This window comes from Saimiri boliviensis, chromosome 1, assembly GCF_048565385.1.
Source record: "Saimiri boliviensis isolate mSaiBol1 chromosome 1, mSaiBol1.pri, whole genome shotgun sequence".
In the NCBI taxonomy this organism is placed as follows: domain Eukaryota; kingdom Metazoa; phylum Chordata; class Mammalia; order Primates; family Cebidae; genus Saimiri; species Saimiri boliviensis.
The window spans coordinates 146507793-146792018 of NC_133449.1; the positions used below are offsets into that span (position 1 = coordinate 146507793).

A 284226-nucleotide genomic window follows, 5' to 3' on the forward strand; every position below is an offset into this window, starting at 1 on the left:
CCGAAGAAAGACAGCTAGCTATGGTAGATTTGATATTGTTTTCAATTCCTCATTCCCTATTGCCATGTGACCTTGCAGTGTGTGAAATGGGGGGGGAGTAGGATTCCTGTTCCATTGATGTGGGTTGGCTTCAACCAAACATATTTTTTAAGGTGGGCAGAAGCCACAGTGCGCAGATCTGGAGCTTGGTCTTAAGAGGTGTTGAGCATGTCATCAGGCCTTGTTACAAGTTTATGTCCTGAGTAGCTGCTGGATCATGGAAGGCAAAAGATACTTGAAACAGACCTGAACTCAGCCTGAAGCCAAGCCTGCTGACCCTCAGCCTGAAACACAGCTGTTCAGCCAGACCATAGTCACCTGTAGTTATGAGCATGGCACTGAATGCTTTATTGTAAGGCACTGAGTTTTCAGCTGGTTTGCTAGGTAGACTTTTTTGCAGCTCAAATAAAGACTCTCTGATAGTGCACTTATATAAGAATGATGAAATCAGGACTAGGCGTGGTGGCTCAGCCTGTGATCCCAGCACCTTGGGAAGCTAAGGTGGGCGGATCATGAGGTCAGGAGTTCAAGACCAGTCTGGCAAACATACTCAAATCCTGTCTCTACTAAAGATACAAAAAATTAGCCAGGCATGGTGGTGTGTGCCTGTAATTCCAGTTACTCTGGAGGCTGAGGCAGAAGAATCATGTGAACTCGGGAGGCAGAGGTTGTAGTGAGTCGAGACTGCACCATTGCACTCCTGCCTGAACAGTGTGAGACTCTGTCTAAAAAAAAAAAAAAAAAAAAAAAAAAAAAATGAAATCAGGGTCTATGCCTTCTTAAGGAAATCTTTGCAGACTTGCAAGTCAATGGTCTTATTCTGCTTATTCAACTAACTCTGGAACACCTACACCTGGAAATCCAGTAGGCTCATGTCTACAACAATATTTTCATGTTGTCTTCTACATCAGCCCCTTCTATTTCCAGTTCCAGGAATGGTGAACCACAACAGAAACCTGGGACTCACCTTGTGTCCCTACTCGCCTCTCCCTCCACCTCCCACTCATCACCCAGCCTCACAGGGTCTGTCTCCTCAGTGCCTCTCCTCTGTTCCAGCCTCTCTGTCCCCACCGCCACTGCTATGGTTGAGAGGGCTGTCAGCCTTGACTTCGAGAACAATCTCTTTCTTTTTCTGAGACGGAGTCTTGCTCTGTCAGCAGGCTGGAGTACAGTGGTGCCATCTCAGATCATTGCCAACTCTGCCTCTCATGTTCAAGTGATTCTCCTGCCTCAGCCTCCCGAGTAGCTGGGACTACAGGTGTGCAACACCATGCCTGGCTAATTTTTCTATTTTTAGTAGATACAGGGTTTCACCACGTTTGCCAGGATGATCTCGATCTCTTGACCTCGTGAGCCGCCTGCCTCGGTCTCCCAAAGTGCTGGGATTACAGGCGTGAGCTACCATGCCTGGCTGAGAACAATCTCTTAATGATTTTTCTGCTTCTTGTGTCATCCCATCCTCCCTGTGCAGCATTGTCTTTGTAAAACATGGCAGGTCACTTACTTTATTCACTGTCTTGAAACCATCGAGAGACTCCCCTTTGTCATGAGAGGAAGCTCCAAGTCCTCAGCCTGGCCAGCCAGAGTCTCCAGGGTGTGGCTGGTGGGGCTGCCCCAGGGCTCAGGCCCACGCTGCTGCACTGCTTGTGATAAGAGGCCTGCAGCCGGCTGCATGCTCCCCACCCACAGCTGGATCTCATCTCACACCCTGCTCTCCAGTTACATGGAGAGGTTTGCCACTTCCATCTTTTGCTCACTTAAATGCATCCTGGTGGCCATCTCCTGTGCTTGTGGAAAATCCTGAATTGAGGATCACATGAACCCCATGCCCCTCAAGTTGTACTGACAGAGCCCTCCTGTCTTTCAAAAGCTCAGCCCAAGACCACCACCATCCTGCAGTGAAGACTTTCTTTCCAAGAGAATGGCCCACTTTGTGGTCCCAACACGCCCGTTTCTGATGGCTTGATTTGGTTCTCTGCCCTGCTGGTTCTGTAAATGCCTCTGAGAAGGACTCGACTTCTTTGAAACTCTAACACCTTGCATTGTGCCTGTTGTTTAACAAATGATTAAATGAATGGGGAAAAGTGAAGACCAAATTTTTTTTTTTTTTTTTTTATGAGACGGAGTTTTGCTCTTGTTACCCAGGCTGGAGTGCAATGGCACAATCTCGGCTCACCGCAACCTCCGCCTCCTGGGTTCAGGCAATTCTCCTGCCTCAGCCTCCTGAGTAGCTGGGATTACAGGCATGCGCCACCATGCCCAGTTAATTTTTTGTATTTTTAGTAGAGACGGGGTTTCACTATGTTGACCAGGATGGTCTCGATCTCCTGACCTCGTGATCCACCTGCCTCGGCCTCCCAAAGTGCTGGGATTACAGACTTGAGCCACTGCGCCCGGCCGCAAAAATTTTTAAATGTCTTTTTTTTTTGAGACGGAGTTTCGCTCTTGTTATCCAGGCTGGAGTGCAATGGCGCGATCTCGGCTCACCGCAACCTCCGCCTCCTGGGTTCAGGCAATTCTCCTGCCTCAGCCTCCTGAGTAGCTGGGATTACAGGCACGCGCCACCAAGCCCAGCTAATTTTTTGTATGTTTAGTAGAGACGGGGTTTCACCATGTTGACCAGGATGGTCTTGATCTCTTGACCTCGTGATCCACCCGCCTCGGCCTCCCAAAGTGCTGGGATTACAGGCGTGAGCCACTGTGCCCGGCCTTAAATGTCTTTTAAAATTTAAAGATTTTGGGCCAAGGCAGGACAGGGCGGGCGAGTTAAAAAAAAAAAAAAAAAAAAGATTTTGGGCCAGGGACTGTAGCTCATGCCAGTAATCCCCACTTTGGGAGGCCAAGGAGGGTGGATAACCTGAGGTCAGGAGTTCAAGACCAGCCTGGCCAACAAGGCAAAACCCCTTCTCTACTTAATATACAAAATTTAGCCAAGTGTGGTGTGCCTGTAAACCCAGCTACTCGGGAGGCTGAGACAAGAGGTTCACTTGAACCCAGGAGGCAGAGATTGCAGTGAGTCAAGATAGCGCCACTGCAGTCCAGTCTGAGTGACAGAGCAACACCCTGTCTAAAAAAAAAAAAAAAAAAAAAAAAAAGGCTTGGTGGCTCATGCCTATAATCCCAGGACTTTGGGAGCCCGAGGCAGGTGGATCACGAAGTTAAGATGTTTGAGACCAGCCTGACCAACATGGTAAAACCCCATCCCTATTAAAAATACAAAAATTAGCTGGGAGTGGTGGCATGCACCTGTAATCCTGGCTACTCGGGAGGCTGAGGCAGAAGAATTGCTTGAACCCGGGAGGTGGAGGCTGCAGTGATCCAAGATCATGCCATTGCACTCCAGTATGGGCAACTAAGCAAGACTCCATCTTAAAATTAAAAAAAAAAGGATTTAATAATTTTAAATATTTTAAAATGTTTTAGGTCAGGTGTGCTGGCTCATGCCTGTAATCCCAGCACTTTGGGAGACCAAGGCAGGTGGATCACCTGAGGTCAGGAATTCGAGAGTAGCCTGGTCAACGTGATGAAACCCGTCTCTACTTAAAATACAAAAAATTATCCAGGCGTGGGGGCCTGGGCCTGTAATCTCAGCTACTATGGAGACTGAGGCAGGAGAATCGCTTGAACGTGGGAGGCGGAAGTTGCAGTGAGCCAAGATCGCGCTACTGCATTCTAGCCTGGGCAACAGAGTGAGACTCCGTCCCCCAACAACAACAACAACAACAACAACAACAACAACAACAACAACAACAAAATTTAGTGATTGCCAACTTTACACAGAGACGATTCAATTGCTCACAGATCAGATGTGATTCGTTTACTGCCTTGGTTCACGTTCCCTGGCCAGTAGGTGGCGCTGTGGCGCATGATTTGAGCCTCCTCAGTTGACAGAGCACCTCGTGCAGAGAACGGTGTGCTACGCGTCTCCCTCCCAAGGCTGATCATCTAGCGTGGCCTCCATGGCACAGGGAGACTGAGATTGAGGCTCCTTTGGTGCAGCCTCGAGAAGAGCGACGTGCCCTTTTCCTCCATTGTCTCCTCTTGGTGTAGAACCTTGGGAGGTTACCTTTCCTAGGGCTATTTGTCAAGTCCTCCTGAGAAACAGAACCAATATGAGACAGAACATGTGGATATACAGAGAGAAAAATTGATCTTAAGGAATTGACTCACATGATTGTGGAGACTGGCAACTCTGAAATTTGTAGGGCAGGCTGGAAATTCAGGGAAGAGTTGATGTTACAGTCCATCTTGAGTTGAAGGTAGTCTGGAAGCCAAAGTCCTTCTTCATGGGAGAAGCGTAGTCTTTCCTCTTAAGGCCTTCAACTTATTGGGTGAGACCCACCCATATTATGGAGGGTTATCTGCTTTACTCAAGTCTATTGACTTAAACGTTAATTACATACAAAAAGTATCTTCATAACAATATCTAAGCTGGTGTTTGCCAAACATCTGGGCACCAAAGCCCAGCGATGTTGACACACAAAATTAGCCAGCACAGCATCAACTTGTAAAATGGGCATGGACACACCTTTTTTTGAGGCTCAACTAATGCACATAAAATGCATGGCCTGTTGTAAAAATTTTCCCATACATGACAGTCACTTTTTCCTTTTTTTAAATTTTTTTTTATTTTAGAGACAGGGTTTTACCATATTGGCCAGGCTGGTCTCGAACCACTTTTTCCTTTTCCTTTTTTTTTTGATGGAGTCTCACTCTTGTCCCCCAGGCTGGAGTGCAATGGCGTGATCTCGGCTCACCTACACCTCCTGGGCCCAAGCATTACTCCTGCCTCAGCCTCCCAAGTAGCTAGGATTACAGGTGCATCCACCACACCCTGGCTGATTTTTGTGTGTGTGTGTGTGTGTTTAGTTTTAACATGTTGGCCAGGCTGGTCTCAAACTCCTGACCTCAGGTGATCCACCCACCTCAGCCTCCCAAAGTGCTGGGATTAAAGGTGTGAGCCACCATGCCCAGCCTATTTTTTTTTTTGAGACGGAGTTTCGCTCTTGTTACCCAGGCTGGAGTGCAATGGCGCGATCTCGGCTCACCGCAACCTCCGCCTCCTGGGTTCAGGCAATTCTCCTGCCTCAGCCTCCTGAGTAGCTGGGATTACAGGCACGTGCCACCATGCCCAGCTAATTTTTTGTATTTTTAGTAGAGACGGGGTTTCACCATGTTGACCAGGATGGTCTCGATCTCTTGACCTCATGATCCACCCGCCTCTGCCTCCCAAAGTGCTGGGATTACAGGATTGAGCCACCGTGCCTGGCCCTCCAGCCTATTTTTTTTTTAAATTAATCTCACAAGATGAACTGCATGGCCTAGCCCCTTGGGTTTCCAGGTTCTGACAGATGATTGGAGATGAGCAAAATGAAATGACCCAAGGAGGCCAAGAGACATTCAGCTGGAGAAGAAAAGAACCCAGGCCCAGGTGTGTTGGTCAGTTGCTTGTGATGGGAGCTGGGTTGGAGTCCACAGGTGCCATTAGCAGTGATGTCTTCCAACCGAGCTCATCTGTTTACTAACTCTGTGGCTTAGTGTAAACTTACTCTAGGTTACAGCCTGGGAGTTGGGGCAATGGTCTGAGTACAGGGAGCTATCTCTGCATGCCCAGGACATGCCCCTGTGTGCATATCATATGTGAGCAGCTCTCCTCCCTGCCCCTGGGGATCTCAGCTAGCATGGGCCCTGTGCTTTCCAGCATCTTCTGGGCCCTGCGTATAGTTGGAAGTTTGTGCTTCATTTCCTCCTTAGACCAGCTGGCCCACTCTGCTGCTGTGCTCTAGAACCTCCCCATTGGGTGACTAGTTTGAACACCCAACCTCTGCATCTATCCTCTACCTTTCAGCAGCCTCACAGGAAAGCTTTGTGCCCAGTCTTCCCCAGCCCATCTGCAAGGGGACCAACTGCTGCCAGCCTTGCAGAACAAAGGTGGCTGGGACCATGGGCCACAGAAGAGGGTGCAAACATGGGGAAGGCTGGCTAGAATCTCATCCGCACACAGATGAGAGCCCATACTTGTGACACAGTCCATATTCTCCTTTACCTGGAGGTTTTTTGTTTGTTTGTTTGAGACAGGCTCTCACACTATCACCCAGGCTGGAGTGCGGTGATCCTATTACAGCTCACTGCTCCCCTCAACAGGAGCGACCCTCCTATTGACAGCTATTGTGAGGTCTTGGTTCTTTTCTTCTTGGTTTAAAAGAATTTAAACGAGACACATAGTGAAAGAAGTGCAACATGGAGTCATGTAAAGGAAAAATAGTATTTTGAAAGTTAAGGCCAGGCGTGGTGGCTCACGCCTGTAATCCCAGCACTTTGGGAGGCGGATGCAGGTGGATCACCTGAGGTCGGGAGTTTGAGATCAGCCTGACCGACATGGTGAAACCCAGTCTCTACTAAAAATACAAAATTAGCTGGGCATGGTGGCGCATGCCTGTAATCCAAGCCACTCGGGAGGCTGAGGCAGGAGAACTGCTTGAACCTGGGAGGCAGACGTTGTGGTGAGCCGAGATTGTGCCATTGCACTCCAGCCTGGGCAACAAGAGCCAATTCTGCCTTTAAAAAAAAAAAAAAAAAAGTTAAGTACTGAATAGACATTTCCTTGAGAGAGAGGATTCAGGGCAGGCAGTTCTTAAGGATGAGACAGCAAAGAGGGAGCTAGCTAGGGAGGCTGCCTTTCTTGGAGTCTTTCATGAGTTACAAGGGGGTGGGAAGAGGCATAAATAGTACAAATAGTTACTGTTTCTAACTTGTTTCTAAACTGCTTCTAGTTTGTCACACACACAGGCATATTTTCCAGAGGCTTGAGTTTACACATGGAATTGGGAGTTCCCCCTCCTTGGCTCTCTCCGTGCTCACTCTCTGTCAGCCCAGATTACTGAAGCAACTTCCCTTCTTTCCAGAAACATGGTGAGTTTCACTTCTGGCATTTTAGCTCCCAGGTGCTGCAGATTGTTTGCTCCAAGTTTTGACTCTCCTCTAAAAACTGCCTGTTTTTGTTCAGTTTCCAGAGCTCTTGAATAGTTGTTTTCTAAGTATTGTCCAGAGCATTTAATTATTTGTAAGAAGATGACTTGTTAGGAGCTTTCTCCTCTACAATGGAAGTGATAGCCCATCTCCCAAATACTTCACCTTTTATATCATCAATCCTTTTTTTTTGAGACCAAGGCTGGAAGGCTGGAGTGCATCTCGGCTTACTACAACCTCTGCCTCCCAGGTTCAAGCGATTCTACGGCCTCAGCTTCCCAAGCAGCGGGGGTATTACAAGCGTGTGCCACCATGCCTGACTAATTTTTGTATTTTTAGTTGAGATGGGGTTTCATCATGTTGGCCAGGCTGGTTTTGAACTCCTGGCCTCAAGGGATCCTCTGGTCTTGGCCTCCCAAAGTGCTGGGATTACAGGCATGAGCCACCATACCCGGCCTAGAGTTCAATATTGTTTATAGTTTTGTTTTTTGGTAAGATTTACTTGTAATGAAAAATATGTGAACTTTATAAAAAAACGTTCTTTTTTTTTTTTTTTAACATAGTGATGCATATGCGTGCTTTGTTCTACAACGCAATACTTCTCTTAAAGTTTGCCTAATTAAAAAATGAAAATTCTTGGCCGGGCGCGGTGGCTCAAGCCTGTAATCCCAGCACTTTGGGAGGCCGAGGCGGGTGGATCACGAGGTCAAGAGATCGAGACCGTCCTGGTCAACATGGTGAAACCCCGTCTCTACTAAAAATACAAAAAATTAGCTGGGCATGGTGGCGCGTGCCTGTAATCCCAGCTACTCAGGAGGCTGAGGCAGGAGAATTGCCTGAGCCCAGGAGGCGGAGGTTGCGGTGAGCCGAGATCGCGCCATTGCACTCCAGCCTGGGTAACAAGAGTGAAACTCCGTCTCAAAAAAAAAAAAAAAAAAAAAAAAGAAAATTCTTGCTTTTCTTTCTCTCCTTCCCTTTGGGGTTTGGTTATAGGCTCTCTGATGATTTCAGGCTCTCTTGATGGTAGCCTCTGATCACAACGCTTATGTAAAGCCACTCTGGTTTTATCTGCTGTTCCATCAGTTCTTTTTTTTTTTTTTGAGACAGAGTTTCGCTCTTGGTACCCAGGCTGGAGTGCAATGGCGCGATCTCAGCTCACCGCAACCTTTGCCTCCTGGGTTCTGACAATTCTCCTGCCTCAGCCTCCTGAGTAGCTGGGATTACACGCACACGCCACCATGCCCAGCTAATTTTTAGTATTTTTAGTAGAGACGGGGTTTCACCATGTTGACCAGGATGGTCTCGATCTCTTGACCTCGTGATCCACCCGCCTCGGCCTCCCAAAGTGCTGGGATTACAGGCTTGAGCCACCGCGCCCGGCCGATCGATCAGTTCTAACAGCCCTATCAGCTGTGGGTTTCCTTGTTTTGTATCTGACAGTGGTCACTTCTCAGAATATGATTTTTCTGTCAACATGTAATGAAATCTTTTTTTTTTTTTGAGACGGAGTCCTGCTCTGTCGCCAAGGCTGGAATGCAGTGGCATGATCTTGGCTCACTGCACCCTCTGCCTCCTGGGTTCAAGTGATTCCCCTCAGCCTCCTGAGTGGCTGGGACTACAGGCATGTGCCACTATGCCTGGCTAATTTTTTGTATTTTTAGTAGAGATGGGGTTTCAACATGTTAGCCAGATGGTCTTGATCTCTTAACCTCGTGATCTGACCGCCTCGGCCTCCCAAAGTGCTGCAATTATAGGCACGAGCCACTTTACCCCGCCATAATTAAATCCTTTCACGATGCTCTTGTGAACACTTTTGGACACTTTGACAGTTACGCTGATGTATAATAGAGCAAAATCTCCTTTGCCTTTATTTTGAAGTTGCCTGTGCTCATCAGATGATCTGATACTCCACATCGAGAAGGTCCTCCCTCAAGGTTTTGGGAGTGTTTTCAGTTGTTTCCTGCTTTTCTTACTAGGCACTGCCAAGTGACAAGACCTAACCTTGTCAGCAACACTCAAATGCTTTTCCCGCTCTTACCCCACCCCCTCATGAAGGCATAGTCGGTCCTCGAGTTGACTTATACTACAGACTTTCACGTCAGTCTTCCCATAGGTCAATTTATGCTTAGTAACTTGTTCTTCAGTTAGAAGACTTGATGTATAGGTTTTTTTTTTTTTTTTTTTTTTTTTTCTTGAGACGGAGTTTCGCTCTTGTTACCTAGGCTGGAGTGCAATGGCGCGATCTCGGCTCACCGCAACCTCCGCCTCCTGGGTTCAGGCAATTCTCCTGCCTCAGCCTCCTGAGTAGCTGGGATTACAGGCACGCGCCACCATGCCCTGCTAATTTTTTGTATTTTTAGTAGAGACGGGGTTTCACCATGTTGACCAGGATGGTCTCGATCTCTTGACCTCGTGATCCGCCCACCTCAGCCTCCCAAAGTGCTGGGATTACAGGCTTGAGCCACCGCGCCCGGCCAATGTATAGGTTTTTTTTAAGACAGGGTCTCACTCAGGCACCCAAGCTGAGTCCAGTAATGCAATCACAGTCACTGTAGTCTTGATCTGCCGGCTGAAGCTATCTTCCTGCCTCAGCCTCCTAAGCAGCAGGAACTACAGATGCGTACCACCACATCCAGCTACATTTTTTTTTTTTTTTTCTTTTTCAGAGATGGCGTTTCACTATGTTGCCCAAGGCTAGTCTCAAACTCCTGGCCTCAAGTCATCCTCCCACCTCAGCCTCTTTTTTTTTTTTTTTCCCCCTGTGGGTTGCAATGATAGCTGAGTGAAACAAATGTAACAGAATGAAAGGAATGACAATGGAATCCTCCCTAGGAAGCAGCTGATTAAAGGGCCAAAGGGACAGACATCTTGGCAACCTGTAACCAGCAACTTCTGGAAAGTTACTGATGGAGGATCTTTGAAGTTCATCCAAAGTTGGGATCCACTTGGCTGGGTGTGGTGGCTCACACCTGTAATCCCAGCACTTTGGGAGGCCGAGGCAAGTAGATCATTTAAGGTCAGGAGTTTGAGACCGGCCTGACCAACATGGTGAAACCCAATCTCTAAAAAAAATACAAAAAATTAACCGGGCATGATGTCGGGTGCCTGTAATTCCAGCTACTTAGGAGGCCGAGACAAGAGAATGGCTTGAGCCGGGCGCAGTGGCTCACGCCTGTAATCCCAGCACTTTGGGAGGCCGAGGCGGGTGGATCACGAGGTCAAGAGATCGAGACCATCCTGGTCAACATGGTGAAACCCCGTCTCTACTAAAAATACAAAAATGAGCTGGGCATGGTGGCACGTGCCTGTAATCCCAGCTACTCAGGAGGCGGAGGCAGGAGAATTGCCTGAACCCAGGAGGCGGAGGTTGCAGTGAGCCAAGATCATGCCATTGCACTCCAACCTGGGTAACAAGAGCGAAACTCCGTCTCAAAAAAAAAAAAAAAAAAAAGAGAATGGCTTGAACCTAGGAGTGGAGATTGCAGTGAGTCGAAATTGCACCACTGCATTCCAGTCCGGCTGACTAAGCAAGACTCTGTCAAAAAAAAAGGTGGGATCCACCTATGAATTGTTTTACAGTGTTCATTCTCTGCAGCAGAGTGAAAGCAACAGAACACTCTCCATTGTCAGTGTCAGTGAACCCCTCTCAGTGAATTCTCTGCTGCTTGGAGAAGTGACCCATACACTGTGCGAGTGCTGCAACATGTTGGCCTCCAACGGAAGTGCTCTGCTTCAGTGCTATCTAGGACTTGCCACTCTCCTTTCCAAAAACAGCAATTACATCAGTGGCCCCTGTTAGGGAACTGAGCTCCTGTAATGTGTTTTGAAAATTAGGGGCCAAAAACGTGTATAAGGAATGTTCACAACAGCATTACTTCTAACAGCCAAGGTGGAAACAGTGCAAACATCTATCAACTGATGAGTGAAAAAACATAGTACATCCACACAATGGACGATTACTCTGCAACGAAAAGGAATACATTTCTGATACATGCTACAACCTGAATCAACCTTGAAAATATTATGTGAAGTGAAAGAATCCAGCCACAAAACGTGACATATTGTGTGGTTACATTTATTCAAAGTGTTCAGAAAAGACAAATCCACAGAGACAGAAAGTTTCACGGGTACAAAAGGAGATGGGGTCGATGGGGGGTACACTTTATTTTTTTGAGACAGAGTCTCACTGTGTTGTCCAGGCTGGAATGCATTGGTGCAACCTTGGCTCACTGCAATCTTCATCTCCTGGGTCAAGTGATTCTCCTGCCTCAGCCTCCTGAGTAGCTGCGATTGCATGTGGGCACTACCATGCCCGGCTAATTTTTCTATTTTTGGTAGAGACAGGGTTTTTGCTATATTAGCCAGGGTAGTCTCTAACTACTGACTTCAAGTGATCAGCCCGCCTAGGCCCCACAAAGGGCTGCGATTACAATTGTGAGCCACCGTGTCCAGCCTGGGGGTATACTTTAAATGGCTGAATTGAATGGTATGTATTATATGTGATACATCTTTTTAAAAAGTTAGATGCCAGGTTTCTGACCCAAGAGTGGCACACAACGACCCTGCTCTGTGGGCATCCTGATCATCTTTGGTATGGCAGGTGCCCAGGATTCGCATGCAGATTTCATACCAGTTACTACTGACAGAGGCTCTCTGAAGTTCAAACCGAAGTTGGGATCTGCCTACAAACTATTTTACAATTTTCCTTCTTCTCCAAGGTGGAGTGAAAGCAAAAGAATACCGCTGGACATGATGAGACCCGGACTTTGTATGAGATAACCTTGGGCTCCCTGATTTTTTGACACGAATCTAATGCTCTGCTCCCGATCCTCTTGAGAGTGACATTCGTAAGTGCCAGAGGCAGTGTTTTTGTTTCTGTTGTTGTCTGGATTCTGTTCCACTGGTCCATTTATCTATCCTCGTTACCAATACTTCACTGTCTTCGTATTACAGTAACTTTTTAGTCTTGGTTCCTGGTAGTATAAATGGGAGGTTTCTTGTTTTTCAAGATCACCTTGGGTATTCTAGGTTCTTCACATTTCCATATACATTTAGAATCAGCTTGCCATTTTACACACACACACACACACACACACACACACACAAACAAAACACAAAAACAATAACAAAAAAACAATGCTGGGATTTGGTTGAAATGACTTTGACACCACACATCAGTTTGGGAAGAACTGAAAACCTTATAATACCGAGTCTTCCAATGTACATACATGGTATATCCCTCCATTTAGTTAAATTTTGTTAGACTTATTTCTAAGTATTTGATACTTCTGATGCTATCATAAATGGTATTGTTTTGTCAATTTCATTTTCTATTTGTAGCTGTTATGTATAGTTTATTTTTCTGTATTTACCTGATATTCAGTGACCTTGCTAAACTAACATTAATTCTAATGGTTTCTACATTAAAAAATTTACTGTATATACCATCAAGTTGTTTGCAAATAATAAGTTTTTTTTCTTCCTTTCCAATCCTCATGCTTTGGTTTGTTTTTTGAGACAGCTCTCACTTTGTCATCCGGGCTGGAATGCAGTGTCAGATCTCGGCTCACCACAACCTCGACCTCCTGGGCTAAAGTGATCCTCCTGCCTTAGCCTCTGGAGTAGCTGGGACTACAGGTGTATGCCACCACACCTGGCTAACTTATTTATCTCTTTTGGTAGAGACAGGGTTTCACCATGTTGCCCAGGCTGGTGTTGAACTCCTGCGCTCAAGCAATCTGCCTGCCTAGGCCTCCCAAAGTACAAGGATTACAGGCATGAGCCACCATGGCCAGCCAAAAAAAAAAAAAATTATTATAAAAGCTTTTCTGCAATGTTTCTGTTGTTTCTTTTAGACAGAGTCTCAGGTCTCTATCACTCAGGCTAGAGCTCCAGTAGGCAGTAGCATGATCACAGCTCACTCTAGGCTCAGGTGATCATCCCACGTCAGTCTCCCAAGTAGCTTGGACTATAGGCATGTACCACCACATCTGGCTAATTTTTGTATTTTTTGTAGAGATGAGGTTTCACCACATTGCCCAGGCTGTGCAGCTTTTTTTAATAATTGATTTGAGAGAAGCTTTCACTATCACCCCCAGGCTGGAGGGCAGTGTGATCATGGAACACTGCAGCCTCAACCTCCCCAGCCTCCAGGTATGCTCCCACCTCACCTTCCACCACACCCAGTTAATTAAAAAAAAAATTTTTTTTATAGAGATGGGGGGTTTCACTGTGTTGCCTAGGCTGTTTTTTTTTTTTTTTTTTTAAAAGACAGAATCTTGTTCTGTAGCCAGGCGCCAGGCTGGAGTGCAGTGGCACGATCTCAGCTCATTGCAACCTCCATTTCCCAGGTTCAAACAATTCTCCTGCCTCAGCCTCCCGAGTTGCTGGGACTACAGATGCGCACTACCACGCCCACCTAATTTTTATATTTTTAGTAGAGACGGGGTTTCACCATGTTGGTCAGGATGGTCTCAATCTCTTGACCTCTTGATCCACCCGCCTTGGCCTCCCAAAATGCTGGGATTACAGGCGTGACCCACCACGCCCGGCCACTGGTGTTTTATTTTTAAAAATCCAATCCCACTTTTAATTGAGGTATTAGTCTGTTCTTGCTTTGCTATAAGGAACTAGCTGCGACTGGGTAATTTATGAAGAAAAGAGGTTTAATTGACTCACAGTTCTGGAGGCTCTACAGGAAGCATGGCTGGGGAAGCCTCAGGAAGCTTACAATCATGGGGGAGGGTGAAGGGAAAGAAGGGAAATCTTACATAGCAGAGCAGGAGAGAGAGAAGGAGGAAGTCTGCCATCAGGATCCAATCATCTTCCCCTGGGCCCTCCTCCAATACTGGGGATTATAATTCGACATGAGATTTGGGTGGAGATACAGAGCCAAACCATATAAAGGCATTTAGACCATTTACAATACAATGAATGACATGGTTGGGTCTATGTATTTCTGATGGATTGACTCCTGTACGTTATTAAGTGTACATCTTTATCTCAAATAATGTTTTCTGGTCTTAAAATCTACTTTGTCTGATATAGTGTAGCTACATCAACTGGTATCTTAAATTTTTTTTTTTTTTTTTTTTTTAATTAAGACAGGGTCTCAGTGTTGTCTAGGCTGCAGTACAACGGCATGATCTTGGCTCACTGCAACCTCTACCTCCCTGGTTCAAGTGATTCTTCTGCCTCAGCCTCCTGAGCAGCTGGGATTACAGGCGTGCACCATCACATCCAGCTAATTTTTGTATTTTTAGTAGAGATGGGGTTTCACCATGTTGGCCAGGCTCGTCTTGAACTTGTGACCTCAAAAGACCCACTTGCCTTGGCCTCCCAAAGTGCTGGGATTATAGGCATAAGCCACCATGCCCAGCCCCATTAGTTTTTATCCACTGATGCGACTTGCTTGAGACAATTTTACTATGGTGGTGGTCAAATGCTGACTTTCTTATTCTGTAATTCCTTCGGTGTTTATTAGTTTGAGGTCTATGGGATGTAGTGTTAATAGGGTTCTATCTACTTCTCACTTGCCTCTGTTCCCAGGGCCTAGCTCTCCAAGTCTTTCAACTGAAATCCCGTTGTATTCACCAGGTTCCCTCCTCTTGAGAGATCTTGAAAACTATCTACTTCAGCACTGTGACTTGGCAAAATAGCGCTCTGCTTTAGAGAGGTCTGAGCTTGGTGTTTTAGGTTCCCATCTTGTACGTATTCAGATTTCCCCAAATGGCTTGAGGCCTAGTCATCTATTTGAAGCCATTCAAGCCTCTAAATTGTGTCACTCCAGCTGTTGAGACTATAAAAACACAAAAAACCTGGATCCTCAGCCTCTGGCCAGAGTTGGCAAATGCAAGTGGCTGCAGTCAGCTCTCCTCTCCACAATCCTGACCCTTCAGTTACTGTTGCCTCTGCAACTCACTTAAACCAAAATATCACCTCTGGCTTTCATTTTCCTGTGTAAATTTCCATCTTAAGAACTTCAGCCGGGCGCGGTGGCTCAAGTCTGTAATCCCAGCACTTTGGGAGGCCGAGGCGGGTGGATCACGAGGTCGAGAGATCGAGACCATCCTGGTCAACATGGTGAAACCCCGTCTCTACTAAAAATACAAAAAATTAGCTGGGCGTGGTGGCACGTGCCTGTAATCCCAGCTACTCAGGAGGCTGAGGCAGGAGAATTGCCTGAACCCAGGAGGCGGAGGTTGCGGTGAGCCGAGATCGCGCCATTGCACTCCAGCCTGGGTAACAAGAGTGAAACTCCGTCTCAAAAAAAAAAAAAAAAAAAAAAACTTCACAGGCTAGGCCAGGTGGCTCCTGCCTGTAATCTCTGCAACTTTGGGAAACCAAAGCGGGGAGGATCACCTGAGGTCAGGAGTTTGAGACCAGCCTGGCCAAAATGGCAAAACGCTGTCTTCTACTAAAAATACAAAAATTACCCAGGAATGGTAGCGGGCGCCTGTAATCTCAGCTACTAGGGAGGCTGAGGCAGAATTGCTTGAACCTGGGAGGCAGAGGTTGCAGTGAGCTGAGATTGTGTCACTGCACTCTAGCCCAGGTGACTGAGTGAGACTCTGTCTCAAAAACAAACCAAACAACAACAACAACAAAAATCCCACACCTGTAATTCCAGCATTTTGGGAGGCTGAGCTGGGTGGATCACTTGAGGTTAGGAGTTTGAGACCAATCTGGCCAACATGGAAACCCCGACTCAACAAAAAATAGAAAAATTAGCTGGGCATGGTGGCATGTGCCTGTAATCCCAGCTTGGGAGGCTGAGGCAGGAGAATCGCTTGAACCTGGGAAGTGGAGGTTGCAGTGAGCCGAGATCATGCCACTGCACTCCAACTTCAGCGACAGAGCGAGACTCTGTCTCAAACCAAAAGAAACATCTGAGAAAGTATTACACCCAGTCTCTGGTTCTCCCCCTAGCTCTCTGGGGCTTCTCCAGTGAGTCTTTTACCTTCTCTGGGCCTCAGATCCACCGACTACCTATAACACTCAGTTATAAGGCTACAGAGTGAACAAAAAAGAAATCACCGCTGTCCTTACAGAACTTAAGCCTAACTTTTCAATCTATAAAAAATGGGGATATTACAACCTCCCAGAGAATAAGTGAGCCAGAGAGCTGGCTCTCTGGGAGGTGGCAGTGGCATACATGAAAACGCAACGTCAGAGGCCTGCCCAACCTTTCACCTGGACCTGTGTGCCCCGCAGTGAAACTTGAATAGACCTTCACTGCCGTCACCTACTGCTACCTGGGGCTGTTAGGTGCAGCTCAGGTCTACGGCCTGATACTGGTTGCTCTCTGGAGAAATTGTTGCTATTTGGCCCACCCTAAGGAGTCTCTCAGATAAAAGGGTCAAGGAGAGGTCACGGCTCCAGGACCCGGGCAGGAGAAAGGCATACTCCTGCCAGGGCCCTGGAATATGACAGCCAAGCATTAGCAACAGCCTAGTCCTTAGCAGAGCTGCCTGTGCTCCAGCCTCTACCTCCTCGTTTGAGCCAGCTTCCTCCTAGTCTGCTGCCTGGGAGACATTGCCCCTCTCCTCCCCACTTTTCTCTTCCACATCATCCAAGTGTCTCCCCAAGTACAGGGTGTTTGAGGAGACACAGTTGTGCTGTGGGCAAGGAAGGTGGGAATCTAGGGCTGAGGCCAAGAGCTCCCAGAGAAGGCCAGTCCAGGGAGTGTACAGGCTCCTGGGTTGGTGATGTTCTTCTTATCTTCCCCTGCAACCTGATGGAAGCTGGGGTTTTAGTTTGGTCATCCAGATCCCCAAGCCAATTTGGCCAGTGAGAGGGACAGTACCTGGTGGGCAGGTACTCCTGGGCACTGCGGGTCAGCTGTCTTGAGAAGGCCCTCCCTTTTCTGTACCTCATTCTTTCATCAAGTGAGAGTCGGACGTCTAAGGTTCTCATTTTGGCTACAACCCTTTAATTCCTAGCCCTCTTTGAGGACAAATGCCAAATGCCTCTGAGGATTATGCTGGTCACGGAGTCTTTACCAGAAACATCTTCACACATAAAATGTCAGGGTGGGGTGATACATTCAGGCTGCTGAGGCTTCAGCTGGGCAGCTGTCTCCATCACCAGCTGCCAGGGCATTTGGGGCTGTGGCATCCACTTATGGGGCAGAGAGGAGCTGGGGAAGTGGGTAGGTGAACCAAAATCTCCCCTGTAGGGTGCACTGGACAGGAGCCTGAACCACGGAGCCCACCTTCCTAAGCTTAGATCAAAGCAGGCAGCCTCTCCAAGATACTCAGATGGGCTCCCCTCATGCAGAGACTGATGGCTGTTCTGGGCTCCCTAGACAGAGTGAGATTTGCAGTGAGGACTCACAAGGCCCCCAAGTTCCTCTTTCTCCTTCTTCCTCTACTCTTCACCGTCTCCCAACCTCTCCTCTATGTCCGGGCCTGCCACCTCCTAGGTGGCAGCTGCCTATGATGGGGACGAGTTTGGAGGACAAACCCTGGGTCCCAAGTAACTGCCTCCTCTCACAGCACATCTCATTCCTCAAATCATAGCAGGGATATTACTACTTCAAAGAACCCCTGCTACTATGCACATTCCTGAAGCCGTTCATTTTTAACACGCAGATACAAATTAACTTTGCTGAGAGCAGAAGCAGCAGCAGAAAAAGCTCAGGGAGGGGGTCTGGTGACAGCTACTGACGCAGGGAGTGGGCTGCTGGGATGTGAGGGAGAGGACTGACGAGGGGGTGAGAGGGAAGAGTGGCCAGTGAAGACCAGGCGCTTCTCACGATCAGCCATGCACATGTCAGATCTGTAGGCAGAGCTGCCAGGTTCTGCTCTCTCCAGGACAGAGCCTCATGACGTGGGCTTAAACACATCAGCAGAATGATTAATTCTGGACCCCCTTGCTCAAGAGTCAGAAAACCCCAGATGTGACTTCCAGCTCTCCCACTAGCATACAGAAACCAAGGGGATCAAGGTCCCCTGACCTCCAACAGTCCTCCAGTGCTATTCTGCTGGATCTAAATAGCCAAGAATGAAAGACCTGATGAGCAAGGTTTGTGAGCATCAGCTGGCAAGGTCACAGTCACTGCTTCCACTAGCAGGGGAGTGGTAGAGGTTCCTCTCAGTTACCACAGAGAAGTTTAACAAGTAAAAACCTGCAAACTCTTTATTAAATTCTCCCATTTCATCTGTACAGAAAAAAATGCACATTATGTTCAGAACATATCTCAGTAACATCTCAAAATTACACAGCATGAACATGTAAAAACAAGGGACCGCCAGGATTTTATACATAGAAAGGAAACCCATTTACAAAAGAGGCTTGTTAATTGTACTTTTTTTCTTTCTTTCAAAAAAAAAAAAAAAAAAAGTGAAAGGCCTAAGATCTCACAGCATTTGCTGTACAGTCTGTTTTCCAGCTGGACTGGCTTGGGAACACTGTGCTGGGGGAAGCTACCCGGGAAGATCTCCCGCTGCCGGCTCTCCGGGGGCCTCCACCCAGCACACCACAGGGGGACCTGGAGGCAGTTTACATCACCCTAGCATGTCTGACAGAAGGCCCTGCTGGGCTCTGGGGTCCAGATGTCAACTCTACGTTGGGGAAAGGCAAAATGCAACCTAGAGGCACTGTCTGAACTTTGTCCTGGCCCAGGGAGATTTCTCCACTGCACACAGCACAGCCTCCTACATGTGTGTCGTGCTACAGCAGAGAGGGAGAGGACCACCCGTTAGGATCCTGTCACCACCAGCCTGAGGAGACAGCCCCATCTTCGTGATCCAGGTGACAAACAGTCCCTGGGTCCCCACAATGATCTCACCAGATGGCTTTGGGGAGCTCTTTACTCTGAAGATTCAGTCTGGTTTGCTAATAACTTATCTATTATTTGAAGTCTGCGGAGAAAGGACCAAGAGCGGGTACAGTTAGAAGGATGAACAAGCAAAGACCAATGGATGGGAAGGCAGGCAGGAGCCTTAGACCTGGCCCCAGGCCTTCTGGGAACCAAAGCCTAGTGGACAGAAGGTGAGTGGGGAGGAAGCAAGTGTCCCTCAAGGCTCCAGAGAGACCCACAGCACCAATGGCTGTATTTTGCAAAACCGCTCAGGCGCTACCCAAATGATGAGAAATAAAAGCATTGTGATCTTTCAGGTTTTCCAAACTCACAAGACACTGACATACGATATACCGAAATGCACATAACTGAGGCCCAGGTGGGTGGATCACATCTGGTTAGGAGTTTGAAACCAGCGTGGCCACATGGTGAAACCCCATCTCTACAAAAATACAAAAAAATTAGCCTGGCATGGTGGTGCATACCTGTGAGCTTAGCTACCTGGGAGGCTGAGGCAGGAAAATCACTTGAACCTGGGAGGCAGAGGTTGCAGTGACCTGAGATTGCGCCTCTGCACTCCAGCTTGGGTAAGAAGAGTGAAACTTTGCAAAAAAAAAAAAAAAAAAAAAAAAAAGCTGAGCTCGGTGGCTGATGCCTGTAATTCCAGCACTTTAGGAGGCCAAGGTGAGTGGATCACAAGGTCAGGAGATCGAGACCATCCTGGCCAACATGGTGACACCCCGTCTCTACTAAAAATACAAAAATTAGCTGGACGTGGAGACACATGCCTGTAATTCTAGTTACTCTGGCGACTGAGGCAGGAAAATCACTTGAACCCGGGAGGCGGAGGTTGCAGTGAACTGAAATTGCACCACTGCACTCTAGCCTGGAGACAGAACAAAAACGCCATCTCAAAAAAACAAACAAACAAAAAACAATCCATATTCTTCTTCTGCTTTTATAGCCAAAATTTAGGCTGACTGTGGCTGACTTCCAAGGTTCCTGGTCCAGCTTCTTTCTCCTTAGATTAAGTTCTGACTTACAGTATGCTCTGAGGAGGTAGGGGAGGAAACGGGAAGGGAAGGCCTCTCTTTAGGGAAGCAATCTCCTCTCCCCAGATGACTCACTGTAGTAGAAACTTCGGGGCAGAAGTCACACCACAGGCCTGGAGGCTGGGAGGACAGGAGATACTCTAGGAGCCACAATGACCTAAGAAGAGAATCTTCTCTTGGGAAGCCCAACAGAAGTCAGCCACATAATTCCCTTTCCAATCTGCCTCGATAAAACATAAAACATGAATGTAGACACCCCCACCATCGGATTCCTCTGTTAGTTGATCTCAGGAAACAGAAACAAATAAAATCAGACAGTAACTTTCTGTGGCATCTTCAGGGAAAGCTGTCCCTTCACCAGGATGCATCCCCACCCCGGCCAGCTGAGTGGCTCACTGCTCCCAAGAAGAGTAAGCACAGCAGGAGACCGCCAAAGGCCTGCAATGTGTTCAAGTCAATACCTGCTCACTATAGACTAGCTCACTGGCCACGCCAGAATCCTCCTAGCTTCCAAGGATGTACTGGCTCAGAACTGGAGCTGGGAGTGGTAGCTGCGGGGAAGATCAATTTCCCTGGGGTGATCCCAAGCCTAGGGCATGCATGGCTCCCCTGCTGGCACTTCTTGCTAGCAGGCTTGTCTAGGGACAGCAGCAATAGCAGCAGAAGTCCAGCATGTATCCAGATGAAGGCCTCACACCGCTCCCCTTCTGTGGGAGAAGCTCCACTGGGAACAGTTCATCTTCTTAACAGTTTGCCCACACAGCTCACCCTCAGTACTCCAGTGCCTCCAGCCGGGCAGCCCAGGCTCCAGGTGCCTCTAGAGGGCTTGGGAGCACACTGTGTATAAGAGTTGCCGAGACACTGGCATGAACTGGCAAGTCCAGATGACAGCGACCCAGCTGCTGTAACTGTCAGCAAATACCGGAAGCCTTAGCCTTGGCAACACCCCTGCCCTCTCCTTCTATTACTGTTCGTGGGCTCGACATAAGGGAGGAGATAAAGGCCAGAGTCCATCACCTACTCACATCCACAGAAAGATCGTGGTCACTCTTCTTGAGCAGTCTCAGCCAACTGACCGACCTATGAAACCAGGAACCAGGGGTGCCCCGGTCCTGTTTTGTGCAGCCAGCTCAGATTTCACTGGCTTTGGAACTTAGAAAAACTTGCTCAGGGTCCTGCCTGGGCCTCTCAAGAGCCAGTCACCAGAAAACGCTCCAAGTAGGATGATGAAAGACTTTCTTGTAATAAGCAACTGAAGATACTGGCAGAGCTATCTTTTCTATTCTGACCATTTCGAAAGACGACAAATGTTTCAAGAACCAAATTTCTCATCAAACTTCCAAATCTGCAGATGACAAATGGGATTTTCTCTCCATTTGGAAAGAACACAAATATCAAGACGATGAGAAGTATAAGGGTTTACGCACACTGGAAAGGAGAGTGCAGAGATGAAGAATATCCCACCAGGTCAAACGGTAGGCATTCATCCTACCTGCAAACCACACCAGACGCGTCCGTGGGAACCTGCATATACATGACATTCCTGGTTCTTGATATTAGCCTCAGTAGCCCCTAACCCCCAGGGGAACCTGTAGAGAACTCTTGGCCACTCGCTCCGGCTGGCAGTGGTGGGAGTAGGGGTGTGCTGCTCGCACCCCATGTTTCCAGTTTTAGGAGGCTGAAGCATCCCAGACAGCTGTGGACAATCAGGAAGATCCTACGAGCAGGACCGAGGAGACTAAGCAGCTTAGCAGCTTCCCTTGATGACTTGGCAGGAGGACAGACAGTTGGCTTCTGGAACCCACTGCCTCCAGGAAGGGTAGCAAAATAGGAAAAAAAGAAAGAAAACCACAGTATTCAAGTACATGTCAGTCAGGTTAGACAAGGAGTAACTTGGATCAACGCATCCACAGACTGACACACTTTGTACTGAACACCCTTCGGGGAAGGTGAATGTCGCTTGGGTCCTGCAGCGTGCGCCGACCGTGCAGAGCAGAGGCGGGGAGGGGAGGGCGCCAAGGGTGGGCCTTGGTCTATGTGGACAGTTTTAGGCACGTGATTTATAATACTTTGTGGACATCTAACAGGTTAACAAAATATATATTATATAAATATATCTCCTACTGTACACACTGCTTTCTTGTGCAGTCACTGTGATTTCATGCCCCAAACTCAACCAAAGGTGTGCCAGGCTGAACCATGATGCCTGGACTCCTCCCTCTCACATCCCAGACTTGGCATCTCCACACTGGAGGAATGAGGCCAAGAATACTGATTCTATAACGCCCATATCCTGCAAAAGTTGATGAATCACCAAAAGACAACATTTAGCCAATGCCGACTAGAGTGGGTACACGCAGCAAATGGACAGAAAGAAAAAAAACGGAGCAAATCCTCCATCTTTTAATGTGATAACTTTCCACACCCTCTCCACGTGGAGGCACAAAGGAGCTTGTCTGGGAAGTTTGTCTGGAGTGTGTAGAAAGGTCAGGCTGGACTACCAGTCACATCCTGAGACCACACTAAACCTTTTATAAGCCATTGTCTCTGACTGGTATTGTAGCCTGAAAAATAAAGCGAAGTGAGTCAAACTCCTGGCCTCTGCTTCCTGCCCTGCTGCTCCCCACACCCGTCTTCAAGGACCCCTCCCGCCACAGTCCAGCCTCCCGGTGAAGGACAGAGCTTCTGGAGTGACTGTAGCCTGAGCAGGGCCGGTCCAGAGGCAGCTGAGTCCTGTGCTGCTCTGGAGGAGGAAGGTTCCTGGGATCCTGCTGCCCGGGGACTCGGAATCCAGCCTCTCTGTGCAGATGCGTGGACTGTCCAACTTCACAAACTTCGGGTCCCTTCCCTTCCCCAGCTGCCCTTGTCTAGGGAGGCTCATGCTTTGCTTTAATGAGGTGAGGAGACCATAGAATACCCATGGCCTCAGGGCTGTGGCTGGCAATGGCTGATTAGGGTAGAAACTGGAAAGCGTCACCTTCTCAGCAGAAAAAAGCAGGACCCCACACAGCCTGGGGAGCGGCTGCCCACCCACTCCTTGAAGACCATAGCCCTGGCTCAGCCCCAAGGTGCTTCTGAGAGAGGAACGAGACACCTCAGTCATGGCACACTGGGTGATGTGCTTCCCCTCTAAGTTCTGTCTTGGTTTTACACAGTCATATGAAAGAAATAACCCCATTGCCCAAATGAAGCCTGGAGGAGATGTGTTACTATATACGTTTTTTTCTTAAAAAAAATTTTTTTTTTGGTGGTTTTCTTAAAAAAAGCCTTTGAGTTGCAGGTCAGGTGAGTTGTTTGTGGAAGTATTGGTAGTTCTGTTGGTACGAGAGAGACTTGTCTACAGGCAGGTAAACCCAAGTTTGCCAACAAAGGCAGGAACCCCAGCGGCCAGCTGCTGCTGCTGCACGAACGGTGAGGAGGAGGAGGACACCATGGACATGAGTGGAGGCTGGACGGGACAACGCGGTGGATACCTGCTGATGCTCTAACACGGGTGTTGGTGTCACCTCTGAGAAGAGCGAGGTGAGTGGGGACGCTATACAGGAGGGCTGTACAAATTGGGCACTGGATAGGTAGTTCCTTTGGTGGTCAAGGTGGCTCTACCTGTCCTTGAGCTCTCGTGTCACTCGCTTGGTGATCCGTCCACACATCAGGCCAATCAGGAACAATATACAGATGCTCCCACTGATCACAGAGAGAATGTAGTTCTTAGACGGAGATGTCATTACTTGCATGGCAAGATCAGAGAAGCCATCTGCTGGGGCCACCTAGAATGACACAAAGCAATGTGATTCTCTCAAAGAGCACTGGGCTAGTGGCAATGCTAGGTCTAACTTATCCCTCTCAGTTCCTAGTTTATGTCTCTTCTTTTGGAGAGGGAGGGCAGGAGATAAGAAAAATCAACACAGCCCGGTGCAGTGGCTCACATCTGTAATCCCAGCACTTTGGGAGGCTGAGGCAGGTGGATCATGAGGTCAGGAGTTCAAGAGCAGTTTGGCCAACATAGTGAAGCCCCATCTCTACTAAAAATACAAAAAATTAGCTGGGCATGGTGGTGCATGCCTGTAGTCCCAGCCACTCGGGAGATTGAGGCAGGAGAACTGCTTTATCCCGAGAGGTGGAAGTTGCAGTGAGCTGAGATCACATCACTGCACTCAGCTTGGGCAACAGAGTGAGACTTCTTCTCAAAAAAAAAAAAAAAAAAAAAGAAAAAGAAAAAGAAAAATCAACACAAAGCTACAACTTTTTCCTGATCATAAAACTATACACATGTCTACCGCACAAAAGTAGAAATACAGAAAGATACAAAGTAGTGCAGTCACCCACAATTCTATCACAGTGATCTCCACTAACATCCCAACACTGAAGATGTGTTGGGCCCTGGACAAAGGGCTCCCCCTGCCCTCTCTCATTTAGCGCTCACACCAAGCCAAGCAGGCATTTTTCACCACTCCTATACTCTGGATGGAGAGTCACTGGCTCAGGGGTGAACATGGTTAAATGACTTCTATAAGGCCATGGGTTCTTCTGTCTTTTGATTTATGTTCTTTAACTTCGTTTGCCGCCTTTCTTTAAAAAACAAAGAGAACGCCGGGCGCGGTGGCTCACGCCTGTAATCCCAGCACTTTGGGAGGCCGAGGCGGGCGGATCACAAGCTCAAGAGATTGAGACCATCCTGGTCAACATGGTGAAAGCCCGTCTCTACTAAACTCCGTCTCAAAAACAACAACAACAACAAAAAAAAACAAAGAGAAAAGATGAGATTGTTTTGTATATTCTACATTTTGTAAATTCTATATTTTGGCTTTTTTTTTCAGTGAGTTGGGATCTTGCTCTGTTGCCCAGGTTGGCATACAGTGATGTGATCACAGCTCACTGCAGCGTCAAACTCATTGGGCTCAATGGATCCTCCTACCTCAGCCTACAAGTGCACTGCCATGCCTAGCTAAATAAAACATTTTTTTTCCTGGTCAGGAGGCCACAGCGGCAGATCACCTGAGGTCAGGAGTTCGAGACCAGCCTGGTCAACATGGCAAAATCCCCACCTCTACTAAAAATACAAAAATTAGCCAAGTGTAGTGACACACACCTGTAATCCCAGCTACTCGGGAGTCTGAGGTGGGAAAATCATTTGAACCTAGGAGGTGGAGGTTTCAGTGAGCTGAGATTGCACCACTGTACTCCAGCCCAGGCAACAAGAGTGAAATTCCATCTCGAAAAAAAAAAAAAAATTCTTTAGAGATGTAGTCTCCCTATGTTGCCCAAGCTGGTCTCAAACTCCTGGGCTCAAGCGATCCTCCTGCCTCAGTCTCCCAAGGCGCTGGGATAAGAGGTGTGAGCCACCATACCCGGCCTGTATTTTGACTTTTCTCACTTATCATTATATCATAAGCATTTCCCACAACAAAAACAATGTCCCGGCCGAGACCCGCCTAGACAACAAACAAGATCTCGTCTCCACAAAAAATTTAAAAAGCAGCTGAGTGTGGTGGCATGGCCTGTGGTCCCAGCTACTCAAAAAGGATCATTTGACCCCAGGATTTCGAGGCTGCAGTGAGCCATGTTCATGCCACTACACCATAAACATAACTTATATTGACAGAATACAGTTAATTGCCCTCTACTTGTGGACATTTATACTTTAACCTCAGCTAGTCTTCACCCTCAGTTTTCCACTGCTTTCCCCAGCAGACCTCAATGGTAGCCCACTATGGCAGAATCAGGATCGAAAGGGTCCCCAGGTGCACATGACCCTATTCTTTTGCATCCAATCCCGGCTGCTGAGATGGTTTGGCCCAGAGGCATCTGGGCTGTTTCTATGCTCATATCATATACACAGACAAGAGTGGGGAAGAGTGAGATGAATGAGATTTGAGCTCCAATAGCTGCCAACACAAAACAAGCTGTGAGTTACTCTGAGTCACTCTGAAGCAGTAACACGCAGCTCAAAGGAGTGGACATAATGAGGGAGAATGAACTAACACAGCATCTCCTGCTGCTGCTTCCCTGAGCCATGGGCTTCAAAGGCGGCTTTCTTCCCTTGGGAGAAGGGTGAGGAGAGTGCTGACTACTGTAATATACAGGAGCCCTCCCCTGTAGCTTCCTGCTGTCTAGCTATGAAGACTTTCTCTGATTGTTCCTCTTGCCTTGTTACCCTTGACTTGGAAGTACATGGGTGATAAAAGAAATGGCCAGGAAGTAGGGGCAGTCCTGGAGTTACTCTTTTGATCTTAGGTCACTGCAAATGTCTATCCCAATGTTAGCTGATACAAAAGCATGGATCTAAAAACCTGAGGGACTTTGGGCAAGTCATAACCTCTGAAGTCAGTTTCCTTCACCATCAACTGAGGAAACAGGCATTCTACTTACCTCACAGAGTTTCAAGTTTCAAATGAGATAAAATATCCACCAAAGTGTTACATAAACTACAAAGCAATGTATACACAAGAAGAACTGTTACTCTTCTCACTGAGGCTGGACCTCTATAGGAAAAACTTCCCCTAGCCCAAAAGCCTGGGTATCATACACATTCACGAGTATTCTACAGTCTCTTCATCCCCTTCTTCTCCATGTTCCAGACCAGATGAGTACTGGCCTCACATACATTTTTTTCTCCTAAAGACTGTGTAAAATGATAAAAAAAAGCTTCCAGACAGGCGAGGCTGGATTTCTTTCTTTTGCATGGGTGTGACATCTCTTTTCTCTTTGGGTGACTCAGTTTTCAGTTATGAACCGTGGGCGAAGCGAGAAACGGGTGGCCCTGGCAAAGCCTTGCAGACAGCCCGACCTACAGGGAGACGGTTCCAGGCTCATGGACAGCCAAGGAATTTTAAAAACACACCGACCACACTTTCAAACACACTTACTGATAGTCTCATGATACGGATAAGGCCAGTACAATATCTAAAAGAGACTGGACAACCACAGTGAAAAGAGCAGCATGGCCTTTGTTCAAGAATAACATGAAAGTTGGTGAAGTGTTCCATATATTTTTATTTAAAAAAAAAAAAAAAAAAAGGAGATTTTTTTTGGTCCTTACCTTTGCTGCATAACTCCACATTTCAATCCGGTCATTGAGGCGTTTTTTGCACTCAGGTTGTAGCCTCACCCGCTTATCCTCCAGTGCTTCCATGAGACAGGACATTTCTGTGGGAGGAAACAAGTAATAGGAAGGACCTGAAACTGCAGAATACAGAAATTCCTGTAAAGTTGGGGAAAAGAGTCCACAACCACCAGATTCAGATCTGTAGGTTCAACAAAGTTAAAGACATACTAGGAAACTTGACCCAGGATCCAACAATGGCAAGAAATGACATGTAACCTCCAGGGTTGGCATCCAAAGTCTCTCTTCAAACCTCCTTATTTTTAAGAACCAGATGTGGTGGCAAACACCTGTAATCCAAGATACTCGGAAGGCTGAGGCAGGAGGGTCTCTTGAGCCCAGGAGTTTGAGACTACAATATAGTAAGACCTTGTCTCAAAAAATTAAAACAACAGGCTGGGTGCAGTGGCTCATGGTTGTAATCCCAGCACTTTGGGAGGCAGAGGTGGATAGATCACTTGTGGACAGGAGTTTGACACTACCCTGGCCAACATGGCAAAACCCTGTCTCTACTTAAAAATATAAAAATTAGCTAGGCATAGTGGCGGGTGCCTGCAGTCTCAGCTACTCAGGAGGGTAAGATAGGAAAAATCACTTGAACCCAGCAGGTGGAGGTTGCAGTGAGCTGAGATCATGCCACCACACTCCAGCCTGGGCAACAGAGAGACTGTCTCAAAAAAATAAATAAATAAAATAAATAAATAAAACAAAACCAAATAACTTCTCTTAGTTTTATTTGGGCATATGTGGCTCGGAAAGAACTTTCACACCTGCTTTGGCTTCCTCCTCAGAGAACCTATCTACTGAGTCCACTGTGGCCACTGGGGAAGTGTATGAAGCAGTTTTTGGTTTGGGTATAGAGAAAAGGATCATGATGATGATTTAACTCCTGCTTCCCTGATAAATACCTCATCTCTCCCTTCTCATCAAATCTTGAGCTCTGGTCATGACTAGGTCAGTTCAAACCTGCAGGCTTATTCCTAATTTCATGATGCCACAAACGCCTAGTTTTGGCATCACTCAGGTTCCCTGGGAATGCTTTCTGTGACTGGGTTATAGCTACACACCACAGTAGCTGCAACTGATGTCTAAGAGGGAGTCTTTGCTCTTCCCAGGAGAGTTCAGACAGGGTAAGAGTGAACACAGAGACTTACGACGCCCACGGCCAGGGGTGATGGCTGCGCAGTGGTGTTTAATGTCCAGGGCACAAGCTGTATGAAGAACCGGGTCAACGAAGATGTCTGCTTTGCTTTCCTTCAGCATGTTTAACACTTCCTGGAAAGGGAGGGTCATTGCAGACAGAGCTTTTGTAGGGGAAATGCATCAGATCTATTGTTTGTAAATCAAATCAACAAGTCAAGCAGGGAAAGTTGAGGGCTAACAACAGAGACCACTTTGGGACAGGTGGCAAGGTGATGATGATGTACAGAATGCAGATCTTTAGCACCCAACTTAATCGAATAACTACCTTTTTAGAGATACAAAACTGTGTGTTTAAAAAAAAGCAGGGGAATGTAAGTGACCCTAAGATCAGATCTGGGTTTCTGGCATTCCCATATGTCATGTCATATTGTTTTAATATACCTAAATGTTAATATTTTTATTGGTGTAATACAACTATTGTGTTACATAAAGAAATATGAAAACGCCAGGCATGGTGGCTCACGCCTGTAATCCCAGCACTCTGGGAGGCAGAGGTGGGTGGATCATGCAGGCGTTTGAGTCCAGCCTGACCAACATGGTGAAAACCCGTCTTTACTAAAAATACAAAAATTAGCTGGGCATGGTGGTGTGCACCTGTAATCCCAGCTACTTAGGAGGCTGAGGCAGGAGAATCACTTGAACCTGGGAGACGGAGGTTGTGGTGAGCCAAGATTGTGCCACTGCATTATAGCCTGGGCAACAGTGGGTGACTCCGTCTCAAAAAAAAAAAAAAAACATATATATGAAAACACATGAAATCTTAAAATCAGAGTAATATGCTATATTAAAATTCTAAAATTCTTTTTTTTTTTTTTTCCTGAGGCGGAGTTTTGCTCTTGTTACCCAGGCTGGAGTGCAATGGCGCGATCTCAGCTCACCGCAACCTCCGCCTCCTGGGTTCAGGCAATTCTCCTGCCTCAGCCTCCTGAGTGGCTGGGATTACAGGCACGCACCACCATGTCCAGCTAATTTTTTGTATTTTTAGTAGAGACAGGGTTTCACCATGTTGACCAGGATGGTCTCGATCTCTTGACTTCGTGATCCACCTGCCTCGGCCTCCCAAAGCGCTGGGATTACAGGCTTGAGCCACCGCGCCCGGCCTATATTAAAATTCTTTTTTTTTTTTTTTTTTTTTTTTTTTTTGAGATGGAGTTTCGCTCTTGTTACCCAGGCTGGAGTGCAATGGCGCGATCTCGGCTCACCGCAACCTCTGCCTCCTGGGTTCAGGCAATTCTCCTGCCTCAGCCTCCTGAGTAGCTGGGATTATAGGCACGTGCCACCATGCCCAGCTAATTTTTTGTATTTTTAGTAGAGACGGGGTTTCACCATGTTGACCGGGTTGGTCTCGATCTCTCGACCTTGTGATCCACCTGCCTCGGCCTCCCAAAGTGCTGGGATTACAGGCTTGAGCCACCGCGCCCGGCCCAATTATTAAAATTCTTAATCAGGATTGGGAGTGGTGGCTCATGCCTGTAATCCCAGCACTTTGGGAGGACAAGGTAGGGAGATCACTTGAGGCCAGGAGTTTGAGACCAGTGTGGGTAACACAGCAAGACCCCATCTCGACAGAAAATTAAAAAAAAAAAAATTAGCTGGGCATAGTTGTGGGCCCTGTGGTCCTAGCCACTTGGGAGGTGCAGGTGGGAGGATCGCTTGAGCCCAGTTTGAGGTTCAGTAAGCTATGAATGCACCACTGCACCCATCCTGGGAGACAGAGTGAGACCCTATCTCAAAAACAAAACAAAACAAAAAAAAACTCAATTAGATAAAGGCATATTTGTTTACAAAATGTTCTACTTTACCTCTGTCATCCTCAGAAAGAAAGACAGAGCATAACATCTACTATAAGAGCAACTCTTATTTGTGTTTACAGACAATTCTGAATGAGAGGAATATCAACAGGATGGAACTGAAATCAACTCTGCAGATTCTCCATTTATACATAAGGGAACTATGAGAGTAAAGACAGGTTGGAAATGTTGCCATATATAAAAGTTAGTGTGCTCCATTCAAGACTCTAGTCCCTATAAAACAGCAATAACAGAAATCAAAACCAAAAACCAAAAGCCAAATAATATTCCGAAATCCTTCCCAAAGTTATATGGGAACATGTGATGATAAAGGAGGAAGAGTATGGATGTATGGATCTAGCTTTCACCCACTCCCACCATTCCTCAGACAATGTGGAATCAGAAACTTTTTTTTTTTTTTTTTTTTGAGACGGAGTTTCACTCCTGTTACCCAGGCTGGAGTGCAATGGCGCGATCTTGGCTCACCGCAACCTCCGCCTCCTGGGTTCAGGCAATTCTCCTGCCTCAGCCTCCTGAGTAGCTGGGATTACAGGCACGCACCACCATGCCCAGCTAATTTTTTGTATTTTTAGTAGAGATGGGGTTTCACCATGTTGACCAGGATGGTCTCGATCTCTTGACCTTGTGATCCACCCGCCTCGGTCTCCCAAAGTGCTGGGATTACAGGCTTGAGCCACCGTGCCCGGCCCCAGAAACGTTTTTATAGCAGATGAAAAAATCTGCATACAATATTCAATTGATTCCATAATGACATCAATGAAACTCTTTTATAAAAGGCTTAAAAAAAAAAAAGATCAAGTACATTATTTCACCTTCAATTTTGCAAGATAATGTATGCTTAGTGGTCATATTTTGACAAATGTTTTTATATGACATTTCTGAAATGAACTAGTTTGTTTCATTAATTTCTATGAACGTGGAACATTTACTGACATATCGGTATTGGCACTGGCTTTGGTATTACACTCACTGTATCTTTAAACAATGATTTAGTCATGGGGATGACACACAGTCATGTATAATTACTACATGTGAAAAGAATATTCACATTATAGGAGATGAGCAGTGAAGAACCATATGAAAATTTGGTAAGAAGGAACAGCAAGAAAACAGTGGTGGGCAGAAGGTTTAGATTTTTGGTTTTATTACCAAAGTAGGCAGACTACAGTATTAAAAGGAAAAAGAAGGAAAAAAATGTAGTGAGGAAAACAAGATGACGGTGGTTACCTTTTTACACGATTCTGTTTTGATCTTGAGCAGGTTGACCTTAAGGCACTCCTCCACCTGACCTGTTTGCTCTTGGGCTGCTGCTTCTTCAGCACACAGACTGGAGATCTGTTCAGGAGACACAAAACACAAGGCCCCCCACTGAGCACAGAAATGAACCAACAGTTTTTTTGTTTTGTTTTGTTTTTCGAGACAAGAGTCAAGCTCTCTTGCCCAGGCTGGAGTGCAGTGGTGCGACCTGGGCTCACTGCAACCTCTGCCTCTCAGGTTCAAGTGATTCTCCTCCCTTAGCCTCCCAAGCAGCTGGGACTACAGGCGTGTGCCACCACGCCTGATAGACTTTTTTATTTTTAGTAGAGATGTGGGTTTGCCACGTTGGCCAGGCTGGTCTCAAACGCCTGACCTCAGGTGATCCTCCCACCTTGGCCTCCCAAAGTGCTGGGATTACAGATGTGAGCCGCCACACCCAGCCTGAACCCAAAGTCTCAAAAGCAGATGGGTCCAGTGCACTGAGGAATCTGTGCCCCCTCTTTAGTGGTCCACTGCTGTTTTACAAGACAGGAGTGGTAGCACTGCTATCACCAGAACCTTTGGTCTCTAAAACATGTCAGTCTGATGATCCTCCCACACCTGTGCTAGACCTCATCTCAAACACTTTCTTGGTGGGTTTCATGCCCCTCCTCCTGTATTGGATGCCAGGCTTCATTCTTCACAAGGACTGGCACACAGAATGGAAAATCAATAAATGTTGTATCTACGCTGTCAACACTGAGACTGGAGTCAGATCTCAGGACTTGTCAAAAAGAAGGCTGCTACTTGATTCCATAGAAGCAAGGTTATTTAACCAAATAAAATATGAAAAGCAAACACCTGACATTCGCATAGGTTCAGGGTTAACCCAGATTCACAACTTGAGAAAGTGTGCACATGCACACACCCACATACACAGGGGTTGAGAAACACAGCCCATAGCCCTCAGCAAAGACAAAAACCTTAACTTTTTTTTTTTTTTTTTTTTTTTGAGACAGAGTCTTGCTTTGTTGCTAGGCTGATGTGCAGTGCCACCACGCCTGGCTAATTTTTTGTATTTTAGTAGAGATGGGGTGTCACTATGGTCAGGATGGTCTCAATCTCCTGACCTCATGATCCGCCTGCCTTGGCATCCCAAAGTGCTGGGATTACAGGTGTGAGCCACTGCGCCGGTCAAAAACCTTACCTTTCTTTGGACTGTTTTATAAGCAAGCTTTTTCCTAACAGCTTTTGCTATGAACTCCTGAAACTGACATATGTTGAACAGGGCTGTACACATGGCCTTTTTCTACTAGCTAAGAAGTCCATTTTTCCAAGGATGGGCACTTCCTTACAGCCATTATAGAAGAACCCTTTTTTTTTTTTTTTTTTTTGAGACAGAGTCTTGCTCTGTTGCTGGGGTGCAGTGGTATCATCTCAGCTCACTGTAACCTCCACCTCCTGGGTTCAAGTGGTTTTCCTGCCTCAGTTTCCCAAGAAGCTAGTATTACAGGTGTGTACCACCATGGCAGGCTAATTTTGTATTTTTAGTAGACACGAAGTTTCACCATGTTGGCCAGGCTGTTCTCAAACTCCTGACCTGAAGTGATCTACCCGTCTCAGTCTCCCAAAGTGCTGGATTACAGGCATGAGCCACTGTGCCCAGCTGGAAGTACTTTTATCTTTCTGGGAAGTCTTGGGGTATTCTGAGTTGACCAGGGAAGAACAAATTTACAAGGAGAGCTATAATGAAAGAATATCCTCATTCAACAGAGAAATATGCAACCAACGCTGTACAGTGTCAGGACTAACACCAAATCGAATTCAGTGTTAGAGAGAACAGGAACGCAGCCCATGGAGAGCCTAGAAGACAGCCTTCAATTCACCACAGATTTTTCAGGACTGAAGGGAGAGAAAGTAAACAACTTTTCTCCAGTGAAAACTTCTCTGAGTGGCTCCGTGTGCAACCAACTTTGCAGCAAATCCCACCTCGTCTGAGCAGTGCAGCTGCAGCTGAGGATCTAGGCGGTAGTCCAGGGCGGACTCCTGGATAATGATCCGGATCTGGTCTTCGCAGTCTGATGACAGGCGCTGCATGTGACAAAAGGGAGGATACGTCGGCTGATCAGAAAATGCAAAAGCAGGACACGAAATAAATAAAATAAAAAGAAGAACAAAAACCAAAACGTCTGCTTTGTTCTGGGCCCTTAGCCCCCTGGCTTGGGGAAGATATGAAAAAGGTTTTTGGAAAACCAGAACAAGCTAGGGATTTCAAAAGAGAAAATTCCCAGGGATAGAGGCTCCATAAATATACCTTTGTGGAGAGCTCAGGCCAGTTTACCTGGTCAGCATATCTCAGCTTGAGGCAGGAGATGACTTGTCCTTCTAATTCTGAATCATCCTTGGCTTTAGTCAGGATACCGTGACAGAATTTAGGAATGTCAGCTTTACAGGCTTTTCTTAGCATGGGGTTTAAGCGGTAATCTAGAGCAGAAAGCAGTAAGTGTGTGACAAACATTCCACCTGGATTCACACATTTTTAGATATCCACCTTCCTAAAGGGAGCATATTATGTCAATGACCATGACTACAACCATGAATTTGTCTATTCAATCAACATTTACTGAGCTCTCACTACACTGTTTTTAATTGCAATATGATTTAGTTAATGAGTACTTCTGGAGGTCCTCAGGAATCTTTATACTCTGAGGGGTTTTATGGGGATTCCAACAGTCTAAGGCAGGCGTCCCCAAACTTTTTACACAGGGGGCCAGTTCACTGTCCCTCAGACCATTGGAGGGCCGCCACATACTGTGCTCCTCTCACTGACCACCAATGAAAGAGGTGCCCCTTCCTGAAGTGCCGCGGGGGGCCGGATAAATGGCCTGAGGGGGCCGCATGTGGCCTGTGGGCCGTAATTGGGGATGCCTGGTCTAAGGAGTCCTCAGAAAAATCAAGCAGACATCAGCAACCTTCCCCGTAACAGATATTTTTGAGAACGCTGAGAAGGAAATACAATATCCAACTCACTGTGCCCATGAAGTTACCAGGTCTTCCACCCCAGAGTTGAAATGCCTCTGTTCCGAACTAGGTTACCCATACATTCTCCTGCCACACTCATCAAGTTTTATTGAATTTCTAGATTTCTCTTTCCAAGGAATGCTGGCCCTGATTCCTTCTGAACGTTCTTTTTTTTTTTTTTTTTTTTTTTTTTTGAGATGGAGTTTCGCTCTTGTTACCCAGGCTGGAGTGCAATGGCACAATCTCGGCTCACCGCAACCTCCACCTCCTGGGTTCAGGCAATTCTCCTGCCTCAGCCTCCTGAGTACCTGGGATTACAGGCACGCACCACCATGCCCAGCTAATTTTTTGTATTTTTAGTAGAGACGGGGTTTCACCATGTTGACCAGGATGGTCTCGATCTCTTGACCTTGTGATCCACCCGCCTCAGCCTCCCAAAGTGCTGGGATTACAGGCTTGAGCCACCGCGCCTGGCCTGAACGTTCTTGAAGGGCAGTTTTCTGGTTCTTCTGGCCTCCTCTCCCCCCTGACTCTCCCTCCGTTTTTCTGGATGCTCCTCAGAAAAGAAATTCTCCTGCTTACACTCAGACTCCTCCCTTCAAATTCCCAGGAGTCTGATCAGGTCACGCTACAGCCACTTAATTCCTTTTAAGATACTCAATGGGGCCAGGAGAGCGAAGCCAAGATCTTACCTGTGTTCTGGGTGATCTGGCGCTTGGTTATCATTTGTTTGCATTTGGGATCCATCAATTCACTGTTTTTATTTTGCTTCAAGCACTGCAACATGGTTTTAGAATCTGCTTCTGGACAGAACCTCTGCAAAGAAACAGTTTTATAAAAACAGCTATCCAAATATGGCAATTAACTCCATCTGCAACCACTTTTTTTTTTTTGGTGGGGTCTCTGTCACCCAGGCTGGAGTGCAGTGGCGTGATCTTGGCTCACTGAAACCTCCACCTCCTGGGTTCAGGTGATTCTCTTGCCTCAGTCTCCCGAGTAGCTAGGATTACAGGCGTATGTCACCATGCCCAGCTAATTTTTCTATTTTTTTTTTTTTTAGTAGAGATGGGGTTTTACCATATTGGCCAGGCTGGTCTTGAACTATTGACTTCAGGTGATCTGCCTGCCTCTGCCACTCAAAAGTGCTGGGATATAGGCGTGAGCCACCATTTCCTTGCCAGTTTTTTTTTTTTTAAAAGGCTGATCAAGTCAAGCAACATGGGTGTAGAAGGAACAAATAAATCTGTAACTGGCTGTGATCAATCAGTTGTAAACACCACTGCACTTGGACTAGACTGTGATCACCCTTAATGTCTATCAGAAAGCTGATGAAAGTAGCAGCCTAAAGGGATCACATGTTACAAGAGGAGCAGCTAAGCCTGAACAAGCACCCCACCCCAACTTTCCCTTTCTTATTCTCTACTGTATTTCTCACATTTCTTTTTACTATCTCACTGGTCCTTACTTTGGCATGGGACTGGTTTCCTATCTAGAAGGCGATGTTAAGTTAAATGGCATCTCAGGAACCTACTTACTGTTTAAGCATGAATGTAACACTGTACCAGGTGGCTGTGTAGCCCTCAAACCCTATCTACCCAAGTCCTGTGGGAAAACCTAGGAATTCTATACTAACCAATATGAATAAGGATGTGGGGTTAAGGACTCACTGGTTCATCTTAACTAAAGGGCTATAATCCTACCAAGCAGTAAAGAACTAGGGCCCTGTACACTTACTGCGGTCCTTTAAATCAGGGATTAGTTTTGGACTAGTAATAAATTCCATCTCTGTTCTGCACATCCACAAGTCTTCAAGTGTCAGTGTCTGATATACCCTAGTTGAGACACTTGAGCATTGAGCCTCTCTTCCTGGTTCTGTTTCTAGTTCTCTAAAGCATGTGATTACAATCTGCTAACATCTTGTTACAGGAACAGGGATTGTTCACTGACTTTTAGAAAATCTTACAAAGCTCTCTCAGATCAGAGCCTGACATTTCCATATGACTCGATTTCAACAGGCCAGTTAAAAAGATTTACATTGTAAATTCCAAATTCTCTCTGGAATTTATCTGATAGTGTAAAAAGTAGCATTTTAAATTAAAGGAAAGCTGAAATAAAGGAGCTAGAACCTTGATTTTAAATTAAAAAATTTTTTCTTTTTTTTGACAGAATGTTGCTCTGTTGCTTAGGCTGGAGTGCAGTGGCGCGATCTCAGCTCACTGCAGCTGCAGCCTCAGCCTCAGCCTCCGCCTCCGGGATTCGAGTAATTCTTCTGCCTCAGCCTCCTGAGTAGCTGGGACTACAGGTGCACACCACCACACCAGGCTAATTTTTGTATTTTTAGTTGAGACAGGGTTTCACCATGTTGGCCAGGCTGCTCTCTAATTCCTGAGCTCAGGTGATTCTCCAGCCTCAGCTTCCCAAAGTGCTGAGATTATAGGTGTGAGCCACCTTGCCCATCTGAACCTTGAGTTGAATCTCCTTATGTGTGTGGCTAGATCAAGGAACTGACATCTAGGTACTCAGCTCAGCCCTAATGCAGAGAACATCTGGTGAAGGAGGGAATGAAGCAAAACAATCTGTAGAACAGAAAAATCTTCTGAGTGTGGCAGATGGATGATCAGAACACTAGATGGTCACTTTCTCAGGATAGCTTCCGTGAGTTGTCCTCAAAACCAATCATTTATTTATTGCACATCTATTTACTTGTGCCTCAGGTCAAAGCGAGGTCAGTTTTCTCAGCTCTGTGGTTTCCAAACTTGAGCCTGCATCAGAATCCCCTGGGGAGGCTATTAAGACAAGCTTTGTGCTCTATTCCCAGAGCTTCTAATTCAGCAGATCTAGAAGGGGCCCAGGGATCTGCAGGTTCCCAGGGGTGCTGCGGCCACTGCTGCTGGTCTAGGGACCACACTGAGAGAAAGCTGGGACTGAGGAAGTTGCTGTGGTTGTTTGTGGTTTGTTGTTTTCTTGTTCCCCCATGCCTGGCCTTTGGTGTCGGCCCCTCACCTTTATCATCTGCTTGCAGACCCTCATGAGGGTGTAGTCTAGCTCTGGGTCCATCATCTCTGTCTCCTGCAGCTTAAATACTTTCTGGTGGCAGCGGGTACTGAGTTGCTTCTTGTTTTCTTTCAGACATTCAATAATCTATGGCATAAGAGTTATCGTCAAGTTGAGCAATGTTAAGGACTGATTATCCATTTGTTTGACTGAAGCATTTGGTTCCAGTATGCCTCCCATTATTCTATCCATTTCTAATTCCCAGGCAAAAGGAATCTGGATTTTCTCACCAAGGAGAATTATGTTTAGAGATTTACAACTTTAGAGCTGACAGCAAACTCAACTGGATAAAAACTCAGTATGACTAGCAGGGTGCGCTGGAGTCTAACAGGAAAGAAACACGCCCTGGGTATCTGGTTTCTTCCACCTTCCAGAGCTGCTTCTTCTCCAGATTCCTTCTGGAGCACACAATAGGCTATCTGCATTTTCCTGGAGCCAACAGCCCCAACTAGACAGCAGGCACAAGCCAGGAGGTTCAATTCAACTCACTATTTACCACCTGAGAAAGACTACTGGATGCTAGTTATCAATCACACCCAATTCTTAGCCTCATAAATTCAGAGCTGCACATGGCAAACTTATGTAAACAAGTATAATTAAAAAAAAGATGAGTTATCACTCAAAATACAGAAGCATAAATTGTCGTGAGATGAATTTTAAGATAGTGAATTAAGTATATCCTGAAATTTTCCCTTTCCTACACTAAACCTTTAGATACTATGAAAAAGAAGGAAAGTAGATGGGAAGGTGCAGCAGCTGGGCTATAGCAAGAAGCCATCAGACATCTGGGAAATCCTCAAGATACAACCAGGAAATCATTAACTAGTTGAGTAACACTAATATCATAAGAAAGGTCATAAATAAAATGAACCAAGGACTCAAAAACTGAGGGAAAGGTGTGATAGAGTGATCAAAACAAGAATTTTAAAATACATTTAAAACCCTCAGAACAACACAGAAGTCAACAGTAAGTAAGAATCAAGAACAGGTGGTTATGAAAAGAAGCAATGAGAAATCTAGGAAATGGAAAACAAAACCTGATTGGTAGTGTCAGAATAGACAGAACTGAAGAATAAATTATAAGGTGGGAAAGAGAATCAAATAATTACCTAAAACGTAGTACCAAAGAAATGAAAAGTACCAAAGAAAAAGTTAAAGAGATATGGGGGCTGGGCGCAGTGGCACACGCCTGTAATCCAAGCACTTTGGAGGCCAAGGCGGGCGGATCACCTGAGGTCGGGAGTTCAAGACCAGCCTGACCAACGTGGTGAAACCCTGTCTTTAAAAAAAAGGAGGCCGGGCGCGGTGGCTCAAGCCTGTAATCCCAGCACTTTGGGAGGCCGAGGCGGGTGGATCACGAGGTCGAGAGATCGAGACCATCCTGGTCAACATGGTGAAACCCCGTCTCTACTAAAGGTGCAAAAAATTAGCTGGGCATGGTGGCGTGTGCCTGTAATCCCAGCTACTTAGGAGGCTGAGGCAGGAGAATTGCCCGAGCCCAGAAGGCGGAGGTTGCGGTGAGCCGAGATCGCGCCATTGCACTCCAGCCTGGGTAACAAGAGCGAAACTCCGTCTCAAAAAAAAAAAAAAAAAAAAAAAAAAAAAGGAGACATGGGGGTTGGACGCAGTGGCACACGCCTGTAATCCCAGCTCTTTGGGAGGCCGAGGTAGATGGATCACAAGGTCAAGAGATCGAGACCATCCTGGCCAACATGGTGAAACCCCGTCTCTACTAAAAAATACAAAAATTAGACGGGCATGGTGGCATGCGCCTGTAGTCCCAGCTACTCGGGAGACTGAGGAAGGAGAACTGCTTGAACCCAGGAGTTGGAGATTGAGTGAGCCAAGATTGTACCACTGCACTCCAGCCTGGTGTCTAGCAACAAAGCAAGAGACTTTGTCTCAAAAAAAAAAAAAAAAAAAAAAAAAAAAAAAAAAAAAAAAAAAAAAAAAGGGAGACATGGAAGATGGACTCAGATGCTCCAATTGTCTAAAACAGGAATTCCAGAAGGAAGGAAAGGGAAAGTAACATGTGACAGAGCAATGATTGAGACTATCCCAGAAATGAAAGAAGACATAGATTATGAGACTGAAAGAGCCAACCAGGATGAACACAACAAAACAAAAATCATACCTAATCACATCACAGTGAAATTACAGATCACTACAGACAAAGCAAAGACTCTAAAACCTATCAGAAATAGATTAACTACAAAGCAATGAGACACATACTGACATCAGACTTTGCATTGGCAACAGTAGATACAAGAGGACAATGAAGTAATTATCTCAAAGGCTAGAGCCCCATGGCCCTTGACTAGAAGAGGTAGCTGAGTCATAAGGAGAACATTTTTTTTAAAATCACTTGTTTGTATTTCACTCCTGGCAATTCTGGATAGGGTTCTGTTTCTATGTATTGAAATAAAAGTGTCCTAGGTGATTCTGACGTGACCTCTAATTAAGAACTTCTGTACAATGGGAACGCAATGAGAAAATGGTTAATTTTGGAGGTGCAGAGCACTGGGAATGCTACAGAGGAGGAGGCATCTGAAGGATCATTAAGAATTTAGTAGGCAGACAAGGTGGGGAAGGATGAGGTAACCAGAAAAAGGGAAGAAAATGAATTGGAGAGGAGTGAAGGTGAAGAACTCTGGAAAATGCAGCCTGATGTAGCTTAAGAATGGATGATTAGGTTGGATGGGATGGTGAGATGGGTCCTGTCTTAATAGCAAAAACTTTATGACTACAAAGTAACCCTCTTTTGGGCACCAGCTTTTGAGAAAAGATTAAATGTTATGTTCAAATTATTTTATAATTAAAAATAAAAGCAAAATAAAAAAGAAAAAATAACAAAAATTAAAAAGAAAATAAATAAACAAAAGCAAAAAGTTACCTGAGCATTGCCATACTGCACAGTGGAACAGTAGTTTTTGATGTCACTCTTGCAGGCTTCATACAGATCTGGCTCCAGGCGGATGTCCTCTGTCTGCATGAGAGAGCCAGAATGGAAAGGTGAGCTTGGTTTAGGGTGGAGATGTCAAATGTTCTATAGAATTATTTGGTGACTGTATCTTGTCTAGTGACCCTGGCTTCTACATAGCAAAGTGGCCTTGCAGCAAGAGAATCAGGCTTTACTTTCAATTCTGTCACCAACTAGCTGCATGGTCTTGGACTTCTTTGCAAAACAGAATGCCATGTCTACCCTGAAATATCGTATCTAGTCCTGCAAAGGATTTCTGGGAGATGTGAAAATCACTTGGAAAGTCAAAACCACTATATACATATAGGGTTCTACTTTTATTATTACTTTAATTAAAGAGCTAGACTCAAAGTTAAAGAACCAAACCTTCCAGCTTGAAATAAGTTTTTTTTTTTTGAGACGCGAGTCTTGCTCTGTCACCCAGGATGGAGTACAGTGGCATGGTCTTGGCTCACTGCAACCTCTGTTTCCTGGGTTCAAGCTATTCTCCTGTCTGTCTCTTGAGTAGCTGGCATGATAGGCGTGTGCCACCACACCTGGCTAAGTTTTGTCTTTTTGGTAGAGTTGGGGTTTTGCCATGTTGGCCAGGCTAGTCTTGAACTCCTGACCTCGAGTGATTCGACCGCGTCAGCCTCCCAAAATGCTGGGATTACAGACACGAGCCACACCATGCTGGCCCAAATCTCCTTTAGTAGAGACAGGGTTTCATCATGTTGGCCAGGCTGGTTTTGAACTCCTGATCTTAAGCAATCCACCTGCCTTGGCCTCCCAAAGTGCTGAGATTACCTTGGTGAGGCACTGTGCCCAGCCCCCAAGGACATTATTGATCCAGTGACTGGATCACATGCTTAATTAGAGCCTGTCTTACAGCTGGACTTACTGTCATGTGTGGTAAGAAAGGTTTTATCAATGAAAATAAAAAGAATGACACAGCAAGCTAATGGTCGTATGGTAAAAGTTTAGCACAAGTCTTCAAGTGTTAACCCTCACAGTAGTGGCTAAAAAGCCTCCCACTTGCCCTAGCCTCTCCCCAGCTTTCCGAGCCCTGGCCCACTGTGGTTTCTGGGAGCAGAGGCTGGGAGGCATTACCATCTCCAGCTCCTCCACGCGGAGCTGCCTGCGGCACTTCAGGGACACCCTGTGCTCCTTGGCTTCCTGCAGAGTGTCATTTCGCACGGTTGTGCTCAGGCAGATCACCACGTCCACCCTGTGAGTGAAAGGAGAAGCTTGAAGCTAGCTGAAGCCACACAAGAGCAGATGACCTGAGAGCCTCGCTGGGGCAGGGGTCACACCATTAACTAAGATTTCAGAACGCCCTTTTGGGGAATGTCTTTGCTGTATGCATGTTTTTTTCAGGGTGGTAAAAGGTGCAATTTGACTGTGGGTGTCATGAAACACAGGCAGTAGCCTGAACGCTGACTACATTCCTGACTGGAGGAGAAGCCAGAGAGGGCACATGTGTGCAAGGACAGTTCAACACTTCTGTTAAACACATCTGACCACAGAGAAATGCTGCTCTTAACTACAGGACTGTACCTTTGACCTGCTATGAAACTTGCTCCTGAAAGGCAGAGAAATCTTAGCAAACTGGGAACTTGGTTTATATGAGGGCAAGTGCTCTAGAAATGTGCCTTTCAAAGATCAACATGGAAGAATTTGGGCAGCCATGCTGAAAAAGCTTATCAATTTCCTCATTAAGGCCTAATTTTTTTTTAAACAAAGCATTCATCCACTGGTACAATTTTTTTTTTTTTTGAGACGGAGTTTCGCTCTCGTTAACCCAGGCTGGAGTGCAATGGTGCGATCTCAGCTCATTGCAACCTCCGTCTCCCCGGTTCAGGCAATTCTCCTGCCTCAGCCTCCTGAGTAGCTGGGATTACAGGCACACGCCACCATGCCCAGCTAATTTTTGTATTTTTAGTAGAGATGGGGTTTCACCATGTTGACCAGGATGGTCTCGATCTCTTGACCTTGTGATCCACCCGCCTCGGCCTCCCAAGGTGCTGGGATTACAGGTGTGAGCCACAGCGCCTGGCTAAGACCTAATTCTTAAATGAATAAAGATTCGGTTTCTTCACTAAGTAACCAAGTACAAAAAATGCTGCATCTTAGAAGAGATAACATAATGGGACGATGCAGGGAAGAAGTCAATTCGCCTCTTTCACTCAAACTGCACCCTGCTTCTCTAAGCACACAATCCATCCCTGCTTCATCAGTCAGATGGCCTTACCTGGAACAACTAAAAATGCTCCTTTAGCCTACGGGATCTCCACGTGACACCTACCACTGCCAGATGCTCTGTCCAGACAGTACAAGTGTTTGCCACAGTATCAAAGGAGAGAGCACGAGGCCTCCAGAGCCAACTCCATCAGGCAGCAGGAGGGCTGCCTGACATCTCACATATTCATTCAGGAGCTAAGAGGGACTTTGGGAAAGTAGAATGAAAACAATAAAAATCTACATACTTCTTTTTTATGTTTGGGCAAAGCTTCAACACGTCCTCCTTGCAGGCCATTTTAAACTTGTAAGAAAACCGAAAATCCTTCATCTGCACCTGAAGGGTGAAAAGAAAGTTGGAAGTTCTGTGGCAAGTTGTAGTCAGTAGCAGCAGGGGACATGTTTCATACAGCTCTCACAAGTCTGTTTAACAAGATCCTGTGTGGCCTGCTCCACACCTGAGACACCACGACCTGCCAATCTCTCCAGTATTCTCCCACAACAGGCACACTGGCTTCACGGTCATTCCAATCACACGCATGCTGTTCCCTCTGTCTAAATTACTCTTCTCTCGGTCCTTTGCATGGTTTGCTCTGCTATTCTTTGAGGTTTCTATTCAAGTACCTCTTTATGGAGCCCCCTTTCTTCTTCACCCTCCAGCCCCTTATTCTGCTTTGCTTTTTCTTTCTAGAACCACCTAAGACTATCCATTTATTTGCACACTTGCTTTTGCATCTTCTCTTACTAGAATCTAGAGTCCACAAGGGCAAGGGGCTTTTCCATCTCACTACTATCCCCCAGTGCCTCAACTTCAGAGGCGCTGAACAACACTTGCTCAATGCACAGTCAGGCAGGCTGTGCCCTAACAAGGGGTCAATTAACACAGCTGACTAGATTTTATCTTCCTCAGAAGGAAGACTTGCTATACCAGAAACACTTCTTGTAGTTACATGTGGTAACTATAAAAAGCTCAAACTATCTTACTCAAATGTCAGTTCTGGGTGGGTGGGCTGGCTGGCTATCTATCTATCTCTCTGTATCTATCTTAATCTAATCTATCTATCTATACCTATCTATCTATCTGGAGACAGAGTCTTGCTATATGTCTCTCTCTTTCTGGAGACAGAGCCTCGCCATCCCTCTCTCTCCATCTGTCCATCCTCCATCCATCCATCTGCAGTCTTAAGTGCGTTTTCTCTCTCTCTCTCTATGTATATGTATCTTTCTATCTGGAGACAGAGTCCGTCCGTCCGTCCATCCATCCATCCATCCATCCATCCATCCATCTATCCATCCATCCGGAGACAGAGTCTTGCCTTCTGTCTAACTACCTACCTACCTACAGAGTCTTGCTCTGTTGCCCAGGCTGGAGTGCAGTGAGGTGTGATAACTCACTGCAACCTCTGCCTCCCAGGTTCAAGTGATTCTCCTGCCTCAGCCTTTCCAGTAGCTGGGATTACAGGCACATGCTACCATGTCTGGCTAATTTTTTTGTATTTTAAGTAGAGATGGGGGAGGCTAGTTGGGCAGGCTAGTCCTGACCTCAAGTGATCCACCCACCTCGGCCTCCCAAAGTGCTGAGATTACAGGCATGAGCCACCACACCAAGCTGGAAAAAATGGTTTTTAACAGAACATCAGAAGTCCTCTGATGTTCCAAAAAAGAAAGAGATTCAGTCACCATCCAGGCAGCTATGATGGGAAATCGGCAGCTAGGTGTCACTGACCAGCTGGAAGTGGGTGACTCCGATGGCACACTTCTCGTTCATGTCCTTCTGGTGTTTGTTCTGTATCAGACACTCCATCAGGTCCCCAGAGTCTATCTGGTTATCTGCCACATCCTGGGGAAGACAGCACAAATTTACACTTCATTGGTAACAATTAATGAACAAAACTTTATTTAGTCCAGTCCTAAATAAATGCAAGCAGGGTTGATTCTAGAGGCCCTCATACACACACAAAAAAGACACATCATAAATTGTATCAAAAATAAGTCTGAGAAATCACAAAGGTATACATTCAGTGGCATAATTTGCATGAGACAAGACTATACGCTTTTTTTTTTTTTTTTTTTTTTTTAAACTTTCCTTGTATGATGTCAGCAGCTAGCTTTTGGAATAATCTCTAATACAGCCTCCCAACTGTCAGATCCCAGTGTTTCCTGGGTATGTTTCACTCCCGTAATTTAAGCAGTTTAATAAATGAACATGAAATAATCAGAATTCAGTCAATATTGAGGTACTAGGAGACAAATGGAAAGAAGAGCCACTATTACTGCTAACAATTCCTGGGCTGATGCTAACAGTTCCTAGGTTGATGCACTGGAATCAACTAAGCAATACTACTGGGGGCTTCGCTGTTTCACCTCTTCTTGAAAAAAGGCATCTCAGTAACTGCTGCTAGCCACATACCAGCTTATCTGCAAAGGCTAATCAAACATGGCTCCAGGATGATGGCACCTCTCTCTTGATCTTGTTTACCTTTTTCTTTTTTTGAGACAGGGTCTCACTTTGTTGCTTAGGCTGGAGTGCAGTGGCACATTTAAGGCTTACTGCAGCCTTGACTTCCTGGGCTCAAGTGAGTCTTCCACCTCTGCCCCCTGGGTAACTGGAACTATAGGCACGTGCCACCATGCCCAGCTAATTTTTTGTAGAGATGGAGTTTTGTGAGGTTGCCCAGGCTGGTCTTGAAATCCTGGGCTCAAGTGATCCACTCCCCTTAGATTCAAAGTGCTGGGATTACAGGTATTGGCCACCACACCCGGCCTGTTTACATTTTAAATTTTAACTTGTCAAAGCTGGCTATCATTCAAGAGTAATAAATGCTGAAGACAGAGATGAGTCTGATACACTCAGGGAAGAGTCCCTGTGAATCTGTTTCTGTTTTTAACCCTTGTTCCTCCAGACATCACTTACGTGGCAAAAGTTCTGAATTATGGGCTCACAGGCTCTCATCAGCAAGGCTTCTATTTGAATATCCTGTAGAAGATTAAATATGTTAATAATTCTGCTTTAGAAAGAGCCAGGATGAAGGAGGAGCAGCTTCTCTTTCTGAATCAGAAACATTTGATGGGCAAATAATCTAATACGTACTTTTGGAAACGATTCTAGTATTTGAGGCAGACAGCCTGAGAATAAATAAAGAACTGCTCCTCTGTTATACTTTGAAAGACAAATTTTTAGAGGCATATTCCCTTTCTGCCTGAACAAATGAGAAGGCAGAATTAAGAAAAGTGAGGTAAAAACAAATTTAGTAATGACATTACAGTATGCAAAGCTTTTGGAGATTTTTCCAAAATGCTAAGCAGTTCAAAATGAAAATAGTGGTAACTGATATCCATCTTCAGTTTATAAGCTCATAAGCCAGAGCACTGCCCTCAAAGCAGATGCCAAACAACTGTTTCTGCTGAACACAGACTAATAATGCCTTTAAGCAGAAAAACCCATGTAGCACTAGCTCCTGAAAGAACACCTTCCTTTAAAGAGCTATCCACCCCAGACTACTCTAAGTCCATGATGACAATGATAATGTGAGAGATGACAAAATGAGAGAAGACAACCAACTTCTGAAAACTAGAAAGCAAAAGGAATTGGTCGAGAAATGTAATTTTACATAATGCCAATTATGACAATTCAAAGAGTACTAAAAAGTTTATGAAAAAATGGCAGTTCCCCACTTCTCTGATTTCTGCCCCCACAAAACAACTTTAACATTTTTAGCTGCCCTCTTCTGAATTTCTAAATAATGTGCCAGTGCTTTATGAGGGTTTCTAATCCCATTTTTAATATTTTAGGGAGTTTCAGGATGGAACAGGGATAAACATATGTATTCAATCTTCACATTTACTGGAAGTCCCCAGCTTTTATGCTCTGAAACACACAAATACTACCAAATGACCTAAATAAAGAGCACAGGATAAGAGAATGGGAATCTGTAGATTGCTCTTGAATGTGATTAAGTGACTTGAAGTGCAGCTGCTATATTAAAGGGGAAACAAAGGCAGGTCTAATGACTGTGATATATCTAATTTATGAAGGAAACCAAAGGGCTGTATAGAATGTTGTTCTAGAGAAATGGGGGAAGGAGTTCACAAAGCACTACAATATACTTCTTTATAAAGCAAATAGGGAGAATCTGATAGGTTTCTTTCGATTGACAGAGAATCTGCACTCTCAGGAATCTAGAAACAGTAGAACTAAGCACAAAAGTCCAGGCTGCTGGCAGCCACTCTCCTCCAGTGAGTAAGCTGCATACTACTTACCTCTGATTCTAACTCAGTGAGGTTGCCAACTATATCCCTGCACTCCACCACCAAGTCATCCAGATGGTCCTGGAGGCACTCAAGCTCCTACAAATATAAAGGCAAGCCACTGGCATTTATTAGTCGCATACATGAAAAAGGGAAAAGTAAGTATAGATACCAGTGTCATGACACTTCCTTTTTCAGTGGGCCTTTCTCTCTTTTTTTTTTTTTTTTGAGACAGAGTTTCGCTTTTGTTACCCAGGCTGGAGTGCAATGGCACGATCTCGGCTCACCGCAACCTCCGCCTCCTGGGTTCAGGCAATTCTCCTGCCTCAGCCTCCTGAGTAGCTGGGATTACAGGCACGCACCACCATGCCCAGCTAATTTTTTGTGTTTTTAGTAGAGACGGGGTTTCACCTTGTTGACCAGGATGGTCTCGATCTCTTGACCTCGTGATCCACCCGCCTTGGCCTCCCAAAGTGCTGGGATTACAGGCTTGAGCCACAGTGCCGGGCAACCCTTTCTCTTCTTTTTTTTTTTTTTTTTTTGAGACGGAGTTTCGCTCTTGTTGCCCAGGCTGGAGTGCAATGGCGCAATCTCGGCTCACCGCAACCTCTGCCTCCTGGGCTCAGGTAATTCTCCTGCCTCAGCCTCCTAAGTAGCTGGGATTATAGGCACGTGCCACCATGCCCAGCTAGTTTTTTGTATTTTTAGTAGAGACGGAGTTTCACCATGTTGACCAGGATGGTCTCGATCTCTTGACCTCGTGATCCACCTGCCTCGGCCTCCCAAAGTGCTGGGATTACAGGCTTGAGCCACCGCGCCCGGCTTCTCTTCTTTTTAAAACTACTTCACTGAACAGAACACAAAAACTTTGTTTAATCCTCCACACTAAGAATGTTGGAAAGATAATTACTTGATGTAGCAGGGTGGTTATGAGGGCTAAGTGGGTACAAGAGCCATGCAAAGCCCAGGCATGGTGACTCACACTTGTGATCCCAGCACTTTGAGAGGCCAAAGTGGGCCGATCACCTAAGGTCAAGAGTTTAAGATCTGCCTGGTCAACATGGCGAAACCCCGTCTCCACTAAAAATTAAAAAATTAGGCTAATGTGGTGGCGGGTGCTTGTAATCCCAGCTACTTGGGAGGCTGAGGCATCAGAATGACTTGAACCTAGGAGGCAGAGGTTGCAGTGAGCCAAGTTCATGCCACTGCACTCCAGCCTGGGCGACAAGAGTAAAACTCCATCTCAAAAAAAAAAAAAAAAAAAAAAAAAAAAAAAAAAAAGAGCCATGCAAATCCCTCAGAAGGTCAAATTTACAAGTGCAAGGAGAATCAAAGTCTAAAAACCTTATCAGGCCTTGAGTCTATTTTGAATCTGTGCTTTGATAACCTTTTACCTCACATTTTAAATACGTACTTTATTAATGATCATCAGACAAATTCACTGTGAAGAGCACAGATTATTTTAAGACTCTTTATTGGCAAATTAGCTGGGGACCAGGGGTCCAGAACACGGGGTAGAACTGATAACTCCTGTAAGTCAGATCTGGGATTCTAACTCCAGTACACTTCAAAAGGATCCTCTGAAGGAAAACAAGTGAACACACTAGGGTTTAGGTACCTAAAAGCTATCTTGTCTGGGCTTTGGAAACCAAGCTGGAACTATCTGTAGCACTAGTCTATTACTATTCCTTTTAGAGATTTAGAGGTTTCAAGTATAACAGCAGCTCACTTTCACAAAGCATATCAACAGCTATTTCTCAGCAAAGTGCTCCATTAAAGGATCAAGTTTAACTTACCGACTATTCTGCAAGAATCGCTGTTTCAGAATCAGAATCAGAATCAGAAAGAGAAGGAAAGAGTTGTGGGAATTATAGAACAGCCAGAACGGAAGAAGAAGAAGAAAAAAAAAAAACTAAAGGAAAATGCACCGAACTTTTGGGGGTAAAATACATAGCTAAGAGAAAGATCCTATTAACGGAATCTGAATCCTGGCTGGGTGCAGTGGCTCACCCCTGTAATCCTAGTACTTTGGGAGGCCAGATGCACAGGTTGCCTGAGCTCAGGAGTTGGAGACCAGCCTGGGCAACATGGTGGAACCCCATCTCTACTAAAATACAAAAATTAGCCGGGCGTTATGGCTGGTGCTGTAATCCCAGCTACTCAGGAGGCTGAGGCAAGAGCATTGCTTAAACCCAGGAGGCAGAGGTGGCAATGAGCCGAGATCATGCCACTACACTCTAGCCTGGGTGACAAAGTGAAACTCTGTCAAAGAAAAGAAAAAAAATCCTTAAGTTTAACTTGTCCATGATAGGTTGCAATGTAGGGCAGCTTTCTAAAGTTTACTTTACTGGGAGTTCTTTTTTTTGTTTTTTGAGACGGAGTTTCGCTCTTGTTACCCAGGCTGGAGTGCAATGGCGCAATCTCGGCTCACCGCAACCTCCGCCTCCTGGGTTCAGGCAAGCTTCCTACCTCAGCCTCCTGAGCAGCTGGGATTACAGGCACACGCCACCATGCCCAGCTAATATTTTTGTATTTTTAGTAGAGACGGGGTTTCACCATGTTGACCAGGATGGTCTCGATCTCTTGACCTTGTGATCCACCCGCCTCAGCCTCCCAAAGTGCTGGGATTACAGGCTTGAGCCACCGCGCCCGGCCTACTATGAACTCTCATAAACCTGCAAGAGGCAGGCCATATCTTTGGCTCTAGACATTTTAAGAAGCAACAGGAGAAGGAAAAATAATCAATTACAAAATACAATAATCATAACGCAAAGACAAGCTAGCTGCCAACTATTCCTGATACACAGACCAAAGAGAAAATTTTCCTGAGAATTTCTTCTGCAGAAAATATTGACTAATACAGCAAATCACGTCTGTAAGGTAAAGAGAGATGGATTTTCTGGTGTTTGTACTCTGGATAAAACATTAAACATTAAGATCATCATTACTATAAGATAAACAGAAAGCGATGTCACCTACCTGTCCAGTCTCTGTTTTCTCACTGCACCATTTTCCCAGGTCAATCAGGCACTTATCCTGGAGGGCAGGATCCAGCTTGACATCCATGGCACGTTGGTGTAGGATCCTTTGGACTTCAGCTCGGCACTCCCGTGAGAGCTGCATGAGAAAAAATGAGCTAAGTACTTGAAAGGTAACAAAACAAAACACAAAGATATGAGATAAGCCTGTTATGAGGAAACTAACAAATAATTTTATCTTCCACGTTTTATACCTCAAATATCTTCCAGAATAAAAATTAAATGTTGCAGGAGGCTTTAAAAAGGCCTTATCTTTAGGAATGCGATTATATATATTCAGCAGTTTCTAATATACCATATAAAAAACATTCTTTTATGAGAGTATCCTGATAAAAGCGAACTGGCTTCATTCAGACTAGGTTAGTTAAAGTTTTGTGTTTGTTGGTTTGTTTAGCAAAACTAATTTGCCAGTGTATGAACGCCAAGTACAAGGTCAGATCCAATTCAAGAGAGCATATATACTTGACTTAGGAGAACTGAGTTCAAACTGACCTAAATCAGAAAAAGCAGGCAAATATAGACACAACCGTTATTATGAGACAAGACTGGACTCTTCTAGATGAGTGATGCAGAATTAGCACAGGTGAAAACTAGTATTTTTCCAAGGGTCACGAGAAAGCTGTTATTGACAGGTACATTCTCTCTTGCAAAAAAGAAAAAAAAAGGGCAGCATACCTGGGACAGGAAGGATGGAGAGTAACTGTTTAATGGACATGGTGTTTCCTTTTGGAGTCATGGAATGTTTCGAAACTAGATTGATACGATGACCATACAACACTGTAAATGTACTACATGCCACTGAATTTTTCTTTTTAAAATGGTTAATTTGGCTGGGTGTGGTGGCACATGCCTGTAATGCCAGCACTTTGGGAGGCTGAGGTGGGAGGATCATCTGGGGTCAGGAGTTCGAGACCAACTTGGCCAACATGGTGAAACCCTATCTCTACTAAAAATACAAAAAGAAAAAAAAAATTAGCCAGACATGATGACAGGCTTCTTTAATCCCAGCTACTTGGGAAGCTGGGGCAGGAGAATTGCTTGAACCCAGGAGGCAGAGGTTGCACTGAGCCAAGATCACACCAGCACACTTCAACCTCGGTGACAGAGCAAGACTCTCTCTCAAAAAAACCAACAACAAGAAAAAGGTTGGGCGCTGTGGCTCATGCCTGTAATCCCAGCACTTTGGGAGGCCGAGGTGGGTGGATCACCTGAGGTCAGGAGTTCAAGACCAGCCTGGCCATAGTGGTGAAACCCCACCTTTAAAAAAAATAAAAATAAAAAAAAGTTACTTTTATGTTCTGTGAATTTCACCTCAATTAAAAGAAAAGAAAAGAAAAGAAAACGAACACCTCAGACTCCAACTCTTTCTTATTTAAAAGAGAAGAAACCTACTTTCCAGTCACTATAGTGACTAGAAAGATGCCAGGATTTGGGAGTCCCCATGGTTAATGAGAGGCTCATTATATGAGAGAGGAAAAAAAAAACCAATAACAACAAATTGCCATGTTTCCTTACACAGCAGTATAAACACTGGGTTAGGATGCAGCAACTGAAGTATGCCATTTCTTTCTGAATCCCCTCATTCTGAATTAGAGATAGCTAGGCTTTTGCATTAAGCTCAGAAGGGGTATTTCTAAGAATGGATGAGAAGTGATACCATCTCTATTCTCTGGAACAAAGGGACAACTGACAATGGAGTATCTCAGAAGGTACAGAAAGCCACCCTGGAGAACAAGCACATGTCAGTGTACCTGGGGAAGCAGCCAATGCTCCCACACGAACATCCCAACAAAAGGCAGCAGTTGGGGCAGACAAATACCAGGAGACGGAGGTATGGAGGTTTCTGCTCCAACCAGTTCATGGGCAGACAATGTGAATGTGTTCAGCTGCCAAGAACAGAAGTGTAAAAGCCATTTGTGGCCTGGCTAAAAGCTTCCAATGGATCCTTGAAGCTAAATAAAGTTAGGACAGCAAAATTTAATTGTCCATTTGCGATTCAGATTTTGGGAATTTAAAGAAAAAAATTCGGAAATCTTCCCCCACCCACTTTGTTTAAAAACATACAATCAGCAGATAAAAGCTGGTAGGGCAATTTAGGTACACTCATAGAATGAAGAAGTTTCTAGAAGTGTAGAACCTTCTCCCCAAAAAATAGTCTAAAAAATAAGTTTCTAGAAGTGTTAGAAAACCTTCTCTCCTAAAAATAGAATGAAGTTTCTAGAAGTGTAGAACCTTTTCCCCACAAAATAGTCTAAAAAAGTTTTCCTAAGACGACTGAAATCGGAATAACATACAGCAAACAACTAAAAAAACAAATGACAGTAAGAAGAAATGAAGTCAATATTGACTGCATACCCTCCTTCCCTGTTCCTCAGTGCGGTAGGCGTGTCTGTATAAACAAGAGAACACAGCTCCAGGAGGCATAAGTTCACTGGTCTCATTCCAACCGTGGGTGTGGCAAAGACGAGAAGCATCTCCCTGACACTTTCGGTATAGGACAGGGTCCAGCCTATAAGGTTAAGAGTTAAAAGATAACCACTAATTAATAGACATTTCCTTCTAACACAGGCTAAGGGTTTTTACAAGGTGCTTGCTTGTATACTCACTGATTATCACTTCCAGGGTTGTGGGGACAGAAGATATGTAAAAGTATATTCTTCATTTTTTTTTTTTTTTTTTTTTTTCTGAGACAGGGTCTCTTTCTCTGTTACCTAGGCTGGAGGGCAGTGTCGCTATCTTGGCTCACTGCAATCTCTGCCCCACAGGCTTGAAAGCAATCCTCCCACCTCAGCCGCCCAAGTAGCTGGAGCAACAGGACACATCCAGCTATTTTTTGGTATTTTTGGTAGTGACAGGGTCTCACCATGTTGCCCAGGCAGGTCTCAAACTCCTGAGCTCAAGAAATCAGCCTGCCTTGGCTTTCCCAAGTGCTGGGATTACAGGCATAAGCCACTGCACCCCGCCATGAATTCTGTTCTTAACGAACACACACTAGTCAGCACTGTGGGAGACCCAGGGAGGATGATAAACTTCTACAGGTTTGTTAACCTTCTATAGAAGATTTAAATTCTCCTTCAAAGATGTTATCTTGGCTGTTAGATACCTAATATGTTAAGAACAGACTTAACACTCACATGCCCTGGTTGAAAACAGAAAACTAGGGTTGTAGCCAACACCAGGCAATTCACAACTTTTTACTTAATACTTTTTACTAAATACCTTTTTCTAAGTATGAAGTTCAATCCTATGGAATATATTAGACTCAGTATGATCAGGAAATGGCAAGATAGTCTTCTATTCAATTTTCTTTCCTCTTCCCGTGCAAGGTAAGGTGGTTATCTTTTTGGTTTACTTGAGGTTGCTTATCAGTGTATAAGCCTTGACATTTAACTCTGAATCTGGACACAGTGGATTAGACAATGAGCCTGCTTCTTCTCCAAATCAGACCAGGGCATGATTAATTCTGTCCATATTATATTGCCAACTTTGGTAAAGGGCTACTTAATGGGAGAAAAAAGCTAATATTTAATGAGTAACCATGAAGAGCTAATATTTAATGAGTAACTATGCAGCACTTTTTTTTTTTTTAATTGGGGGAAGGAATTAAAGAAGATGAGAAAATGCAATTTTGATTAAGGCAATACACTCAGTAGACTATTTAGGTTTAGATGGCCTGAGTAAGCAAAGGGAAATTACAGCCCAGCTTTACAGCCCAGCTTTCTGTGGTCCTTTCCAGAGCTAATTTTAAGAAACAGAAATGAGAATACATTGAATCTTCAGGTAATCTCTTTCTAGTAAAGTGTGAGGGCAAAACACACACACACACACACACACACACACACACACACACTCACACACACACTCACACTTTTTGAGACAGGGTCTCACTGTCGGCATGCAGTGGCATAATCACAGATCACTGTAACCTACAGCTCCTGGGCCCATGTGATCCTTCTGCTTCAGCCTCCCCAGTAGCCAGGACTATAGATGCACACTGCCATACCTGGCTAATTATTGTCAGTTTTTATAGAGACAAGGTCTAGCTATGTTGACCAGGCTGGCCTTAAACTTCTGACCTCAAGCTTTCCTCCTGCATAGGTCTCTCAAAGAGCTGGGATTACAGGTGTGAGCCACCGTGCCTGGCCAAAATATATATTAATCACCCAAAAAAGTTAACTACCACACCATGGTGGCTTAACAACCGAATGGAGAAGCCACTGAACACGAAAAGCTAGAGAAGCAGTCGGATCCAGTACTGGCTGCTTTGGAGGTGGGATGAGAAAGTGAGACAAGGAAAGAGGGCGGAATGACAGCCAATGAACTCAGTGATTCTGGCTGTAATACAGATCCTTCTATTTCGTCCTCCCATCCCCCTCACTTTGTGTTAACAGAATGAGAAGGAAATTGGAGAATCAAGTTGTCACTTATTGACAAAAACCTCTTAAGATAGACTTAATAACTTTGAATAGTTAAAGAAATAAAAACAGGCCGGGCGCGGTGGCTCAAGCCTGTAATCCCAGCACTTTGGGAGGCTGAGGCGGGTGGATCACGAGGTCGAGAGATCGAGACCATCCTGGTCAACATGGTGAAACCCCGTCTCTACTAAAAATACTAAAAATTAGCTGGGCATGGTGGCGTGTGCCTGTAATCCCAGCTACTCAGGAGGCTGAGGCAGGAGAATTGCCTGAACCCAGGAGGCGGAGGTCACGGTGAGCCGAGATCGCGCCGTTGCACTCCAGCCTGGGCAACAAGAGTGAAACTCCATCTCAAAAAAAAAAAAAAAAAAGAAATAAAAACAAATTCCCATATCCATTGCAAATCAATAAAAATACAAGTGCACTATTATCTTCTTAAAGATGTATCTGAAGGTGCTTCTCCCACCCCCACAGATACCATCATTCTTTCCAGACAGATCTTTGTGGTATCAGAAACACTTTGACCCTAACTTCCAACGCAGTGGTGAACAAGGATGTGTGGTATAGACTGGGAGCAGGCTCACTCTGCTTTTAGATTATGTTCTGAAAGTGATAAAGCATAATCTTTTTCAGGAGATGAGTACGTTAGCTGTCTCAAAACTGAACAAAAAGCGTTTCCTACTGATTATTTTAATAAATACAGGTAATTATGACTACACAGGAGAACAGGCTGAGGCAATACATTTACTTTGGCTTCAAATTACTCACTTCCAATCCCGGGAGATGAAATATTGCAGCTCTAGGAGACGGTGTTCACAATCTTCCACCATCTTCTCTGTGTATAAATGTTCCATCAAGCATGACAAAATCCTAGCCATAAAATGAGAAACTATTTTTAAAATTTTGCTATCATGTAACATCCTGCTAGTTTTCAAATTTTTATTTCAATTATTATTATTATTTTTTTTTACAAGTTTGTTCAAATCAGGACCCAGAAAAGGTTAACTGATAAGTATCTTAATTTATTTTCAACTGCAGCAGTTCTTCCTTCCTTTTTCCCTCTCCTCAACCCCCTCTTTGGTTGAGGTGGTTATTTCTACATTGGTAAATATTCCTTTTTTTTTTTTTAGACGGAGTTTCACTCTTGTTGTCCAGGCTGGTGTGCAATGGTGCGACCTGAGCTAACCGCAACCTCCGCTTCCCGGGGTTGAAGCGATTCTCCTGCCTCAGCCACCCAAGTGACTGAGATTACAGCCATGTGCCACCATTCCAGCCTAATTTTGCATTTTTCAGATAGAGATGGGGTTTCTTCATGTTGGTCAGGCTGGTCTCAAACTCCCAACCTCAGGTGATGTGCCTGCCCTTGGCCTCCCAAAGTGCTAGGATTACAGGTGTGAGCCACTGCGCCCAGCCAGTAAATATTCTTAATTAGTTTTAAGTGTGTTTAACCACACAGAAAGCTTTAAAAGAAGAATCTAATTTTATAATTCTCTAGCACAGCATGAACAACAGGAGTTCCTGCACAGCAGAATGAGATAAACATGGACTATATTCACTTTGTTATTGGGTACGGCCAACTGCTGGCTACAAAAATTTTTGCAGAATAAGGAAGCTGTTCTTCCCCCCGCTCCCCCCATCTGCCAGAAGCTGTTCTTATTTTGCAGCTGGTTTTGTTTTGGTTTGGTTTTTTGAGACAGGGTTTTACTCTGTCATCTGGGCTGGAGTGCAGTGGTACATCACAGCTCACTATGACCTTGAACTCCTGGGCTCAAGCAATCCTCCCACCTCAACCTCTTACAGTAGAGGGGACTGCAGGCATATGCCACCATGCCAGCTAATTTTAAAAGCTTTTACATTGCCTAGCTATACTGCCCAGGCTGGTTTCAAACTCATGCCTTCAAGTGATCCTCTCACCTCGGCCTCCCAAAACACTGGAATTACAGGCATGAGTTACTGCACCCAGCCATGGTTTAAGAGTTGTTTTTACATAATAAAAAATAAAACTAAAGTATAAGAATTAATACTTTAACATAGCATTTATTCAGCTTTTCTAGATGTTGGATGCAACTCTAGTATTCATTTTGTCCATTACCACTCCCCAATTACCACATTTTGTTTTCTGGAGTGCAATGGTACGATCTCAGCTCACTGCAACTTCTACCTCCCAAGTTCAAGTGATTCTCCTGCTTCAGACTCCCAAGCAGCTGGGACTACAGGCGCACCCAGCTAATTTTTGTATTTTTAGTAGAGATGGAGTTTCACCATATTAGTCAGGATGGTCTTGATCTCTTGACCTCGTTATCTACCTGCCTCGGTCTCTCAAAGTGCTGGGATAACAGGCAGGAGCCACCGCGTCCGACCTCTAGTATTTTCTGATGATTACCAAGTAGCCAATGTATACAATGAGTCAATATACAACTAGGTTGAAAACTACAGAGTGCCAAAGTATGTGTCACTTATCCTGTGTTTCTCTAATTTTTATTTGATCATTATATAAAATTATTCAGTAACCTAATATACAAGTTCATACATGCTCAGTCACTGTCAATAAACACCATCACAATACTGGATCTAGGGTCTCCATATCATGGATGAGGCAGATCTTAGGTTTCAATTCCAATACTACTTTTACTAAAAGTTGGTATATGTTCAACCTGTTCAACAAAATTTCAGTTAAGATCTCAAACCACCCAAAAGTCATCTGAAGGAATGTTCCTTGTGCTGCCAAGTAAAATACAATATGGATAAATACCATGCATAAGATAACCTACATTGGGTCTCCGGATCTTATGTGTTTGCAGGCTGTCTGGATTACAGATTCACAAGCTTCATTCAAAGCTCGATCAATGCGATAATCTGCACCAGGGTCAGTCTCCTGAATCAGTGTTTGAAGCTGGATTAAAACAAATTAAGAGGGAAGAAAGCAAGTCACTTAGGTGCTAGGGAAGAGCAGTGTCTTCCTCAATCAGTTCCTCAGTCTTATTTACCACAATGTACTCCAAAAAAGTTATTGACAGTTGTCACTAGCCAAACTCAAGAGCTCTTGGCAAATACTTTCCCAACTGGTTTCTCCACCTTGATTGCAGATTTTTCTATTTGAGTCACAGTGGGGACTGTTTATCTACGTTCTTACTAATCCTTGGAGGTCTTATTTTTTTTTAAGACAGTCTCACTCTGTCACCAGGCTGGAGTGTAGTGGCTTGGTCTCAGCTTACTGCAACCTCTTCCTCCCGGGTTCAAGCAATTCTCCTGCCTCAGCCTCCCGAGTAGGCATTTGCCACCACACTGGCTAGTTTTTGTATTCTCAGTAGACAGAGGTTTTCACCATGTTGGCCAGGATGGTCTCCATCTCTTGTCCTTGTGATCCACCTGCCTCAGCCTCCCAGAGTGCTGGGATTACAGGCTTAAGCCACTGTGCCTGGCTTAATCCTTGGAGGTCTTTACAACATGAATGTGAATCTTTTTCCTGCATCTTTGCTTTTATCTGCCTACATGTTAATCAGATTACTAAACGTGGTGCTCAAAGCAAAGTCAGAATTGAGTGGAAAAGAGTAAATAAAGAACATTTTCAACGAGAGACCTAATTTGGTCATAAGAATCTAGAATTTGAATTTTCCTGCAAAGACAACAGTATTAAGTGTGCTGTGCTTTATTAAAAGCACATGTGCAGTTTCATTTAACTTGAAGAAATATCAGTTGTAAAAAAACAAGATTACAGTACTAATAATTTCCCATTTTCCTCAACTACTTTTCTACAACCAAGAGTTAAACAAACTTGAGCTTGTACATTGTAAGTATATAGAAAAATACTTGTCATTATGCAGCTAGAAATCAGACTATATTCTTTATCATTTACTTTTCTGTCCTGCCATGGAATAATGGAAAGACTTGAGAGTAGGTACTTCATGTATTTTTTTTTTCCTGCCTTTGAGGAGGGGAGTAGGTGAAAAGGCTCTAAATTAAAATCAAAAGAAATAAGTTCTATTAATAGTTCTGGCGGCCGGGCGCTATGGCTCACGCCTCAGCACTTTGGGAGGCAGAGGCGGGTGGATCACAAGGTCAAGAGATCAACACCATCCTAGTCAACGTGGTGAAACCCCGTCTCCACTAAAAATACAAAAAATTAGCTGGGCATGGTGGCACGTGCCTGTAATCCCAGCTACCCAAGAGGCTGAGGCAGGAGAATTGCCTGAACCCAGGAGGCGGAGGTTGCGGTGAGCTGAGATTGCGCCATTGCACTCCAGCCTGGATAACAAGAGTGAAACTCCGTCTCAAAAAACAACAACAACAACAAAAAAAATAGTTCTGGCTCTGACAGATTAGCTTTGAGAACATGGACATATTGATTATCTTTAAGTTTCAGTTTCTCTAACTGCAAAAAATTATAAGAAATAATATTAATGTGGCATGTTCTGAGGTGGTACAGAAAAGAAAAAGGAAAAAAAAAGAAATAATATACTGGAGAATACTGGGTAAACTGCAAAGCATTTTATAAATGTGAAAGATCATTATTACTACAGATAAGTAACAGATGGTATTTTGGAGTAGAAATCTTTTTTTTTTTTTTTTTTTTTTTTTCCCCCTGAGACAGAGATCACCCAGGCTGGAATGCAGTGGCATGATCTCCACTCACTACAACCTCCACTTCCCAGGTTCAAGTGATTCTTCTGCCTCAGCCTCCTGAGTAGCTGGGACTAAAGGCATGTGCCAGCACTCCTAATTTTTTTTTGAGATGGGGTCTTGCTCTGTTGACAGGCTGCAGGACAGTGGTGTGATCTTGCCTCACTGCAACCTCCACCTCCCAGGTTCAAGCAATTCTTCTTGCCTCAGCCTCCCAAGTAGCTGGGATTACAGGTACCTGCCACCATGCCTTGATAATTTTTTTTGTATTTTTAGTAGAGATGGGGTTTCACCATGTTGGACAGGATGATCTCAATCTCTTGACCTTGTGGTCCACCAGCCTCGGCCTCCCAAAGTGCTGGGATTACAGGTATGAGCTACCGAACCTGGCCTCCTGGTGCGCTCTGTGTGTGTGTGTGTGTGTGTTTGAGACCGAGTCTTGCTCTGTCAACTCAGCCTCCTGGCGCTGTGTGTGTGTGTGTGTGTGTGTGTGTGTGTGTGTGTGTGTGTTTGAGACCGAGTCTTGCTCTGTCACCCAGACCACGTCTTGCTCTGTCACCCAGGCTGGAGTGCAAAGGTGCAATCTTGGCCCACTGTAACCTTGAAATTTCCCGGGTTCAAGCCATTTTCCTGCCTCAGACTCCAGAGTAGGTAGGATTACAGGTGCTCGCCACCACAACCAGCTAATTTTTTTTGTATTTTTAGTAGGGACGGGGTTTCACTATGTTGGCCAGGCTGGTCTTGAACTCCTGACCTCGTGATTCACCTGCCTCAGCCTCCCAAAGTGCTGGGATTATAGACCTGAGTCACAGTACCCAGTTGAATTTTTATATTTTTAGTAGAGACAAGGTTTTGCCACGTTGGCCAGGCTGGTCTTGAATGCAAGTGGTCTACTCACCTCGACATCCCAAAGTGCTAGGATTACAGGTGTGAGCCACCACACCCGGTCTTGGGGAAGAAATCTTTAGTAACAGAAAGCACATTTGAAAACTATAATCCAGGCTGGGCACGGTGGCTCAAGCCTGTAATCCCAGCACTTTGGGAGGCCGAGGCGGGTGGATCACGAGGTCAAGAGATCAAGACCATCCTAGTCAACATGGTGAAACCCCATCTCTACTGAAAATACAAAAAATTAGCTGGGCATGGTGGTCCATGCCTGTAATCCCAGCTACTTAGGAGGCTGAGGCAGGAGAATTGCCCGAACCCAGGAGGCGGAGGTTACGGTGAGCCGAGATGGAGCCATTGCACTCCAGCCTGGGTAACAAGAGCGAAACTCCATGTCAAAAAAAAAAAAAAAGGGCCGGGCGCAGTGGCTCACGTCTGTAATCCCAGCACTTTGGGAGGCCAAGGCGGGTGGATCACGAGGTCAAGAGACTGAGACCATCCTGGTCAACATGGTGAAACCCCGTCTCTACTAAAAATACAAAAAATTAGCTGGGCATGGTGGCGCGTGCCTGTAATCCCAGCTACTCAGGAGGCTGAGGCAGGAGAATTGCGTGAACCCAGGAGGCGGAGGTTGCAGTGAGCCGAGATTGTGCCATTGCACTCCAGCCTGGGTAACAAGAGCGAAACGCCGTCTCAAAAAAATAAAAAATAAAAAAGCTGGTAATCTAGATAAGAGAAACATGAAAGACTTCCAATATTTTAGGATAGAAGTTATTTACACCAAAAATTCTTAGTGTCAGTCTAGAAAAGCTACAAAATGCTGTGGTTGGCTGGTAGGAAAATCACTACTGAATGATTACCAATGTTACTTTTGACAGTTGTTGACAAAAACCAAAGTATATACATCTTTTTATGAGAAAAGTTGGAAGCAACATGGGAATCTGCAGGTCTTTGCAAGAACTGTATCAGTTAAATATCCATGACTGACAGGCAAACTTTAAGAAACAATAAATGCACTGGACTGAAGTTATTCACAGGCGAAAATGAATGCTCTCTAGAGCCTAATGGGCTAACAGCTCCAAGGATCATTGCCACTCTGGAATTTAGTAACAGTAGCATGTGAAATAAACACTGAAAATGTGAATTGCTACATGATTATATACCTATTCAAGCCCCTGGCATGCTTAGGAAAATCTGGGAAAATGCTTCAGAGAGATGACTAGAGAAAAGACTGGCAGTTATTTTTGGCTTAGGAGAGACTAGGCCCAGACTTATTGCGCCATGAATGAAGAGAATTTCACAGCTCACAATTATGGTGCATTTGGAAGAGTATGAACTGAACAAGATGATAATTATTCTTATGCTTTATAGCTTACTACCTGTTGAGAAATCACTAAATCAGTCACCAAGCAGACAACAGGGAAAACTAAATGGTCAACCACAGAACAGGTATTGAAGTCTGCTGTATTAGGAAGAAAACATTGAAAAAGGAAAAAAAGAAAAAAAAAGAGGCCAGGCATAGTGGCTCATGCCTGTAATCCCAGTAGTTTGGGAGCCCAAAGCAGGTAGACTGCTTGAGCCCAGTAGTTTGAGACCAACCTGGCGATCATGGCAAGACCTCATCACTTAAAAAATAAAACAACAAAAAAGAAATAAAAAGAAACTCCCCCAAAATGAATTATTTTAAAACATTCATCAATTTGACTGGGGACAGATTACTGTAGAAGATTAAGGACACTTTTCTCCCTTTGGATCATTTAGGCCTTCAGTTTTTGTGGGCAAAAGCTAAAAACCCTGGGTTCATAAAAATCAAATAAAACGCTTCTTTCCCAGTTGACTAAATTTATTTTTATTTTATTTTAATTAAAAAATTTTTTACTTTCTGAGATGGAGTCTCACTGTGTGGCCCAGGCTGGAGTGCAGTGGTGCAATCTCAACTGACTGCAACCTATGCCTCCCAGGTTCAAGCGATTCTCCTGCCTCAGCTTCCTGAGTAGCCGGACTATAAGTACATACTACCACAGGCTAATTTTGTATTTCTCGTAGAGATGGGGTTTCCCCATGGTGGTCAGGCTGGTCATGAACTCCTGACCTCACAAGATCTGCCCACCTTGGCCTCCCCAAATGCTGAGATTATAGGGGTGAGCCACTGTACCTGGCCCCACTTGGCTAAATTTAACATGGGCAAAATCATATGTTTCACTACTGGAAGCCACTCTCTCTAGATTTGGAAAGCACCCTTCTTCCGGGCACAAAAGGTGATGTGGGCAGTACTTACGTATCTTTCAAGCTGAATCACTGGTTCTTTCAACCAGCTAGATTTTAAAAAGCCTTGGGTGTGAATTAGGTGCCTCAAAATCAAGTCAAACCAGTCTATTTTCTTTTTTCTGTATCCTTTACTATATGTGTAGCCTCAATAAAAAGTTTAGGCCAGGCACGGTGGCTCACACCTGTAATCCCAGCATTCTGGGAGGCTGAGGCAGGCGGATCACCTGAGGTCGGGAGTTTGAGACCAGCCTGACCAACAAGGTGAAACTCAATCTCTACTAAAAATACAAAAATTAGCCAGGCATGGTGATGCATGTCTATAATCCCAGCTTCTCGGGAGGCTGAGGCAGGAAAATCATTTGAAGCCGGGAGGTGCAGGTTGTAGTGAGCCAAGATTGTGCCATTGTACTCCAGCCTGGGCAACAAGAGTGAAGCTCTGTTCAAAAAAAAAAAGGTAAGTTCATTCCTGACCCTCCTCCAACAACCTTTCCATGTTGCTTTAAGGATGAAATGCAAATACAGGCTGTCTCCTGACTGATTTTTGGTCTCGGTCCCAGGACCTACACAGCAAAGAGGTTTCCCAGGACAGCCGCCAGCAAAAACTGCACCTTAGGAACAACACTGTGGCAAACTGAAACAGCAGATTCCTTCCCTTCTGAAGCAGATGTCAACATACTAGCTGCTCTGATTTAAGAACAGGCCTTGGTGAGGGTATTGGGCTCTAGTCAGTAGCCCAGGCCACCAGGATACCCCAGAAGCCTTCCCTCCTGCACTAGCTTGGTATTTTAGAGAAGAAGCTACATTTGCCTATTTTCCCACCATGGGAAGTATAGGCACACATGCGCACACACATGCATATACGCACTGGTATCTACTTTGGGTCAAGGTGAGTAACAAAAGTTAATATGAAATTTTACTCCGCATCCAAATTGTATAAAACTGTTGTGTTTCAGTCTTCAAAGTTTTGTTTCAGACTGTAAAATTCTGATTTTACGTGATTATCAGGAAAATAAAATGTACACTGATATACAGTTTTTAATAAAATGCCAACTACAAAATAATAAGACTGGCTGTGGTTTTCTAAAGTTTAACTAATGACAGAGCCTCAAGTTTCTATTCCAGGATATAAAGTGAAACTAACTCTTGTGCTCCCTAAAGGAAAGTTCACTGCACAGGGCACACTGGTGCACAGGGTATGTTAAGTTGCTCTAAGACTCCTGTCCAGTAAAGAGCAATCAACATGGACGACAGGAATGAAACAGATGCACTAAATCTCCAATATTTTAACTTTGCGTTTTGTACCTGACCTGCAGTTATTCAACTGTTTATAAGATGCTAGATCAAGAAGAACTTTATCTTCCCCAGATCAAGAAGAACTTTATCTTCCCCAGCAAAGCATGCTAACTGTGAGGTTTAGGGCTAGAAAAAGAAAGACCCCCACCAGCGCACATGTTTACCTATGTAATAAACCTGTACATCCTGCACATGTATCCTGGAACCTAAATTAAATTAAAAAGAAAATGACTCTTCCATGCATAGCTGTCCTAGTGTATGAGGAAAAGACAGTGTGATTTCAAAAACGACATTCTCTCTTGATCCTTCAGGCCAGGAATTCATGCCATGTTGCAAATCAGTAACAAAAATAAACTCTTAGAAAAAATTTCAATTTATATCAACTCTCTCTTTCAGCCTCAACTCAATCAAACCCATTTAGACAGGCAAATTCCCTCTTGGTAGAGGGCCTGTCCTCATGGATCAGAACCTGGTTTGCCTTGATTCTGAGTTTAGAAAATCCAGTCTAGCAAGCTGCCCTTTCGTTAGAAACTCTTAGCAAATAATGCTTTCTATCTAAGAAGTTAATTCTTTTTATTGATTACGAGCTCAAACTTTTGCTCTGTAGCAAATGCCACATTCTTACTAAGATATGCCTGAAGAAACAACGTTCTGTCTCCAGTACTTAGTACCTAATTTTCAATGTGATATCACAAATGATCCAGATAAAGCAAGGTGGGACAGCATCAGGAAGAGGCTCCTCAGCTGATAAATGTGACATTCAAAATGGCAATAGCAAAAGTCTCCTTACCGCCTGCTGGCAGTTCATTCCAAGGTTCCCCTTCTCCCCCCGAACTACTTTCATCAGACAGTGTAGGGTCCGTCCTTTTCGATGTAATCCGGAACAATGGTGTTCAATCTCCCCCCGACAGCTTAGGATGATCTCAGGGCTCAGAGAAAAGTCTTCCATCAACATGCGTCGGTAATCCAACATTTCCCCTTGGCACTCACTGCTCACTTGTCGCCCTAAGTTAGGATGTAAGTCGTAACATTACAGAGGGTAATGGTATGCATTCGCATCACAAATCGCCACCTATTAAAAGTACAGATTTCTATCTATAATACAATATACCTACCAGTCATACTAAAGGATAAGCAAAAGCTTCAGTAGCGTAACATAGGCTTAGACTCCAGATATTCAGGCTTCTCCTGTCAGTGTTCTGCATGAAGCAGGTGTTAAGACTACTGCACTAATAATGCAAATACTTTGCCCGTAAAATTCTTATCAATAACTATTGGGGTAAAAATGAAAGCCAAAGAACAATCTCCACTGGTCTACACATTTAAAACTTTTGGAAAAGACTACACTTCAGATATTCACTACAGGCTTCCCCAACTTCTTTGATCTGTAATTGCCAATGGGGAAAACTTAAAATAAAAAATTAAAACAAAACAAAACAAAGATGGTCACCCAGACAGTTGGTTTAGTGATAGAGTAAAAAACTGAAGCCAAGTCTGCCCCATGTGCTAAATCATGCTACCCTGAGTCTCCCCAAAATGCTGCACAATGTTCTACCCTGAGTCTCCCCAAAATGCCACACAATTTTCAAAAATGAAAAATATTCAGCTGGGCGTGATGGCTCACGCCTGTCCCAGCACTTGGGGACACCAAGGTGGGAGGATCGCTCGAGGCCAGGAGTTCGAGACTAGGCCGGCCAACACGGTGAAACTCCATCTCTATTAAAAAAAAAAAAGCAATAATTAATTAAAAAACATGGAAAATAAAAAAAGTAAATATGGGAGGAAACTAACATTTACATATGAAAAACTTTAGAGTATGAATCCCAAAAGGAACAGATATGATAAAAAGAAATGAACACTACCTCTGTGTACAGCTGACTCCAGGCACATGAGCAGGTAGGATAGCCTGGCTTCGCGGGATCGCGGAAGGTTTTCCACATTGCACCGGTATTTCTTCAAGTCACTTTTACAGGATTTGGCCAATGAATAACTGACTTTATAATCCTGGGCAATCAGCTTTTGGCGGGTTGTGAGTGCTTCTCGACACTGAGGAAAGAGTACAGCAAGAGCCGTGAGACCACTCATGTGGTTTTGCTGTTGATGTGTACCTCTAAAGACGAGCATGTCGACTCAGTCAGGTACATGTTAGCAACTGCAGTTATTACCAACATATCTATCTTTTAGGTTGGTTAAAATCTGCACAACTGAGCTAAACTAGTATGGCGTGAGACAGGGGTAAGGGGGTGGGGAACCTAGAAATTCTGTAGTCACTTGCGAAGTGTTGCTGCAATAACAGTGTCCAGAACAGAACCCAATACATTAACACGACACACAGCATCCTTTTCCACTTTAACAATACTCCTAACATAAATTTCACCAGCATCAAACTGGCAACTAACATTAACACTTGCGATATTCTAGTCTATACTTTAAATTACAAGTATTCAATTATTCTATATCATGTGAATAATGATATAAGATTTGAACACGATTATTCAAATGACATAAGAAAACAGAAATGAGAAACATTTCTTCAGCTACATGGAAAATTAAAGGCAAGATAGCAAAATTAATAGTTTCAAAAGTCATCAATGATTCCTGCATTCATCCAGGGACAGTGAACTAAAAGAGGATGCTTAATGATACAGCTGCTGAAAAATTAAATAACTAACTACCTAACCTAAACTTCTTGAATAGGCAGGGCTGGCCTCAGTGTGGTTTTATATAAAATCACACTGAGCATTGTACATAAAACCAGGGAGAGGTGGGCCGATCACCTGAAGTTACGAGTTCGAGACCAGCCTGGCCAACATAGTGAAACCCTGTCTCTACCAAAAATACAAAAATTAGCCAAGTGTGCTGGCAGGCACCTGTAGCCCTAGCTACTAGGGAGGCTGAGGCAGGAGAATCGCTTGAACCTAGGAGGCAGAGGCCATAGTGAGTCGAGATAATGCAACTGCACTCCAGCCTGGGTGACAGAGCAAGACTCCGTATCAGGAAAACAAACAAACAAACAACAACAAAAAAACAAACTGAAAAAACAACCACAGTGAGAACCTCACCTGGCTTCTCACTGTCTATATCACAATCCGGGCTTCATTTTCTTGGTTTCAGCCAAGCTTGGGTTTAAGCTTGGTGTCAGCTTAAACCTAAGTACCTCACCTTTGAAAGGAGTGAGCTTTATCAGTCATTTACATTTTTGTATAAGATTATAAGTACTGTTTGAGAGAATTTGAGTAAGCTTTTTAAAAATCAAAATATTCATTAGTTTCAAAGTAATACTTACCTTTTCACTCATGGATTCTTCAAATTTATGATTAAAGAGGCACTTGTATACTCTGCCCTCTCCAGCCTGTGTCTGTAAGATGGAACATACACTACTTTAGCTAAGTAGTCATGATGAACATTATCTACAATCTCATACAGAACTTTCTATTAAATGATTACAATGGTAAGCACCTTTGGATAAACATTTATAAAATTTATAAAATTTACTAGTCTTTGAAGAAAAACAGGACTTCAGTAAAGATGAAAAAAAATTCCCATGATATGTGGCATTTGTCATTTGTTCTCAGATGTATTTTGTTAACTAGGAAACCAAGAGAAGTGTCAGAGTCTGAGTCTTCTTTTTTTTTTTTGAGACAGCTTTGCTCTGTTGCCCAGGCTAGAGTGCAGTGGCACCATCTTAGCTCAGTGCAACCTCCGCCTCACAGGTTCAAGTGATTCTCCTGTCTCAGCCTCCTGAGTAGCTGAGATTACAGGCACCCACCACCATGCCGAGCTAATTTTTGTATTTTTAGTAGAGACAGGGTTTCACCATGTTGGCCAGGCTGGTCTTGAAATCCTGACCTCAAGTGACCTACCCGCCTCAGCCTCCCAAAGTGGTGGGAGCCGCCGTGCCCAGTCTCTGAGTCTTGTTTCTTACAGGAGTGTGCTAGAGTTAATAAAACTCTTACATCAGTGGCTCTGATGGTTAAAGCTGTTAATTCCAATCAGCAGGCAGAGTGGAAGTATACACAAGTTACTTTTAGTCCTTTGTTGTTAGGATGGAGAAACCATTCTATTTAAAGCGTTAGAAAGCTGTTCTATAGAGTCAGGAGGTGGTAATCAAGGATTTGGTTTTAAAAATTAGCCACCTGCTGTTTTCTTCACCTTAGCCAAAAACATGTAAATGTGTGTAAAAGTTTTAGCCACGGAGTAGATGTGAATAGGATTGTGGGTAAAATAAAATTCCTACGGATAAAACAGATTTCCAAGAACTGAAATTGAGAAGTGAGAAAAAGCAGAAAAAATACTATGTGGAGATCATCAGAAGCCAACTCTTAACTAAATGTTCAATTATCAAGGTTGAATATCCAGTTACCACTTTCTGCTATACTGGGACCAAGTTCATGTTTCATTTCTGCAGCTTTTCTACATGTGAGGTTTCTTGATGGCTTATTTTATATTACAGTATTAAAAAATATTTTATGACTAGTTGCAGTGGCTCATGTCTATAATCCTAGCACTTTCAGAGACAGAGGTAGAAGGATCATCTTAGGCCAAGGGTTCAATACCAGTCTGGGCAACATAGCAACCTCCGCTTACAAAAAGTTTACTTGGAAGGGTGAGGCAGAACAATCACTTGAACCCAGGAGTTGGAGGCTGCAGTGAGACATGATAACACCACTGCACTCCAGCCTGGGTAACACAGCAAGGCCCTGTCTCAAACACTGGGGAGGCTGAGGTGGGAGAATTGCTTGAGGCTGGAAGTTCAAGATCAGCCTGGGCAACATAGTGAGACTCAGCCTCTCAAAAAACAGTACAATTAAATTAATTAAAACAAAATTATTTATGTATGAAAATAAAAGGAAAAACAGAACAGTTTCTGAGCTGACTCACGTTTTCACAAAAACGCTCCCGATCATCTCGGCAAGCAAAATATAAATGCCGGTCTAAATGAAAGTCATCCGAGGACAGCTCAGCCACCCGGAGAATGGCTTTCTTGCAGAGTTCAGAAACTTGAATCTTGGGTTCTCTTTCTTCTGCTTCTTTCACCAGGCCTTTCTCTAAGCATGATACCACCTCACCTTGTGAATGTGCATCCTAAAATAGCAAGGATATTAATATTTTAAAACTTTCACCCATGGGTTTCAAATAAACAACATTTGGCTAAACACACACACACACACATACACACACACACACACACACACACACACACACTTATAAAACACCAACATGGAGTTAGCTCATTAATGTGCTCTTCAAAGATCAAGTCAGAACCAACCATACTGTGAAGTTAAAGAAAATGCCCTCAATGACCTTCAGTTAGAATATAATACCTGCATGCTACAAATGGAAACAAAGATCCTGGGAAGTTTAACTACTACAGTTTAGTTAGCACTAGAACCTGAATTTACAAAAATTTAAAATGTCAAAAATTCTTAAGAAACACATCAGCTCAATGTTCTGGTCATAGTTCATGTCAATACTGAAATTATATTGCTGAAATCTCTTTTCATTTGTCTCTAAAAACTAGGCATTTCCCAAATAACAGTGCTTTCAGTCAAGTTAAAAACCAACAAACCACAAAATCTACTAAGAAGTTACAGAGACCTTCTTTCTCCTTTTCCTACTCTGTAGTGTCCACGAATACCCCAACATGCACCATCTGTAGTTTAATACTCATGTTGATGTTTTGGATTTATCTTAATGGGATTTAACAAGATTACCACTGTTTACACAAACTGCTTTTGAGTTTTCCTAAAAACCATCCAATTATCTTTAATTGTACATTTCATCACCGACATAGCAACCACAAACATTCATTCATGCAAAATATGACACAGTTCCCCTAAATATTTTCCATTCGAGTCCTAATCTATACTCATAAGATATGCTTCAACAGTTTAAGGTATAACCACTAATATAGCAAACCAAAGCATCTTGAAATATATTGCTATCACTTATTTATACACATGCACTCAAAATCTTGTTAGAATAAAATATGTATCTATGAAATAATCTGTGTATAATAAAAAGATTTTGGCCAGGCGTGGTGGCTCATGCCTGTAATCCCAGCACTTAGGGTTGCCAAAGCAGGTAGATCATCTGAGGTTGGGAGTTTGAGACCAGCCTGGCCAACGTGGTGAAACCCCATCTCTACTAAAAATACAAAAATTAGCTGGACATGGTGGCATGCGTCTGTAACCCCAGCTACTCAGAAAGCTTAGTCGAGAGAATTGCTTGAACCTGTGAGGTGGAGCTTGCAGTGAACCCAGTTTGTGCCAGTGCATTCCAGCCTAGGTGACAGAGTGAGACACCGTCTCAAAAAAGAAAAAAGAAAAAAAAAAGAAGAAGAAAAAGAAGAAGAAAGAAGAAGGAGGAGGAGGAAGAGGAGAAGGAGGGGAAGGAGGGGAAGGAGGAGAAAGGAGGAGGAGGAGGAGGAGGAGGAGGAGATGATGATGATGATTATTCCTAAAACCAAGTAGGGATAACATCTACTTTAGACAAAATTTCAAATTAATCAAAGAATGTATTTTTTTCCTATTTTATTATAATAGGATATGTTCTATAGCATCTTAATTTCCAAGTGTTTCCATGAAAACTTTCATTTTATCTCCTAACATACATATGAAGAAAGAATACAGCTCTGGTATCTACTGGGTACATGAATCAACAGAGGCTCACAGGATTTAATTACCTCATTTGAGTTGTAGAACATAAAGTGCCTAGGTAATAGTTATCATTTATTTATCTAGACCTGGGTCTATTAATCTGGGTGAGTGAGTAGAGTCTATGTTTTTTTTTTTTACTCTATTTATTTATTTATTTATTTATTTATTTATTTAAGAGACAGGGTCTTGCCCTGTCGCCCAGGCTGGAGGGCAGCGGAGGGGATCACAGTTCACTGCAGTCCCAAAGTCCTGGGCTCAAGTGATCCTCCTGCCTCAGCCTCCCGAGTAGCTAGAACTAGAGGCATGCACCACTACACTCAACAATCGAATACTGTATTTTTTTTACTGTGCCTTTCCTATGTTTAAATGTATTTGTATACATAAATACTATAATTGTGTTATAAATACCTTTAGTTTTTCAGCATAGCCACATGCTGTACAGGTTTGTAGCCTAGGAGCAACAGGCTACACTACACAGCCCAGCTGTGTAGTAGGCTACACCATCCAGGTCTGCCTAAGTGTACTCTATGATATTCGTGCAGTGATGAAATGCCTAACAACACATTTCTCAGAACGTGTCCTCGTATCCTCATTGTATTCTCATCGATAAACAATGTGTGAATGTGTGTAGCACCACATACTGGTATTAGTTCATAAAAACACTTCTACTAGATGTTTCCATTCATTGTAACTTTCAGATAGATACTTTTTTCAAATAATGGTATTTCAGGAGTTCCTCAGAGTCTCTGAGCTTTTTAGTGCAACTCATTTGAGTTTGTAACTGACATGCATACAAATATCTGACAACCAAGACTCCATGGATAAAGCAAGTGAGGTGAACTACACACCTGCACATTATGAGACACTAAGACCACTTAGGTTTAAAAAGTTATTTATACACAGGCTTTGGCAAATGAGTAATAAATTATCCTATAAATGAACTTAAAATAAATTTTTGTTAATTTTATTATGGTAGAAAAACATCTGCCTAAAAACTGCCAATGCCTTGATCCATTTTTAGAAGTTTGATAGGCAGTATTTTTTCTTCCCCATATTCCTTGTCCTTAAACAACGACAACCCCCATGAAAAAACACAAAAATAAAAAAACTCAAAACTACAACAGAGGCTAACACTAACTTCTCAATAGTAGGCAAGAACTTGGTTTTCATCTCTGCTATAAACCATTCTCTATTACAATGCTTCTGCTGTCTTCTCTGATCTACCTCAGTGGATAAAGGAAAAAGGAGTATCAGAATTACTCAAACTAACTGGTTAGAAGCAGGAAATAACAAATGATACAGCTACTGAGAGAAAAGCATAAAAGCACTAATACTGTTGCACATGTCCACAGTGAAGTTCCTTTGTTGGAAACTACATTCCTTTTCTTCAGATGATGTACATCATTTAAACCTTTACTTTTAGAAATCTGCCCTTTCATTTTAACAGCATTTATTACTATAGAAAATGCTAAAGGCTTTATTAATATATCTTCTTTGTTCTAAAATTTAACATTTTGAAAAAATCATAGTTTTGAAATCATTACATTTATTTGTTCATACAAGGGCAAGGTACAAAAAGATTAACCATGACTCCTCTCCTCTGACCTATGGAGGAGGTGAGGTTACAACCAGTCATAGAAGAGTTTCAAGCTTCAGTGGCAGCAAATTTGAAACTGACAGGCCTGCTGTTTTCTGTGTTCAGAAGCCACTTCATTAATTTTCAGGATAATTTTTCTATCTAAAAAAACTGACTTCAGAGAAGAAACTACAGTTAGAAAAGGAACAGAAGAGCTGAGCACATGCCTTCCTCTTTTTTTAAACTTGGTTGTAGCACAGAATAAATGACAGAGGAAGGAAGAGGCTTTTTCAAGTTCAAGTGTGAGTCCATCTCACTGTCCCTCAAATATAAGAAAGTCTTTGATGCTGGCATAGTGACCTGGTATAAACTGAAATTTCACCTAACTAGTAGCCATACTGAAAGATTAAATGACAACAGTGTCATTTCTATCTTTGGTCCACAGAAACAATTTTTGCTATTTTACCTAAGTTTAATAAATAATTCTGCTGTGCTTTTGGCTACAGCAGTACTATTTTCTGCAATTGTTTCAGTCACTACAGACTTACTAACTCACATACGCAGGTGACAATTTAGAGAGTTAGAGGGAGGCTAATGGGCTGCACCTTGGTGGTTACCAGGCAAGAACTACTCCACAGAGGGACTGAAACTCTTGGCTTTACTGTATGGAGCACTCATCACGAGGGTGAAAAAGCCTCATCGCTGATTCCTGAAAAGTATGTTTGGAACACCATGTGGAGATTTTAAAAGGAGTCAGGTTTGGAATTGGGTATAATTTTCAACATCCTAAAAAAAGTCAGAGGAGCTTCCTGAATCATCAGAATGACTTAAGTGCCTTTGTGCCATTTTTAGAGTCTTCTGGGAAAGAAAACACTGTGTTCTTTATTAAAGCTGCCCTTTCTTTACTTGCCTGAAAGATTTATGCCAAGCTCACAGAGTTTTCAAGACCAACTCAGCAGCACCCTCTGATAAGGGACCAGGCCCTGTGCTGATAATAAGCAAAGGGCATCAAGGCTTCGGTGACAGCCAGACAATACACAGCAAGAAACTCTGCATTTGAACCGTGTGCTTAGTTCCAGGATCCTAACACCATGTCCCCTTTATCAGTGACACGCCTGCCAACTATGAACAAATAGACGGCAAAGGGACGAAAGGGTTTTATTTTCCATCATATTTCCTGAACAGCAGATTAATGAGCAGCAGCAATTAATAGCTGATGCCAGAGGTCTCAGACTCCCTCTCCCACTGGTATCCATTACTTTTCAGGAGTTTTTTTCACTTTTGGTGAGCAAACAAATTCAGAATAAACCTGGCCAAATGTCTATTGTGACCTTCTGTTCAGCAGACTAAGTCCAAAAATAAGATCAGATATAACTGTGGATGAAACTAGCTAGGTAGTTATATTCTCTCCAGTCTTTACTAAAATCAGTTCCTCTGAGATGAAAGTTAATCATACATCCCAGTTAGAGAGGACCTTTCTTCCAACAAACTTGAAGTATCTTCACGTATCTTAAAATTTTCTAGTATTTTATCGATGGACAGCAGCCAGTATGCTACGTAATTGTTTTTTTTAGTAACTACGAGGTATATGCAGGGAAAGATTAGGGAACTCGGCCGGGTGGGGTAGCTCTCACACCTGTAATCCCAGCATTTTGGGAGGCTGAGGCGGGCAGATCACTTCAGGTCAAGAGTTTGAGACCAGCCTGGCCAACATGGTGAAACCCCATCGCTACTAAAAATACAAAAAATTAGCCAGGCATGGTAGCGCATCCCTGTAGTTCCAGCTACTCAAGAGGCCGAGGCAGGAGACTCGCTTGAACCCAGGAGGCAGAGGCCCAGTGAATGGAAATCCTACCACTGCACTACAGCCTGGGCAACAGAGGGAGACTCTGTCTTTAAAAAACAAAACAAAACAGAACTCAGGTGTCTCCCATTGCCAGAGACATTATAGGTAACCAGCAATTAGTCTAATATTGTGAAAATAACACCACTCTTTGCAGGTATTAATTCCTCTGCTTCCCATATAGTACTGAAATATTTCACTACAAACACATGAAATGCACTGCCAACTAGCCTTAGCTTTTAGGCTGTCTGGACAAGTTTCTTTAATTTCAACTTAAGGTCACTCCAGTCCTAATGTTTTTCCATGTCAGTTATAAAAGCTTTTCACACACCAAATTTTTTTTTTTTTTTTTTTTGAGACAGAGTCTCGCTCCATCGCCAGGCACCAGGCTGGAGTGCAATGGCATGATCTCGGTTCACTGCAACCTCCGCCTCCTGGGTTCAAGCAATTCTCCTGCCTCAGCCTCCCAAGTAGCTGGGATTACAGGCATGCGCCACCATGCCCAGCTAATTTTTGTGTTTTTAGTAGATACGGGGTTTCACCATGTTGGCCAGGATGGTCTTGATCTCCTGACCTTGTGATCCACCCGCCTCGGCCTCCCAAAGTGCTGGGATTACAGGCGTGAGCCACCGCGCCCGGCAACACACACCAAATTTTTAAGACCCTTTGTTGAAGCCAATGTAGTATTAGATACCTTTTCTCCAAGCCGAATACTGCCACATTTCAGGATGTTGATGTCATTTTTGCAGTCATCCATGAAGCCACAGATTAAACGGTAATCACTAAAAATGATGGCCGTCATCTTGGTAATGTATTGGTGACACTGATACTCAGTGATGTTGCCTCGGTGATCCACCAAGCAGGAAACCATGTACCCTTTTCCAACTGGTTCATCAGCACATTCTTTAATCTGCTCAAAATAAAGTGGCTGTTTTACAAAAGTGTTCCGTGCTCTGTCAATATTTATGAAACAACATTTATGAAAGAGAAAAATGTCTGACATTTTCCTGTTGATTTCCTAATTCTTTACTTTGGAGAAAATAAAGAAAGATTATTAGGAATATATCCAAGGAAAACATTTAGGAATATATTCATTTTAAATAAAAATACTGTGTCATCACTACTCAGATTGTTGTGCCTTCTAGAAAAACCTGATTAATGTGTTTTTGCAAGAAATTACATACGTATCCAGATGCTTAGGTAATGCTCACTTGTAAATGGAGTGAAAAGAGCTGTTAACATCTACAGCTTTGGCACGATCCTATGGAGAAGTCCTTGTAACCACGCAAAGAATGCAATGGACAGTGAGGGGATGAATCTAGGGAGGAAAGTCTGACAAACAGGTACAGAAGTGAAGTCTAGCTGCACATCCTAAACCAAGCTACACAGTAAACTATTATTGTTAGGTAAACCTAATGGCCAGAGAGAGACAGGAGGGAAGGTGTACTATTACTTCTTGACATGACATTATTTTTATTTTTTATCTTTTGAGACAGAGTCTTGCTCTGTCACCCAGGCTGGAGTGCAATGACATGATCTGGGCTCTCTGTAACCTCTGCCTCCTGGGTTCAAGTGATTCTCCTGCCTCTGCCTCCCAAGTAGCTGGGACTACAGGCTCACGCCACCACGTCTGGCTAATTTTTGTATTTTTAGTAGAACTGGGGTTTTGTCATGTTGACCAGGCTGGTCTCCAACTCTTGACCTCAGGTAATCTGCCCATCTTGGCCTCTCAAAGTGCTGGGATTATAGGCGTGAGCCACCACAGCAGGCCTACTTCTTGACATCACATTAATGTGTTCTGAATTAACTATGGATTGAACGTGTGTTTTTGAAATGAGTAGAATCCAAACTTAACCGCTGTGGTCTGGGACAGAAACATGTCTAAACCAATGTTCAGTGCAGTTGAGCAAGAAGTCTGAGAAGGCCACTGCAAACCTAGTTTGGGCGGTTTAGACATATGATCTAGTGGAACAGGCACAGAGTGATTCTGTATGGTAGTGTTCCTGCAAAGTGCATTCCAAACCACAAAACGCTAATAAATCGAACTAGCCCAAAAATGCTGAAATTCAGGCAAAAGTAAAACCTACTAATAGAATTATAAGCTTGAATTATAAAACAGAGGTTATTTGAAAAAAAGCCTATTGCATGTGGGGAAATTAAAACAAATTGAAGTGGCAATTCTGACAAAAGGAAGGAGCTAAATGGGAATGTTTATTTTTAATATAAACAAGAAAGAATGTTTTATTTGTACTTTAAAACCAACAGAGACCATTCTCCCCATTAGGCTACCTATCATAAGTATGCCCACAGGGCAAAACAATCTCCTCTTCCAAAAAGTGCTGCACAAAGGACACACCACAGATGAATTTTTATCCTACAGGAAAATGAGTCTCTTCACCTCTAACTCCAGTATCAAATCTGGACCACAAAAATAACTCTGTTCAATCTGTTCAAAACAGAAAGTTGTGTTTACTTTTTTTATTTTTATTTTTTTTAAGACTGAATCTTGCTCTGTCGCCAGGCTGGAGTGCAGTGGTGTGATCTCGGCTCACTGCAACCTGTCTCCCAGGTTCAAGTGATTCCCATGCCTCAGCCTCCACAGTAGCTGGGACTACAGCCCCTGCAGTAGCTGTGCATTATCATGCCTGGCTAATTTTTTTTATATTTTAGTAGAGACGGGGTTTCACCATGTTGGCCAGGATGGTCTTGATCTCCTGACCTCATGATCCACCCGCCTCGGACTTCCAAACTGCTGGGATTACAGGTGTGATCCACCGTGCCCGGCCAGTTGTTTACTTTTAAAGAAGCAAACTTGAGAATTTAGTAAACGGTCTCACACTGGCTTCAGAGGCAGTAGAGACTTTCAACAGTTAAGATGAGGCCGGGCACGGTGGCTCAAGCCTGTAATCCCAGCACTTTGGGAGGCCGAGGAGGGTGGATCACGAGGTCAAACGATCAAGACCATCCTGGTCAACAAGGTGAAACCCCGACTCTACTAAAAATACAAAAAGTTAGCTGGGCATGGTGGTGCATGCCTGTAATCCCAGGTACTCAGGAGGCTGAGACAGGAGAACTGCCTGAACCCAGGAGGTGGAGGTTGCAGTGAGCCGAGATTGCGCCATTGCACTCCAGCCTGGGTAACAAGAGCAAAACTCCGTCTCAAAAAAAAAAAAAAAAAAAAAAAAAAAAATGAATGCAATTCTTTTAGTTTAACGTCAAGTAAGTTTTTGTGATGCCTAAAAAGAAGACCATGGCTGGGTGCGGTGCCTCATGTCTGTAATTCCAGCACTTTGGGAGCCCGAGGTGGGTGGATCAGTTGAAGTTACGAGTTTGAGACCAGCCTGGCCAAAATGGCAAAATTCCGTGTCTGTCTACTAAAAATACAAAAATTAGCTGGGTGTGGTGGCGCACATCTGTAGTCCCAGGTACTTAAGAGGCTGAGGCAGGATAATAACTTGAACCTAGAGGGCGGAGGCTGCAATAAGCCAAAATTATGCCACTGCACTTCAGCCTGAGTGACAGAGCAAGGATACTGTCTCGAAATTTAAAAAAAAAAAAAAAAAAAAAAAAAAAGAGGGCCAGGACTCTACTTCCTGTAAGTTTTTTTCCTTAACAAAACAGAGTTAAGTTTGAAAACTGAAAGTGGAATAGATGCTTGAAAATCTCAGCACTTGTAATTCAACCACAGAAAAAACATTGGATAAAAAACAGGACTAGTGGCAGGCACCCACTTAATTAAACAGAGAACATTTTTCCAGGCCCTAATACTGGGCAACCAAAAGTTTTAAAATACCTCTAAGAAAACCAAGAGCACATTTTGAACTGCAGCCTCAATAAGAAGCTAAATGTAAATTTTAGCTACAATCACTTGAGATTTTACTGAAACACAGAGATGTAGCACCTATTCCTATTAATAACAGGGCGTGGTGTTTGAATGAGAAGTCTGCACCTTTCTTCATTCTGTTGGATAGCACTTTTTCCTTCTATCTTATTAAACTTCTAAGATTAACAGCAAAAAGGGGCACTAAATCATCATCAACATATTTAGGAATAGAAGTAAACTCTAAAGTGGCTGGGGAGCAGATGGACAAGGTACCATTAGCAAAATGCTGCGGTTCCTCTATTTTTTGACAGGAGCCAGGAGGAAAGGAGGTAGGATTTAGCTCAATCCTGGAGATTAAGTTTGGCTTGTATTAATAGTTTGCAGGTATTCCTGTGATGTTGTTTTTCTCCCTGGGAGTAGGATTCCAAATTTAAGAAAGACGATAAAAGGAAAATCTAGAATGAAATGTCTTGTTGGCAACTGTATTCTTCCTGATATTTAATTTCGCTGACTCCAGTACAAACTTCCTTTGAGAGGGAGAAGTGTCCTTGTTAACGCTAATCTTTTACAAAACCAAAACACCCAAAAAGATCACAGAGGACAATAATGATAGACATACTATATGGAAGTCAGCCTAATGCAAAGAGTGAAATTATTCTAGTGAAAAAAAAAATATGTTTTTATTTAACTAAACATATTTAATATATTTATTTATTTATTTATTTTTTTGAGACGGAGTTTCGCTCTTGTTACCCAGGCTGGAGTGCAATGGTGCGATCTCGGCTCACCGCAACCTCCGCCTCCTGAGTTCAAGCAATTCTCCTGCCTCAGCCTCCTGAGTAGCTGGGATTACAGGCAAGCGCCACCATGCCCAGCTAATTTTTTGTATTTTTAGTAGAGACGGGGTTTCACCATGTTGACCAGGATGGTCTCGATCTCTTGACCTCGTGATCCACCCGCCTCGGCCTCCCAAAGTGCTGGGATTACAGGCTTGAGCCACCGCGCCGGGCCAGATATATTTATTTTAATTCAACTAAATTTCCCCAGGGCAATCAAGCTGGTATGCATTTAATGGTGACACAAAATGGGGCAAAACAAACATATATGTGTGTGTGTCTATGTATCTCTCCCAATGTGTCTCTCAAAAAAAAAAAAACTACTTATGGCCAGGCATGTGATCGGTTCAAGACCAGCCTGGCCAACATGGCAAAATGCTGTCTCTACTAAAATTACAAAAATCAGCCAGCTGTGGTGGCACGCACCTGTAATCCCAGCTACTTGGGAGGCTGGGGCAGGAGAATTGCTGGAACCCAGGAGGCAGAGGCTGCAGTGAACCAAGATGGCACCACTGCACTCCAACATGGACTACAGCAGGCGTCCCCAAACTACGGCCCAAGGGCCGCATGTGGCCCCCTGAGGCTATTTATCCGGTCCCCTGCTGCACTTCAGGAAGGGGCACTTCTTTCATTGGTGGTCAGTGAGAAGAGCACAGTATGCGGCGGCGCTCCAACGGTCTGAGGGACAGTGAACTGGTCCCCTGTGTAAAAAGTTTGGGGATGCCTGCACTACAGAGTGAGACTCCATCTCAAAAACATAAAAAAAAACCTAAAATTGTATAGAGCCACAATACAGAGGGAAAATATAAACATTTAAAGTTCAAGCCTGGGACTAATTTCTTTGTATTGAGTTTTGTTATTAAGCAAACACTTTTGCCCTTGGTATTTTAAAGGTAGAGGTTTAGTCGTATAGCTAGCTAAGGGAGTTTGAGATGTAGAATATTAAAGCTAGGCGCTAAAGATCAATTTTCCAAAGATATTCCTTTCTGCTCAAAAGCTCCAGGGTAAATAAACATGAAGGGTCACTGCTTTAAAAGAATAAAACATCTCTAATCCAGTATTAGAAGGTTTGAGAAAATAGGTTCTATGAGACTCCATAATGACATGAGGAAAATAGGCTGATGGCTTATCTGGATGAGACAGAGTCTTCTTTAAGAGCTCTGAAGAAGGTGGCCCTGACTTAATTCATCAATAGGACCAGCTTGAGGGACAGATTAATATGGTGCGAGATCTATGACTGTTAATTCCCGGGTGGAAAAACAGCAACTGTTTTCTCTGTGATTCTCACATTCCAGTATTCAGAAACTCTGGCTTGCTGGAGTTTCTATTACTGATTTAAAAAAAAAAAAAAAAAAAACCCTAAAAAAAGACATTTCAAGTACCACAACTTTCATTTTTATTATTAATATTGTTGTTTACACTGGGCCAATTATTTTTAAATGATTTTAAAAATCTTAACCTTTTTGACACTAATTCCTATTATTTTAAGTATATACCTCTGTGGTTCAACTGATCCAAGTGCACAGTCAAAACAGGAATGCTGACAGGACTCTTTTAACTGTGCTGATATGCTTCAGACATAACAAGTTGTCCCACGTGTGAGAGTAGTACTTATTACCTCAGCACTTTCATTTGCTGTTTGGAGACCAATAGAACCTGATTTCCAACTGCCTTAATCAATAGTATCCTAATGTAAGTGTAGGTGGACATTAACAAAAAGAGTCTAATTACACCCCCCAACTTCCTAACTTTCAACCAAGACAGATGTGAATTCTAAGAAAAGTAACTGAGTCATTCTTCTCATAAGGGCTGGTCTGGTCTACAGATGTAATTTTCTCTTCTAAGCCATTAGCCACCTCCAAAATTTATTCACAACTTACCTCTGTTATGGTAGATTTGCAAACCTCTCTGGCCACAGATTCAAATTTGGGATCTGTAGTTAGGTTCAGCTTATAATTCCACAACAACTAGATAAGAGAGGAAAAACAAAACAAAACAAAACAAAAAAACTCCAGTTAGAATAATATGAAATTTATTATCAGTATTACTTGAAATGACAAAAGCCAATTATACAGAACGAGACAAAGCATATTCATGTCAGATAACAAACACAAAGTAGAATAAAATGCCATTACGTTCTTAGATTAAAGGGGAGAAAAGCAAAATAAAACAATGACTATTCAGATATACTTTTGTCATTTTCACTAAAGGACAACTTTTTAAAGCTATAAATTAGAATTCATTAAACAGTCAAGAAAAAAATGAAAAATTAAGATCCTTGGTAAGGTGTTCAAGGAAAATATAAATAGGCTGTATAAACTTAATTCTGCTTAAACCAAAAAGTCTAATCCAGAAGCTCAGATTTGGTGGATTTAGTCTCAGATCTCACAAGCATCAGTGCTTTCATAGATGTTTCCCCAGAGGAGTTGAACAGGATCTAGTTTCTAGGCATATTTATCTTCATTTATTCATTTGAAAAACTTGTTTGTAGAGATGGGATCTCATTATATTGCAGGCTGGTCTTGAACTCCTGGCCTCAAGCAATCCCCTACCTTGGCCTCCCAACGTGCTGGGATTATAAGCATGAGCCAGTGTGCCCAGCCTATTCATTCCCTTAAAACATTTGACACATACACCGTAAGGTCCACTTTATACAACTGTTTTAACACATCTTACACTAGAAAATATCTAAAGCCATTATTACTCACAGATAACGACTAAATATTACTTTACCTTCACAGCTTCCATAAAAAGATTTTGAAAAGTGATCCAATTTCTGAAAAGTAGCAAAAATGAGCCTTTCAACTGTTCAGTTGGAGAGATAAAGCAGAGACTCTGTGGAGGAGAAACCCTGTCTCTACTAAAAATACAAAAATTAGCCAGACGTGTGATGCACACCTGTAACCCCAGCAACTCTGGAGGCTGAGGCAGAAGAATCATTTGAACCCAGGAGGCAGAGGTTGTAGTGAGCTGAGATCATGCCACTGTGCTCCAGCCTGGGAAACATAGTGACGATCCACCTCAAAAACAACAACAGTTTTAGAAAAAAGAAGTGGAACCTGGCCACCATGTATCATAAAGCTCCAAGAGCACTGGGAATTTTGCCTTGCTTACCACATTATTCTGAGTGTCTAGCAGAGTGTATGGGACACAGCAGGCATTAATTAATATTTGCTGAATAAACTTACACCATGATGAATGACAAATTCAACCAACGAAACATATGAGGCCAAACCGAAAATGTAGATGACGTAGAACATGAAGACATATGTATATAAATATTTTTGGAGGGGGGTATATTCCTCTCTGACTGGTATATACTCCAAGATGAAAAAAAATCAGTTAATCAGTCACTGATTCAGTTAAGTATCTGCTTGGCAAAGCATTTCGCAGATAGGATATTAGAGGAAACAAGCAAACGTTTACTGAGTACGTACTATGTTCCAGACAGAGTTAAGAACTGGGGGATAACATAAGGAGGACAAAGACTACCCCGTGGTAGCCACAGTCAATGGCAGGGAGTATGATCAAGTAACTGGCTAATGGCATCACTGGGTACCATAGCAGTATAGGGGAGGAGTACCCCAAACTGGGGAGGGATGGGAAATTTGGTCAGGGAAGAGTTACCATAGAAAATGCTATCTCCCAGCACTTTGGGAGGCCGAGGTGAGTGGATCATGAGGTCAAGAGATCGAGACCATCCTGTTCAACATGGTGAAACTCTGTCTCTACTAAAAATACAAAAATCAGTTGGGCATGGCCGCACGTGCCTGTAATCCCAGCTACTCGGGAGGCTGGGGCAGGAGAATTGCTTGAACCCAGGAGGCAGAGGTTGCGGTGAGCCGAGATCATGCCATTGCACTCCGGCCTGGGTAACAAGAGTGAAACTCCATCTCTTAAAAAAAAAAAAAAAAAAAAAAAAAAAAACGCAAATGCTATCTAAGATGAAACCTGAAAGGCTAGCAGCAGTTAGCCAGAATCAAGGGTATACTGAAGACTGTTTTAGGCAAATGATACTGCATGCATGGAAGCAAGGGGTGAAGGGAACCAGAAGTCCAATGGAGGACTGACCCAGGAGCCTCAAGCCAAGCCAGATCAGAAAGCCTTTGTAAGCCAAGACTGAACATTAACCTACGAATAATGGGAAGTCGATGACAAGAAACTAGAGGCGACATGACCAGATCTACCTTTTAGAAGGAAGACAGAGACACATAAAAAGTGGATTAGGAATGACATGGAAGCAAGCAGTGAGGAAGATCTGAAGAAAATCGGAAGGATAAGCAAGATTTCTTCTCCTCTCTCCTCTAAAACAAAACCGTAAGTAAAAGCTCTGATCTCTCAGCTACCATCAATAAGTGAGTTTTCAGGCCGGGTACAGTGGCTCACGCCTATAATCCCAATACTTTGGGAGGCCAAGGCTGGGGAATCACCTTAGGTCAGGAGTTTGAGACTGGTATGGCTAAATTGGCGAAACCCCATCTCTACTAAAAATACAAAAATTAGCCAGGTGTGGTGGTGCACACCTGTAATCCCAGCTACTCCGGAGGCTTAGGCAGGAGAATCACTTCAACCCAGGAAGCAGAGGTTGTAGTCAGTAAGCTGAGATCATGCCACACTGTACTCCAGCCTGGGCAACAGAGTGATGCTCCACCTCAAAAAACAACAACAATAATCGTTTTTTAGAAAAAAGAAGTGGAAACTGGCTACCATGTATCATAAAGCTCCAAGAGCACTGGGAATCTTGCCTTGCTTACCACAGTATTCTGAGTGTCTAGAAGAGCGTATGGAACACAGCAGGCACTAATTAATATTTGCTGAATAAACTTACACCATGATGAATGGCAAATTTAACCAATGAAGCACAGGAGGCCAAACTGAAAGTAGATACGAAAAAAGCTTAGTTCTGACTGAAGGAATCAAGGGCCACCTGGCTCCTTAGAAGCACAAATGGACCCAGGGATTCAAAAGACAATGTTAGAATCTAGGCAAATACGTATCACTGTTTTTATGAATTAAGTCACTATTGCTTGGTCATTAAATTTTGTATTCTAAAATTAAAACACTTTATTCTATGTGTACATCAAACCAATGAAAGAATGTCTCCTTACTGACCCCCTTGCAGCTGACCTGCCATTTCTTTCTTTCTTTTTTTTTTAAAATTGAGACTGAGTCTCACTCCGTTGCCCAAGCTGGAGCACAGTGACACAGTCTCGGCTCACTGCAACCTCTGCTTCCCGGGTTCAAGTGATTCTCCTGCCTCAGCCTCCTTAGTAGCTACAATTACAGGCATGTGCCACCACACCCAGTTAATTTTTATATTTTTAATAGAGACGGGGTTTTGCCATGTTGGCCAGGGTGGTCTTGAACTTCTGAACTCAGGTGGTCCACCTGCCTTGGCCTCCCAAAGTGCTGGGATTATAGGTGTGAGCCATCATGCTCAGCCATTTCTTTTTCTTAAAAAAAAAGAAAGAAAAAGAAAAGCTTTTTGGTATCTCAAAAGCTTAGGACAAACAGTAACGAAAGTCAGAGAAATTATAAATACAAGCTGCGGAATATTTCCTTACTTTATCTAATGCAAAGTCAGATGTCCCACAATTGAGCAAGAAACAGATTTTCTTCCAACAGACGTTTAAATAACCATTTAGATCTTTTGAATGTCTTTAACTTTTATTTGAAAACTTACTTGTTCTGCCAGGTATACATTTCCTTATAAACAAGTCTCTTCCCAAATAACCATGACAGTATTATCAAATGCTAAACATTTTACTGTATCTCATCTTTTTTTCCCATTTCAAATTGAGATATAACTCATATACCATAAAATTTACCTCTTTTAAGTGTACAATTCAGTGTTTTTTTAAAATATATTCACAAGGTTGTGCAACCACCACTACGACCTAATTCTAGAACATTCTCCTTACCCCAAACAGAAACCCATACCCATTCTGTTACTCCTTATCCTCTCTATCCTCATCTTCTGGCAACTGTTAATCTACTTTCTAGTCTTTTATTTTACTTTATTTCAGAAGGAGTCTCGTTCTGTCACCCAGATTGGAGTACAGTGGCGAGATCTCGACTCATTCCAGCCTCCACCTCCGGGTTTAAGTGATTCTCCTGCCTTATCCTCCCGAGTAGCTGAGATTGCAGGCGTCCGCTACCATGCCTGATTGATGGTTATTTATTTATTTATTTGAGACCGAGTTTTGCTCTTGTTGCCCAGGCTGGAGTGCAATGGCGTGATCTTGGCCCACTGAAACCTCCACCTTCCAGGTTCAAGTGATTGTCCTGCCTCAGCCTCCTGAGTAGCTGGGATTACAGTTGCACACCACCATGCCCAGCTAATTTTTGTATTTTTAGTAAAGACAGGGTTTCACCATGTTGGTCAGGCTGGTCTCGAACTTCTGACCTTGTGATCTGCCTGCCTCTGCTTCCCAAAGTGCTGGGAATGGTCTTTTGTTTTTAATATGAGCCATTAACGCATTACTATTCTCTCAGAAATATAATTAAAAAGGGAATCTAACATAGGCTGCCAAAAATGCATTTTCCCTTAGAAAACAGGTAAGCACACATTACACTTGATTACTCAGAGCTGACTACTTATACCATATTTGGTAGTGTCCTTTCCCCTGAGTGGTTATAATCAAACAAGAAAAATAATTGCAGTGGGACACTAAGAACTACTGGTTAGTATGATGTACTTTCCCTTCAATTTCCTCAAATCAGGCTGGGCGGTGGCTCATGCCTGTAAACTCAACACTTAGAGAGGCTGAGGTGGGCAGATCACTTGAAGTCAGGAGTTCAAGACCAGCCTGGCCAACATGGTAAATAAAACCCTGTCTCTACTAAAAATACAAAAATTAGCTGGGTGTGGTGGCACACACCTGTAATCCCAGTTACTAGGGAAGCTGAGGCAGAAGTGCTTGGGGAGGTAGAGGCTGCAGTGAGCCAAGACTGCGCCACTGCACTCCAGCCTGAGCGACAGAGTGAGACTCCGTCTCAAAAAAAAAAAAAAAAATCCTTAAATTATTCATCCATTAATCTATCTATTCACCCATCCCAAACGTGTAATGAGTAACTACTATAATCTGGACATCCTTCTAGGTAATGGGGATGAGGAAGGTGAAGCAAGGGGAAAAAAAGGCCATTCAGCACTTCAAGAAGATCAACCACAGGAGGACAAAAGAAGGAAGAATCAGGTTGGAAAAAAAAATAAAAACAAACTGTGATAAATGTGATAACAGAAGCATGCAGAAGATTTTAAACAATACAAAGGAAGAACACAGTTCACTGAGTGGTAAGAGGAGGAACAGGTGGTCATGGTAGCAGTCTAGTCATCCTGTGCTTGATCCTCAGGGATAAGAAACAGTTTGGTCAGATGAACTGAGGGAGGCTAGGGTTCCAGGCGAACAAAGGTAGAAAGGAGAATAAATAACCTATGGAAACAGAGTTCAGAATAGCTGGAGTTGAAGGTATGAAAGATGACATGAGGCGCAGGGGTCAGATCACACTGAATACTGCAGTTTATATTAAAGATTTTGAATTTTATCTTAAAGGAAATGGAAGGTTAATGGGTAATTTTGACCAGAGAAATCAAAAGATCACATCTGATTATACTGGAGAAGGGCAGGATTTAGGGAGGTTAGCAGATCAAGAAGCAGTAAGTTATTTGAATGAAAACAGATGAGATATACTTGAAATATTTAGAATAAAGTAATAATTACAGGATCAGGGTGAGGGGTAGGAGGTGAAGGGTAATGTTTCTTCAGTCAAGCTCCTTCAAAATACAGTCAGTTTACCGATCATTTAATCTACTTCCTTTTTTTAAAAATTCTTTTTTTTTCTACTTCCTCTTTTATTGACCCTTAATAAGTTAAAGCTATCTGTTCAAACAGTTCTATAAAGTTAGTTTAAAAATCAAAACAGCCAGGCGTGATGGCTCACGCCTGTAATGCCAGTACTTTGGGAGGCCGAGGCAGGTGGATCACGAGCTCAGGAGATCGAGACCTGGCCAACATGATAAAACCCAGTCTCTACTAAAAACATAAAAATTAGCTGGGTGTGGTGGCGTGCGCCTGTAGTCCCAGCTACTCGAGAGGCTGAGTCAGGAGAATTGCTTGAACCTGGGAGGTGGTGGTTGCAGTGAGTCGAGATCGAGCCACTGCACTCCAGCCTGGCAACAGAGTGAGACTGTCTTAAAAAAAAAAAAAAAATTCCCTTTCAAAGTCCCACCAACTCTCCAGAAGCAGACACTTTCAATTCTTTTTGCTTATGTTAATTGCCACCATATTTTTAAACTACATGCTTAAATTGTCATTTCTTGACTTGTCACTTTTAGATATTCTACAGTAACTTGTACTATAGAAGAGGAATGAACTCTCTTATCCTTCTTCCTGGTCCCAGTTCTCCCAATACAGTTAAATCATAATGTTATTAGATATTTGGTATTCACATTATTGACTAAGTAGAAAGCTACACATACTGAGACACACAGAATATGGTATTTATTTTCCTGTATGACTTTTAGTTTGCTCTATAGTTAACAGTCATTCATTTCTTAGGTCTGTTTTCCTATATACCCATTATTTATTAATCCCCAATCTCTTTACTAGAAATGTAAATCTTCTCTTAAAATGTTGTAGTCTGTCTGGCGAGACATTCCTCTTGCAGTTTTTTCATTTTCCTGCTTCCACCAAGGTCTGGCTGTTTTCTCTGTACATGTATCATCCTCCACCAGCATCCTCAGAATGCCCTTTGCTTTTTTCTTAAGTTGATTCACTAGTCACTGGGTTCTTTATCTTTCGTTTTTTTTTTTTTTTTTCTTTGAGACGGAGTTTCACTCTTGATACCCAGTCTGGAGTGCAATGGTGCGATCTCGGCTCACTGCAACCTCCGCCTCCTGGGTTCAGCCAATTTTCCTGCCTCAGCCTTCTGAGTAGCTGGGATTACAGGCACGCGCCACCATGCCCAGCTAATGTTTTGTATTTTTAGTAGAGACGGGGTTTCACCATGTTGACCAGGATGGTCTCGATCTCTTGACCTGGTGATCCACCCGCCTCGGCCTCCCAAAGTGCTGGGATTACAGGCTTGAGCCACCGCACCCGGCCGGGTTCTTTATCTTTCTCTGTCTTGGTGTATTCTCTCATTTTGTTGAAGCACACCCTCCAAGGGCTTTATTAAAAAACATGTGGCTGGACATGGCGGCTCACGCCTGTAATCCCAGCACTTTGGGAGGCTGGTTGGGGAGAGGGATCACCTGAGGTTGGGAGTTCAAGATCAGCTTGACCAACATGGAGAAACCCGTCTCTACTAAAAATACAAAATTAGCCAAGTGTGGTGGCGCATGCCTGCAATCTCGGCTACTTGAGAGGCTGAGGCAGGATAATTGCTTGAACCCAGGAGGCAGAGGCTGCCGTGAGCCAAGATGGCACCACTGCACTCCAGCTGGGGCAACAAGTGTGAAACTCCATCTCAAAAGAAAAAGAAAAAATTCATGAGTCGTAAATGTGTGGAAGAACTGCATGCCAGAAATATATTTATATATCATTTTTTGGTAGAGTTTTATAGCACTGGTCTACTGTCTTCTAGCTTCTAGGAATGCTGATGAAAAAATGTGTATTACTCAAATTGCCACTACTTTGATTTTGACCTGGGTTTTTCTTCTCTGAAAGCTTTAAGGTATTTTGTTTATTCTCAAGATGGTGAAATTTCACTGACAGGCTGCAGTAAGCAAAAAGGGCAAAGTCTTCAAGGAATTTAAATTCTATGAAGGAGAGAAAGATAAGGTGCAAATAATAAAGTTAATGTGTCAGGTGACAAGCTAGAGCAAAACAAATCGAAAGTGAGGGAAGGGAGTGCCATTTTCCATGAGAGGAACACAAGGAAAATGAATAGCCACAAAAGGTGAATGTTACATGTGGAAAGAATAGCAAATGCCAAAGTCCTGAGTCAGGAACTTTCTGAGTATCTGAAGAAAAGCAAGAAGGCTACTTAAGTAGAGTTGGCAAGGGGCAACAATTGTAGCAGAAGAGATCAGATAGCTGGTACTCTGCATGCTTTGCAGGACATAAAGATTTAGGAGTTTAATCAGTATTTCTGGACAGAACAGTAATATGAACTGACATGTTAGAGGGATCATTCCAGCTGTAGCATGGAGTACAGACTAAGCAGGAGGGAGACTACTTAGGAGGCCATCACAGAAGCCCCAGAGAGAACTGATGATGGCTTGGATCAGGGCAATAGCAGTGAAAATGGTCACATTCAGGATCTAGTTCAAGGAGAGGCCAGAAGGTTACTAATGGATTGAATGTGGAATGTAAGAGGAGGAGAAGAATCAAGGTTTTTCATTCAAACGACCAGAAGAATAGAAGAGCCACTAGTGGAGATGGGGAAGATTACAGGAAGAGAAGGTTTAGGGGCCGAAAATCAAGAGTTTCGCTCTGGAAATGACTATAAGACAAAGTAGAAACGTGGAAGCAGCAGCTAAATTCTGAGGTTCTATGGAAAGGTCTGGGCTGAAAAAAGACAGTAACAACAAACTGCCAGGAAGGCAACATCAACTGTCCCTCCTCAATGTGAGTCCTGGCAGCAGCTCATAGAGCCATCTGGAGGCATTTTCTCCCCATGGCCATTGTGACTATTGTCTAGTCACAGGGGCATGGAAAGGAAGTGTCTTGGCTCAGAAGCCTCAGGCCCCATGGGAACCAATATCCTTTGTAACAACCCTCTGGCATAGTTTTCAGGGTCCCTGCAAAGGATACATTCAGGCTAAGAGTCACCACATTCCAGCGAAGCCTGAAAGTATGGCATCCCAATTGGGCATTTATAATTCATTTACAGCTCTTCACAGCCCATCTAAAATTTACCAGTCAGGGTCATTTTAACTAAAACAATGCTGGCTAGGCACTTAGCTGACATTTTACTCTTACTAGGTTAAAGGAAAGAGAAATTAAGAACTTAACAGAATTCAAATTCTCAGAAAAAAGGGGAAAGGGCTTTGCTAACCTTTTACTTGTAGGACTGTGGTGAGCCGCTACAAATGTGCTAGCCCTTTTGGGTAAACAAGTATCTGTGTTGGGTAAATACCTAGAAGTAAAATGGCTGAATCATTTGCTACACTTATGTTTAGCTTTAGTTAATAATGCCAAATGGCTTTGAAAACAATAGCTGTGCTAATTAACATTACCACTATTGTTCCACATTCACACAGATACTTGGTATTGGTATTGCCAGTCTTTTTAATTTCAGTAATTCTAGTGGTGCAGGTACTGGTATGTCACTGAGGTTTTAATTTTCATGTCCCTGATTACTAATTGAGGTTAAGCACTTTTTCGTTGTTTTTAGGTCATTCAGACATCATCTTTGAGACATGGCAGATTACATATCTTACATATTTTTTTATTCGGTTGGCTTTTCTTTATTGCTCTGTGTGATTTCCTGATAAATTCTGGATACAATGTTGGATGTATGTATTACCAAATTTTTCCTTCTCTATGGCTTGCCTGTTCATACTCTTAATATTGGATGCTTATTTATTTGAGACAGGACCTCACTCTGTCACCTGGCCTGGAGTGCAGTGGCACAAACATGGTTCACTGTAGCCTCAACCTCCTGGGCTCAAGTGATCCTCTCACCTCAGTCTCCACAGTAGCTAGTACCACAGGCCTGCATCACCACACTCAATTAATTTTTCTTATTTTTTTGTACAGACAGAGTTCCACCATGTTGCTCAGGCTGGTCTCAAACTCTGGCCTCCCAAAGTGGTGGGATTACAGGGCAGAGCCACTGCACCCAGCAATACTGTCTTTAATAAAACAAATTTTGGCCGGGTATAGTGGCTCACACCTGTAATCCCAGCACTTTGGGAGGCCTAGGAGGGCAGATCACTTGAGGCCAGGAGTTCAAGACCAGCCTGGCCAACATGGTAAAACCCCATCTCTTTATTAAAAAATAAAATTTAGCCGGGCGCGGTGGCTCAAGCCTGTAATCCCAGCACTTTGGGAGGCCGAGGCGGGTGGATCATGAGGTCGAGAGATCGAGACCATCCTGGTCAACATGGTGAAACCCCGTCTCTACTAAAAGTGCAAAAAATTAGCTGGGCATGGTGGCACGTGCCTGTAATCCCAGCTACTCAGGAAGCTGAGGCAGGAGGATTGCCTGAGCCCAGGAGGCGGAGGTTGCGGTGAGCCGAGATCGCGCCATTGCACTCCAGCCTGGGTAACAAGGGCGAAACTCTGTCTCAGGAAAAAAAAAAAAAAAAAAAAAAAAAATTTAAAAAATAAAAACAGGGGCCGGGCGTGGTGGCTCAAGTCTGTAATCCCAGCACTTTGGGAGGCCAAGGCGGGTGGATCACGAGGTCAAGAGATCGAGACCATCCTGGTCAACATGGTGAAACCCCGTCTCTACTAAAAATACAAAAAATTAGCTGGGCATGGTGGCACGTGCCTGTAATCCCAGCTACTCAGGAGGCTGAGGCAGGAGAATTGCCTGAACCCAGGAGGCGGAGGTTGCGGTGAGCCGAGATCGCGCCATTGCACTCCAGCCTGGGTAACAAGAGCGAAACTCCATCTCAAAACAAAACAAAACAAAACAAAACAAAACAAAACAAGTTTTTACATAATCCAATTTATCAATCTTTTTGCTTTACACTTAGTGCTTTTTGTTTCCCATTTAAGAAGTATTTTTTTAATTTTTAATTTTTGTGGGTACCTAGTAGTTGTATATACTTATAGAGTACATGAGATACTTTCATACAACCATTCAAGAAATCTTTGACAATCTTCAAGTCATGAAGATATTTTCCTATTTAGAAATTTTACTGTTTTACTTTTCACATTTGGATCTACAAGGCATTCAGAATGGATTTTGCATGAATGGCTTATAGTAAGGGTTCAGATTCTTTATTCAAGTATCCATTTATGTATGAGTCTGCTTCTACCACACTGCCTAATTACCATTGCTTTACACTCACTCTTCCATCAGGTAGTAGAGTTTCTCTGCCTGGTTCTTCAAGATTGTTCTGGCTGTTAACAGGTACTCTTGAGTTTCCAAACAAATTTTAAAATCACCTGGCCATTTTGTTAACAATAAATATGGGATTGCACAGAATCTATAGTCAATACAATGATAATTCACATTTTTGTAACCTCAAGTCTTCCAACTCATGAGCACCAATTGCTTATTTATTTATTTAGGTCTCCAAATTTCTCTTAATAATATTTTACAGTTATCTGCAGAGGAATCTTACACATTTTTGTAAGATTTATTCTTAAGTATTTGATGCTTTATATGTTAGTTTAAAATATTATTTGTAATACATTTTAAAAGTTTACTTGTTATTAATTTATAAAAATACAATTAAATTTTATATACTGACCTATCAAGTGACTTTACTAATAAGTTCATCTATAAATTACGTGCTAGTCCATTTATAAATTATTTTGGATTATCTATTTGCATAATCATGTCATCTGTAAATAATGACAGTTTATGATTCTACTGATAGTGCATTTAAAAAAATAACAGGTAGGGCTTGGTGGCTCATGCCTGTAATCTCAGAACTTTGGGAGGCCAAGGTGGGCGCAGCACCTGAGGTCAGCCTGGCCAACATGGTGAAACCCCATCTCTACTAAAAATATAAAAATTAGCCAGGCGTGGTATGTGCCTGTATTCCCAGCTGCTTGGGAAGCTGAGGCAGGAGAACTGCTTGAACCCAGGAGGTGGAGGTTACAGTGAGCCGAGATTGAGCCACTGCACTCCAGCCTGGGTGACAGAGCAAGACTCCATCTTAAAAATAAAAATAATAATAATAATAATAATGACAGCTTAATTTTTTTCAATTATTACCTGTTTTATTTCCTTTTCCTTGTCATATTGCACCGGCTAGGACTTCTCTGATAATAAATAATTATGTCTTGTTGCCAATCTTGGGTAGAAAGCTGTTATTATTTCCACCATTAAGTATGATGCTTAAGTATTATTTCACCATTAAGTATGACGCTGTAGACCTTTTTATAGCCACGTTTTATCAGACTAAATAAATTCCCTTCTAGAGTGGGTGCTAGAATTGGAAATTTGAATGCTAATTGGATATTTGATGATGTTAAAGAATTACGACATTTTAAGATATGAGAATGGTACTATAATCTCATTTTTTAAAAAGTCCTTATCCTTTCCCTGCCCCCTCCCCCACGCCAGCCAGACCTTATCCTTTAGAGTATTTACTGAAATATTAACAAATAATATGATATAACATCTGGGTTATGCTTCAAATGAATACAAAAGGAGAGGAAGCATACAGGGATACAAATGACACAGTTATCAGTCTGAATGACTATCTGAAGCTGTATGGTGATTCCATGGGGGTTGACTATATACTACTCTGTTGAGAGAGAATTCACATTGTAAAATTTACCCTTCCAAGAGTACAACTCAGAGGTTATGGTTGTGCAATCATTACCACTAAGTCCAGAATATTTCCCCAAAACAAACTCTATCTATTAGGAGTCACTTCCCATTCCCCACTTCTCCAAGCCCCTGGAAACCGCTAATCTTCTTTCTTTGTGTCCTTTTTGTGATATTTTGAGTCCAGTTATTGAGGTTTATCCATGTTGTAGCATGTAACAGTGTTTCATATTTTTGCAAAGTGATATTTCACTGTATGGATATATCATGTTTTATTTCTCCATTAGCCAGTTAATGGACATTTGGACTGTTTCCACTTTTCAGCTTTTATTAATAATGCTGCTATGAACACTTATGTACACATTTTTGTGTGAACATGTTTTCAACTCTCTTGGGTATATATCCAACAGTGGAACTCATGGGTCATACAGTAACTCTGTTTAACTTTCTGAAGAACAGCTAACCTGTATTCTACAGTGGCTACACTATTTGACATTCCAACAACAATTTCTCTAGAACCACGCCAACATTTGTTATTGTCCAACTTTTTGATTACAGCCATCCTTCCTAATGAGTGCTAGGAATATCTCATTGTGGTCGGGATATGCATTTCCTTTTGTTGTTTGTTTTTTAAAGAGACAAGGTCTCACTACGTTGCCCAGGCTGTGTGGCATGATCATACCACCATGCCTGGCTCCATTTTAAAAATTCTTCTTTGTAGAGATGGGAGTCTCTGTATGTTGCCCAGGTTGGTCTTGAACTCCTGGCCTCAAACTATCCTCCGGTATTAACCTCCCAAACTGCTGGGATTAAAGACATGAGCCACCCAACCCAGCTTTGCATTTCCTAATGACAATGATGTTGATCATCTTTTCATGTGCAACTGGCCATCTGTATGTCTTCTTCTGAGAAATGCCTATTCAAATTCATTGCTCATTTTAAAATCTTTTTATTCTAGAGTTGGAAGAGTTTTTGTATGATCTCCAAACTAGATCCTTTACCAGACAAATGATTTGTAAATATTTTCTCTCATTGTATAGGTTGCCAATCAACTTTTTTGATAGTGTCTGATGCACAAAACTTTTCTATTTTGATGAAGTTCAAGTTATCTGGTTAGGCGCAGTGGCTCATGCCTGTAATCCCAAAACTCTGAGAGGCTGAGGCAGGCAGATCACTTGAGGCCAGGAGATGGAGACCAGCCTGGGCCACAGAGCAAGACCCGCATCTCAAAATAAATAAAATAAATAGAAGTTATTCAGGTTTGTCAGATACTCACACAATTTTCAGAGAGAGAAATATCAATTGAAAAATGAAAATAGTATATAAATAACAAACAACAATTTTAAAGTAAAATATAAATTGTACATTAAATATAACATAATGAAAGTTCACTGTACTCTCCAAAGGAGAGAGAGAAGACTTGAGAGTTGGTGATGGTTGGTAAAAGGGAGGGTATGGGGGAATCATTCTCTGGAAAGTAATGTAAAATCAGAGGACTGACTATGAGACAAGCATTCAATATCAGTATGAAGACATATTTTATAATTCTTTTCCTTAGAACTTTGGTACTTAGAACCAACTCCTGATGTGGAAGGATTCATGATATTATCTGTAGAAGAATCTTTGAGATTTAAAAAATACACTTTTGGCTGGGTATAGCAGCTTACACCTATAGTTCTAAACACTTTGGGAGGCTAAGGAGGGCGGATTGCTTGAGCCCAGGAGTTAGAGGTCAGCCTGAACAACATGGTGAAACCTCATATCAAAAACAAACAAACAAACAAACAAACACACACACAAATTAGCCAGGCATGGTGGTGTGTACTTGTAGTCCAAACTACTCAGGGGGCTGAGGTGGGAGGATCACTTGGGCCCAGGGGGTTCAGGGTACAGTGAGCTGTGATCACGCCATTACACTCCAGCCTGGGTGACAGACCAAAACCTGTCTCAAAAAACAAAACAAAACCAACACCAAAAACTACTTTTTGACATGGAGGAATATTGCATGTGCAAGATACTGAAGAGGAACAAAAGATGCTGTCCTCCTTTTTATCACTCATAACTATGAGGCAGAATTCACATTTGTTCCAAGTGAAAGTCCGACTAGTGCTGAGTAAGCCACTCCATGAAAATTTGCTTAAAACAATAATGTCACAGGGAATATTTTGTGTTTCGGATAAAGTTCTATAAACTTTTAAGTCACGATGGCTAAGTATCATTAATTGAACAATCATCATGTGAAACAAATCTGTATACTGATTACGCATCCTTAACTTGGACACAGTCCAAACGGAATTGATATTATGCTACCTAATATACAATATAAGAATATTCCAAAGTAAAATTCTATTCTTATTCCTTTTCTTTCTTTTTTGAGACAGAGCTTCACTCTTTTTGTCCAGGTTCACTGCAACCTCTGCCTCCTGGGTTCAAGTGATTCGCCTTCGAGTAGCTGGGATTACAGGTGTGCACCACCATGCCTGGATATTTTCTGCATTATTAGTAGAGATGGGGTTTCACTATGTTGGCCAGGCTGGTCTTGAACTCCTGATCTCAGGTGATCTGCCTACCTTGGCCTCCCAAAGTGCTGTGATTACAGGAGTCAGCCACCATACACAGCCAAGTCAGTTCTCTTAAAGAATGAAAAAATAATAGTCATATTTATCAATTATTTCTCTCTTCTAGTGCTGCTATTTCTGTTTGAATTTGTAATCCTTTCAGCTTCAAGAATTTAGGATTTCTCATAGCGTGGGAATGTGGGAAATGAATATTCTTAGCTTTTTGGTTGTCTGGCAAAATACATAAGTAAATAGATACATAGTTGAATACCAGCCTGGCCAAGCTGGTGAAACCTCTCTCTACTAAAAATATAAAAAGTTAACCAGGTGTAGTGGTGTGCATCTGAAATCCCACTATGTGGGAGGCTGAGGCACGAGAATAACTTGAACCAGGGTATTTAGGGATGCATTTATTTTGAGATGGAGTTTTACTCTGTCACACAGGCTGAAGTTCAGTGGCGTGATCTCAGTTCACTGCAACCTCTGCCTCCCTGGTTCAAGTGATTCTTGTGCCTCAGCCTCCCAAATAGTAGGATTTCAGATGTATACCAGCATGCCTGGTTAACCTTTTGTATTTTTAGTAGAGAGGGATTTCACCATGTTGGCCAGGCTGGTCTTCAACTCCTGGCCTCAGGCGATCTGCCCACCTGAGCCTCCCAAAATGCTCCAATTACAGGTGTGAGCCACAGTGCCTGGCCTATTTTCATTTTTTAAAGGTATATTTTTTGCTGGGTATAGAATTCTATGTTGGCATTTTCTCTCAACCTTTTACATTTGTTGTTTCAATTGTCCTCTAGTTTCTACTGCTTGCTTTGTTGAGAAGTCAGCTGTCATTTTTCTTTTCTCAAGAGAATGCGTCTTTTTCTCTGCCTGCTTCTTGGATTTTCTTTTTATCTTTTCATTTTGGCAGATTGTTAATAATGTGTCCAGGCTAGGCACGGTGGCTCACACTTATAATCTCAGCACTTTGGGAAGCTTGGGGGAGGGAGGGGAGGGCGTGGATCAACTGAGGTCAGTAGTTCAAGACCAGCCTGACCAACATGGTGTAATCCTGTCCCTACCAAAAAAACAAAAACTGGCTGGGCATGGTGGTGGTTGCCTGTAATCGCAGCTACTCAGGAGGCTGAGGCAGGATAACTGCTTGAGCCTGGGAGGCGGAGGCGGAGGTTGCAGTGAGCCAAGATCGCACCATTGTACTCCAGCCTGAGCGACAGAGTGAGATTCCATCTCAAAAAAAAAAAAAAAAAAATTGTCTAAGCGTGAATGGATCTCTCTTGAGGTTCACCAACCTTGCTGAATTCGTGAGTTAATGCCTCTCATTCGATTTGGAAAAATATCTGGGGCATTATTTCTTCAAAGATTGCTTCTATCCCATTCTGTCTTCCCTCTACAATTTTCCTCTATTTTATTTATAGAAAAATATTTTATTTTCCTCTATTTTAATAGCTATTTGAAGTCCTTGCCTGTTATTAATTCTAATATATGAACTATCTCTTCTCTGAATCTACATTGGCTATTTTATCTCTTGATTATCATTCATATCTTCCTGCTTTGTCTCATATCCAGCCATTTCTGATAGCATGCTGGACATTACAAATGCTATAGTACAGAATTTCTGGGCCAGGCGCAGTGGCTCACACTTGTAATCCCAGCACTCTGGGAGGCTGAGGCAGGCAGATCACGAGGTCAGGAGTTCAAGACTAGCCTGACCAACATGGTGAAACTCCTTCTCTACTAAATATACAAAAAATTAGCCAGGTGTGGTGGTGCCTGCCTGTAATCTCAGCTACTCACGAGGCTGACGCAGGAGGATTGCTTTGAACCCAGGAGATAGAGGCTGCAGTGAGCTGAGATCCTACCACTGTACTCCAGCCTTGGGGAAAGAGTGAGACTCTGTCTCCCCCCACCAAAAAAAAAAAAAAAAAAAAAAAAAGAATTTCTGGGTTATATAATTATATAATTGTTCTCTAAAGAGTCCTGACTGCTTCTTACATATTACATAAACCTTCAACCAAGTCTCCTATTTTATGGATACTATTTGTCCCCCATTTTTGGCAGGATTATATCCTTCCTATTCCTTGGCTCTTTGAGAGTGTTTGTTTTGTTTTGTTTTGTTTTTTTGAGATCGAGTTTTACTCTGTCGCCTAGGCTAGAGTGCAGTGGCATGATCTCAGCTCACTGCAACTTCCACCTCCCTGGTCCAAGCAATTCTCCTGTTTCAGCCTCCTGAGCAGCTGAGATTACAGGGGTGCTCCACCACTCCTGGCTAATTTTTGTATTTTTAGTAGAAACTGTGTTTCACCATGTTGGCCAGGCTGGTCTCGAACTCCCGACCTCAAGTGATCCGCCTACCTTAGCCTCCCAAGTGCTGGGATTACAGGCGTGGACCACCACGCCTGGCTGGCTCTTTGAGAGTTCTAAAGCACAAATCAACTTTTTTCTGGGTTTCTCTTCTGTCTGATTCAGTCTAATGATGGATTCTTGAGGTTTTCCCTTCATCTTTTCCTTTATAAATAATGCCATAAGTAATATCCTTTTACAGACACATCCCTGTCCATTCTTTTAAGCAGAACTATCCATAAATTCATAGAAGTAGAAATGCTGAGTCAAAACATAGGCATTTTAGGTTGGCTGTTTTATAGCTTATTTATATTCCCATCCACAGGCTTGAACAGGGTTCAGCAAACAACTTTTGCAGAGGGCCAGAAAGTAAAGGCTTAGAGGGACCTATAAGTCTTTGTTGCAGTTACTCGACTTTGCCATCCTAGTGTGAAAAGCAGCCACTGGCAATACATGAATAGATGGTGTGGCTGTTTCAATAAAACTGTATGCATAAAAACAAAGAGTAGACTGGATTTGGCCCATGTGTTGTGGTTTGTTGATCTATAGGTTAGAGAATGCTTAAATACACACATACTTATCAATACTGTGTATTTATCGCTTTTTTTTTTTTCTTGGTAAGAGGTGGGGGTCTCACTTTGTTACCCAGGCTGCAGTCATGGGTCACTGCTGCCTTGAACTCCAGGCACAAGGGTCCGTTGGAACTACAGTTGGGACTACAGGTATGCATCATTTTTCAAATCTTTGATATTTGCTAATCAAATGGATGACAACAGTATACTCACTTTTTGTTGAATTTTTGTTTTTGATTGTGAGGGAGAATAAATTTTTTTGAGACAGAGTTTCACTCTTGTTGCTCAAGCTGGAGTGAGACGGTGTGATTTTGGCTCACTGCAACCTCTGCCTCCTGGGTTTCAAGCGATTCTCCCACTTCAGCCTCCCGAGTAGCTGAGATTACAGGCATGCGCTGCCATGCCCAGCTCGTCGTTTGTATTTTTAGTAGAAACAGGTTTTACCACGTTGGCCAGGCTCATCTCGAACTCCTGACCTCAGGTGATCCACTAGTCTCAGTCTCGGCCTCCCAAAGTGTTGAGATTACAGGCGTAAGCCATTGCACCTGGCCGAGAATAAACTTTTTATTGTTTATTGGACATCTATTTATTTTCCTGTGAACAGTCTATTCATATCTATTATTTTTATTAATACCACTACTTTCTATAACAAATATGGTCCTTTTCATCTGCATTGCAAATACATTTTTACAAAGCATTTTTTGGGAATAAAGCTTTTAATGTAATGAGATACAGATGCAGATACATATTTTTAAAACATCTTTTGGGGTTGTTTCATGTTTAGAAAAGCCTTCCCTCTATTCTTCTACTACTCTCTAGTTTTATTTTGTACTTCAAATCTCTTATTTACCTAGGTTTTCATTAGAATAAGTAGTAACCTAGGCTGGGCATGGTGGCTCACACCTGTAACCCCAGAACTTTGGGAGAATCACCTGAGGTCAGAAGTTTGAGATCACCCTGACCAACATGGAGAAACCCCACCTCTACTAAAAATACAAAATTAGCCAGGCATGGCAGTGTATGCCTATGATCCCAGCTACTCAAGAGGCTTAGGCAGGAGAATAGCTTGAACCCAGGAGATGAAGGGTATGGTATGTCAAGATTGCACCACTGCATTCCAGCCTGGGCAACAAGAGTGAAACTCCGTCTCAAAAACAAAAACAAAAAACAAAGGACTAAGTAGTAATCTAAACAGCCAATCTGTCTCTGCTTATACAGCCTCCAGTCCAATCTACCTTCTACAGTGTGATAGAGTGACTTTAGCCACATATATATGTATGCCTCTTCTAAGACCCAGATCAAGTGTTATCTCACTTATTTATTTATTTATGAAGGAATGAATGACAGAGTCTCGCTCTGTTGCCCAGGTTGGAGTGCAGTGGCACCATCTTGGCTCACTGAAACCTCTGCCTCCTGGCTTCAAACAATTCTCCTTCCTCAGCCTCGGGAGTAGCTGGGATTACAGGCATGCACCACCATGTCCAGCTAATTTTTATTTTTTTTAGTGGAGACATGGTTTTGCCATGCTGGGCTGTTCTCAGACTCCTGGTCTCAAGTGATCCACCTGCCTCAGCCTCCCAAAGAGCGAGGATTACAGGTGTGAGCCACCATGCCTGGCCTCATGTCCATTATTTTTTTTTTTTTTTTTTTTTTTTTTTTTTTTTTTTGAGACAGAGTTTCGCTCTTGTTAACCCAGGCTGGAGTGCAATGGCACGATCTCGGCTCACCGCAACCTCCGCCTCCTGGGTTCAGGCAATTCTCCTGCCTCAGCCTCCTGAGTAGCTGGGATTACAGGCACATGCCACCATGCCCAGCTAATTTTTTGTATTTTTAGTAGAGACGGGGTTTCACCATGTTGACCAGGCTGGTCTCGATCTCTTGACCTCGTGATCCACCCGCCTCGGCCTCCCAAAGTGCTGGGATTACAGGCTTGAGCCACCGCGCCCGGCCTCTCATGTCCATTATTAAGCCTTTCCTGACATCAACTCACCTGGACAAAATTCATTTCTGTGTCTCCAATGGCTTCTGTATAAACTTCTACCAAAGCACTCAATACTTTTTGCACAGACTTGATTTCACATCAGTCTCCTTTTAATGTGCTACCAGAGTGTCTGACAAATAGAAGATGACTGTGTGATAACTAAATGAGAGAGCTTTAAAATAGGAAATTCCAAAGTTGCAGACTTGATAAGCAGACAATTATTTTCACATGGTAGCTGTAACTGAAGAAAAATTTAAGTACATAAATATTATTTAGGAGAAACTTCAGGCTTCGACAATGAAGGATTATTTGTTGACTTTACCAAGGTCCTTAAAGTTTGTTGTCCTTTTAAGATTAAGAGACTGTAAGAAAACATAGCACTTCCCAGAACAAGAGGAAGAGCAACCCGAAATCTGTCTATAAAGCACATATGGTGCATCACAGAAAATCCATACTTACATGATTGCAGTCTGAAGAAATTTCATTTTCAGGCTAGAAAAAAAAAAGAGAGAGAGAAATGATGTAAAAAAATATATAGAACCTTTCAAGTTTTCAAACACCACCAAAAAAAACTCAAAACAAGAAATCTGAATATTCAACCAAATGTTTCTTCAACGTAAGCAGTAAAATGGAGCTTGCATATCTTTCAGGCTGTTGGGGGAAAATGCACCAGAAAAGTACATAAGACTTAATCCCCTCCCAATCAATGGTGCAATGTGAAGATGGGGAGAATGGAGCAGAATGTGCTCAAGCAATAAATAAAGCAACAATGACATAAGGATCCCTACAGGACGCTTTATAATTCAGGTTTATTAAAGAATGCACAGATGGCCCCTCAGTTTTTCTGGGATGCGGGACAGGGTCTCATTCTATCACCCAGGCTGCCATGCAGTGGTGCGATCATCACTCACTGCAGCCTCAACCTCTGAGGCTCAGGTGATCCTCTGGCCTCAGCCTCCCGAGTAGCTGGGACTACAGGCACAATGCCACCACGCCCAGCTAATTTTTTTGGCATTATTTATAGAGATGGAGTTTCACCATGTTGCCTAACCTGGTGTTAAACTCTGGGCTCAAGTGATCCACACACCTCAGCTTCCCAAACAGCTGGGATTATAGGCGTGAATTACTGTGCCCAGCCCCTATCAATGATTTTTAAATTGGCCTAATGTCATCACTGGGGAAGCTACATGATAGGTACATAAGACCTTGTACTGTTTTTGAAACTTCCTGTGATTCTGTAATTAAAAACAAAAAGTTTTTAAAAACATTTAGAAACACATTCCTATGGATACATTTGTTTTGTAAAGCCAGATACACATACCAGGGATAAAATGAACTTTGAATTCCATGAAAGAAAAAAAAGTGGACTAGGTTCTACATAATATTACATAGCTTTGCAATACATATCTCCTTTAGTTTCCTTGTTTGTGACTTCAAAGGAAACACAACTGGAATAAAGCACACTGTAACAAAGCACCATTTCTTAGTTAGAGGCAGTGGCTCATGCCTGTAATCCCAGCACTTTGGAAGTCTGAGGCAGGCAGATTACTTGAGGTCAGGAGTTCAAGACTAGCCTGGCCAACATGGTGAAATCCCATCTCTAGTAAAAATATAAAAATCAGCTGGGCATGGTGGCATGCACCTGAAGTCCCACCTACTCATGAGGCTGAAGCAGGAGAATTGCTTGAACCCAGGAAGTAGACGTTACAGTGATCTGAGATTGCATCATTGCACTTCAGCCTGGGCAATAGAGTGAGACTCCATCTCAAAAAAAAAAAAAAAAAAAAAGAAAAAAAAAAGCACCATTTCCTTTGAGTTTCCATAGTATTCTAATCTGTCTAAATGAAGTGAATTCTGTGTGCCTATATTAACCTAAATATTATTAATTTAGGTAGTAAAACATGCTATTTTAAAGATAAAAAGATGTTTTCTTGCAGTCTACCCATCTGACAAGGGGCTGATATCCAGAATTTACAAAGAACTAAAACAGATCTACAAGAGAAAAACAAACAAGCCCATTCAAAAATGGGCGAAGGATGTGAACAGACACTTTACAAAAGCAGACATACAGGCGGCCAACAAACATATGAAAAAATGCTCATCATCACTGGTCATTACAGAAATGCAAATCAAAACCACATTGAGATACCATCTCACACCAGTTAGAATGGCGATCATTAAAAAATCGGGAAACAACAGATGCTGGAGAGGATGTGGAGAAATAGGAACACTTTTACACTGTTGGTGGGAATGTAAATTAATTTAACCATTGTGGAAGACAGTGTGGCGATTCCTCAAGGACCTAAAAATAGAAATCCCATTTGACCCAGCAATCCCATTACTGGGTATATATCCAAAGGATTATAAATCATTCTACTATAAGGACACATGCACACGACTGTTCATTGCAGCACTGTTTACAATAGCAAAGACCTGGAACCAACCCAAATGCCCATCGATGGTAGACTGGATAGGGAAAATGTGGTACATATACACCATGGAATTTTACGCAGCCATCAAAAACGATGAGTTCACGTCCTTTGTAGGGACATGGATGAACCTGGAAACCATCATTCTCAGCAAACTGACACAAGAGCAGAAGATCAAACACCACATGCTCTCACTCATAGGTGGGTGTTGAACAATGAGAACACATGGACACAGGGAGGGGAGCACTACACACTGGGGTCCGTTGGGGGGAAATGGGGGAGGGACAGGGAGTGGGGAGGTGGGAAGAGATAGCATGGGGAGAAATGACAGACACAGGCGAGGGGACGGAAGGCAGCAAACCACACTGCCATATGTGTACCTATGCAACAATCTTGCATGTTCTTCACATGTACCCCAAAACCTAAAATGCAATTAAAAATAAATAAATAAATAAATAAATAAAAGAATGAAATGATTTTAAAAAAAAGTTGTTTTCTATTCAAGGATAAAGATAAGGCAATAAAGAAAATAGAACAATTCAAGTTGACACACCCAGCTTTACTTCAAAAAGAAAAAGGTTTTCCCTATGGAACATTAATTCCACTGCAGAATATAGTAGGCGTTAACAACATACAAACTCATATTTATACTTACAACATATATTAAAATTGACTTCAATTAGGTTGCTAGGTAATCATAAGATTATATTATATAACACAGTACTTCTGAACTTTCTCCCTACTTGTCTAAGAGGAGATACTTTAATGCCTTTTTGAGGTGCCTTTCTGAGTCTCAGAAATCAGCTTTCACACTGAGTTAACCTAGCTTAACTCTGTTCCCCCTACCTTAATTTGAAGTTTAACTTACATCTCTCAATAGTTTATTTACAAGACATAGGCAGTTTTCTATGCTATCCTTTTAAAACCTATCCTTTAAGTTTTCCCAATCAATTAGCAACTCCAGTTCTTTCTCAAACAAGGCATGGAAGGCAATTAATATTACAATCTTCTCTACTTACACTTATTCTACTAAACAACAATTTTCAATTAAAGCGGCATTCTTAAAAGAAATTCAGAGCATTGGAGAACTTTCAAAATAATGTAGTCAAATAAGATGTAATCTTCCCATTAAAAGAAAAGTATTGTCACGTTTACAGTACACAGGACTATATTAGCAAATTACTGTTTTAATGGCTTGCTTCCCTATAGCGGGAGATTGAATTATTTACCTCAATTTTTCACTTGCATAGGATTTCACATCCAGATCCTCTGTCTTTTAAGTCTGTACCGCCTCCTGCTATAAACTGAGTCAGCTCTGCTGACCTTGAGCAAGTCAGGATGGCAAAAGAGATGAAAAACAAGCACCGGAGTCCACATTTGCAGTTAACAGGAGTCTCCATGGATTATGTCATTCCTTTCTGAGAGGTGCAGTACTGTGTGCTTGCTAACACTGTTAATGTAACATAATGTAATATAGGCCACTGACATGTTTGGGCCAATGGAGTTTTAGGAGACACAATATGAGCAGAGGCTTTTAAATGTGCCTGGGTGGTTTGGCCTGCACCCTTGACATTCCCCGTGAGACCATGGTAGTACAAAAAGGAGAGACATGCGAAGCAGACCTGAACTTAACCCTCAACCTGCAGCCTGAAGCAAAGCCATCTCAAACAACCCATGGGCAAGAAAAATAAGCCCCAAGTCATTTTAAGCTCATGACATTTTTAGGGTGTCTGTTAGAAGAAAAAATGACTGATACATCTATCAAACAAATAAATTAAAAATCTCAAAGCCTTTAAATCAGAATCTGTTAACAGCTATGATCTGGAATTAGTCAATTACATTGGAAAGCAAAGAGCACTACTGTACCTTTCATGAAGAAATGATATAATCCATGGAGATACAAAGCACAAATCTGGGCCGGACACGGTGGCTCACACCTATAATCCCAGCACTTTGGAAGGCCAAGGTGGGCAGATCACTTGAGGTCAGGAGTTTGAGATCAGCCTGGCTAACATGGAGAAACCCCGTCTCTACTAAAAATACCAAAAATTAGCAGGGTATGATGGTGCATGCCTGTAATCCCAGCTACTCTGGAGGCTGAGGCAGGATAACTGCTTGAACCCAGGAGGCAGAGGTTGCGGTGAGCTGAGATCACGCCATTACGCTCCATCCTGGCCAACAAGACCAAAACTCCGTCCCAAAAAAAACAAAAACAAAAAACCACAAAGTGCAAATCTGGGCACCAGGGCTTGCTTTTCATCTCTTTTGCTATCTTGATTCTTGATTGCAGATGACTATAAATGGGTCTTATTTCTGCAGTCATTCATTCATTTAATTTGGAGATGGAGTCTTGTTCTGTTTCCAGGCTGAAGGGCAGTGGCACCGTCACGGCTCAATACAGTCTCCACCTCTTGGACTTAAGTCATCCTCCTGCTTTAGCCTTCCCAGTAGCTGAGACTAACGGCATGTGCCATGAAGCCTGGCAAAGCTTTTAGAATTTTATTGTACAGACCAAATCTCCCTATGTTGCCTAAGCTGATATCAAACTTCTGGGCTTAAGTGATCCTCCTGCCTCAGCCTCCCAGTGCTGGGACTACAGGCATGAGCCAGTATGCTCAGCCTTGGCCTAGGTTTAGTTTCTCTACCCAGAAAGAAAAGATGAAAAAGTAGAAATGCCCTAAGAACAAGGTAATGATGTTAGGTCTTTGAGATTCATGGAACCAATCACTATGAAGAATTGTTAAGCATAACTGTGAACAATTTATTTCAGAAATTTGGAAGGGTTTTTAGAATCCAAGAACATAGTGGTGGTTTAGAGTAACAGAAGAGAGACTGCAAAATATAAAATGCAAGGTAGTACTTTATACTATCCTGGGAATGGTGGGAGCATCAATAATGTCAGCATAAATGAACTCGATAAAGTAAAGAAAAAGAAAAAGAAAAAGAAAACATTATGCTTTGGCACTCTGTCATTTGATCAAGAATCAATTAACCGAAATCTCAGGAAACGAAAACAGATGCGGGTGCTGATTCGGGTTCGGTTCTCACACTGCACCATTCTCATTATGTCCAATTAAACCACTTCATCAGATATATCTATTTCCACAAAACTGTAAGTACAGATAGGCTCACTTGTCTTTAATCCTAGAAGATAAATAGCTTGAGGAATAATACCCAGAATTACTAAAATAAAACTGAAGATTTTTTTTCCTTTTTAGTAATAATTAGTGAAATAATGCTCTGAGATGATTCCAAGAAATTAACCAACAAGTATATACTGAATAATTATGACAAACTTGAAACTGTGCTAGGCATTGTTGCAGGATACAAAGATAAGACTCCATCTGGTCTCTAATCTCAAGGTGTTTACGATCCAGTCATACAGTTAAAATAGTGAAATCAAACAAGCAAGAGGAGGGACTTGAGACAGGCCTAAAGAATTAGAAGAGTGGGCCGGGCGCGGTGGCTCAAGCCTGTAATCCCAGCACTTTGGGAGGCCGAGGCGGGTGGATCACGAGGTCAAGAGATCGAGACCACCCTGGTCAACATGGTGAAACCCCGTCTCTACTAAAAATACAAAAATTAGCTGGGCATGGTGGCGCGTGCCTGTAATCCCAGCTACTCAGGAGGCTGAGGCAGGAGAATTGCCTGAACCCAGGAGGCGGAGGTTGTGGTGAGCCGAGATCGCGCCATTGCACTCCAGCCTGGGTAACAAGAGCGAAACTCCGTCTCAAAAAAAAAAAAAAAAAAAAAAGAATTAGAAGAGTGATCTCCAAAAAGGAGTGAAGTGATTCCTCAAAGAAGAAGTTACATGATCCCTTGGGGCTCAGGAAGAACATAACAGAGCTTCTGTTTTATAAAAAGCCCATCCTTTATGTTTTAATGTATTGTTATAATGCATTTAACATTGGTGTAGCTAATATTTTATGAGTATGTATCTAGTGGGGGGATGCTTACTAATTTTTCTTATGTTAGAAAGAACATGACAAAGAGAGAGAAAAAAGAAGTGAACTTCTTCTTATCATTATGATTCCTACCTCTACATGTACTCTTCAAATCAGGGGCCAAGTGCTGGCTCCTAGCCTGTGGAAGCATTAAATTAGAAGCTGAGCTATGCCACATTATCAGCTACTCCTTATTCTGAAGATAGAAATCTGGACTTCAAAAAGAAGGGTCTCTTATATTAAGTGTTTACTCATTGGAAATAAAACTGTCCTCTTACGATGGAAAACTGTAAGAGAAAAGGTTATGAAAAGCATCATAAATAGCTGCTAATTTAATGACCAAATTTTAGAGAAGACACTGCTGATGCTTTACATATTAGTATCAATAAACTATTATAAACAGAACAATGAGAAAATGAAAGAGAATTTAGCACATCCCTCATCCTAATGCATCAATGACTAAAACAGAGAAGGAACTTGGGTAATGCTGTTTAAATGATATAGCAAACAAAGGCAGGAAAAGGGATAAGCACCAAGTACTTGGAGACACCTGCTTGACTTCCATAAAGAACATGATGGGGCCAGGCGTGGTAGCTCATGCCTGCAATCCCAGCACTTTGGGAGGCTGAGGCAGGTGGATCACGAGGTCAAGAGTTCCAGACCAGCCTGGCCAATATGGTGAAACCCTGTCACTACTAAAAATACAAAAAAAAAAAATTAGACGGGCATAGTGATGCGTACTTGTAGTCCCAGCTACTCAGGAGGCTGAAGCATAAGAATTGCTTGAACCTGGGAGATGGAGGTTGCAGTGAACCAAGATCATACCACTGTACTCCAGCTTGGGAGACAGAGTGAAATTCCATCTCCAAAAATAAAAATAAAAAATAAAAGAATATGATGGGTGTAGCAGGAAATGGGGAAAAAAAGCCCACAAAAAACAAAACAAAACAAAAAAAAAACCACAAAAAACAAAAGAAAAACCCTGCCACTTTGCTACAGCATTTAGCTATAGAAGCTGTGTGACTTCAGGTAGTAGCACTTAACTTCTCTCAGCCCCTAAAGACAGACTTTAAACTAGAATGGGAATTTCTTCCCCTAGGCTCCATGAACAGGCTTTGGGAGTCTGAGATCATCTCGAAATTGAATGCAAGCATTTGTGTGTATGCACATTTTTCTGAGAAGAATATCCATAACAGCCATCACAATCTCAAAAAGATCCACAAGACAAGAAAAAATTAAGAAATACTGGTCAAACACTGGCTGAGGTTCTTCCCAGCTTTATGAGTCAATAAAATCTGAGATGTGAAATTTAAAAATTTATTGAATTTCAAGTTTTTAAATGTAGATAATTTGTATATTAGATGGTTACACTACTGTTTCACCTTAATTATTCTCTGCCAGTCAAAGTCACAACAAACAGGTTTCAGAATAAACTACTTGAGGCTGAATGTTCTCAAATCAACTACCACATTCACTTAGGACGAAGATTTTTACAGAAAGTCTGGAACTATGATTTTCCCAAGGTGAACAGGCTGCGTTAATGAGTCTGGCAGGAGAAATTAAAGGATTCATAAACCTATCTGGGAAGGTGTCCCAGTTTTTGAAACATAAATGCTTGGGAGTTGGCTGTTGTCTAAAATATGGAACATTCTACAGTTTCCACTTAAGTTGAACTATCCAACAGATCACATAAAGGAATAGGGTCATTTTTCTAAGACGCCTGGGACTAAATTAAGTGACAATAGACTTTGTTTATGAATCCCCCAGGAGAAAACAAACAAAAGATACCAACAGTATCAGTGCTTTTATGGCCTGAGAAAAATCTGAAGGCAGGCGATAACCTAAAGCCTCCTTTCAATTGGAGACATTCTGCTGCAATAGTAAGTCAAGTCTTCCAGGAGTTTATTCATTAAGAACCCAGTCACTTCCCATCACATGAACAATTCATTTATTAACCTGTTCCGAAGCCCCAAAGAAAATGAAGATAATGTAGCTGGTATTTAACAAAATAAACCCATTTTTCAGTCCTGGGAAACTTTCCCAAGCAAGTCTAAACAGAATCTTAACCCTCAGGTTTAGAACTACTTTCTTCTTAGTGTCTTATTCTGGCTCTATTGAAATTTATGCTTCTTATTTATCCCCAGGGATAGTGGCAGAGTATTGTTTTTCCAAAAGGACACTGATTAGCACAGGCTTTATGCTTTCCAACAACGTTCTGATTTACTGAAGAGTTGTAGCTGCTTTTATATGTCTTTAACGTTCAACTGCTTTTTCAAAAAGGAGTTCCTGTCCAGGTCCAATAGGAGATTTCTTTTTTCTTAAAAAGGATGAGATACAGAAGCTGGCTCTCAAGTACATTAGTGTGGTAGACGAGATGAAACTTGAGTCCACATCTATGTAATCATCATACAAGGCTGAATGTGGAGTTCTTATGGGGAAAGGGAGTCCTGATATTTTAAAGAAGGTAAAAAGCACCGCCAACCCTAAGAGATGAATATGGCAATAAAGTCAGTCAGAGAAAGTTTCATGGAGGAGGGTGATTTGAATTAGGTCTTAAAGGTGCTTATAGTTTGGTTAAGGATGCTGTGTGCAGGTTGAGGCAACTGAGACACAGCTGTGCAGGGTGGAGTTGTGGGTGGCGTTGGAAAGGCACATTCTGTGCCGATGGCAGAGAAAGTGATGGACCCCATGGCAACCATTCTTAGGCTTAGTCATTTGGCATTTCCTAATACATGCTAAGATAACTACAAGGCTTTAGTAAAAATCCCAACATTGGTCCGATAATGATTTCTCATCTCTGTAGAGTAGATGCTCTGTCCCAAACTTTGCTTTGAGAAGTCAAATTACATCTTATTTTTGTTTAAGAACACTGTAACACTAAACTGACCAAATGGAAATACGCAAATTAGTATAATTTCTCATCTTCTATGTCCAGAGCAGGAAACAAAAAGTAACAAATAAGAATATAGTTCACAGTTGGCCGGGCGCGGTGGCTCAAGCTTATAATCCCAGCACTTTGGGAGGCCGAGGCGGGCGGATCACGAGGTCGAGAGATCTAGACCATCCTGGTCAACATGGTGAAACCCCGTCTCTACTAAAAATACAAAAAATTAGCTGGGCATGGTGGTGCGTGCCTGTAATCCCAGCTACTCAGGAGGCTGAGGCAGGAGAATTGCCTGAACCCAGGAGGCGGAGGTTGCGGTGAGCCGAGATCACGCCATTGCACTCCAGCCTGGGTAACAAGAGCAAAACTCCGTCTCAAAAAAAAAAAAAAAAAAAAAAAAAGAATATAGTTTACAGTTGACCTGTGAATGAAAAAAAATGCATATACATATATATAAATATAGCAATCTAGTTACTGAATAAAAACTGAATCATTACAGTATGGCAAATATAATGACTTTCATATTGGATTATAATCTTTATTAACCCATAGATATAAAATATATCTTATAAAATACATATTTTATAAAGTATTAAATGTACATGTTATAAGTATAAATAGTAAATTTTATAAAGTTTATAAAATGTAAATTCTACTATGTAAGAAAAAAATGTAAACTCTTTCCTCATGCTTCCCCTTAATTTTACAATCAGGAACTAGAAGCGAGATGCTTATAACTATAGGAGATAGGCCATCCCTTCAGAGGAACATTTAGAGATTTTCTTTTCATACGCAGAGCTCAGCTGATCTTTTCATCAACTTGCCATCTGGACTGCCTAACATTTAAGAATGTAAGAATTATTTTGCAATGACAGAAGCTTTAAAGTCTGATTATGCAAGGACTCTCTGGCGCATTTCTCCATTGTGAACGAATAAGTCATTCTTGCACTAAAAAATCATCCCCAGGCCAGGCACAGTGGCTCACACCTGCAAATTCAGCACTTTGGGAGGGTGAGGTGTGAGGATCACGAAGTCAGGAGATCAAGACCAGCGTGGCCAACATGGTGAAACTTCATCTCTACTAAAATACAAAAAATTAGCTGGGTGTGGTGCTGCATGCCTGTAGTCCCAGCTACTCGGGAGGCTGAGGCAGGAGAATTGCTTGAACCTGGGAGGAGGAGGTTGCAATGAGCTGAGATTACGGCACTGCACTCCCTCCTGGCAACAGGGCAATACTGTCTCAAAACAAACAAACAAACAAACAAACAAAATCAGCCCCATGAGAGCCTACTATCTGAAACTTTCCCTCTCACCCACTCATTTTTCCCCTTAGGAGATGACTTAGAAATCTAGAAAACAGTTTGTTGCTGGTGTTAAGCATTTTTACCTCAATTATGAGGGAAGGAAACAGAGTCAGGCACTCTATCAAATGCTTGTTCAGATTCTACTCTGGCATCAAGGGGAAAACCCTTGGACAGGTTTATCCCCTTGGCTCCTAGCCATGGCAGGTACACAGCTATCAAGGGATAAAAGGCCTTGTTTTCAACACTCAGTTGCCTGAATAAAGTCAGTCATGGTGTCCACATGTAACAAAAGCGGCACTGATGTTTATAAACTGCTTTGTAGGAAATAAATCAAAAAGGTCATATTTCTGAACTGTGAGGTTGTAACTACCACACCACTACTACCAAAATACAGTATAAAACTTCTTCCACAATTAGCTACTCACAGTATTTCTGACATCTCATAAAAGAAGATACAGGATAGTAGATCCCCTCAAGCCATCATGTTTGAGAGGCAAAATGGCAACAAGAATTCTGGACTAACAGCCGTAAGACTTGGGCTCTGACTCCAGTTCCATTGTGTCACATAACAACCTTGATGAAGTCATATAATTCTTTAAGCTTCAAATTTCGTGTAGATAAAAAAGGAAAATCCTGCTTTACCTACCTCATGGGGCTGTTATGAGCATCAGGAGAAAAGTTGTGTAGAAGGCCTTCAAAAATTACAGAAGGCCTTGCAAATACGTGCTACCAATGGCCTTTCATCTGCTCTATAAAATCTGACCATTTTAAACAACAAAAACATTAAGAGGGTCGGGCACGGTGGCTCACGTCTGTAATCCCAGCGCTTTGGGAGGCCAAGGCAGGTGGATCATGAGGTCAAGAGATCGAGACCATCCTGATCAACATGGTGAAACCCTGTTTCTACTAAAAAAAATACAAAAAATTAGCTGGACATGGTGGCACGTGCCTGTAATCCCAGCCACTCAGGAGGCTGAGGCAGGAGAATTGCCTGAACCCAGGAGGCAGAGGTTGCAGTGAGCCGAGATTGCGCCATTGCACTCCAGCCTGGGTAACAAGAGCCAAACTCCATCTCAAAAAAAAAAAAAAAAAAAAAAAAAAAAAGAAGCCAGGCTTCATATAGGCAAAGAATACAAATTCAGGCCGGGTGCGGTGGCTCAAGCCTGTAATCCCAGCACTTTGGGAGGCCGAGGTGGGTGGATCACAAGGTTGAGAGATCGAGACCAACTTGGTCAACATGGTGAAACCCCGTCTCTACTAAATATACAAAAAGTTAGCTGGGCATGGTGGCGCGTGCCTGTAATCCCAGCTACTCAGGAGGCTGAGGCAGGAGAACTGAGTGAACCCAGGAGGCGGAGGTTGCGGTGAGCTGAGATCGCGCCATTGCACTCCAGCCTGGGTAACGAGCGAAACTCCGTCTCAAAAAAAAAAAAAAAAAAAGAATAAGAATTCAAAATATATGACATACATGTTTTATATGTGTACGGATTATTTCTGAAAGGATACATAAAATATTTATTTTTACTACATTCTCTGCACATTTAAATTTTTATACCATGTGTAAAAAAAAAAGAAAAAAAGGCCTTTGAGCCCCTCTGCTCAGGCCCACTCCCAGACTGTGGAGTGTACTTTCATTTTCAATAAAACCCTTCGTTCCTTCCTTGCTTTGTTTGTGCATTTTGTCCAATTATTTGTTCAAGAAGCCAAGAACTTGGATGCCCTCCTCCACTAACATATTGTGGTGAGAAACTTTTCATGGTGTGAATCTTCTGGAAACATCAGAGAAAGACTGTCCTTGTTATCCACACTACAACAAAACTTTGGGACCTTGAACTTTTGGGTTCAATGTACCCACTGGAACCCTCAAGAGACCAGGAAGCTTCAGATGATCATTCAACAAGGGCTCCAGCCAGATCCAGATGTAGACACTACCCTGGGCCATCAAGAAACTACCCTGCCTCCACTAGACAGAATAGGGCAAGAATTCTGCGATCCCCAATAGGTACACTCTAAGTTAGCATGAAGTAATTTCAGAAAAAAAAAGACCATTGGTCCCTCTGCCTCCCATGAAGAATTATGACAATCACTTCTCTAAGTGGGAAGATGAGGCAGGAAAATAAGAGTCTGGAAGCAGGGAACATATGGCTGATTAACACTTCAGCTATAACAGGAACTATCCTCTCCATAGGGTAGACACCGAGTAAATGACTTGGTAACTTTACTTCATCCTCTTTATTTACACAGGGCATACCCCAAGTAGAGAGTATGTAAACTTACAAAAATTGTGTAACAGGCCCTATGCTCAGGCCCACACTGTGGAGTGTATTTTCAGTTTCAACAAAACCCTTCATTCCTTCAAAAAAATCAAAGGTCAATCCAGTTTAGGATATACATACACACCTCGGAAAATATTTAGAATACATCTTGATGACTGGAACAGCAAGGAAGTTGAATAATAATGCTTTCCCAGTTCATATTTTCCTATTTTTTCCCCTTCCATTGTCTATTTCAAAGGGGTGTGTTGGGGGGGGAATATGATATATTTACATCCTCTGGCACATAGCAAGTAGCAATCTGCCCTCTTAGAGTCCTAGACTGACAGTTCTACTCTAAGAAAAGCACATTAACTATTTGATGATATGGTATGAATAGTACAGCCAACTTTTACATGGGAGTTTTAGAAAGCAGGGTGAAAAAATTCTCTGAAGGGCACTGTATGAATAGTGAACACAATTACCAATTTTGATATGGCACCCTTTATATTCTTTCCTCCTTTGCACTGTCACATGATTTACGACAGCTGAACAAAGGTACAAATTTGTCAAATTAATAGCTACTAAACCAAATGCAAAATAGGAAACTAGACTAAAAGAAAAAATTTCCAGACATCTGACATCATTAATGTTTATACCCAGTAAATCTGAAATGATTTTGTCAACACAGCCCATACCACCAATCCAATTATGTTACTTCTATATATAATACAGAAAATTAAATACAAAAGAGGGATATAAGATTACAGGATACAAAAAAGGCCTGAAATTAAATATAATTTCTCATGCCCCCAGACCCAAGTACCTGCACATGCCACATTCTTCCATACTGACCCCTGGTGAGTGCATTGGGCTGAGCTACCAGAATGTGCAGAACTCTTTCTGTATAACCCAGTGCAAATTACTGGTGCTTTTGAAGAGTACAGCTTGGATTCAGGAATTGGACTTCCATCTGAATTAACACAGCACACTTCACTGCACAATTCTGAAAGACACATGGCTCAAAGAAAGAGTCCAGGGCTAAACTGGGAGAAAATCAGGCCAGACTCAGTGGCACATGCCTGCAGTCCCAGCTACTTGGGAGGTTGACGTGAAAAGCTCTCTTGAGACCAGGAATTTGAGGCAGTACTGTGCTATGTTAGAGTCTGTGAATAGCTACCACAGTAGCCTGGACAAGACAGTGAGAAGTCATCTCTAAAACAAAACACAAAGAAACAAACAAAATGGAATCTTCTGGGTTTCCAAACATTAGTAATGTGCATAAAAATCTGATAAAATCCTCGAAAGGTCCCTACATTTCTTCTCACTTAGATAACATCATTTTACAGTTGGTAGAAAAAAGGTACACATCAATAATTACCACTATATCAAAATATATTATAGTTTGGGGAATACTGATAAGCTAATGTAAAACATTAACAAAGATGCAATCTAAGAATTACCCATAATTTCCAAATCACATCTGTGCCTTTTAAAGTGCTAATTTTCTATTATGAAATTAATTGATTTTGAAACCAAAGTGCAAAGCACAAAAGACCAGGAAAATCCTGCTGATGGTACTCCACCTGAGCCAGTGATCACTGCATGACCTGAACAAATTCTAATTCCCTGTGCTTCAGTTAGAATAGGAGGAGATGGGATAAAATGCAAGATAGCTTGACCCCAATTGATTGCAAATCTAATCTAATTCCAGAAAAACAGATGACAACCTTTCCGAGGAAGGGGGAATATTGTTACAGAAATGGTTTGGAGAAGCAAATGGAAATGGGCAGAACAGTTGCAGATCCTCTTAGAATTACAGTTTTGGGCCGGGCGCGGTGGCTCAAGCCTGTAATCCCAGCACTTTGGGAGGTCGAGGCGGGTAGATCACGAGGTCAAGAGATCGAGACCATCCTGGTCAACAAGGTGAAACCCTGTCTCTACTAAAAATACAAAAAATTAGCTGGGCATGGTGGCGCATGCCTGCAATCCCAGCTACTCGGGAGGCTGAGGCAGGAGAATTGCCTGAACCCAGGAGGTGGAGGTTGCGGTGAGCCGAGATTGTGCCATTGCACTCCAGCCTGGGTAACAAGAGCGAAACTCCGTCTCAAAAACAAAACAAAAAAACAAACAGAATTAGTTTTAAAACATCTCATTAAGTATGTCAATGGCTGAAAAATGAATTTCCTCCCTAATAAAGAATGTTCATCTCCATTAATCGAACAACAAAGAAGATTCTTTTTTTTTTTTTTTTTTTTGAGACGGAGTTTCGCTCTTGTTACCCAGGCTGGAGTGCAATGGCGCGATCTCGGCTCACCACAACCTCCGCCTCCTGGGCTCAGGCAATTCTCCTGCCTCAGCCTCCTGAGTAGCTGGGATTACAGGCACACGCCACCATGCCCAGCTAGTTTTTTGTATTTTTAGTAGAGACGGAGTTTCACTATGTTGACCAGGATGGTCTCGATCTCTCGACCTCGTGATCCACCCGCCTCGGCCTCCCAAAGTGCTGGGATTACAGGCTTGAGCCACCGCGCCCGGCCAACAAAGAAGATTCTTAAGTATTTCTAAGCATTCATTACCATACAATCTATAGATTTGGGTATGCAGCACAAACTTTGGAAGAGAGATCTGGGATCAAATTTGGGTTCTTCCAGGTACTGGCTGCAAGATCTTGGACAAATTACTTAACCTTTTTTTTTTTTTGAGACAGAGTTTTGCTCTTGTTGCCCAGGCTGCATGCAGTGCAATGGCGCAATCTCAGCTCACCACAACCTCCACCTCCCTCGTTCAAGCGATTCTCCTACCTCAGCTTCCTGAGAAGCTGGGATTATATGCACCTGCCACTACATTTGGCTAATTTTGTATTTTTTTTGAGACAGTGTCTCACTCTGTCACCCAGGCTGGAGTGCAATGGCGTGATCTTAGCTCACTGCAACTTCTACCTCCTGGGTTTAAGCAATCCTCCTGCCTAAGCCTCCTGAGTAGCTGTGACTACAGGCGCACACCACCATGCCAGGATAGTTTTGATATATTTTTTTTTTTTTTTTTTTTTTTTTTCTGAGACGGAGTTTCGCTCTTGTTACCCAGGCTGGAGTGCAATGGCGCGATCTCGGCTCACCGCAACCTCTGCCTCCTGGGTTCAGGCAATTCTCCTGCCTCAGCCTCCTGAGTAGCTCGGATTACAGGCATGTGCCACCATGCCCAGCTAATTTTTTGTATTTTTAGTAGAGACGGGGTTTCACCATATTGACCAGGATGGTCTCGATCTCTTGACCTCGTGATCCACCCGCCTCGGCCTCCCAAAGTGCTGGGATTACAGGCTTGAGCCACCGCGCCCGGCCTAGTTTTGATATTTTTAGTACAGACGGGATTTCAGCATTTTGGCCAGGCTGGTCTTGAACTCCTGACCTCAGGTGATCCGCCCGTCTCAGCCTCCCAAAGTGCTGGGATTACAGGTGTGAGCCACCGCGCAGGCCTAATTTTGTGTTGTTAGTGGAGACAGGGTTTCTCCATGTTGGTCAGGCTGGTCTCGAACTCCCTACCTCAGGTGATCCACCTGCCTCGGCCTCCCAAAGTGCTGGGATTATAGGCACGAGCCACCATGCTCAGTCATTATTTAACATTTGTAACCCAAATTTCCCTATCTACAAATGGGAATAAGAGTATTTCATTTGTAAGCATAAGTGGAGCAAAATATGTAAAGCACCTACTGCAACGCTCACTATAAGTATGTAATAAATATTATCTATACTTGTAACATTAATTATTATATACTTCTAGAAGAGTGTTAATTATGTACTGCCCCAATTCCAAAACAAATCAACCTCAAAAATAAGAAAAAATACAAAAGAAGTGTTCTATTAAAGCCTCAACTTCAGGTCTGGGTGCGGTGGCTCACGCCTGCAATCCCAGCACTCTAGGAGGCCAAGGTGGGTGGATCACGAGGTCAAGAGATCAAGACCATCTTGACCCAAAACCTAAAATGCAATTAAAAAAAAAAAAAAGACCATCTTGACTCGTCTCTACTAAAAAAAGTACAAAAATTAGCTGGGCTTGGTGGCACACACCTGTAGTCCCAGCTAATGGTGGAGGCTGAGAGGTTGCGGTGAGCCGAGATCGTTCCACTGCACTCCAGCCTGGGCAATAAGAGTGAAACTCCATCTCAAAAATTGAAAAAAAAAAAAGAAAAGCTTCAACTTCAGAAATAAGTTTGTAGATATGTAGATTCTTGGCTACAGGAAGGTAAGTTCAGTTTAAATTAGTTCAACTACATTAGGATAAACTAGAAAAAAGGAATAAATTCAGAAAATTCTGGTGGAAAGATCTAATCCTAATGGAAAGAACAGTATTTAAATCACTCCATCAAGTTTTCTTTTTGTTGTTGTTGTTGAGATAGGGTCTTGCTCTGTCACCCAGACTGGAGTGCAGTGGTGCAATCCCGGCTAACTGAAGGCTCAGACTTCCAGACTCAAGTGATCCTCCCACCTCAGCCTCCCTAGTGGTTGGAACTATAGGCACATGATACCACACCTGCTTAATTTTTGTATTTTTTGTAGAGATGGGGTTTCACCATGCTGTCCAGGCTGGTCTCGAACTCCTGGGCTCAAGTGATCCACTCACTTCGGCCTCCAAAAGTGCTGGAATTACAGGCATGAGCCACTGTGCCTGTTCCACTCCACCAAGTTTTCCGAGCACAGAACAGTACGTGTGGAATTTCTGCCTGTTTCAGAGCCTAATATCTCAATCTAATACTTATATACAAATCTAGATTTGGATATCTACTTTGAGTTTCATTTGGGTTTTTGTTTCTAAGTAAACATCAGAGGATTAAATAGTTTTGAGTTTTGTTCACCCTTATCTTTTCGAGTTCTAAGGAATCTTTGTATTTAAGCTCAACTTTATATTTAAGTTTAACTGTTCAGATGTAGACATCTTTTAATATACAAACAAACCAAGAGGGTATTGGTCAACTAAGATCTCTTTTTTAAGTTTTACTTAGGAAATGTGTGGAGCTTACCACTCCCAATCAATATCATTCTCTCATCACATCAAACTCAAGTTGATTAATTTTGTAAAAGTAAATGTTTGTCACCAACTGGTCAACTTTAATAAAACAAGATCAATGACTTCAAGAACTCAGTTTAAATGTCATACATTTGTCTGAGTTTGTTACCAAAATCGCCTGAAAGTAACCTGTGCACAGGTAGTACAGGGCAGTCCAAAAGGAGGTCCTGAGCTGCACTACTGTAATTCTTTCAAAGACGCTCAGATCTTACCATTGTATCTTTGAAATTTTCATAATCATAATTACTATTCTTCAGAAGGGTCATGGGAAATATAATGTCTAAAACACAAGGCTTTGTAACTCATGCCTGTAAGCTCAGCACTTTGGGAGGCTGAGGCAGGCAGACTGCTTGAGCCCAGGAGTTCCAGACCATCCTGAGGAACATGGCGAAACCCTGTCATGACAAAAAATACAAAAGTTACCCAGGTGTGGTGGCATGTGCCTTTAGTCACAGTTCCTTGTGGGGGCTGAGGTGGTAGGATCGCTAGAGCCCAAGAGACAGAGGTTGCAGTAAACAGAGATCGCATCACAGCAATGCAGCCTGGGTGACGGAGTAAGGCTCTGTCTGAAAAAATTAATTAATTAAATAAAATACAAGGCTTTGACTTAAGACTTCTGAAACTTTAGTATAGGCCATAAACAAAGATAAGAATTTATGATTAGAAGTTTTCGTGACTAGGCTGGCTGTGGTGGCTCATGCCTGTAAGCCCAATACTTTGGGAGGCTGAAGCGGGCGGATCACCTGAGGTCAGGAGTTTGAGACCAGCTTGGCCAAGATCATGAAATCCCGCCTCTACTAAAAATACAAAAATTAGCCAGGCATGGTGGTAGGCACCTGCAATCCCAGCTACTTGGGAGGCTGAGGTAGGAGAATCACTTGAACCCGGGAGGCAGAGATTGCAGTGAGCTGAGATAGTGTCACTGAACTCCATCCTGGGTAACGGACTGAGATTCCATCTCGGGGGGGAAAAAAAAAGAGAGAGAAGGATTCATGACTAGAAGTGGGTAACATGGATAATTTGGACCCATCATGTTAATGTAGTTTGAAAAGACAGAGAAGCCTTCTTTCCCCAAAGGCTTACCACTGAGCAAAGCATCACAACACCAAACCTAGCAAAATAATTTACTCAACTGGCTGCTAGAACTGCCCCTGCTTCCCAGGGGGGCATAAAAAAATGGTGCATAAAAATAGGAAGCTGACTTCCCTGGTTTAAGACTGTCTCTAATAATGTTATTCTGGGGCCATTACAAATTCCTGAACTTTTCTAGTTTTGTTGTGTTCCCTTGCCTCCAAGGGGGATGTAGAAGTAGTGCCTCAATTAAAAACAAAAACCATTTCTATAAATGTAAATCACCTCATCACTCTTTTCCTTACTTCACCAATAGCTCATTTAATACAATTATACATCATCTCTTTAAAGCCCCAGAAAAACAAAAACAGAAAAAATGAAGAGAAGATCCTTTTTTCAAATATGACTAATCACATTTCACTTTAGAATTTAAGATTAAGCAGATCCAGCTTACATAAGTAATTGCCTCCAAAATAGATCAGACACAACAAAAGTGTCTTGCATCTGTGTATTGGCTTAAGGCTCAGTTTCTATTTATGACAAAATAATTTTTTTTTCACATTTAGTGTTCTTTTGGCATAGTGAGGAAAGCAACTCATAGGGTAAGACTGTGAAATTGTTCATTTCAATGCCTATTCTACTAGTTAATTAGTGCTATGTTTTGGGAGAAGCCAATCATTAATTGCATGAAAATGTTCTGAATAAATTTGCTTTGAATTTGAGCTATGATGAAAAGAGAAAAAAATACATTTTTTCAACCCTGCTCCCATAAAAATTAGAGTCCTATCTTTCCAAAACCCTCTGACAAACTCTGATAGCATGATCACCAAATCATTAACAGCTGATATCTGTGAAAAATTTCCACTTCCATAGAGGGATCATTTCAATTATCTCTGATACCAAAAAGTTGTATCCTTTTGATATAAAGCATTCATTTAATCTACTGATGATGGCTCGAAACTGTATTTTCAAGAAAGAAGAGTAACTGAGAAAGAAAAAATAAATTAATTTTTTATTTTTTATTTTTTTTTGAGACAGAGTTTCGCTCGTTACCCAGGCTGGAGTGCAATGGCATGATCTCGGCTCACCACAACCTCCGCCTCCTGGGTTCAGGCAATTCTCCTGCCTCAGCCTCCTTAGAAGCTGGGATTACAGGCGTGCGCCACTATGCCCAGCTAATTTTTGTATTTTTAGTAGAGACAGGGTTTCACCATGTAGATCAGGATGGTCTCGATCTCTTGACCTCGTGATCCACCCGTCTCGGCCTCCCAAAGTGCTGGGATTATAGGCGTGAGCCACCGCGCCTGGCCAAATTTTTTTTTTATTTTTTTTTGAGTTAGAGTCTCACTCTGCCACCCAGGCTGGAGTGCAGTGGCACAATCTCAGGTCACTGCAACCTCTACCTCTGGGTTCAAGCAATTCTCCTGCCTCAGACTCCCGAGTAGCTGGGATTACAGGCATGCGCCACCATGCCCAGCTTATTTTTATTTTTGTAAAGTCAATAGTCAATATATATTTCTGAGTAAGAACCTGACTCACAGCGAGCACTTTGGCTGCTCTGCATTCTAAAAATATCTGCCATAGGACGCCAGAAAGTAAGTATTCTGAACCTGTGTTCCAATTCTTACTTGGTACAACCGTAACATCACAAAGCAGGCAATGGCGTAAGTGATTTTGCTGGCATAAATTTGGCTCTAAATTATGTCTATCTTTAAATTCTTCCTGAAAATATTTGAATTCAAATGAAATAAATCCTTGGTTGATCACAAAACCTCTGCAGTCTCTGGCAGTTTTCTTAACAGTCCAGATATTTATATTTAAGAAAGTTCTTTGAAGACAGTAATCACAGCTTGGCCTACCACACAATTCTAGGTATTCATTGGCATTCCATATATGTTATTTGGCTGACAGAAATCTGACCTCTAGGCTTCCAAAAACAGCTTATGGGGTCAAACCGACATCAACAGCTTCTCCCAAGCAACTTGCAGGACAATTATTCAGGCCTTTTAGCCTCAATTTAGATTTCATTTCTCTAAACACTCACACAAGACTATTGTATGATCAGTTATTGGAAATAATACCAAACAGGGCTGGGCACTGTGGCTCACACTTGTAATCCTAGCACTTTGTGTGTGGGGTGCGAGGGAGAGGCAGGCGGATCACTTGAGGTTAGGAGTTCAAGACCAGCCTGGTCAACATGGTGAAACCTCATCTCTACTAAAAATAGAAAAATTAGCTGGGCGTGGTGGCAGGCACCTAAAATCCCAGCTACTAGGGAGGCTGAGGCAGAATAATCACTGGAACCCAGGAAGCAGAGGTTGCAGTGAGCCGATATCGAATCACTGCATTCCAGCCTGGGTGACAGAGGGAGTGAGGGAGGGGAAAAGAACACCAAAAAACATTTAATTTTTCAGAGGAAAAAGAAAAGAAAACCAAACGACATTTGATTTTTCAGTCATTTGCCAATCAGCAAATGAACCAATCTTACAGACTTCTCTCTGATCTTTAAGCATTTTTTGATCGATCAGGCAATAACATTAATAAGCACTTCTACTACAAAAATTTAATATTTTCCTTTGAGTCTTCGCAAAGTTTAATTTTATGAGTCAACTCAAGATATGACCATAGTGTACTTTCTGTCTCTCTAGGAAAGTCCTGTACTGTATTATAACCTTTTTACATGTTCCCTGCAGGTGGAATTTTGTCTTTCCCATCTTTTTATACACAGTGCCTGTGTATAGCATGTTCAATATTCATTCCAAGTATGACTGGACAAAGTTGGTGAACAAAATCTGTGTACCTTTTATTTTCAGGAGAATTTGCTAATTTTATACTAAAAAGCCCTACTAATAATTTTATAACATTAGTCCACAATGAACTAAATGACTACTCTATAAAATGGACAATAAACAACAGGAAAAGGGGCTGAGCGTGGTGGCTCACGCCTGTAATCCCACCACTGTGGGAGGCCAAAGCAGGAGGATCAAGCCCAGGAGTTCAAGACCAGCCTGGACAACACAGCAAAACCCTGTCTGAGCCCCCTACCCCCCACAAAATTAGACAGACGTGGCGGTGAGCACCTGTACTCCCAGCTGCTTGGGAGATTGAGATGAAAAGACTGCTTGAGTAGGGGAAAGTTGAAACCATTGCACTCCAGGCTGAGCAAAAGAGCAAGATCCCATCGCTAAAATAAAAATAATTTTAAAAGGACAGAGTGGTGGAGGGGTGCTAGAACTTGGGGGGCACTAAAATACTTATTGATTGTATTTAAAAGATAATTTCCTTTCTGGCAGTAGTCATTCAAAAGCTTCTTCCTGAAGCTGAGTAAGAGAGTCCATTTTGTTTGGAGTATGTGTTTTCATAATATGGCCAAACGTTGAAGCTGTTGGAGAAAGAGCTCTAAGTCTCAATTGATAGGATACCATGATGCACTGGAATCCTAATATATCCTGGTCAATATGTTGGCTTAGAAAGAGAAGCATATGGGAACAGCGCCTCGGCTTCATGCCTGGCAATGTCTCCGCCATGTGTGGGTTTCCTAGAGTAACAGCAGTCATACCATATGGTGTGGTTTTTCACTGGCACGGGCAGGACAAAAGATGCCAAAAACACAATGTGCTATTTTGGGCCATGAAATGTGATAAACTCCAAATTTAAAATATAATTTTTTAAATTAATATTTTTTAGTTTTAAGATTTTTTAAATACTGGATTTTATAATCTAAGACTCAATTAGGTAACTGTTCTCAGAGTTTGAAATAAGACAAAGACTCATATAAAAATTAGCCATCTACTTGGAGACTTATTTGTAAAAAGAGAAAAGAAGGTTACAAATTAGCCAGATGTGGTGGCATGTACCTGTAATCCCAGCAACTCAGGAGGCCGAGGCAGGAGAATCACTTGAACCTGTGAGGCAGGAGTGTCAGTGAGCTGAGATCGCAACACTGCACTCCAGCCTGGGCAACAGAGCAAGACTCGGTCTCAAAAACGAACGACAGAAAAGAAAAGAAAGAAAGAAAGAAGACAAAGACTCAAACAAAAGTCAAGAGAGGGATAAGCTTGTCAGCAATCTTCTGAAAAAAAAAAAAAAAAAAAAATTTAAAGATTTAAATGAAATTTTGTTTAGTGATACTACAAAGGTGAATTGTATAGAAATGGCTTTGGAATACTGTACTGCGATAATGCAGAACAAGGAACGTAGACGTGAGAAGCTGAGAGGCAGTACCAGTGGGGTGGAATATCTCATTCCTCTGTAGCCACCATTCCAAGTTTTGTACAACACACTCCAGCCTATCAAATAAGCTAATCTAATGCTTGAAGTTAGAGCAACCCTGCAAGTATCCATGTTGAATCTAACAGACAACTTATTTAACACCTACAAACTCAGCCCTAGATTTGAGCATCTAGGTTCCAGAATTCTAATGAACAATTTCAAATGCTATACTGGGGTGGTAAATCTCAGGAAAGCAATTTTTGAGCTTCCTTACTTGTCTCAGGGCTAGCCTTTCCCCCAAGCCTGCTTCTTTTTCCTGAATTAAGTTAATTATAGGTAATAAAAATTGTTTTTCATTAGTCCTGAGCTGGCAAAATGGGTTTTATGAACTGCTTCATATAAAGCAGTAAGTTTTTAAGATAAGGACTAGGTCGAACCTCAAATCACAAGTGAAAACTCCATTGGCCTGACCTCCAGTACCCTGCACAACAATATACACAAATTACTTAAAGCAAGGTGAACTGTAAACAAGTAATATTCACTTAGAGGGCTTTGGCCTGGCCAACCCAAATTAATGAAAAACATCCATAAGAGCTACTGTGGCTTTCAGAATGCATCAGTATCAGCATTCTTTGTCTGAAACGTAAATTCATGCGCCCCACCCCAGACCTACCTGAATCAAAAACTGTAAGTGGGACCAAGCAATCTGCATTTTAACCAGACTTCCAGGTGATCTGATGCATGCTCAAGTTTAAGAACCACTGGGGTAAGATTACTTGGGCTTCTGATTTGAGAAAGCCAAAGTATGCCAAAATATAGATGATTACTACTGAAAGGCAATTTAACAATTGTTTCTGTCTTACATTCTGCTGTCATTTTCTGGAATACTAATATCTAAAAGTTATAAATTAATCATAGACCCATGACAGAAAGAAATGAGAAATGCTTTTGGGGTCTTAAGAGAATTTTATCTTCTCATTCCTTCAAGTGCTATAATTTATTTTATTTTATTTTATTTTATTTGAGACAAGGTATATTGCTCTGTCACCCAGGGTGGAGTACAGAGGGGTGTCATTTCAGCTCACTGCAACCTTACCACCAATGCCCCCATGCCCCCGCTCAAGCAATCCTCCTTTTTCATTTTTAATTTTTAGTAGAGATGGAGGTCTTGCCACGTTGCCCATGCTGGTCTTGAGCTCCTCCAGCTCAAGCAATCTGTCCACCTTGGCCTCCCAAAGTGCTGGGATGAGCCACCATGCCCAGCCCTTATTATTATTATTTTTTTAATAAAAGAAAATACAACTTTAAAGTGTTAGTTGGCTAGTTGGTATACAAGAGTAGGTGTTTTATGTATGGGGGAGGGGAAGGGGATCTTCCTTTACATGTTATTACCAAAGGCTATGATGACATTATACAGCCCATTTCAAATGTACCGGGAGAATTACTGGGGAGAAAAAAGAGAAGCGAAGTGGGGAAGGTATCTTTTTAAACATACTTTTTGCACCTGCAGATCCTTAAACATCTTCCAAGTAGACACAACAGAAGGTAGTCTAGAACAGGAAGTTAATTATAAAGAGGAGAAAACGGCAAACATCTTCCTAGTTTTCCTTTTGCTACCAGTCCTTGACCTTTCCTACCGAGGAGTTAAGTTTTATCTAAAAAGTTTGAAGTTTGTATACAGTTTAAGCCACCGATATGGCCTAGTTTGGGGGATGTGGAAAATAGGTTATATAAATGTTTTCTGAGTAATCAAAAGCACATTCAGCATTTATTTGAAAAACAATATTGTCCTCTATGGGATGGATTAGTATCTCTTCCTTCAAGTGTTTTGACTGGGAAGATGCAATCTCTGTTACATTGCAGGTTCCTCCAGCCCCAGCTCTGGGCCCTACAGCCACCAAGATGCTAATGCCTAAGAAAAATGGGATTGCCATCTATGAACTCCTTTTAAGAAGGGAATCATGGTGGCCAAGAAGGATGTCCACCTGCCTAAGCACACAGAGCTGGCAGACAAGAATGTGCCCAACCTTCACGCCATGAAGGCCATGCAGTCTCTCAAGTCCTGAGGCTACGTGAAGGAAGTTTGCCTGGAGATATTTCTACTGGTACCTTTCTAACAAGGGTATCCAGTATCTCTGTGATTACCTCCATCTGCCCAGCAAGACTGTGTCTGCCACCCTATACCACAGCCATCCAGAGACTGGCAGGCTTTGGCCTAAATGTCTGGAGGGTGAGTGACCTGTGAGACTCACAAGAAGGGAAGCCAAACGACACCCACAGAGTGCTGTGCCCCCTGGTCCGATAAGAAAGCCGAGTGGGGGGGGGGTTGCTGGGTCAGCAACCAAATTCCAGTTTAGAGGCGGATTTGGTCATGGATGTGGTCAGGGACCTCAGTAAAATTGGAGAGGATTATTTTGCATTGGATAAACTTATAGACGGGGGGAAAAAAAGATGCAGGTCTTTTTGCTTAAGCCAATGTTCAACCTGTGCTTTGATTCTGACTGTCTTCATTACTTTTGGAAACAATTTATAAAGTTCACAGTTGTGTCATAGGCCCTTGTTTTACTTCTTAAAAAAAAAAATTGTTTTTGGCTAGATGCAGTGGCTCACACTTATAATCCCTGTACTTTGGGAGGCCAAGGCAGGTGGATCACCTGAGGTCAGGAGTTTGAGACCAGCGTGGCCAACATGGTGAAACCCTGCCTCTACTAAAAATACAAAAAATTAGTTGGGTGTGGTGGCAGGCGCCTGTAATCCCAGCTACTTGGGAGGCTGAGTCGAAAGAATCTCTTGAACCTGGGAAGCGAAGGTTGCAATGAACTGAGATTGCACCACTGCACTCCAACCTGGGCAACAGGAGCAAAACTCTGTCTCAAAAACAAAAAAGTTGTTTTTAAAGACAGGATCTAACAGCTCTTAAATAGAAGTAACTATCTGGCATCAGCAAAACTCACATATACAAAGATTTAACTATCTAACAATAGCACAACTCAGATATACAAAGATACAATTTATCAGTCTAGATTTATGAGATTATTTAAAATTCTCGGCTGGGCTCTGTGTCTCATGCCTATAATCCCAGTACTCTGGGAGCTGAGGTGGGGGGATCACCTGAGGTTGGGAGTTTGAGACCAGCCTGAGCAACATGGAGAAACCCCATCTCTACTAAAAATACAAAAATTAGCTGGGCATGGTGGCACATGCTTTTAATTCCAGCTACCTGGGAGGCTGAGGCATGAGAACTGCTTGAAATCGGGAGGCGGAGGTTGCAGGAGCCAAGATCACGCCATTGTACTCCAGCCTGGACAACAAGAACAAAACTCCATCTCGAAAAAAATAAACAAATAAAATTCTCAACCAAAGTGAAAGCATTCAACATTCTCAACCAAGGCCTAAGTAAATTTCAGTGACAGAATATTTAAGAACCAGGTACAACATAAAATATAGTTATCTATGGGAGATCAGAAGGGAATTACCGTTTGCACAAAAATCAGTCTGCAGACACATAACAATGTGTACAGTTCCTCATAATTATTTAAACCTTACTTTGTTATAAAATGATTTAAGACACGATTTCCTCAATAAATGGGAAGAAAGCCAGGCAGGGTGACTTGCACCTGTAATCCCAGCACTTTGGGAGGCCGAGGCACCCAGATCACTTGAGGTCAGGAGTTCAAGAACAGCTTAGTCAACACAGTGAAACCCCGTCTCTACTAAAAATAGAAAAATTAGCTGGGCTTGGTAGTGGATACCTGTAATCCCAGCTACTCAGGAGGCTGAGGCAAGAGAATCAACTGATCCCGGGAATCATAGGTTTCAGTGAGCAGAGATTACACCACTGCACTCCAGCTTAGGCTACAGAATGAGACTCCGTCTCAAAAAATAAAAAACAAAAAAATAAATGGGAGCGATTCCAGCACTTTTCTCAATATAGTCTGGCTAAATGTAAAATGGTCACTTAAATTGAGCAGATGAGACTTCATTAAATCATGATAAAAATGAACAGTCAAGAAAATAACAATTGTATAGAAAGGAACTCTGGAAAAGTACATGAATAAAATTACATTTTGGTGGTTGTATCTTATTAATATTCTTTAACAACAAACAGGAACAGGTAAAACTTTGAGCTAAAAAAATGTCTTATTCATTTCTTCAACTTGCAAAGCAAATGACATCAGTTTGTCACCTTAGCTCTCTGTTTTAACGGTGGACCTACTGACATGCCCAAGTAAAGATCACACACTAATACAAAAAGATGTAACTGCAGCCAGAGGTGGTGGCATGCACCTATAGTCCCAGTGCTTTGGGAGACTGAAGTGTGAGGATCACCAGAACCCAGGAGTTTGAGGCTGCTATGAGCTACAATGGCGCCACTGCACTCCAGCCTGGATGACTAAGCAAATTCTGGCCTCTAAAATAAATAATAAAAAGATATAATTACCTTCAATTTACTTTATAAGACTTTGTGGTGAAAAAAAAAAACCAGTTTTAACTGTACTTTGAGATACCAACCAGATGGGCCACTCTCACAAACTGATCAAATTATCACTATGGTGGTTTTAAAAATAAGTTTTCAAATTATGACTTTTCCTTCATTGAAAACTGGATTAAGAAAGCAAACTCCCCAAATTATAATCTTGTCTTTGTCTAGTGGTCTGTTCCAGATCGACAAAACATAAAATTGGGCAATTATTCATGTTGTGAAAGGATCCACTGTACAAAAACAAAACTTAAAGCAAGTTTCCTTTACATTGTCAACTCCACCAGTACATTTAAAATGGGATTCCAGGCTGGGTGTGGTGGCTCACACCTGTAATACCAACATTTTGGGAGCTTGAGGCAAGATGACTGGTTGAGCCCAGAAGTTCAAGACCTGGGCAACACAGGGAGACCTCATCTCTACAAAAAACATTAAAAGATGAGCGAGGCACCGTGGTGTGTGCCTGCAGTCTTAGCTGCTGAGGAAGCTGCGGAAGATGGGGCAAGAGGATCACTTGAGCCAGGAGTTCAAGGCTTCAAGTGAGCTGTGACTGCACCACTGCACTCCAGCCTGGGCAGCGAGAGAAAGATCCCTGCCTCTAAAGAAAAAAAGAAAAAGCAAAGAAAGAAAAGAACCATACTGAGTTTCAGGAATAATTACCCTAAGATTTAAAAGATCTCTGTGGAAAAATCAAGTCACTAAGTCACACAAAGACAGTTATAGCTGGTGATAATTCAACATTTTTTTCTTTTGAGACAGTCTCGCTCTATCACCCAGGCTGAACTGCAGAGGCAAGATCATGGCTCACTGCAGCCTCACCCTGCCAGGCTCAAGTAATCCTCCTGCCTCAGCCTCCTCCATCTCTAGAACTTTAGGCACATGCCACCACACCAGGTCAATCTTTAAATTTTTTGTAGAGAAGGGTCTCACCATGGTGCCCGAGCTGGTCTCCAACTCCTGGGCGCAAGCAATCCTCCCACCTCAGCCTCTCGAAGTGCTGGGATTACAGGCATGAAGCCACCATGCCCAGCCAGCTGGGGAGGATAATTCATCTACTTTATATTACAATTAACAGTTAATTACAACCAAGAGTAAGTACCTAATGATCATTTTACCATTATATAATAAATTGTGACTTTACTAGAAAGATAAAGTTCTTTGACTAGGATAAATTGACCTCTTTCCATAAAATCTTTGGTTTTGGGCCAGGTGCAGTGGCTCATGCCTGTAATCCCAGCATTTTGGGAGGCCAAGGTGGGTGGATCACCTGAGGCTGGGAGTTCGAGACCAGCCTGACCAACATGGAGAAATCCGTCTCTACTAAACACACAAAATTAGCCAGGCATGGTGGGGCATGCCTTTAATCCCAGCTACTCAGGAAGCTGAGGCAGAAGAATCACTTGAATCAGAGAGACAGAGGTTGTGGTGAGCCGAGACTGCACCATTGCACTCTAGCCTGGGCAACAAGATCAAAACTCCATCTAAAAAAAAAAAATTGGTTTTGTTTGGGGCTACCCAAACACTTTTATTTAAATCAGCTTTTGTATGAAGTATACAGATGATACACAAAATAATCTAATATACTCTTGGGCAACCTGTTGAGACTGTGCCTCTGCAAATAAAATAGTTACCTGGGGGTGGGGGTTCATGCCTGTAGTCACAGCTACTGGGGAGACTGAGGCGGGAGGATTGCTTAAGCCCAGCATCAGAGGCTGGCAGTGAGCTAGGATTATGCCACTGCATTCCAACCTGGGCGGTAGGTTGGAATAATAATATTGAACCTGGGAGGTGGAGGCTACAGGTTCATTATTATTATTCCAACAATTCCATTATTATTACTCCATTATCATTATTATTTTATATATACATAATTTTAAGACAGGGTCTTGTTCTGTCTCAAATATATATAATTTATTTACTACTAATAAATAATAAAATATTATTATTACAACTTAACAGTCTTTAGCCAAGAAGTAAAAGCACAGCTGAAACTGTAACAGTCTGTTTACAGGCTATTTCCAAATGTAGGTAGATAAAAACAATGCTAATAATATAGCTTTTAAAGAATTAATATGGCAATTATTTAACTGCAATCTCATAAATAAAATGTATTCTGATTTTCAGTGCTCAGGAATAGGAAAGTACTTCATAATTTCGCAGGAGGAAGATTTACTCCCCATATGTTAAAGATTATCAGTAAAAAGAGTCTTTGTATTTTTGCAACTGACCGGTTGCAACAGCACCCTTAATTGGTGTGGGGTTAGCAAAAAGTTTATGTGGTTGTTACAATCATTGTATAAAGAGCTGAGCAAACTAGAAGAAACCCAGGACCTTTGATTCCATAGCTTTGTAAATTCTTACCTCGAATATTAAAAATTTTTCTGTAACTGCATATGATTTGATTTTTATAGATCTTTATTTCATGCTTATCCATTACTATATAATAATAAGTGTGCTTAAGTAAAGCTGTAAGACTCAAAGGAAATTTTTAATCATAGATGTCTTTAGATAGCAAAATAGACAAGAAATTCTCTTTCGGTCTGGGGAAGGATCAGAGTATAGGCTGATTTATGGGTGACCACTTAGCCTAAGAGTGTGAATGAGTAGGTAGAAGCCAGTCTAATTTGTAGATACCAGTAGGCCGAAACTGGCCATGGTTAATTCAGATACTAGTCCAGCTGCAGATTTCAGGAAAACAGACCAAAAGCCTGAGTCAGGAGCTTTGAGACTGAGCAAGTAACAGGAAGCAAAGGAGGCTGATGATCATGGTCAGAAGACCATATCCCAGAAGCACCTTGTTGGAAATAGAGGTTGGAAATAGATGCTCAGTGCCGCAAAGAAGATTCAGCACTAAGACAAAGGATCTTTCAGCAATGCAGTTTTTACTTCCTGGACTGCAGGAAGGGTACTCTCACTAGCTATCTTGCCACCAGAGTACAAAGAACAAAGAAAAATGCACAAATTTATTCATTACGCATTTGGGGTTGTTCTTACTTGCGTGTCTGATCTCTGCTGGCTGGAGCCAGACCTCACAATCTAAACTAAAACCGGACTGACAACTTAAAACTTTTCTAAACAGGTAAAAGCAATGGAGAGCTGTGACATGCCTGTGAGCGTCCAACACAGATATCTTGGTTAAAGTACAAGGACATACAATGTACTACATGCCTGTAAGTATGGTGTGTTTAACAGCTACACAGGATAGGGCTTAACAAAGTTATTAGCACACTTATTCTTTAACAAGAAAGGAAACTTTAAAAAGGAACTCTTCTACTTCCCACACATTTGAAAAAAGCCTGGTGCAGCTATGTGGATGCAGTTAGCTGGTTCCTTGGTAGAAAGTCTTCTGTGTGTCTTTTTTTTTTGGTAGAGCCGGGTTCACCATGTTTCCTAGGCTGGTCTTGAACTCCCAGCCTCAAATGATCCATCACCTCAGCTCCTAAGGTGCTAGGATAACAGGTGTGAGCCACCATGCCCGGCCATAGAAAGTGTCCTGTCTTTAAGATTGTAGGCCTTTAATCAGTTTCCCCATGCTGAGGGGATAATAAAACGAGTTCTTCTTACAGAAGACACTAATCATTTGTGAAGAACATATGCTAAACAAAATAGAAAAATTGTAAATGCTAGACACACACTAACATAAGGAAAGCAGTAAAACCCTGAAACTGTAGGTAGCTAAGAATTTTAAATATTTGCATGTTTATCCACAGATGGTCTCCAACTTTCACAGTCTGATTTTCATATATTATGTACTTGTGTACCTAAGAGCCTTTTTGATGCTGATTTTATATTATGTGTTCACCAGCTGACAATCTTTTGAGCTACTGAGTGAAGGTAGTACTAGCTCACCAACATTTCACTTTTGGCAGTATCACCACTTTGATGCTTATCTGCGAAATGATTATTTTACTGGGTTTGGGGGACAATGGGGAAAATTAAAATTCAAGTGTTACTAGTATCAGCAAAAAGTAGCATCTCAATGTAACAGACTGCTTTCAGGTGTTAAGCCAGCTTTCCATGTACTCAATTATGAATAATGGATAATAAAATGAAAGTATGTGCACAAATGTTTGAACTATATTATTGAAGATTATACCAAAAAGGTTAAGTATAATTTAGGATTTTATAATATTTGTTAACTCGCTGAGCACCTGCTTTCCAACATTTGAGTCTGACTTTAACCTGCACGGCTTTCACCCATATTTCCATGGATATGCACTCATAAATTTCAAGACTTGAGAACCTTAAGACATTTTGAGAAAATGTGAAGAATCTCCAATTTTATTTTTGGCTTTAAAATTTTTTGTAACTTGTTTCTTACTCCCAAAAGTTGGGGAAAGTTTGCTATATTAACTATTTTTACCCTACAAGTTTCATGGTGGATTAGAATAGTCAGAAGAAAAAAGAAGGGCAGATAAATGTTTCAATCTATCTTCAAACATTTAATTATGGCCTACAATAAAATAAAATTTTAACCTAATTCTATTATCTACTTTGTCACAGACTGCAAATCTTCTTTTTACTTTTTACTTTTTCTGAGAGAGGGGATCTCGCTCTGTCACCAGGCTGGAATGCAGTTGCACAGACACAGCTACTGCATCCCAGAACTTCTGGGCTCAAGCAATCCTCCCACCTCAGCCTCCTGAGTAGCTGGGACTACAGGTGTGCCCCACTATGTTTGGCTCATTTAAAAATTTTTTTGGAACGAAGGGCTTCACTATGTTGCCCAGGCTGGTCATGAACTCCTGGCTTCAAGCAGTCTTACTACCACAGCCTTCTAAAGTACAAGGATTACAGGCATGAGCCACTTTGCCTGCCCTTTCACTTTTTAAACAAGGCATCTAAGTACATTTCCTTATTCCCTGCTTCACATGACTTTTACTATAAAAAATAATGCTTTCTACCCCCATCTTTAGGCTTTCTGCTGTTTAAAAAAATAACTTATCTGGGCATGGCGGTGCGCAGCTGTAGTCTAAGCTACTCAAGAGGCTAAGAGCAGGAGGATCATTTGAGTCCAGGAGTTAAAGGCTGTAACAAGCTAGGATCACACCACTGCACTTCAGCCTAGGTGACAGAACAAGATTCTATCTCTAGAAAAGGGGGGGAGGGGCAATGTTGGGGTCACAAATAGAGTTAAATAAAAATATGACTCTTCCTAATCCTCTGTCCTTCTTAGGCCAGGCTCTCTCCTCCTTAAAACCTCTCTCATCTTCATTTTATATATAGTGAAATATCCAGATAGTCTTGGATCTCTTCTTCCTCACTAATTTAAGACATCCCTAGAACTTAATTCTTCACCTGCTTTTTTTGCATTACTCATTCCCACAGAGATTACATCTTCGTATCATGTCTCTATTGATGAAGACTTCATTTTTCATCTCAGCCTTTGACATACAGATTTTCAGTTTCTTGGTGTATTCACTTTGTCCACTGTCACCTAGAATGTAACATGCCTAAAACATAATCTTTTTTTTGAATTTATTATTCGAAAAAAAAACACTGGAAAATTTAGATTTATGGCAAGATTGAAAAAGTACATAGAGTTCCTGTAAGCCTTCTCCTTTTCCCCTGTTGTTAAGAGCTTACTTTACATGGTGCAATCTCACAACTAAAGAACCAACGATAGCACACATTTTATTCAGTTTGTACTAGCTATTTTACCAGGCATGACGGTTAATTTTTCATGTCAACTTGACTGGGCCACAGGCATTTGGCCAAACATTGTGCTGGGTGTGTCTACAGTGCTGTTTTTGGATGAAATTAGCATTTGGATGGGTAGACTAGCAAAGCAGACTGTCCTTCCCAACGTGGGTGGGTCCCATCCCAACAGCTGAAGGCCTAAATAGAACAAAGAGGCTGAATCTCCCCCAGGATTCAAGACTCCAAGAAAGAGGGAATTTCCTAACTGCTTTGAATTGGGACCTCAGTTTGTGTGGGTTTTTTTGAGATGGAGTCTCACTGTGTCACCCAGGCTGCAGTGCAATGGCAGGATCTCAGCTCACTGCAACCTCTGCCTCCTGGATTCAAGCAATTCTCCTACCTCAGCCTCCTTAGTAGCTGGGATTACAGGCACCCACCATCGAGCCCAGCTAATTTTTGAAGAGATGAGTTTCACCATGTTGGCCAGGCTGGTCTTGAACTCCAGACCTCTGGTGATCCGCCCACCTTGGCCTCCCAAAGTACTGGGATTATAGGCATGAACCACTGTGCCCAGCCAGGGACCTCAGTTTTTTTCCTACCTTTAAACTTGAACTGAAACACTGGGTCTTGAGCCTGCCAACATTTGGACTAGAACCACACCATCAACTCTTCTGACTCTCCAGCCTGCTGACTGCAGATATTGGGACCCATCAGCCCCATAACAGCATAAGCCAATTCCTTATAATAAACTGCTATCTCTATAGAGATATTATACATCTATTAAATTAAGTTTAGCCTAGACATGGTAGCTCATGCCTATAATCCACTTGAGCTCAAGAGTTCCAAATTAAGCCGGGTGCGGTGGCTCAAGCCTGTAATCCCAGCACTTTGGGAGGCTGAGGCGGGCGGATCACGAGGTCGAGAGATCGAGACCATCCTGGTCAACATGGTGAAACCCCATCTCTACTAAAGATACAAAAAATTAGCTGGGCATGGTGGCACGTGCCTGTAATCCCAGCTACTCAGGAGGCTGAGGCAGGAGAATTGCCTGAGCCCAGGAGGCAGAGGTTGCGGTGAGCCGAGATCGCGCCATTGCACTCCAGCCTGGGTAACAAGAGCGAAACTCCGTCTCAAAAAAAAAAAAAAAAAAAAAAAAAGAGTTCCAAATTAGCTGGGGCAATATGGTGAGACCTGGTCTCTATTTAAAACAGAAAAAAAAAAAAAAAAAAAAAAAATTAGGTTTAGCCTAAAGCTGCCTCCTTACATATTTTAAGTTGGGCCTAACAGTTTCTCAGTACACAGAGAAATGTAACCTAACCAGATGTGTACACTGCAACCTACTCCTGTATCAAGCAGACAAGTCTAAATCAATCACAGTAGCTACACTTCAACCACTCAGACTAACTGCTTAACCTATGTTCAGGTAAGGCAAACGCCACCACGCTAGAACCAATCCAGCTGTTTCTGAACCTCATTTTCATTTTCTGTGTCACTTTCCTTTTTTCTGTCCATAAATCCTTCTGACTATGTGGCAGCATGAGTTGCTCCGAACCTATTCTGGCTCATGGGGTGACTGACTGATGCATTATTTGCTCAATTAAACAGGTAAGTTTAATGTGTCCAAAGTTTTCTTTTAACAGATGGTGTCAGAAGTGGGATTTGAAGCAGAGCTTCCAGAGACTCCCAGGAGTACCAAGTGACTAAGCAAGGGACACACAAGGCCCACTGTGCCCACTACTCTCATGCAGCAACTGCGAATAGCGGGTAAGTTTTCTCTTGGAAAACTCCAAGGATTTGGATTTTGGGTTATACAAGTTTGAGCAAATTTTTTTATCTGAACTGATTTCAGAAATTGTGACAGAAACTGGACTGGGCTGAGGATGGGATTGGCTCTGGTAATTAACTGGCTTGGATCCAGTTAGGAGCTTCCGATGTTTGACTGGGAAGACAGAAACTGGCCATAAATGGCAATGCTCCAAGGAGTATGAACTATGGCTTTAAAAAATGTGCAGGGTTTTTTTGTTGTTGTTCTATCCCCTTTGCTTCTTTTGGTAGGAAATACCTGTAGTCACTGGTTAAGTTGATCAAGGAAAAATGTGAGCCGAAGCCAAGATTCAATGTAAACATAAGATCCTTAACTTCTTTCTCTCTCTCTCTCCCCACCCCTCACACCCCTCTTTCTTTCTTTGATGGAGTTTCACTCTTATTGCTCAGGCTGAAGTGCAATGGTGCGACCTCAGCTCACTGCAACCTCTGCCGCCCGGGTTCAAGTGATTCTCCTGCCTCAACCACCTGAGAAGCTGGGATTACAGGAGCCTGCCACCATGCCCAGCTAACTTTTTGTTTTTTAGTAAAAACGGGTTCTCGCCGTATTGGCCAGGCTGGTCTCAAACTCCTGACCTCAGGTGACCCACCCGCCTCGGCCTCCCAAAGTGTTGGGATTATAGGAGTGAGCCACCACGCCTGGCCAAGATCCTTAATTTCTGAAGAACTGAGTACTCTACCTTTCAGTTCTGCCTACCTATAAATGTATGAAGCATTAGGCCCCAAAAGCAACAAATGCTTACAGAAATGATGAAATCTTACTAAAGGTAATTTAAAATTACAGTGGAACAATCCAAATTAACAACACTGCACTTTAAATACTGAATTTTATTTTATTTTATTTTATTTATTTATTTTTTTTTTTTGAGACGGAGTTTCGCTCTTGTTACCCAGGCTGGAGTGCAATGGCGCGATCTCGGCTCACCGCAACCTCCGCCTCCTGGGCTCAGGCAATTCTCCTGCCTCAGCCTCCTGAGTAGCTGGGATTACAGGCACGTGCCACCATGCCCAGCTAATTTTTTTTTGTATTTTTTTAATAGAGACGGGGTTTCACCATGTTGACCAGGATGGTCTTGATCTCTTGACCTCGTGATCCACCCGCCTCGGCCTCCCAAAGTGCTGGGATTACAGGCTTGAGCCACCGCGCCCGGCCTAAATACTGAATTTTAAAATAAGGATTCCCAAATTAGGCTTACCTAGGTACTCATGTACAGGAGCTTCTAAAAAGATTCAATATTTTTATCACCTTTTTTTTTTTTTTTTTGAACAGAGAGTCTTGCTCTGCTGCCCAGTCTGGAGTGCAGTGGCACAATCTCGGCTCATTGCAACCTCCACCTCCTGGCTTCAAGCAATTCTCCTGCCTCAGCCTCCTGAGTAGCTGAGATTACAGTCGCCTATCAGCACACCCAGCTAATTTTTCTATTTTAGTAGAGACAGGGTTTCACCATGTTGGTCAGGCTGGTCTCAAACTCCTGGCCTCAAATGATCTGTCTGCCTCGACCTCCCAAAATGTTGAGCTTACAGGTGTGAGCCACCATGCCTGGCCCTAAAAACTCTTTATAGAAGGCACAGCTTACTTGTAAGAAAAATTAAACCTGAGCTGGGCATGATGGCTCAGGTCTGTAATCCCAGCTACTTCGAGGCTGAGGCAGGAGGATCTCTGGAAGCCAGGAATTTGAGACCAACCTGGGCAACAAGACAGGACAAGACAGGCCAGGACAGGGAGAAAGGAAGGAGAGAATGAAGGAAGGAGAGAAGCAATTCTGTATAGAGAATATGTAAAGAAAGTAAGATATATTTTTGTAAGGAAAGCTATAAAGGCATAAAAATATGTGTGTGTTTGCTAAGAAAAAACTGTTTAGAAATTATTTAAAGGTTATTTCAAATTGATTGAATTTTTAGAAGAGATAACATTCTGTCACCATGTGGTCCTGCAGAGTCCTGCTTGGTCACATGACAGCATCTGGGGGTCCCCAGTTGGAGGGATGGGGCAGGCTCTGGGCCAACAGGCAGTAAAGCAGGATCCTGCAGCAGCCAGCACCTTCCTTCTGCTGGTGCCAGAGCTGGGCATGGGGGGCAGCATGCCTGTGAGGAGCTGGAGAAGGCTGAGGTCCCCGCCCTCAACACTGGCAGCCAGGCCTGTATCCTCACATTCTTCATGGCTGTAATCAAATTTTCTTGTCAATTATGTCTTTAACCCTGATCATTTTAAGTTGTTTTCACAGTTAATTGCTTAATACTGATGCATTTTCTGAAAGCTCTTCACAAGCAAGTAAAATCCTAGAGCAGTATGTCTTCAAGAAAGTTCATGGAAAGGATCCTAATAAGCAGTACTGAATACAGGTTTCTGATAACTTTAGGCTCATCTAATTTGGAATGGGTAAGAATTTCCAAAACTTTAATAAAGAGACTGGTTTATAAAACTGCTAATCCAAGCAGGACAAAAATTAACTTAATACCAAGAAAATACTCTGCCAGATTTTTAAGCTAAATCAGCCAGTACTAAAACTGTTAAGATATGCAATTTGAATGAACTCCATGTTCCAAGTCAAATTACCTATGATAACCCATTTTATGAAGAGTGCTATGTACCTGAATTGGAGAAACAAAATTGGTATTTAAAAGGCTATAAATCCAATGTTAAGCTTGGATTCACAGAGAGCCTGCACAGCCACCTGGTCATTCCTGGGTCCGTAAAGCTTCCATTACTAAAAGCTCTGCACTCCATGACTTGTCATGGAAAAGAGAAAATGATCCAAATAGAAAACATATATATTGGCATGGTGATTGCTCTAAGTTGCTAAAAATAGTTTACCACCAATGTTTGGTTTATCAAACCTATAACACCTGGGAAGATAATTAAAACTTCAGGTATCTGATGGGCCATTTGAACATTCATAGAGGAATTTCATTCAACTGTCATTTTCAACACATGTTTTCTGGTAAAAGCTTTCCCATGAAAGAAGGCTGATGCTATAACAGTAGGTAAAAGGTTGTCAGAAAATCTGTTTCCCTCATGGGGTATTCCTGGAGAAATCCCCAGTGATAATGGTACTTGTCTCACTGGAGAAGTTGTAAAACAGTTAAGTAAGGTATTACAGACACAATAGCTTTAGGCAAAGCTAACTGAATTGACTGGTTGCCCTGGTCAAAGGTATAGTGGATTGATAACATCACATCTACTTCCAGTAGACAATATAAGTTGATATGTTACTGATTTTAACTTTTGTTTAAAAAAGAAAATCTAAGTTGAGTCATTATGAAATAGTAACTGGAAGGCCTATGCTGCTAATAATAGAACCTCATGTATCTTCCTCTCCTCAACTCTGAAATGAATAAATGTGGCAAGTCTTCAACACATTATATGAAAAAGCATTTCCACCAGCTAAAGGAAGCTTTTCTTTTTGATTTTTATTTTTTTGTAGACAGTCTTGATCCATCACCCAAGCTGCAGAGCAGTGGGGTGACCTCAGCTCTCTGCAACCTCCACCTCCTGGCTCAAGCCATTCTTGTGCCTCAGCCTCTCAAGTGGCTGGAATTACAGGCACGTGCCACCATGCCCGGCTTAATTTTTGTACTGTTAGTAGAGATGGGGTTTTACCATGTTGGTCAGGCTGGTCTCGACCTCCTGGCTTCCAGAGATCTGACCTCAAGTGATCTGCCCACCCTGGCCTCCCAAATCACAGGGATTACAGGCGTGAGCTACCGCACTGGCTAAAGGAAGTTTTTCATGATCCTCCCACTGAGGACAATCAAATCCTTCACAATCTAGAACAGGTGTCCCGAAACTTTTTACACAGGGGGCCAGTTCACTGTCCCTCAGACCACTGGAGGGCCACCACATACTGTGCTCCTCTCACTGACCAATGAAAGAGGTGTCCCTTCCTGAAGTGCGGCAGGGAGTGGGATAAATGGCCTCAGGGGGCCACACGCGGCCTGTGGGTCGTAGTTTGGGGACGCCTGATCTAGAACCTGGAGGTTGGTTCTACTGGAAACAAAATCAGGAAAAGACTGTCCTTGTTATCCACAATGAAGCAAAACTTTGGGGCCTTGAACACTGGGTCAATTGATACCACAAGGCAGAAGGGCCCCTCCAGACCCTTGGAATTGTCCACCCATTGGAAACTTTAAGGTAAAGATAACCAGGAAAGGTTTTCCCCAGAAGCAGACAGCACCTTAGACATAGATAGCATTCCCAAGAGCATGGACAAAGAATTCTCTGCCATCATGAGACTCTTAACTCTCGATGTTTCCCTTGTTTATGCCTCCATGAACAACAGAAAAAGGGTCTTGTGGTGCACCATGGGGCACACTTTTATTTGTGGAAAGTTTTACCCCCAACCTTATCCATAGGCAGGATCATGTCTTAATGGATCAAAGATGCAAGTCCAATGTGGGCTAGGAATTTTAATGGTTCTGTCAGAAACAGAATACTGGCTCACTCCTCTTAACCTATGTCAGAGACTACAAAGAACGCTGCTAGGAAGCCCTTATCATTCTGGATGGTCATCATTGTTAGGTCACGTATTCCATAGTTTGGAGTAAATGATGCAGTCCTACATCATTTACTCCATTATGAGAAAAAAAAAAAAAAAAACCTACAAATTTGTCCCTCATGGGCTGGGTGCAGTGGCTCATGCCTGTAATCCAAGCATTTTGGGAGGCTGAGGTGGGTGAATCACTTGAGGTCAGGAGTTCAAGACCAGCCTGGTCAACATGGAGAAACCCCATCTCTAGAAAAAATACAAAAATTAGCCAAGCATGGTGGCATGCACCTGTAGTCCCAGCTACTCGGGAGGCTGAGGCAGGAGAATTGCCTCAACTGGAAGGCAGAGGTTGCAGTGAGTGGAGATAGTGCCACTACTGCACTCCAGCCTGGGCGACAGAGTGTGACCCTGTCTCAAAAAAAAGGAAATTTGTTCCTCATGATATGCTCTATAGCAGATTCTACTGCAAAGGCTATGGTTACCAAACAGTAACCTGCTTTAAATTCTCTTGCTAAAGGTCTACTGGATAATGGAATGGCTCAAGGCTCCCTACTGGCTAATCAGGCAAGTATCTGAGCAGTTGCTCGCGCTTTAATTTTTTTTTTCTTTGAGAGAGGGTCTCACTCTGTCACCCAGACCGAAGTGCAGTAGCTCAATCATGGCTCATTTAGCCTCAACCTCCTGGGTGCAAGTGATCTTCCCACCTCAGTGTCCGGAGTAGCTGGGACTACCAGCACATACCACTAGGCCCAGCTAATTTTTGTATTTTCTCTAGAGACAGGGTCTTACTATGTTGCCGAGGCTGGTCTTGAACTCCTGGCCTCAGGTGGTCCTCCTGCTTTGGCCTCCCAAAATTCTGGGATTACAGGTGTGGGCCACCACAGCAGGCCTTGCTGATACTTCTTGTTGCACGTGGATGAACATATTGTATATTACAGAGATTCAGCTGCAGGGGATTAATGAACTGGCTGCTTGGTTGAAACCAGCAGACTGTTTATCTTGCTCGTTCTTGATCGATTTGATTTAGCTGGTTTGGTTCATGTGAACTCTGGCCAAGGAGCACACTCCAAACTATTGGTATTATTCTCCTAACAGTCTAATAGTCTTCCTGGTGCACTGTATTCTCTCAGAAGTTATAAACGTTTGCATGTATTCTCTCAGAAGTTATAAACATTTGCATGCAGCCATCTATATAAAGTCAATTGGTCTCTCTTCAACAGAAATGATCAACACTCAAAGACAGGGGTGATCATGAGGACACCAAAACCTATGAATAGAGTGCTGGGACTGGAAACTCGAAAGGATGGTAACTGAGTAGCACTAAAGTCCTAAGTTTTGTAACACTCACATCTAAGTGAGAACATTGACCAGAAAGGTGAAGCCCTACAGAAAACTAACCTAAAGTCTCCACCTCACAAAACCCAGTTTGTTGCTTCCCAGTGGGGTTTAAGACCAAGTGAGTACATTTATGATAGTGACACAGTCATATCCATGCTAAAGTTTTGTCAGCCTCTCACACTGACAAACAATACAAAATTCAGGCCAGGTGCGGTGGCTCATGCCTGTAACCCCAACACTTTAGGAGGCTGAGACAGGCAAATCATTGGCGGTCAGGAGTTCAAGACCAACTTGGTCAACATGGTGAAACCCCATCTCTACTAAAAATACAGAAATTAGCCAGGTGTGGTGGTGCATGCCTGTAATTGCCAATACTTGGGAGGCTGAGGCAGGAGAATCACTTGAACTGGGGTAAGGGTAGGGGCAACAGGTGCAGTGACCCAAGATTTCATGACTGCACTCCAGCCTAGGCGACGGAGCCAAACTCCATCTCAAAAACAACAACAACAACAACAACAACAACAAAAATCTGAAGGTTGATTAAAGTGGGGAATCGTAAAGTTTAGCCTAAAGCCACCTTCTTTCTTATTTTAAGTTTGGGCCTAAAGATTTCTTAGTACACAGGGAACTATGACCTGACTAGAAGAGGAAACAAACTGCAACTTACTCCTGTAACAAGTAGCTGAGTCCCAGCCAATCACAGCAGCCACACTTCAACCACTGGCAGATGGCCAACTGCTTAAACTGTGTTTCAGATAAAGACAAGGCCCAGCTGCAACCAATCCAGCTGTTTCTGTACCTCACTTCCATTTTCTGTATGTCACTTTCTTTTTTCTGTCTATAAATCCTCTCCAACCATACAGCAGCACCAGAGTAGTTCTCAATCTATTCTGGTTCGAGAGGCTGCCTGATTCACAAATCATTCTCTGCACAGTTAAATTCTGTTAAATTTGTCTGAAGTTTTTCTTTTAATAAATCTTATTGATTCTATTTCTCTGGAGAATACTAGCTAATACACTAGGTAAAACAGTAGGTATCTAATCCAGAATTTTTCCCCATGTAAAAAGCTTGGTTTAGGTTTGGTTTTGTTTAAAGCAGTGTTTTCTAATGTCCCTTCTTTGTTTCAGGATCCCATCCAGGATTTAGTCACCATGCCTCCTTAGCCTCCTTGTTCTGATGATTTTGACAGTTTTGAGGAAGCCCTGTCAGGTATTTTGTAGAAGGTCCCTCAATTTGGGTTTGTGTGACGTTTTCCTCATGGGTTATAGGCTTTTTGGAGGAAGACCACATAGGCAAAGTGCCATTTTAAACACATCATATCAAGGGCATACATGCTACAAGTATGACCTCACTGATAACATTCACCTTGATCACTTGGCCAAGGTTTCTTCACTGTAAAATGATTCCCCCTCCACCCTTCCATAGGCTACTCTTTGGAAGTAATTCACCAAGCTCAGCACATTCAAGAAAGAAATGCAGTTCCACCTCCTGGACAGGGAAATTATCTACATAAATTATTTGTGATTCTTCTCTACAGGAGATTTGTCTCTTCTTCCTGTTTATTTATTTAACATAATTTATTTTTGTCCACAAGCCAGTTCTCTTTCTACCATGGCTTCACCTTTCCCTCAGGGAGCAATCCCCACATACCCAATGAAACTTTTGGTTTATCTTTGATTTTTCTCCTGTATGTCCCATACTTTAATCCTTTAAGAGCTCTCCATTGTCATCTTTCTTTCGTGTTGTTTAGATTTAATCTCTCTCTTTTCCTTCTGTCATAATTTTAATCCAGACCACCATCTTCATTCTCTAAATGAGTTAAATAACCTCTGAGCAGGTTTCTTTGTTTCCCCCTCCATGCCTATTCTGTTGTAATTTGCCTTTCATATCCTACAGTCATTAGATTATTATTCTAATACTTTCAAAAGTGTAATTTTAGTAGCATTACAGAGACAAAACTATTCCCAACCCTAGAACTCAGAAAGGAAAAAAGTGCGTAATAGATATTTGATGGGAGGCAGAAGATACAACAAATCTTTTCCCACCACAAATTATTCTCCATACTAGGAAAATAATAATACCCTGCAGAAAACCTTAAATAAACAACAGAAATATTTAAACATTAATTATTTTAAACCTGACACATATTGCTAAGATGTGAATGGAAAGTATATATAGTCATGGAAAGAATACAGGTATCAGAGGAGAAAATGTTTAAGATGTTGCAAAACTGTAACTAGGAAGCTAAGAAAAAGAAAATTGTCTTTACCCAGAAAAAGAATCTAAGGAAACTTTTAAAGCCACTTGGTCTCCTTAAATCTGGTGTTTTTGAATTGCCTACAGGAGAAAATCTTGAATAAAATTACATGATTACGTGTGTGTGTGTCTGTGTGTGTGTGTGTGTGTGTGTCTGTGTGTGTGTGTGTCGTGTGAGGTGTGTGTGGGGGCAGGAAGAGAGAGAGAGGAGTTAGCTGTTTCTTTTGTTTTGCTGGTGGGAGGAACAGAGTAAGTTCAATTACCAATGTTATAACACTTCCCTTAGCTCTAGCCTGGCTCACAGTAGTTTCACTGAAATTTGCAATGCCAGCTCTTTAGAATTTGAAATGAAAAATTGACAGGTATCTCTTTTTTCTAATGACAGAAGCAAATACAAAGCACTAGGGTTTCCTAGGACACAGAACTGTTCTTCATTTGGGTCACATCAGAAGTAAAACCTCCAAAGATAAAATCCACTGCTTCCTGTGCTGAAACCTTACTATATATGGTATACTTTCACTGGCTGCTTCTCCAGCCTCCTGGCTTTCTTTTGGGAATTCACCCCACTCTGTCAATCTCAGTCTTAGAGCTCCAGGTAGGGCCTCATTCCTGACAGAGATAGTGCAAATGAGTCCAAATAATCCAAGACTATGCACATAACATTCTTAACCAGCTCAGGGACTCAGACAATGACAAACAATACAACATTTGCAATAATGCTGGAGGAAGAGGAATAAAAGCTACTTTGGCCACCTTGCCACAATGTGGAGACTGTGAAGGAGGCCAGCCCAGAAGCAGATGGTAAAAAAGAAACCAGTCCTGCTAAGATGCCAAGTACCAATACCTATCTAAGCCTAAAGCCTGCGCTAAACCTTGTCTTTACAGTTATATGAGGCAAATTCTCTTTTTAGAGTTTGAAAGGACTTCATGTTACTACAGAAGAATCATAACTCCTAACTGATACAGTGAGGAACATGAACTTTTTACGTAACTCTTGATAAAGCAGAGAGAAGTATCATAGAGATTTTACTCCTTTTTTTTTTTTTCCCTGAGACAAGACTCGCTCTGTCACCCAGGCTGGACAGAGGTGGTGCCATCTCGGCTCACTGCAACCTCCACCTCCTGGGTTTAAGTGATTCTTCTGCCTCAGCCTCCTGAGTAGCTGGGATTACAGGCACACGCCACCATGCCTGGCTAATTTTTATGATTTTAGTAGAGATGTGGGTTTCAGCATATTGGCCAGGCTGGTCTAGAACTCCTGACCTCACATGATCCGCCCACCTCGGCCTCCCAAATGGCTGGGATTACAGGAATGAGCCACTGCGCCCAGCCTGTACATATATTTTCTATTTGAAAAGTGCTTAAAAAATAGTATCCTAAATCAGGTGCACATGCAAAGTAACAGGGAAGCTTAAAAATAAATGTAGTTATCCACTTCTTGAAATGGTTATTTGAAATAGCCCTCTAACTATAAACAACTAAAAATGTTGGAAGATAAAACTCTTCTTAAAAGCAACAAAGAGCCAAAAATACTGTAAAATACTCCTAAGCCAGAGCTGAAGGAAAAGGGGGTACATACCCAGGAACATAGGAGAGCTCAAAAGCTCACTTTTTTTTTTTTTTTTTTTTTTTTGAGACGGAGTTTTGCTCTTGTTACCCAGGCTGGAGTGCAATGGCGCGATCTCGGCTCACCGCAACCTCCGCCTCCTGGGTTCAAGCAATTCTCCTGCCTCAGCCTCCTGAGGAGCTGGGATTACAGGCATGCGCCACCATGCCCAGCTAAGTTTTGTATTTTTTTTTAGTAGAGACGGGGTTTCACTATGTTGACCAGGATGGTCTCGATCTCTTGACCTTGTGATCCACCCGCCTCGGCCTCCCAAAGTGCTGGGATTACAGGCTTGAGCCACCGCGCCCTTGCCTTCAAGGTACTTGCTAAAAATGGGGGAAACCCTCCTTTTTAGCAAAAATCTTTTCCTACCTTGGGCAGAAACCAAGCCTAAGACCTGCCCAAGGTAGGAAATCTACTGACACAGTCCTCACTTTAAGCTGGCATCTCAAAAGGCTACACTCTTTAGGCAAGGGTGAACCAGAAGTAAACCAGCCTTTCCACAGATCTGAGCAGATTTGTACTTGTGTGGGTGTTTCAGAAAACCTCAAACTGTGAGAATGATGTAAGATGGTCTTAGAAGGGAGTGGTCAGAACTCCCTAGCAGAAGCAAATAAAAATCCTTTCTGAAACCAGACACCATAAATAAGAATCAGCAGAAAGGCAAAGAAATCTTAATAGACATTTAAACACAGTACACCCAAGTATTTATTCTGTTTCCCTGTGTTCGGAGGTATATATACCTGAACTGAATAATGTCCAGCTGCTTATCAACTGCCATTAACAAACCTGGAACCTATTAACCTCATAAATACTGCTTCTAGATTTCAAATTCATCCCTAACAGAGTCTAGCTTATCATTATTTCTGGTTCTTCTATTTGCACTTGCATCATCAAAATTAAACAGTGCCAGGCCCAGTAGCTCACAGCACTTTGGGAAGTACTGTAATCCCAGCACTTTGGGAAGCCGAGGTGGGAGGATCAACTGACGTCAGAAGTTCAAGACCAGCCTGGTCAACATGGCAAAACCCTGTCTCTACTAAAAAATACAAAAAAATTAGCCGGACATGGTGGGGCCCACCTGTAATCCCAGGTACTTGGGAAGCCGAGGCAGGAGAATGCTTGAACCTGGGGGACGGAGGTTGTAGTGAGCCAAGAGCATGCCACTGTACTCTAGCCTGGGCAACAGCGAGATTCTATCTCAAAAAAAAAAAAAAAGCAGTGAATTTGGCAGGGCACAGCGGCTCAAGCCTGTAATCCCAGCACTTTGGGAGGCTGAGGGCAGTAGATTACTTGAGCCCAGGAGTTTGAGACCAGTCTGGGCAACACAGCAGATCCTGCCTCAAAAAAACAAAAACAGAAACAAAAACAAAAACAAAAACACCTGCAATAGTTTTGAAATTTTTGTTGGCTCTGAGATCTGCCTGGCCAACAAGGTGAAACCCCGTCTCTACTAAAAGTACAAAAATTAGCTGGGCATAGTGGTGGGCATCTGTAGTCCCAGCTACTTGGGAGGCTGAGGCAGGAGAATCTCTTGAACCTGAGAGGTGGAGGCTGCAGTGAGCCAAGACTCGCCATTGCACTCCAGTCTGGGCGACAGAGCGAGACTCTGTCTCAGAAACAAAAAAAGGAAAATTTTGATGGCTCATAATTTTATTGAAAAGAGAACTGTTTTCTGCTCCATAATTACAAAATATTTTCATTTTTGTATTAATAAAAATCAAAATAATAAATCCAATGAATATTTTCACTTCTACATCACTTATTTCCTATTTGTCTAGCTGTCTAATAATCTTGGTGCAAAAACATCCTAAAACCACCAGCTATTTGTCTCTCTACTGGTACCAGCAAACTAGCAGCTATTTGTCTCTTTACATTTATCTTTTAATTCACATAATAATTGTGAAGCATTTCCTTGCCTCAGAAAATCTTAAAAGAAGCCACAGGAATAAACTGCTCAATAGCAAAAATGAAAGCCAAAAAACAACGGAATTAAAAAAACTTCCAAACTAAAATTTTATATTGTGATAGATTTTTTCAAGGCCACAAATCCTGCCTGCCCCTCTTTCTGAAAGCATAGCCCTTCGAATGTGACATTACTGCTCATGCCATCAAGAGATGGAGTCAGGCCAGGCACAACGGCTTACATCTATAATCCCAACACTTTGGGAAGCCAAGGCAGGAGCATGACTTGAGATCAGGAGCTCAAAACCAGCTTGGTCAACATAGTGGGACCCTGTCTTTATAGAAAATCAGCCAGGTGTGGTGGAATACACCTATAGACACAAGTACTTGGGAGGCTGAAGTGGGAGGATGGTTTGAGCCCAGGAGTTTGAGGCTGCAGTGAGCTATGACCATACCACTGCACTCCAGCTTGGGTGACAGTGTAAGACCCTGTCCTCCTACCCCCTTCAGCTCTCCAAAAAAGAGATGGATTATAATTCCTTCACTCTTTGTGGGGGAGAGTTTTTTGTGGGAATTCACTGAGAGTGGTGGCAAAAATATTTAGAGGAAAATATTACAGAAAGTTATAAAATATAGTCTCAAATCCTTTTGGAAGGCCTAACGGTTTTTTCTATAGTTCTTGGTTGAAGGTAGCCAGCGTCTCTTTGCAGGAGCCAGAGAGGCCCAGATACAAAGGAATGTGAGTAGTTTACCTAGCTAGCTTGTTCAACTCATGTGGTCTTAAAACTGAACTTTGAGCCGGAAGGCCCTCTCGGGGCGGGGTGGCAGGGAGTCAATCAGGGGGATTACCCTCTAATGGTGTTTGCTTTGGGCATCAGAACCTTCCTTTAATCTTTCTCTACAAGTATGTTGACTCAGAGCTTCTGTTATTAAATCTATACTGAATAAATGGGGAGAGGGTGATCTAGTCAGTGTTGTCTAGCTACAATCTCTCTCTGTGAGTGGCTCATGGCCCTTTGGCCCATTTGCTCACTGTATTCTGTGTGTGAGTGAATTTATTCATCCGTCGTTCAGCTGGGGTCTGTGGGATGGACCCCAGTATTTTTGTTGTTGTTGTTTAAACATACCTCACTTGGAACTTTTACCCTTTTGAATCTGGGCTTGGCCACCTGACTTGCTTTGGTCAATGAAACATAAGCAAATCTAACAGTAGAGGACTTGTGCACTGGAGCTTGTCCTTTCCATATTGATTATTGAACCCAGCCATGTGAAGGAATGAGATAGCAAGCTAGATGGTGAGACACGGAGCCCAGTTGCTTTTTTCACCCCAGCAAACTACCAGACATGTAAGTGAGGCCATCTGGGTCTGTCCAGCCCACAGCTGACCTGCCAAGTGACTACAGATAGATGAATGAACCCAGCTATAACCATGCAGACCAGAGAGACAAGGGATCCCATTCAGTCCTGCCCAAAAATCTGACCCACAGATTCAGGGGCAAATAAGCGGTTGTTGTTTTTGAGTCATTAAGTTTGGGACCGGGTACAGTGGCTCACGCCAGTAATCCCAGTGTTTTGGGCAGCTGAAGTAGTAAGATCAATTGAGTCCAGGAGTTAGACACCAGACTGGGCAACATTCGGAGACCCTGTCTTTACAAATAATAGTAATAAAATTAGCCAGGCACAGTGGTGTACACCTGCAGTCGCAGCTATTTGGAAGGCTGAGGTGGGACAGCCTAAGCCCAGAAGGTCAAGGTGTGACTGCACCACTGCACTGCAGCCTAGGCGACAGAGAGATCCTGTCTCAAAAAATATAATAATAATTTAAAAAATACTAAAAAGATTAGAAAATAAAGTGAAAGTAAATAAAAATAAAAAAGAGGTTTGGGGTGGTGTGTTCCCAGCCTGTGATACTATGGAATAGCTTTTTGGTCTTTGTGCCTGTTTCCTGATACATAGGTCTAACTAAAAGCCTTGGAGAGACTCTGGAGTGTCTTCTGTATGCTAATGAATGAATCATGTCTGGGGGCCCTTAAGGAGCTAATTTAGGATGGGTCTGGTTACTGGAAAAACCAAGGCATGACTGGAGGGTTGGGACTTTCAGGCCTACCCACACCCTCCAGGGAGGGGTAAGGGGCTGAAGGTTAAGTTGATCACCAAAGGCCAGTGATGTAATCAATCATGCCTAAGTAATGAAGACTCCATACAAACCCCAAAGGACAGGGTTCTGAGGGCTTCCAGATAATAGACACAGGTTCCTACAGAGTGGTCTGCCCAGAGAGGGCATGGAAGCTCCTTGCCCCTTCTCCCATACCCGACCCTATACACCTCTTCCATCTGGCTGTTCTTCTGTGTCCTTCATAATATTCCTTAAAATAAATGGGTATGTGTAAATAAAAGTGTTTCCTTGAGTTCTGTGACCTGCTCCAGCAAATTCACTGAACCCAAGGATGGTGGGCGGGGAGGAGGGGGGTGGTGGTCATGGGAAGCCCAACTTACAGCAAGTTGGTCGAAAGCACTGGTCAAACCTGTGTTTGGAACTGGTATCTGAAGTGAGGGGCTGTCTTATGGGACTGAGCTCTCAAGCTGTTTGGATCTGATGCTATTTCCACATGTATACAGTGTCAAGGATTGAATGAATTAGAGGACACCCACCTGGTATACACTGCAGAATTATCTGCAGAATTGGTTGTTGGGGGGAAAAATCCATATCTCTGGTGGCAGAAGTGTTGAGTGACTATCGAGAGTAGATAGTAAGAAAAACTCTGGTTTTTCACATATCCTCAGACCCAGAAATAGATAATTGACACATAAGCCCAGCAAAAATATCTTTTAAGAATAGGGTAGAATAAAGACATTTCCAGACAAAAAACCCAGACAGTTAGCCCTCAGAGGATCTTCACTAAAAGAATTCTGAAGAATGTATTGAAGGCAGATGAGATACAAGAAGATACAGGGAGCAAAGAAAGTGCTAAATATCTGGGTAAATCTATTTTTTTAAAAAAACATTACTTTTTAAGTACAATAATAATTGTATCTAAAATGATTCTCAAAATTCAATGCTGGCATCCACTCTCAAACATTCTGATTTAATATGCCTGAAACATCTGGGTAATGCTGTATTAAAAATCATCCCAGATATAACTAGGATTAAGAACCAGTGACTTAAACTGAAAAACTTATACCTATACATCTAAAGTTGGCATTAATCCTTATCTTCCTCCTCCTTTTATCTTGCCCCCACCCTTTCTTTTGAGATGGTATCTTGGAGTGCAGTGGCACAATCTCAGCTCACTCCAACCTCTGTCTCCCAGGTTCAAGCGATTCTCCCGCCTCAGCCTCCCGAGCAGCTGGGACTACAGGCATCCACCGGCACACCCAGCTAATTTTTGTATTCTTAGTAGAGACAAGGTTTCACCATATTGGCCAGGCTGTTTTCAAACTCCTGACCTCATCATCTGCCGGCCTCAGCCTCCCAAAGTGCTGGGATTACAGACATGAGCCACTAGGCTCAGCCCTTTTATTTTATTTTTTTAAATGGAGACAGAGTCTCACCCTGTTGCCCAGGCTGGGTACAGTGGAACCATCAAACTCACTGCAGACTCGACCTCCTGGGCTCAAGCAATCCTCCTATCTCAGCTTCCTGAGTAGCTGGGACTCCAGTCATGCACTACCAAGCCTGGCTAATTAGCCCTCCTGGGTTCAAGTGATCCTCTCACCCTGGCATCCCAAATGCTGGGATTACAGCCACGTGGCCCAGCCTATCTTGACTCTGTTTTTCCCTATCTTACCTCTGTTTTTTTTTTTTTTTTTTTTTGAAATGTGGTCTAGCTCTATCATCCAGACTGTAGTATAGTGACGCAAACTCAGCTCATTGCAACCTCTGACTCCCAAGTAGCTGGGATTACAAGCACACTACCTCACATCCTACTACGTAAATTTTTGTAGAGACAGGATTTCTCTATGTTGCCCAGGTTGTCTCGCCTCTTTTTAAGCTACAGACTTGTGACTCTCCATGGAAATAATGTGGACACGCACACGCGTGTGCGCACACACGCACACACACTTACTGTGCAGCTCAGCCTGAGTGATACTAAAGGTCTAAAAAACACTAAGCTTCTCAGCCTTTGGTGAAGATCAAGTGCAAAAACAATTACTATATAATTTCTAATTCTTTCCCATTAACAGGATATGACTATTTAAATTCAGAGGGTGTTCACAGTTACAAGCATCCAAGAAAATCTCAGCTAGAGTTAATACTAAATAGGTTTTCTGGTTAATGTTCTTCTATGGTATATTAAGCAAAATACTATCTAATATAAAAGACCAGGCTGCAGGCCATCTGTTAACATTAACAGATCAGGATAATGCACTACTCAAAACACTATGTTAACTGTTCATTTTCCTAAACTGCTCGATTGACTAGCTAGGAAAGATGGTGCTTATCATCTAACTCAAAATGCAAATATCAGAATTAACCCTCAAAGCAAGCCTCTGAATGATTAAAGATTTCCAAAATATTAAATTTTGGCCACAAAATCAAAATAAAAAACAAAAGGTGGAATCTAGGTCAGTGCAGTGGCTCACACCTGTAATCCCAGCACTTTGGGAGGCTGAGGAGGGAGGATCATTTGAGGCCAGGAGTTTGAGATCAGCCTGGCCAACATGGTGAAATGCCATTTCTACTAAAAATACAAAAAATTAGCTGGGCTTGGTGGTGTACACCTGTAATCCCAGTTGTTTGAAAGGTTGAGGCACAAGAATCTCTTGAATCCATGAGGTGGAAGTTGTAGTGAGCCAAGATTGTGCCACTACACTCCAGTCTGGGTGACAGGGCAAGACTCTGTCTCAAAAAAATAAAAAATAAAAAAAAAGAGAGGAGGAATCCATATAAAGAACAAAAAAACACTGCACCTAACAGGTAACACAAATGAGTAGATGGTCTGAATCATACACTGATTTCAAGATGCCCCATTATTTGATGTACCACTAGGGGAGAAATATTCTACAATCCTAAAATGTCATAAATTTAAGATGCATTCTGATTTCAAAGATATTAAGATGAAAAATTAAAAACATGTTTTAGAATCGATAAAATATTATAAATAGCAAAATATTATGACCAGGTAACGGGAACTTTTGCTGGAAGCTAACTACCAATATTAGAACTCAACGAAACCAACCATACCACCAACTATAATATCAAAATATTGCCCCAAAGATATCTGTATATTTATGCTGTAGTTATAGATTATCAATGAAAAAATATTGATTTCATATTCAAATTCATCACCAATAAAAAAGCAGTATCATGAAACCATATACAACCAACAGAAAGGACACAAGAACAGGGTACTCTGATGCTTGTACACGCACTGGCTCACACGCTCGAGCTCTCTCTCTGCAACATGTCAAAACCTTGTCTCTATTAAAAATACAAAAATTTGCCAGGCGTGGTAGCAGTTGTCTGTAATCCCAGCTACTCGGGAGGCTGAGGCAGAACTGCTTGAACCCGGGAGGCGGAGGCTGCAGTGAGACGAGATTGCATCACTGCACTACAGACTGGGTGACAGAGAGACTCCTCAAAGAAAAAAAAAATGAAACTAATATAAGTCTGTGGTGTCATGCATACACATTTGGCCCTAGTTAGTGAACACACTAACTATAAAGACTGACAAATTCAGTGAATTTCTATAAAAATGCAAGACATGTAGCCGGGCGCGGTGGCTCACGCCTGGAATCCCAGCACTTCGGGAGGCTGAGGCGGGTGGATCACAAGGTCAAGAGATCAAGACCATCCTGGTCAACATGGTGAAACCCCGTCTCTACTAAAAATACAAAAAATTAGCTGGGCATGGTGGCGCGTGCCTGTAATCTCAGCTACTCAGGAGGCTGAGGCAGGAGAATTGCCTGAACCCAGGAGGCGGAGGTTGCGGTGAGCCGAGATGGCGCCATTGCTCTCCAGCCTGGGTAACAAGAGCGAAACTCCGTCTCAAAAAAAAAAAAAAAAAAAAAAAAAAAATGCAAGACATGTAAAGAGAATGCAGCAAAACATTTTTCTAACTTAAAATGACACCACGATTTGGATGGAACATAGATCATTTTAAATGAGCTGCATGTACTTGTGATACTATATATTATAGTCTAAGACAGGTGTTAGCAATTTTTTTCAGTAAAGAGACACACTGTAATTATTTTAGGCTTTGTAGGACACATACAATCTCTTGGTTGTTATGGCATCACCTCCTTTTAATAACCTTTAAAAATTATAAGAACCATTCTTAACTCGAGAGCCATACAAAAACAGGTTGTTAGGCTGGATCTGTGCACTGGACTATAGTTTGCAAACTCTGGTCTGAGACATAAATGGGGCATCAACGAGCACTTCATAAAATAAAGTTGCTGGAGAAATTAGAGAACAAATATATTCTAGTTTTTTTTAAGGTATAAAAATTGCTAAAAAAAATAATGAAGCTTGCTGAAGAAAAAAATTTTGTTTTCATTTTAAATATAATCTGAGTATACTTTCTTTACTCATGAATAGATACTGAATTGAGTAGCTGATTTTTTTTTTTTTTTTTTTAAAGGAAAAGGGTGTCACTTTGTCAGTCTTCCAGGCTGAAGTGCAGTGGCAGGAACATAGCTCACTGCAGCCTCAACTTACTGGGCTCAAACAATTTTCCTGCCTCAGCCTACCAAGCAGCTAAGACCACAGGTGTGTGCCAACATGCCTGGCTAATTGTTTTTAATTCTTCTGTAGAGACAGGAGTCTCTCTCCATGTTGCCCAGGCTGATATCAAACTCCTGGACCAAGCGATCCTCCCACTTTGGCCTCCCAGAATGCTGCAATTACAGGTGCAAGCCACCTATGATTACTGGTATAAGCTCATTTCTTATTTTAAAAAATAGACATTGAGGGGTGGGTGTGGTGGCTCCTGCCTGTAATACCAGTACGTTGGGAAGCTGAGGCGAACAGATCACCTGAGATTAGGAGTTTGAGATCAGTCTTACCAACATAGGGAAACCCCATCCCTACAAAAATGACAAAAAAAAAAAATTAGCCAAGCATGGTGGCATGTACCTACAATCCCAGTTACTTGGGAGGCTGAGGCAGGAGAACGGCTTGAAACCTGGAGGCAGAAGTTGTGGTGAGCAGAGATGGCACCATTGTACTCCAGCCTGGGTGACACAGTGACACTCCGTCTCAAAGGAAAAAAAAGAGAGTAACTTTAACCTGTAACAAGAATCCCACTAGGCTGGGCCTGGTGGCTCACACCTGTAATCCCAGCACTTTGGGAGGCCAAGGCGGGTAGATCACCTGAGGTTAGGAGTTCAAGATCAGGCTGATCGACATGGTGAAACCCTGTCTCTACTAAAAATACAGTAAGTAGCCAGGCGTGGTGGCAGACCCCAGTACTCCCAGCTACTTGGGAGGCTGAGGCAGGAGAATCGCTTGAACCAGGGAGGTGGAAGTTGCAGTGAGCAGCAATGGCACCACTGCACTCCAGCCTGGTAACCAAGAGTGAAACTCTAACATCTAAAAAAAAAAATCCCAAATATAATAATGAAAAATTGTAAAACAGGAGAGGGGAGGTATTCTGACTCCACACAAAAACATTCTTTTTATTTTTTGCAGACATCATCTCATTCTGTCACTCAGGATGGAGGGTAATGGCACCATCACAGTTCACTGCAAGCTGGACCTCCGGGCTCAAGCAATCCTCCTGTTTCAGCCTCCTGAGTAACTGGGACCCACAGGCACCACCAGCCACCATGGCCAGCTAATTTTCTTTTTATTTATTTATTTTGTTATTTTATTTCTTTTTATTTTTTGTAAAGATGAAGCTTCAGAATGCTGCTTGGGCTGGTTGCAAACTCCTGAGCTCAAGCGATCCTTCTGCCTTGGCTCACCAAAGTGCTGGGACTGAAAGTGTGCAGTGGATCATGCCTTTAATGACAGCACTCTGGGAGGCCAAGGTAGGAGGACTGCTAGAGGCCAGAAGTTCAAGACCAGCCTTGGACAATAGAACAAAACTTTTTCTTATAAAAACAAAACTAAACAAACACATTCTAAGAGCAATCATTTGGATTTGCTCCTTGTTCTCTGTCAAAACTAAAAGAATAAGTAAGATACAATTTTGGTTGTTTAAGGTATTTTTGTTGTTGTTGTTGTTTAATCAGACCTAAGTTGCAATACATTTGATCTCAAACTGTTTATTATGAGTACGTGATGACTCATGACTGACGAATAAGACGGAGACAAGATGGAAATGGACTAAAATTGATCTCATTAAAGTAGATAAAAGCTTTCTGTAGAACTCAGCCAACTAATGCCATCTTCTGCAGCTACTGCCTTTTCCAAATACACTTCGTGGCACCGCACAGTTCATTTCATCCTCTAGCTTTGTAGGATGTCTTACTTCATGAAGTTCAACTTCAGAGTAAATACTGTGAAATGTGTTTTATGAGAACTAAATGCTGCTTGTAAGAAGTCAAGAGATAACGTCTAATACTTAAAAAACCAAGAGGAAAGCTCACCCATTGTATTTAAAATTTAGGTAAATAAGAATAAAGAGCTAAAAGAGTTGAAATTGGAGAGAACTAAGATTGACTGCAGTCTTTTATTATAAACCTGATAGGGCTCTGACTTAAAACTATGAAAATGCATCTCTTGGTTTAAAGAGAAAGGAAGAGATTAAATCCACATGCCTGCCAGAACACAGGCCACCTCATAGTACAGGAGTATGTTCTGAAGACCTAATGCACACAAAAAGCTATCTGATGTAGATATATTAGTTCTGTGTTTTTTTTAAATCCTCCCCATACAATTTACATGTAATATCATGAGTCATTCTGTTAAAACAAAATTTAAAAAGAAGTTTATGAAACAGTATTTTTCTCCAAAATGACATGGTCTCACAAAGCATTTAAATAATCTTTTTTTTTTTTTTTTTTTTTTTTTTTTGAGACGGAGTTTCGCTCTTGTTACCCAGGCTGGAGTGCAATGGCGCGATCTCGGCTCACTGCAACCTCCGCCTCCTGGGTTCAGGCAATTCTCCTGCCTCAGCCTCCTGAGTAGCTGGGATTACAGGCACGCACCACCATGCCCAGCTATTTTTTTGTATTTTTAGTAGAAACGGGGTTTCACCATGTTGACCAGGATGGTCTCGATCTCTCGACCTCGTGATCCACCCGCCTCGGCCTCCCAAAGTGCTGGGATTACAGGCTTGAGCCACCGCGCCCGGCTAAATAATCTTTAACTAGATTAAAGTAGGTAAATGTTTCCTAAAAGTTCTACATTTATATCTGTGTTTATTAAAGAGCCAGCTCTTATTGATCCATATGAATGGGTTGGAATCCTGAACACCAGCGTTCAGGTTTGTCCTAGGAATGCTGAGTTGCAATAACATGCACAATTTGAGAAGTTAAATTCGTTAAGCTGCTTTTAAAACTCAACACAGGAGTTCAAGACTTCAATAAGCTATGACTGTGTCACTGCACTCCAGCCCAAGAGACAGAGCAAGACCCTGTCTCTTAAAAATACAAACAAAAAAGCCGGGCGTGGTGGCTCAAGCCTGTAATCCCAGCACTTTGGGAGGCCGAGGTGGGTGGATCACGAGGTCAAGAGATCGAGACCATCCTGGTCAACATGGTGAAACCCCGTCTCTACTAAAAATACAAAAAATTAGCTGGGCATGGTGGCGCGTGCCTGTAATCCCAGCTACTCAGGAGGCTGAGGCAGGAGAATTGCTTGAACCCAGGAGACGGAGGTTGCGGTGAGCCGAGATCGCGCCATTGCACTCCAGCCTGGGTAACAAGAGCGAAACTCCGTCTCAAAAAAAAAAAAAAAAAAAAAAAAAATACAAACAAAAAAACAGCCTGCACAACATCGTGAGGACTCATCTCTATTAAAAACACAAAAATAAGCCAAGTGTGGTGGCGTGTGCCTTTAGTCCCAGCTCCTGGGGTGGTGGGGGCTGAGGCAGGAGGATTACCTGAGACTTGGGAGGTCAAGACTGCAGTGAGCCGTGACTGCACCAGTGTACTCCAGCCTGGGTGACAAAATGAGATCGTGTCTCAAAACAAACCAAAAAAACCTTGAGAGATCTTCATATAAAGACCTTAGCATGACTTTTCCAGAACAGCTGAATCTCATGTTGTACCATTTTTTAAAACACAGGTCTAAATCCTAAAGGCTATTTATCAAGTATAAAAAATGCTAAATCAAAAACACAAATTTTAGGCCTGGTGCAGTGGCTCACACCTGTAATCCCAGCACCATGGGAGGCTGAGGTGGGAGAATCTCTTGAGCCCAGGAGTTTGAGACCAAATTAAGCAACATGGCACAACCCCCATCTCTACACACACAAAAAAAACTTAACCAAGCCTGGTGGCACCTTCCTGTCATCCCTGCTACTTGAGAGACCAAGACAAGGCAAGAGGAGTGCTTAAGCCCAGGAGGTCAAGTCTGCAGTGAGCCATATTCATGCCACTACAGTCCCGCCTAGGAAACAGAGAGAGACCCTATTTAAAAAACAAAATTTTAGCCGGGCGCGGTGGCTCAAACCTGTAATCCCAGCACTTTGGGAGGCCGAGGCGGGTGGATCACGAGGTTGAGAGATCGAGACCATCCTGGTCAACATAGTGAAACCCCGTCTCTACTAAAAATACAAAAAATTAGCTGGGCATGGTGGCGCGTGCCTATAATCCCAGCTACTCTGGAGGCTGAGGCAGGAGAATTGCCTGAGCCCAGGAGGCGGAGGTTTCGGTGAGCCGAGATCGCGCCATTGCACTCCAGCCTGGGTAACAAGAGCGAAACTCCGTCTCAAAAAAAAAAAAAAAATAAAAATAAAAAAAAAAAAGGTCAGGAGGTGCAACATGCCTGTAATCCCAGCATTTTGGGAGGCTGAGGTGGGTGGATCATGAGGTCAGGAGTTCAAGACTAACCTGGTAAACATGGTGAAACCCCATCTCTACTAAAAATACAAAAAATTAGCTGAGCATAGTGGCGGGCACCTATAATCCCAGCTACTCCAGAGACTGAGACAGGATTACCACTTGAACCTGGGAGGTGGAGGTTACAGTGAGCTGAGATCACGCACTGCACTCGAGCCTGGGAGACAGAAGAAGACTCTGTCTGGGGGAAAAAAAAAAAAAAAAAAAAGCCAGGTGCAGTGGCTCATGCCTCTAATCCCAGCACTTCAGGAGGTAGAGGTGGGTGGATTATGAATTCAAGAGATGGAGATCATCCTGGCCAATATGCTGAAACAAAATTAGCTGGGCATGGTGGCACACACCCGTAGTCTCAGGTATTTGGGAGGCTGAGGCAGGAGAACTACTTGAACTCGGGAGGTGGAAGCTGCAGTGAGCTGCGATTGCACCACTGCACTCCAGCCTAACAACAGGGTGAGACTCCATCTCAAAAAAAAAAAAAAAAAAAAAAAAAACAAATCATGTTCTGTAACACCATGCTGGCATGAACCCTCTCCTCCTTCCCTTCTTGAGTAGCATTTTATATGCACCCTCTTCCTCTCCAGCATTTCCAATCTCTCGCCCTCTCTATTGGTTCCCTTTTTCTTTGCCTTTAAAATAGGTTTTCCCAGATAATAAGATTGGGGTGAAAAAAATTGAATAAATAAAAAAACAGATACCCCCTTTTTTTTTTTTTTTTTTTTGAGACGGAGTTTCGCTCTTGTTACCCAGGCTGGAGTGCAATGGCGCGATCTCGGCTCACCGCAACCTCTGCCTCCTGGGTTCAGGCAATTCTCCTGCCTCAGCCTCCTGAGTAGCTGGGATTACAGGCACACGCCACCATGCCCAGCTAATTTTTTTGTATTTTTAGTAGAGACGGGGTTTCACCATGTCAACCAGGATGGTCTCGAACTCTCGACCTCGTGATCCACCCGCCTCAGCCTCCCAAAGTGCTGGGATTACAGGCTTGAGCCACCGCGCCAGGCAAAAAAACAGATACCCTTAATTTTTTTTTTTTTTTTTTTTGAGACAGAGTTTCAAATTTACTGCCCAGGCTGGCATGCAATGGCGCGATCTCAGCTCACCGCAACTTCTGCCTCCCAGGTTCAAGTGATTCTCCTGTCTCAGCCTCCCAAGTAGCTGGGATTATAGGCATGTGCCACCATGCCCAGCTAACTTTGTATTTTTAGAAGAGATGGGGTTTCATCATGTTGGTCAGGCTGGTCTCCAACTCCTGACCTCAGGTGATCCGCCCACCTCAACATCCTGAGGTGCTAGGATTTCCTTAATCTTGAAAGATCTTTGTTAACAGGAACATCCTCCCTTTTAGATAGTCTCACTTCTTCTCACTATCAAATTTTTCTAATAGTCAAAATCTGGGTTCTAAAGAAGGTATTCTACCTCTGTTAGCAAAAACCATGCGCTTTTCTTAGTCATTAACTTTAGCTGTGTTACTCTATTTACCCAAGGGTTTACTACCTTTTAAATTTGTTTCTTGACTCTCACAAATAAAATGTCCCTTTCCTTGACTTCTACAACTAAACTCTTGAAAATCTTCTTTTAACTCCCAACCACTCCTCCTAGTTCCCTATAATTCCTTCCACAAGCCTCTTTCCAACCCTTCATTGCAAGCTTTCCCCAGGGCTCAGTCCTTGAAATCATACTCTTCCATTTACACATTCTTTAAGAGGGCTCAGCCATTTTCATAGCCCCAACCACAGCCTTTTAAGCTCAATGACTCTAAAATTTAGACTCAGTTCAAGAGTTTGTTCCAAGTTTACATACTCTTACTGGAAATTGCTTGAAATGCCTAGCTGCCATTTCAAATTCCGCACAAAGTATATATTTTTGGAGATAGCCTAACAATTAAACTTTGACTTCTTTTTTGGGGTGGGACAGGAAGTTTCGCTCCTGTCACCCAAGCTGGAGTGAAATGGCATGATCTTGGCTCACTACAAACTTCATTTCCCAGGTTGAAGCGATTCTCTTGCCTCAGCCTCCCTAGTAGCTACCATCGCAAGCGTGCACCACCACATCCAGCAAATTATTATATTTTTAGTAGAGACGGGTTTCACTATGTTGGCCAGGCTGGTCCTGAACTCCTTACCTCAGGTGATCCACCCGCCTCGGCCTCTCAAAGTGCTGGGATTACAGGCGTAAGTCACAGCGCCCCACCTAAACCTTGACTTCTCTTCACCTGGTTAAACTCCACCATTCCTTCAGTTCCATCATCATCTTCTCAGAAAGACATTTCCAGACTTCCCGATTAGCCAATAATGTCCAAGCATCTCCGTTTTACACTTCTCACCATGGCTACGTCCTCCACTTGACAGTGAGCTCCATAAGAGCAAGGACCATGTCTTTTATGAGGAACTGAGGGTATCATCATTACCACATTCCCAGCAGCTACAATTAAGTTGCTGGCATAAATAATATTTATCCAAATTTGTCAAATGAATGAACAAAAGTACTGTAAATTTTTCCTTGGTATGGGTCACCATCAATCCCACTTTTATCTCCTTTGCTACTAGTCTCCGTTTGGCTCAAGTCTTTACTTTGAGGTCTCAAAGTAACAGCAGTTTTCTTAGTACCTTCAATTTTCCTCACTTCAATTAATAGTGCCCTGAGTAATTTCCTTAACTATTTTATCATGACATTCTCCTACCCAAAAATCTTTATACACCTCCTAGGTCCCTCAAAAACAAAACTAAATTAAGGGCCGGGCATGGTGGCTCACGCCTGTAATCCCAGCACTTTGGGAGGCCAAGGCAGGTAGATCACGAGGTCAAGAGATCGAGACCATCCTGGTCAACATGGTGAAATCCCGTCTCTACTAAAAATACAAAAAATTAGCTGGGCATGGTGGTGCGTGCCTGTAATCCCAGCTACTCAGGAGGCTGAGGCAGGAGAATTGCCTGAACCCAGGAGGCGGAAGTTGCGGTGAGCCAAGGTCATGCCATTGCACTCCAGCCTGGGTAACAAGAGCAAAACTCCCATCTCAAAAAAAAAAACTAAATTAATACAGATATTTCAAGAAAGGGTCAGATTTGACAAGAACAATTAATGCCAACTGCTTAGGACCCTTCCCACTAGCCATGGCTTTGAAAAACACTGACTTTTTTCTTTGACTCTCCTTTATTCTCCTTGCAGACAATAATATGAACTTGTAAATGTCACTATTAATTGGATCATAAATGTCTAACATCAATTAACCAAGTTTTGTTAGCAATACATCCATAAACCATCTCTTAGGGTGTGTTTCTTATAAAGCATGATTAATATTATTTATAACATTCTTACCAATTAGTTTCAGTTAGTTTCACTTCAGAAATCTATCCTTAAATTCTAGGGAGCTAAATAAGCTATGAAGAGGCAAAGGCATAAGAATGATATAATGAACTCGGGGGACTTGGGGGAGAGGGTGGGAGGGGGCTTAGGGATATAAAACTACACACCAGGAAAAGTATACACTGCTTGTGTAATGTTGCACCAAAATCTCAGAAATCACCACTAAAGAATTTATTCATGTGAAAACAAAAAAAGAAAAAGAATTTATTCATTTGCCCAAACACATATTCCCCAAAATATCTACTGAAATAAATTTAAAAAAAAAAAAAAAAAAAAAAAAAAAAAAAGCCTATCCTTAACTTTGAATCATAGATTCAAAAACTCTAAGTAAAACTGGCCAGCTGCAGTGGTTCATCATGTCTGTAATACCAGCACTCTGGAAAGCCACGGCAGGTGGATCACCCGAGGTCAGGAGTTTGAGACCAGCCTGGCCAACATGGTAAAACCTATCTCTTCTAAAAATACAAAAAAATTAGCTGGGTGTGGTGGTGTGCATCTGTAGTCTCAGCTACTTGGGAAGCTGAGGCAGGAGAATCACTTGAAGCCGGGAGGCAGAGGTTGCAGTGATCTGAGATTGTACGAGTGTACTCCAGCCTGGTCAACAAAGTGAGACTCTGTCTCAAAAAAACAAAAAACAGGGCTGGGTGCGGTGGCTCAAGCCTGTAATCCCAGCACTTTGGAGGCTGAGGCGGGTGGATCAGGAGGTCAAGAGATAGAGACCATCCTGGTCAACATGGTGAAACCCCGTCTCTACTAAAAAAATACAAAAAATTAGCTGGGCGTGGTGGCGTGTGCCTGTAATCCCAGCTACTCAGGAGGCTGAGGCAGGAGAATTGCCTGAACCCAGGAGGCGGAGGTTGCGGTTAGCCGAGATTGCGCCATTGCACTCCAGCCTGGGTAACAAGAGCGAAACTCCATCTCAAAAATAAATAAATAAATAAATAAATAAAAAATAATGAAACCTCAAAGCAAAACTATGACAAAGTTTAGCTATCTAAAATAAGATTTGGATGGGAGTGGTCATTCATGCTTGTAATCCCAACACTTTAGGAGACAAAGGTGGGCCGATAACTTGGGGTCAGGAGTTTAAGACCACTCTGGCCAACATGGAGAAACCCTGTTCCTACTAAAAGTACAAAAATTAGCCAGCTACGTGGTGGGGCCCTGTAATCTCAGCTACACGGGAGGCTGAGGCAAGAGAACTGCTTGAACCCAGGAGGCAGAGGTTGCAGTGAACCAAGATCATGCCATTCCCCCCCAGACTGGGCAACAAAGCGAGATGCTGTCTCCAAATAAATGAATAAATAAAAATAAAATAAGATTAGTTCAACATCAGAAAAATTAATGCAATATACACCATTAAGAAACCACAAGTTAGCCGGGCACGGTGGCTCAAGCCTGTAACCCCAGTACTTTGGGAGGCAGAGGCGGGTGGAACACGAGGTCAAGAGATCGAGACCATCCTTGGTCAACATGGTGAAACCCCGTCTCTACTAAAAATACAAAAAAATTAGCTGGGCATGGTGGCGCATGCCTGTAATCCCAGCTACTCAGGAGGCTGAGGCAGGAGAATTGCCTGAACTCAGGAGGTTGCAGTGAGCCAAGATCGCACCATTGCACTCCAGCCTGGGTAACAAGAGCGAAACTCCGTCTAAAAAAAACCAAAAAAATACAAAAAAATTAGCTGGGCAGGGTGGCAGGCACCTGTAATCCCAGCTACTCAGGGGGCTGAGGCAGGAAAATTGCTTGAACCCGGAAGCAGAGGTTGTAGTGAGCCAAGATCACCCCGCTGCACTCCAGGCTGGGCAACAGAGGGAGACTCCATCTCTGGGGGCGGAGAGGGGAACAACAGGTAATTAACAGGGTGAACCTTATGGTATAAGAATTTCATCTCAATGAGTGAGAAAGACAGAAGTGATAAGGAAAGCAATTAAAAAGGGCAGGGCCCTAGAAAATGAACAGAACCACAACAAGATAAGAAGAACCTGGGTTTCTGGATTCAACAGATGGCTGACAGTCCCCCACAATTTCTCTTGCGTTCAACCACAGATATTTTTGGTTTTCTTATGGAAGTTAGTTTTGTCCTAACTAATACATGAACTGAAAGGAAATTTTATCTTGTATATTGGTAAAGGGCTTATCATTAGCTCAACTCAGTTGCAAGACAAGATGACCTTCTTGACACACAATGAAATTATATTATGCTAAAACATTTTTCCACTGAGCAATGGAAAGTTTTTTTTTTTTTTTTTTTTTTTTTTGAGACAGGGTCTTGCTCTCTTTCCCAAACTGGAGTGCAGTGGCACAATCATAACTTATAGCAGCCTCAATCTCCTCTGACCAAGCACTGACCAAGCAATCCTCTCACCTCACCTAGTCTCTAGTCCCAGAGCAACTGGGACTACAGGAGCCTACCACCAAGCCCGGCTAATTTTTTTTTTTTTTAATAAGTCAGAACTTTGGATCAAAATACACACACACACACACACACACACACACACACACACACTTGTATTTCTAATAATTTTTCTTTTGAGACACATTCTTGCTATTTTCGCCCAGGCTAGAGGGCAGTGGTACGATCTCAGCTCACTGCAACCTTCACTTCCTAGATTCAAGTGACTATCCTGCTGCAGCCTCCAAAGTAGCTGCGATTACAGGCGCCTGCACCATTCCCAACTAATTTTTGTGTTTTTAGTAGAGGTGGGGTTTCACCATGTTGGTCAGGCTGGTCTCGAGCTCCTGACCTCAGGTGATCCACCCGCCTTGGCCTCCCAAAGTGGTAAGATTACAGACGTGAGCAACCGTGCCCAGCCGTAATTTTAATAATTATTAATCTCCTTTTTTTTTTTTTTTTTGTTTTTGTTTTTTGTTTTAACACGAGTCTCACTCTGTCATTCAGGCTGGAGTGCAGTGGTACAATCTTGGCTCACTGCAACCACTGCCTACTGGGTTCAAGCAAATCTCCTGCCTCAGCCTCCGAGTAGCTAGGACTACAGGTGCACACCACCACACCCAGCTAATTTTTGTTTTTTTAGTAAAGATGGGGTTTCACCATGTTGCTCAGGCTTGTCTCGAACTCTTGACCTTGTGATCCACTCACCTGAGCCTCCCAAAGTGCTGGGATCACACATGCCCACCACCACACCTGGCTGTTTTTTTGTATTTTTAGTAGGCACAGGGTTTCACCATGTTGGCCAGCCTAGTCTTAAACTCCTGATCTCCGGTGATCCGCCCATCTTGACCTCCCAAAATGCTGAGATTACAGGCGTGAGCCACCACCACGCCCAGCCTTATTAATCTCCCTTTCTAACAAATTCTCCCCATTCCTTCCCACATTTAATATGTCAGATGTTAAATCTAGAAAGTAATGATTTCTACTTCCACTCATGAGGATTAACTAGTATAGACAACTATCATCCTTACTCCCATTGTCAACAAGACACAATATATGAAGTAACCTTCAGTAACTGGACAACAGGCAGCATTAAACCTACGATCCCTGAGAGAAGGAAACAAACTAGGTGAGCCAATGATTACCCCAGCTTACTGCATCTAAGTGGCTTCCAGGCTGCAACACAGGGAGAGGGAACCCAAACAAAATGGGATCATCTTGCTAAGTGGAGGAGAGAAATTAAACTTTAGGAGTTCTAAAGCAGCTAAAATTTGCAAGATTTGAATGCTAGAACCAAGAAAAAGTGAGAACACAGAACAGAGAAAGAGTTCTGCACTGAGAATGGTCGCAGGAGATCCACAGAGGGATCCCGAGTCCAATAAAAAATCACCACACTTAGGCCGGCATGGTGGCTCACGCCTGTAATCCAAGCACTTTGGAGGTCAAGGCGGGCGGATAACCTGAGGTCAGGAGTTCAAGACCAGCCTGACGAACATAGTGAAACCCCCGTCTTTAAAAAAAAAAAAAATCACCACACTTGCAAAGAAGCAGGAATATGACTAATAACAAAAATTAATCAAAAGAAAAAGACCAAGAAATGACAGAGATGATGGAGTTAGCACATCAGGACCTTAAAACAGCTATTAGAGCCAGGCTCAGTGGCTCATGCCTGTAATCCCAGCACTCTGGGAGGCTGAGGCAGGCGGATCACGAGGTCAAGAGATGGAGACCACTCTGGCCAACATGGTAAAACACAATTTCTACTAAAAATAAAAAATTAGCTGGGCATGGTGGTGCATGCTTGTAGTCTCAGCTTTTCAAGAAGCTGAGGCAGGAGAATCGCTTGAACCCGGGAGGTGGAGGTAACGGTGAGCCAAGGTTGTGCCACTGCACTCCAGCCTGGCGACAGAGCAGACTGCATCTCAAAACAAAAACAAAAACAAAACAGCTATCATAAGTACACTAAAGAGTGTAAAAGAAAACATGACATAGGGCCGGGCGCGGTGGCTTAAGCCTGTAATCCCATCACTTTGGGAGGCAGAGGCCGGTGGATCACAAGGTCAAGAGATCAAGACTAGGCTGGGCGCGGTGGCTCAAGCTTGTAATCCCAGCACTTTGGGAGGCCGAGGCGGGTGGATCACGAGGTCGAGAGATCGAGACCATCCTGGTCAACATGGTGAAACCCCGTCTCTACTAAAAATACAAAAAATTGCGCCGGGCGTGGTGGCTCAAGCCTGTAATCCCAGCACTTTGGGAGGCCGAGGCGGGTGGATCACGAGGTCGAGAGATCGAGACCATCCTGGTCAACATGGTGAAACCCTGTCTCTACTAAAAGTGCAAAAAATTAGCTGGGCATGGTGGCACGTGCCTGTAATCCCAGCTACTCAGGAGGCTGAGGCAGGAGAATTGCCTGACCCCAGGAGTCGGAGGTTGCGGTGAGCCGAGATCGCGCCATTGCAGTCCAGCCTGGGTAACAAGGGCGAAACTCCGTCTCAAAAAAAAAAATACAAAAAAGTAGCTGGGCATGGTGGCACGTGCCTGTAATCCCAGCTACTCAGGAGACTGAGGCAGGAGAATTGCCTGAACCCAGGAGGCGGAGGTTGTGGTGAGCCAAGATCGTACCATTGCACTCCAGCCTGGGTAACAAGAGCGAAACTCCATCTCAAAAAAAAAAAAAAAGAAAACATGACATAATGGAGAATGGAATATATACGTAAAAGACCCAAATCAAACTTCTATAGGTGAAATACAATATCTGAAATACAAAATACACTGGATGGTATTAATAGCTGACTGAAAACTACAGAAGAAAACATCAGTGATCCTGAAGATACAGCAATAGTAATTATCCAAAATGAAACACAGAGAGAAGAAAAACACAGGGAGGGTTGGTGGGGGGATTAAAAATAGAGGCCACTTGTAGAACAATAGCAATCAATTTAACCTACATGAGATTAGAGCCCAGGAGAGAAAGAGGGACAAAAATCTATTTGAAGAAATAAGTGGGCACATAGTATGTGTTCAAATATTTGCTGATGTATTTAAATAAAAATGGTAGGGGCATACAAATATAAAATATAGTATGAAAATATGTTATCTATGTAAGTATGAAAAATAGCAGAGAAGCAATGTGTTAACATGGAAAGACAGAGGCTTTGACTTGAAAAAGACTTGGATTAGAATTTAAGCTCTGTTTCTTTTTCTTTCTTTCTTTCTTTTTTTTTTTTTTGAGACAGGGTCTTGCTCTGATGTCCAGGTTACCCAATCTATTGCCACTGCAGCCTCAACCTCCCAGGCTCAGGTGATCCTCCCACCTCAGCCTCATGAGTAGCTGGGACTACATTCTCTCACCACAACCTTCCACTAATTGTTACTGTTTTTGTAGAGAAGGGGTTTCGCCATGTTGCCCAGGCTGGTCTCACACTCCTACGCTCAGGAAATGCACCCACCTTAGCCTCCCAAAGTACCAGGATTATAGACATGAGCCACCACGCTCAGCCTGTTTCTTAATATTATGTGACTTGGACAAATCAATATCTATCTGATTCATGGTTTTTCACCTGTAAAACAAGGCTGATATCTGTCATATCTACCCACACATGGTTATCAAGAAGTGCAAATGAGATGAAAAGGGTTCCATAAACTGAAAACCAAATAGCAACTTCACCAACAATAATTAAATATTTAGGGAAAAGGTTATTAGACAAATACCCATTTTTTTAAAAAATCAAGAGTATTTGGTGAGTGGTTAGGTGTGGTGGCTCACACTTCTAATCCCAGCACTTTGGGAGGCCATGGTAAGCGAGGTCAGGAGTTCCAGACCAGCCTGGCCAACATGGCAAAACCCTGTCTCCACTAAAAATACAAAAAAAAATTAGCCAGGTGTGGTGGCATGCACCTGTAATCTCAGCTACTTGGGAGGCTGAGGCAGGAGAATCACTTGAACCCAGGAGGTGGAGGTTGCCGTGAACCCAGATCGGGCCACTGCACTCCAGCCTGGATGACAGAGTAAAACCCTGTCTCAAAAAAAAAAAAAGAACAATTAGGTTAAACCATATGAAAATGTTTTTATAGCTCAAATATGATGAAATATTGGTAATTTCTTAGGGTTCAATCTAACAAAAACAAAGGAAGAAAACACTGCTTCAAGGAGAACTAGCTGGCGGGGGAAGAGAAACAGTGGGCTGTACGGAGAGAAGGGAACTGGGAAATATTTTAGTGCAGAAAAATATTTGAATACAAAATATTTTCCCACAAATAACATTTACATGTAAGTCCTGCAAATGTTGACGGTGTAAGTCAGTACTCTTCAGAAGCCCACACCACTACACTATTTGTGGGTGTGGAGGAGCAAGATGTGTAGGGAACTAGTGCGAAGGATGGGCAAGCAGGCTGAGAATCTAGGCTAAAGAATGGGAAGTTCCACAAGAGGAAGGGAAGCACACCGATTTCTTATGACTTCTGCTTTCAGTAACCTAATTTCTCCTATTTCAGATATACTTTCAGGTTGAAAATGAAAGTACACCAACAGTACAAATTCTCAGCCAGGCATGGTAGTGGGCACCTGTGGTCCCAGCTGCTCAGGAGGCTGAAGCAGGAGAACTACTTGAACCCAGGAGGCAGAGGTTGCAGTGAGCTGAGATCCAGCCACTGCACTCCAGCCTGGGTGACAGTGAGATTCTGCCTCAAAAATAAATAAATAAATAATGAAAGTATACTAACAGCTTTTTTCCCAGGTGGCTGCCAAAGATGGCAAAGTTGCAAGTCCTGGTGCTTGATGGTCGAGGCCATCTCCTGGGTCGCCTGGTGGCCACTGTGGTACTGCTGGGCTGAAGGTGGTGGTCACATGCTGTGAGGGCATCAACATTTCTGGCAATTTCTACAGAAACAAGTTGAAGTACCTGGCTTTCCTCCACAGGTGGATGAACACCAACCCTTCCCGAGGCCCCTATCACTTCCAGGCCACCAGCCTCTCTCACAGAGTGTGCGAGGCATGCTGCCCCACAAGACCAAGCGAGGCCAGGCCACCCTGGACTGCCTCAAGGTGCTTGACAGCATCCCACCATCCCATGACAAGAAAAAGCGGATGGTGGTTCCTGCTGCCCTCAAGGTTGTGCATCTGAAGCATGCAAGAAAGTCTGCATATCTGGGGGACCTGGCTCATAAGGTTAGCTGGAAGTACCAGGCAGTGACAGCCACCCTGGAGAAGAGGAAGGAGAAAGCCAAGATCCACTAGCGGAAAAAGAAACAGCTCATGAGGCTATGGAAACAGGCCAAGAAGAGTGTGGAGATGGAAACTGACAAATACACAGAAGTCCCCCAGACCCATGGACTCCTGGTCTGAGCCCAGTAAAGGCTGTTACTTCCTCATGCTTGACCTGTCCTTCCTCCACTGTCGCCCTGGAATGTGCAGGACCCAGGGGCGGCAGCAGTCCAGGTGCCACAGGCAGCCAGAGACATAGGAAGCTGGGAGCAAGGAAAGGGTCTTAGTCACTGCCTTCTGAGGTTACCTGAAAGCACTCGGAGAATTGTGCAGGTATAATTTATCTATGACCAATAGAAAGAGCAACCAGTTACTCTTAGCAAAAGGGAGCTGGAAGACTAATTGGAGAGGCCCTACCTTGTGAGTGGGGCTTCTGTCTAACTCGCCACCTGGTCAGATACTCTGCAGCTGTTAGAATGTGCAAGCACTTGGGGACAGCCTGAGCTTGCTGTTGTACAAAGGGTATTTATAGAAGCACCCTGGGGAGATGTGCCTGTGCTCCTCACCTGTATTTCGTAATCAGAACCAAACTGATTACCTTCAAAGAAAAAAAAAATTATTAACAATAGTACAAATTCTTGAAACTTCCTATAATAGTTAAAAAAGAAAAACCACCACCACCAGACACACTAAAAGCTGCTATTCATATACATAATAGTCAGGTTCTAATAAACCTACCAAACTCAGAGTTTTAAAATGAAATTGTGTCAAAGGAGGGCCTTTCTTAAAAAAAATTAAAATACAAAAATAAAAAATATAAAAATGAAATTGTGGAATTTCAACTATTTCAAAACTCTTCTGCCTAGTTATTTCTGAAAGACTTACATACTGAAAATAATTTGCACTGTCCTTAATGTATGGCTAAGTTTAGTATTCATATCTTAGTATTACAGACTGTTTCACAGTCCAGAGAAACATTCCAGCTTTGGCAATATGAGAGCAAAAGGCCTTACATATTACTTTCCCTCTGAACAGTCACTACCTTTCAGAAAAATTTCATTAATTTTTGAATTTACCTTTTTTTTTTTTTTTTGAGACGGAGTCTTACTCTGTCACTCATACTGGAGTGCAATGGTGCGATCTCGGCTCACTGCAACCTCCGCCTCCCTGGTACAAGCGATTCTCCTGCCTCAGCCTCCCAAGTAGTTGGGATTACAGGCACCCATCACCACACCCAAACAACTTTTGTATTTTAAGTACAGATGTGGTCAGACTGGTCTCAAAGTCCTGACCTCAGGTGATCCGCCCTCCTCAGCCTCCCAAAGTTCTAATCAGAAGTGTAAGCCACCACACCCAGCAAAATTTATCTGGTTTTATACAGGGAAAAAAGTAGTCTTCAGAACTATCTTTTTTCCTCTTATACGTGAGAACAGTTTTGATAGGCAGTATTCCAAATTTAGCAGAACTTAATTCCTTTATCCGGAATATTTACCCCTTCAAAGTGTACACATTTAAACACCATGCATGTATGCATGTATGCATGTAGAGATGGGGTCTTGCCATATTGCCAAACTGGGCTCAAAATTATGGCTTACATGATTTCCACACCTTGGCCTCCCAAAGTGCTGGGATTACAGGCGAGGGCCACTCGCCTGGCCTTCTGTATTTTCTTTCTTTACTTTTTGAGACAGTCTTGCTCTGTCACCCAGGCTGGAGAGCAATGGCACAATGCTGGGATTACAGGCGAGGGCCACTGTGCCTGGCCTTCTGTATTTTCTTTCTTTACTTTTTGAGACAGTCTTGCTCTGTCACCCAGGCTGGAGAGCAATGGCACAATCTGGGCTCACTGCAACCTCTGCCTCCTGGGTTCAAGCAATTCTCCTGCCTCAGCCTCGCAAGTAGCTGGGACTTCAGGTGCGCATCACCACACTTGGCTGATTTTTGTATTTTTAGTACAAACGGGGTTTCACCATATTGGCCAGGCTGGTCTTGAATTCCTGATGTCGGGTGATCCACACCCCTAGACTTCCCAAAGTGCTGGGATTACAAGCGTGAGCTACCATGCCCAGCCTGCTTATATAAATGTTACTGACCTTATTCCAAAGCTTTATTATACAAGCTTTGGAAGAATTATATGAAAAGTGTGGAGCATTTCAGTTTATTTTACATTTCTCTTAAGATAGTGAACAAAAAGCATTATCTTTAATGATCTCACCTAAAACAACAAAGGGAAAAGGAAAGACTATTTATAAGTCAGTAAACTGAAGGTCTGAGAGATCAGTTTACCAAAGGTCATAGTAACTGGTGAGCTAGGATTTGAATCCAGGACTGCAGCTCTAAAACCCATTCTATTTTTCCATTTACCACAATGCTTTTCCTCTTATCACAAGCTCCACATGACTACAGGACCTTATCTCTTCTGATTTTTATTTCATATATAATAGGTGAAAGCTCAGTAAATGGCTGCTATGGTTTGAATATGTCCCCCAAAGTTCATGTGTTGGAAACTTACTCCTCAATGCAAGTGTTGAGAGGTGGACCTTTAATAGGTGACTAGGTCATGAGAGTACTGGCTTCATGGACGGATTAATGCCCTTATCTCTGTTACCTGGGAGTGGGGTTTTGATAAAAGGATGAGTTCTACACATTCCTTGTGCAAGCCCACCCTTCCTCTTGCATTTTTTTTTTTTTTTTTTTTTTTGAGATGGAGTTTTGTTCTTGTTACCCAGGCTGGAGTGCAATGGCGCGATCTCGGCTCACTGCAACCTCCGCCTCCTGGGTTCAAGCAATTCTCCTGCCTCAGCCTCCTGACTAGCGGGGATTACAGGCACGCGCCACCATGCCAAGCTTATTTTTTGTATTTTTAGTAAAGACGGGGTTTCACCATGTACACCAGGATGGTCTCGATCTCTTGACCTTGTGATCCACCCGCCTCGGCCTCCCAAAGTGCTGGGATTACAGGCTTGAGCCACCATGCCCGGCCCTTCCTCTTGCATTCTTTTGTCCTTCAACCTTCTGCCATGGGATGATGCAGCAGGCTAGCCCTCACCAGATATCGCCTCTCAATTTCGAACTTCCCAAACTCCAGAACGACGAGCGAAATAACATTTCTTTATAAATTATCCCGTCTTGGGTATTCTGTTATAGCAACACAAAATGGACTGAGACAATGGTACTGATTATCAGATGGCATGATATTTGTTCATGATTAAAACTCTCCATTATACTCCTTTCTTCATCGTTGAAGGTACCGTCCACTTCATGCTGTTTGTCACATTTACAGAGCTGATCTGGCCAGAGCAAGAGTTTTGAGAATTCCATTCAGTGACTTGCAGGGCTGTCTTTGTAGTTTAAACTTAAATTACAAGTGAAACCTTCCTAAGTACCAGAGCATTAAGTTTGTTTGTTTTCGAGATAGAGTTTCTCTCTTGTAACAAGAGCGAAACTCCGTCTCAAAAAAAAAAGAATTTATTGCATTTTACAAGTGTACAGATCCAGGATTCAAGTCAGTACCCATGTTTACTATGATTCACTGTATAAAGAATTATAGGTGTTATTCAAGAAAAATGTATAGGTCCTATAAATACCACACATTCAGTCAAACAAAATTTTCTGATTTCAGTAAAATCATTAAAGCTGAATGAATACAGATGCCTGGTTCTCTTCAGTCATTGTTTTTAGATTCCAGTCCACACTCCTTGTTCCTTCACAGTCCATTTTAATGCAGATACAAAGGGTAGTACTGGCACAGTTTTGAGGGCCATCACTTAGAATTCTTTTTTGTTTCAAATTTATCTAACTCAACCAAGTAAAGATGAGTCACTGACTGACTGCCAGTTTTATCAGAGTATTGTTCTCAGGTTGAAGGAGCTAAAGCACCCCTTAAAACTCATAAATTAGGCATACTGAAGATGAAATCCATTCATCAGGAGGCTTTTTTTTTTTTTCAGATGGGCTCTCACTGTGTTGCCCAAGCTGGAGTGCAGTGGCGTCATTTCAGCTCACTGCAACCTCTGCCTCCCTGGTTCAAGAGATCCTCCAGCCTCAGCCTCCCTAATAGCTGGGACTACAGGTGTGTGCCACCACACCTGCTAATTTTTGTATTTTTAATAGAGGGGTTTCACCACGTTGGCCAGGCTCATTTCGAACTCAGGACCTCAAGGGATCTGCCCACCTCTGGTTTCCAAAGTGCTGAGATTACAGGTGTTAGCCACTGCTCCCAGCCTAGGAGGCATTTTAAAGTAGCTGAATTAAGAATTTAATTAATATGAACCACCAATTTAAGAAGAATTAAAAAGTACTGAAGGGCTTTTTTCTGATTCTCTCAACTACTTCCTCTACCATATGCCTATAGCATGTAATTTATCCTTCTCTTAAGACACTTACAACTTTAAAACATGTATTATGGTTTTTAGTAAAGACATCTTTTTCTTCCAGATCAGTGCTGCCCATCAGAAGTATAATGTTAGACACATACATAATTTTATGTTTTCTAGTAGGCATATCTATTTTTAAAAAGATTGATTTTATAATTTATTATTTAACCCAATATATCTAATTTTTTTTTTTTAGATGGAATCTCGCTCTGTAGCCCAGGCTGAAGTGCAGTGGCACGATCTCAGCTCACTGCAACCTCTGCCTAGTGGGTCCCCGTTCAAGCAATTCTCCTGCCTCAGTCTAGCGAGTAGCTGGGATTACGGGCATGCGCCATCATGCCCAGCTAATTTTTCTATTTTTAGTAGAGACAGGATTTCACCATGTTGACCAGGATGGTCTCAATGTTTTGACCTTGTGATCGGCCCACCTCGGTCTCCCAAAGTCCTGGGATTACAGGTATGAGCCACCATGCCATGGCGAAACCCAATCTCTTTTCTTCTTTTTTTTTTTTTTCTAAAGATGGGATTTCACCATGTTGGCCAGGCTGGTCTTGAACTCCTGAGCTCAGGTGATCCACCCACCTTGGCCTCCCAAAGTGCTAGGATTACAGGCGTGAGCCACGGCACCGGGCAAAACCCAATCTCTATTAAAAAGGCAAAACTAAGCAAGCGTGATGGTGTGTACCTGTAATCCTAGCTACTCAGGAGGCTAAGGCAGGAGAATCACTTGAACCTGGGAGGCGGAGGTTGCAGTGAGCTAAGATTACTCCACTAAACTCCAGCCTGGCAACAGAGCAAGACTCTTGTTTCAAAAAAACAAAAAAAATTATTGTGGGATGGGCATGGTGGCTCATGACCGTAATCCCAGCACTTTGGGAGGCCAAGGCGGGTGGATCACGAGGTCAGGAGATTGAGACCATCCTGGCCAACATGGTGAAACCCTGTCTCTATTTAAAAAAAAAGAACACAAAAATTAGCCGGCCTTGCTGGTATGCACCTGTAAACCCAGCTACTCAGAAGGCTGAGGCAGGAGAATCGATCGAACTTGGGAGGCAGAGGTTGCAATGAGCCAGGATTGTGCCATTGCACTCCAGCCTGGGCGACAAGAGTAATATTTTGTCTCAAAAAAAAAAAAAAAAGATTGGGATATGTTATATCCTTCTGGTACTAAATCTTCAAATTTACACTTAACAGAACATCTCAATTCAAACAGGCTGTGTTTCAACTGTTCACTAGCTGCATGTGGCTGGTGACTGCCCCAGTAGACAGTGCAGTCCTAGCTTACTTTTGCCTCAGGAACAGGGAGGAAAAAACAGCTATCATACAGCTGGATGGACTTGCTTTCAAATGTTGATTTTACTACTTACAAGCCCTGAGGCAAGCTATTTAGAGCCAGTTTTCTCATTAAAAATAATAGGTCATAATAGGCTGGGCACAGTAGCACCTGCCTATAATCCTAGCACTCTGGAAGGCCAAGGCAGGAGGACTGCTTGAACTCAGGAGTTAGAGACCAGCCTGGGCAATATAGTGAGACCTCATCTCTACAAAAAGCTTTTAAAATTAACTGAGCATGGCTACTACTCAGATACTGAGGAAGCTGAGGTGGGAGGATCACTGCATCCGGGAAGCAGAGGCTGTAGTCATGATCATGCCACTGCACTCAAGCCTGGGCAACAGAGTGAGACCTTGCCTCAAAAAACAAACAGACAAACAAACAAAACCACCAGGCACAGTAGTTCACACCTGTGATCCCAGCACTTTGGGAGGCTGAGACAGGTGGACCACCTGAGGTCAGGAGTTTGAGACCAGCCTGGTCAACATGGTGAAACCCAATCGCTACCAAAAATATAAAAATTAGGCTGGGCGCAGTGTCTCATACCTGTAATCCCAGCACTTCGGGAGGGTGACACAGGCAGATCACGAGATCAAGAGATCAAGACCATCCTGGCCAACATGGTAAAACTCCCTCTCTACTAAAAACACAAACACAAGGTGTGCGTGGTGGTGGGTGCCTACAGTTCTAGCTACTCGGAAGCCTGAGAGAGGAGAATCACTTCAACCCAGGAGGGGGAGGTTTCAGTAAGCTGAGATCGTGCCACCAAACTACAGCCTAGCAGCAGAGCAAGACTGAGTCTCAAAAAAAAGGAAGAAGAAGAATAAGAAAAAAAAAATATTGTAGTGATAGATGGTACAAGCAGATCACCTGAGGTCAGGAGCTCCAGACCAGCCTGGCCAACATGGTGAAACCCCAACTCTACTAAAAAATAAAACAAAAATTAGCTGAGCGTGGTGCTGTGCATCTGTTGTCCTAGCTACTCAGGAGGCTGAGGCAGAAGAACCGCTTGAACCCGGGAGGCAGAGACTACAGTGAGCTAAGATCACGCTACTGCACTCCAGCCTGGGCAACAGAGCAAAGCTCTGTCTCGAAAACAAAAACAGACTAACAAACAGTAATAATAATAATAAAACATCTCTCATAAGATTAAATGAGATAATGCCTAGAAAGTATCGAGCCCCTCAGGACAGGGCACACAGAAAACCCTCAGTAAATGCTACCTATTTATTAGTAGTAGTATCCTTGAAAACTGAGCACAGTGTCTTGCACACAGGTTGCTGAAAGAAGAAAATTTAATTTGCCTGATACCCTAATAAGCCATTTTAATTGCTGCTTTTTAAAATATATAAATAACGGGCCGGGCGCAGTGGCTCAAGCCTGTAATCCCAGCACTTTGGGAGGCCGAAGCGGGTGGATCACGAGGTCAAGAAATCGAGACCATCCTGGTCAACATGGTGAAACCCCGTCTCTACTAAAAATACAAAAACATTAGCTGGGCATGGTGGTGCGTGCCTGTAATCCCAGCTACTTAGGAGGCTGAGGCAGGAGAATTGCCTGAACCCAGGAGGCAGAGGTTGCGGTGAGCCAAGATCGCGCCATTGCACTCTAGCCTGGGTAACAAGAGCAAAACTCCGTCTCAAAAAAAAAAAAAAAAAAAAAAAAATATATATATATATATATATAACTTAGATAAGGAGGTAGGAGATTTTTGTTACTGCTGCTGATTAAATTTATTTTGGACACATTAGGAGAAATGTACAAAAGAGAAATACAGCATTTCATCTTTTGGACTGTTCAAGTATTTTATTTCCTTCTAAGAACAATAAATTATTAAACAACTATATACTATAAAGCATGGTCATGAATAAACTTCTTAAAAAGCATTTGCCATAAATGACAATGCTACTTTACAGGTAATTCTCAGTTATCTACTAGAATGTTTTTATCTCAGGTAGGGATAAAAGCATCCTGCTTCCGGACTTTACCTGGAGAACCAGCCAGAGGTGAATACAAGACCCTTCATGTTCTGGACTGAAAACATTCTCAAGCTGTCTATTTCAGCCAGTACAGCCCCTTTAATAATTCCTCAAAGCATCTTCCCTTTTCACCTGTGCTACGACTCTCTTGCACACATTTTGTATTCCCACACATCACAAAATCAGGAAGCACCACAGCTGGAAGAATCTTTGCAGTGGCTCACACCTGTAATCCTAGCACTTCGGGAGGCCAAGGCAGGTAGATCACAAGGTCAGGAGTTCAAGACCAGCCCGGCCAAGATGGTGAAACCCTGTCTCTATTAAAATTACAAAAATGAGCCAGGCATGGTAGTGGGCATCTGTAATCTGACCTAGTGCTTGAACCTGGGAGGCGGAGGTTGCAGTAAGCTGAGACTGCACCACTGCACTCCAGCCTGGAAGACAGAGCAAGACTGTCTCAAAACAAACAAAAATTAGCTAGTCATAGTGGCAGGTGCCTGTAATCCCAGCTACTTGGGAGGCTGAGGTGGGAGAATCCCGTCAACCCACGAGACGGAGGTTGCAGTAAGCCGAGATCGCGCCTCTGCACTCCAGCCTGGGCAACAAAAAGTGAGATTTCAACTCAAAAAAAAAAAAAAAAAAAAAAAAAAGAGCCAATCCAAGGTTGGGAGCATTTGTCATGCCTGTAAACCAAACACTTTAGAAGGCTGAGGTGGGCAGATCACCTGAGGTCAGGAGTTCAAGACCAGCCTGGTTGACATGGTGAAATGATACCCCATCTCTACTAAAAATACAAAAATTAGCTGGGTGTGGTGGTGGGCGCCTGTAATCCCAGCTACTCAAGAGGAGAGGGTAAGGCAGGAGAATCGCTTGAATCTGGAAGGAAAAAGTTGCAATGAGCCGAGATCGCACCACTGCACTCCAGCCTGGGCGACAGAGAGAAACTCATCTCAAAGAAAAAAAAAAAAAAAAAAAAAAAGAGGTAGATAATCCAGTGTTAGTGTTTTCCGAAGCATGTGCTATTGGTGATATGCAAGATGATTCCAGGTGGTGCTGTACTGTATATTTTATAGTCATATATTTAGTTTCATAAATATTAGAAAAGTATACCTAGCACTTCAAATTCATGAGTTCATGTATATTTCCACTTAGAACAAGGCTAAGTGGCAGTGTGCACCTATAGTCCCAGCTACTTGGGAGGCTGAAATGGGATGAATGCTTGAGCCCAGGAGTTCAAGGTTGCAGTGAGCCGTGATCATGCCACTGCACTCCAACCAGGCTGGGAGACAAAGCAAGACTCTCAAAGAAAAAGAACACGGACAGAGCTAAAGTTGACAGTCCCTGCGTAAGAAAAAAGATCGGAGGCTGGACATGGTGGCTCACACCTGTAATCCCAGTACTTTGGGAGGCTAGGCCGGGCATTAACACGGGTTCAAGAGTTTGAGACCAGCCTGTCCAACATAGTGAAACCCCCTCTCTACTAAAAATACAAAAAAATTAGCTGGGCGTGGAAGCAGGTGCTTATAATCTCAGCTACTTGAGAGGCTGAGTCAGGAGAATCCCTTTAACCGGAGAGGTGGAGGTTGCAGTAAGCCAAAATCACACCACTGCACTCCAGCCTGAGTGACAGTAAGATACTCCATCTCAAAAGAAAAAAAAAAAAAGAAAAGAAAAAGAAAAAGAAAAAGAAAAAAGGCCCAATGTGATGCCTCGCACCTGTAATTGTAACATTTTGGGAGGCCAAGGTAGGCAGATCACTTGAGGTCAGGAGTTCAAGGCCAGCCTGGCCAGCATGGCAAAACCCTCATCTTTATTAAAAATACAAAAATTTGTTTGTAACTGAGGAGTGTGTCATGAAAAAAAGAAAAATACAAAAATTACCTGGTGTGATGGCACCTGGCTGTAGACCCAGCTACTCCAAAGGCTGAGACAGGAGAATCACTTGAACCCGGAGGCAGAGGTTGCAGTCAGCCAAGAATGCACCACTGCACTCCAGTCTGGGTGACAGAGTGAGATTCTATCTCAAAAAAAAAAAAAGTGATAGAAATTTTAAGCTAAGAATAGCAGAGCTGGGTTTCACCCAAATCTAAATCCTAATTTTGTGCTTATTTCACTGTCCTAAAATAATTTACTATCTGTATGGCATCAAGTGATTAACACTCTCTTATATAACTGCTTCTTGATCACAACAATCTCATTTATCAAACCAACTATAAGCAATGGTGGGGTCTTAAAGTACTAGTGTCCTTCCATAATGACAGACATATAATAGAAGATCAATAATGACTTGATTATGTGGTTAGATTGTTTCCAACCACTTAGAGGCAGCATAGGAGGAAATGCCACATTAGCTAAAACAAAACCATCATAATATATCCGAAAGCCAATGTTTGGATTAATTGGTGTTTGGATTAACATCACTGATTCCCTCCATGAATGAATATGGAATTAGGAGCTGCTACATACATAATCCTAGGAACTTTTCAATATATACATACAGGGAATATATATAGGAAATGACTCCTGTAGATTAGATGGCAGAGATCTTAGAAATCATACCGAATATCCCAACTACTCGTTCAGCATATCAGGAAGCAGAGAGAGATATAATGACTTGCTTACAGGCTTTTGTTAGATAATGGCACTGACAGCTCTCAGTTCACTTTTTGTGATGTTCCAGGGATTCAATATAAACATCAAGGAAATACAACTAAATGCTTCCATTGTTCCAGTACAAATCCTGCTTAAGGTGAGTTGGGATTTGAAACTCTTTTCATTAAGCAGAAATTCTGTTCACTCACACTAATTAAATTAACTTTGGGTGATAATGCTGATCTGTTTACCTGAGAAATCTACACATACTTCAAAGCACTGTTACAACTCAATTGTTCTTGTGTTCCATTTAGCACACATTTATAAACCTGTGGCATTCTCAACAGTCATATACTCATTTCTTTAACCACAACCACCCATGGTAGATTAGAAGACCACCGTCTTTTAAGTCAAAAAGGACTTGATGAATACCAGCTCTACAACTTAGGATATAACATCAGAGAAGTTACTTTAGCTCTTTAAGCCTATTTCTCTGCTAAAAGAATAATACTAGCACTAACCACCTCACACGACTATCAACAGTGAAACAACAGAGATGGTGTATTCCACTATCTCAAGCATACAGTTAAGTGAAAGGTTAAGTACAGAGTAACAAAAATGTTTACCTATGAGTCTGAAAGAGGGTTTACGGTTTCCAACACTGATACGTTAACATTTACAAAGCATTCTCTCTGTGCAAAGCTTAGGAGGAAATTTATAATCTGAGACTGATATATCAAGAAAAGGTTACAGAGAGTCAGAAGATTTCTTTTATGTTTTTCTTTTTTTATCGTCAGAATTACTTGCAAAACAATGATTTCATTACACGTTTAAATACAAAAGAAACAGCTACTAGTTTTTAAAAGGTATCACAGATATACATCAAAGTATTTGAAATGACATAGTATCTGGGATTTGCTTTAAAATATGACAGTCTCCCAACCCTGTACCCTAAAAATAAAAGGGTAGGGCCAGGCAAGGGGGCTCATGCCTGTAATCCCAAAATGTTGTGAGGCCAAGGCGGACAGAACACAAGATCAGAGTTCAAGACCAGCCTGGCCAATACGGTGAAACTCTGTCTCTACTAAAAAAATACAAAAATTAACCAGGTGTGGTGGTGCATGCCTGTAGTTCCAGCTACTCAAAAGGATGAGGCAGGAGAATCGCTTGAACCCAGGAGGCAGAGGTTGCAGTGAGCCGAGACCATGCCATTGTGCTACAGCCTGGATAACAGAGTGAGACTCCATCTCAAAAAAAAAAAAAAAAGTGGGAATACTTGAAGCTGGGTGATGTATATTGTATATCTGGGGACTCACTACACTATTGTCTCTACTACTGTGTAAGAAAATCTATGGGCCGAGCGCAGTGGCTCTTGCATGCAATCCCAGCACTTTGAGAGATGGAGTCAAGTGGAGGTCAGGAGCTGGAGACTAGCCTGGCCAAGGTGGTGAGGAGGCTGAGGCAGGAGAATCACCTGAATCCAGGAGGTGGAGGGTGCAATGAGCTAAGACTGTGCCACTACACTTCAGCCTGACGACACTAAGACTTCGTCTAAAAAAAAAAACAAAGAAGGAAAGAAAATCTAATCTATGAACATCATAAAATTCTTTTTTTAGAGACAGTATCTCACTATGTTGCCCTGGCTGGTACTGAATTCCTGAGCTCAAGCAATCCTCCAGCCTCAGCCTCCTAAAGTGCTAGGATTTCAGGTGTGTGCCACTGTACCTGGTGGAACACGATAAACTTCTAAGGAACCAAAGTCTCCACCTGAAACTTCTAAATACAAGATACTACTGGAGAAAAAAAGGTGCTATTGGCCATTTCAACCAAGAATACAAAGTATTTTAAAATGACTCAACATCCAGCATGTCTTCTTTATCACATGCTAGGCAGCAGTATCTTCTCTTCCTTTGGTATTACTATGCCACCTACTACAACAGCCCAGGGAATATTTTTTTCTTTTTTGCTCTATACTTTCTAGTTTTCTTTCTTTCTTTTTAAATAAACTACTACTAATTATACACATACAACTAGGACTACTAACACACCATTACTAGCTGTTACAACTACTATTTAATAGTGGACCCACGGAATACTAGGACTTTTTAAAAGCATGACTCATCTGAGAGCATTTAAAAAAAAAAAAAAAGAATCCCAACACCAGGCACAGTGGCTCACACCTCTAATCCCAGCACTTTGGAAAACCCAGGTGGGAGGATCACTTGAACCAGGAAGGCTGAGGCTACAGTGAGCTATTGAACCCAGAAGGCTGAATGAGGCTGCAGTGAGCTACAACTGCACTCGAGGCTGGGTTTAAAAAAAAAAAAAAAAAAAAAATCCCCCCCCCCCCCCCAGAAAAAAAGTTCCGCCGGGCGTGGTGGCTCACGCCCGTAATCCAAGCACTTTGGAGGCCAAGGCCGGCGGATCACCTAAGGTCACGAGTTCAAGACCAGCCTCACCAACATGGTGAAACCGCGTCTTAAAAAACAACAACAACAACAAAAAAACCACAGAAAAAAGGTTCCACAAGGTTCCGAAAAACAAAAATTAAGTTTGACACATGCCAAGTACTATAGTGAATCCACATGAATGAAGTGACATGTAGGCACTGTAAGAGATATCTTAAGTATTTTAGAGATGACAAGAATTGGGAAGGGTGTGCACAGATCATATGGAAATATGATATCATTTTATACGGTATAAGGTACTTGGGCATTCTCAGATTTCAGTATCTGCAGGGGGCCTGCAACCATCCTTCAGTGACACCAAGGAACAACTGTACTCATATGCCCTGCTTTTTCATAATTCTAATAATAGGTACAGATAAGACAATGTTTCCTGCATTTGTATTCAAAGGGATAGAAAAGGACATATATCTATTTCACTATCAAATAGTTCTACTTACTTAACAGCAAAGACAAAACATAATTCTACACATATTTCTTCAAATGTGCCTGGCTAGTTTACTTCTTTAAGTAATGCTCTTTCAAACACACAGATCAGATTCAATCAACTCCCGGACTAAGCAGAATGAAATTTCCTTTGGCTGTCTTTAAAAAAAAAAATAGGCCGGGCTCAGTGGCTCATGCCTGTAATCCCAGCACTCTGGGAGGCTAAGGCAGGCAGATCACAAAGTCAAGAGATCAAGACCATCCTGGCCAACATGGTGAGACCCTGTCTCTACTAAAAATAAAATTAGCTGAGCGTGGTGGCACACGCCTGCAATCTCGGCTACTCAGGAGGCTGAGATAGGAGAATAGATTGAACCCGGGAGGTGGAGGTTGCAGTGAGACCACTGCACTCTAGCCTGGCAACAGAGGGAGACTCGTCTTAAAAAAAAAAAAAAAAAAAAGAAAAAGAAAATATATTTAAAAATAACTCCACCTCCTGAAGAATATACACAGGTATTCATAGTACTCTTCTTTCATTATTTCTGTGTATTAAAATTGGAGGAAAAAATATCAAATTGGAAATCTAGCCCTTCCACCTCCCCTCAGTCCCCCAAAATCCCCATTTCCAATTTACATGACACCTTTTCTCCTCTGGAGCATAAAACTGCCTCCTTTAAGTGGAGGTTTCCAAATGTCTGGAATACACATGAAGAAGGATATATACACTTCTTGAATAGGCCACTTTTTGCCACGTTCCCTAACAATGTGCTGCTTCTACCCACAAACCACTAATGTTTAGTTGCCAGTATTAGGATCTTAGTTTGAGGAAACGACATCTATTATGTGTCCCCAAAGAGTAAAAAGAAAATTTCAAAAAGTTTGATAGAGTTAGAAATCTTAGCTGTACCCATCCTTCTAGTCTTCAAGCCAAAGATGAGAGAAATCACGGAAAGCCTCACATTTCTAGTGGTTCTGGAAACCTTTCTGTCTCCTCCTTATGTATGTCTTTTCCTCTATCTGAATTACTTTCGTATAGAACAATAGAGAATGAGATGAAGGGGGTGGGGAATGCCAAGAGTAGCAAATTTCTACAAACCAGTGATCTTCCTAGAGCTTGTACGCCTAAAACAAATCTGGTAATACAAAAGAACCAAAACCAGTTTCAAGCAGCAGCTTCGTTATATTTGTCAACCTTTGGAACTAATTCCATATACCTACACGTCTGGAAAAAGCTCCCAAACTTTGAGAATTGTCAAATATACACTTGTAGTCTACAGCATTAAACCTAGATTATAAATTATCAGTATCACTTAACTGAATTACACCAAGCAATGGCAAATCTAGATTTCATTAAGAGATACTGTTAAAATCACATTCAGACCTCAGAAGGGCAAGACCCCATAACTCAGTCACAAATACAGCTACAAATGCTTCCTCAACTTTTCAAGCTCTGGGACGCCAAGTCACTGGGAGTTAGCAGCTAAAACACGGGGTTCAATGCAAACTGACCAAAGGAAGTGAAGAAAACAAAGCATATATTAATTTCAGCACTAAGAATACGGATTTGGGAATTACATCTACCGTAGTAAACAGCAGATCAAACAGCTACTGCTAATAAACAGATCATTCTTTACAACCTAAGTACGCCAGGCATTTAAAAAAAATGTTTAAATGGCTAGCCACAAATTGTCCTAGTCGAAACTGATGGCAAAATCCTAAACTGGTCCTCGGCTAGAAGACACTCTGCATGAAGCATCACACAAAAGACAGGAAAGAACAGACACGCTCGCGGCCTCGGTGGATTGCGGCCAGGAGCCCAGGTCTTCGTCCCAGACCCCCGCAACAGGGAGGAAAATAAAAGGGAGGAGGGAAGGGGAGGGAGTGGGGTCCTGTTCCCTGAAAGTGCCTGGGACTGAGGAGCGAAGAGGAATGGAGCGAGTGCAGCACGGAGGAAGCGAGGAAAGCAGCAGACCGGCGTCAGCGGCTTCCAAGGCCGGCAACACCTCGAGCCCGCACCAGGCCCGGCCCTCCCGGCCCCACCTCCTCACCTCCCTCACATCCTGCAGGCACTCGAGCACCGCCAGGTTGTTGCTCCAGGTGTGCTTGGGGCACACGCGGGTGACGTCCTCCCTGCAAGACTCTTCTTCCGCCAGCTTCCAGCCCCCGCCAGCTCCCGCTCCACCCCGCCGGGCCGGAGGCCCACCCGCCGGGAAAGGCGGCTGAGGCGGCTGAGGCTGCTGTTGTTGCTGTTGCTGTTGCTGCTGCTGCTGCTGCTGCTGTTGCTGTTGCTGCTGCTGCTGCTGCTGCTGCTGCTGCTGCTGCTGGAGCTGCGATGACTGAGGCAGCTGGGGCAGCTGCTGACCCGCCGGGCCGCCGCCTCCAGCCTGCCCTACAAAGGACACGAAGTTGGCTCCGGGGCCCTGGCCCTGGCTGTGGACGCCCTGGCCCAGGAGTTTCTCGGCCCCGGCCGCGGCGAGCAGCAGCAACTGCAGCATCGCCGACAAGCGGAACATCTTCGGTACACGTCCACACGCCGCCATCTTGGGTCCGCGGCGAGCTCGACGCACTCGCCGGCGCCGCGTATTTAAATGAGGGGCGGAGCCGCTGGGCGTGGTGGCGTGGCCCGGCTCAGCCCCGCCCCTCCCCGTCCGGACCCGCGAGCCCAGAGTCGGGAGGAGAAGGCAGGGCTGGGAACAGCACACGCCCTGGGCCGGCGGGCGGGAGAGCGGCGCTACTTACCCGGGGGTTGCTGGGGTTTCTTAAAAAGCCCGGGCAGGGCGGCCTTGTCTTAATTCCTGTTGTTGTCGTCACAGAAAAAAAAAAAATCAAGGGAACTGGGATTGCCACAACCAAAATGGCCGTTAGAATATGTTGCTGGTTCAATGACTTGGAAAACAAAAAACTTTCCATGTAAAGGTGAACTTTGCACGACCAGGTGTGTTCCGGAATCGGAACGCCTCTCCTTGCATCGCTCCCTCCTTCCTTCCTTCCACCTGCCTCAAAAGTCTTTCTTAGCCAAAGAGAGAGACAGTATTGAATAGGGTTAAGAGCATAGGTTCTTGGGAAAGAAAAAAAAATTAAGGTTATAATCCTTGCTCTTTGGCAGAGGAGGCAAGAGCTCAAATGTGAAGTATCATTGACAAGATTCGAAATAATAATAAGGGAAGTGCCTGGCCCACAATATGGAAATCAAAAAGTCACAGCCAATATTGTTAATAAACTGGGAAGCTCTTGGTGCATGAATCCTGATTTTAAGCCAGCATTAGATTCATGTTTAAGGGATGAAAAAAATAATAATGAAACACATCTGTGAGGACTCGAGTTAAGTGAGTGTGTCGGTCGCAGGCACCCCACACTAGCGTCCCCTCCCTATCCTTAGGAGAGAGGATATGTTCCCAAAGCCTCTTCACATCCGCTGTGTAATCCGAGCCATGCATCAGGCCTGCGTTTAGGTTCTTATTTAACTGAAGAATGGCACAGAGATGTTAACAGTTGTGCAAGGAGGGATTAAATGAGCTGGCCAGGACGAACTCTGCCATGCCAGCCTGTAGACAGCTAAGCTGGCCACTAGAATCCCTGGGTCTTCCCACCACCCTGATGCACTTTTATCCCACTCTGTCTATGCACATGTTGGAGAATGAAGGCGTTTGGGATGTGTAATCTCCACTGGTCATTGTGTCCAAAAATGCAGCTTCTGCTGTCCCGATCAACAAATGAGCAGTCAAGACCAGATGAGACATATATAGAACCTGAGAAGTCAGAAGTTCAGGGAACCCGAAAGGAGACTCTGAGAGTGAAGATGTTCTGTGAATACAAATTGCCCACTGTGGTTGACCCTGGGCCTCTATCATGGGAATGAGAGCTTGTTGGCATCTCCACCAACAATCACCCTTGCTACTGCCATAAAATGATTGTGAGGCTGCTGCTAACCTTGAGCACTGACTAAGGCAGCCCCATGTTCATTAGCAAAAACATGGCATAGATAAATTTCAGTCAAGCAGGCTGGAGACATCACCAGAAGTCCTTGAGGTATCATTAGGGTATATTATTATTATTATTATTATTATTATTAATATCGAGATGGAGTCTCACTCTGTCACCCACACTATAGTAGTACAGTGGCACGATCTCAGCTCACTGCACCCTCCACCTCCCAGGGTCCAGCAATTCTCCTGCCTCAGCCTCCCAAGTAGCTGGGATGTGCCACCATACCTGACTAATTTTTGTATTTTCAGTAGAGACAGGTTTCACCATGTTGGCCAGGCTGGTCTCAAACCCCAAACCTCAGGAGATCTGCCCACTGCAGTCTCCCAAAGTGTTAGGATTACAGGCGTGAGCCACCGCATTTGGACTCCATTAATTTTCAATGCTGGGTCTGCATCTGTTTAGATAAGTGGGAGATTATTTTAAGCCAGTTTAACTAAAAATTGACAGTCTTAGTCCAGCAGTTGCTTATCTTTCAGCCTGAACTGAGGAAACCCAATAGCAGCCACAGATTGCCTCCATAGATACGGAAGAGTACACATGCCTATCTTGAAATCTCAGTGACCAAGAAGCAAGAAACTGAGATAAATCTGGGAACCTGGCCAGCTTGGACTACGTCAGACAAGTGTAGACCTTACAGAAGCCACAAGCCCCCAGACCAGTGGAGACAGTTGCCCTATCTCTGGTCTCCTGAAGTCATTGGCTTTTCAATATAAAATATACTATCTCTAGGCCAGGTGCGGTGGCTCATGCCTATAATCCCAGCACTTTGGGAGGTCAAGGCAGGTGGATTACGAGGACAAGAGATCGAGACCATCCTGGTCAACATGGTAAAACCCTGTTTCTACTAAAAATACAAAAAATTAGCTGGGCATGGTGCTGCAAGCCTGTAGTTCCAGCTACTCGGGAGGCTGAGAATTGCTTGAACCCAGGAGGCAGAGGTTGTGGGGAGCCTAGATCGCACCATTTCACTACAGCCTGGGTAAGGAGTGAAACTCCGTCTCTCTCTCTCTCTATATATATATATATACATATATACGTATATATATACATATATATACGTATATATATACATGTATACGTATATATATACATATATATACGTATATATATACATGTATATATATACACACACACACACACACACACACACACATATATATATATATATATATATAAATAAAATCTCTTATCAGAAACAGGGAATTCTTTTTACCCTTTATTTGTACCCTTTGTTTCCTGATCGTCACTTTCTTATTCATCTAGTAGGCATCTGTTGAGCATTTTCTTTCTTTCCTTTTTTTTTTTTTTTTTTGAGTTGGAGCCTCACCCAGGCTGGAGTGCAGTGGTGCAATCTTAGCTTACTGCAACCTCCGACTCCTAGGTTCAAGTGATTCAATTATCCTGCCTCAGCCTCCCAAGTAGATGGGATTACAGGTGTGCACCACCACACCCAGCTTTCTTTATTTTTAGTAGAGATGGGGTTTCACCATGTTGTCCATGCTGGTCTTGAACTCCTGACCTCAAGTGATCCATCCACCTCAGCCTCCCTAAGTGTTGGGATTACAGGCATGAGTCATTGCACTCAGCCATGAGCACTTTTTGTTTGTTTTGAGACAGGGTCTCCCTCTGTTGCCCAGGCTAGAGTGCAGTGGCATGATGATCATGGCTGACTGCAGCTTCAACCTCCTGGGCTCAAGCAGTCTTCCCATTTCAACCTCCTCAGTATCTGGGACTACCAGTGTGTGCCACCATGCCCAGGTAATTATAATTTTTTTTTGTAATTTTGGTATTTTGTTTTTTGAGACAGACTCTTGCTCTGTCACCCAGACTAGAGTGCAATGTCATGATCATGGCTCACGATTCCTCAGCCTCCCGAGCTCAAGTGATTCTCCCACCTTGGCCTCCCAAAGTCCTGGGATTACAGGTGTGAGCCCTGCACCCAGCCTTTTGAGCTTTCTTTCTTTCTTTTTTTTTTTCTGAGACAGAGTTTCGCTCCTTGCCCAGGTTGGAGTGCAAGGGTGCTATCTCAGCTCACCGTAACTTCTGCCTCCCAGGTTCAAACTATTCTCCTGCCTCAGCCTCCCGAGTACCTGGGATTACAGGCATGTGCCACTACGACCAGCTAATTTTGTATTTTTAGTAGAGACAGGGTTTCTCCATATTGGTCAGGCTGGTCTCGAACTCCCCACCTCAGATGATCTGACCACCTCAGCCTCCCAATGTGCTGGGATTACAGGCATGAGCCATTGCACCCAGCCTACATTTTGATGTTTAATGTGCCAGGCATTGCTCAAGAACTAGATTATTTTGTGAACATTAGTATTAGGCAATAAATAAACAAATGGATTATGTGAGACACAAACAGTAAACACAGAGGAAGATAATTTCAGATAGTATAAATGCTATGAAGAAAATAACAATAAAAGACATGGTGTGACTGGGAAGGAGAGAGGCTTTATATAAAGGCAGCTGGGGAAAGGCTCTCAGGGTCATAACTGAGCTATCACTCAGAGAGCCTTTTCCTATCTTTCATTCTTTATCTTTTCCATATATATATATATATATATATATATAGAGAGAGAGAGAGAGAGAGAGAGAGAGAGAGAGACAGAGTCTTGCTGTGTCACCCAGACTGGAGTGCAGTGATGTGATCTTGGCTTTGCAACCTCTGCCTCCTGGGGTCAAATGATTCTCCTGACTCAGCCTCCTAAGTAACTCGGATTACAGGTGCCTGCCACTACACCCAGCTAATTTTGGTATTTTTAGCAGAGATGGGTTTTACCATTCTGGACAGGCTAATGTTGAACTCCTGACCTCAGGTGATCCATCCCCCTTGGCCTCCCCAAGTGCTAGGATTACAGGCATGGGCCACTGCACCTTGCTTTTTCCCTGTATCTTTATGCCAGTTGGCATAAAGATGGCAACCATGGAAAGAGGAATCTAAAGTGTTCCAAAATCAGACGTTAATAACTAGTTCAACATTCTAAGGAGCTGGGAATAAACATTTAAAATGAAGGCCTGCTAGGCACCGTGGCTCACACCTGTAATCCCAGCACTTTGGGAGGCCAAGGCAGGTGAATCACCTGAGGTCAGGAGTTCAAGACCAGCCTGGGAAACATGGTGAAACTCCGTCTCTACTGAAAATACAAAAATTAGCTGGGCATGGTGCTGCAGCCTATAGTCCCAGTTACTCAGGAGGCTGAGGTGGGAGGATCATTTGAAAGCAGCAGGTGGAGGTTGCAGTCAGCTTGAGATCATGCCACGGCACTCCAGCCTGGGTGACAGAATGAAACCATGTCTCAGAAATTTTTTTTTAAAAAAGCGGTGGGGGCCAGGCAAGGTGGCTCATGCCTGTAATTCCAGCACTTTGGGAGGCTGGGTAGATCACTTAAAGTCAGGAGATCAAGACCAGCCCGGCCAACATGGTGAAACCCAATCTCTACTAAAAATACAAAAATTAACTGGGTGTGGTGGTGGGCACTTATAATCCCAGCTACTCAGGAGGCTGAGGCAGGAGAATCACTTGAACCTGAGAGGCAGAAGTTGCAGTGAGCTGAGATCATAGCACTGCACTCCAGTCTGGGTGGCAGGGTGACAGAGTGAGACTCAGTCAAAAAAAAAAAAAAAAAAAATAGTGTATGCCTGTAATCCCAGCTATTTGGGAGGCTGAGGCAGAATTGCTTGAACCCAGGAGGCAGAGGTTGCGGTGAGCCAAGATTGCATTGCATTCCAGTCTGGGCAACAAGAGCGAAACTCGGTCTCAAAATAAAAAAAAAAGGGTCGGGGGAGGAAAGAAGGCCTGCGTGCTGAATTGAAATGAGGAAAAAGAGGACTGGAAGAAGCAGTGAGTGGGGTGAGTCAGAGAACTGGCCAGAAGTCAGATCATATAAAGTCTTTTCTTTTCTCTTTAATTATTATTATTTTATTTATTTATTTATTTATTTATTTAATTTTTTTTTTTTGAGACAGAGTTTTGCTCTCGTTACCCAGGCTGGAGTGCAATGGCGCGATCTTGGCTCACCGCAACTTCCGCCTCCTGGGTTCAGGCAATTCTCCTGCCTCAGCCTCCCGAGTAGCTGGGATTATAGGCACGCGCCACCATGCCCAGCTAATTTTTTGTATTTTTAGTAGAGACGGGGTTTCACCATGTTGACCAGGTTGGTCTCGATCTCTCGACCTCGTGATCCACCCGCCTCGGCCTCCCAAAGTGCTGGGATTACAGGCTTGAGCCACTGCACCCGGCTATTATATTTATTTTTAATAGAGACAAGAGTCTCACTCTCGGCCAGGCGCGGTGGCTCAGCCTGTAATCCCAGCACTTTGGGAGGCCGAGGCGGGTGGATCACGAGGTCGAGAGATCGAGACCATCCTGGTCAACATAGTGAAACCCCGTCTCTACTAAAAATACAAAAAACTAGCTGGGCGTGGTGGCGCGTGCCTGTAATCCCAGCTACTTAGGAGGCTGAGGCAGGAGAATTGCCTGAGCCCAGGAGGCGGAGGTTGCGGTGAGCCGAGATCGCGCCATTGCACTCCAGCCTGGGTAACGAGAGTGAAACTCCGTCTCAAAAAAAAAAAAAAAAAAAAAAAGTCTCACTCTGTTGCCCAGGCTGGTCTTGAACCTGAGCTCAAGTGATCCTTCTACCTCAGCCTCTCATAGTGGCATTGCAGGTGTAAGCCATCAAGCCTGGCCAATATAAGGCCCTATACATACATGTAATTGGGGATACTTCTGATTTCAAACATGACTAAGAGTTTATATTTCCAAAGAAATAAAACCACAAAAACTAGATGAAGCATATGAAGCATCTTTGGAAGGAATAAGAAAGAAACCAATGCAGTCAGAAAATGAGAGGCTACCATCCTTGAGAAAAGTGGTGTACACAGGGAAGCTCCAGCCAAGATTTTTATCTTTATATTTTTTTTGAGACAGACTCTTGCTCCATGACCCAGGCTGGAGTGCAGTGGCGTGATCTTGCCTTACTGCAACCTCCACATCCCTGGTTCAAGCAATCTCCTGTCTTAGCCTCCCGAGTAGCTGAGATTACAGGCACTGCCCATGAAGCCCGGCTTATTTTTGTATTTTCAATGGAGACGGGTTTCACTGTATTGGTCAGACTGGTCTCAAACTCCTGACCTTAGGTGATCCACCTGCCTCTCAGCCTCCTGAAGTGCTGAGATTACAGGCATGAACCACTATGCCCAGCGTCACATTTTTTTTTAAAAACATACTGTCCAATTTGTGGCTCAGAGGAATCAATCTCTTCTAGAAAGTAATAATCTTTTTTTCCTTGAGATAGAGTCTGGCTCTGTCACCAGGCTGGAGTGCAGTGGCACAATCTCGGCTTACCGCAACCTCTGCCTCCAGGGTTCAAGTGAGTCTCCTGTCTCAGCCTCCTGAGTAGCTGGGACTACAGGCATGTGCCATGATGCCCAGCTAATTTTTGTATTTTTAATAGATACGAGGTTTCACCATGTTGGCCAGGGTGGTCTTGATCTCTTGACCTCGTGGTCCACTCCCCGCGGCCTCCCAAAGTGCTGGGGTTACAGGCATGAGCCACTGCGCCCGGCTGAAAGTAACCATCTTTATTGGACTAAAAATACACAGGTGAGAGTTCAGAGGCCCAAAGTGAGATAAGGGTCAAAACACTGCAGACCTTTAGGAAACCACAGAGATAGAGCCAAAAAGCCAAAAATCTGTAAAGAAATGTTTCTCAAGTCACTTGCTGACTCCTAACTGTGCATGCACAGAATGAGACTTTAACAAAGCCAGAAGCAAACAATAGCTAAGAGAGTAATAACTGAACAGAAGCTTCAGCAGCCCCACAAGTTCTGGGGAAATCAGTGTTAAAGTTTAAACCCTTCCAAGGTATAAAAACCTTGGCAAACACTCTGGGCTTTTAACTGAGACCTTAAAAGGGCTACACCCTAGGAATAAAGGCCACATCCCAGGAGAAAGTACAACACCCTAAGAATAAGGACCTTGCCCTAGAATAAAGCACAAAACTACAATAGACCAATCCCAATAAAGCCTAAAACATGCCTCAATGAGATCAAGGTGATCCACCACTACTCTGTCTGTAAGAAAACTTCCAACCTTTTTGAAAGAAAAATTACATCATCCAGAGCCTCTATAATTTTTGATTCATTGCTAGACCATGCAGATAAAAAGTTAACAAGAAACTCTATCTCAAAAAAAAAAAAAAAAAAAAAAAATCAAATGGACATTATAGAATGAATTAAAATTAAAATTTAAAATTTATTATATGATGGCAAGTCACGGTGGCCTATAATCCCAGCACTCTGAGAGGCCAAGGCTGGCAGGCAGATCACTTGAGCCCAGGAGTTCCAGATCAGTCTGGCCAACATGGCAAAACCCTGCCTATACTAAAAATACAAAAATTAGCTGGGCGTGGTGGTGTGTGCCTTGGTCACAGCTACTTGGAAGGCTGAGGCACAAGCCTGGAAGGAGATGATGCAGTGAACTGAGATTGTGCCATTGTACTCCAGCCTGGTGAGAGAGTGAGACTCCAGCTCCAAAAAAAAAAAAAAAAAAAAAAAATTATTACATAATTCTAACACCAGAAGACAGAATTAGTGAACTGGACACAGGTTAACAGAAAATACCTAAACAAAACAAAACAAAAACAGAAGGAAAAGAATTTAAAAAAATAAGAGATATGTAGGACACAGTCAAAATGTAGAGACTCAAAAGGAGAGGAGGAGAATAGGGCAGGCTCAGTATTTGAGGAGGCGATGTCATTGGTTTTCTCAGATTGATGAAAGAAATCAACCTATAGCTTCAAGAAGTTCCATGAGACCAGATGTGGTGGCATATGCTTGTCATTCCAGCACTTTGGAAGGCTTAGGCAGAACTACTTGACTCCAGGAGTTCTGAACCAGCCTGGGCAATATAGTAAGACTCCATCTCTAACAAAAATAAAAAATTAGCTGAGTGTGATGGCACATTCCTGTGGTCCCAGCTACTCAGGAGGCTGAGGCGGGGAAACGGCTTCAGTCCAGGGTCTGAGGCTGCAGTGAGCTATAACTGCGCCACTGCACTGCAGCCTGAATGACAGAGCTCCTATCTACAAAAAAAGAGCCCCTGTCTCAAAAAAAAAAAAAAAAGTTAAAATGGTGACTTTTACGTTAAGACAAAATTTTTAAAAATACAATTGGGTCTTTTTTTTTTTTTTGAGACAGAGTTTTACTCATACTACCCAGGCTGGAGTAGAGTGGCACGATCTTGGCTCTCTAACGCCCACCTCCCAGGTTCAACTGATTCTCCTGCCTCAGCCTCCCAAGTAGCTGAGATTACAGACAACTGCCACCACACCCAGCTAATTTTGTATTTTTAGTAGAGATGGGTTTTCGCTATGTTGGTCAGGCTCGTCTCAAACTCGTGACCTCAGGTGATCCACCTGCCTCGGCCTCCCAAAGTGCTGGGATTACAGGCATGAACCACTGAGCCCAGCCAGGGTCTATTTTTTTTTAAAGGAGGTGAAATAAAGACATTTTCAGACATACAAAAGCCTAGAGAATTCACTGCCATCTGACTTGCATTACCCTAGTGTTGGAAATAGATGCTCAGGGAACTGAGACAAAGGATATTTCAGCAACGCAATTTTTACTTTCTGGACTGCAGTAAATGTACTCTTACTAGTCATCTTGCCATGAGAGCATATTGAACAAAGGAAAAACAGACACATTTATTCCTTACAAATTTGGGGTTGTCCCTTATCGCTGTGTCTGATCTCCGCTCACTAGAGCCAGACCTCACAATCTAAACTAAAACCCGACTGGCTAATAATTTAAAACTTTTCTAAACAGGTAAAAGCAATGGAGAGCTGGGACATGCCTGTGAGCATGTTCAGCATAGATACCTTTGTTAAAGTACAAGGACATAGAATGTACTACATGCCTGTAAGCACAGCATGTTTAACAGCTACATAGGATAGGGCTTAACGAAGTTATTAGCACACTTATTCTTTTTTTTTGAGATGGAGTTTCACTCTTGTTACCCAGGCTGGAGTGCAATGGCGCAATCTCGGCTCACCGCAACCTCCGCCTCCTGGGTTCAAGCAATTCTCCTGCCTCAGCCTCCTGAGTAGCCGGGATTACAGGCACGTGCCACCATGCCCAGCTAATTTTTTGTATTTTTAGTAGAGACAGGGTTTCATCATGTTGACCAGGATGGTCTCGATCTCTCGACCTCATGATCCACCCGCCTCAGCCTCCCAAAGTGCTGGGATTACAGGCTTGAGCCACCGCGCCCAGCCGCACACTTATTCTTTAACAAGAAAGGAAACTTTAAAAAGGAACTTTTCTACTTCCCAAACCTAGGCTGACGGAAAGTGATCCCAGTTGGTAGCCTGAGAAGTAGGAGCACTGGAAGGGTCAATATGGGGACAATTAATACCACTAATTATTTTAGATAACCATAATGACAGATTTAGAACATATCTAAAAGTAAAATATGTGACTCCCATAGCACATAGCATATAATCAAGGATGCAGATTATACTAGCTAGGCCCAAGAATTTAGGGTGAACACTAAAACAGCACATGAATGTGTTAAGTGTAAAGCTAATAGAAGCCAAAAAACAATCCGGGTGCAGTGGCTCATGCCAGTAATCCAAGCACTTTGGGAGGCTGAGGCAGGCGGATCACTTGAAGTCAGGAGTTTGAGATCAGCCTGGCCAACATGGGAGAAATCCCATTTTTACTAAAAATACAAACATTGGCCGGGTACGGTGGCTCACGCCTGTAATCCTAGCACTTTGGGAGGCTAAGGTGGGCTTGAGGTCAGGACTTCAGGACCTGGCCAACATGGTGAAACCGTGTCTCTTTGTATTTTGTAAAAATACAAAAAATTAGCAGGGTGTGGTAGCATGTGCCTGTAGTCCTAGCTACTTGGGAGGCTGAGGCAGGAGAATCTCTGGAACCTGGGAGGCAGAGGTTGCAGTGATCTGAGATTGTGCCACTGCACTCCAGCCTGGGAGACACAGTGAGACTGTCTCGAAAAAATAAAAATAATAAAATAATAAAAATACAAAAATTACCAGTTCATGGTGGTGTGCACCCATAATCCCAGCTATTAGGGAAGCTGAGGCATGAGAATTGCTTGAACCAGGGAGACAGAGATTGCAGTGAGCTGAGATTGTGCCACTGCACTCCAGCCTGAGCAACAGAATGAGACTTTGTCTCAAATAAAAGAAGAGAAAAAACACTGAAATGAAAAGCATTTGATTAATCCAAAATAAGGCAAAAAGGATAGGAATAAAGTAACAAAGAACAGATGGGATAAATAGAAAACAATTGCATTAGGCAGGCCGGGCACGGTGGCTCAAGCCTGTAATCCCAGGTAACAATCTGCTGTTTTATCTCTTTATAGTTTACTAATAAGTAATCTATTAGTGAATATTTATTACTAATAAGTAATTCTTAATGTTATGGAATACTTACTATTATTCTATTTTAAAGGAGAAGAAACGGGTTAAAAATCCTATTAAAAGCCAGGCGCCAGCCGGGCGCGGTGGCTCAAGCCTGTAATCCCAGCACTTTGGGAGGCCGAGGCAGGTGGATCACGAGGTCAAAAGATCGAGACCATCCTGGTCAACATGGTGAAACCCCGTCTCTACTAAAAATACAAAAAATTAGCTGGGCATGGTGGCACGTGCCTGTAATCCCAGCTACTCAGGAGGCTGAGGCAGGAGAATTGCTTGAACCCAGGAGGCGGAGGTTGCGGTGAGCCGAGATCGCGCCATTGCACTCCAGCCTGGGTATCAAGAGTGAAACTCCGTCTCAAAAAAAAAAAAAAAGTTTTTTTTTCTTTCTTTCAGTATTTCACTTATAGTCGATGAGAAACAAAAACATGGGTACTGTGAAAAGCAAAAAACGGCATTAGGTTTTGTAGCAATTTGGGGTTTACTTCTATCCTAGGACCTCTGTCATTTTCCCTTAGAACACCAGGCTCCATGAAGTTAGTAAGTAAGCTTATACCTATGGATTCAGTTCTGCTGGAACCTGGTATACTCCATTTGCTGTTCAGCTGGAAGACATTTTCAGCCTTTCCAGCCTAATTCCAGAGCACCGCGATTTATGGCAATAAAGATTCTTGAATTAAAACAGAACAAAGAAATTGAGGCAGGTGGCCAGAACTGTGCTGAGCAGGAACCCTGCTGCTGCCACTGTCAGAAGTGCTGCCAACGACTAAAAGAAATAAAGGGAAAGAAAGTCATCTCCTCTCTCTTCCTCCCACTTTACAGTCTCCTGGATTCAAATAAACTAGCAGGAAGCCAGCAGGCAAGATAGTCTGCGAAATGTAGATCCCTAGATCTGAGAATAAATAGACCCACGACCAGGATAACACAGGTTTGTTTGTTTGTTTGTTTGTTTATTTATTTGAGACAGTCTCGCTTTGTCACCTAGGCTGGAGTGAAGTGGTGTGATCTCAGCTCACTGCAACCTCTGCCTCCCAGGTTTAAGCAATTCTCCCTGCCTCAGCCTCCGGAGTAGTTGGGATAACAGGCGCCTGCTGCTACACCTGGCTAATGATTGTATTATTTAGAAGAGATGGGGTTTTGCAATGTTGGCCAGGCTGGTCTTGGACTCCTGACCTCAGGTGATCCACCTACCTCAGCCTCCCAAAGTGCTGGGATTACAGACATGAGCCACCACACCTGGTCAGGACACATGGTTCTTAAGAGGCAAACACATTGCTTTCCACTGGCAACAGCAAAATAGAACTGCACGTTAAAGCCTCACCTACTTCATTAGTTTGAAAAAGAAGAAATCTATGGCCTGGTGAGGTGGCTCATGTCTGTAATCCCCACACTTTGGGAGGCTGCCAAGATGGGCAAATAACTTGAGGTCAGGTAGTGGAGACCAGCATGGCCAACACGGTGAAACCCCATCTCTATTGAAAATATGGAAACAGGCCAGGCATGGTGAAAGGCACCTATAATCCCAAGTACTTGGGAGGCTGAGGCAGGAGAATCGCTTGAACCCAGAAGGCAGAGATTGCAGTGAGTAAGCTGAGACTGTACTACCGCACTCAGGCCTGAGGCAACAGTGAGACTCAGTTTCCAAAAAAAAAAAAAAAAAGGAGAAATCTACCTGGCTGGGATTATACCCCTCTCCCAAGAGGTAGACATGTTCCTGCCTCTAGAAGTCAAAGACAAAAGACACTAGGCCATTATGCATGGCAAAGTCTTTATTTTCACATTTACATTAAAACATAAAACAGAAACATTAAAACAAAGGATACAAATAGAGTTCTCACTGCCCTGTTTTCAAAGCAGGGGCAAGGATACATACGACGACAAGATATTTTGAGTTTGTTTAACTCCAAATCCTCAAGTGGGGGAAAAAAAACCATAGATACAGTGGCAAAGGAATGTGGTGGGGCAGAGAGCCTGGTGGAACCCAGAAGACTAAGGCCTGCATCTATGTGATGTCCTGCAATGGGGATAGGGAATGGGGACAAGGTTTTGTTTTCTGAGATAGAGCCGGCCTCGCTGTTGCCCAGGCTGGAGTGCAGTGGCACAATCTCAGCCTACAGCAAACTCTGCCTCCCGGTTTTAAGCGATTTCCCTGCCTCAGCCTCTCAAGTAGCTGGGACTACAGGCACATGCCAGTGTCCAGCTAATTTTTGTATTTTTATTACAAAATTTTAATTTCACCATGTTGGCCAGGCTGGACAAAGTTTTTTTTACTTTGGAGATATTAGTCACAGTCACATGAATTTGCTTCCAAAACATCCAAATTTAATGTACAACTGCAAGGACTGGCAAGACTTAGGATTCACCTAAGGTCTCTCATAGTTAAGTCCCTTGCTTCCTATTCTTAGGGCAATCAATCAGCATCAGTTGAGTATACTTCAAAGCAAGTCAAACCCTAATCCTGCCCAGGCCCCAAAACGAGGCCAGCCAGGGCTTGACCGCCTGTATCTTCTCAGTGGCAATCTCCTGAAGCCAGATGAGTTCTGCTTTTTAACTCCAATCCTATTCTGCCACTGCAACTCCAGGCCTGGGCAGCCACTCTTAATCATCAACATATCAAAAGGAGTATCTTCTCTGAAAAAAGAACTTTTCTGGGGTTCTAGAAGCTAGCTTTTACCAAAGACGTCTTCAAATAGGGGCCGGGTACACTGGCCCATGCCTATAATCTCAGCACTTTAGGAGGCCAAGACAGGAGGATTGCTTGAGGCCAGGAGTTCAAGACCAGCCTGGGTAAAATAGTAAAACATCCATTGCTACAAAAAATTTTTAAAAGGAAAAAATGATGTCCTAAAATACTAAAGGGTCATTAAAAAGCACAACTAGAACTTGGAACTCTGGGGAAATCTACTGCAATAACCCCTGGCTGGAGAGAAAGATCTTAGAAAGAGCTCTTGGGGGCACGGAGAGAAAAAAAAAATAGGTCTTGAACTGACAGGTCAGAAGTGTTTTATAATAAAAACAATAACATCTCTTCACCAATCATTTGAGAAAATAAAGACTGCAGACACTGACCTGCCCACATCTTTAAGCATATTCTGTTGAGGACAGTGGTTTTGGGAAGCAGTCTAAGCAAAGCAAAAAAATAAAATATAACTCAGCCCTCTATTGGAGAGAAGTGATGCTCCCAGGTATGGATTGAATGTTGGTGGGTACCTCCCTGCCATTCACATAGGTTTCCCAAACACTATTCCTGAGAATAGCCTTTTATTAACAACATTTTAAGAAAAGGTTAGGGAGGCAAATCAGAGGAAACTGGAATCAAACATCAGCTTCATATAGGGAAGGCTTTACCTGGAAAGTATAAAAAACACTTATGAACAGCCCCTCAGACTGAGGAATTGGCTTTATTTAGATAGGAACTCTTTCAAAATGGGACAGACAAGTTTTTCTCATGTTTTCAACAAAGTCTGAATAAATTTTGTAAACTCTTTTATGTATGGCTCCTAATCTCTGACACAAGGGGAGTCACAAGTAAAAGCTTTGACATACCCCTCATCTTTTCCAGGCAAGAGACAGAGAGTGTTCTTTAAAGCACTAGCTTGGATAAAACCAATCCTGAGATCCTAGGCTGGCTAGAAAAAGCAGTCCTCCCCACTGCTCATACACCTGGCCTCTTTCCTTACTTCTCACAAAGCAATTTAGGAGAATTAGGAACTTAATGCACAAGTTATTAGCAAAGGGAATAGTTCACTACCTGCTTCCATCCCTGGGCCTGCCAATGTTCCAGCACTTCATACCTAAAACACAAGCATTGTTCCTGTTGGGCGCAGTGGCTCACACCTGTAATCCCAGCACTTTGGGAGGTCGAGGCCAGAGGATCACGAGGTCAAGAGATCGAGACCATCCTGGCCAACGTGGTGAAACCCCGTCTCTACTAAAAATACAAAAATTAGCTGGGCATGGCAATGCATGCCTGTAGTCCCAGCTACTCCGGAGGCTGAGGCAGGAAAATCACTTGAAGCCGGGAGGCAGAGGTTGCAGGTTGCAGTAAGCCAAGATGACATTACCACACTCCAGCCTGGGCAACAGACTGAGACTCCATCTCAAAAAACAAAAAAAAAACAACCAAGTGTTGTTGCCACAAAGCACAACCAGATGTGCTCTATCACACACTTCTGTGGAGATATGACAAGTTACTAAAAGATTGTCAACCTTCAAGGTCCGAAATAAACCAGACATAAGGTTCTACAGTGCCCTCTTGTGTTCAACTGAATAATACTCTTTTACATCTATGTTGCATCAAATCAGTATCAAGATGAAGGTTAGTCCTTTCAAGGATACCTAAGTGACAAAACAACTCAGGTGGGGTGTCACATCCCCTAGAAAACGCTTAAATGCTTAATGCCTACACACATTCTAGATGACTGATGAGAGGACACTCTCGAAGGTCCAGAAAATCACATAGAAGAATTTCCAGCAAACAATAATGGTTAATGAAGGCTTTAAACCCAAGAAATGGATAATGTAGATAAAGTACCCATCAATTACTCTTTTAGTGGACATAACAGATACACGATCTGTTGTATCTCAGCGACAGAGTCCTAGAATCATATTAATGGAACAAACCATGATCCCCAATGTTCTAGGCTGTACACAGTAAACGGGGATCTTGCCTGGGGCTGCTAGGTGCTAGCAAACAACATTTAAACCTAACCAGCAGCATGCCTGAAAGGTTTCAAGACCATGGTCACTCCCACTTATAGATATGGACTATCTTCTCTGTTAAGGTGGCCAAGTAGCTGTTATGGTTCACCTCAAATGGGCAGATGTCCAAGACAGGCTGAGCAGTCTGTAGTTCCTGGAGCAACGAGCCACTGGAAGCATCCCACAGCTGAAGAAAGCAAGCAGAGAGAAGGGTCAGAAGTCAATCAGTTCACCCAGGGGACTTGCTTTCTTTATCATCAAACAAGTCAGACAAGGCTGCAGAGAGAACACTACCTGGAGAAAAACAAGCCATCCCTAACCTTCGCAAGGTTACTCAAAGCCAGCACACCTGACATAGTTCAGGTACAGCTTCACCTACTGTAATCAGCAGTTAGTCTACCTGTAAGTAGATCTGAAAATAGAGCCCAGATTCCATTCCTTCAATCTATGTGCCAGACTCATGTAGGGACAGAAGGGCCAATATGATAAAGTCCCCTGTCCTTGGCCTCATGGAACTCACCTTTTTTTTGGAGGGGTGGGGGGAGTCACAGTCTCGCTCTCGTCACCCAGGCTGGAGTGCCCTGGCATGATCTTGGCTCACTGCAACCTCCACCTCCCAGGTTCAAGGGATTCTCCTGCCTCAGCCTCTCAAGCAGCTGGGACTACAGGTACTTGCCACCACAGCCAGCTAATTTTCTTGTATTTTTGGTACAGATGGGGTTTCAACATGTTGGCCAGGCTGGGCTCGAACTCCTGACCTCAGAAGATCCGCCCGTCTTGGCCTCCCAAAGTGCTGGGATTACAGGCATGTGCCACTGCATCTGGCCTCTAAAAATTTATTACTGGCCAGGCATGGTGGCTCACACCTGTAATTCCAACACTTTGAGAGGCAGAGATGGGAGGATACCTTGAGGATAGGAGATTGAGACCAGCTAGGGCAATATAGCAAGATTCCCATCTCTACAAGAAATTTAAAAATTAGCCAGGTGTGGTGGTGCATGCCTGCAGTTCCAGCTACTCAAGAGGCTGAAAGAGGATTGCTTGAGCTAAGGAGGCTACAGTGAGCCATGATTACACTACTGCACTCTAGCCAGAACAGAGCAAGATACTGTTTCTTTAAAAAAAGAAAAAGAAAAAGAAAAAGAAAAGAAAAGAAAAACATTTTAAAGTATTAAAAAGTAGAGAAAGCCAGGCATGAGCATGATAGCATACACTTATAGTCCTAGCTACTTGGCAGGCTGAAGCACAAGAAACACTTGAAGCCAGGAGGTGGAGGTTGCAGTAAGCCAAGATCGCACCTCTGCACTCCAGACTGGGTGACAGAGACCCCTTCTCAAAAAAAAAAAAAAAGTAGAGAGGGCCAGGCACAGTGGCTCATGCCTATAATCCCAGCACTTTGGGAGTCTGGGGCGGACGGATCACTTAAGGTTAGGGGTTCAAGACCAGCCTGGCCAACAAGGTGAAACCCCATCTCTACTAAAAATATAAAAATAGCCAGGCATCGTGGTGTACTTCTATAGCTACGTGGGAGGCTGAAGCAGGAGAATCGCTTAATCCCAGGAAGCAGAGGTTGCAGTGAGCCAAGACTGTGCTACTGTACTACAGCCTGGGTAACAGAGTGAGATTTTATCTCAAGGGGGAAAAAAAAAAAAGATGGCTCACACCTGTAATCCCAGCACTTTGGGAGTCTGAGGTGGGCAGATCACCTGAGGTTGGGAGTTCAAGACCAGCCTGACCAACATGAAGAAACCCTGTCTTTACTAAAAATACAAAATTAGCTGGATGTGATGGTGCATGCCTATAATCCTAGCTACTCGGGAGGCTGAGGCAGGAGAACAGCTTGAATCCAGAGGTGGAGGCTGTGGTGAGCTGAGATGGCGCCATTGCACTCCAACCTGGACAAGCAAAACTCGGTCTCAAAAAAAAAAAAAAAAAAAAAAGACATTTTCTTATATCTGGCATAACGTCATCATGTCCAACAAAATTAATAATTTACAGTATTATCTAATACCTGGTGCATAATCAGCATTTTCTGATATATTTTTATATTCAGTTTATTTGAATCAGGATCAAGTAAGGTCTACATTACATCTGCACTCAAGACTGGGTGTTTATAAATTTTAATTGTCTCTTTTAACCTAGATCAGACCCAACCTTCCCACCTTTTTACTTCTGCCATTGATTTACTGTGGAAGCTGGATCAGCTGTCTTAGAGAACACCCCCTACCTGGACTTGTGTATATGTTTTCTGTGCTATCATTAAACTTGTTCTCCTCTATTCCCGGCAACTCTAGTCAATGAAAGTTAGCACTAGTTTCTAGAGTTGCACTATACAGTATGGTGGCCTCTAGTTATACAAGTTACTTATATTTAACTTGATTAAAGTAAAACATTAAGTTCTTCTGTGGCACTAAGCACACTTAAAGTGCTCATGTGGCTAGTGTGACTGTATTAGAGGATGCTGCTCTAAGCCTTAATTAGACTCAGGTTCATGAACATCTCGGCCAGGTGCAGTGACTCACACCTGTAATCCCAGCACTTTGGGAGGTCCAGGCTGGCAGATCACTTGAGGTCAGGAGTTCGAGGCCAGCCTGGCCAACGTGGTGAAACCCCATCACTATTAAAAATACAAAAATTAGTCTGACATGGTGGCAGGTGCCTGTAATCCCAGCTACTGAGAAGGCTGAGGCAGGAGAATCACTTGAACTAGGGAGGTGGAGGTTGCAGCAGTGAGCCAAGATCGTGCCACTGCACTCTAGCCTGGGTGACAGACGGATTATTGTCTCAAAAAAAAAAAAAAAAAAGGGCCAGTCACAGTGGCTCACACCTCTAATTCCAGCACTTTGGGAGGCTGAGGCGGGTGGATCACGAGGTCAAGAGATCGAGACTATCCTGGCCAACATGGTGAAATCCCGTCTTTACTAAAATTACAAATATTAGCTGGGCATGGTGGCATGCGCCTGTAGTCCCAGCTACTTAGGAGGTTGAGGCAGAGAAGTGCTTGAACCCGGGAGGCGGAGGTTGCAGTGGGCCAAGATTGGGCCACTGCCCTCCAGCCTGGCACCTGGCGACAAAGCAAGAGACTCTATCTCAAAAAAAAAAAAAAAAAAAAAAAAAGACATCTCATAGGAGGCACCATGTGCTTCCTATTGTCATCACATCAAAAAGACCCAATTATTTTTGGTTAACCCACCTACAGTGATGGCAAAATTGACCAACATGTTCAGGTGGTGACAGACTGATTCTTCCACTGTAAAACTTCCCATCAATCTTTCATCTGTTTGTTTAATCCTGAATTGATGAAGCTGAGGCCTGAATTAATTATTTTATTGAGGTTTCAGTACTGTCTTTTTTTTTTTTTTTTTGAGACAGAGTTTCGCTCTTGTTACCCAGGCTGGAGTGCAATGGCGCGATCTTGGCTCACCACAACCTCCACCTCCTGGGTTCAAGCAATTCTCCTGCATCAGCCTCCCGAGTAGCTGGGACTACAGGCGTGTGCCACCACGCCCAGCTAATTTTTGTATTTTTAGTAGAGACGGGGTTTCACCATGCTGACCAGGATGGTCTCGATCTCTTGACCTTGTGATCCACCCGCCTCGGCCTCCCAAAGTGCTGGAATTATAGGCGTGAGCCACCACGCCCGGCCCTCAGTACTTTCTTTCTTTCTTTAAAGATTCACACACAGTATGACCCCTGGAACTGTGGCTCAGTTAAAAAGAATGATGCGACTCTACAGATATTGAAATGAAAACATCTCTAAGATAGGAAGTTAAATGAAAAAAGAAGAAACTATGAAGCAGTATGGAAAGCACAACTCATATGTAAACCAGGCAACATCACATACACACATATGTGGATATGTGGGATTACACAGAACTTTTTTGCTTTATGAGCTTCTGTAAAAAAATGTTCAAGTTTTCCCTTACCAATATTTTAAGCAAAACTACTTTTTACATGAAAGTAAAAAATTACAGGCTCACCAGGGCAGAATTTGCTGCTTCATCCCCAGTACAGACCAGGATGTTGCCATCATTCTCTGGGCTTCGGAAAATGGCATTTTTGGTCAACAGTTTGCAAGTGGGTCCTCCAAAAAATGTATGTACAGGCTGGCAGGAGCAGACCAGATTTCCAGTGTCATCCAGTCTGTAGGACATTTCCATCAGCACACTTCGTATTGTGGTATGATTTTTATCTACGGGACAGAGAAATCAGTGCTGCACCATGGGTATGCTACAAAACACATTAACCAAGTACCCAAACCTCAGACACTTACAACCTACTTGGATGGAAAAGCCATAAATGCATTAAACCATCAAAAACAGCTACAAAACAAATAACAGGACAAGAACAAAATATCACAGCATCAATGAAATTCAGAACCGTAAGCTAGAAATCAAGTTATCTACAATGGGTTTTTGCTTAAGAGAAAAACAATTTTGAGAGTGACTTACCTGTTTTAGTTAAGATCAGTCTCCTGGCAGACCTCTGCTGGGGGATTTCTCTCTCAAGAATTCTCAGTAAAAGGTTTTTCCCTTCCCCCAGTGAGAACCTCATTAGCCCCAGGGACTGCATTTTTTTATAAAGTGAAAGTGTGCTATTACAGAAAGATAAAGATGATTTGAAATTCTGCTGGGAGGCAAACAAAAGCCAGAGAACAAAATAGAACCCCCAGGATTTCTACACCAGTCACAGCAAATCAGTCTTGGAGATAGCAGAGCCGTGGGATGACAAAGAGCCCAAGGGTCTTTAGAGTGAAGTGCTACTGAGATGTTTCTCAGCTCAAAGGAAACTTAAAAACATGTGTAGATCTACCCACAACTAGAAGTGGGCGCATTTAATGACTAACTCTAACTAAACACCTGCCTGTTATAAATTTGCTTAATACAGTTGTTACCTCAGCATCTGTTTTTAGGGCTGGCATAAATTATTTGAAACCCAGATGTACCCTGTCAACTTTGGCCTAGTTACAACGTCCCTTCCCTGAGCAAGGTTCGAAATATAGCACACTTGTCCCTCCCCTCAACTCCCAACCTGCCCCTACGGTGGCCTATCCTGGATGGCCTAACCCCTTCTTCCCATTGGCCCTCTGAAGCATGCTGCCCTCTTTTCTTTGGGATCTATCAAGTAAGCTGTTTCCGTTATTTCATGTGTTTTATGCACTACCTCCTTTGTATCTCACTTGACCAACACACTTGAACCTAGCTTCTTTCCTATTCAGGGCTCTTCTAGAGAGTTGCTATCTCAAAGGAAATAAACTGGACACAGGTCAGACAAGAGACACAAGGGTACCCGCCAGTATAAACAAACTCCCTGTGAGGGACACCTGGTCATGCGTCAGACAGGCATTAGGCCATCTACCAAGACAAAGGAGTATCTTGTGAAAGACACACTATGAACATTCACAACCAACTCCCTTGAGCTTGGCGGACAGGGTTAGAGTTTATAGACACTCTCCTGACAGAGAGCTCAAGACCAAATTAGAAAGAAAAAACGTACAACGCTGACCATCAGTACAGTTCACCTGGAATTTAGATTCATGCCACTTAGCCTAGAAAGAAGCTGTGAATGAAGCACAGTCTGCTGTTAGGGGTTCCACCTCTGATTCCGAAGACAGAGATGTTCAGCTGGCTGAGCCCACACAACCACTGTTGTCCATCTCCCCTTATTTACCTTCGTTGGCACAAATAAGGAGGAATAGACAATACGCCGGGTACTACATGGCTGTCCTAATCTAGGCTTTTCTCTCAGGGGAAGTGAGGGGCAGGCAGAAGACAAAAAAGTGATCTCAAGGTGGCTCAATGACCTAAAGAGCTGGCCCCCTCATTCCACTACTGTTCTAAGTTGCAGGGGCTCCTGAGTGGCTAATTCACTTCCAGGAGGACCTGGCAGAATATGCTTCAGTCCTCACATGGAGGAAGCAGGAAGGCAGGCTCTGTGCGGGAGTTTGGAGACACCATCCTTCCTATAGTAGCAAGAGCTACAACATATCTTATTAGCCTGTGAGGGGTACCACAGCCACCCAAAGGATAGGCTCAAACTCTCCTTCCCTCTTCTCTACCATTGCGCTCCCAAATAAACCAAAGGAGGCCCCACAAGGACATTCCACTACTCACTAGGCCTGTAGGTCACAAGACAGTGCCGGGAGCTGTTTTCTGTCTGAAAGTCTATGCAGCCCCCTGGCTCCAAGGGCAGCACATGAGGCCAGTGAGTAAAGTCCATTTTCCGTTCCCAGAAGGAAGCATCCTCCAAGTTTCCAGCCAGCACCCCACCATATGGAAATGCAGCCGAGGCAGCTCTGGGCATGTATGACAGGGAGACCAGTGGACATCTGAAGGGAAAAAAAGGAAACTGTATCTTACATTCCAAAACTCGGATGGCTCTAGACCCCTCTACCAGGAACCCTCAAGCACATTCCTACCTCTACAGAGGTTAAACACCTTTAGTCACTATCCTCTGACATCTGATAAAAATTATCAACCCTCTCTGTAGAAACAAAAGAGTATACATATAATATTCTGCACCTAATTTCAAGGGAGATACCAGATGGTCTAAAAAAAAAGGAAAAAAATAACTAGGAGATTTAAGGGATAAAAAGATCACAGTTTACTAGGAAGCTTGACTGGTGTGAAGCTTGTGGAAATGGGGTTAGCCACATACAAAGAAAAGTCAGGAAAGAAACAAAGCTTAAATATGTAACAAAATAAAGATTCCAAGTTGTAGCTGACAGACTCCACAATTAAAATACAGCTAAAAGCAGCTACATTTAAATTCAGAAACAGAACTGTTTTAGATTTTCTAAATTTCCTTCTGCAAGCATATGACCAGGACTATACGCCAAGAATTCTCTCAGAAATATCATCCTTCAAACCGTGTTCCTAGGAACTCATTTCTGCTGTGAATTCCTTCATGCCAAAGTTGCTAAAATGTCTACTTTGCCTGTTTTATTTCATTTTCCCTGTGACAATAAAGGTAATCAAAGTAAACAAAAATAAAAATGAACAATACATACAAATACTCTTTCCTTTCCATTTTAAAACTTGCTGGGTTTTAGTTTGGTACTTGCTGGGCATCGTAGCTCACGACTCTAATCCCAGCACTTAGGGAAGCCAATGTGGGAGAGTCACTTGAGGTCAGGGGTTTGAGATTAGCTTGGCCAACATGGTGAAACCCCATCTCTGCTAAGGATACAAAAGTTAGTCAGGCATGGTGGCACACACCTGTAGTCCCAAATACTCAGGAGGCAGAGGATGCAGTGAGCCAAGACTGTGCCACTGCACTCCAGCCTGGCTTACAGAGTAAGACACTGTCTTAAGAAGAAGAAAAAAAAAAAAAAAACACCTGCCAGCAACAAAAAAACCATGCTGTATTTTACTGTCTACTCTATGTGGGCATAGGTTTCAGTAAATAATTATTACTTTACTGATATCTTTATGTTTAGCTCTCCTTGCTCTTTTTAATATATCCAGTTGGAAACAAACTATCTCTAAGATTCATTTTGGCCAGGTCACAGACCCTACTCCCCTTCTGAGAACTTTACACCTACAGGGCAGCTCAACACATTCTAAGACATAGTGGTGCTGGTAGCCATCCATCCTCAGAACTTGGGCTGACTTTTATAAACTTCTCAATCTCATATATGGATTAAATAATAAATAATAATACAGTATCTTCAAACAAGTTGGTTTAGCTTTGGATTAGGTTAAGTTTTAAATCACTTTTATTAGGCTAGCCTTAACTGCTCTGTTCCCATGTGCTAGACATGTGGCTATTAAAGTAAGTGGCCTACATTGACCAGATTTTGCAAATGAAGCTTTCAATGGGCCAAGAAATAAAACTATGGCCACACAACTTGTAAGTAGTGGAGCTGGGTTCTGAACAGAGATCTGACTATTTTGCCATGTTAGATAATTACTGACTATGAACCTGGCTATAACTGTACCAGAACTCTCTGTCATATGAAATACCATGGATATAAACTCTTATTAATAAGAATGTTATTGATTCTGAAGTGACATCAAGTGGATCTTCAAAAACTGTTGTGAGGATTTATGACCAACTGTGGAACACCCTCTGAAGAAACAATGAACACAATAATAAGCCAAGAAAAAGCTACTACTACTACCAAGAAGACAGTAAGTGGCTCCTCACCTGGCTTTCTGAGCTACTAACTCCTGGACATGACTGCTGTTGTTTCGCATGTCATATACTAGAATTGAACCATTGGCCAGTCCAGCATACATGTAGTTATTCTCATCAAGACACCAGCAACAGCTCCAGACAGGACGTCCAGCATTGTAAGTCTGGACCACGGTGTTTGTCTCCAGGCTGTGGAGTTACAAGAGACTTTTACAACTGCATTAAGAAAATCAAATACCTGGCAAAGATGTAAAGAGTATCATTTAAATGATCCTTAATCCTTAACTGAGAACACACTCACACAACCAAAATATCAGGATTCCCTACTTTTTCTAAGATCTGCCCAGGTAACTCCTTTAAATTCTAGAATATTTGTTTTGGGGGCCACAGATTTTCCTCGAGTTGTAAGGAAGTAAAAGAATAAAGCGGCTGGGCATGGTGGCACACCTCTGTAATCTTAGTATTTTGGGAAGCTGAGGCAGGCAGATCACTTGAGGTCAGGAGTTTTGCGACCAGCCTGACCAACACGGCAAAACCCTACCTCTACTAAAAACACACAAATTAGCGAGGTGTGGTCAGCCGCAGTGGTTCACGCCTGTAATCCCAGCACTTTGGGAGGTTGAGGTGGGTGGATCACGAGGTCAAGAGATTGAGAACATCCTGGCCAACATGGTGAAACCCCCATCTCAAGTAAAAATACAAAAATTAGCTGGGTGTGGTGGCACTTGCCTGTAATCCGATCTACTCGGGAGGCTGAGGCACAAGAATCGCTTGAACCCAGGAGGCAGAGGTTGCAGTAAGCCAAGATCAAGCCACTACACTCCAGCCTGGCGACAGAGCAAGACTCCATCTAGAAAAAAAAACTAGCCAGGTGGCATACAACCATAATCCCAACTACTCAGGAGGCTGAGATAGGAGAATCATTTGAAACCAGGAGGTGGAGGCTGCAGTGAGCCAAGATCATGCCACTATACTCCAGCCTCAGTGACAGAGCGAGAATCTCTCTCTCAAAAATAAGTAAGTAGCCGGGCGCGGTGGCTCAACCCTGGAATCCCAGCACTTTGGGAGGCCGAGGCGGGTGGATCACGAGGTCAAGAGATCGAGACCATCCTGGTCAACATGGTGAAACCCCGTTATCTACTAAAAATACAAAAAAAAATTAGCTGGGCATGGTGGTACGTGCCTGTAATCCCAGCTACTCAGGAGGCTGAGGCAGGAGAATTGTCTGAACCCAGGAGGCAGAGGTTGCAGTGAGCCAAGATCGTGCCATTGCACTCCAGCCTGGGTAACAAGAGTGAAACTCCGTCTCAAAAAAAAAAGTAAGTAAGTAAGTAAGGGTATAAAGAAGTCATCATTGTACCCAAGGGCAGTGAATGCTTGGTGAATAGCTCTGTTACTCTGAATTATCCAGGTAACAGACCAGGAACAGGAGTAAGCAGTCCTAACCTGGTATGGTGATGCTGTGAATGTCAGGTATCAAAGCTCCCTCTATCCTATCATTCCACAAACTTTATTTTTTTATTATTTTTATTTATTTACTTACTTTGAGACAGAGCCTTGCTCTGTTGCCCAGGCTGGAGTACAGTGGTGTGATCTCAGCTCACTGTAATCTCTACTTCCCAGGTGATTCTTCAAGTGATTCTCTTGCCTCAGCCTCCCTGGTAGGTGGGATTACAGACGACTGCCACCATGCCCAGCTAATCCTTTTTTTTTTTTTTTGAGACGGAGTTTCGCTCTTGTTACCCAGGCTGGAGTGCAATGGCGCAATCTCGGCTCACCGCAACCTCCGCCTCCTTGTTCGGGCAATTCTCCTGCCTCAGCCTCCTCAGTAGCTGGGATTACAGGCATGTGCCACCATGCCCAGCTGATTTTTTGTATTTTTAGTTGAGACGGGGTTTCACCATGTTGACCAGGATGGTCTCAATCTCTTGACCTTGTGATATGACCTCCTCGGCCTCCCAAAGTGCTGGGATTACAGGCTTGAGCCACCACGCCCGGCCTGCTAATCTTTGTATTTTTAGCAAAGATGGGGTTTCACCATGTTGGCCAGGCTAGTATCGAACTCCTGACCGCAGGTGATCTGCCTACCTTGGCCTCCCCCAGTGCTGGAATTATAGCCTGGCCTCCACCAACTTTAGAATTTTATTCTCATCTCCTTAAAATATGCTTTAGACCTCTTTTGTAACATATAATTTTAACAAAACAGGATACTATGCTTAGTTTTGTAACCTCCTGTGTCCATTTCTAAAAGCAATATATTTTAAATGGATCTCAGAAGACAATCTCAAAAAAAAAAAAAAAAAAACAGAGCTACAGTCATAACACTGATATTAATTTCATGCTACTCAACACTAAACAGCCAAATCTCCATCTTGTCCCCCCAAATCACTCACCTGGTCAGTTTAATAGTGTTGTCTAGGGAAGCAGACAGTAGTAAGCCTCTGGAGCAACTGTTAAAAGCTAGTCCACGGATCTGTTTGCCGTGCATCGGAATGTACTGACTGCTTTTCATGTTGGCAGTACTCAACATCTTAACACCAAAGCCTGTCAAAGGCAAGAGAGTATGAAATAGATCACTGAAAGTGACCCTAGGGCAATGCAAACTACTTTTTCAAGTAGCTCCCTTTGTCCACCTTTCTTGGCATGTAAGTCCTTGGGAACCAGCTGGTCAAACAAAATAAAAATTCTCCTATGTTATAATTTATTTATTTATTTTTGAGACAGGGCCTCACTCTGTCACCCAGGCTGGAGTGCAGTGGTGTGATCTCGGCTCACTACAACCTCCGCCTCCCGGTTCAAGCGATTCTCCTGCCTCAGCCTCTCGAGTAGCTGGGACTACAGGCATGTGCCACCATGCTCGGCTAACTTTTGTATTTTTTGGTAGAGATGGTGTTTCACCATATTGGCCAGGCTGGTCTCAAACTCCTGGCCTCAAGTGATCTGCTCATCTCAGTCTTCCAAAGTGCTGGGATTATAGGCACGAACCACCATGCCTGGCCTATAATTTATTTTAAAAAGTATAACCCAGGCTGGGTACAGTGGCTCATGCCTGTAATCCCAGCACTTTGGGATGCCTGGGTAGGCAGATCACCTGAGGTCAGAAGTTTGAGACAAGCCTGGCCAAAATGGTGAAATCCTGTCTCTACTAAAAATACAAAAAATTAGCTGGGCAAGGTGATGGGTGCCTGTAATCCCAGCTACTCAGAAGGCTGAGGCAGGAGAATTGCTTGAACCTGGGAGGCAGGGGTTGCCATGAGCCGAGACTGCACCATTATACTCCAGCCTGGGCAACAAGAGTGAAACTCTGTCTCAAACAAAACAAAACAAATAAAACGAAAAGAAAAAGAAAAAGAAAAGAAAAGCCGGGCGCGGTGGCTCAAGCCTGTAATCCCAGCACTTTGGGAGGCCGAGGAGGGCGGATCACAAGGTCAAGAGATCAAGACCATCCTGGTCAACTTGGTGAAACCCCGTCTCTACTAAAAACACGAAAAATTAGCTGGGCATGGTGGCACGTGCCTGTAATCCCAGCTACTCAGGAGGCTGAGGGAGGAGAATTGCTTGAACCCAGAAGGCGGAGGTTGTGGTAAGCCGAGATCGCGCCATTGCACTCCAGCCTGGGTAACAAGAGCGAAACTCCGTCTCAAAAAAAAAAAAAAAAAAAAAAAAAAAGAAAAGAAAAAAAGTACAACCCATGCTTGCCTCATGACCATGAAGAGAAGAAAAAGTATGTTCCATTCCAAATGTCCAGGTAAATGGATAAACAAGTCTATGGTATACACATATAATGGAATACTACCCATTAAAAAGGAATTAACTACTAATATACACTACAATAAAAAATTATGCAGAGAGAAAGAAGTCAGACCGAAAAATAATACTGTATGATTCCTTTTAGGTAAAATCCTAGAAAATGCAAACTAATCTGTAGTGACAAAAAGCAGTGACTTCGTGGGGATAGAAACAGGAGGGTGGGGCAGATGAGATTACAGAAGGCCATAGGGAAACTTATGGGGTAATACATATGTTCATGGCTGAGTGTGGTAACTCATGCCTGTAATCTCAGCACTTTGGGAGGTTGAGGTGGGTGGCTTGCTTGAACTCATGAGTTCAAGACCAGCCTGAGCAATATGGTGAAACCCCATTGCTACAAAAAATACAAAAATAAGCTGGGCATAGTGTTGTGAGCCTGTAGTCCTACCTTCTTGAGAGGCTGAGGTGGGAGGATGGCTGGAGCCCAAGAGGTAGAGGTTGTAATGAGCTGAGATCACGCCCCTCTCCCTGCATTCCAGCCTGGGCGATAGAACTAGATCTTGTGTTAAATAAATAAATAAAGTTATCGTGATTGTAGTGATGGTTTTAGGGGTGCATTACATATGTGAAAACTCATTAAATTGTATACATTGAATATATACAGTTTATTGCCTGTCAATTATACTTCCATAAAGCTGTTGAGACAGAATATTTATCTGAACCACAGACACTCTAGATGTAGAAGAGTGAACGATAAAGAATGAAAATGAGTAATTTGTCAAGATATTTCACATCTGTGTGAAATGAAATGACACAGATGACATTTCAAAACCCACATTCCTGAAGGAGGGAAAATAACCAACAAAAATATGACTTTTTTTTTTTTTTAAAAAAGAAATGGGGTTTCTCCATGTTGGCCATGATGGTCTAGATCTCCTGACCTCATGAACTTGGCTTCCCAAAGTGCTGGGATAACAGGCGTGAGCCACTGACCAGCCTAAAAATAAGTCCTTTTAAAACTATTAAGTACTTTATGTCTGTGTGTGTGTACATACAAACACACACACACACACACACACACACACACACACGTAGATATCTCAACTAGGTGGCCAAGCATGCTGACTCAGGCTTGTAATCCCAGTACTTTGGGAGGCTGAGATGGGTGGATCACCTGAGGTCAGGAGTTCGACAGACCAGCCTAACCAACATGCTAAAGCCCTGTTTCAAATACAAAAATTAGCCATGCATGGTGGCATGCACCTGTAGTCCTAGGTACTTGGGAGGCTGAGGCAGGAGAATCTCTTGAACCCAGGAGGCAGAGGCTGCAGTGAGCTGAAATCATGGCTGCCACTGCACTCCAGGCCGTGCACAGAGCAAGATTCCATCTCAAAAAGAAAAAACAAAAACAGAAAAATCAATAAGGTAACTAAGTATACACCAAGTTAATCATTTAGGGGAACAAGGACAAATCAGCACCAGCACACTACCAAGCAGACTGCAATGGACACTTTAAGAAAAAAAGAACAGAACACATTCCCAATCTGGGGAACATTACAAGATAGTATTTTTCCAATTTGTTGGTTTTGATGTGAAATATTTATTAAAAACTTAGATGAGATAAAGGAACATTACAAAATTATCCTTTTACTTTCCCCTCAATTGGAGGAGGCCCCTGATAGCCTCTCAACTCAGACCTGGTATCAGTGAATAGAAAAATTTATGATAACGTAGAGATTCCACTCAACCCCTCATACACCTAAGTTTGGTAGACATCATTTTGAAGCATTTGAATGGAAGCTCTAAGTGGGAAAACAGAAGAAACCACACTAAAGAAAAGGGGTCTCACAGTTGGCAGAAATCTTATGCTGAAGATAGCAGAAAGAAACATACGCAAGATTTAGAAATGATTTAATTAAGCATTTGAAAAGACTTGGTTTTCAACATTTAGAAAATCTAAAATTAAGCTTAAAAAGCACAAAATAGGGCCGGACGTGGTGGCTCACGCCTGTAATCCTAGCACTTTGGGAGGTCGAGGCGGGTGGATCATGAGGTCAAGAGATCGAGACCATCCTGGTCAACATGGTGAAACCCTGTCTCTACAAAAAATACAAAAAATTAGCTGGGCATGGTGGCACGTGCCTGTAATCCCAGCTACTCAGGAGGCTGAGGCAGGAGAATCGCCTGAACCCAGGAGGCGGAGGTTGTGGTGAGCCGAGATCGCGCCATTGCACTCCAGCCTGGGGAACAAGAGCGAAACTCCGTCTCAAAAAAAAAAAAAAAAAAAAGCACAAAATACATTGAGAGAACATTAACCTATTATTAATAAAACAATCACTGTACTTTCTAAATTCTCTTATTTGGAAATTGTTAACCTGAACACTACTGAAAATAAGTATTAAATTTTGTTTAACCTTGAATTAACCCTTAGAGTAGTGCTTTATCAAACATTTCCAGTCTAAAATGAATCTGTAAGTTGAACAGGACATATATGTACTTCTCCTTGGACTTCACCATCTCCTGCTTTACCATGGTTATCAGTATTTCTGGTTTTTTTTTTTTTGAGATGAAGTTTTGCTGTTGTCACCCAGGTTTGATTGCAATGGTGAGATCTCGGCTTACCACAACCTCTGCCACCCGGGTTTAAGCGATTCTCCTGCCTCAATCTCCTCAGTAGCTGGAATTACAAGCATGCGCCACCATGCCTGGCTAATTTTGTATTTTTAGTAGAGATTGGATTTCTCCATGTTGGTCAGGCTGGTCTCAAACTGCCAACCTCAGGTGATCCGCCCACCTCAGCCTCCTAAAGTGCTAGGATTAAAGGCGTGAGCCACCACACCTGGCAGTTATCAGTATTTCTATCCTCTTCGTTAATAAATTTATAGAATGAAGTCAATAGACAGTAAAGACATCTTTGCAGCACCCTGGGGTACTTCCATTAACAAGGGACTGATAGGGAAAGGTAATTTGGTGAGCTGTGGTAAGTGTTTGTGCACTACTGAGTCTTGAATCTTTCAAAAAGGGAAAGGAAATAAACATAGGGAGTCTAATAAAAAACATGAAAACTGGGGTTCTAGACTGTTTACCTGGAAGAAGAGAGGCCTGAGGAGAAGGCTGTGATATCACCAGGCAGCTCAGGGCATCACAGTATGCCATGGTCCGGCAGTTTCCTGCCTGAGATACTGTGAAGGTCTTTTGGAAGTGGTACTTGTGCTGGCCCTGGCTGGAGGGTAAGCCACTCAGGACACATGCTTGGGAGCCCCTGGGTTGCTTTAAGTTCTGATTTTGATGTGACATAAGTCTTTGCAAGTCCTAAAATGAAAAAGATTTTATAATTACAAAGCTTTTCATTTCATATTCCCCTCAAACACAATTCCTTGATCTTATACAGAAAGACTTCTTATCTATTATACGAACATGTTAACATGAATCCTAGACAACTGCTGAGTTTTTACAGTATTTCAACAAGCAAGTGAAATAAAGAGAGTACAGCATCATAATGTAAGGGGTAGAAGTCCTTAATGGTGGTTTTGTTTGAGGTCCTTTTAAAAAAAAAAAAGACAGGGTCTCACTCTGTCACCCATGCTGGAATGCAGTGGTGCAATCACAGCTCATTGCAGCCTTCTAGTAAAGCCCTCATATGACTGGTAGATTTAAGAAAGTAAAATTATTTAAACAAGTTTGGAATTTGTGGCTGGTTATTTAATTTTTTCTAAAATTCAGATTATAAGGCCAGGTGCAGTGGCTCACCTGAGGGCAGGAGTTCGAGACCAGCCTGGCCAAAAGGGTGAAACGCTGTTTCTACTAAAAATACAAAAATTAGCTTGGTGTGATGGCAGGTGCTTGTAATCCCAGCTACTGGAGAGGCTGAGGCAGGAGAATTGCTTGAACTCAGGAGGCGGAGGTTGCAGTGAGCCAAGATCATTATCACTGCACTCCAGCCTAGGTAACAGAGTGAGACTCTGTCTCAAAATAAATAAATAAATAAATAAAATAAAATTCAGATTATAGGTATCATAAAGTATGTAGTAAGTTTTCAACAGATTCCCTAATCAGAAATAAAATAAGGAGTTGGTCATGTTTACTTTCTAAACAACTTGGCAAATCCTATTTATTTCTGAGATGAATATACGTAACATTTAGATTCTTCTTCCATTCCTATTCCAAAAGTTCTTTGGGTTAGAAAGGACAAACATACCTGAACACGGCTTTGAAGCCTAGTGCACTCATCAGTGAGGACCTGCAGTTGGAGCCGGCACTGTGCTGATTCTAACTCGGCCTGCTTCCTTAGCATCTTCTCCTTCAGTAGGGAACTAGAGGGTTAAAGCCAGCAACATGTGGGGATTCGGAAGGCTAGAGAAGACTTCCCATCAAGATAGCAGAGTTAAGTTCATGCTATGATGCACATACTTTGCTGTAAATATGTTATGACAATGAATAAAATACAAAAAGAGAAAAATCTCTCCAGAAACAGGTTTTGAGGTAAGCAGGGAGTGATGGTCAGGAATTTGACTACTACTGAAAAACAGGGACTCAAAATGCCACAGGCAAAACAAGAGAACAGAGCCAATCTAGTGCTTTAACTAAGGCAAATTATAAAAGATTAAACTGTTATGTTAAAAGGCCAAGGTTACTGGATTAAAAAGAAAACAATAAGCCTTTCGTTGTTCATGAGATACTCAGATATAAGCCCAAAAACAATCTGAAGTTAAAAAGAGTGAAAGTATATATCAAGCAAATACTAACAAAAGACCAATTAGAAATAAGGAAAAAGCATAAATAGGCAAAAGGAGGAACAATGTAACATAAGGACACATTCACCAAGAGTAACAATCATACTTTTGTATGTACCTAAAAACAGGCTCAAAATATGAAATGCAAAGACAGAATTCCACTCCAATGAGATACGGAAAAAAAAGACAGAAAAATTGGAAGAGATAAAGCTGTTCTTATTAGGTTTACGGCAAATTTAAGAGAACCCACAAACAATTACAGTTTAGCAAAGTTGCTGGACTCAAGACCAAGAAAATTATATCAATAGCGGACCCCGTATCAGATAACTGATTAGTAAATGTAATTTTAAAAATGTATTCACAACAATTTTAACAGCAATCTAGAAATACAGTCATGGGTGGCTTAATGACATGGGCATGTTCTGACATGTTGTTAGGCAATTTTGTTACATGAACATTACAGAAGGTACTTACAGAAACCTATATAGTATAGCCTACTACACACCTAGGATACTGTTGCTCCCAAGCTACAAACTTGTATAGCATGTTATCATACTGAATACTACAGGGAATTATAATAGGATGGCATTTATGTATCTAAACATAGAAAAAGTAATGCATTGTGCTAAGACATTTCTTTTTTCTTTTCTTTTTTTTTTTTTTTGAGACTGAGTCTCACTCTGTGGCCCAGGCTGGAGTACAGTGGTATGATCTTGGCTCACTGCTATCTCTGCCTCCCAGGTTCAAGAGATTCTCCTGCCTCAGCCTCCTGAGTAGCTGGAATTACAGGTGCATGCCACCATGCCCAGCTAATTTTTGGATTTTTAGTAGAGACAGGGTTTCACCATGTTGCCCAAGCTGGTCTGAAACTCCTGGCCTCAAGAGATCTACCTGCCTTGGCCTCCCAAACTGCTGGGATCACAGGTATAGGCCACCACAACTGGTGCACTAAGGCATTTCAATGAAAACAACATCACTTACACAACAGAATTTTTCAGCTCCATTATAATCTTATGGGACCACCACTGTATATGCAATCTGTCATTGACCCAATAATCATTATGCAGCATGTGTCTGTAAAGTAAAAGGCTAGGCAGAACCTTTATGAAGCAAAATATACTTGTGAAAGACACAAGAAAATAGTGAATAAATGGAAGGATATTACATAATGTTCATGACTGGAAATACTAACCATAACAAAGATGGTACTTCCTGAAGTTACTCTGTAAATCTGATGCAATTTCAATCAAGATTCCAAAGGTTTTTTCATTAAATTTAAGAAATGAGGCCAGGCGCGGTGGCTCACACCTGTAATCCCAGCACTTTGGGAGGCAGAGGCGGGTGGATCACGAGGTCACGAGATGAAGACCATCCTGGTCAACACGGTGAAACCCCGTCTCTACTAAAAAAATACAAAAAATTAGCTGGGCATGGTGGCACATGCCTGTAATCCCAGCTACTCAGGAGGCTGAGGCAGGAGAATTGCCTGAACCCAGGAGGCGGAGGTTGCGGTGAGCTGAGATCGTGCCATTGCACTCCAGCCTGGGTAAAAAGACTGAAACTCCGCCTCAAAACAAAACAAAACAAACAAACAAATAAACAAAAAAAAAGAAACTTAAGAAATGAACTTTAAAAAATTAATATGGAGAACAATGCCAAAATAGCAAAAGACACTTTTGCAGCACAAGGTGGGGGGACGTATTTTAAAGCTACAATAAATTATAACTTGGAATACTGGAGCAAGAATTAACAAAAAGACCACGGAACAATAGTACAGTAGTGCCCCTTATCTAGTTTCATTTCCCATGGTTTCCGATATCTTCTATCAACCACAACCCACAAATATTGCCGGGCGCGGTGGCTCATGCCTGTAATCCCAGCACTTTGGGAGGCCGAGGCGGGTGGATCACGAGGTCAAGAGATCGAGACCATCCTGGTCAACATGGTGAAACCCCGTCTCTACTAAAAATACAAAAAAATCAGCTGGGCATGGTGGCGTGTGCCTGTAATCCCAGCTACTCAAGAGGCTGAGGCAGGAGAATTGCCTGAACCCAGGCGGCGGAGGTTGCGGTGAGCCAAGATCGCGTCATTGCACTCCAGCCTGGGTAACAAGAGTGAAACTCCGTCTCAAAAAAACAAACAAACAAACAAAAAACAACCCACAAATATTGAGAAAGAGAGAGAGAGATGGAGACCACATTCCACATTCACATAACTTTTATTACAGTATATTGGCATAATCACTCTATTTTATTATCAGTTATTGTTGTTAATCTCTTACTGTTCCTAATTTATAAATTAACCTTTAGATTTCTATGTATAGGAAAAAACATACTATAGTTTCAGGCATTCACTGGGGGCTCTTAGAAGGTATTCATTGTGGCTAAGGGGGGACTACTGTAGTCCATTCATACATGAAAACTTGATTTTTTTTTTTTTTTGGGGAGACAGTCTCACTCTGTCGCCCAGGCTGAAGTGCGGTGACACAATCTTGGCTCACTGAAACCTCCGCCTCTTGCATTAAAGCGATTCTCCTGTCTCAGCCTCCTGAGTAGCTGAGATTACAGGTGGATGCCACCACTCCCGGCTAATTTTGTATTTTTAGTAGAGACGGGGTTTCACCATGTTGGTCAGGCTGGCCTGGAACTCCTGACCTCGTGATCTGCCTGCCTTGGCCTCCCAAAGTGCTGGGATTACAGGCGTAAGGCACTGCACCTGGCTGGAAACTTAATATAGGATAGAAGTAGCAATGAACACTTGTACAAAAAAAATATACCGTTTAGTAAATCATGAGTCAGGTGTGGTGCCATGCGCCTGCAGACCCACGTACTCAGGATGCTGAGGTTGCAGAACTGCTTGAGCCTAGGAGTCTGATGGCGCCACTGCACTCTGGTCTTTATGATAGAGCAAGACCCCCTCTGTCTTTTAAAAAAATTTTTTCTTGGGCCGGGCGCGGTGGCTCAAGCCTGTAATCCCAGCACTTTGGGAGGCCGAGGCGGGTGGATCACGAGGTCGAGAGATCGAGACCATCCTGGTCAACATGGTGAAACCCCGTCTCTACTAAAAATACAAAAAATTAGCTGCACATGGTGGCATGTGCCTGTAATCCCAGCTACTCAGGAGGCTGAGGCAGGAGAATTGCCTGAACCCAGGAGGCGGAGGTTGCGGTGAGCCGAGATCGCGCCATTGCACTCCAGCCTGGTAACAAGAGCGAAACTCCGTCTCAAAAAAAAAAAAAATTTTTTTCTTGACTGAAACATTCCTACCAATCAGTAAGAAACAACCCAATACAGGGCTGGGCGCGGTGGCTCAAGCCTGTAATCCCAGTACTTTGGGAGGCCGAGGCGGGTAGATCACAAGGTCAAGAGATCGAGACCATCCTGGTCAACATGGTGAAACCCCATCTCTACTAAAAATACAAAAAATTAGCTGGGCATGGTGGCGCATGCCTGTAATCCCAGCTACTCAGGAGGCTGAGGCAGGAGAATTGCCTGAACCCAGGAGGCGGAGTTTGCAGTGAGCCAAGATCGTTCCACTGCACTCTAGCCTGGGTAACAAGAGCGAAACTCCATCTCAAAAAAAAAAAAGAAAAGAAAAGAAAAAAAAAGAAACAACCCAATACAAATGAATAAAAAATATGAATTCTTTTGCTCACGAAAGAGTATGTTCAACCTCAATTGTAATTAAGGTAATGTAAATTAAGGTGAAATTCTGCTTCATGCAACGAGACTGGGAAAAAATATTAAATCTAATAGAAAATGGGCAAGGGGGCTGGGTGTGGTGGCTCATGCTTGTAATCCCAGAACTTTGGGAGGCTAAGGATCATGAGGTCAGGAGATCAAGATCATCCTGGCTAACAAGGTGAAACCCTGTCTCTACTAAAAATACAAAAAATTAGGTAGGCATGGAGGCACGGACCTGTCGTCCCAGGTACTTGGGAAGCTGTGGCAGGAGAATTGCTTGAACCTGGGAGGTAGAGGTTGCAGTGAGCCGAGATTGTGCCACTGCACTCCAGCCTGGACAACAGAGGTAGACTCTTTCAATAAATAAATAAAAATAAAATTGGATTGGGTGCAGTGGCTCACACCTGTAATCCCAGCACTTTGGGAGGCCAGGGTGGGCGGATCACCTAAGGTCAGGAGTTTGAGACCAGCGTGACAACATGGAGAAACCCGTCTCTACTAAAAATACAAAATTAGCCAGACGTGGCTCTGCACAGCTGTAATCCCAGCTACTCAGGAGGCTGAGGCTGAAGAATTGCTTGAACCTGAGAGGCAGAGGTTGCAGTGAGCTGAGATCACTCCATTGCACTCTAGCCTGGGCAACAAGTGAAAAACTGTCTCACAAAAAATAAGCAAATAAAATTGGCAAGGGTACAGAAAAAGAGAAATCTCTCATTTTTTAAAAACGAGAGTTATTCGACAATATCTAGGTAAACCTGAAATAAATGCACCTTATAATAAAGCAATTCCATTGCTAGACCTGACTCTCATCAGCATGGCTGATGTTAACAAAAACTGGAGACAACCTAAATGTCTACCAATATAAAATACAAACAGATAAGTTTTGACTAGAGAACTAGAATACTATCCAGAAACTGAAATGAAAAAAACTAGAGCCATGTGTATGAACTAAGATATGCTCCCAAAACATAATATTAAGCAAAAAGGCCAACTACAGAAGAAAAAATTATAATCTAACATAACATTTGCATAAAGTATAAAAACTTTCTAAATCATAGTATGTATAATTTACAAATACATAGATAGTTGATCAAATACATAATCACTCTTGGGAATGAACACCAAATTCATGAAAGCAGTTACCTATGGAATTAAGGAGAACTTAGGAAGAACACAGGAAGGCTTCTAGTGTTCCTTCTTCTTTTTCTAAGACAGTCGTGCTCTGTTGCCCAGGCTGGAGTGCAGCGGCACAATCTCGGCTCACAGTAACCTCCACCTCCCAGATTCAAGCAATTCTCATGCCTCAGCCTCCTCTGTAGCTAGCAATCATGCACCCTCATGCCCGGCTAATTTTTTGTATTTTGAGTAGAGACAGGGTTTCATCATGTTGCCCAGGCTGGTCTTGAACTCCTGAACTCAGGCAATCTGCCTGCCTCAGCCTCCCAAAGTGTTAGGATACGGGCGTGAGTCACTGCGTCTGGCTCTTCTATATCTATAATTTACTTCTTCTTTAAAATTTTCTTTCTTTTTTTTCCTTCTTTAATTTTTTTTTTTGAGACAGAGTCTTGCTCTGTCACCCAGGCTAGAGAGCAGTGGTACTACCACAGCTCACTGCAGCTGCAACTTCCTGGCCTCAAGCAATCCTCCCTTCTGAGTAGCTGGGACTACAGGTGTGCACCACTACACCTGGCTAATTCTTTTCATTTTTGGTAGAGACAAGGTCTCACAATGTTGCTCATGCTGGTCTCAAACAATTCTCCTGCCTCAGCCTTCCAAAGTGATGGGATTATAGGCATGAACCACTATACTCAGCCTATTTCTTTTCAAAAAGGCTCAAAGCAAATGTGGCAAAATATAAAGATTTGATAAAATTGGGTACAAGGCTGTTTGTTTTATTAGTCTGTATTGGCATTTTGAAATTCTTCACTTTTTTCTAAGGAGGCTAGAGAGTACACTAATTGACGATTGTAATGAGTGAATTGTTTTTAAATATCATCACCCATTAACAGGCACACCTACCTATAGATTTTGCCTATTCAACAAAATTCCTCTCTGTATACATCTTCCATTATTTAAAAATGCTCTAAATGAGTACTGGTTGGAACAAATGAGTAAAAACAATGAAGAAAATTAAAATAATCAGTATGGTGACTACCTATAGTATTTTTTTTCTTTCTTTTAAAAAAAAATTTAAGTAGAGACAGGATCTCGCTATGTTGGCCAGTTTGGTCTTGAACTCCTGGCCTCAAGCAATCCTTTCACCTTGGTCTCCCAAAGTGCTGGATTACAGGAGTGAGCCATCGCACCAGCCGTGTTTTCTTTTTCTAGTTCACAAAAATGCAATCATACTACTAACATGCTTTCACAGGACAACACACACGAACTTCAACACTGTATAGTATTCTGTCCAGGCACACACCACCGTTCACTCAGCTAAGCAATCCTCTTGCCTTGGATTTTCAACAATGCTAAATGGAGTGCCATTAAGTAAATCTTTGTACACACCCTTTAATGATTCCTTAGAACAAATGCCTGAGCAATTATTATTAGATGAAAGGCTTTGAGACACATTTCCAAGGACGTCTCAAAATGGCTTTGCCTGTGTACATCCTAACCAGTAAAGTGTTTAAGAGAATCCATGTCCCTGCACCTCTCTCAATGGTGTGTATGTTCTTTAGTATTTTTGAAGCATATACTGAGTGGTGTTACTAGCAACTGTTTATGTGCTTCCAAAATCCTGGTAATTTTTTATATTGCACTGTACGTACAAAGCTTCACTTAAAGAATTTTCTGTATAGAGAACTGCTGGGGGACTCATGGACATGAGAAGCAAAAACGGCAACAGTTAAGTAATGTGCCAGATCCTTGTTTGATGCTGTATGTTTAATGCTATATGTAAGGCAAACGATGTAGACTTTCTTCAGAAGATGATCAGACATGAATTGTAAATAACAACATAAGACAGACTGCCAAGGATCCCCAGAGATCCCAAGTTACAGGTTAAGTAAAACATCACCATGAGTGACTCATATCTCCTTTTTCAGATGTGCCTACAATGAACCAAAAGGGAACATTCCAGCCAGGTATACTCTCTCCACCTACCTTTTCATATGCTCCTGTTCACTGGTGTCCAAAGCTCGTAGGGTTCGGGCATAAAGAACAACAATGTCACTGTGCTTGGCTTTCTTGTTGCACTAAAGAATCCAATAGGACATAATTAGAGTGGTTCTAGGAATTTGCCTGACTTAACATGTTAGTGCGTCCTTACCTATGGTCCTTACCTGGGGACATTTTCGTACTTGTCCTTTGAGCCATGTGGAAATGCACTTATACCCAAAGAGATGCCCACAGCGTAATGCTGAGAGCCGGTGGTCCCCAGCATTGGTCCACTGTTCCAGACATATTGTGCAAGTGTCCCCTTCTTCTTCATCCACAGAAGCAGAAGGTGGCAGAGGATTGGACTTCTGGGAAGATGGCTAGTTGGATATAAGAATATATTCAAATTAGAGAAAATGTAAAATCAATCTTGAAGAAGATGTGCAACTCTAAGAAATGAACAAAAGTGCAAAAAAGTGATACAAATGTAATTAAAAGGGCTGCAGAAAACTCGAAACACCTATGAATCACTTGTTATTCTAGAATGCAATGTGGCAAAATATAATCTATGAAAACTACACTACTCTTTGATCTTTTTTTTTTTTTTTTGGAGGAGGAGTTTCGTTCTTGTTACCCAGGCTGGAGTGCAGTGGCGCGATCTTGGCTCACCGCAACCTCCGCCTCCTGGATTCAGGCAAATCTCCTGCCTCAGCCTCCTGAGTAGCTGCATTACAGGCACGCACCACCACGCCCAGCTAATTTTTTGTATTTTTAGTAGCGACGGGGTTTCACCATGTTGACCAGGATGGTCTCCATCTCTTGACCTCGTGATCCACCCGCCTCGGCCTCCCAAAGTGCTGGGATTACAGGCTTGAGCCACCGCACCCGGCCTACTCTTTGATTTTACAAAATCCTTGGATACTTTTTCCTTCATTCAAACAAAGAAAAGCAGCTATCCATATAAAGATATAGCAGATGTAAAATATTTAGCTCATGTGTATTGGAGGAAAAAAAAAAAGAGAACCAAGAAAGGACATAAACAGCTTACAAGAAAAAACACAATGGTCAGTAAGTGTTTGCTTATAAAAAAATGTAAATTAAAGAGAACATTTTCATCTATTAGATTGGTACAAATTTATGTCTGATGACACCAAGCACTGCTAAGGGTAAATGAGATATGGACATGCTTATATACTGTTGCCTTAAATATAAAGTGGCACCATTTGGTATTATCCATGAAAATTAAAACACGTATATCTTTCCTTTGGCATAGCAATCTCTCCGCTAGAGATATCTCATGGATATACAACCATGCACTGCTTGACAATGGGAATACATTCTGAGAAATGCAGCCTTAGGCGATTTTGTCACTGAATTATCCCAGAGATATTTAAATAAACCTAGACTGTATAACCTATTACAAACTTAGGCCATAAACCTGTATAGCATGTTACTGTGCCGATTACTGCAGGTAACTGTAGCACAATGGTAAGTATTTGTGTATCTAAACACAGAAAAGGTACAATAAAAACGTGGTATTATTATACATGTACATTATATACATATTTTTTGAGACAGAGTCTTTGTTGCCTAGGCTGGAGTGCAGTGGTGTGACCTCCACCCATTGCAACGTCCACCTCCTGGGTTCAAGTGATTCTCCTGCCTTAGCCTCCAAACTAGCTGGAATTAGAGGCACACACCACCATGACTGGCTAATTTTTGTATTTTTAGTAGAGATGGGGTTTTGCCATGTTGGCCAGGCTGGTCTCAAACTCCTGACCTCGAGTGATCTGCCTGCCTTGGTCTCCCAAAGTGCTGGGATCACAAGCATGAGCCACTGTGTCCGGCCTTGTATTATAATCTTAAGAGACAACCATCATACATGTGGCCTGTCACTGACTGAAACTATTATGCATACCATGATCATAGTCAGAAATACTTTCTAAGACAATCATATAAGATTATTTCACCTGACGAAGTGGTGCGTGCCTGTAGTCCCTGTACTTGAGAGGCTGAGATGGGAGGATCGCTTGGCTTGAGCCTAGGAGTTCTAGGCTGTAGTGTGCTATGCTGATCGGGTGTCTGCACTAAGTTTGGCATCAATATGGTGACCTCCCAGGGACAGGGGACCACCAGGTTGCCTAAGGAGGGATAAACCCGCCCAGGTCGGAAACGGAGCAGGTCAAAACTCCCGTGCTGCCCAGTAGTGGGATCTCGCCTGTGAATAGACACTGCACTCCAGCCTGGGCAACATAGCAAGACCCCGTCTCTATTTTAAAAAAAAAAAAAAAAAAAAGATTGTTCCATGAGGCCCAAATGTGGTGATTCAGGCCTATAATCCTAGCACTTTAAGAGGCCAAGGTAGGAGGATCACTTGAGCTCAGGAGTTTGAAATCAGCCTGGCAATACAGCAAGACCTTGTCTCTTGTTAAAAATTTAAAAAATTGGCCAGGTGCGGTGGCTCACGCCTGTAATCCCAGCACTTTGGGAGGCCAAGGCGGGTGGATCGCGAGGTCAAGAGATCAAGACCATCCTGGTCAACATGGTGAAACCCCGTCGCTACTAAAAATACAAAAAATTAGCTTGGCATGGTGGCATGTGCCTGTAATCCCAGTACTCAGGAGGCTGAGGCAGGAGAATTGCCTCAACCCAGGAGGCGGAGGTTGAGGTGAGCCAAGATCACGCCATTGCACTCCAGCCTGGGTAACAAGAGCAAAACTCCGTCTCAAAAAAAAATTTTTTTTTTAAATTAGTCACATGCCTGAAGTCCCAAGTAGTCAGGGGGCTGAGGTAAGTGCGTCACCTGAGCCCAGGAGATTGAGGCTACAGTGAGCTATGACTGGCACTCTAGCATGGGGGACAGAATGAGACCCAGTTTCAAAAAAAAAAAGTTAAGTGTAGCATGATTTATATCTGGGAAAAAAAAAAAAGTATTATCCTCCCAAGTAGTTAAGAAACACAGGCATGTGCCATCATACACCAATCATGCTTTACATGGTAAGGGAAGAATTAACTCAAAATTTATTTGTATGATGGAATGCCATGCAGCTATTAATAAGAAGAAGATACAACTTTATGTGCTGATAACAGAAAGCTAAGATGTAATAAGCTGGGAAAAATGAGCCAGACTCAAATAAAAACACAAAGAACATAGAGAAATATGCAAAAAGTAGATAAATGATGTTTTGAGATTGGCAGAATTCACAGCAGATGTCCATAACTCATATTGAGGACAATGATGTATAGGTATTATTATTACTATTTTTGAGATGGAGTCTCACTCTGTGACCCAGGCTGGAGTGCAGTGGCACGATCTCGGCTGATTGCAACCTCTGCTTCCTGGGTTCAAGTGATTCTCCTGCCTCAGCTTCCTGAGTAGCTGGGACTACAGGCACATGTCACCACACATGGATAATTTTGGCATTTTTAGTAGAGTCGGGGTTTCACCATGTTGGCCAGGCTTGTGTCGAACTCCTGACCCCCAGGTGATCCACCCACTTTGGCTTCCCAAAGTCCTAGGACTACAGGTGTGAGCCACTGTGCCTGGCCATTATTATTATTATTATTTTGAGATGATGTCTTGCTCAATCTCCCAGGCTGGAGTGCACTGGCGCTTTCTTGGCTCACTGCAACCTCCACCTCCCAGGTTCAAGCAATTCTCCTACCTCAGCCTCCTGAGTAGCTGGGATTACAGGCACCAGCCACCACATCCAGCTAATTTTTGTATTTTTAGTAGAGATGGCTTTTGCCACGTTGACCAGGCTGGTCTCGAACTCCTGACTTCAGATGATCAGCCTGCCTTGGCCTCCCACAGTGCTGGGATTGTAGGTGTGAGCCACTGCATCTGGCCCGTTATTTTTAAAACTAAAAATTATCACCTACTAATCATATTCTGCCTGATAGTTTTTTTAATTTTAATTTTTTGAGACAGGGTCCTACTCTGTTGCACTGGAGTGCAGTGGTGCAATCATGGCTCACTGAAGCCTTGACCTCCCAGGCTGAAGCAATCCTGCTTCAGCCTCCCTAAGTAGCTGGGTCTACAGGTGTGTGCCACCACACCCAGCTAATGTGCTTGATAATCTATAAAGCATATTTACATTTTTTCGATTGATACTTCACCTTGTTGGCTAGATGGGACGGGTTGTCCTCAATACTCCTCCCTCCCCATTTTTAAATCTAAGAGAAAGCAGTCACACAAATAATGAGTACCTGGGTTAGGATACACACCTGGACCTCTTCCCTACAAAGCCGGCAAGGTTCCCATTTTAAATGCAGCCCCTCCTTTTTTTTTTTTTTAAAGTAGAGACAAGGTTTCACCATGTTGGCCAGACTGGTCTCAAACTCCCAACTTTATGTGATCACCTTGGCCTCCCAAAGTGCTGGGATTACAGGTGTGAGCCACTGAGCCCGGCCAAAAACCCCAATCTTTTATTTAAAAGGATATTCAGGTTGGGCATGGTGACTCATGCCTACAATCTCGATGCTTTGGGAGACTGAGGCAGGTGGACCCCTTGAGCCCAGGAGTTCTAAACCAGCTGGGTAACATAGTGAGACCCTGTCTCTATGAGAAATAAAAAATTTAGCTAAGTATGGTGGTATTATCTGTAGTTCTAGTTATTCAGGTGGCTGAAGTGGGAGGATCTTTTGAGCCCAGTAGTTTGAGGCTACAGTGAGTTATGACTGCACCAATGAACTCCAGCCTGGGTAAGAGTAAGACACAGTCTCAAATAAAATAAAATAAAAAATAAATAAAATAAAAAGTAAAATAAAATGATGTTCATGTTACCTGTTTGGGGAGGGTTTCACCTCCATTGATAGATGTAACTTCTTGCTCTGCCGAGACACCTGCGAGTTGCTCTGCCAAGTCATTTCCAAAAATGACAGGATAGGGAAAATACAAAATAAGATATGTCAGGTATGAGAAGATAGCAAGAAAGAGCCTGACTCACTACAGCTTCCCATTTCTAACTAACAGTGCTCCTGCAAAAGAGATAACAATTTCTCCAGGTACCGTCAGTGAATTTATTTTTAAAATTTTATTTTGGATATTCTCAAATATACATAAAAGTAGACAGAACAGTATAGGTAGGCCACAAGTACCCATCACTCAATTGAAAAAATAATCAACATTTTGCCAATCTTGTTCCACCTAAGCCCTTATTCCATTATTTTCTTTTGTTTGGAATACTTAACAAACCTTAAAATGTCATTGCACTTGCAACAACTTCTGCAAACACTGATAAAAATTCTTTTTCTTAACATAAACACTGTATAATTATTATACCTAACAACAGTCCTCCAATACCACTGAATAACCAGGCATCCATACTAAGTTTTAAAGCTGCTTTCTAAAGATTTATTCCAATCGGAATCCAAAAAAGGTACCCATAATGAGCTTAAGTCTCTTAAGTCTTTTTCATTCTATAACAATTCCCCCTCATCCATTTTTTTCCCTCTCTGTCAATGATTTGTTAGGTAATTTGTCTAATGAAATGTCCTACACATCCTGGATTTGGCTGACTGCTTCTTCATGAAACTGTTTAACTTTTTAAAATTATTATTATTATTTTTAGATGCAGTCTCACTCTGTCACCAGGCTGGAGTGCAGTGATTCGATCTTGGGTCACTGAAACCTCTGCTTCCCAGGTTCAAGTGATTGTCCTGCCTCAGCCTCCCAAGTAGCTGGGACTATAGGCGTGCACGTACCATGCCTAGCCAATTTGTGTGTTTTTAGTAGAGATGGGGTTTCATCATGTTGGCCAGGATGGTCTCAATCTCTCAATCTTGTGATCTGCCCGCCTCAGCCTCCTAAAGTGCTGAGATTACAGGTGTGAGCCACCATGCTCAGCCTGAAATGTTTAACTTTTACATACAATATATTTAGCATTGTGTGACCATCACCATAACCCAATTTAAAATATTTCTTTCATCCCACAAAGATCCTTTATGCCCATGTAGAGTCACTTCACACTTGCACCTGTAGCCCCAGACAACCACTAATCTTGTCTCAGCCTCCTGAATAGGGTTTTTTTTTTGCCCTTTCTGGACATTTTATGTAAGTGGAATCACATACTATGCTGGTTTACTGTTATATAAAACATTAAAAACTGTCCCCACTGATTTGAGATATTCCCTTTACAATATGTTAAATTTCCATATACATTTAGATCTAGAAAGACGTTCCATTTGTAAAACATTCTACACTTTTAATGTAAATGATTGACGACATCTCCGAGGCATTATTTACCTTGTTCCTCCACCCCTTTTTCTACAGACTATGCAAACATGTTATTAGAAAAGAGTCTTTAGGGGCCGGGCGCGGTGGCTCAAGCCTGTAATGCCAGCACTTTGGGAGGCCGAGGCGGGTGGATCACAAGGTCAAGAAATTGACACCATCCTGGTCAACATGGTGAAACCCCGTCTCTACTAAAAATACAAAAAAAAAAAAAAAAAAAAATTAGCTGGGCATGGTGGCGTGTGCCTGTAGTCCCAGCTACTCAGGAGGCTGAGGCAGGAGAATTGCCTGAACTCAGGAGGCGGAGGCTGCAGTGAGCCAAGATCGCGCCATTGCACTCCAGCCTTGGTAGCAAGAGCTAAACTCCGTCTCAAAAAAAAAAAAAAAAAAAAAGTAAAGAGTCTTGAGTAGATTCAGGGCTTTTTTTTGGCAGTGGGGGTGGGGGGCTGCTGTGTGTATATATACTACAGTACTTCCTAAGTGGCATGAGTATTTCAGATTACAGCACATTAAGAGGCACATATGGTCTTGACCTATTTTTTTGAGATGCTAAGATTGACCAGTAGGTTCAGGTGGTATCATCCTGGTCCCTGTATTAAAAAGAATCCCATCAATACTGCAACCTACTGGTTTTAGGATCCACTGATGATCTGTGCCTAGATATATCATTTAATTAGGAGTCACAAAATGATGACTTTTCTATTGCTTCTGCTGCAATCAGCTGAAATTTTTTACTTAAGAAAACTTTCAAGCCTGGGCAACATAGGGAGAACCTATCCCTACAAAAAATTAGCCAGGTATGGTGGCATGTACATATAGTCCTAGCTAGTCAGTCGGCTGAGGTGAGAGGATCGCTTCAGCATGGGAGGTCAAGGCTGCAGTGAGCTGTGATCATGCCACTGCACTCCCAACCTGGGGGACAGAGTGAAACCCTGTCTCAAAAAAATAAATAAAAAACAACAACAACAAAAATACACTTCATCAACTCTCTGGTTGTCCTAAATACATTTTATACAGGAAGTCAAAATATTAATATATTCTTATTTACTAGTTTTTGGAGTAATGAGTTGAGGTTCTAACAACTTACAATAATGACAAATGAGGTTTTGGAAAATTATATAAATACAAATATATATTTATTATATTTCAATTCATAATCCAAGAATATTCTTTCAGTGGGAAAATATACTGAAAGAGTACCCTCTGGGGATTAGAAAGTTGTTTTTTTTTTTGAGACGGAGTTTCGCTCTTGTTACCCAGGCTGGAGTGCAATGCGATCTCGGCTCACCGCAACCTCCGCCTCCTGGGTTCAGGCAATTCTCCTGCCTCAGCCTCCTAAGTAGCTGGGATTACAGGCACGCACCACCGTGCCCAGCTAACTTTTTGTATTTTTAGTAGAGATGGGGTTTCACCTTGTTGACTAGGATGGTCTCGATCTCTCGACCTCGTGATCCACCCGCCTCGGCCTCCCAAAGTGCTGGGATTACAGGCTTGAGCCACCGCGCCTGGCTTAGAAAGTTTTTAATGTAAGCAGGACATCTACTTTAGGGAGTCTCTGCCTACGACTGTTAAAGTTCCACTTGCATAACACCTAAAATACTAGGACTCGAAAGTGTCAGCCTAGACAGGGGGCTGAATTAACAAAACTTCTCTTAAATAAAGAATCTAGGCCGGGCACGGTGGCTCAACCTTGTAATCCCAGCACTTTGGGAGGTCGAGGCGGGTGGATCACGAGGTCGAGAGATCGAGACCATCCTGGTCAACATGGTGAAACACCGTCTCTACTATAAATACAAAAAAAAAAATTAGCTGGGCATGGTAGCACGTGCCTGTAATCCCAGCTACTCAGGAGGCTGAAGCAGGAGAATTGCCTGAACCCAGGAGGCGGAGGTTGCGGTGAGCCGAGATGGCGCCATTGCACTCCAGCCTGGGTAACAAGAGCGAAACTCCGTCTCAAAAAAAAAAAAAAAAGAAAAAAGAACCTAGTCCGGGTGCAGTGGCTCCTGTCTGTAATCCCAGCACTTTGGAAAGCTGAGGCAGGTGGATCTCTTGAGCTCAGGAGTTTATGACCAGCTGGGGCAACAAGGAAAAACCCTGTCTCTACAGAAAAGTTAAAAAATTAGCCAGTGTGGTTACGTGTGCCTTAGTCCCAGCTACTTGGGAGGCTGAGGTGGAAGGATGGCCTGAGCATAAAGGAAGAGGCTGCAGTAAGCTGAGATTGTTGTCATTGCACTGTAGTTGTCACTGGGCAACAGAGCCAGACCTTGTCAAAAAATTAAAGAAAAAAAAAAAAGCAATCTATTTTCTCAGGTGTCTAAAAAAGCAAAAGAGAATATAAAATGCCATTACAAAGTGACTGACTCACTGGGTCACAAATTACACTGAACTGTAAGTCAGATCAAATCCTCTCTATATTATGGCCAGTGAAGGCTCTATACCAGGCGTCCCCAAACTTTTTACAAAGGGGGCCAGTTCACTGTCCCTCAGACCGTTGGAGGGACAGTGTACTGTACTCCTCTCACTGACCACCAATGAAAGAGGTGCCCCTTCCTGAAGTGCGGCAGGGGGCCAGATAAATGGCCTCAGGGGGCCGCAATTTGGGGACACCCGCTCTATACTATAAAACAGGAATCTACAACATTTAGGGGAGAAAAGGGAAAGTGTTAAAGCACAAATCTAGAGCTTCTAGCCTTCTGAAGTTTAAGCTTCATGCCTGTTAGACTTCTGAATCCAAACCTGGATAAAATACTGACCTTCTGAAATGACAGCTCCAGATTCCTCTGTCTGGTCAACAACCTCTCCATACTCTGTAGAGCTGTCACTGTCAGAATCAGAACTACTGGATATCTCCAAGTCTTCAGACATAGGATTCCTAGTCCCTGAATTGTAACTGGTAGCTGGCATGTCAGGCTGGGTCCTGCTCACCTGAAAGTAAGCATCCAATCGTGCTCTCAACCTATGTACAGAAGAAGACAATAGAATTACAGTACAATGAACTATCATCACAAAAACAATCAATAGTGATTTGAAGTAAATCCTATCACTTCAACCCATCTCCAGGCCATTAAATGGTACCTTTGAAAGTTGAACAGCAGCCGGGCGCGGTGGCTCAAGCCTGTAATCCCAGCACTTTGGGAGGCCGAGGCAGGTGGATCACGAGGTCAGGAGATCGAGACCATCCTGGTCAACATGGTGAAGCCCTGTCTCTACTAAAAATACAAAAAATTAGCTGGGCATGGTGGTGCATGCCTGTAATCCCAGCTACTCAGGAGGCTGAGGCAGGAGAATTGCCTGAACCCAGGAGGCGGAGGTTGCGGTGAGCCGAGATCGTGCCATTGCACTCCAGCCTGGGTAACAAGAGCGAAACTCCGTCTCAAAAAAAAAAAAGAAAGTTGAACAGGAATAGCAGATAAGGGGAGACTGGCTTCTTGGATATTATCTTTTACCACTCAACCACTGCTACATTAGCCCACATAGGAGCTTGATCCTTCTGTTAAAAGCTAATTCTATTTCACTGGCATCTGGTCATATTGTCAATATCTTTAAAGGACACAACTCAGCAATCTGTATGCTGGTACTGGGTAACTGAAAAAGGAGAGTGAACAAGAAGAAAAAGGGCCTTGTTGCCCAAATATGGCCTCATGTGATTTTGCTATTGCAGCCACCTAGAACAAAGGTATTCTGGAATACAGTACATGGTCTGGATTCTGTGATTTTTTCATCTTTCATTTTAGGACAGTATTTTTCTTTTAAAATTTAAATAATGCTAGTTTAAGATAAAAAAACATAATTTGACTCCAAAAAATAACTTAGGATGATGAGAAGAGCTGGGGCCAAATCTAACAATCCAAATCTATCTTGGCTGGCTGAGTTTAAAATACCCACTGCAGTACCTTAGTTTCCCTAACTCCTGGAATAACAAATCACACTCCAGCTTGAGCCAAGGAGTTTGAGGCCACTTGTGTCACAGAATTAATGAAACTTTATATTTAGTAGAGACGGAGTCTTACCCTGTTAGCCAAGCTGGTCTCCAACTCCTGACCTCAAATGATCCACGTGCCTCAGCCTCCCAAAGTGCTGGGATCACAGGCGTGAGCCACCGCACCAAGCCAAATCAATGAAACTTTATATTAAAAACCGAAAGAGTTCCTGAGGCAGCATCTAGATACACACACACACACACACACACGGCCAAGTGCAGTGGCTCATTGTCTGTAATCCTAGCACTTTGGGAGGCCAAGGTGGGTGAATTACCTGAGCCCAGAAGTTTGACCAGCCTAAGTAACATGGTGAAACCCCATCTCTACAAAAAATACACAGCACAGCCAGACATGGTGGCGCGTACCTATAGTTTCAGCTACTTGGGAGGCCAAGGTGGGAGGATTGCTTAGGCCTGGGAGACTGAGGCTGCAGTGAGTCATGATGGCGCCTATACTCCAGCCTGGTTGACAGAGTGAGATCCTGTCTCAACAACAGCAACAACATCCAAAAAACTCAGGAGGCTGAGGCAGGAGGATCGTTTGAGCCTGGGGGTTTGAGGCCACAGTGAGTGAGCTATGACTATGCCACTGCACTCCAGCTTGGGTGGCAGAGTGAGACTCCATTTTCAAAAAAATAATAAAATGAGAAAAAAAAAATTTTGTTGTGGCTCACAACTGTAATCCCAGCACTTTGGGAGCCCAAGGCAGGAGGACGCTTGAGGCCAGAAGTTTGAGACCGGCCTAGACAACATTGCGAGACACCATCTCTATTTTAAAAACATGTTTTTAAGGCTGGGTTCAGTGGCTCATCCCTGTAATTCCAGCACTGTGGGAGGCCAAGGTGGGTGGATCATGAGGTCAGGAGTTCAAGATCAGCCTGGCCAACACTGTGAAACCCCATCTCTACTAAAAATACAAAAATTAGCCAGGGATGGTGGCACACACCTGTAATCCCAGCCACTCAGGAGGATGAGGCAGGAGAACTGCTTGAACCCAGGAGGTGGAGGTTGCAAGGAGCTGAAATGACGTCATTGCACTCCAGCCTGGGCGACAGAATGAGATTGTCTCAGGGGAAAATTTTTTTTTTTTTAATAAAAGAGCATTCCAAACTTTAAAACATACCACCTCGCTAAAAATTACTAAATTTAACTGACAGGTGACCTACTATAATTTTAATAATTATGACACTAAATAAAATACTGATTATTACCCAGAAACATTGTTGGGGAATACTTACACAGAAAAATTTTTATTTCTAGTAGTTTGGCTGCAATTTATTGATGAATTAGGAATTTCTACTAAAAAAAAAAAAAAAAAAGATGACTGAAGGCTAACTAGAACAAAAGAAACACTACCCAGTGTCCAACTCAATACACAGATTTTTTTTTTGCCCTTTTGAAAACAGAAATGTCAATAAACCAAAATAAGAAATAGCAATCAAGTTACTTTTCTTTTTTGGAAATTGAGATATAATTAATAATACTATAAAATCCACAATTTAAAAGCGTACAATTCAGTGGTTTTAGGTTATGCAATCATAAGCATAATCATTATCTGGTTCCAAAACATTTTTGTTACACATAAAAGGAACCCTGTATCCATAAGCAGTCATTTCCCTCTCCTCCTCTCCCCCGGCCCTTGGGAATCACTAATCTACTTTCTGTCTCATGGATTTGCCTATTCTGGATATTTCATATGCAGTGTGTAATATATGTGGCCTTTTGCATCTGGCTTCTTTCACAACTTGATGACAAATACAAAATAATGTCATTTAACAATAGTTTTAATTCTTCCCTTTCAATCTGAATGTGTTTTATGTCTTTTTTCTTGCCTAAAAGCCCTGGCTAGCACCTCTAGTATAATGTTGAGTGGAAGCGGCAAAAACGGACTTTTTTGCCTTGTTTCTCATCTTAGGGATAAAACTTAAAAAAAAAAAAAAAAAAAAAAAAAAAAAAAAAAAAAACTTTCGGTCTTTGACCTTTTATTATGTTAGCTGCAGGTTCCCCACTGATGCCCTTTATAGGGTTAAGTTCCCTTCTATTTCTAGTTTGTTGAGTGCTTTTACTCAACATAAAAAGGTTTTAGATTTTGTTAAATGCTTTTTCTGTTTCTACTGAGATGTTCATTATTTCCTTCTGCCTGTCTCTGTTGGGTTTTGCTTGTTCTTCTTTTGATTATTTAGAAGTGTGTTATTTAACTTCCACATATCTGTGAATTCCCCAAATTTCTTTCTGTTGCTGATAACTAATTTTATTCTACTGTGGTCAGAGACATACCATGTAAGTTCTTTTTTGCTGTTTGTTTTTGAGAATGGGTCTCACTGTTGAGAACTACTATTCAGAAAAAAGGATTCCTTTAAACATATTACTGCTCATTGACAATGCACTCAATAAACCAAGAGCTCTGAAGGTGATTGTTATTTTCATGTCTGTTAACATAATATCTATTCTGCAGCCCAACTTTATTTTATCATTTAAGAAATAAGGCTGGGGACAGTGGCTCACGCCTGTCACTTCAGTACTTTAATGAAACCCCATCTCTAAAAAAAACAGAAAAAAACAGCTGGATGTGGTGGCTTGTGCCTTTAGTCCCAGCTACTTCCGTGGCTGAGGCAGGATCACCTGCGCCTGCGGAGCTCAGGCCGCAGTGAGCCATGATCACACCACTGTATTCCAGCCTGGGCAACCGAGTGAGATCCTGTCTTACAAATGGAAAAAAAAAAAAAAAGAAAAGAAAAGAAAAATTTTGGCAGGGCATGGTAGCTCATGCCTTGTAATCCCAGTACTCTGGAAGGCCAAAGTGAGTGGATCACCTGAGGTCGGGAGATCGAGACCAGTCTGACCAACATGGAGAAACCCCATCTCTACTAAAAAATACACAAAATGAGCTGGGCATGGTGGCACATGCCTATAATCCCAGCTACTTGGGAGGTGAGGAGGCGGAAGCAGGCGAATCGCTTGAAAGTGGCAGGCAGAGGTTGTGGTGAGCTGAGATCACACCATTGCACTCCAGCCTGGGCAACAAGAGTGAAACTCAATCTCAAAAAAAAAAAAGAAATATTTTGTTGTATTGAGGAAGGAGACCCAGGCATCTGGGATTCCCTCCCCTTCTGTCATCCACTGTGTAGCTCAATAGAAGAGAGAGCAGGCCAGCTGGCGCCTCCTGAATCTCCTTTCTGAAAATAACACGCTTGGCCTTGGGGAAACTCTCTGGAAGACACTATTTTTACTTAAAACAAGATCAAACCAGAGACCTTTTCACATGTGAGTCCTAAAACTGTAAACCAGAATCCTTTCATATGTGATTCCTGAAACTATAAACAGAGACCTTTTCACATGTGAGTCCTAAAACTGTAAACCAGAACGCTTTCATATGTGATACCTAAAGCTATAAACCTAAGATTCTTCCACAGGTACCATCTAAAGTATAAGCCTATAGAAAGGCAGAACCTTCCTTTGTTAGATGAGCTGGGTTTTCAACAAATTACTGCCTGGTTTCCCAGCTGAATAAACTCCTCCCTCCTTTATTTGGTGTTCAAGAAATCCGTTTCCCAGGGCCGCTCCTGCTACATTTTTGGTACGGTGGCCGGGAAGCAAGTCTCGAAGAGCAGACAGTGGGGAAAAAGTCTCTTAGGTGGTTTGCCTAGCCCTGTGGAGCATCCCTTCAGGGGGACTCCTGCTCGCTGGGGTGACGCATCCTGAGAGTACTCCCAGGCAGGTATTTGCCCGGTGGAAAAGCCTCGCCCGAGGGGAGCAGGGAGGCCCTGCAGTGTGGATCCACCCAATGGCTGAACACCGAGGAGGAAGGAGTATTTGGGTAAGTCTGGACCACTGAATTTGGTAAGATTGAACCTGGGAAAGTAGCCCACCCCATTTTGGGTGGAAGTGTGGCCTGATCACCCACGGATGCCAGATCGGCACTTTTGAAGGTAGCTCTCTCTGTAACTAACCTTGAAAGCTTTTTTGCTTATGGTTTTAAACTGGAAGGAAAGTGATTGGATATGTGTCTGAAACCCCTAGAAGTTTCTTGCTTGCATGCTGCCCGCCTATGCTGATAACCTGCTATTGGGACACCCCAGGGCAGTCGGGTGCACAAACAAATGCCTTACTTCGGTATCTGGAGGACTGTGGGTATAAAGTATCGAAAAGAAAAGCCCAGATTTGCCAAAAAGCAAATGCAATATCTGAGGCTCACCATCTGGAAGGGAGAATGCAGCCTAGAAGCAGAGAGGAAGCAAGCCATTTGTAAACTTAAAGGACCTGAGACTAAAAGCAGATGAGAGAGCTCCTGGGAGCGGTGGGTTTTGTAAATTCTGGATTTCCAAACTTTGCAGTACTGGCCAAACCCTTACACAAAGTGACAAAGCGGGGAGGGGAGAAGACAAGACAGCCTTTAAAAGGGGTGGAAGCTAAAAGCAGAACTTCTATCAGCCCTGGCTTTGGGGCTAGCTGATTTAACACAGCCTTTTCATGCTGTCAGAAAAGAAAAAGAAAAAGAAAAGACAAATGGCAATCAAAGTTTCTAGCCTCAAGTCTGGGAACAATTTAAATATCAAAGCACCCCACACAGTGGTGACTCTAATGAATACCAAAAGACCTCATTGGTAAGCCTGCCAAATACCAGGGCCTGCTATGTGCAGCAACTGTACAAGCCATACATGAGACCACTCGTTTAGGTCAAGAGTCACTTGAAAAGATGCTGGGCCAGTATTTTTACATCTTACACTTATCAGCCTTGACTAAAACTGTGGCACAGCGATGCGTTCATTACATGTTGGCAACACAACGTGAGGCAGAGTCCCAACTATTCTCCCTGGCATTCAAGATTATGGAGCAGCTCCATGTAAAGATTTCCAGGTAGACTTTACTGAAATGTCCAAGTGTGGGGGACCTAAGTATTTGTTGGTCCTGGTGTGCACATACTCTGGGTGGGACTGAAAGGGCCCATGAAGTAATCCATGTGCTGCTTCGAGATCTTATCCCTAGGTTTGGACTGCCACTGCACATTGGATCAGACAACAGACCAGCATCTGTGGTGGATTTAGTCCGGAAAACACCAACGGCCTTAGGTATCACCTGGAAACTGCACACTGCCTACTGACCTCAGAGTTCCGGAAAAGCAGAAAAAAATGAACCAGACCATCAAAAACAGCTAGTATGTCAGGAAACAAGAGTAAAGTGGGTACAGGCACTTCCCTTGGTGTTATTCAAAATTAGATGCACCCCCTCTAGGAAGACAGGATATTCCCCTATGAAGTCTTATATCATAGGCCCCGTCTCCTACTCTGGGCACTCCTAGGAACTCCTCGGGAGTGGGGAGAGATTGAGTTAGGATGCTAGTTATCAGCTCTAGGGAGAATTGCTTAGTAAATAACAAATGTGCTATAAGCCTTTTTCTCCCCAGTTCACCCTTTCTCACTAGGTAATCACGTGTGGATAAAGGACGGGAGTACAGCCCCTCTAAAACCACAATGGAAAGGACCTCAGACCTGATCCTGACCACTCCCACAGCCGTGAAGGTAGAGGGAATCCCAGTCTGAATCCACCACAGCCGTGTAAGAAACCAGCAACAGCTGAGACTTAGACCAAGGCAAGGACTGCACAATCACCTTAAAAAGGACAACAAGCCTTGCTCCAATCACATCCCGGAAGCCGGCTGGTCTATGCACAGCCAAAGCATGAGGAAATTCATCGTGGGACTTGTTCTTCTTAATATTTGGACTTGTACAGTAGGAACATTAACTAACTTTAAAGAATGCCCTCAGTATGTACACCAGGTACGGCGTAAAAGTTACTGCCATTCTCTTGTCCTACAGTTCTTATAAATGTACAGGGACACAGAAGGAAACCTGTTCATATAATGGTACTCAACATAAGGTGTGTAATCTATGAGACAGACAGATAGCTGTGTCATAGGCATCATTAAGCCCTCTTCCTTCCTATTATCTGTTAAGACAGGTGGAAGAAACCTAAAGATAGGAGAATGGACAGATAATGAGTGGCCACTGGAGAGAACTATTAAGTATTATGGGCCGGCCACATCGGGGGAGGATGGCTCATGGGGATACCAGACCCCTATTTACAGGCTCAACTGGATCATCCGGTTGCAGGCTGTTTTGAAAATACTCACTAATGAGACAGGCAAAGCTCTGTCCCTTTCAGCCCAACAAAAAAACTTAAATGAGAAACGTGATTTATCAGAACTGGCTGGCCCTAGATTATTTACTAGCAGCCAAAGGAGGAGTCTGTGGAAAATTCAATCTAACCAACTGCTGTCTATACATAGATGACCAGGGGCAAGCAGTGGAGGATACTGTATGAGACATGACCTGTACAGATATGGCACAGATTAACCCTGAGTCCTTATTTGGAGGTTGGTTCTCATCCTTGGGAGAATTCAAAACTCTCATCGTAAGTGTTATAATAATAGTACGTGTTTGTTTGTTGCACCCTTGTCTACTCCCCCAGTTCCTTCAGATAATTAGGAGATTCATCACTACTGTAGTTAGCCAAAAAATGACATCACAAATATATTATATGAAACATTATCAGTCAGTTTCTTCAGAAAATCTGGAAAGTGAGAATGAAAGTGAGACCTCTCAATAATATTATAAAATGGTGAGAGTCTCAAAGTGGGGGATAAGGAAGGAGACTCAGGCATCTGGGATTCCCTCCCGCTCTGTCATCCACTGTGCAGCTCAATAGAAGAGAGAGCAGGCCAGCTGGCGCCTCCTGAATCTCCTTCCTGAAAATAACACGCTTGGCCTTGGGGAAACTCTCTGGAAGACACTATTTTTACTTAAAACAAGATCAAACTAGAGACCTTTTCACATGTGAGTCTAAAACTGTAAACCGGAACCCTTTCATATGTGATTCCTGAAACTGTAAACAGAGACCTTTTCACATGTGAGTCCTAAAACTGTAAACCAGAACCCTTTCATATGTGATATCTAAAGCTATAAACCTAAGATTCTTTCACGTGTAACATCTAAAGTATAAGCCTATATATATGCAGAACCTTCCTTTGTTAGATGAGCTGGGTTTTCAACAAATTACTTCCTGGTCTCCCAGCCGAATAAACTCCTCCCTCCTTTATTCGGTGTTCAAGAGATCCGTTTCCTGTGGCTGTTCCTGCTGCAGTATGACTCCTAGCTGTGGGGGAAATTTTTTAAAAAAATTTTTTAAAATTTAAGATGATAGCTGCCAGTGATTCCTCAACTGGATCTGGACAAAGTAAACTGAAAACTTTGAAAGGATCCACCGTTCTGGCTCTGTCACCTAGGCTGGAGCGCAGTGGCACGATTTTGGCTCACTGGAACCTTTCACCTCAATCTCCTAAGCAGCTGAACTACAGGCATGCACCACCATGCCCAGCTAACTTTTGTATTTTTTGTACAGACAAGGTTTCAACATATTGGCCAGGTTGGTCTTGAACTCCTGAGCTCAAGCAATCTGTTCCACCCACCTCAACCACCCAAAGTGCTGGGATTATAGCCACTGTACCCACATCCTTGATGCCCCTGAGAACTTTCATGATTCATGGGAAGAGGCCAAAATATCAACATTAATAGGAATTTACAAGAAGGTGATGTCAACGCTTATGGATGACTTTGATGGGCTCAAGACTTCAGCTGAATAAGTAACGTAGCTGTAAGAGCAAGAGAACTAGACTTAGAAGTGGAGCCTGAAGATATGACTGAATTGATCTCATTCCTAGATTTTCCTTTCCCTCTTATTGGTTAGTTTATTGTTTGTCCCACTGAATATCCATTACCTCAGGCAGGCCCCAGGGAAGATAATTAGGGTTTTCGCACTCAGGATTGCTCTGAGTCAGGAGTAGTCTTGCAGGAAGGGTTTTCCAAAGAACCACCAAACAGGTGACATAAAGATAATTCTCTGGGAATGAGGCTTTGAAGGTGCTCCAATTCCATTTTGCTTCCTCTGGTGCCTGCCAGGCTGTTGGTTTTTACTAAGATTACAGGCAGTCGGTTTTCAAGACTACCAAGGAGCTGGAAAAGGGGCCAAGAATAAGGAATGCCACAGAGCTCACTGAGATGCAGCTGTTTTTCTTTAATAATCATTCCCTGAGGCCAGGTGCGGTGGCTCAAGCCTGTAATCCCAGCAGTTTGTGAGGCCGAGGCGGGTGGATCACGAGGTCAAGAGATCGAGACCATCCTGGTCAACACGGTGAAACTCCGTCTCTACTAAAAATACAAAAAATTAGCTGGGCATGGTGGCACGTGCCTGTAATCCCAGCTACTCAGGAGGCTGAGGCAGGAGAATTGCCTGAACTCAGGAGGCGGAGGTTGCAGTGAGCCGAGATCGCGCCATTGTACTCCAGCCTGGGTAACAAAAGTGAAATTCCATCTTTTAAAAAAAAAAAAAAAATCATTCCCTGGATTGCTATTTGGTTAGTTTCCAGAATTATGAAAAAGTTGATTCTTACAAATTTCTGCCAGCTGTTTCCCTGATTTTATGGAGATAATTCTGTGTTCCTTACTCTGCCATTTTCACTGACATCACCCAGGTTTTCTTTTATTTCTTTCTTTTTTGTTTTTTTGAGATGAAGTCTTGCCCTGTGGCCCAGGCTGGAGTACAGTGGCGAGATCTCGGCTTACTGCAACCTCTGCCTCCTGGGTTCAAGCGATTCTCCCGCCTCAGTCTTTCGAGTAGCTGGGATTACAGGCGCCCACCATCACCCCCCGCTAATTTTTGTATTTCTTTTTGAGACGAAGTTTCGCTCTTGTTACCCAGGCTGGAGTGCAATGGCGCCATCTCGGCTCACCGCAACCTCTGCCTCCTGGGTTCAAACAATTCTCCTGCCTCAGCCTCCTGAGTAGCTGGGATTACAGGCACGTGCCACCATGCCCAGCTAATTTTTTGTATTTTTAGTAGAGACGGGGTTTCACCATGTTGACCAGGATGGTCTCAATCTCTCGACCTCATGATCCACCCACCTAGGCCTCCCAAAGTGCTGGGATTACAGGCTTGAGCCACCGCCCCCGGCCCTAATTTTTGTATTTTTAGTAGACAGGGTTTCACCATGTTGGCCAAGCTGGTCTCGAACTCATGACCTCTAGTGATTCGACTGCCTTAGCCTCCCAAAGTGCTGGGATCACAGGCATGAGCCACTGTGCCCGACCTGGTTTTCTTTTTAAATGGTGCTAAGCAAGTTTACCAACTCATTTCTTGAGATTCTGAGTGAATGGCAGCTATAGCTACCATGAGAATAAACAATAAGAAAAGCATTTTAAACAAAAAAGAAAGAAATTTTAAAAAAAGAAAAGCATTTTATAAAAGGATTTAATCAAATACATACTAGAGTTAGGCTGCTGACGTATATCAATAACATTCTACATAGAACCCAGTAAAAAAGTGATAGACAATTTTAAAAAAATCACTTTAATATTGCTTTTATGTAGCAAAGAATTTCCAAAGCCAGGCAAGAACACAGGAAAGGGGAACTATGAAAACCAATAGGAAGCAGTGCTAGGGTTTCTCCCTGGGAACAGATTTAGAAGCCAAGAAATACTCCTCCTTCCCTGCACTTATCACCTTTGCATTAAATATATTTTGCTCCCTCCTTACCCTCTGCAGTCCTGGACTCCACATGCTCCATGACAACAAGTATTGTGATCTGTGCTATTCACCAACTTATCTAGGGCAAAGTTTAGCCTTAATCACACAGAGGAGTGTTATCACTATTTGATGAATGACTCAAGCAGCCAGAATGAAACTGCCTCAAACAAACAAGAAAGGAGTTTGTTATCTCAGCTAAGCCTGTTGGGAAGAAGAGCTCACTACTTTCTGTAGCTTTGGCTTCTAGGCCAACTCTATGAATCAAAAGTTGTTCACCTTGGCCCAGGCTTTCAACACCTGGCTAAGGGACAGTCTGTCAGGTGAGTAAATGTCAAACATCACACTGAGAAATTCATCTCAAGAAATTCAGAAGTTACAAGTAAATTAGTCCTGGGAAAGCCCATATTTTAGGAAAAAAAAGTTTTAATATGACATTTATCTGGCTCCAAAATTCACGTTCTTTCCACTTAATTGCACACTTCCTGACCTTCTAGACCTTTAGTTTATTCCCTTCGTGGAGACAGATTATGGCTGCCAAACAGCTTGACTGATATCTTTCGACATTTACATTCTGTATAAATCATTCCCTGAGCAGATTCTACAAGCAATTTTTTTTTTTTTTTTTGAGACAGACTCACTCTGTCGCCCAGGTTGGAGTATAGTAACAAGATCTCAGCTCACCGCAATCTCCACCTCCTGGGTTCAAGCAATTTTCGTGCCTCAATTTCCCGAGTAGCTGGGACCACAGGTGTGTGCCATCACACCAGGTTAATATTTTATATTTTTAGTACAGTTAGGGTTTCACCATGTTGGCCTTGGACTCCTGACCTCAAGGGATCTGCCTGACTTGGCCTCCCAAAATGCTGGGATTATAGGTGTGAGCCACCAAGCCCAGCCACATCAAGCAATTTTCTGACTATAGTCTGGCTTCTGTGTGGCTCTCTAGTGGTTCTATTTTGCTTTGTAAGTTGGCATCTGGTTTATATGTATCACCCATGAGTTGGTTAATACAAGTCAGTGTGCCTGACCAAGAGGAATCCACTCTGTGTCCCCCAACAAGAATGAGTGCATGGATAAGCAAGACTGAGGACTGCTGCAAGAGGCCTCCTGATAGCCAGTTCCTGGAGACACCACTCACAGCCTTCAGCCATTGAAAGTTAGCCCACTTACTTTGGCAGGGTCCCCAGACTGCACCATAAGGTGCCTTCACCTATAACAAAAATGTATGAAATCTTACCCTGCCTTTATAATGTGAGTAGTGACATCTTAAAATAACAGAGTATAGCCAGGCCTGGTGGTACACACTGGTAATCTCAGTTACTCAGGAGGCTGAGGCACAAGAATCACTTGAATCCGGGAGGCAGAGGTTGCAGTGAGCTGAGATCGCACCACTGCACTCCGGCCTGGGTGCCAGAGCAAGACTCTTGCCTTAAAAACAAAAAAATCCAGAGTAATATGCTTGGCAATACTTGTCAACACAGAACTAGGCACCTGTCATCCTTCATGGGTACTACACACAGAATGGTGCCACAGTCACGGCAAGCCCCAACATAAAATCAGCAAGATCCGTTAAAAAGGATGCTGAATCTAGATTTAGAAGGTGGAATTCCAATTCCAGCCTTATCACAACCCAATCACAAATTATCCCATCAGCTTCCTCATTTGTAAAACATGAGTAATGGATAACCTAGCTACTACTTTTTAGTATCATTTCAATATTTTCACAATGTTAGAAAATATGGGTATGGTGGCACACGCTAATCAGGAGGCTGAGGTAGGAAGAGCACCTGAGCCCAGGGAAGCTGAGGCTGCAGTGAACTGTGATTGCACCACTGCACTCCAGCCTGGACAGCAGAGTGAGACTCTGTCTCAAAAAAAAAAAAAATTAAAAATAAAAATAAATACATAAATAATAAGAAAAAGAAGAAAGAGAAAACAAAGGGATTTGATTGATGCTGCCTCCATTTACCTGTGTAGAAAACAAGACAGATCAGGTTTCGATACCAGTCCTAACTCTTCTATGCTATAGCTATGAGACCCTGAACAAAGCCCTCTCTCAGGGTATCAGTTTCCTTCACATACAAATTGAAGGTTGAATTAAATTTCCAAGCATTTTGAAAACACTTAGAAGACTAAATGTGAAATAAAACAAACAAGTTGGAAAAATAGACAGGGTAATTAGCTGTGCGTGATGGCAAACACCTGTAATCCCAGCAATTTGGGAGGCTGAGGCAGAAGAATTGCTTCAACCTCAAAGATGGAGGTTGCAATGAGCCAAGATCATGGCATTGCACTCCAGCCTGCGTGACAGAGTGAGACTCAGTTTTAAAACAAAAAACCAAGAGCCGGGCGCGGTGGCTCAAGCCTGTAATCCCAGCACTTTGGGAGGCCGAGGCAGGTGGATCACGAGGTCGAGAGATTGAGACCATCCTGGTCAACATGGTGAAACCCCATCTCTACTAAAAATACAAAAAAAAAAAAATCAGCTGGGCATGGTGGTGCGTGCCTGTAATCCCAGCTACTCAGGAGGCTGAGGCAGGAGAATTGCCTGAACCCAGGAGGCGGAGGTTGCGGTGAGCCGAGATCGCACCATTGCACTCCAGCCTGGGTAACAAGAGTGAAACTCCGTCTCAAAAAAAAAACCAGACAGGATTTAGACAATTGTTATTCTTCATAATAACCCTGACAGCTAAGCTCTTCAAGAGGCAAATTCATAGCAAAGACTATGAAAGAACATTAACTGTGCCTCTAAGTGGAGTGCCAGTGAATAATGAATTTGAGTGAGTGGAGTAGACTTACAAGTTAAGAAATAATTTGTGGTGTACAAGACACAATCTGAAGAACAGCTAATCTACAGAGATTACCAACAAACTACCACCTAGTTTTCAAGATACAACAGTTTAATTTATCCCCTCATTACTTTGTGAAGTAAGCCAAGCACTTCTACTTCCATCTGACTTATGAAAAAATGAGGGTCAGAAGTTATCTGACTTGCCAAAAAGTCACAATGTCAGTCCCTGAATGGCAGAGCCTCAGTTTCATATTTGCTAGTACAGCAATGATCACGAACTTATCCATGTATTTATTTACCTGGCACTGGCTGTCCTCTGAGATCCTCCGGCTCTTGTCCTCCGTGAAGCAGGTATCCTCCTTCTTGTTCTTATTGGGCCTGCACTGTGGTTTGAAGGGGCAGGTCTTAGGAATTCCAGCATGCCATGAAGTCTCTGTAGCCCACTGATGAAGCTGGACATTGAATGCAATGAAGATGCTCGGATGTTGTGATTAGCACCAGACGCCTGACTATGTTGTTCTGAAACCCCTGGACTGATGTTCTCCACATTGTCTTCGCCCACAACCTCGACTTCTTCTGTTAGGTCAATGGACAGTTGTGGAGCAGGTTGGAGCAGGGGTGGTCTCACTTGGCTATTGGGTACTTCAACAGGAGAAGGATGGAGCAGGGGTGGTCTCACTTGGCTATTGGCCACTTCAGCAGGAGCAGGCTGGAGCAGGACTGGTTCCCCTTGGCTACTGACCACTTCAGCAGGAGATGGCTGGAGGATAGGTGGTCCCCTTTGGCTGCTAAGCACATCAGCAGGAACAAGCTGGAGGAGGGCTGGTCCCCCTTGGCTGCTGGCCATGTCAGCAGGAGCTGGCTGTTCTGCAGCATGATTTAACTGTTCCTGAAGATCATATTCCATTGCTTCCTGAGCCATCACTAGAGAAACAATATTTGTTAAAAGTATTAATGAAATAGATAAAACATGCTATGTAGCTGACAGAATCGTATTTAGTTCTTTCTGAATTTATGTTTAAGATCATTCTTAGCAAGACTCAGAAGCTTCAAGAGAGGATTTTAACTACTTAAGTCAGAAGTGTTTGGTAACTGACTTTCTTCTCTACAAGCATTTATAACCAGTTCTCCAGTTTGCCCTTAGAAAACATGAAGTCCTGTGATGATAGTAGTATCTTCCAAAATGGAAAGACCTATTAACCAAGAGGATTAAACTACTGGGTCTAAAAGTAATCTCTCAGACACGCTGCAGTTCTCTGTCTCAAGCTGAATATGGACATTCACCAAAATCAAATACATATAATGCTGTATCTAATCTTAGCAGGCAATATAAATCTTTCACAGCATCAAGTTACAAAGGACAAATGGAGAAACTTCACACTTGCAAATTTAACTGAGTTACTAACTCAAATTAACTGAATTACTAACTCAAAATGAAAGTTTACCTAATTTTTCCAAAAAGGCTGCACAAACTTTATCATTATTTTTGTTTTCCGTTTCTAATTTCATCATATTAGTCTATTCAACAAATATTAAGCACCTATGTTCTTTTCATTGTGTTTCCCAACTTTAATTCCATCCATAACATCAGTTTGAAAACTACCACCTAGTTTTTAAATTAAAAAAAAAAATAAAATAAAAAAAAATTTTTTTTTTTTTTTTGGTTTTGTGATACAGACGAGGGCTTTCTATGTTGCCCAAACAGGTCTCGAATGTCTGGCCTCACCTCCTCATGTGCCAGGACAAAAGGATTGAGCCACCGAGCCTCCCTACCACCTAGTTTTTTTTTTTTTTTTTGAGACAGAGTCTAGCTCTGTTGCCAGACTGGGGTGCAGTGGCCTGATCTCAGCTCACTGCAACCTCTGCCTCATGAGTTCAAGTGATTCTCCTGCCTCAGTCTCCTATCTGGGACTACAGGAGCATGCCACCACACCTGGCTAATTTCTTTTTTGGTATGTTTAGTGGAGACAGGATTTTACCATGTTAGCTAGGATGGTCTCGATCTCCTGACCTCGTGATACGCTCGTCTTGGCCTCCCAGAGTGCTGGAATTACAGGCGTGAGTCACTACCCCCGGCTCTTACCACCTAGTTTTTAAAGTATATCAGTATAGCCGGGCGCGGTGGCTCAAGCCTGTAATCCCAGCACTTCGGGAGGCTGAGGCGGGTGGATCATGAGGTCAAGAGATCGAGACCATCCTGGTCAACATAGTGAAACCCCGTCTCTACTAAAAAAAAAAAAAAAAAAAAAAGTATATCAGTATAACTTATCCCTCAATTACTTTGTGAAGGCACATGCTTTTATTTTCATCTGACTTATGAGGAAATGGGTGTTCAACTAATATTTATTAAGCATCTGTTATGCAGACAGACACCCTAGAGGCAAAGACAGGTAAGATCCTGTGTATCAGAGTTTATATTCTAGCAAGTGGGATGTTAATAAACAAATATGAGAAAATTATAGATTATGATATTTGGGGTTGAGGAGACAAGAAGGACAAACTAAGACACAATTGTGAGGAAAGTACTCTTTAATAAAAAGAGTGAAAATTGGCCTGAGGTATGAAGGATTTAAAAAAGCTGGCTATGCAAAGAGCCAAGAAGAGTTTCAAAAGGAAACTCTTAGGTCCCTGATGATCACGGGCTTGACTGATCAGCAGGACACCATCATTAAACGGACCATGGGCCTTGGTAAGGAGTTTCTTCTGTGTTAGGAATAGACTGCAGGGGTGCAAGAGCACAAGCTAGGTGACCAGTGTAGAGGCTATTGTAGGAGGTCACACCAGAGGACACAGAGACTTAGGCAAGAGTGGTAGCAGTGTAGATGAGAAACAGACAGCTTTAAGAATCTTCAGGATAGTCATGCTTCTTAAATTCACCAAAGCAGATTAAACCACCTAAAGAGGAACAGAATGATAGAAGAGGGCCAAGGACTATAAAGCCAGAGACACTACTGGTAAAAGGACAACAGAGTAACAGAAGCCAGTTAAGGAAGATTACAAAGTAGGAGGAAACATGGGACTGTAGTGTTTTGGAAAAAGAATGTTTCAAGGAAGGAACGATTAAGTGTCAAGTACTACTGGGGGAAAGAATGACCCCTAGATTTGGCAAGGACAGGTGACCTAAGAAACCAGTTTCCCTGAAGTGATGGGGTTAGAGGCCAGAATGGAGTAGGCTGAATAAATGGAGGGAATTCAAATAAATATGGTATACAAAGCACATATATCTATCTTTCTCTCTCCACTCCAGTCATTCCTAAAAACCCACAAATGTAACTTCCCCTACCCAAGATTTTTTATTTATTTATTATTTTTTTTGAGATGGAGTCTTGCTCTGTCCCCAGGCTGGAATGCAGTGGTTCGATCTTGGCTCACTACAACCTCTGCCTCCTGGGTTCAAGTGATTCTCCTTCCTCACCCTCCCGAGTAGCTGGGACTACAGGCACATGCCACCACATCTGGCAAATTTTTGTATTTTTAATAGATACGGGGGCTCACCATATTGGTCAGGCTGGTCTCAAACACCTGACCTTGTGATCCACTGGCCTTGGCTTCCCAGTGTTGGGATTACAGGCTTGAGCCACCATGCCTGGCAGACATATTTTTTAAACAAAGGATAAACACACCAGGACAACGCAAATGCAAACAGGATATGATATGCAGACCAGTTTTTTGAGGCCACAAAGGAGAAACTGATGACTGATGACTACCTAGAGCCAAAAGATAAAACTCAAATGTCTGCAAAGAGCACAGTGGTTGGGGTAAGGGTTGTGTTATTGAGAAGCAAGCTAATTCCCACTTAAAAGGATTGCAAAAACCAGGTACCAGAAAAGGCATTACTGAAAGATGGAGATAAAAGAGGGGGGTTGGTTAAAAGCCAATAAGGTAGTTAGCCTGTCTCATACTCAAACAAATACCAGCCAGCCAAAACAAAACAAAACAAAATCCTCTTCCCACTATGCTGAAGAAAACTGGAGGTTTGAACCACACCTCTTAGGACCAGGATGGAGAGTGGCACGGCAGTGAAAATAAGTGGGAAAGTTAAAGTCTGCAAACTGAACAATGTGAGATACTTTGAAGTTTTAAACATTTTTTTTTGTAGAGATGGGGTTTCCCACGTTGCCCAGGCTGGTACTAAACTCCTGGGCTCAAGCAAACCTCCTGCCTGGGCATCCTAAAGTGCTGGGATTACAAGAGTGAGCTACTGCAGCTGGCTAGCTAAATAAAAGCTTTCAATGTGTTTCTAGGGTACAACAACAGCTTCCCAACAATTGTGTGTCAGAACATAAAGCCCAAGCTACTTCTAGATGTACTCTAGAGACACGAAGCAACCCAGCTTTAGTGAAGATAAAGGGTAGAAAATGACCAAAAAGAGTAGAATCTAGGGAACTGCACTGTCCACTCCCACATGGTTATTTAATAAAAATCAAGTTCACCCAGGAGCTGTGGCTCATGCCTATGATCCCAGCACTTTGGAAGACTGAGGCAGGTAGCTTGAGACCAGGACTTAGAGATCAGCCTGGGCAACATGGCAGAATCCGGTCTCTACAAAAAAATTAACCATTAGTAGCTGTGGTTCCAGCTACTGAGGAAGCTGAGGTGGGAGGATCTGTTGAGCCTCCGATGTCTTGGCAGTGAGCCAAGATCGTGCCACTGTACTCCAGACTGGGAGACAGTGAGACCCTGACTTAAAAAAAAGAGTAAGTTCCTCTGTTACGCTGGTCACATTTCAGGTGGTAGAAACGCATATAGGCCAGGTAGCTCCCATGCTGGACAGCACAAATACAGAACATTTTCCTCGCCACAGAAAGTTCTATGGAACACGGCAGCTCTGGAGCTGAGGATTCCTAACCACTGCGGACCAGTAGGAGGTGCACAGAGCAAGATCATGGGCTGGGCGCCCTAACCTTGAGCATGTCACACAAATGCTGTTTTTTTAATGTGCGCTGTGAGTGTCGAGGCTTAACATGTTAAACTCCGACTTGTCATCTTTGTTACTCAGGTTTCAATCAAAGCCACATCAGGTGGGGACAAAAGTCCCTCAATTAACAGGTTCAGAGGAGGTGGGTGGGGGAAATCGGGACAACCTTGGTTTAAATCTTTGCTCTGGCCGGCTCGAAGACTCACGCCTGTGATCCCTGGACATTGGGAGGTCGAGGCAGGGCGATCGCTTACGCTCTGCAGTTTGAGACCAGCTTGGGCAACACAGTGAGATTCCCGTCTCTACCAAAAAAGAAAAATGAAACAGGCCATGTGCCGTGGCTCACGCCTGTAATCCCAGCACTTTGGGAGGCCGAGGCGGGCAGACCACTTGAGATCAGAGTTTGAGACAGGCTTGGCCAATATGGTGAAAACCCGTCTCCACTAAAAATACAAAAAGTACCCCGGTATGATGGCACATGCCTATAATCCCTGCTACTCGGCAGGCTGAGGCAAGAGAATCACTTGAACCCCGGGAGTTGGAGGTTGTAGGGAGCCGAGATCGCGCCACTGCACTCCAGCCTAGGCAACAGGCCAAATGAAGAAATAAGTAAAATAAAGAAGAAAAATAAAACAACGAGCTGGGCGTGGTGGCCGCGCCTGTGGTCCAAGCTACTGTGAAAAGCCTAGGCCAGAGGCTCGCTGGGGCTTGGGAGTTCGAGACTGGAGTGAGTTCGAGACTGCAGTGAGCTCTTCCAACCTGGGCCCAACAGGGAGACTTCTTTAACAGGAAAGAAAAGGAAAGAGAGAAAAGAGGAGGAAAAGAAAGAGGAAAAAAGAAAAACATCAAATCCCCACCCTTTTACTGCATGGGAAACTTGAGGCGGGTTTCCTAAGCTCTCGGTTCAACTTGTTTCGCCCGTAAAACGGAGATAATACAAGTCGCTAGAGTTTCCGTGATGAAATTAAAAATGAAGTTCCGTTAACTTGAAAGTGATGAAGTAACCGGCGCTCATGGCCGGCACCAGGTATCGCCGACGAGGAGCCGGAGGCGAGGCTCGCAGGGGAGGGGCCGGGCGACCCCACGGCCCCGCCCGGAAAGACCCGGCAGCGGCGAACTCCGCTCGTATCTCTCCGCGCTCCTGCCTGCCCAGCCCCCACGCTCAGCAACCCCGAAAGTGCGGGGCTCCGGCCCCTCAGCCCCGACTATTGGCGCCGCCCAGAGGGCCCGAATCAGCTCAGGCCGCCGGAGCCCGCCCGCAAGTCCCACCTCGTAAGGTGTCTCCGGGACCCCAATCTAGAAATCAGAAGTGCGGAAGTTATCCAGGAGCTAGAGGCCCAAGGCCTGGAGAGAAGCAAGAGTCCTCCTCACCTGACGCCAGTAGGTCGCGGCCGGGCTCGCGAGCCCGCCGAAGACTCCAGCTACTTCACCCGAACTCCGAACGCCACCAACGCCAACTGCCACTTCCCGAGCCGCTCAAGCTCCGCGCCAGAGCCGCGGGCAGGCATGCTCCTATTGGACAGAAGCCTAAGCTGTGGCCAATAGCCACTCTTCTTCTTCAATGGGTCCCCGCTAGCTGAAGCAGCGGCGCTCTCATTGGGGGTTGTTCATAAACCGACGACGCGCGGCCGCGCTCAAGGAAGCCTCCTACAATTGGCAGGAATCTCCGTCAGTCACCTTGCGCCCGCCCCGGAAAAATAAAGGAGAAGGAATTTTTTTTTTTAAAGCGCTTTTTATTTGAACTTTCTGGCGGGAAAAAGTTACACGATTTCTCGGTCCATTTTGGAGATGTATATATTAAAACTGTGACTCCTGCTTCTTGTCCCTAACGCTTTAGTGAAGGAGTTATCTGTATCCAAAGTATAGTAGCTAATCGCATAATTTCGAAATATTTCAGTATTTTGATTTTTGGAGCCTGTAAGGAGGCGTAGACAGTCCTTTCATATGTATCCTCTCATGAGGTTGAGGAGTTCACGCAAAAGACTTTGCCTACACAACCTCTTCCATCTCAAACCGCTGCAGTGGATCCGAACTACTAAATAGTCTCAAATCACTTAGCAGGGCCGCTGCCCGCCGCAGGCGAGGGGCCTGCGGAATTCTCCAGCTACAAGGAGCGCGAGCCCACCTCGGTTTTTTGTTTTTTGTTTTCTACAATGGGGTGCAGCCTCAAGGTAAACACATACCCTTGACTTTGTAAACTCTTCAAAGTCGAGGGTTATATGTACAGATAACAGTGAGTTACGTTTCCTCCTTTTTTTTTTTCCTTTTCTTTGAGACGTAATCTTGCTCTGTCACCAGGCTGGAGTGCGGTGGCGCAATCTCGGCTCACTGGAACTTCCGCCTCCTGGGTTCAAGCGATTCTTCCGCCTCAGCCTCCTGAGTAGCTGGGATTACAGGCACACGCCACCATGCCCAGCTAATTTTTTTTGTATTTTTAGTAGAGACGGGGTTTCACCGTGTTGGCCAGGATGGTCTCGATCTCTTGACCTCGTGATCCACCTGCCTCGGCCTCCCAAAGTGCTGAGATTACAGGCGTGAGCCACCGCGCCCAGCCGGTTCCTCCTAGAGAAGAATCTCGTGCTCAAGGACAGCCCCTTAGTGACCAGCAACAAAAAGCAGCTGGCAGGAAAGCCACAAAACAGATAAACCCAGACAAGATGATGAAGACGATCTGCATGTAGCAGAGCTCACTAATGAAGATCTTTTGGATAAGCTTATAAAATACGGAATGAATCCTGGTTCTGTGGTGGGCTGGGAAGCTATATGAGAAAAAGCTTTTGAAACTGAGGGAGCAAGGAACAGAATCAAGATCTACCCCTCTTTCAGCAATTTCTTCTTCAGCAGAAAATGCAAGGCTGAATGGAAGTAATGATTCTGACAGATACAGTGACAACGAAGAAGACTCTAAAATAGAGCTCAAGCTTGGGAAGAGAGAACCGCTAAAGGGCAAAGCAAAGACTCCAGTGACCCTCAAGCAAAGAAGAGTTGAGCACAACGAGAGCTGTTCTCAAGCTGGAATAATGGACTGTGGATCCATTATTCCACAGAATAATAGTGGACAAGTGGATCTTCAAAAGGCATTAACTAGGGAATCTACAGGAGGGTCAAGAAGAACTCCAAAGAAAAGGATGGACACTTCCGAACATTTTCATATAGATGGTTCAGTAATTTCAGTGAGTATTCCTATAGCTGAAACTATAATGGCTTCAAACAACGAAATCTTAGTTGTCAATAGGGTGACTGGAAATTTCAAGCATGCACCTCTTATTCTGCCAATCACTGAATTCTCAGACATACCCAGAAGAACACCAAAGAAACCGTGGACAAGGCAGGCATGGTGGCTCATGCCTGTAATCCCAGCACTTTGGGAGGCCAAGGCAGACAGATGGATTATGAGGTCAGGAGTTCAAGACCAGACTGGCCAACATGGTGAAACCCTGCCTCTATAATAATAATAATAATAAACCTTAAAAAAAAGAAGAAGAAGAAGAAGAAACCATGGACAAGAGGTGAAGTGGGAGAAAAAACACAGGAAAGAAATGTAGAAAGGGGTATTCTTTGTTTTTTTGAGACAAGGTCTACCTCTGTCACCCAGGCTGGAGTGCAGTGGCGTGATCTTGGCTCACTGCAACCTTTGCCTCCCAGGTTCAAGTGATTCTCCTGCCTCAGCCTCCCAAGTAGCTGGAACTACAGATGCATGCCACCATGCCCAGCTAATTTTTGTATTTTTAGTAGAGGCGAGGTTTCACTCTGTTGGCCAGGCAGGTCTTGAACTCTTGATCTCAAGTGATCTGCCCACCACCTTGGCCTCCCAAAGTGCTGGGATTACAGGCATAAGCCACCACACCTGACCATAATGTTCACTACCTTGACAGGGCTTGGATTACTTATATGTATGCATTTGTCAAAACTTGTCCTTTAGTATTTGTGCATTTCACACAAATTTTTCATAGCAATAATGTACCTCTCCACCCACTCCCCTAAAAAAAGCCCATAGAGTTGGGTGCGGTGGCTCATGCCTGTAATCCCAGCACTTTGAGAGGCTGAGTCAGGTGGATCACCTGAGGTTGGAAACTTGAGACCAGCCTGACCAACATGAGGAAACCCCGTGTCTACTAAAAAACCAAAATTAGCCGGGCGTGGTAGCACATGCCTGTAATCCCAGCTACTTGGGAGGCTGAGGTGGGAGAATCACTTGAACCTGGGAGATGGAGGTTGCAGTGAGCTGAGATGGAGCCATTGCACTCCAGCCTGGGCAACAAGGATGAAACTCCGTCTCAAAAAAAAAAAAAAAAAAAAAAAAAAAAAAAAAAAGCCCATAGGGAGAGAAACTCCAGTTAACGGCATAAATGCTGAACGGCATAAATGCCGAAGTGTTTAGGAATGAAATACATAAAAAATTAGGATGGATTAATGGATAGAAAGAAGGACAAGTAGATAAATAGGTATATGATAAAACAAATACAATAAATTGTTAGTTGTAGAGTTTAGGTGGTAGGTATGTGGTTGTCCAGAGTACAGTTACACTGACTTTTCTGCATATCTGAAAATTTTCATAAATAAGTGTTGGGAGAAATCAGGCACAGGGACTTGGAAGGCATTTTGTGCAATTAAAAGGCCCTGAAGATTATGCTTTATCAATTTTTCAGTAAATTCACCTATAATAATTGTGGGTCTGCCAGAGTATGAATAATTCATCTACCAGGGAGAATTTTTACTGTACCTCCTACAGCAAATAGAACAAATGATTTTAAAGATGAAAACAGTGTCTGGGCATGGTGGCTCACACCTGTAATCCCAGTCTCTTTGGGAGGACAAAGTAGGAGGATCCCTCAAGGACAGGAGTTCCAGACCAGCCTGGGCAACACACCAGACCCTGCCTCTGAAAAGAAAAAAAAAGAAAGAAAGAAAGAAAAAGGAAAAAAGAAAGAAGGAAGAAAATAAAATAGTAATACCTACCAATAAGTTCTACAAAATAATCATATTATATGTATATTCTTCTGCATTTTTTATTTGAAAAAAAAAAAAAAAACAAACATGTTCTAGGTTTAAAAAAAATCAAGGATAAATAAAAGATGAAAAAGTAAGGCCAGGTGTGGTGGCTCATGCCTGTAATCCCAGCACTTTGGGAGGCCAAGATGGGAGGATCACTTGAGCCTAGAAGTTCAAGACTAGCCTAGGCAACACAGTGAAACCCTGTCTCATAATAATAATATTATAATAATCATTTGTAATAAATCAGCCATAACTTTATTCACCAGAGATGACTACTAGAATACAAGATCTAAATGTATTTTTATTGCTGTCTTCTCAGTGATTGAAACAATGTCTAGCACATTTGCTGTTGAATGATTTAGAATGATTTCTGGGGGAAAAAATGTAACTTGAGAGGCAGGGGTTAGTCTATCCTAGGAAAAGCACACACCAGGAACAAAGGTATAAGTAATCTAGGGGCCGGGTGCAGTGGCTCAAGCCTGTAATCCCAGCACTTTGGGAGGCAGAGGCGGGTGGATCACGAGGTCAGGAGATCGAGACCCATCCTGGTCAACATGGTGAAAGCCCGTCTCTACTAAAAATACAAAAAATTAGCTGGGCATGGTGGTGTGTGCCTGTAATCCCAGCTACTCAGGAGGCTGAGGCAGGAGAATTGCCTGAACCAGGAGGCGGAGGTTGCGGTGAGCCGAGATCGCACCATTGCACTCCAGCCTGGGTAACAAGAGTGAAACTCCGCCTCAGGAAAAAAAAAAAAAAAAGAAATCTAGAGTGAGGTATAAGGAATTCAGGTGTGGTGGCTCATGCCTGTAATCCCAGCACTTTGGGAGGCCAAAGTGGGCAGATCACTTGAAATCAGGAGTTTGAGACTAACCTGACCAACATGGTAAAACCATGTCTGTACTAAAAATACAAAAATTAGCTGGGCATGGTGGTGCACACCTGTAATCCCAGCCACTTGGGAGGCTGAAGCAGGAGAATCACTTGAACCTGGGAGGCAGTGGTTGTAGTAAGCTGAGATTGCATCATTGCATTCCAGCCTGGACAACAATAATGAAACTGTCTAAAATAAAATTTAAAAAAAAGTCTAGAATGAAAGCACCACAGACTTGGGTTTGAGTCTGGCAGGGATTAAAATCTGGCAGCTCTTATGCGGATATATTTTGTTTGTCCTATCAGCATTAAAATAATTTTTTTTGAGACAGAGTCTTACTCTCTTGTCTCGATCTCTTGACCTCATGATCCGTCTGCCTTGGCCTCCCAAAGTGCTGGGATTACAGGTATGATTATATTTAGCCCTGCCTAAAATAATTTTTAATGATATATTAACCTTTAAAAATAAAGACATCACAGAAAAATCCAATTTTCTAGCTCTTGACAAAATGGAAAGCTCTAGAAATGTCAGGATCCCGTTCTATGTGACAAAGTATAAACTAGAGTTGAGCAGAGGTTGTTCTTGCTCATCTGTTCACCAAAGCCCCTTCCAGGCTCAAGTCGCCCACTTAGATTCCTTCCTAGGCCCTATAGGTATTAGAGTTTGCAGTCTCTGGTAGGAGAACTCTGGGATCTGATTGGAAAGTCAGGCTGGAATGTATGGTATGGTATGGTGTAGATGTCTGAATAGGAAGTTTATACTTGATTTTTTTGGGCAAGAGGAATATTCAAACAGTGTTTGCTCAGTTACTTTTATTGTGTAACAAAGCACCCCAAAACTTAGTGTTAAGACAACAATAATTTATTTAGCTCCTGATTGTTTGAATGGGCAATTTGGGCTGGGCTCTGCTTGAGTGGTTCTTCTGGTCTTGATTGACCTCATTCACATAACTGTGTTAGCTGCCATATTGGTTGGTCTAGTATGACTTCAGCTAGGAAAGCATGTTTCTGCTTCATGTGGTCTCTCATTCTCCAGCATGCTCGCTCGTCATGTTAATGGCTGGGTAAAGTTCCAACAGACATTTATAAGGCCTCCTGAAGCCTAGGCTTGGAACTGGCACACAGTCACTTCTTCCACATTCTAATGATAAATCAAGTCACAATGCCAGCCCAGATTCAAGGGTGGGAAAACAGACTTCATTTATGGATGGGAGGAACTGCAAATTACATTATTAAGAGGTATGGACACCCAGAAAGATACATTTGACAAACCATCTATCAAAGCTACTGTCAGAGGTGTATTTTTGGAAGTATCATTTGAAGTGGGATGTGTCCTGTATGACTGGAATTGTTTTCTATTTGTAACAGAGAAGTGCCCACACTCGTTGCACCCATAAATAACTCAATGGCAAAGGATATGAGAGAGAGATGTCCAGTTTGTGCCTCTCCCAGCCTCTTGTCCAGGGACTCCTTGGCTTAGATTTCAAAATACTACTTAGTAAAGGTGGAGAGTTTCTTTAAGATTTCTGTGGATGAATGAACAGAAAATTAGACCAGAGCAAGGAGCTGAGAGCCAAGTTAGAAACACAAAGACATTTCTACATTGCACGATAGTTTAGAAACTGCATTCCCCCTGGTCTGGCTGGTGCCTAAACCACCGTCAGCACTCATGCCTTTGTGATATAAAGTTCTCTTACTTGATCAACTTTTGAAACACCAATACCTCATAGGAGGGAGTAAACTCACATTTTATTGTGAATCAGTCTCTGTTATTAGATTCCTTAATACCAGGAGGACCCTAGGTTGTAAGGGAGCCTGGTAGAAGAAGAAAGAAGATAGAGGAAAGTGTGAAGCAGAGGACAGCATCACATAAATCACTTATTTTCTTCCCATCCACCCCAAAGACCAATTTTTTAGGAAGCATCATTAAGTCTGCACTTCTGCTCTGTGGTGGTGAAGAGAAAGGTTCAGACAGAAACTGTACTGTGACTTTGATTTTTCATTCTGAAAGGTAGGGATGTGGATGAAGGGAGAGGAGAGATGACGGATGAGACAATCTCTCAGGTAGTGTGAGAGGTTTTCCTAACAGCCCACCTGTGAGAAGGCCTTGAAGAACAATCCTCATGCTAGAGACTTCTCTAAGTAGAGAGAACATCCTTGGAGGCTGCCTCAAAAGTCTGGACTCATGGCTCTTTAGTTCCTTTTTCCTCTTCCTCCCCCTACCCCTTCCCCCGTCCCTTTCCTTTCAAGACAGAGTCTCACTCTGTAGCCCAGGCTGTAAGGCAGTGGTGCCATCTCAGCTCACTGTAACCTCTGCCTCTGGGGTTCCAGCAATTCTCCTGCTTCAGCTTCCTGAGTAGCTGGCATTACAGGCATGTGCCACCATGCCTAACTAATTTTTCTATTTTTAGTAGAGATGGGGTTTCACCATGTTGGCCAGGCTACTGTTAAACTCCCGACCTGAAGTGATCCACATACCTTGGCCTTCCAAAGAGCTGAGATTACAGGCATAAGCCACTGCGCTTGGCCCCTTCTCTCTTTTGTCTGGGCTTTGTGGGAAGTCTGGGAGATTTAGGTCTAGCGTAGGAGAGAGAGAGGCTCCCAGAGAGGGGGACAGTGTAAGGAAAGCAGCTGATGACATGGTGAGATAAAAGCCTGCATCAGGGAAATAATCCCAAGGATGCTGAAAAAAGGAAGGAAGGCAGACAGGGAGGGAGGAAAAGAGGAAAAAGAGAGACAAAAAGAAAGCAAGAGAGAAGAAAAAGAAGAGAGACAGAAAGACAGAAAGTCAATACCGCCACTTGCTGTGGTGGTGCCTGTTGTCCCAGCTACTCTAGAGACTGAGGCAGGAGGATCACTTGAGCCCAGGAGTTCGAGGCTGTACTGAGCCATGATCCTGCCTCTGTATAGACACTGCACCCTTGCCTGGCCAACACAATGAGACCTCTTCTCTAAAAAAGATAAAAGATTAAAGATAAATAGATACAGACAAAAATAAAGGAGGGAAATAGGCAGGAGCAAAGTAATCTGCCATTCCAAACCACTTTGGATGAAACAATGCCCTTTGGAAGTCCTTACACTATTGACATTTTGCCTGGATAGTTCTTTGCTGTGGAGGGCTGTCCTGTGAAATGTAGGATGTTCATAGCATTCTTTTTTTTTTTTTTTTTTTGAGATGGACTCTCAGCCTGTTGCTCAGGCTGGAGTGCAGTGGCACAATCTTGACTCACTGCAACCTCTGCCTCCTGGGTTCAAGTGATTCTCTTGCCTCAGCCTCCCAAGTAGCTGGAAATACAGGCACATGCCACCATGCCTGGATAATTTTTGTATTTTTAGTAGAGACAGGGTTTCATCACGGTGATCAGACTGATCTCAAACCAGTCTCAACTCCTAACCTCATGTGATCCACCTGCCTTGGCTTCCCAAAGTGCTGGGATTACAGGCGTGAGCCATGGTACTTGGCCAACATTCTTTTTTTTTTTTTTTTTTTTTTTTTGAGATGGAGTCTTGCTCTGTCACCTAGGCTGGAGTGCAGTGGTGCAGTAGTGCAATCTCGGCTCACTACAACCTCCGCCTCCCTGGTTCAAGAGATTCTCGCCGGGCGCGGTGGCTCAAGCCTGTAATCCCAGCACTTTGGGAGGCCGAGGCGGGTGGATCACGAGGTCGAGAGATCGAGACCAACCTGGTCAACATGGTGAAACCCCGTCTCTACTAAAAATACAAAAAATTAGCTGGGCATGGTGGTGCGTGCCTGTAATCCCAGCTACTCAGGAGGCTGAGGCAGGAGAATTGCCTGAACTCGGGAGGCGGAGGTTGCGGTGAGCCGAGATCGCACCATTGCACTCCAGCCTGGGTAACAAGAGCAAAAACTCTGTCTCAAAAAAAAAAAAAAAAAAAAAAAAAAAGAGAGAGAGAGATTCTCATGCCTCAGCCCCCTGAGTAGCTGGGATTATGGGCACGTACTGCTGTGCCCAGCTAATTTTAGTAGAGATAGGGTTTCACCTTGTTGGCCAGGCTGGTCTCAAACTCCTCACCTCAGGTGATCCACCTGCCTCAGCCTCCCAAAGGGCTGGAATTACAGACGTGACCCATCTGACCTCCCTGGCCTTATGACAAACAAAAATGTTTTCAGATGTTGCTACATGTTCCCTGGATAAAATCACTCCTCATTGTAAACTGTTGCCTTAGAGCTGGTGAAAAGGAAATCTTTCATAAATGTGAAATAAACATGGGGCTCATGCTGTTTACACCAGAAAGATCCCTACCATCCACAGAGGGCCGTGCAGACGGCTCATGGGCCCGGCACTCGTCAATGACCTCCCGCAGCTCTGGAGGGCAGTCTTCACTCAGTGGCTCCTGCTGCCGCTTCACAGCCACCAGATCGTAGATCTGATTAGAACGATAGTCTGGAAATGATAGCATGAGAGCCTTAAAAAATTGCTCCGGTACTCGTACATCTCTCTGGATGCTGATGGCTGGCCTCAGAACTAGGCACTCTGAATATGGAAACAACAAGAGCTTCCAACGGTTCCACTGACCAGCCCAGGCAGTCCCCACAGGAAACAACAAATTGCCTAGGGCAGCACTGATGGGGAATTTCTGGTCTATTGGACCGGGACGCAACCCCTGCTGAGTCAGCCTTCACATTTTTTACCTTTAAACGGGATCTTTCCAGTAGCAATTTCCCAGAGGACGATTCCAAAGCTAAAAGAAAACCAAGAAACTGAACAACCGTAACTAGTTTCCTCTTTCCCATGTCCCTCTAGCCACTGCCAGAAAACTCAGTGAATTTCTTTTTATTACTACTCAACTTTGTTCAACAGAGTTGAGCTTAAATGGTCCTTGAAGGAATTTGATTTGGGTTTTCCTATCCTGCACATCTGAGTTAGAATCTGCACCTGTATATGAATGGTATATGAATGTACCTGTATATTTCACACTTTATGTCATATCGATAATATATATCTTCCAGTTTCTGAGGTGAGATGTATGCTGTAGATATGACTGCCTCTGTCTCTTTTCTTGTAGCTTTTGAACTGATGGAAGTCTGGGTTTTCCTCAACTCAAATCCTGCAAGCTAGATAGAGAGGCAACTTAGACACAGAAACAAACAAGCAAGATCTTGGGTGGAAGAGTAAAGGGCAGGGGTTCTTGCTACACACGATTGCCAGGGAATTGTCTTTTGCCTTAGGGATTTATTTCCTGTAGTGACTTCTGTCTGTGTGGCTACTCTTTTGGTTAACATTATGGGTTCAACTTATCATAGTGCAGGAACCAAGAGAAACACAAAGAGATTTCTCCTCTATAAAATGGAGTGAAAGAAGTGGGGATTACTTGAGATAATGGTTATAAAGCACTGGTAAGACCTGCTAAGTTGTAGTTGTTGCCAGTATGGTTATGTTAAAATGTAAGGGTTTCTCAATCAAGGACTGAACTCCACTCAGTGAGGGTGGAGAAGGGTCACAGTGCCACTGCCCAGCTCACCCTCTCCCAGAGAAGCAGATGGAAAAATGTCATGGGGGCATCCCCTCCGTACTATCTGACCCTATAGGGGGTCAGCCTGATCCTTTGGCTTTGGTTTGAGTCACCCCTCTAGCCCTGCATGGTCACATGGCGTTATTTTTGTTGTTGTTGAGACAGAGTCTTGCTCTGTTGCCAGCCTGGAGTGCAGTGGCACTATCTCAGCTCACTGCAACCTCTGTCTCACGGGTTCAAGCAATTCCCCTGCCTCAGCCTCCTGAGTAGCTGGGACTACAGGCATGCATCACCGTGCCTGGCTAATTTTTTTGTTATTTTTTAGTAGAGACAGGTTTCACCATGGCCAGGATGGTCTCGATCTCCTGACCTTGTGATCCTCCTGCCTCTACCTCCCTAAGTGCTGGGATTATAGGCATGAGCCACTGCACCCGGCTACACATGGTGTTCTTTTTTTTTTTTTTTTTGAGACGGAGTTTCACTCTTGTTACCCAGGCTGGAGTGCAATGGCGCGATCTTGGCTCACCGCAACCTCCGCCTCCTGGGTTCAGGCAATTCTCCTGCCTCAGCCTCCGGAGTAGCTGGGATTACAGGCACGCGCCACCATGCCCAGCTAATTTTTTGCACCTTTAGTAGAGACGGGGTTTCACCATGTTGACCAGGATGGCCTCGATCTCTTGACCTCGTGATCCACCCACCTCGGCCTCCCAAAGTGCTGGGATTACAGGCTTGAGCCACCGCGCCCGGCACACGTGGTGTTCTTAAACCATAGCACAATCAGTGAGAGTATAAGTTCTCGTCCCATGCACAGCTGCCATTGGCGCCATTGATGTACAGAAGGCTGCCAGCCCCAAACTCAGCCAGGTAACCAAATGTAGCAGCAGTGTGAGAAATAAGATAAGGCATTTAGATGGCTCATCCCCCATTCATTTGCTCATGTGTTTCCTGAGCACTGGCATTCTCTGACATCTAGCAACATATGGGATACCAGGGATGAAAGGTGGAATAGCACATCTTAGAGTCAGGCTGAAGACTATGAGAGTAGTAGACACACTGTTTTGGGAGTACTTCTATCATCATTGCAGAGGGAGAAAGGCATCTGAAAGGCAAAAAAGGCCTGTCGCTGTTAACTGAGGGCTGTCTCTGACACTCATAAGACTGGAAGAAAGAAAACCATCTATGGATGAAAACAAAGAAAACTGCTAAAATTCTTTTAGCATTTGGGAATTGTGGACATTGAGTTCACAAAATCTTTTCCTCTTCTGTATGAAAATCTGACTTCCAGTGAACTTCTTAGCTCTGTTCCCCTGGAAAGCCGATAAAGGTAGACTTGTCACCTATGGCCCTTAGTAACACCGCTGATGATAGAAATGACTGCTGATTGTTAAACTGCTTCTGGACAGGATAGAGGGGGTAAGTGGACTACACAGTCAACAGCTGATGGGAATGTTCTGTGGCAATTTTTTCTTTTTCCTTTTTAGAGACAGGATCTCATTCTGTTGCCCAGGCTAGGGTGCAGTTGCATGAACATAGCTCACTGCAGCCTCAGCCTCCTGGGCTGTAGCCATCCTTCTCCTGCCTTGCTCTCCTGAACAGCTGGGATTACAGGTGTGCACCACCATGAATGGCTGATTTTTAATTTTTTTGAAGAGGTGGGGGGGTCTCACTATGTTGCCCAGACTGGTCTCAAACCCCTGGGCTCAAGTGATCCTCCTATCTTCCCTCCCAAAGTGTGGAGATTACAGGCATGAGCCACCATGCTCAGCCATGTGGCAGCTCTCAAAACAGCAACTGACATGTCCCTTGCAGAAACAGTGGAAGGCATGCCTGCAGGGTTGTTATCAGAGATCCTGACTCCTGCAGGTCACGGGCTTCTAAGCCTGGATGACCCACCCCACCTAACGGGAGCCTCTTTCTCCAGCACCTATGGCTCGAACAAAGAGAGTATCTCCTGGATGACTGCGAGGACTCTCGCTGGAGGAAACGGTTTGCTGCTGCTGACACTGTGCTTTCTGTAGGGCGTCCTTCTAAGTAACTGAATGACAAGTGTGGCCTAGGCCTGTCCTGTGAGTCTGACTCCTTAGGCCTAAGAAGATCCCCTGTTATGAGTTGTAGGGACATAGATGTGGTACCTAGGCATCTAAGGGGAAATGACTTTTAGCCCATCCCTGCTAAATGGCAGTGAGGGAAGGCAGGCATTAGAACAGGAGGCATGGATGGAGTCTGTCGTGTGGTGGGCACACAGAAAGTGAAACTTAGTTCTGAAACTAAAAATTAAAATTGAACTCAGTTCTAAAACTAAGACAAGGCCGGGTGTGGTGGCTCATACCTGTAATCCCAGCACTTTGGAAGGCTGAGGCGGGCGGATCACTTGAGGCCAGGAGTTCAAAGCCAGCTTGGCCAACATGGTGAAACCTTGTCTCTACTAAAAATGCAAAAATTAGTCAGGCCTGGTGGTGTGTGCCTGTAATCCCAGCTACTCGGGAGGCTAAGGCAAGAGAATCACTTGAACTAGGTAAGTGGAGGTTGTGGTGAGCAAGATAACCCTACTGCACTCCAGCCTGGGCAACAGAAAGTGACTTTGTCTTGAAAAACATAAAATAAAATAAAACATAAAACTAAGGCAAGAATCAAGCCTTTCTGAGACATCTGTGGCCCTCTTCCAGCACCAAACAGTCATGCAGGTGTGACCCAGAGAACCCTGTGGAAGGCACACTCACCTTCACTTGGTAGCCTTCAGTTACCAGGAAATTTGAGCTTCTGATTTTTCCGTGGAGTTCAGGTGCTTCTGAATGGTGTAGCCTGACACAGCCAAAGGCAGGGAGTATTAGTGATCTTTGCACAAACTTTCTTGGGGGGACTGACAACCATGACTGGGCTGATCAGGCTGGACAGTACCATGGGTGCCTGTCCAGATAGGCAGGAAAAACTGAAATGCAGAGGCAAAGTTTGAGAATCCACAAGCTGTATGAAGCAGAGCTGAGATTCATAGCGCAAGGAGGCATGGCATCCCTTGTGGAGTGCATGCAATCTGGCATCAGGGATCCCTTGAGGTAGAGAAGGACAAAGGTGCCTCAGTGTTGCTTTGCCTGGGAAGCGCTGGGCAGATCCAAGTGCTCAGAGGCATGGCTGGCTGGCTGGACCTTGTTGGAACCCTTCAGGTCAAAACAGAATGTGAAGTCAGGGTCCCGCTGACTTCCAGACAAGCCCCTGTGTCCCAGGTTGTGTTGTGGTCATGGTGTCTGCCTGAGCTCAGATTCTTCCAGAAACAGATCCTGAGCCAAGGATTTGGGTAAGAGAGATTTGTATCAAGAAGGCGCTCCCTTGGCCAGGTGTGGTGGCTCACGCCTGTAATCCCTGCACTTCGGGAGGCCTAGTTGGGAGGATCACTTGAGGTCAGGAGTTTGAGACCAGCTTGGCTAACACAGAGAAACCCTGTCTCTACTATTAATAAAAATACAAAAAAATTAGCTGGACATGGTGGTGCCTGTCTGTAATCCCAGCTACTCGGGAGGCTGAAGCATGATAATCACTTGCACTCAGGAAGTAGAGGTTGCAGTGAGCCAAGATCACACCACTGCACTTCAGCCTGGGTGACAAAGTGAGACTCTGTCTCAAAAAAAACCTCCCAAAGTCCCCCAAACAAATGAAAACAAGGTGCTCACAGAAGAAATGGGTGAGGGAGTAGAAGAAGCAGGATGGGGAGAGAGAAGAGAAGAAATCAAGCAAGAGGTTGATTTCAGGTGAAATCCCAGGCTCAGGTGGTCTCACTGGTGGGGCACAATTACACCTCAGGGTGAGTCCCACAGGAGGCAACACCAGTCGATAGTTATGAACTGTGTTAGGGAGGGCAGGGACAGGTGAATATAAAACTTGTGGGCACTTTCAGCTGTCTGTAAGGGTGAAAGGGCTCCAGTGCCCACAGGCAATCCTCTGAAGATTGCAGCTGTGAACTTTTAGCAGCAAAGCATGCCAAGCAGGGGATGGGTACATAGAGCAGGTAAAAATGATCAGAAGTCATTTGAAGGGATATTAACAGTGTCCCCTACAACAACCAAAAATACTTCTTAAACTCACTAGTTTAGGGAGTTGATAAATAACAAACTTGATAACTTCAAATTAATAGCTAAGACAGTATTTCCAAAAGTATGGGATGAGGTGGTATGCAAGATTATATAAAGAGAAAATCATTCTTTCAATTTACTCCAGTCTTTCTGATTATATCGGGAGAAAGTCTGGGTTTGGTAATGGATATCCTTAAAACTTCTCTAACTGTGCCAGTATTTCCATTGCACAAAGAGAATGTGGGTTGGATCACAGAGCTTCTGGCGGGCAGCCTCATCCAGCCAGAATTTAATTACATTGTCTTGGTTTCATTTGTGATCACCTATTTTTGGCAAGTGACACTGGTTTTCAATTTATGATAGTTATAGAAAGTGTCATTTTTTTGGCAGTGGCTCACACCTGTAATCTCAGCAATTTGGGAGGTTGAGGCAGGCAGATCACCTGAGGTCAGGAGTTTGAGACCAGCCTGACCAACATGGTGAAACCTTGCTTCTACTAAAAACACAAAAATTAGCTGGGCATGGTGGTGGGCACCTGTAATCTCAACTACTTGGGAGGCTGAGGCAGGAGAATGGCTTGAACCCAGGAGGCAGAGGTTGCAGTGAACCGAGATCACTCCATTGCACTCCAGTCTGGGTGACAGAGTGAGACTCCGTATCAAAAAAATAAACAAATTAAAAAAAAAAAAGTATGCTTCTTAAAAACTTTATTTCAATTTTTTTTTTTTTTTTTTTTTTTTTTTTGATACAGAGTCTCACTTTATCTCCTAGGCTGGAGTGCAATGGTGTGCTATCAGCTCACTGCAACCTCCGCCTCCCAGGTTCAAGCGATTCTTGTGCCTCAGCCTCCTGAGTAGCTGCTGGGATTACAGACAGGCGTGTGCCACCATGCCAGGCCAATTTCTGTATTTTTAGTAGAAAAAGGGTTTCACAGGCCAGGCGCGGTGGCTCACGCCTGTAATCCCAACACTTTGGGAGGCCGAGGCGGGCAGATCACAAGCTCAAGAGATTGAGACCATCCTGGTCAACATGGTGAAACCCCGTCTCTACTAAAAATACAAAAAATTAGCTGGGCATGGTGGCGCATGCCTGTCATCCCAGCTACTCAGGAGGCTGAGGCAGGAGAATTGCTTGAACCCAGGAGGCGGAGGTTGCGGTGAGCCGAGATCGCGCCATTGCACTCCAGCCTGGGTAACAAGAGCGAAACTCCATCTCAAAAAAAAAAAAGAAAAACGGTTTCACCATGTTGGCCAGGCTGGTCTTGAACTCCTGACCTTAAGTGATCCACCCACCTAGGTCTCTCAAAGTGCTGGGATTACAGGCATGAGCCACTGTGCCCAGCCTTTATTCAGATTTTTAAAAAGTGAATCAATGTAGTGAAAAATGTTGAGTAAATAATACTGGTAGTACTACAGTTAAAACCCTGCAGATGGTTTGTGGGTGACTAACCTTTAGGGACACCTTGAGCCTAAGGATCCATAGATTCTGCAGGTGAGAACAGGTAGAGTTGCCAAATAAAACACAAAACACTATTAAATTTGAGTTTCTGAGAAGTGATGAATATATATATATATTCATGTGTTAATATACATATATATTAGTTCAAGCATGCCCACAAATTGCATGGGAGATAGTTATACGAAAAAGAAATGTTTATCCAAAATTTGGGGCTGAGGCAGAAGGATTGCTTGATCCCAGGAGTTCGAGACTAGCCTAGGCAGCATGGCAAAACCTCATCTCTACAAAAAAAAAATTTTTTTTAATTGGCTGAGTGTGGTGGTGCACGCCTATAGTGCCAGCTACTCAGGAGGCTAAGGTGGGAGGATTGCTTGTGCTTGGGAGATTGAGTGAGCTGTGACCACATCACATCTAGCCTGGGGAAGAGAGAGAGACTTTGTTTCAAAATACAAAATAAAATTTGGTATTTTTGATCTTTAGGTATGAGTACATACCATGCAATATTTAGGATGTACTTATACTAAAAATTATTCACTACTTTCCTAACATTCAAATTTAACTGGATATGTTTATTTTTGTGCTAAATCTGTCCACTTCAAAATTAGGGCCCATCCAACTTTACAAGTACAGTGTGGACATTAAATTCAACCTTCAGTTCTGGGAGCTGGTGTTCCCTGGGTTAAGCCTCCTTCCTCCCTCCTATCTGTAATCCGAGTAAATAGTAAAACTGTATGGGAGGGGACTGTCTGGGGCTTCTGGCCTGTTCTCTCACCATCTCTTGCAGTATCAGGAGTGTGGACAGACCCATCCAACCCTTCGTGGCACCTTTTCACCCCGTCATACCGGTACAGGCCTTGGGCTGCCCCCAGGACAAGGACCATGCGCTTGCCAAGTGTGAGATCTTCTTCCCGATCCAACAGCTCCCTCAGGGTCCCACGTTCACAGTACTCCATGATGATGGAGAACTGAGTCGGAGTCACTGGTGGAAAGGAGCAAGACACTATGAGATCCGTCCTACTCGGAGCTCCTGCTCTCTGCAGCCTGCCTCTCCTGGCCTCTGTGCAGACACAGACTTGGCTCTGCTTTAAGTCCTATTTCTCCCTAGCTCTTATCCTACAGTTTTGCTCCCCGGCCTCCTTGAATGGACCAAATACACTCAGAATTCCCATCCTCTTCTCCAAAATACTTGGCTTGTCATAATTCTACCTTAAAAAAAAATTATGGGCCGGGCGTGGTGGCTCAAGCCTGTAATCCCAGCACATTGGGAGGCTGAGGTGGGTGGATCACGAGGTCGAGAGATCGAGACCATCCTGGTCAACATGGTGAAACCCCATCTCTAGTAAAAATACAAAAAAGTAGCTGGGCATGGTGGCGCTTGCCTGTAATCCCAGCTACTCAGGAGGCTGAGGCAGGAGAATTGCTTGAACCCAGGAGGTGGAGGTTGCGGTGAGCCGAGATCATGCCATTGCACTCCAGCCTGGGTAACAAGAGCAAAACTCCGTCTCAAAAAAAAAAAAAAAAAAAAAAAAATTATGTTCAGCCAGACATGGTGACTTACGCCTGTAATCCCAGCACTTTGAGAGAATGACGTGGATGGATCACTTGAGGCCAGGAATTCGAGACCAGCCTGGTCAACATGAAATCCGGTCTCTATAAAAAATGCAAAAACTAGCCAGATGTAGTGGTGCATACCTGTAGTCCCAGCTACTTGGGAGGCTGAGAAAGGAGGATTGCTTGAACCTGGGAAGCAAAGATTGCAGTGAGCCAAGATTGCGCCACTGCACTCCAACCTGGGTGACAGAGCGAGACTCTCCCTCAAAAAAAAAAAAAAGTTCTTTTTCTTCTTTTACTTTCATCTCCCTTTCCTGGTATAATTCTATATTTGCTTGAGTAGTTGTTTGGGAAATGTCTTCCTCACTCAGCTGGAAGCCCAAGGTGGCAAGAAATGTGTCTGTCTTGTTCACATGGTGCTCACAAGGAGCTTCGTACATCTGTGTGGGAGGAATGAGTGGGGCACACACGGCAGGGGCAGGCGAGGACTCAGACAAGAAGTTGACATCCCTGTTCATGGACCTGAGTTGCAAAACTAACACATGACTGAGCCAGGCACCTCAGCAGTCCCCCAGGAGAATAAACACTGCTGAACATTTGCCTTTATTTTTTATTTTTTTGAGACAGAGTCTAGCTCAGCCTCCTGAGTAGCTGGAATTACAGGTACCTGCCACCACGTCTGGCTAATTTTTTTGTTTTTAGTAGAGACTAAAAATAGTTTCATCATGTTGGCCAGGCTGGTCTTGAAATCCTGACCTCAAGAGATCTGCCCGTCTCGGCCTCCCAAAGTGCCGGGATTACAGGTGTGAGCCACTGCACCTGGCAGCTTCATAATGTTTTAGAGGAACAAGATGTACCCCTCTTCCAGACTGGCATCTAAACATGTACCCCTTGTTTCCCAGTGGGCTGAAAGGAGAAGATGTAGCCATGTTAGTACAAATCAACTCTCAGGCTTCAGCTCTGCTCTCCTGAAAGAAGATAAGAACATGCATCTTGGGATTAAAAAAAAATTAACATTGATAATCACACTGTGTAGATTTCAGCCTTTGTGGTGTTCTTAAAAAAAAAAAAAAAAAAAAGCAACACATTAAAACACACAAGGTATATACCAGGCCGTCAAAAGCTTGGTCAGCCCCAGAAACACTCCTTACCTGTTTCATCAATGCAAATCCCAAATATACGCAGAATGTTGGGAGATTCAAATTTCTTCATGGTTTTGATCTCATCATTGAAAATCTGCCTTACCATTCTATGAGGATAAAAGGAGAAATTGGGATTTCAGAACTGGAAGGTTCCTTAGAGAACACTCAGTGTAGTGATGCTCTGTGTATGTGGGCATGGGGGTATCAGCATCTCCTGGGGGTAAGAACTGGTGCCAGGATGAGCTCAGCTACTGATGGCAACATGTAGAACCCCTCGGGTGCCTGCAGCAGCACAATTTGTCCCTTGGGATCTGTGAAATATTAATGGGGCTTGCTAATATGTTTTCAACAGTTCAAATAGTCTGATGGAATTCTATTTTTATGACCTACAGGGCTTTATTAGGCAAACTAAAAAGTCAAGTGTTTGTTATTATTTTTAGGCTGTAACATGTTGTTTAGCACATACTCTGACAGATTGTGATGTATGCCTTTTTTTTTTTTTTTTTTTTAAATTAGAGACAGGGTCTTGCTCCGTCACCTAGGCCGGAGTGTAGTGGTGCAATCTTGGCTCAGGGCAACCTCCACCTCCCAGGTTCATGCCATTCTTGTGCTTCAGTCACCTGAGGAGCTGAAACTACCGGTACGTAGCACCATGCTCAGCTCATTTTTTTTTTTTTTTTTGAGACGAAGTTTCACTCTTGTTGCCCAGACTGGAGTGCAATGGTACAATCTTGGTTCACCACAACCTCCGCCTCCCAGGTTCAAGTGATTCTCCTGCCTCAGCTTCCCAGGTGGCTGGGACTGCAGGCAACCGCCAACCCGCCCAGCTAACTTTGTATGTTTAGTAGAGACAAGATTTCTCCATGTTGGTTAGGCTGGTCTCGAATTCCCAACCTCAGGTGATCTGCCTGCCTCAGCTTCCCAAAATTACAGGCATGTGCCACCATGCCCAGCCTCGGCTAATTTTTGTATTTTTTTGTAGAGATGTGGTTTCGCCATGTTGAGCAGGCTGGTCTCAAACTCCTGGCTTCAAGTGATCTGCCTGCCTACGCCTCCCAAAGTGCTGAGATTACAGGTGTGAGTCACAGTGCCCATCCCACGGTGTGTATCTTTGATTAATAAAAATAAGGATAAGCCGCCGGGCGCGGTGGCTCACGCCTGTAATCCCAGCACTTTGGGAGGCCGAGGCGGGTGGATCACAAGGTCCAGAGATTGAGACCATCCTGGTCAACATGGTGAAACCCCGTCTCTACTAAAAATACAAAAAATTAGCTGGGCATGGTGGCACGTGCCTGTAATCCCAGCTACTCAGGAGGCTGAGGCAGGAGAATTGCCTGAACCCAGGAGGCGGAGGTTGCGGTGAGCCAAGATCGTGCCATTGCACTCCAGCCTGGGTAACAAGAGCGAAACTCCATCTCAAAAAAAAAAAAAAAAAAAAAAAATAATAATAATAATAATAAGGATAAGCCACATACAGCACTGTGGGAGGCTGAGACAGGCAGATCACCTTAGGTTGGAAGTTCGAGACCAGACTGACCACCAGGGAGAAACCTTGCCTCTACTAAAAATACAAAATTAGCTGGGCATGGTGGCGCATGCCTGTAATCCCAGCTACTCTGGAGACTGAGGCAGGAGAATCGCTTAAACCCAGGAGGTGGAGGTTGCAGGGAGCCGAGATTGTGCCATTGCATTCCAGACTGGGCAACAAGAGCGAAATTCCCTCTCAAAACAATAAAATAAAATAAAATAAAAATAAGGATATTTATTAAGTGAAATATTATAATCAAAATTCCTTCCAAAACGTGGGCCTTAAGGAATATAGGCAGGTAAATTATTAAAGAGGATCACTGGAACCACCAACTCAATCCAGTCTGTTCATTTACTCTTTGACTCAAAGCGTAAAGGGGGCTTGTCCAAGGTCTGTCAGAGAATCAGGGAAGGTTCAGAGCCTGCAAAAGTCAACTGTATTTCTATCTGATAGCAATTAACAGTCAAAAGATTAAATTAAAAAATTTTTATTTCCAATAGCAAAAATATAATAAAATACTTAGGAATAAATTTACAAAAAAATTACAAGTCTTACCCTGAAAATTCTGTGCCTAAAATATTGTTGAAAGAATTTGTTTGTTTTTTGAGATGGAGTCACTCTTGTTGCCCAGGCTGTAGTGGAATGGCATAATCTTGGCTACTGCAACTTCTACCTCCCGGGTTCAAGTGATTCTCCTGCCTCAGCCTCCCAAGTAGCTGGGATTACAGGTACCTGCCACCACACCCAGATAATTTTTGTATTTTTTAATAGAGACGGGGCTTAACCATGTTGGCCAGGCTGGTCTTGAACTCCTGACCGCAGGTGATCCGCCCACCTCAGCCTCCCAAAGCGCTGGGATTACAGGCATGAGCCACTGTGCCCGGCCTGTAAATATATTTAAAGCCATTAAATTGTACATCTTAAATAGGTAAATCTTATGGTATATAAAATATATCTCAATAAAGCTGTTAAAAATACAGTCTCAATCAAAATCTTGATGCGTATTTTGAGAACTGTGATAAAACTTTCTTTGATATTTATTTAGCTAAGTCAACCTGAAAAAGAAGAATCAAGAGGAGGAAATTCTTTACCATATTTTGAAACTTACTGCAAAGTCATATGAGAAAAACAGTAGCAATGTGTTATTGGTACAAAATCAGACAAATTGATCAGTGGGACAGATTAGAGAGATCAGAGTCAGATCCATGTCTACATAAAAACTTAATATACAATAAATATGGTACCACACAGCAACAGGGAAAAGACAGACCACTTAATAGATGGAACAGGGGAAACTGACTATGTGACTAAAAATTAAATTTGACCCTATATAATATCACATCCAAAGGTGGATTCCAGTAGGATTAAAACCTAAATATAAAAGAACGAAAATTAAGAGAAGAAAATATAGAATGCTGTTAAGATCTAGAGGTGGTTAAGCACACCTCCAGAACACAAATAAAAAGCTTGCAATATCTAAAGCTGACAAATGCTTGATTTCCAAAATATACAAAGATCTACAGACAAGACAAAAGCAGTAATCGTGAGGGAAAAATGGGCAGAGGATATGAACAGGCAATTTATGGAAGAGAAAACCCAAATAGCTAAAGCATGTAAATAAGAGTTTGAATTCTTTAGTTAAAAACAGAAATGCAAGTTAAAATAACTATAAGATATTGATCACTTTACAACTATAAGGATCAAAATAGTTAGAAAGCAGGATAACACTAAGGGTTGGTGAGGTTGCTCATGGAAGTGTAGCCATAGACACTCTATTCTGAAGAAGCCTGGTAGTACTTAGTCACTTAACATACACATATCCTATGGTCCCTCATTTCCTCTCCTGGTGCTAGATCCCAAAGACTTCTCATACAGGTCCCTAAAGGGACACTTAGCATGGCATTTTTTTTTGGTGGGGAAAAGTTGGAAGTTGACCAGGTTCCATTACCAGAAAAAAAAAAAAGACAAAATGTATGGCTCATGCCTGTTATCCCATCTCTTTGGGAAGCTAAGGCAGGAGGTGCTTGAGCCTAGGAGTTCCAGACCAGCCTGGGCAGCACAGTGGGACCCTGTCTCTACAAAAAATTTAAAAATTGGCTGGGTGTGGTGGTGCACATCTGCAGTCCCAGCTACTTGGGAGGCTGAGGTGTGAGGATTGCTGGAGCCCAGGAGGTCGAGGCTGCAATGAGCTATGATCTCACCACTGCACTCTAGTGCACTCCAGCCTGGATAACAGAGTGTGGCCTTGTCTCAAAAAAAAAAAAAAAAAAAAAAAAAATTGGCAAAATGTGGATCTTCACCATGGATGGCAGACAGAAATTAAGGACTCCAAGTATGGAACATGTTCCAGGATGTTGAGTGAGAAAAGTGAGGAAAGGAGGCAACATACACATAACTCTATCAGTTGTGAACATGGATACATATATTTTACAAGAACACACACAAACAAAACACACTAGAATTACTGTTTGGTGAGGGGATGGGCCACTGGGAAAGAGAGTTAAAAGGGAAGTTTTTAAAAAATACATGTACGCGAATAAAGAAGACTCTAGGACCGAGGTGGAAAGATATATTTGTCAAGACCCTGCTCCGTAATAGAATAGTGGAGAGCACGTCATTTAACCCTTTGGGGTCCAGGCTTCCTCATCTAAAAATGGAGATAATACACCTTTCTCTTTGGAGAGTTATAGAGAGTAAGTATTGGTATGCACAAGAGAACCACATAAAACAACTCACCCAATGCTGCCAGCCTGGGGTTTGTTGAATACTTTTATGGCTACTGGAGCTCTGTGGTATTCTCCTTTATAAAGTGTGCTGACTTTATTTTGGCTTAGCAGAGTCCACGGGGATCCTGAAAGCTGCTCCTTCTTGATCTCCTTGACTTGCTCTTGCGGGGTCTCCTGCATGCGTTTTCGTGGTGAATCTGACCTCAGCCCCAGGAGGAAGGAAGACAAAAGAGTCAATGAGCAGAGGAAGGGACACTAAGGGAGGTGGCATCTTTGTGATATAGTGGGAAGCCCTCACCATAAACCAGAGCTGGTCCTGGCTGGGGCTTCTGATGGACTCAGCCCAGAGAAGTGGCTCCAGTGCCTCTGAGTGACCGGTAGAGACATAGCTGGACACTTAACAGAAGGTGTCACGCACCTCCTTTCCCTCCTCTTCAAATCCGGCCTGTCCCTCCAGACTTAACCCTCATCCAGACCCATCTCCCTCATCCTGGAAGTCTCTCTATTCCTGTTCCCCAGAGCTTTTCACTTGAGCATCTGGCATCTGGTTTAGTCACTTCAGATCTACTAGTTAGGGACACAATTCAAGCTCAGTAACCTTGCTGTTGTGTGTTCACTGTCTTTCCACGTCCCTCCTCCACCCCATGAGCTCCTGGAAGGCAGTGTCCTCTGCATCTTAGTTTTCTCTTTGCAAGGCTTCTGGCATAAAGCAGATACTCATAGTTTTGCTGCATAATGAATGAATGGGCATTTAAAAATGGATTTGAATTTTTTCTTGGAAATTCAGCAACTGAACTGAAGCTTTGGTGCTATTCATAGACGTTTTTAAGCACTTTGACAGGTGTTAGAAGATATCTTACTGGTCAAGAAGCTCCCTCCAGATGTTATTCCATGGACAGAAGCGGAGCTAGCCATGAATGGATCCCCAAACCTGTGGGCTGCTTCCAGCCATCCAGCACAGAAAAAGGACGAACGCAGGGGTAGGAGGAGGCTGGGGTCCCACTAAACTGATGACTTCTAGTTTGAGGGCCATCAGAAACAGCAGGGCACATGATAACTTACACTGCCTCAAAGTTTCCTTGATTTCTTTCATGTCCTTTTCCAATCGTTTCAATGAAGCTTCTATGTTTTCATTATCTGCAGGAAAAAAGGGCAGTGAATATTCAAAAAGAGAAATTAAAATCACATGCTAATCAAAACAAAAATGCTAATTAAAACTGTTGAGATATCATTTTTTACTTATCATAGTCATTATAGTAGGGATTACTATTTTTTTTTTTTTTTTTTTTTTGAGACGGAGTTTCGCTCTTTGTTACCCAGGCTGGAGTGCAATGGCGCGATCTCGGCTCACCGCAACCTCCGCCTCCTGGGCTCAGGCAATTCTCCTGCCTCAGCCTCCTAAGTAGCTGGGGTTACAGGCACGCGCCACCACGCCCAGCTAGTTTTTTGTATTTTTAGTAGAGACGGGGTTTCACCATGTTGACCAGGATGGTCTCGATCTCTCGACCTCGTGATCCACCCGCCTCAGCCTCCCAAAGTGCTGGGATTACAGGCTTGAGCCACCGCACCCGGCTAGGGATTACTATTGATCACCAATATTCAGATTTCTACTTCTAAACACATAGGAAATGCATTAAAGCTGGCTGGGTGACTTGCTTTGGCTAAGAAATGAAGGAAAAAGATGTCTGTCACTTCCCAGAGGGAGCATTTAATTGACTCTGCACAAGGTTCCAACCTGGCTGCTTTGGAAGTGAGGAAAGTTTGTGTCTACACCAAAGTGCTATACTATTGAAAGTATCTTGGAAGGAGGACATTCACCTTGGAGAGTCGCCTGGACTTTGCCTGAATGAGAAATAAACTTGTTTCTTTTCTTTTCTTCCTTTCTTCCTTCCTTCCTTCTTTCTTTCTTTCCTTTCTTTTTTCTTTCTTTCTTTCTTTCTCTCTCTCTCTCTCTCTCTCTCTCTTTCTTTTTTTTAGCAGAGAGCAATTTATTAGGCAGAGAGAGAAAGGAGCGAGAGAGCTCCCACGCTGCCTGCTGTGGGAAGGGAAACTTGTTTCTTTTCTTTTTTTTTAGGTATCACTCAGGCTGGAGTGCAATGGCACAGTCTCAGCTCACTGCAACCTCTGCCTCTTGTGTTCAAGTAATTCTCCTGCTTCAGTCTCCTGAGTAGCTGGGATTAGGGGCATGCGCCACCATGCCCAGCTAATTTTGTATTTTTAGTAGAGATGGGGTTTCTCCATGTTGGTCAGGCTGGTCTCGAACTCCTGACCTCAGGTGATCCTCCCACCTTGGTGTCCCAAAGTGCTGGGATTACAGGCGTGGGCCACCACACCCAACGTAAACTTGTTTCTTTAGAACACTGAGTTGCTGTTGCTTTTTAAACCACAGCATAATTGAACTTATCATAACTTATATACTCAGAAATGTGTGAAAATTTATAACACACTATTTACAGTGGTCAGTCATCCCTGTCTGCCCAGGACTAAGGAGTTCTGGGGAAATGAAACCTTGAGTACTAAAAGTGAGAAAGTCTCTTATGGGAAAACTATAGAGAAACAGATAACCTCATGAATTGTTGGTAGGAGTGATATTTGTGCAACTTCTACCAACATTTGAAATGCCTCTAGTCTTCGACGCAGTGATTATACCTAGTAATTCCAGTTGTGGGAATTTCTCATAAAGATATCTTGAAATAGGCTGGGCATGGTGGCTCATGCCTGTAATCCTAGCACTTTGGGAGGCTGAGGCAGGCAGATCACTTGAGGTCAGGAGTTCAAGACCAGCCTGGCCAACATGGTGAAACCCCATCTCTACTAAAAATACAAAAATTAGTTGGGCATGATGGCACACGCCTGTAATCCCAGCTACTTGAGTGGCTGAGACACAAGAATTGCTTGAACCCAGGAAGCAGAGGTTGCAGTGAGCCAAGATCATACCACTGCACTCCAGCCTGGGCAATAGAGTGAGTCTCTGTTTCAAAAAAAGAAAAAAAACAGGGCCGGGCGCGGTGGCTCAAGCCTGTAATCCCAGCACTTTGGGAGGCCGAGGCGGGTGGATCACGAGGTCAAGAGATCGAGACCATCCTCATCAACATGGTGAAACCCCGTCTCTACTAAAAATAAAAAAAATTAGCTGGGCATGGTGGTGTGTGCCTATAATCCCAGCTACTCAGGAGGCTGAGGCAGGAGAATTGCCTGAACCTAGGAGGCGGAGGTCACGGTGAGCCGAGATCATGCCATTGCACTCCAGCTTGGGTAACAAGAGCGAAACTCTGTCTCAAAAAAAAAAAGAAAGAAAGAAAGAAAAAAAGAAAAAAAAATTTCTGGTGATAGTGGTGACTATTTCAGAACCATCTGAATATACTTGATGCCACTGAATTGACATCTTAAAATGGTTGAAATGGTAAATTTTACGTTATGTATGTTTTATCACTGAAAAATCGGAAAAAATGATGGGTATATATATAGTGCTTTTTTTTTTTTTTTTTTTTTTTTTGAGACGGAGTTTCGCTCTTGTTACCCAGGCTGGAGTGCAATGGCACGATCTCGGCTCACCACAACCTCCGCCTCCGCCTCCTAGGTTCAGGCAATTCTCCTGCCACAGCCTCCTGAGTAGCTAGGATTATAGGCACGCGCCACCATGCCCAGCTAATTTTTAGTATTTTTAGTAGAGACGGGGTTTCACCATGTTGACCAGGATGGTCTCGATCTCTTGACCTCATGATCCACCCGCCTCGGCCTCCCAAAGTGCTGGGATTACAGGCTTGAGCCACCGCACCCAGCTAGTGCTGTTTTTGTATGTATTTGTATTTGTATGCTGCTGGTATGATAATAAAACAAAACAAAACAGTAAGGTAGATGCCAAGTAGGAAAACAAGCTATAGAACTCTACGGATTTTTTTTTTCTTTTTTGAGACGGAGTCTTGCTGTTGTCCAGGCTGGAGTGCAGTGGTGCGATCTCAGCTTACTGCAACCTCCACCTTCCAGGTTCAAGGGATTCTTCTGTCTCAGCCTCTCGAGTAGCTGGGATTACAGGCATGTGCTACCATGCCCAGATAATTTTTTTGTGTATTTTTAGTAGAGGCAGGGTTTCACCATGTTAGTCAGGATAGTCTTGATCTCCTGACCTCATGATCTGCCCGCCTTGTCCTCCCAAAGTGCTGGGATTACAGGCGTGAGCCACCGTGCCCGGCCAACTCTATGGATATTTACATGGGAGGATATTTGAGATTATTTAATGAGAAAAGAAGAAATAGAACAACGTATTTGGTATGATGCTGATTGTGTGACAACAATAAAATATTTATACTTAAATTTCCAGAAGGGTATTCAAGAAATTGGCAGATTGTGTGATTGTATCTCACATTTTTTTTTTTTTTTTTTTTTTTTTTTGAGACGGAGTTTTGCTCTTGTTACCCAGGCTGGAGTGCAATGGCGCGATCTCGGCTCACCGCAACCTCCGCCCCCTGGGTTCAGGCAATTCTCCTGTCTCAGCCTCCTGAGTAACTGGGATTACAGGCACGAGCCACCATGCCCAGCTAATTTTTTTGTATTTTTAGTAGAGACGGGGTTTCACCATGTTGACCAGGATGGTCTTGATCTCTTGACCTCGTGATCCACCCGCCTCGGCCTCCCAAAGTGCTGGGATTACAGGCTTGAGCCACCGCGCCCGGCCTGTATCTCACATTTTGATAAAGGTTGCACAAATATCCTTCTACTGACAATGGATGAGATTATCGGTTTGTCTATACTTTTTCCATTAGACTTTCCCAGTTTTAGTACGGAAGGTCTCATGTCCTCAAAAAGGGAAACAGGGCACCCTGAGGTCAAGGAGGAAGATTTACGTCTCATGCTGGCTTCCATGCCCTTTGTTTTTGGAGACAGGATTTCGCTCTGTTGCCCAGGCTTCAGTGCAGTGGAATAATCATGGCTCACCACAGCCTTGACCTCTTGGGTGCCTGTAATCCCAGCACTTGGAAGGCTGAGGCAAGAGGATCACTTGAGGCCAGGAGTTTTACACCAGCCTGGGCAACATAGCAAAACTCCCTATCTTACAAAAAATAAAATGAAAATGAGTTGGGCACAGTGGTGGGTACACCTATATACTCAGCTACTCAGGAGGCTGAGGTGGGAGGATCACTTGAGCCTGAGGCTGCACTGAGCTATGATCGTGTCACTGTCCTCCAGCCGATATGATAGAGGCCCTATCTCAAAAAACAAAGCAAAACAAAATTCCTCCCCAACGCTCGCTTGCCCAAATTTCACCAGCCCCCACCATATATCTGGGCCAAAGAATGTTAGGGGTTTTGAGCTACAAGTGTATTACAACCGCTCAAACTTCATCCTTGCTGCTCCTTTAGTGAATTAAAGTGAGACTAAAATGCGTTCGGCTGTACTTCCACTCCCCACCAAAAACCCAACTTGCCCCTTCTCAGCATCTGGAAGGCTCGCCTGTCTTCAGCTGCATCCTGCTGATCTTCCTGTGCCCAGGACGCTCCTTGGCTTATGTGTGAAACAGATAGGTGTTGCTCAACCTGAAGTAACAGCGATAGGTCCTTCCAGACATCATTCAGTTTCTCGTTGACGTCTTTGAAGAGTATTTTGTCCTGGCTTGTTGTTAAAAACCTCCCGATATTGGATTTATTGCTGAACTTTTCTATCTCCTCATTAGCCTCCTCTAGGGCAACCTTGAAGCGGTTCATGGCTGTGTTTAACTTCTCAGAGGGCACCTTCCTCTTTCCTTGGTCCTGGAGCATCTCCAGAGACTCGACCAGGCCAAGGACACGGTTGCCCAGGCGCTGGCACTGTTTCTTGCAGTATTTCATCTCTTCACACCGTTTGTAGATGACCTGGCCAAAGGTGATGATATGCTTCAAATTTTCCATACCTAGAAGAAATGAATGGAATTTGGTGAAATCCCCAAATTTCCTGCATATTCACTACTTGGCTAAGAAAGAATCAAAGGGATCTGTGATTTAAATGCCTGAGGAGGTCTCCCCACCATTTTAATGCAAGATAGAGATGGTTTGCTGCCCACCAAAATCTGTTCTGCCCTTCCATAATAATACACTTATAGCTGAGAAGAGCTGGTATAGCCAGGACTACATCTCCTAGCCTTCCTTGCAGCATGATGTGGCCATATGACTAGTTCTCACCAATGGGGTGTGACTGCATGTGACTGGCTCTACTTTGGACTGGGGCAGCTTTGCCACCTCCACAAGCTCTCCCTTTGCGGGCTGAATGCTCAGGGTGAAGCAGGCCTAGGGGTAGTGGAGCCCTAAGAAGGGTCCTGGGTCTCTGGATCATCACTTGGAAGAGAGCTGCCCACAGACCTGGAACATCTGTCATGGACTGTTAGGTGATTGAGGAATAAATTTGTATTGCATGTAAACCATTGTATTTTCTTTAAAAGCAGTGTTTGCTTTATTTGCAACTAAAGCCAATGGAGTTCAGTAATGAATGATGATACTAATGATGACAATAGATCTCTCACCTACTACATCCTAAGTGCTTTGGAACCTCCAGCTCTCCATGGGTATTTTCATTTAACAGATGAAGATACTGACTGGGTACAGTAGTTCATGCTTGTAATCCCAACATTTTGAGAGGTAGAGGTGGAAGGACTGCTTGAGGCCAGGAGTTAGAGACCAGTGTCAGCAACACAGCGAGACTCATCTCTACTAAAAATACAAAAATTAGCTGAACGTTGTGGTACACATCTGTAGCCCCAGCTACTCAGGAGGCTGAGATGGGAGAATTGCTTGAGCTTGGGAGGTCGAGGTTGGAGTGAGCTATGATGATACCACTGCACTCCAGCCTGGGAAACAGAGGGAGACCCTGTCTTGAAAAAACAAACAGGTGAAGATGCTGCAATTTAGGGAGGTTGCATTCAAATAATCACAAGGTCATGGAACCAGTTTTCAAAGTATTTAAAATAAAGTTAGGGTCGGGTGTGATGGCTCAAACCTATAATCCTAGCACTTTGTGAGGCTAGAGGATCGCCCGAGCCTGAGTTTGAGACTAGCCTAGGCAACATGGTAAAACCCTGTCTCTACAAAAAAATACAAAAATTAGCTGGGTGTGGTGGTGCCTGCCTCTAGTCCCAGCTACTCTGGAGCCTGAAGAGGGAGAATTGATTGAGCCTGGGAGGTTGAGGCTGCAGCGAGCCATGACTCTGCCGCTGACTCCATCCAGCCTGGGCAACAGGATGAGACCCTGTCTCAAAAATACCACCACCACCACAGCCACCGCCACCAATAACAACAACAACAAAAAACAAAGTTAGTGGTTTTTTTTTTAAATAGCTCACTGAAATTGGTAGGTTAAGTATTATCACCAGTTTATGGATTAAATAACAGCTTGGAGAAAATAATTGGCTTGGAGCCCCAATATGGCTTTAAAACATGAGTAAGGCACTGGAAGTGAAACTAGAAGTGAAACCAGAAGTGAAACTAAATAAATGAGCTATAGATATACTTGAGTTTTTGTTGCCTGAGAGTTATAAGTGATCGGGCAAGGGAGCTAATAGTTATTAGGGCACTCCTACAAAGATGAGCAGATCTCAGACTACCCAGCTATTCCGAGAAGCTAAGAAGATAGCCTCCAGGCCGTTTCCTGGGAATTGTGAGGGCAAAGGGTTTTACACTTCCTCTGTTGCACCAGAAACAGAAGCAAATGTGACAATGTCGTTCAAGGAATCTCGCAGATTTCAGCTTCCCAGCTCCAAGCTCCAATTGTCTTACTACCAGCCTCATTGGAAAGCCAAATCTCAGCACTAATTAATCGGAAAGGAAAATGGGGAAAATATCCCACACATGGAAGTGACAAACAATTTAAAATAATAAATTATACAGTGGTGGCATGGTATGAAGAAAATTGCAGCCAGCACAGTGGCTCACGCCTGCAATCTCAGCACTTTGGGAGGCCAAGGTGGGTGGATCACCTGAGGTCAGGAGTTTGAGACCAGCCTGGCCAACATGGTGAAACTCCATCTCTACTAAAAATACAAAAATTAGCCGGGCGTGGTAGCGGGCATCTGTAATCCCAGCTATTCAGGAGGCTGAGGCAGGAGAATTGCTTGAACCCAGGAGGTGGAGGTTGCACTGAGCAGAGATCTCACCACTGTGCTCCAGCCTAGGCAAAAGAACAAAGCTCCATCCAAAGGGGAGAAGGGAGAGGGGAGAGGGGAGGGAGGAAAAGAAAGAAAGGAAGGAAGAAAGAGAAAGAAAAAGAAGAAAGAAAGAAAAGGAATTGCACACACACACACACAAAATGGAATTGCACAAAACAAAGCTTGAAGAAAGAGAAGTGTTATATTTCTGGCTGGGAAGACTAAAATAGACCAACCCAGCAATCCCTCCCAAATGTAAATCCAATTAATGGAGTTCCAATAAAACATCCAATGACATATTTTGGCATTAAAACTAAATGATCTTAAAGTTCATTTGAAACAGGAAATTAGTAGGGATAACCAGGATTTTAAAAAATAAAGAAAAGGGGACTTGCCTGCATGATATTAAACTATATTAAAAACTGCAAAGCATTGGGAAAAAAGCACTCTACAATAACCGAAATTGTTTAAGGGCTTATTAAGTATATGATCTCTAAGGGAAGAAAAGGAATATAAATATATATACACTTAGACTGGGCAATGTGAATTTCTAGGAACTTATGTTCAGGCCTGCTGAGGTGGCTCACACCTGTAATCCCAGCACTTTGAGAGGGCAAGGTAGGAGGATCACTTGAGCCCAGAGTTCGGGACTAGCCAGGGTGACAAAGCAAGACCTTGGCTCTACAAAAAAAAAAAAAAAAAAAAAAAAATTAGTTAATTAATTGGGCGTGGTGGTGTGGGCCTTGTAGTCCTAGCTACTTGGGAGGATCTGGCAGGAGGATCACTTGAGCCCCTGAGTTTGGAGGCTGCTGTGAGCTATGATTGTGCCACTGCACTCTAGCCTGGGCAACAAAGGAACACCCCATCTCTAATAATAAAGAAGTAAAAAGGGGATTATGTTCATAGGTTATGATGAGAAAACAGGTTGTTTTGTTGTTGTTTGTTGTTGTTGTTGTTGTTATTATTATTATTATTATTTTGGGACAGTCTCGCTCTGCTGCCCAGGTTGGAGGGCAGTGGTAAGATTGCCGGGCGCGGTGGCTCAAGCCTGTAATCCCAGTACTTTGGGAGGCCGAGGCGGGTGGATCACGAGGTCGAAAGATCGAGACCATCCTGGTCAACATGGTGAAACCCCGTCTCTACTAAAAGTGCAAAAAATTAGCTGGGCATGGTGGCACATGCCTGTAATCCCAGCTACTCAGGAGGCTGAGGCAGGAGAATTGCCTGAACCCAGGAGGCGGAGGTTGCGGTGAGCCGAGATCGCGCCATTGCACTCCAGCCTGGGTAACAAGGGCGAAACTCCGTCTCAAAAAAAAAAAAAAAAAAGATCTCAGCTTACTGCAACCTCCGCCTTCCGGGTTAAAGAGATTCTCCTGCCGGGCGCGGTGGCTCAAGCCTGTAATCCCAGCACTTTGGGAGGCTGAGGCGGGTGGATCATGAGGTCGAGAGATCGAGACCATCCTGGTCAACATGGTGAAACCCCGTCTCTACTAAAAATACAAAAAATTAGCTGGGCATGGTGGCTCGTGCCTGTAATCCCAGCTACTCAGGAGGCTGAGGCAGGAGAATTGCCTGAACCCAGGAGGCGGAGGTTGCGGTGAGCCGAGATCGCGCCATTGCACTCCAGTCTGGGTAACAAGAGCGAAACTCTGC

At 43.2% G+C, this 284226-nt stretch overlaps 4 protein-coding genes and 1 pseudogene across 9 annotated transcripts in view; 2 read left to right on the forward strand and 3 right to left on the reverse strand.

Moving 5' to 3' along the window:
• Positions 1-23042: 23042 nt before the first annotated feature.
• Positions 23043-184192, reverse strand: GLG1 (golgi glycoprotein 1). The gene is made up of 26 exons (XM_010350699.3): positions 183672-184192; positions 100302-100334; positions 79872-79958; positions 74027-74242; positions 68136-68339; positions 66541-66612; positions 65117-65300; positions 64045-64259; positions 56960-57081; positions 54957-55058; positions 52129-52282; positions 49715-49852; positions 46748-46834; positions 45402-45464; positions 44214-44327; positions 42736-42824; positions 41360-41477; positions 40184-40276; positions 37240-37377; positions 34929-35052; positions 33557-33699; positions 33205-33306; positions 31207-31314; positions 28120-28240; positions 26903-27009; positions 23043-23630 (listed from the first exon to the last, which is right to left on the reverse strand). The coding sequence occupies exons 1-26, from the start codon at positions 184161-184163 to the stop codon at positions 23463-23465; spliced, it is 3594 nt and encodes a 1197-aa protein (XP_010349001.3). The 5' UTR covers positions 184164-184192; the 3' UTR covers positions 23043-23462.
• Positions 167994-168666, forward strand: LOC101045838 (large ribosomal subunit protein uL13 pseudogene; annotated as a pseudogene).
• Positions 184193-192789: 8597 nt separating the features above from the next.
• RFWD3 (ring finger and WD repeat domain 3) lies at positions 192790-252163 on the reverse strand. Of its 2 annotated transcripts, XM_074406320.1 has the most exons (14): positions 252026-252163; positions 246036-246660; positions 232141-232343; positions 227939-228009; positions 223338-223532; positions 223159-223250; positions 215839-215953; positions 214727-214952; positions 212089-212199; positions 210284-210434; positions 207903-208079; positions 205868-206082; positions 203735-203946; positions 192790-199941 (listed from the first exon to the last, which is right to left on the reverse strand). In XM_074406320.1, exons 2-14 carry the CDS (start codon positions 246656-246658, stop codon positions 199798-199800), a joined length of 2535 nt encoding a protein of 844 aa, XP_074262421.1. In that variant the 5' UTR covers positions 246659-246660; positions 252026-252163; the 3' UTR covers positions 192790-199797. The 2 variants fall into 2 exon arrangements, with proteins under 2 accessions (XP_074262421.1, XP_010348934.2); XM_010350632.2 differs by lacking the exon at positions 212089-212199 and having other exon boundaries at positions 252026-252162.
• On the forward strand, positions 248368-255393 carry LOC101043710 (lamina-associated polypeptide 2, isoforms beta/gamma-like). The gene is given in 6 exon segments (XM_074400017.1): positions 248368-248425; positions 251682-252154; positions 252231-252322; positions 253274-253405; positions 253407-253973; positions 255360-255393. Coding segments are annotated over 6 exon segments (1356 nt in total).
• A 1966-nt stretch (positions 255394-257359) lies between these two features.
• Positions 257360-284226, reverse strand: part of MLKL (mixed lineage kinase domain like pseudokinase) — a 28091-nt gene continuing 1224 nt past the window's right edge. For 2 of the 5 annotated variants that reach the window (XM_010350627.3, XM_010350626.3), the window contains exons 3-12: positions 279889-280350; positions 275526-275600; positions 274474-274660; positions 270219-270316; positions 268360-268495; positions 264715-264796; positions 261445-261596; positions 261174-261223; positions 260785-260925; positions 257360-258045 (exon numbers count right to left, since the gene is read on the reverse strand). In XM_010350627.3, the coding sequence (XP_010348929.1) occupies positions 258011-258045; positions 260785-260925; positions 261174-261223; positions 261445-261596; positions 264715-264796; positions 268360-268495; positions 270219-270316; positions 274474-274660; positions 275526-275600; positions 279889-280348 (1416 nt within the window). In that variant the 5' untranslated portion in view covers positions 280349-280350 and the 3' untranslated portion in view covers positions 257360-258010. Of the gene's footprint in view, positions 258046-258265; positions 258335-260784; positions 260926-261173; positions 261224-261444; positions 261597-264714; positions 264797-268359; positions 268496-270218; positions 270317-274473; positions 274661-275525; positions 275601-279888; positions 280351-280956; positions 281144-284226 lie in introns of all 5 variants that reach the window. The other 3 variants (XR_012519325.1, XM_074406338.1, XM_074406336.1) reach the window with 3 other exon arrangements.

What these genes read in the sequence shown, in the direction of transcription:
- GLG1 (XM_010350699.3), bottom strand. Translation starts at nt 184,163, where the DNA reads ATGGCGGCGTGTGGACGTGTACCGAAGATGTTCCGCTTGTCGGCGATG. An exon ending in TGCAGTATGGCAATGCTCAG is followed by an intron (nt 37,378 to 40,183) that starts GTAACTTTTTGC and finishes CTTATGCCATAG; the next exon opens with ATTATTGAATGTCTGAAAGA. An exon ending in AAACAGAATCGTGTAAAAAG is followed by an intron (nt 28,241 to 31,206) that starts GTAACCACCGTC and finishes CTCCCTTTCCAG; the next exon opens with GAAGTGTTAAACATGCTGAA.
- RFWD3 (XM_074406320.1), bottom strand. Translation starts at nt 246,658, where the DNA reads ATGGCTCAGGAAGCAATGGAATATGATCTTCAGGAACAGTTAAATCAT. An exon ending in AAGTACGAAAATGTCCCCAG is followed by an intron (nt 223,251 to 223,337) that starts GTAAGGACCATA and finishes TGGATTCTTTAG; the next exon opens with TGCAACAAGAAAGCCAAGCA. An exon ending in TTAGTAGCTCAGAAAGCCAG is followed by an intron (nt 206,083 to 207,902) that starts GTGAGGAGCCAC and finishes TTTTCCCTTCAG; the next exon opens with ATGTCCACTGGTCTCCCTGT.